This window comes from Moschus berezovskii, chromosome 14 (assembly GCF_049115385.1).
Source record: "Moschus berezovskii isolate FMDL1 chromosome 14, NW_MosBer_1.0, whole genome shotgun sequence".
In the NCBI taxonomy this organism is placed as follows: domain Eukaryota; kingdom Metazoa; phylum Chordata; class Mammalia; order Artiodactyla; family Moschidae; genus Moschus; species Moschus berezovskii.
Window position 1 is genome coordinate 43601817 of NC_142473.1, and position 288358 is coordinate 43890174.

At 42.6% G+C, this 288358-nt stretch overlaps 3 protein-coding genes and 3 pseudogenes across 7 annotated transcripts; 3 read left to right on the forward strand and 3 right to left on the reverse strand.

Moving 5' to 3' along the window:
- Nucleotides 1-6450: 6450 nt before the first annotated feature.
- On the forward strand, nt 6451-8831 carry PTH (parathyroid hormone). The gene is made up of 3 exons (XM_055422516.1): nt 6451-6541; nt 8360-8450; nt 8570-8831. The coding sequence occupies exons 1-3, from the start codon at nt 6451-6453 to the stop codon at nt 8829-8831; spliced, it is 444 nt and encodes a 147-aa protein (XP_055278491.1).
- Nucleotides 8832-28474: 19643 nt separating this feature from the next.
- Nucleotides 28475-109829, forward strand: BTBD10 (BTB domain containing 10). Of its 3 annotated transcripts, XM_055423341.2 has the most exons (10): nt 28475-28646; nt 55758-55915; nt 80471-80667; nt 82922-83207; nt 85567-85669; nt 87147-87267; nt 101994-102191; nt 103833-103937; nt 104579-104689; nt 108087-109829. In XM_055423341.2, the coding sequence occupies exons 2-10, from the start codon at nt 55815-55817 to the stop codon at nt 108395-108397; spliced, it is 1533 nt and encodes a 510-aa protein (XP_055279316.1). In that variant the 5' UTR covers nt 28475-28646; nt 55758-55814; the 3' UTR covers nt 108398-109829. The 3 variants fall into 3 exon arrangements, with proteins under 3 accessions (XP_055279316.1, XP_055279317.1, XP_055279318.1); XM_055423342.2 differs by lacking the exon at nt 103833-103937; XM_055423343.2 differs by lacking the exon at nt 55758-55915.
- A 144-nt stretch (nt 109830-109973) lies between these two features.
- BMAL1 (basic helix-loop-helix ARNT like 1) lies at nt 109974-218447 on the reverse strand. 3 transcript variants are annotated; one of them, XM_055423340.2, is made up of 20 exons: nt 218305-218447; nt 186002-186074; nt 146642-146770; nt 143671-143795; nt 142805-142951; nt 140550-140588; nt 139999-140040; nt 138598-138755; nt 136758-136837; nt 131959-132051; nt 130771-130888; nt 128328-128477; nt 125664-125907; nt 122571-122677; nt 121096-121246; nt 120217-120305; nt 118593-118701; nt 115751-115844; nt 111553-111655; nt 109974-110596 (listed from the first exon to the last, which is right to left on the reverse strand). In XM_055423340.2, exons 5-20 carry the CDS (start codon nt 142942-142944, stop codon nt 110436-110438), a joined length of 1878 nt encoding a protein of 625 aa, XP_055279315.1. In that variant the 5' UTR covers nt 142945-142951; nt 143671-143795; nt 146642-146770; nt 186002-186074; nt 218305-218447; the 3' UTR covers nt 109974-110435. The 3 variants fall into 3 exon arrangements, with proteins under 3 accessions (XP_055279315.1, XP_055279313.1, XP_055279314.1); XM_055423338.2 differs by having other exon boundaries at nt 125664-125910; XM_055423339.2 differs by lacking the exon at nt 186002-186074 and having other exon boundaries at nt 125664-125910; nt 218305-218426.
- Nucleotides 123835-124699, forward strand: LOC148775582 (heterogeneous nuclear ribonucleoproteins A2/B1 pseudogene; annotated as a pseudogene).
- Nucleotides 218448-228230: 9783 nt separating the features above from the next.
- On the reverse strand, nt 228231-228375 carry LOC129554975 (small nucleolar RNA SNORA70; annotated as a pseudogene).
- A 10239-nt stretch (nt 228376-238614) lies between these two features.
- LOC129553803 (large ribosomal subunit protein eL21 pseudogene) lies at nt 238615-239120 on the reverse strand (annotated as a pseudogene).
- Nucleotides 239121-288358: the final 49238 nt, after the last annotated feature.

Here is a 288358-nt window from a genome sequence, read left to right on the forward strand (position 1 = left end):
AAAGACATTCCTCGTTGTATTTAGAAAGGCTGTCTAATCCCTGGCATCCAGAATTTTAGTATTTATTTACCCTCAGCCCTTACCTGTAGAGATGCCTCTTTCTGACTATGAAAACAGTGCATATCATCTTAACACTCCTACATTCCACATAAACATGGCAAAGGCTCTAAACACATGCAAGGATGCACACTCACTAATAGAATGAACAAAAAGCAACAGCAGTATTTTATAACATTTGTGAAGGTAGCTGTACATTTCATCTTTGAATGGCTACTCAGGTATAATGGATCCCAGGGTTTATAACAGCTCATACATATAAAGGGATCAATGGCTTATTAAATGCTGCCTATCAGAACCACACAATATCCATCAATACAAGGTTATGGAAAAAGAAAAATGAAAAACTATTACAAAAAAACACATGGAAAATTCAACAATTGTTATATGCTGTCCTTTAAAACATTTTTACTCATCTCTAACCCATGGAAAAGAAATGCAAAAAAGCAAAATGGCTGTCTGAGGAGGCCTTACAAATAGCTGTGAAAAGAAGAGACGCGAAAAGCAAAGGAGAAAAGGAAAGATATAAGCATCTGAATGCACAGTTCCAAAGAATAGCAAGGAGAGATAAGGAGGCCTTCCTCAGTGATCAATGCAAAGAAATAGAGGAAAACAACAGAATAGGAAAAACAAGAGATCTCTTCAAGAAAATTAGAGATTCCAAGGGAACATTTCATGCAAAGATGGGCTCGATAAAGGACAGGAATGGTATGGACCTAACAGAAGCAGAAGATATTAAGAAGAGGTGGCAAGAATACACAGAAAAACTGTACAAAAAAGATCTTCACGACCAAGATAGTCACGATAACGTGATCACTGACCTACAGCCAGACATCTTGGAATGTGAAGTCAAGTGGGCCTTAGAAAACATCACGACGAACAAAGCTAGTGGAGGTGATGGAATTCCAGTTGAGCTATTTCAAATCCTGAAAGATGATGCTGTGAAAGTGCTGCACTCAATATGCCAGCAAATTTGGAAAACTCAGCAGTGGCCACAGGACTGGAAGAGGTCAGTCTTCATTCCAATCCCAAAGAAAGGCAATGCCAAAGAATGCTCAAACTACCACACAACTGCACTCATCTCACACGCTAGTAAAGTCATGCTCAAAATTCTCCAAGCCAGGCTTCAGCAATATGTGAACCGTGAACTCCCAGATGTTCAAGTTGGTTTTAGAAAAGGCAGAGGCACCAGAGATCAAATTGCCAACATCTTCTGGATCGTGGAGAAAGCAAGAGAGTTCCAGAAAACCATCTATTTCTGCTTCATTGACTATGCCAAAGCCTTTGACTGTGTGGATCACAATAAACTGTGGAACATTCTGAAAGAGATGGGACTACCAGACCACCTGACCTGTCTCTTGAGAAACCTGTATGCAGGTTACGAAGCAACAGTCAGAACTGTACATGGAACAACAGACTGGTTCCAAATAGGAAAAGGAGTGCGTCAAGGCTGTATATTGTCACCTTGCGTATTTAACTTATATGCAGAGTACATCATGAGGAACGCTGGGCTGGAAGAAGCACAAGCTGGAATCAAGATTGCTGGGAGAAATATCAATAACCTCAGATATGCAGATGACACCACCCTTATGGTAGAAAGTGAAGAGGAACTCAAAAGCCTCTTGATGAAAGTGAAAGAGGAGAGTGAAAAGGTTGGCTTGAAGCTCAACATTCAGAAAACAAACATCATGGCATCTGGTCCCATCACTTTATGGGAAATAGATGGAAAAACAGTGGAAACACTGTCAGACTTTATTTTGGGGGGCTCCAAAACCACTGCAGATGCTGATTGCAGCCATGAAATTAAAAGACGCTTGCTCCTTGGAAGGAAAGTTATGACCAACCTTGATAGTATATTAAAAAGCAGGGACATTACTTTGCCAACAAAGGTCCGTCTAGTCAAGGCTATGGTTTTTCCCATGGTCATGTATGGATGTGAGAGTTGGACTGTGAAGAAAGCTGATCGCCAAAGAATTGATGCTTTTTAACTGTGGTGTTGGAGAAGACTCTTGAGAGTCCCTTGTACTGCAAGGAGATCCAACCAGTCCATTCTAAAGGAGATCAATCCTGGGTGTTCATTTGAAGGACTGATGCTAAAGCTGAAACTGCAATACTTTGGCCACCTCATGGGACGAGTTGACTCACTGGAAAAGACTCTGATGCTGGGAAAGGTTGGGGGTGGGAGGCGAAGGGGACGTCAGAGAATGAGATGGCTGGATGGCATCACCGACTCTGTGGACATGAGTTTGAGTGAACTCCAGGAGTTGGTGATGGACAGGCAGGCCTGGCGTGCTTGATTCATGGGGTCACGGAGAGTCGGACACGACTGAGCAACTGAACTGAACTGAACTGAACAGCAGAAAGTCTGGGGGTTGGCGAGTAGGAGGGAAGAAAGTTGTGTCTGAAAGATCAAGAGCTCAGTAGCTCAATACCCCACAGGAGAGCTTGAAGCAAAAGAGTAGGTCAACTGTTAAGATAGTTGTCACCCGATCTGTCAAAAACAAGGAATTAGGAGAACTATAACTGTATTTTCTAGTCCAGGAAATTTCTTCTTGATGTTAAGTACCCCGATAGTAATTCCTACTGAACTGAACTGAGCAAACAGGAGGAAAAAGTAGTAGTCTCAGATTAAACCTCTCACAATGCAAGAGGAAATAACACATGGCCCTTTATCCTTCCCAAATATGAGGAATACAGTAGGTTGTCTGACCCTGGCTTCAGAGAATTTGAGAGCATTAAGAAAGGCTGAGCTTTTCAAAGGAAAAAGCTGTGCTCAGCTTTTCCCTGTCACTGTGACATCAGCTTCTTGTGCCCACATAGCCCTTAGCCCTCTTATTTCTAAATGGTTTCCTTCTATCTAATGTCTGCAGTCCCAAAGGTTGATGGTTCAGATAAACTATGAACCAAATCTTGGCAGCTATATCGCTTCTTTGTGGGAAGCTCAAAGTTGTATGTTACATGCAGTAACTGTATGCCAGACCCATTCCAGTATTCTTGCTTGGGAAATCCCATGGACAGAGGAGCCTGGCGGGCTACAGTCCTTGAGTGGCAAACAGCTGGACACATGAGTATAGAAAGGACTACAAAATAACCCCCCTAGGCAGATCACACAGAAGCCTTCCACAATTTATACCATACTTACTTTTTTAGGGTCATTACCATGTCCTCTCTCCTCCCATTAGCACGTATTCAGTCTTCATGGCCTCCATGCCTTTGCACATCCTATTCCTTTTTTTCTTTTCTAAACTTCTGTGATGGAAAACTCATATTCCTCCTTGAGAATACTTTAGCTTTTCAGTAAAACAGCTTCCAACAGCACCAGGAAATTAGTCACTTCTTCCTCTGTGCTTTTTGTAAGCCTCTGTTAATATGACTACTACAATGCCTATTACATTATATTCTAATTTATGTGTCAAATTTCAGGGCAGGGATCATGTCTCAATCATGTAATGACTGACACAGTCTGTGGCAGATATCTAGCAGATACTCAATGCATTTTTTGAATGAATAAACCTTGTCTGTTTTCTTTATTTTCCTGTAAAATTAGTTTAATAATGTGATTGTCTTCAATATAGCAATTTATTCTTAAATAATTGTAATAAGAGGAAGACAGTGAAAACATTGTTTTCAATATTCCCAAAAGGTTGTGAATTATATCAAACTCACCCAAAGAAACAGAAAAAAAATCTCCAAATTGCAATGTTAAACATGGCTTTACAATAATAATGAAAAATGTGCTTATGAAATCATTTGTTTTCCCAATTCTCCTTCTTCTCAACAGAGTATAATAAAAAATGATACACAAACATCAGGTTTAGACTTTACATCAGAAGACTTTTAAAGGATAAAAACAATAGGTTTTTTTTTTGTCAGTCAAAAAGGACCTCTTGGTTATCTAGTTCAGCTTTCTGCTCTGTATTAATCTCTATGGTATCTCTGATAAGTGCTTACTGAACTTCTATTTGAATACTTCCAGTAATTGGGAACTCACTATTAGGAAGGTATTGATTCTTTAACAATTATAATATCCATGTTGAGCTCAAATTTGCCTTCCTGTAGTCTTTAGCCATTGGACTCAGTCCTTCCTTATTAAACCACAGAAAATATTCCTTCTTCCTTATGGAAACCCTATAAAGAATTAAAAACAGCTGTATCATCATTCCAAGTCTTTCCCAGTTTTATTCAATTCCTTCTGAGATGTCATGTTTATCAACATTTTCACCAATCTGTTTCATATTCTCTAGACATGTCACAGTGTCTTTAACACTTCTGAAGTGAAGACTGGTGCAACTTGAAGTGAGATTTGCCCAGTGTAGAGGATTTCTCAGAGCAGCACTAACATGTACCTTTCATTGTAGACTTTGTACAGGTATTTTAAATTTGGATTGGCTCTTACTTGATGTAGAGTCAAACCTTGGCAAGAGTCAGCAGAAAAGAAGATAACATGAAGCCTGAGTAGGCACAGAGTTAAGAGAACTGATCCAATTCTGGGGCTTTTGTTGGGAGGCAAGCTGCCTAAATGAACCTTAGACATACCAAGGGGATTCAAAGGGTTTTGTTCAATAGATGGGGACCAGGCTATAGCGGTATTTGAAATTAGACAGGTGGCAGCATCTTGCCTCCATAGGTTTTAGAGCAGGTCCTCCATCATCAGGTGGGGAACATGAGAAACAAGACCCAATTCCTGTGCAAAGAGGCTGCAAAGGGTTGGGCAAATTAGAGTGAAGAAGACTGGGGTTCAAAGAAAGGCTATATACTTTTTTTATGTTTTATTTTTAATTGGAGGGTAATGGCTTTACAATATTGTGTTAGCTTCTGCTGTACAACAATGTGAATCAGCTATAAGTATACATATATCTCCTCCCTCTTGAGCCACCCGCTTCATCCCATCCCTCTAGGTTATCCCAGAGCTGAGCTGAACTCCCTGTGCCACATAGCTAGCTTCCCACTAGCTAGCTATTTTACACATGGCAGTATATGTATATGTCAGTGCTACTCTCTCAATCTGGGCTACATTTCTAAGAGGAAACTGAGGTAGTAAGAATCAAAATAGCTCTGGAGTCATAAAGACTTTGTTGAATTCTATCTTCTCCACTCTCCAACCCCAGTAGTTTCCTCAAGTGAAAATGGGGCTAATAATAGTATTTACTTTAAAGGATTGCTATGAAGACTTAGTTGGATAATATATGGAAGGTCTGGCATACAGTTATTGTTGCTTAGTTGCACAGTCATGTCCGATTTTTTGCCACCACATGGACTGTATCCTGCCAGGCTCCTCTGTCCATTGGATTTCCCAAGCAAGAATACTTTAGTGGGTCTGGCATACAGTTACTGCTTTTCAAGTGTTTTTATTGAAAACTAAAATAAAAAGGGATAAAAATATAAGGCAAATGAATTTTAAAATAGTTTTACTTTTGAAGCCTTTAAAATTATGTACTGAGAACGTATTCTAAAAATATTTTTAACACTTCCTTTAAGAAAAGCACTATACATATTTTTCTGAAACAAGATCAGGAATGATATAGACTGGTCCAATATGACTTGTAAAGTAAGCATAATGTAATATGATTCATTATAATCCTCATAATAATTGTGCCAGTGTTATGGCTGTAAGAAATATACTTATTTTCAATTTCACTTTCAAATACAATAAGATGATGTGGTGGTGGTTTAGTTGCTAAGTCATGTCCAACTCTTGTGACCCCATGGACTGTAGCTTGCCAGGCTCCTCTGTTCATGGAATTCTCCAGGCAAGAATACTGGAATGGGTTGCCATTTCCTTCTCCAGGGGATCTTCCCAACCCAGGAATCAAAGCTGGGTCTCCTGAATTGCAGGCAGATTCTTTACCAACTGAGCTACAAGGGAAGCCTGCAATAAGATGATGACTTAACCATAAATTTTTGAAATCTAACTTTTTTTTTAATTTTGTTGCTGTTGCTCAGTTGCTAATTCATGGACTGCAGCACACTAGGCTCCCCCGTCTTTCACTGTCTCCCAGAGTTTCCTCAGATTCAAGTCCATTGAATCTGTGATGCTATCTAACCATCTTATTCTCTGCCACTTCCTTCTCCTTTTGCTTTCTCTCTTTCCCAGCATCAGGGTCCTTTCCAATGGGTCGGCTCTTCGGATCAGGCAGCAAAAGTATTGGAGATTCAGCATCAGCATCAGTCCTTCCAATGAATATTCAAGATTGATTTCTTTTTGAATTACTAAAGGAATATATATTATATATTTATAATATATATTCCTTTTTGGAATATAGATTCATTAATCCAGTCAGAATTACAATTCACTATTTGTTAGAAATCTTTGCATAAACACTTTGCCCAGCCCATGCTGTTTTGCTTTTAATATCCAATTATCTAAAATTTAAGAAGAATGAGCACCGCCCCATGGGAGTGTTTGTGCTGTTCTCTGATCCTATAGTTAAAATTCAGAGAATTGGGAGTGACGTCATCTGTAACAATAAAAAAGCTTCTCAGTGTGTGGAAGACTTATATATATAAAAGTCACATTGAAGGGTCTACAGCTCAATTTATCAGCTTTCTCAGGTTTACTCAACCTTGAGAAAGCATCAGCTGCTAATACCTTTGAAAGAAGATCGTGTCCTAAGACGTGTGGTGAGTAATCTTTATTTTCTCTTTTAAGTTTCCATGAGTTCTTTCCTTACAATCAAGTAGTCATTTAATGTGTACCATTTCCCGCTGATATCATGCTGTTTGTTCAAGGTAAAATGTTAAGAGAGGGTTTGAATTAAATTTAATATTAAAATGCCACAATAAAAAATAAATTTATGCTACTAAAATATTGTTGAAATACTTAATTTTGTGATTAAAGTATTTTGAGAGGCCTTGCTTTTTTAAACTCATCTGCAATTACATGGAAATGATTAAAATTTGGCATGATGTGCTTTAATGATATCTTGTTAAAATTTTGAAATAAAGCAGCCTAGTGAGAAATGAATAATTCTGATTTAAATAATCAATGTAAATTTATGTCTCTGAGTTAAAATTCCATTTTTCCCACATAATATCCTCACAGAGAGCTCAACCTGTGTACTATAGTTGGAGAAACTGTTTTACTGCTGAATATTTGGTCCCTTTACATAAAACCTTTTCTATTTTTCTATCTGAAAACTGTACATGAATTTTAAGGCTGTTTTACACCTTTCTAATGACCTTCTTATAAGAAACTCACCTCTCTATTAAGAATAGGGAAGAAAGGCAGAGGCACTAGGTGTATGTGACAGAGCTGGGACAAACTCCTGTCCTCTGGCTACAGTGATTGTTTCTCATATAAACCAAAAATGAAGAATATTCATTTGGGGCTCCTTCAATAGCTTATATAGCACAGTGAAAACAAATATAATAGGTTATAATGTCCCTTATGCTACTTCTAAATGATGCAGTTTCCCCCAGCCACCCTATGTGTATGTTAAAATGGAGAACATTAAGTATTAAGAAAAGGCACTTCTATCATGAAAGCTTTTGCATTTGTTGAAATGCAGACTAAGGTAAGACTTTTCTATTTTGAGATAAAAAGCTTAAAAGCAAAAGAGCAAAATTCTAAATACTCAATATTGTTAATAAAATGAGTTGAAAAGATAAGATACAGACAAGCATTTTATATGGAATCAAAGCTCTAAATTTGTAAAACAAGTAATTAATTAGATGATGCTTAAATGCTTTGACACATTCTTTTTAATGCTAGGAGAACTCTGTGTTAAGTTAGTAAAAATCTCTAAATCAGAACCTAATAATTTGGCATTTATAGTTATCATGACATTGAAAGGAAGTTTACTTATGAAAAAGAAATTCGCTAATAGACACTGCTGACAATTTACCTAATTAAGAGAAGTAGCCATTTTCAAGCAAATTAGAAACATTTAGTCATAATTAACACAAAATGTGTGAGGAAATTCTAAACAGTGAACTTTTTGATTCTTCACATAGCTTAAAATTCATATAACTTGCACAAGAACTCTCAAAAAGATACCTAAGAAAGTAAAACTAATCTGTCTCATTTCTAAGCCAATTGGGTTATACTTACTATATACTAATTATGTGTGTATATATAATATATACTAATTATGTGTATATGTATATATAATATATACTTACATAAACTATAAAATAAAGAGACTGATTCCAAAACTCTCTCACAAAAAACAATCCAATTAGTCACTGTCACACTCTGTACAAATTTGTATGGTTATAAATATAAACTACTATAAATTTAATTGTACAGTTTGGAATATTAAAAGTATTTTTAAATACCTCCATTTTGTTTTTTCTTTTTTAGTTAATATGATGTCTGCAAAAGATATGGTTAAGGTAATGATTGTCATGTTTGCGATCTGTTTTCTTGCAAGATCAGATGGGAAGTCTGTTAAGTAAGTACTATAGCCTATTCTGCATGGTGAGGTCAGGGGAATTGGATTTTTAAGGTTGGCTTTATGATTTGGAAGTGGGGAACTAATGAAGCGATCCTCTCTGATTCTGTCCCCTCCAGGAAGAGAGCTGTGAGTGAAATACAGTTTATGCATAATCTGGGCAAACATCTGAGCTCCATGGAAAGAGTGGAATGGCTGCGGAAAAAGCTACAGGATGTGCACAACTTTGTTGCCCTTGGAGCTTCTATAGCTTACAGAGATGGTAGTTCCCAGAGACCTCGAAAAAAGGAAGACAATGTCCTGGTTGAGAGCCATCAGAAAAGTCTTGGAGATGCAGACAAAGCTGATGTGGATGTATTAATTAAAGCTAAACCCCAGTAAAAACAGATATGATCAGATCACTGTTCTAGACAGCATAGGGCAACAATACGACATGCTGCTAATGTGTTCATGTTCTATTAAGTGCCAATATTTCTATGACCAACCTTTATTGCTAGCTGTGATACCTACAATTTTAATTGATTATTTTGATTCTACTTTATTCATCTAAGAGCTCTTTTAATAATTCTATTTCTATTGATTCCAAATAAATGAAGTTAAGTATTTCTCACTTGTTATAAAAATATCTTTTGGTTATGAGTAACACCAATATGTTAAAATTGATCGTGACTAAGAACAACACAAAATGTTTTTTTAACCATGTTTCGTGTTCTGATATTTTGAAATTATCCTTTTAATATTATCAAAGTACCAGATCCCTGAATCACTACTAGCTTGATACTATTGTCCCCTTCACTTCAGGAAAGGAATTGAAATGCTTAGCAAGGAGAGGCAGAAAGTGGTCAGAAACATGGCAAAAGCATCTGCCTATACACAGAGCTACTGATCATATCCCTAGACTGGAAGTCAAATTGCAATAGAATTTTTGTATTTAAAAGAATATAACTGTTCATTTGTCCTCACTCACATGCATTTTTAATAAAGTGACCTGACTTAATCAAAGACAATTTAGAATATCAATGGTTGTTATGGGGAAATTTTGAAATCCCCAAACTCAATCTTCTTAAAACCAATTTGGATTACCATAGCTCTAAGATTTCCAAAACTGAATGAAATGCCTATTTTGATTGGTATTTTGAGTCCTCCAAATATCACCAGCACCCTAAAATTGCTTCTTTACAAAGTAGGATTTTAAGATTAACTGAAGCAAACAAGCAACTAAGGAAAGATAAGGTGACTTTGGAAGCCTCAAGCTCCTCCTCTTGGCTCCTTATGATCAGGCTTCACCTTCCCTTCTGTACTACCCATACCTTCTCTACACCCTCAGCTCCCCCATATTAATTCTCTCACTGAACTGTCCTATTTCTTTAAAACACTCCCCACTCCCTTTTCCTCTGAACTTTTCAGAACCTGTCCCCTGAAAATTAAGCCTTCTGAGGACCCAAAGGCTAAACCCTGAATTTCTTATAGTCCCTAGACTAAAGGTGAATTGCAAGCCATAGTCAAAGATTTTCCCAAAGTAACTGAAGATCTTCACAGATTTGCTGAGGAATTTCATATAGTTTTTCAAACTTGTCAATCTTGTTTCTCTGACTTAGTTCATATGCTTGCTGGTAAAGGCCAGGCCCACCCAGCACTGCATGAAAATTGCTAATTGGAAAAGGAGAAGGAAGAGGAGGAGGAGGGGATGAGAAAGAGCAATAAGAATCTAGATTAGCAACCTTGGGAAGTCAAGGCTGTGGTGGGTAGAAGAGTGCATATAAGGCTATTTCGGGTTGTCCGCCCTTGGAATTGAGCCCCAAGAAACAGGGCATGTAAAGCAGAAGACTTCTCAGATTCCTGAAAAATAAAGGTTTTTGTTTAAAAAAAGAAAGAAAGAAAATTCCTAATTGGAAATATCCTGAAAGGTCTCTAGAATTGCAACTGGAAGACCAGCTGCTAATTTATTATAAGATCAGGCTTGGACAGTTGCTGAGTACTTCATGGAGCAATTCCTAGGGCTTTTCCAAAGCCTGTTGATTGCAGCAGACTTTAGGTTTGCAGAAAATATCTGATGAATCTGTTCATGACTATTACAATTGACTTCAGATTACTTTAAAGAAAATTCTGGTCCTTCAGATGTTTATTTCATATGCCACCTGGGTAGCTTTAACTTCATGTTTATTAAGGAGTTGAACTAGAATCTTTCCTATCTAGTTAAAAAGGATCAGGATGGAATGGGAAACTATGTCCACTCCAGACTTAGTTAATCTGATAAACTTGCTCTCTTACACTCTAGATGATTCACCTAAAAGAAATACCACTAGGGAGGGAATTCCCTGGTAGTCCAGTGTTTAAGACTCAGTGCTTTCACTGCTATGGCTTAGGTTAGATCCCTAGCAAGGGAATTAAATTACTATAAGCCATGTGGAATGACCAAAAAAACCCAAAGCAAGATTAAGATTAATTCTTAATCTTCAAATCCAGCAAACAAAGACCCTGTAAACAAAACCCTTCTAGTTTCTATTATTGCAAAGAACTAGGACACTGGGAAAGAGATTGTTAGGCCTTCAAGTAGGCTTTCCAGGTGGCTCAGTGGTAAAGAATCCACCTGCAATGCAGGAGATGCAGATGTGGTTTTGATCCCTGAATAGGGAAGATTCCCTGGAGAAGGAAAAGGTAGCCTGCTCCAGTATTCTTGCCTGGAAAATCCCACTGACAGAGGAGCCTGATAGGCTAAGTCCATGGGGTCACTACAGAGTCAGACATAACACAGCAACTAAATGACAGCACCATACAATCAAGTGTTTTAGGCACCTTTGGCCTTCTAACAAGCCTTTCCAACATCCTCCCAATCCTTGATGGTGGGGCTCTGGTAAACTACAGGAGATTTTCCCAAATCTCCATCTTAATCTGCTTGGAGAAATTTTTCTCCAAATTTGGTATAAATTTCTTTCAGTCCTGACACCAGAACCACACTCTCTGCTGCTCAACTTGACTAGTATAAAATAGCACCTGCCTCAAAGTACTAAATCAGTTCAAATAGAGGGGATCACTATTTAGCCTCAAGGGATGCCTGTCTCCGAACCTGTTTCCTTTTGTTTGGCACTTTGAGAGGTATACTCCCTTTTCTTCTTATTGCCTCAACCCCATTCACATATCAGGCTTAGATTTCTTAGAGAAGTATCATGCTGGAATTTCTTTCTTCCAGAAGGATAGAGGATAAATAATTCTAGACCTTGACAGTTGTCATTAAAGTAACCAACCAGGTGAATTAAATAATCCCTTGATAGCTCAATTGTTATAGAATCACCTTTAATGCAGGAGACCCTGGTTCAATTCCTGGGTTGGGAAGATCCACTGGAGAAGAGATAGGCTACCCACTCCAGTATTCTTGGACTTTCCTTGTGGCTCAGCTGGTAAAGAATCCACCTGCAATGCAGGAGACCTGGGTTCGATCCCTGGGTTGGGAAAATACCCACTCCAAGTATTCTGGCCTGGAGAATTCCATGGACTGTATAGTCCATGGGGTCGTAAAGAGTTGGACACGACTGAGTAACTTTCACTTCACTTTGATGTCTTTTACAGGGTGGGTGCTTATCCAGGACCTTTGACTAATAAGCAACTTTGTTGTCCCAACACCCTTCTGTTCCTAAACCTCATACACTACTAATATCCATTCCCAATGGAAGTGGTTTCTTTACTGTATTTGATTTATTCAGTGCATTCTTTAGTAGTTCAGCCAATAAAACTAGTCAATACCTTCTTTATTTCACTTGAAAAGAAAAACAATTCACATGGACAATAATGCCTTGCTGCTGCTGCTGCCAAGTCACTTCAGTCGTGTCTGACTCTGTGTGGCCCCATAGACGGAAGCCCACCAGGCTCCCCCGTCCCTGGGATTCTCCAGACAAGAACACTTGTGAAAGTGAAAAGTGAAAGTGAAGTCACTCAGTCGTGTCCGACCCTTAGCGACCCCACGGACTGCAGCCTACCAGGCTCCTCCATCCATGGGATTTTCTAGGCAAGAGTACTGGAGTGGCTTGCCATTGCCCCTTAGGACTTACTTACTTCTCACAAATCTTGAAGACATATCCAGGTGATAAAAAGTTCCCTAGAAGTTCTATTTTGTTGTAACATGTGAATGAAATCTCTTTGCTCTCCTTCTCAAGCCTCTTCACAGGAAGAGGCTAAAGCTTTTAGCTTTAAAGGGACATACAGTTTCCAAAAAAAGAATGCAGTTTGCCCAAACCCAGGTTTGATATTTAGTTGGGCTTCCCAGGTGGTGTAGTGGTGAAGAATTCACCTGCCAGAAGACCTAAACAGACATTTCTCCAAAGAAGACATACAGATGGTAATAAACATATGAAAAGATGCTCAACATTGCTCATTACTAGAGAAGTGCAAATCAAAACTACAGTAAGACATCACCTCACACTGGTCAGAATCAGTTCAATTCAGTCTTTCAGTTGTGTTTGACTCTTTGTGAAACCATGAACTGCAGCATGCCAGGCCTCCCTGTCCATCACCAACTCCCAGAGTTTACTCAAACTAATGTCCATCGAGTCAGTGATGCCATCCAGCCATCTCATCCTCTGTCATCCCCTTCTCCTCTGGCCCCCAATTCTTCCCAGCAACAGGGTCTTTTCCAGTGAGTCAGTTCTTCACATGAGGTGGCCAAAGTATTGGAGTTTCAGCTTCAGCATCAGTCTTTCCAATGAACACCCAGGACTGATCTCCTTTAGAATGGACTGATTGGATCTCCTTGCAGTCCAAGGGACTCTCAACAGTCTTCTTCACCACCACAGTTCAAAAGCATTAATTCTTTGGCGCTCAGCTTTCTTCACAGTCCAACTCTTACATCCATACATGACCACTGGAAAAACCATAGCCTTGACTAGACAGACTGTTGTTGGCAAATGTCAGAATAGTCAGAATGGTCATCATCAAAAAATCTCTCCATTCTTCTCACCCTTTCCTTCCCCTTTGTGTCCACAAATCTGTTCTCTATGTCTGCATCTCCACTGTTGCCCTGAAAATAGGTTCATCAGTACCATCTTTCTAGACTCCATATATATGCATTAATATACAACATTTGTTTTTCTCTTTCTGACTCACTTTACTGTGTATTACGGGCTCTAGTTTCATCTACCTCATCAGAATTGACTCAAATGTGTTCCTTTTTATGGTTGAGTAATATTCCATTATACATGGAATATATATATCTTTATCTACAACTTCTTTATCCATTCATCTGTTGATGGACATCTAGGTTGCTTCCATGTCCTAGTTCCCTTTTCTTCACACTCTCTCCAGCATTTATTGTTTATAGAATCTGCCTGCCAATGCAGGAGAGACAAGAAATGCAAGTTTGATTCCTGGGTCAGGAAGATTCCCTGGAGTAGGAAATGGCAACCCACTCCAGTATTCTTGCCTGGAAAATTCCATGGATAGAGGAGTCTGGAGGGCTACAGTCAATGGGGTCACAAAGAGTGGAACATGATTCAGCAACTGAACAACAGCAACCTTTAATCCTGGTACTCTTCTCTCCATCACCAATGACATCTCTCATGACTGCTTAACACTGATGGGTCACCTCCTGACCCCTGGTGACAATCTAAAGGCAATTCCTCTATGTAACACTGGTTTCTTATGGTTCACTGATGGTTCTATGTGCTGCATAGTCTATTGCAACTCCTTTTGATACTGATGAGGCAACATCTAGACCTATGACTACTTTGGCCCAACAGTCTGAATTGTACAGTTACACAGGCTTGTGCTTTATTCAAGGGCAAAACTTCTAATACTTATACTGATAACAGATATGCTCTCAGAATAGCTCATAGCTTTGGAATGTTTTGGAAGCAACATGCCTTCCATACTTCCAGTAGATATGAAATGTTAAATGGTCCCTTTGTTCAGGAATTGTTGGATATAATACTTTTACCTGCCACGTTTGCTACTATTGAGATTTCAGGACATTCTAAACTTGACTCTCTGGACGCTAAGGAAAATCACTTTGCTGACATTTCCATAAGAAATGCTGCCCTTAAAGGAACCAAGAGCAATCAAATCTCTGTCACGATCCAGAGGGATATTTCCCCAAATATTGTCAGATTAGGCAACTGACTAGAGAAGCTCAATAGTTGGCCTCAGAAAAGAAAAAACAAGATTGAAAATACACAGTTTTTGGTTTGAAAAAAAGAGAAATCTCTGATTCGAACTAAATAACATCCTAGTCCTGCCAGAAACTCTAAAATTCCCACTGCTAACCACTATACATGCATTAAACGATTGGTCTATTCACAAAATGATAGCATTCATGCATCAGTGTTGGTGAAGAAACATTAACAAAGCCAAAAAGAAGTCCCTACCCTACTTGTCCCACTTGCTCTAAATACAACCCAGGAAAGTCTGGTTACGGTTGAGTAATATTCCATTCTCAATTTGTAGCTCCTAGACATTTTAAACTGCCTAATGGACCATTTGAGTTCTGGCTAATGGATTTAATACAGCTTCCTCCATCTCATGGATATACATGTTTTAGTAATGGTCTATATGTTTTTCACACTGGACTGATGGACTACTGCCTGTTCTGTGGCTAAAGTCCTTTTGGATAGGATTATCCCTACCTAGGGAACTGCTCTTGAGCTTCATAGTAATCTAGGAACCCATTTTACTGTTCAGGTACTTCTACCAGTCTGCTCTGTTTGGCTGGTTTTGTGACAGTTTCCTTGCGCTCAATCTTCTCGTTTGGTTTAATGTACACAGTGTTATTAAGATTCAATTGACAGGGACTTCTCTGGTAGTCCAGTGGTTAAGACTCCAGGCTTCCACTGAAGGGGGGTATGAATTTAATCCCTGGTTGGGGAACTAAGATTCCACATGCCACCCTCACTCCCAATTCAACTGACAAAATTTGTAGAGGTCCTCCAAATACCTTGGCCAAAAGCATTGCTGGTGGTCCTTCTAAATCTCAGATCCACCCTTTTAGGAACACATCAAATCTCACCCTTTGGGACAGTCACAGAATGCCCAATGCATTTGGCTCCTGCCTCTTTTGACCCACCACTGATGAAAGGAAAGATACTCCAATATTGCAAAGATCTAGTTGCTTCTATTACAAATAATCATAGAGCATTCTTTTCACCACACATTCCTGGAAGAGGAAGACCTTAAGCATCATACTTTGCCAACTGGAGATTTTGCCTATTGGAAAAGGCACCTCCACGAAGACTCTCTTTAACCTTGCTGGAAAGGCCCCTATCAGATACTGCAAACCAATCTTTGTGATGCCAAACTCCAGGGAAAAGACTTGGAGATTCATGTGACACATCTAAAGAAAGCACTGACTGGACCTGCACATTATCTAGTAATCTGAAAGTAAAGATTCCTGGAATTGAAGCAGACAACTTTTGATGAGGTAGTTTTCCAAAGCTATCTGGACCATGCCTGTTGGAAGTCTGCCTGCCAAACTTGATGATGAAATAATGCTTCAGATGATCTCCAATGCCTAATATCTTGATAATATATAAACTTCAGAGAAAAAGTGCCTGAAAGTCCTCTCATTTACATTCCCTATTACTCAAATGTGACTTCAATAGGTTTCCAATTTGTTTACTTTTTCTGAGGTGAGACACTACACTCAGGAAAAGTCTTTCCTGACACTGAAGGACAGGGAGCTGATAAAATCAGAAAACCTGACCCTTGATCAATGATTCACAGAGAGATCAAGATTAGAAGAGGAAAATGTAAAAAAATTAATAAACAAAAACGTCAAATCATCAGGAGACCAGAAGGGGGAGCTCTAATGCCCTGCTTCCAAAGCAAAGCCTAACTGGCAGATCTTTTCTACCGTGCCAACAACTTGGCCAATGAAAATTTCTGGACTATTTATTATAGTTCTCCCAACTTCCGTCTCCCTTCTGTGAAAGGGTTCTCCTTCCCTTGTGTGTGAAGACTTACATGTTGCTCACCATGGTTGCAGATTCTGAACTGTAATTCTTTTTTTTTTTTTTTTCTGGAGAAATGCCTAACAGTTTATTTATTTTACGTCAACACCTTAAACTATGAACCTCTTGGGTTTAATTCAGCTTCATCTCAAACAAAACCCAGTATTTAGAATTAAATTAGGTTTTAAAATCAATTATTTTGTTTTTGCAATTCTTATCCTAAGGCTTCATTTTCTATTTTAAAAAAAAAGATAATTTTTCAATCATATAAACTCACAATAATATCAAAAGAGTTTGGGGGCATATGATCCATTAGTTTCACACTATACACTTTTCTTTTGGGATAAGAAAGGACTATGGCCAAATTTTAACATTTGTAGCTTTCTTGGCACAAATCTTCACATGTTGCATGTTTTCTCCCTCTCTTGATCCCAGGGGAAAAGGATGGGCACAGGAGGCTCCAAGGTAAGACATATTTGTGAAGATGTATAAATGAGAACCATTAGAGGCATTGAAGAATAAAATGGCGTTCAGGTTCCAGTCCAGAAAAATCCCCATCTTTAAGTTTGAGCTCACATGGAGAATAGTCCTGGTTTCTGTACTGGCAGCGACTTAATGTCTCTGTCTGGGGCCCACAACTCAGAATCCCAGACCTGATGACACTAGGAAAGGTCATTCATGATACGCAGATTCCCTGCAAACAACCACAGCCAATTTCAGCATTTATTCACCTTCCACCTCCTAATAATGGCAGCCAGAAGTGAAGTAGAACAACCCCTGGATACAAGCAGTCAGAGATATATGTTTTGGCATCCACTGGTGGTCTTGTCTGAAACTACCTCTTTCAATGCTCTGCAGGTCATTAAGAGAATAAGAGGAAGTTACTGTGTATAGCCAAATTTAGAGTCATTTTCACATAGAATCTCAGCACAGGCATCACCGCTTTGATCTCAGTCATCAGTTTCCTCAAGGCCATATTGGTCTGGATCCTCTGGATCCTGGAGATGTCCAGACACTGGAGTCAAGAGAGCAGGCTGTCCTGATTCCCCCCGTCCAAGTGCCTAAGGCAGGTGAGGCATAAGTTCTGTTTGTGGAATGTCAAACAGGGATCTTGTCTTTTTTGAGTTTTTTTCTGCCACAGCCACATTTCAATATAGCTGTTATTGACTTTGTGCTTCTCTTGGGTACTGAGAGCTTCCTTGGTGACTCAGCTGGAAAAGAATCTGCCTGCAATGTGGGAGACCTGGGTTTGATTCCTGAGTTGGGAAGATACCCTGGAGGAAGGTATGGCAACCCACACCAGTATTCTTGTCTGGAGAATCCCTTTGGACAGAGAAGCCTGGCAGGCTGCACTCCATAGGGTAGCAAGGAGTTGGACACAACTGAGCAACTAAGCCAGGGTACTGCAACTTCTTAACTGGATCCTAGACTTCTCATAAAGATACTTAGCTCCATATACTACTGCTAAATCAGTGTTTCTGTGAGGAACCAAGGGCTAGGACTTTCTATTCCACCATATTGTTGACTTTGCTAACAGAGGTTTACTTATTTATGTATTAAAGACATGTGTATTTATTTATTTACAGCTGCACTGGGTCTTCGTTGCTGCACGTGAGCTTTCTTTAGTTGCATGGGCTTCTTGTGCTGTGGCTTCTCTTGTTGTGGAACGTGAGTTCTAGGACATGTGGGCTCAGTAGCTGTGGTGCACAGGCTCCAGTGGCATGTGGAATCTTCCTGGACCAGTGATCAAGTACATGTTCCCTGCATTGGCAGGTGCATTCTTAACAAATGGACCACCAGGAAAGTCCAACATAGGTTTGTTTTTGAATTCTATGTATTTGTTGTTATATTGATGTATTTGCCTGTTCCTGCGTACTTTATGTACACACACACACACACACATATCCTTCTTTATAAACCTCTATTTTACCATTCAATATTTACACTGAGTTTGAGTTCTCTTCTAAAAAATCCAGCTGCAGTTTTATCTGGATTGTATTAAAATTAAATGTTAATTTTAAGAAGAATTGTCACTTTATTATATTGTCCTATTCATCAACACAGTAAACCTTTTCACTCATTCTAATCTACTTTGGTGGTGGTTTAGTTGCTAAGTCGTGTCCAACTCTTGTAACTCCATGGACTGTAGCCCCCCAGGCTCCTCTGTCCTTTTGATACTGTTCATGGGGTTCTCAAAGCAAGTATACTGAAGTGGTTTGCCATTCCCTTCTCCAGTGGACCACATTCTGTCAGACCTCTCCACCATGACCCGTCCATCTTGGGTGGCCCCACACGGCATGGCTTAGTTTCATTGAGCGGGAGTTGGTGATGGACAGGGAGGCCTGGTGTGCTGTGATTCATGGGGTCGCAAAGAGTCGGTCACGACTGAGCGACTGAACTGAACTGAAATGAATTTAAACATATTTTTTGTAGAAAAATCTTATGTATCCTTTGTTAATTGCTAAATTCTATATGGTTAATGTGAAAGGTATCTAAATGTTTATTATATTTTCTAATTGGTTAATTTTGGTATAGAGAAACATTGTCATTTTTCTAATTTTCTTTTATTACCAAGAAACTTGCTGAACTGTCTTATTAATTCTAATATCTTATTTACATTTGCTATTCTATGTAGATGATCATATAATCTCAAAAAATGACACTTTTCTCTCTTTTCTCCCTGTGATTACACCTATTTTTCTTTTTTTAATAGTACTATCTAGTACTTCAATACCATGTTAATGAGTGACGTGCTTCCTTATCATATTCTGGACTTTAATAGGAGTACACATATAATTTCTCAACAAGATGATGGCCTTTAAATATTGATGACATTCCCTTATGTAACTAGTTTTCTAACGGTTTTTTTTGAAATTATAAAAGAACCTTATAAAATATTGTTTCTCAAAAATATGTAACTTTTCACCTTTCGTTCATTAATGTAATAAATATTTTTGCATGCCTGGAATAAAATATACTTTATATTGATGTGTTTTTACTTTTTAAAATAGTAAAATTTATTGTACATACAAAATTTATTGTACATATATATATAGATTTTTAGGAAAAAAAACATTTACTCACTATTTAGATCATGAAAGAGAATATTGTTACTACCTCAGAAATTCCTTGTAAGCCCTTCCTAGATCACATTCCCTTCATCCTCACTTTATCATTATTCCTTTGCTCTTCTTTATAGAAAATCAATATCCCTTGATTAGATTGGAGGGTCTAATAAATATTTTTCATATTTATGCTCTGCATAGCAAAGGTTCTATTTTTCTAGCCTGTGGTGTCTATTTTCTCACTATCCATTATGGCTAAGCCCTTGCTCCTTAACAATATGGAGCAAGGGCTTTTTACCAGTCAACTTTTTATCCATTTAAAGGTACTCATCTCTGAATTGGTTTGGGTGAGCAAATTGCTCTAATAGATCCCAAATATATACCCACCTAAATTAAATAGAAGTTTCTTATGCACATAATATTACTGGAATGTTATACTACCAGGCAGGTGAACAATTCAATAGGATAGACAGGAACTCAACTTCTACCACGGTAGCCCTAAAGGTCACCTGACCAGATAAGTGGAAGTGAAAAAGGTAGGAATGCCATGTGGGAAGTTTTTACTGGTCAAGCCTGGGAAGGTGACATCATCTCTTCATATTTCACTGATTATAATACAGTCATGGAACCATACTTAATATTGTAAAGAAGGGTGGGACAGCTGAAAAATTAAGTCTCTGACTGGCTAGATGCTTCCCAGTAACGACTCTTTATTTTCTGTATAGTATGGTAAGTCTATATTTAACTCAAAAATCTACCGAAATTTTTGCAAAGTGACTGTAATATAATTATGTTCATGCCAGGACGGGGGACCCTGGTGGGCTTCTGTCTATGGGGTCACACAAAGTCGGACATGACTGAAGTGATGCAGCAGCAGCAGCAGCAGCACTGTGTAAGGACTCTTCTCCCTATTTTCATCCATACTTGTGTCTGATATGTTATTATATGCATTCCAGTGGGGAGGTAGTATATTTCATTGTGGTTTTGATTTACATTTACTTAATGACTAATGGAGAAGGCAATGGCAACCCACTCCAGTACTCTTGCCTGGAAAATTCCATGAGCGGAAGAGCCTGGGCTGCAGTCCATGGGGTCGCTGAGTTGGACACGACTGAGTGACTTCACTTTCACTTTTCCCTTTCATGCATTGGAGAAGGAAATGGCAACCCACTCCAGTGTTCTTGCCTGGAGAATCCCAGGGACGGGGGAGCCTGGTGGGCTGCCGTCTATGGGGTCACACAGAGTCGAACACGACTGAAGCGACTTAGCAGCACCAGCAACAGCAATGACTAATGACATTTAGCACTCTTTTCTGTGTTAATTAGCTATTTGTATGTCTGCATATAAATCTTTGCAAGTCTTTGCCATTTTAAAATTGGGTTGCCTTATTTATTAGTGAGTTGTAAGAGTTCTTTATATATTATGAGGTCACATCCTTTGTATGATTTGCAAACATTTTCTCTCAGTCTATGGTTTGTCTTTTCATCCTCTTAATACATTGGAGGGACCAATGCTAAAGCTGAAACTGCAATACTTTGGCCACCTCATGCAACGAGTTGACTCACTGGAAAAGGCTCTGATGCTGGGAAAGGTTGGGGGCGGGAGGAGAAGGGGACGACGGAGAATGAGATGGCTGGATGGCATCACCGACTCTGTGGACATGAGTTTGAGTGAACTCCGGGAGTTGGTGATGGACAGGGAGGCCTGGCGTGCTGTGATTCATGGGGTCGTGAAGAGTCGGACACGACTGAGCGACTGAATTGAACTGAACTGAACTGAACTATCTTTTGAAGGATAAACAAATTCTATTTTCAGTTCAGTTTTAGTGAAGCCCAATTTCAATTATTTCTTTTATGCTTTGTGATTTTGGTATCCTATCTAGGAATTCTTTGCCTAAACCAAATTGATCAAGATTTTCCCTCTAATTTCTTTTAGCAAATTTATAGTTTTTATATTTAGGTCCATGTTCCATTTAAAGTTAATTTCTTTTTGAGATAAGGATCTAAGTTTTTGTTTGTTTTAGCTTTTTTTTTTAATACAGATATCTAACTGTCCTGGCATCAAACACCATGATTTTAAAAAGACTATCTTTTCCTCATTGAAGTGAATGGTCTTGGCACATTTGCTGAAAATCAATCAACCATAAATGTAAGGATTCATTTCTGGACTCTCAGTTCTATTCCATTTATGTATTTGGTTAGCTCATTGCCAATACCACATCTTAAAAAAATTTTTTTATTGTAATACAGTTGATTTACAATGTTGAATATCACACTGTCTTGATTCCTATAGCATTGTAGTAAGTTTTGAAATCTTGAAGTGTTAAATTCTTCAGCTTTGTACTTTTTCATAATTCTTTTGGCTATTCTAGAACTTTTACATTTATACATAAATTTTTGGATTAGCTTGTCAATTTCCACAAAGAAAGTCTGAAAGCATTTGTCAAAAACTGTGAAAGATCTGAGATTTCACTCTATCACCAGCTAACAAGTTACAGAAAAAGTTAGCAAACTCTTACACTTAACCGAACATTCCAAGGTCTTTTTGTCCCAATTTCAATCTTCTTATTCTTTTTAATTGCTACTGTTCTCCCTACATAAGGGCTTCCCTGATGGCTTGATAGCTTGGCAGTAAAGAATCTGCCTGCAATGCAGGAGAGGAGGGTTCGATCCCTGAGTGGGGAAGATCCTCTGGAGGAGGGTGTGGCAATCCACTTCAGTATTCTTGCCTGGGAAATCCCATGGACAGAAAAGCCTGGTGGGCTGTGGTCCATGGATCACAAAGAGTCGGTCATGGCTAAAGCATGCATGCGACTAAGCACCCTACAGAATATTGAGTTTAGCAATTTATATGCCTTTGTTGATCTTTCCATAGGAATGCCCTTTCCTACCATAGCTTCAAGCCAGACTCCTATGTATTCTTTACAACCTCTAAGACAAACATTCTTTTCCTCCCCTTTTCTGCACCTTCTTCATACTTTCAGTTGGAAGTCATCTTTCCTATTTCTGACCTCCCATAGTGCAATGTCTCTCTGTATGACTCACCTTGTTTTTCTTTTGTTATTTAATTACACATTTCATTTTTTTTCAGTAGAACCTGTATATTGATAATGTCTGTTATCTCCCCTTACATTCTTACACACGGTCTTGAATCAATAAATATATTTGCTGAATAGAGATACAGATATTTTTTTGTGTGTATGATTTTCCTGTTCCTGATGTTAGGTGACTAGATGGACCTTTGTTGGCAAAGTAATGTCTCTGCTTTTTAATATACTATTATATTTGCTGAATAGAGATACAGATATTTTTTTGTGTGTATGATTTTCCTGTTCCTGATGTTAGGTGACTAGATGGACCTTTGTTGGCAAAGTAATGTCTCTGCTTTTTAATATACTATCAAGGTTGGTCATAACTTTCCTTCCAAGGAGTAAGCGTCTTTTAATTTCATGGCTGCAATCAGCATCTGCAGTGATTTTGGAGCCCCAAAAAATAAAGTCTGACACTGTTTCCACTGTTTTTCCATCTATTTCCCATGAAGTGATGGGACCAGATGCCGTGATCTTTGTTTTCTGAATGTTGAGCTTCAAGCCAACCTTTTCACTCTTCTCTTTCACTTTCCTCAAGAGGCTTTTGAGTTCCTCTTCACTTTCTGCCATAAGGGTAGTGTCATCTGCATATCTGAGGTTATTGATATTTCTCCCAGCAATCTTGATTCCAGCTTGTGCTTCTTCCAGCCCAGCATTCCTCATGGTCCGTCTAGTCAAGGCTATGGTTTTTCCCGTGGTCATGTATGGATGTGAGAGTTGGACTGTGAAGAAAGCTGATCGCCGAAGAATTGATGCTTTTAAACTGTGGTGTTGGAGAAGACTCTTGAGAGTCCCTTGTACTGCAAGGAGATCCAACCAGTCCATTATAGAGGAGATCAATCCTGGGTGTTCATTGGAAGGACTGATGCTAAAGCTGAAACTGCAATACTTTGGCCACCTCATGCGACGAGTTGACTCACTGGAAAAGACTCTGATGCTGGGAAAGGTTGGGGGCGGGAGGAGAAGGGGACGACAGAGAATGAGATGGATGGATGGCATCACCGACTCTGTGGACATGAGTTTGAGTGAACTCCGGGAGTTGGTGATGGACAGGGAGGCCTGGCGTGCTGTGATTCATGGGGTCGTAGAGAGTCGGACAGGACTGAGCGACTGGAACTGAACTGAACTGAACTGATGTTAGGTGACAGTGCTTAAGTAGTACAAAGAAATCCGAGGCTTTAAAGTTAAATAGGATTCTGGGTATGTGGCTTTTCATTCGATCTCTGAACAAATATTCAACCAGAGGTCTACCTTATCTGCCTTGGAAACAACCTTGTGTTAGCATGCTATGAGGTACGATAATATTGGCAACTGAAAAAACTTGTCTGTTCATTGTTTGTCTATGAAACTTTCTATTTCTGTTTTGACCTCTTTGATATATAGATTGATATTGCAGAAAGAAGACTTGTATAAAGGGTCTGAACCTTAGTTCATTCATTCAGCTAGCATTTATAAATTATTGTACAAAAGTTTTTGATCAATAGCATTATCCACTAGATGTAAAGCTGCTACTATGCCCCCAAATTAATATATAAAAAGTTGCTTTTTTAAAAAAAAAAAGTGATAGCTTTATTAGATTTTCTTTTCTTTTAAAAAAATAATAGAATAAAATGAACTGTAGGTCCCTCAAAGTAAGGTACAATAACTTGACCTGATTCTAAAATGGAATAAAAGTTCCATACTTCATCTGAATGAAATCTTTCACTAATTCTTCCAATGTTCCCTGGAAAATTCCTAGAATTTGGAATTGTTACTGTTTCAGTCACCAAGTCGTGTCTGCCTCTTTGTGACTCCGTGGAAACCAGGCCTCCCAGTCCCTCACCATCTCCCGGAGTTTGCCCAAGTTCATATTTGCTGAAGTGGTGATGCCATCCAACCATCTCATCCTCTGTCACCCTCTTCTCCTTCTGCCTTCAATCTTTCCTAGCATCAGGGTCTTTTCCAATGAGTCAGCTCTTTGCATGAAGTGGCCAAAGTATTGATGCTTCAGCTTCAGTCCTTCCCATGAGTATTCAGGGTTGATATCCTTTAGGACTGACTGGTTTGATCTCCTTGCTGTCAAAGGGACTCTCAAGAACTGTGTGAATTATGCTAAGCAGAGTACCTGACTGGCACACAAAACAGTTTGAAGTACTTTTTCTAAAATTTTTAATTAAAAAAGTTGAGGTATAATTTACATTATTTTCAGGTGTATAACATAATAACTCAGTATTTGTTTATGACTTTTAATTTTCCTTTTGTTAGGCTTATTTGTATGGAGAGTTCAGTTCAGTTCAGTTCAGTCGCTCAGTTGTGTCCGACTCTCTGTGACCCCATGAATCACAGCACGCCAGGCCTCCCTGTCCATCACCAACTCCCAGAGTTCACCCAAACTCATGTCCATAGAGTCAGTGATGTCATCCAGCCATCTCATCCTCTGTCGTCCCCTTCTCCTCCCGCCCCCAACCTTTCCCAGCATCAGAGTCTTTTCCAGTGAGTCAACTCGTCGCATGAGGTGGCCAAAATATTGCAGTTTCAGCTTTAGCATCAGTCCTTCCAATGAACACCCAGGATTGATCTCCTCTATAATGGACTGGTTGGATCTCCTTGCAGTCCAAGGGACTCTCAAGAGTCTTCTCCAGAACCACAGTTCAAAAGCATCAATTCTTCAGCGATCAGCCTTCTTCATAGTCCAACTCTCACATCCATACATGACCACGGGAAAAACCATAGCCTTGACTAGACGGACCTTTGTTGGCAAAGTAATGTCTCTGCTTTTTAATATACTATCTAGGTTGGTCATAACTTTCCTTTCAAGGAGTAAGCGTCTTTTAATTTCATGGCTGCAATCAGCATCTGCAGTGATTTTGGAGCCCCCAAAAATAAAGTCTGACACTATCTCCACTGTTTTTCCATCTATTTCCCATGAAGTGATGACCAGATGCCATGATCTTTGTTTTCTGAATGTTGAGCTTCAAGCCAACCTTTTCACTCTCCTCTTTCACTTTCATCAAGAGGCTTTTGAGTTCCTCTTCACTTTCTGCCATAAGGGTGGTGTCATCTGCATATCTGAGGTTACTGATATTTCTCCCAGTAATCTTGATTCCAGCTTGTGCTTCTTCCAACCCAGCGTTCCTCATGATGTCCTCTGCATATAAGTTAAATAAGCAGGGTGACAATATACAGCCTTGACGTACTCCTTTTCCTATTTGGAACCAGTCTGTATGGAGAGTAGGGTGAGACAAATGTATGTATAGTATACATATACATGTGTGTGTGCTTAGTCGCTCAGTTGTGTCCGACTCTTTGTGACTCCATGGACTATAGCCCACCAGGCCCCTCTGTCCACAGAATTTTCCAGGCAAGAATACTGGAGTGGGTTGCTATTTCCTTCTCCAGGGTATCTTCCCCACCCAGGAATCCAACCCATATCTACTGCTTTGCAGGCAAATTCTTTAACCTGCTGCACCACCTGGGAAGGTTGGATAGTAGGAAAATAATGTCTAAAGGGAGATTGGCAGAAATACTATAGTAGAATATCAGGGTCTCTCTTTGGGAAATAAAAAGTGAAAACTGTTCAGTCATATCTGACTCTCTGTGATCCCATGAACTGTAAACCTGTCTGGCTTCTCTGTCCATGAAATTCTCCAGGCAAGAATATTGGAGTGGGCAGTTATTTTGTTCTCCAGGGTATCTTACTGACCCAGGGATCTGACCCAAGGATCTAACCCAGGTCTCCTGCACTGCAGGCAGATTGATTATCATCTGAGCCACCAAGGAAGCCCCTCTTTAGGCAATAATAGCTTTTATTTTGATACAGGGAAATAATTCCTGTTTGACAGATCTCACGAACCTTAACTTCGACTGTAGAATTTCTTCTCTTGATCTTGCCTTACAGAAGAAAGCCATGATAATACATAAAGGTCAATGGGGTGTTTGTTGTTGTTTTGTTGCCTGAGGGTTTTCTTGAAGTTTCTCCATGAGATATACCTGTATCACAAAACTATTAGATTTTCTTTCTTAGAAATTTTTGAAGATTTCCACATTAGCAGAATATGGCAATGATAATTTGGTGTACTATGACAATAACCTGTTTCCCTGGTGGCTCAGATGGTAAAGAATCTGCCTGCAATGCAGGAGACAGGGGTTTCATCCCTGGGTTGGGAAGATCCCCTGGAATAGGGACTGGCTACCCACTGCAGTCAGAGAAGGCAATGGCACCCCACTTCAGTACTCTTGCCTGGAAAATCCTATGGATGGAGGAGCCTGGTGGGCTACAGTCCATGGGGTCACTAAGAGTCTGGCACGACTGAGCGATTTCACTTTCACTTTCATGTATTGGAGAAGGCAATGGCAACCCACTCCAGTGTTCTTGCCTTGAGAATCCCAGGGACAGGGGAGCCTGGTGAGCTATCGTCTACGGGGTCGCATAGAGTCGGACACGACTGAAGCGACTTAGCAGCAGCAGCAGCAGCACCAGCACCCACTCCAGTATTCTTTCCTGGAGAATTCCATGGACAGAGGAGCCTGGAGGGTTACAGTTCATGGGGTCCCAAAGAGTGGAACACGACTGGGAGACTAACACAAATATGACAATAACCTGTTTCCCTTAGGTCTCTCATATGTAGGTGGCCTGAGATGTGGACAAGGATGTGCACTATCCTCTACTGCACAGGTCAACTGCTCATCTCCATAAACACTCGTTTGAAAAAAACATTTTTGTTATCACATGTAGGAGTCACGGAGTTTTCTCTTCCCAACTAAACAGTGATTAACAGATTTTCAATAAAGTTCTTTCCGCAAAATCTGTTTTCATAGCAAATTACTCAAACCCGGTCCTCTCCCTCTTCGCTTCCTCTGGGGAACGAAAGACCCTCCCACTCTTCTCAGAACTGGGGAACTCTTACCTAAGCTTCAAGTTTCAGCTCAAATGTCATTCCCTGGTGGAGATTTCCTCAACATGGCAGGCCAAGTCGGTTCCTTCCTCTCACAGCTTATAACTTGGCCTTTATCACAGTTTCCCTTTTTACTTCCCTGGTGGCTCAGACGGTAAAGCGTCTACCTACAATGCGGGAGACCCGGGTTCAAACCCTGGGTCGTGAAGATCTCCGGGAGAAGGAAATGGTAACCCACTCCAGTATTCTTGCCTGGAAAATCCCATGGATGGAAGAGCCTGGTAGGCTACAGTCCATGGGGTCGCAAAGAGTCGGACACGACTGAGAGACTTCACTTTCTTTACCACAGTTAACAGGATTATCTGTTTCAGGGTGGGTCTCGCTCCCAGGGCGTGAGCTTTGAGATCGGAGACCTTCTTTCATTTTTTCCATTTGTGTAGTCCAGCATGTGACAGACAGTGAAGATGAGTGACCGACACCCTATGACTGGCAACCTGTCGCAAGGAGCAATATCTCACCCACGTTGCTATCGATGTTCCAGAGGCCCAGCTGCACAAGTTCCAGCTGGTACACGGATTCCCGCTTACCCAGTGTTTAAAAACAAACAACTGCGGACGGTAGGAAATAGAGGATGACTCTGACGAAAACCGCTTTTCCTGAACTCAGACGGGTTAATAACCGCCCGCTGAGCCGGCAAAGGAGTTCGGAGTTCACCGAGTTGAGGAAAACGCTTTCCTTGAGTAAACTAAGCGTCCTTAAGGTATTTCTCCAACTCTGGGATGTCCGCTTTTTTCTAACGGTAACAAGAAATCAAGGGAAAATGTGGTATTCAAAGATTTGGAGGTGACAGCTCGCAGCCACTCAGGCTCGAGGATCGCTGTAGATTCCGAGCTGACGTTTGTGGACACAAGCGCTTCCCCTGTTGTGGCACCAGCCCCCAGGCTGAACGCCCACCCCAGGCTGCCACTCCCTCAACCGCCGGCACCCTCTGCGCCCCGCCCAACTACTGGGCGGTGAGGCTCCATTCTCGCGACGACTCAGCTAATCTCGCCTCTTCGATCTGAGGGATCTCGCGAGAAGCAGCCTGGAGCCGGCCTGTAACCCGCTGGGGCGGCTTTAGTAGCCGCAGCCGCTCGAGCGGCCGTAGCCGCAGACACCTCTCTGGAGGATCTAGTTGGGGAGGAAGCGGAGGTGTCGCTGGCCCTGGCCTGTGCCTGGACACTCAAAGGGGACTACAGGTTCGAGGGTGACTGGACTCAGTTGGGGAACTCAGTGGGGGCGGCGCCGGAGCCTGGGCTTGGTCGGGGCGAAGGAGGAAGGGGGCGGAGGGCGAATCTGGGCTCCAGAGCTCAGCTGCTGTGGCGGTGGTCTGGGCGTCCCAGATCCTGCTGGGGGACCGTGGGTGGGGTTCTGGGCTCCGGCCGCTGGCTCCCAGTTCGGAGAGGCAGCGAAGGGACTTGGGTTTCGGGGATGCTGTTTTTGGGTTGGAAGTTCTGAGGCCTTTCCCCAGAGATGAAGGCGATACCCTCAACCCTCTTTCCCAGGGCAGGGGAGCCCTGTGCCCCGCCCCTTTTCTGTCATTCTGGGTTAACGCCGCGACATCCTTAGGAGGGCGCATCACAATAGGGGCTAAGTTGGCCCCAGTCTCTCTTTGGGTGAAGAGGAGTGAGACCCCAATAAGGTGTTGCTTGGTTTTATGCTGTAACGATATTACGTGCGGTAAAGCTTTGTTTTCCCAAAATTTGCACAGAAAAGCTGCTTTTTTTTTCTTCTTCAGATACAAGTCTCTTGACACCCTTTATCCTCTTGAATGGGGTGCAGGGAGGTTAGACATCACGTAACTTGTTAGTGTGGGGGCAGCGTGACCATCATTTGGCCGCAGATATTTCCTGCTAATTTTTCTCCTTAGTACTTTGAGTCCGTGATGAAAAGTCACTAGTCCAGACATGCTAGAGCATCAGTCTCTTGTCACTTTATGCATTTAGCATATACAGTTTATTTAAACTTTTTTTTTTTTACTCTTTAAGAGTCTTCATGCCTTTTATTTAAATTAACATCAGAGAAAAATAACAGTATATTGATTTTCTTTGTACAACTGGTATCCCCACCCCCGTACACAAATTTGATCAAGACTTTTTAGAGAGGGGGTTATAGATAAATTTTGAATGAAATAGACTGTAGAAATTGGAATAAGAGATATAATGAGTGCAACTGTAAGGGCCAAAAAGGTTTGTATACTGGAGAACCCTTCTAGGACTGAAGCCCAGTCTTTGAAAGTGAGGACTATAGTCATTAGGATACAAAGCAGAAAGCCATAGAAATAACTTGGGAGAGGATTTGATGGTGGACAAAGACTATTAAAAAAGTGTGTGAGAAGAATTGTTTTTGAAGGTGTCTATGTGTTTTCATAAATTTCTCTAACATCTCTCAGAATTTATGGCCTAACTGCTATTGTTATACATGAAGAGAAAGTGGGAAGGGAGGTTCTGAAGCTTGGAGTGTGACAAGGAAGTGGAGTAACATAGGTTCAATCAGGAAAACTTTCAGTGTCTTGACAAATGTTTTTGAATTTTCACCTTTTTTTTTTCTCCTAGAAAAACTTTCAGGTGGGCTTTTTACATTCTGTATGTTACCCTTCCACCAGTGTGAATTTTTTTCTTTCTCAACCTTCTAAGTCTTGTAAAAAAATTTTTTTTATTATTAACTATGAAGTTGCAAACCAATATGTCCTGCTTTGTGCGTTTATACATTAGGTGACTTGTTGAAGTGATCTGGAAAATATGCACCTTTCAGCAAACTTGCATGCTTCAGATACTAGGCATATGAAAATAAAAATGAGTGAAATACACTAGAGAGCTTATGCCTAATGTAAAGAGGACTATCAAGTTCTCAGGTTCACTTGATTAGCACAGTAATGAATTTGGGCCCAGTCTTCAACCTTCTCAAGAGAACACAGGAAATCTAGATTTTTGCTTGCCATTCTCCTGACTTTTAAAAATATTGACAACTACTTGAAACAGTTAAAAATAACTTCATGTGGCTCAACCAAACCAAACCTGTCAGTTATTGTATCCTGCTCTCTAGGTTTGGAGCTCTGTTATAAGTAAAAATTAATAATTGTACAACTGAAAAAGATTTTAAAGCAAGTATGCCAATTAGTTTGCAGTTTCAAAACTAGGAGTACTTGGGGGGAAAATACCAGTTCTAACTGAAAGCAGTTAAGTTTAATAGCCTTTAAATGTGGTTGGGCAAATTGAACTGATGCTTAGTAATATTTTAAATAATTTAAATTTTTAAATATTTTAAAAGGTATTTCCTTGTGTGGAAATAAGAGAAGGGAGATACTCTCAGTATATATGATTTAATAACTCAGGGTTTTGAGCAAAGCTGATTTGTAGGTTTCTTGAATTGATATATTGAGAAGCTTTTTATTGTACTTGTGATTAGTACTTAAAATCTAGGAGACCCTCATCTGTGGTTTTGAATGTTTATTGTTTCTACCATCACTTGTTGTCTTCCCAGTCACTGACTTTTACTGGAAGCATTATTGATTCCTGGAGGATGGGGTAGGGAGAAGGGGCACTGAGATGTGAAGAAATGGGAAGAGAAGAGTGTGAGGTGAAGCATGCACTCACATGCTTCTCTTTTACACTGTCCATTACAAGATTGATTTAATTAGTTTTCTTGTAAGAAGAATAGGTACTTTGATTAAGCACATGGCGCCTTGTATGTAGTAGAGCTTAATGATATTTGTGGAGTTGAACCCTGTGGATTAAACCACATTTACCCGTTAGAGGGAAGTACTTTAATCACATAATCTGATTCATACTTAGTTGGACTGTGGGGAATGGGAGTTTAGAGGTCAGTTCTAAGAAAGAAGTGAACCTTAGACATATAGAGGGCAAGGTGAAGGTCTTTGGAGGGAGTAAGGTTGAGAAAGGCTAGGTGAGGGAAAGAGTTTTAAAAAGGAAGATAAAAAAAATGGTCAAGTACTACATCTGTGCAGCTTTACAAAGAGCTCTGCCTTTTACAAGGCAGAGTTACTTGTCATAATTTATGCATAGATTATTGGTTTTCAATCAGGTCTACTTTGGGAATTGGCAGACTTAGTTTTCTTTCTTTAGCCCAGTCTTTTTAGGTCAAGTTAGTCTAACACCTCTTTGCCCAATCCCTGCCTCTCTCTGGTGTGGGAAGTGAAACAGGAGAAGATGGTATGTTTTCCATGAGGCGTTGCTCTTTGAGAGTTTAAAAAACATCCTGAAGAATCTGTTATGTGTTTTTGGAGATAATGTTTGTTGAAGGAGGAACCATCATTTTCCTCTCCCCATGTATCTACATGACTTGTAAAGTGAGGCAGTTCTCTCTTGGAAGTATTTTTCTCCTGTCTTTCAGTTCCTTGAGTGAGATGCCTTCCCAAGGGAAGATTAGATGAGGCCTGTGAAGCAATTGAATGTGCTTTTGCTCAGTGCCTTCTGGTTCTATTTTTAGAGCTTTCAATTCTTAGGGCATAACATTCTCTACTCCTCTGTATGGTAGACGCATCTGAGCAGGCTGGACCCTATGAGGGAGAAGGAAACAAAACATCTACAGTTCTAATTTAATTTACAATGAAGTAATAGGAAGCTTTTTCAGCCACTCATTTCAGCTGTATTTTTATCTTTGACTCTTTTTTTGTTTGTTTTTTGTTGGTTATCAACCTACAATAAGGGAGAAAGATGCTCATTAATGGAGGAAGAACTACTTTGAAATGTTTTCTCCTCTTGGTTAGAATGTTTATTAGGGCTTAAGTTAATGTTGTGTTTCCCTCCTATGGCTTGCTCTTGTTTACTTTGTCATAAACTGAGTCTTGGCTTGTTAAGGAAGCAGGAATCTAGAGCTCAGCTATGGAAGGTAAGCAATCAGAAGTCAAAAAGATGCTCTTTGGGAGAGGATTAAGAAGTTGGTAAATGTTCCATGTAGAAATAATAGAAACTTGACATTAAAGGGGAAAGATTTTATGTGGAATATGTGACCTTATGTCACAGATATTTGAAGATTTGTAAAATGCTAAAAGTATGTCAATAAAATAAAGCATCTTTATTTATCCTAATAGTTTAATTATATATTTCTGTTTAAAAACTGTAAGATATCTGATTGCTGCTGCTGCTGCTGCTAAGTTGCTTCAGTCGTGTCCAACTCTCTGCGACCCCATAGACAGCAGCCCACCAGGCTCCCCTGTCCCTGGGATTCTCCAGGCAAGAACACTGGAGTGGGTTGCCATTACCTTCTCCAATAAGATATCTGATTACATGGTACTTGTTTTTATTTTTTTGTAGTTGAAATGAATGACCTATTAGTACTTTTGGTAACTAACTGAAATTAACATTTTTGATACTTGGTTGAGGGTGAGAGTCTGTCATAGTGAAATCACTAACTGAAATACTTGATTAGAAACTATTAATAACACTTTTCTAAGCTCATTTAACATTGTAATCATACTTTTCTACTTGGAATACCTTATTTGGGATCATTTAGATCTGTGTTTAAAGCTGACTGTTAGGTCTATGACTCTGAGACTTTGTTGGCTCACATGAAAAATGGAGGTTGAACATAATTGTCAGGAGTTTAATTATGAGATAAATTATGTAAAAGTGCTGTGTACATAGTAAAGGGAATATAACTTGTTAACACTTTGTACTGTGTTTATGCTCAGAAAATAACATACCTTCTGGTAACCTTAAGACCCATCAGGGAAATTTACATTTACATCTAGCTGTCTCATTTGTAGGGAACAAATTCAAATGGCTATTTACAGCCTTGGCAATATGACACTTCCACGAGAAATTACAGACTTTTTTTTTCTTTATTCTAGTCTACATTGAACAGCAGGATTCTCTTTCTTTTCATGTTGGCATCTGTTGACTGATATCTGGTATTTTAAGTGAAAAATTGGAGTATAGTTAATTTCAGGTATACTACATGATGATTTGACATTTGCATACATTGTGAAATGACCATGATAAATCCAGTAACTCTTTGTCCTCATATATTGACCATATCCTTATGCTATATATTACATCCCCATGGCTTATTTGTTTTGTAACTGGAGGACTGTACCTGTTAATCTCCTTCACTTATTTCAGCTTCCCACCACACTCTCCTCTAGATACCACCTGTTTGTTCTCTGTATCTGTGAGTCTGTTTTCATTTTGTTTTTTAGATTTCACATATAAGTGAGATCATGTGGTATTTGACGTATTTCACTTAGTATTAGATTCTCTAGATCTACTCATGTTGTTGCAAATGGCAAGGTTTTCTTTTTTTTAATGGCTGAAAAATGTTTCATTGTATTTATAGACCATATCTTCTTTATCCTTTCATCTATCGATGGGCACTTAGGTTGCTTCCAAATCTTGGCTATTGTAAATAACTCTGCAGTGAACATAGGGTGCACATATCTTTTCAAATTGATGTTTTTGTTTTCGTAAGGTGAATACCTAGAAGTCAAATTACTGGATGATATGGCAGTTCTCTTTTTAATTTTTTGAGAAGCTTCTATACTGTTGTCCATAGTGGTTGCACCAGTTTACATTCCTACCAACAATGCAACTTCACTGAAATTATTTGTTTAGTAGGTTTTAGTAGTGTTTTTAGGATTTTTGTACTTAGTATCATATAATCTGTAAATGGGGACAGTTTTACTTCTTCCTATTTTAGATTTTTTAAATTTCTTTTTCTTGTCTGGTTACTAGGGCTAGGACTGCCCAACACTATGTTGAATAAAAGTGCAAGAGTGGGCATCCTTGTCTTATTTCTGATTTTAGAGGAAATGCTTTCAGTTTTTCACTGTTGAGTATGCTGTTGGTTGTGGTTTTGTAATGTGTGGCCTTATTTATTCTTCAGCTTGCCAGTGTGGTATATCACTTTGATTTGCAGATAGTGAAAAATCCTTGCATACCTGGGATAAATCCCTCTTGATAATGGTGTGTGATCCTTTTTATGTATTGTTGAATTTAGTTTGTTTGTGTTTTGTTGAAGATTTTGCATCTGTGTTCATCAGTGATATTGGCCTGTAATTTTCTTTTTTTGTGGTATTTGTCTGGTTTTGATATCAAGGTGATGCAGGCCTTGTATAATGAGTTAAGAGGCATTCCTGTCTCTTCAGTATTTTGTAATAGTTTAAGAAGGATGAGTGTTAGCTCTTCTTTAAATGTTTTGAAGAATCTACCTGTAAAGTCTGTAAAATCTGCCTGTAAAATCTGGTCCTGGACTTTTGTTTTTGGGAATTTTTTTTTAATTGATTCAATTTTATTATTGGTAATTGGTCTACTCATATTTTTTTACTTCTTCTTGATTCAGTTTTTGAAGATTGCATGTTTCTAGGAATTTATCCGTTTCTTCTAGGTTGTCCATTTTACTGGAATATATTTGTTCTTAGTAACATGATCCTTTGTGTTTCTGTGGTGTCATTTCTATTTTGTTTCTTTTCATTTCTGATTTTATTTATTTGGGCTCTCTTTTTTTCTTGATGAGTCCGATTAAAGGTTTATTAATTTTGTTTATCCTTTCAAAGAATTACTAATAATTTTATTGGTCATTATTTTTTTTAAAGGCTCTTTCATTTACTTCTGCTCTAATCTTTATTATTTCTTTCCTTCTACTAATTTTGGATTTGTTTTTTCTTTTTCTGGTTCCTTTCGGTATAACGTTAGGTTGTTTGAGATTTTCCTTGTTTCCTGAGGTAGGCCTGTATCACTGTAAACTTCCCTCAGAGGGAGAGAACTGCTTTTGATGTGCCCCATTAGATTTGGATTGTTGTATTTCCATATTCATTTGTCTTCAGGTATTTTTTTATTTCCTCTCTTGATTTCTCCAATAAACCATTGATTGTTTAGTAGCGTTTTTTTAATCCTTCACATTTTTGTCTTTTATAGCTTTTTTCCCTGTAGTTCATTTCTAGTTTCATGCTGTTTTCAGAAAAGATACTTATACTTTTACTAAGAAAAGATACTTATAATTTCAGTATTCTTAATTTTATTGAGAATTGTTCTGTGGTTGAACTTTTGATCTACCCATTTGTCCTGAAAAGGATGTGTATATTCTGCTGGTTTTGGGTGAAGTGTTCTGTATATATGTATTAAATCATCTGCTCTAATGTATTATATAAGACCAGTGTTTCGTTATTGATTTTCCATCTGGATGATCTGTCCACTGACATAAGTTAGGTTTTAAAGTTTGCTAGCGGTTACTGTATTACTATCAGTTTCTCCCTTTATGTTTGTTAATATGTCTTATATATTTAGGTGCTCCTACGTTGAGTGCATGTATATTTATAACTTTGTATCTTCTTATTGGATTGATTCCTTTATCATTATGTAATGGCCTTCTTTTGTTACAGTCTTTGTTCTAAAGTCTGTGTTTTGTCTGCTATAAGTATTGGTATACCAGCTTTCTTTTCATTTCCGCTTACATGGAATACCTTTTTCTATCCCCTCATTTCGTTTTGTGTATATCTTTAAATCTGAAGTGACTTTCTTATGTGAGCTTATAAAGTTAAAGTGTTAGTCTCTCAGTTGTGTCTGAATCTTTGCGACCCCATGGACTGTAGCCTGCCAGGCTCCTCCATCCGTGGGGATTCTCCAGGTAGGAGTACTGGAATGGGTTGTTATTTCCTTCTTCATGGGATCTTTCTGATCCAGGGATCTAACCCAGGTCTCCTGCATTGCAGGCAGACTTTACAGTCTGAGCCACCAGGGAAGAGCATAGGAGCATATATATGGGTCTTTTTTTAAAAAAATCTATTCAGCCACTCTCTTTTCTTTGGAACATTCAGTCCATTTACATTAATTATTGATAGGTTTATACTTTGCCATTTAAATTATTTGTTGATTGCTCTTGTAGTATTTGTAGTTCTTTTGCTCTCTTCCCTTGTGATTTGATGACTGTCTTTAGTGTTATGCTTGAATTTCTTTCTCTTTTTTTGTGTATGTATCTATTGCAGAGTTTTGGTTTGTGGTTATGATGAGGTTAATAAATATATGTATACACACATATATGGTTGTTTTAAATTGATAGATCTCTTAATTTTGAACAAATTCTAACCACCCTACATTTTTATCCCACACATATTTATTATTTTTGACATCATATTTAAAATCTTTTTGTATTTATTATGGCCATACATTATTTTATTACCTTTGTCTTCAGCCTTCCTGCTACTTTATAATGGTTGCTGCTGCTGCAGCTAAGTCACTTCAGTCATGTCTGACTCTGTGCAACCCCATAGACGGCAGCCTACCAGGCTCCTCTTTCCCTGGGATTCTCCAGGCAAGAACACTGGAGTGGGTTACCATTTTTTTCTCCAATGTGTGAAAGTGAAGTCGTTCAGTCATGTCCAACTCTTTGCGACTCCATGGACTGCAGCCTACCAGGCTCCTCCGTCCATGGGATTTTCCAGGCAAGAGTACTGGAGTGGGTTATAATGGTTGATCTGTTTACCTTTACTGTATGTTTACCGTTCCAAGTTGTTTTTTTCCTTTTATAATTTTCATATTTCTAGCGGTGGACCTTTCTTTTCTACTTACAGAAGTTCTTTCAACATTTCCTGTAAAGCTGGTTTAGTGAGTGATGCTGACCTCTTTTAGGTTTTGCTGATCTCTAAAGTCTGTTTCCCCTTCAAATCTGAACAATAACCTTGTTGGGTAGAGTATTCTTGGTTGTAGGTTTTTTTCTTTCTTCACTTTGAATATGTCATTCCACTCCCTTCTGGTCTGCAGCTTCTTCTGAAAAATCAGCTGATGGTCTTTCGGGAGTTCCTTGTGTGTGACTAGTTAGCTTTTCTTTCACTGCTTTTAAGATTCTCTTATCTTTAACTTTTGCCACTTTAATTGTAATTTGTTTTGGTGTGATTTAAAAAAAAAAAAAGACCCATATATATACGCTCCTATGCTCTTCCTGGTGGCTCAGACCGTAAAGACTCTGCCTGCAATGTGGGAGACCCGGGTTTGATCTTTGGGTCAGGAAGATCCCATGGAGAAGGAAATGGCAAACCACTCCAGTGTTCTTACCTGGAGTGGATGTTCCATGCTTCCTGAACCTGAATGTCTTTTCTTTTCCTGGGTTAGGAAAGTTTTCAGCTATGATGTCTTCAAGTAAGTTCTCTGCCGCCTTTCTTACTCTGTCTTCTCCTTCTGGGACCCCTATAATGTTAGTATGCTTGATGTTGTCCCAGAGGATACTTAAACTATATCCTCATTTTAAAATTTTCCATTGTTTTTTTCTGTTCAGCTCAGGTGATTTACAGTACTCTGTCTTCCAGATTGCTGATTGGTTCCACTGTATTTTGTATTTCACTTATTCTATATGCTTTGTTGTTCTTTGTATTTCTAGCTGTTAAACTTCTCACCGTGTTTATTCATTCTTCTGAGTTCATTGAGTATCTTTATGATCACTACCTTGAACTTTTTTTTCAGGTAGATTGCGTATCTTCATTTAGTTATTTTTCTCAGATTATGTCTTATTCATTCATTTGGAATATAGTCTTCTATCTCCTTATTTGGCCAAATCTTTGTATTTCTTTCAGTGTCTTAGGTGGGTTATTTATGTTTCCTTATCTTGAAGTGGCCTCATGTAGGAGATGTCCTTTGGGGCCCAGCAGCACACTCCACTCTGGTTACCCGAGCTGTGTGCTCTAAAGGTGCCTTTTATGTGAGCTGCCTGAACCATTATGTTATTCTGGGGCTGAGTACTGTGAGTGTGCTTCTAGGCAAGACTGTCTTCTGTCCAGTTTAGCTGTGCCTTATGTGGTGACTGCAAGCCTCCTGGAGGGCAGGATAGGCTTCTTGTATGGCTCTTTGCAGGGCCTGGTGGGCACAGGGCTGCTGCTGGCTCACTGGAGGGTTGTATTGGGTCCCTGGCATTAATAGACTAGAGGGAACATTCCAGAATGGAGATTGCCTGTACTGGCATTAGCATAGTAGGACAAGCTCCCCCAAACAGCTATTACCATCATTTTCTCCCCCAAGGACTGTCCCATTTGCCTCCTGTCTCCCTGGGAGGCTCTCTAAGATCAGCAAGTGGGTCTTGCCAAAGCTCCTTTCAAACTGTTGCCTCTGCTTGGGACTTGGAGCATGTTGAGATTTTGTGTGCTCCCTTTAAGAGCAGAATCTCAGTTTCCTAACACCCCCTCCACGCCTCTCAGGCTCCCAAACATAAGCTTTCCTGTTTTCAAAGCTAGACGTTTTGGGGACTTGTTTCCTGGTACACAAAACCCCATGGACTGGGAAACCTGATGTGAGGCTTAAACCCTTTTCCTTGGGGATGACCAGTTGTGATATTTCTCCTATTTGTGGGTTGCTAAGCAAGTGATGACCAACCTTGATAGTATATTAAAAAGCAGAGACATTACTTTGCCAACCAAGGTCCGTCTAGTCAAGGCAATGGTTTTTCCCGTGGTCATGTATGGATGTGAGAGTTGGACTGTGAAGAAGGCTGATTGCCGAAGAATCAATGCTTTTGAACTGTGGTGTTGGAGAAGACTCTTGAGAGTCCCTTATACTGCAAGGAGATCCAACCAGTCCATTCTAAAGGAGATCAATCCTGGATGTTCATTGGAGGGACTGATGCTAAAGCTGAAGCTGCAATACTTTGGCCACCTCATGCGACGAGTTGACTCACTGGAAAAGACTCTGATGCTGGGAAAGGTTGGGGATGGGAGGAGAAGGGGACGACGGAGAATGAGATGGCTGGATGGCATCACCGACTCTGTGGACATGAGTTTGAGTGTACTCCGGGATTTGGTGATGGACAGGGAGGCCTGGCGTGCTGTGATTCATGGGGTCGCGGAGAGTCGGACACGACTGAGCGACTGAACTGAACTGAAGCAAGTGATGAGGGTCCTGACAATACAGTGTCTCCACCCTTCCTACCTTTCTCATGTGGTTCCTTTATGTCTTTAGCTGAGGAAAATCTTTTCTGCAGCAAGTTTCCTGCAGCAATCTAATCTTCAAGTTGTTCCTTTAGATAGTTGCTATGTAAGTAGTAATTTTGATGTGTCTGTGGATGGAGGTGAGTTCAAGGTCTTCCTACTCCACCATCTTGGCCATCTCCTCTATTTTCTGTAATGTGAATGCCAGGTGGAAGAGTAGAGAAAAGGGAAAAGAGAATATACTGTAGAGAAAAATGGCATGACATTTTAAAAATCATCTCTTTATTGACTACATTAAAAGTGAATTTTAAAGCTCAGATATCTAAGGAAGTATTTCAGGTGCATAATCGTGATCATATTATTCAGGAAGCCATTCTGATACTTAGTGGTCATTGCTTATTATTCTATCATAGATGGTAGTTACAGCTACATTAGTTCAGTCGCTCAGTCGTGTCCAACTCTTTGTGACACCGTGGACTGTAGCATGCGAGGCTTCCCTGTCCATTACCAACTTCTGGAGCTTATTCAAACTCATGTCCATTGAGTCAGTGATGCCATCCAACCATCTCATCCTCTGTGTTCCCCTTCTCCCCCTGCCTTTCCTAGCATCAGGGTCTTTTCTAGTGAGTCAGTTCTTTGCACCTGGTGTCCCAAGTGTTGGAGTTTCAGCTTCAGCATCAGTCCTTCCAATGAATATTCAGGACTGATTTCCTTTAGGATTGACTGGTTGGATCTCCTTTCAGTCCAAGAGACTCTCAAGAGTCTTCTCCAACACAGTTCAAAAACATCAATTCTTCGGTTCTCAGCTCAGCCACAGATTGCTATTCAAATTTAAATGAATTAAAATGGAAAATTAAAAGTTCATTTTATTGGTCGTACAGCTCAAGTGTTTTATAGCCACATGTGGCTAGTGGCTACTTTTTGGACAGTGCAGACATAGAACATTTTCATTATCACACAAAGTTCTGTTGGGCAATACCGAAGTCTAGAGCTTGAATCATGCATAGGGCCTTTTCTGTCATATTCAATTGAGGGCAGTTAAATAAGCAAAAATCTGAAAGGAATGGAAGGTAATGGGATAAGGAATGGCTCAAAATGCAACAGCATAGTAAAAGTTATATGAAAAATATCATGTAACTTATTTTTAAGACCTCTCAGAGGGGAAAAAGAAGACATTGTTTAAAAGTCCGACTTTGTTTAAAGGATCATGGAGGAAAAAATAGAACATTGCTCTAGTCTGCCTTTGTTTAAAGGGTGCTGGTTCTTAAGGAATTGAATATAATCTCCTTTGATTTAGGCACTTCATCAGCTTATTGGAGATTTGCCTATATTAAATTTTATGTCAAGGTGATTTGTTTCAACTGAGATGTTTCTGGTTTTGAAGGCAATACTATTTAGTCATAGAAGAAAAGGAAAAATAGGGACACACACATAGAAAATAAAACATTGATACCTTTTTTAGAAAATTAAAAAATATCATATATGCCTTTCAGTGAGTTTTAAGAATTTAGCACTGTAAACAGAATCTAGTTCATTATAATGCTAATTATGTAATGTAGGCATTTAGAAAATGCCTAAGATAGAGAAAGATTTTTCAAACATTGATTGAGCTGTTAAAGATGGGAAAAAAATAAATGGTTCTTGAAGTGTTAATGTCTTAAACAAGAAGTTAGCAGAATTTCAATAGAAATTCTGTAAAAGTGATAAAATCAATTAACTCAGAGATTTTATCTGCAGGTCACCTCTGGAAGTTCAAGGAGTGACTATGAGCTGACTTTGGAAGTCTTACATTTTGGTGGATTTGATAAAGAAGTCTTTCAAATAGACAAAGTACCCTACTTTTAATGGAAAATTCATGTAATTTTATTAAATCTGCTTGTTAGGGTATTCCTGCTGCTGCTAAGTCGCTTTAGTCGTGTCCGACTCTGTGCGACCCCATAGACGGCAGCCCACCAGGCTCCCCCATCCCAGTTTGCTAATGCCAGGAAAGATACTGAGTACTCAATGAATAGATTTTTAATGAAAACATAAGTCAGTTGAGTTTGATATCCTGGAACTATTTACATAAAATTTAGTCAGATATAATCTAGTATAAAAGTGCCCGAATAAAATTCTCAGTTTTATTTACTTGCTTTATTTTAATTGCATCAAATAAAAAAAAAAATCCAAGTCTTGACAGTTGAAAGTGCTTCTGTGAGATTTAGAAAGGCAGCTTTGAGGAATCTTTTGGGGAATATTAGGGGTCATTTGATAATATCTTTAAAAATGTTTATAGGAATGTTTGTTATGTTCTGTCCTCTGACACCACTTTCTTAGTGTATAGTTCCTAAAAGTGAGTATTGGCATCAGGTAGTTTTTGCTCATTTGAGGGTAAAATTGTCAAGAGTGGTGGGTATGATTGTACAATACAATTCTTTTCAAAGATAAGCAACTAAGTTAAGCTAAGTTAAAGTGAAAGTCGCTCAGTCATGTCCGACTCTTTGCGACCCCATGGACTGTAAAGTCCATGGGAATTCTCCAGGCCAGAATACTGGAGTGGGTAGCCTTTCCCTTCTCCAGGGGACCTTCCCAACCCAGGGATCGAATCCAGGTCTCCCGCATTGCAGGCGGATTCTTTACCATCTGAGCCACAAGGGAACCCCAAGAATACTGTAGCCTATTCCTTCCCCAGTGGATCTTCCCTACCCAGGAATCAGACCGGAGTCTCCTGCATTGCTGGAGAAGGCAATGGTACCCCACTCCATCACTCTTGCCTGGAAAATCCCATGGATGGAGGAGCCTGGTAGGCTGCAGTTCGTGGAGTCGCGAAGAGTCGGACACGACTGAGTGACTTCACTTTCACTTTTCACTTTCATGCATTGGAGAAGGAAATGGCAACGCACTCCAGTGTTCTTGCCTGGAGAATCCCAGGGATGGGGGAGCCTGGTGGGCTGCCGGCTATGGGGTCGCACAGAGTCGGACACTACTGAAGCGACTTAGCAGCAACAGCAGCAGCTCCTGCATTGCAGGCGGATTCTTTACTAACTGAGCTCTCAGGGAAGCCCAAACTAAGTTAAACTTCCTTTAAATCTTCATAGTAGTTCAGTTCAGTTCAGTCGCTCAGTCATGTCCGACTCTCCGCGACCCCATGAATCACAGCACACCAGGCCTCCCTGTCCATCACCAACTCCCGGAGTTCACCCAAACTCATGTCCATAGAGTCGGTGATGCCATCGTGTTAAATGAAAAGCTCTTTAGCTTCCTTTTATCTTAATTTTATTCATTATTTTGTAAAAGCTTACATACAACATGTACTAAGCTGTGGGAACACAACTTCAAGGAGTCTTACAGTTTAAGGGAAGATGTGGCAGAAATATACTCTACCAATGGGTAATGATGGGGTTCAGAACATGCTACCCATAGTATGGAACCTTCATATATGGAATATTTTAAGCAGTAGGAATGAAAGCAACAGCATATGCTGGAGGACGTTTCTGACCTGCCTCTAAAGCAGGTTATAAAGTCCTCAAGAGAAGTTTCTTTCCTACGCCCAGAGGAAAGGAGCATCTTTAGCTCCAAAGGTGAAGGAACATAGAAATCTGAACAACAGCTAATACTAGTAAGTGCACTGTACTCAGCTCATCCTCTTTGCCCTGTTGTATCTTTCCACGATTTTCTGCTTTTCATCAAACTTGTCATGAGAATACTCAGGTTTAATTGTTTCTTCAGGTATTCTTTTCCTTATGAAGGCTCCAGTGTCAAGTATTGGGTTGGCCAAAAAGTTTGTTTGGGTTATTTGTAAGATCTTATAGAAAGAAAAAAAGGATGAACCTTCTGGCCAACCCAGTAAAACTTATATTAAATAAATTTGTATGCTTTTCTCTTGTTAATCTGTCTTTGCTCTTGAGAGCTGCAGGGAGCCTAAAACTGTCAGGAAGCTCTTGGCTGATATGCAGAAGCACTCTAGTTGGGATCCTGCATACCCTGCATTAGGCTGATGGTGCCTGTTTCTCTCTGTGCGTTTCTTAAACATTGCAGACAAGCAACAACATCACCAAGTACCCAACTGCTCTTCCCTTTCATCTGACAGAGTTCTCAGTGCTCTACTCTAGACCTAGGAATTTTGGAGACAACTGGGCCCATCCTCCTCTCTAAGATATCCTGAGACCTAGTCTGAATTGAAATGCAATACTACAGGAAAGGCCAGCAAAGCGCCCAGTCATGTCTGACACACTCCCTCAGCCTGCTCCTTTATGGGAAGCAACGCTGTGAGCTAGGAAAGCCTTTTCAATCTCAAAAAGTGTCAGAGAGATGCAGGCCTCGGACCCGGAAATATCTGTTCTTTGAGCAAATCTCAGTGTCTCCCAGTGTCAAAGCGGACTCCTCTCTGCCAAATACAGCTTTGCAAACGCAGGCCGGTAGGCTGCCTCTGCATCCGTGAAGGAAGCTCTCTTATCCCGCTTCCTGCGAAATCTGCTTCTCAGCCTGAGTGAAAAGCAGTTGGAGAGGTCAGTTGGAGAGGTCTTTCCTCTGGGGCAGTTTCTGAAAACTTAGGAAGGGTAGGGGAAAAAGATTTTTCCTCCCCTACAATAATATTGACCATATTTAAGCAGTCAGAAACAAAAACAGAATTATAGGCAAGCAGTAAAATTAAACAAGGAAGAGAATTTCTGTAACAAAGTCATCTGCAAATACTTAATCACCACTTACCCAGTTTTGAAAACAATGTGTGATATTGTCAAATAGTGTAAGAAGTACAATGAAAAGTGAAGTGTTAGTTGCTCAGTCGTGTCTGACTCTTTGTGACCCCATGAAGCGTAGCCTGTCAGGCCCCTCTGTCCATGAAATTCTCCAGGCGGGAATACTGGAATGGGTAGCCATTTCCTTTTCCAGGGAACTTCCTGACCCAGGGATTAAACCTGGGTCTCCTTAATTGCAGACAGATCTCTACCGTCCGAGTCACTAAGTCTCACTTCAGCCTTTCCTCAGAGGCAACTAATCATAAGTTTTATGTGATACCGCTAGACATTTTAAAAATATAAAAACATAAGTGAGTGTTTGCATACATATTTTAAGGCTATATTGGAGTACACAATATTTATCTGTACCATGCTTTTTATTTTATTCATTTTTAAAAGGATTTTTAAAAAGATTTATTTTATTTATGGCTACGCTGGGTCTTCGTTGTTGCACATTGGGCTTTCTCTAGTTGTGCTTCATAGACTTCTTATTACAGTGGTTTCTCTTGTTGCAGAACATGGGCTCTAGGATGCTTGAGCTCAGTAATTATGGCTCATGGACTCTAGTACCGGTTCAATAGTCGTGGTGCATTGGCTTAGTTGTTCTGTGGCATGTGGAATCTTCCTGGACCACAGAATGAACCTATGTCCTTTACAGTTGCAGATGGATTCTTTACTGATGAGCCACCAGGGAAGCACTGTTCTGTGCTTTTTAGTATAACATTATATCTTAGAATATTTTTCTTATCAGTTTCTATCTCATTTTTGCTGGCTTCATGATATTGTGCAGATTTTAACCAGTTCATTTCTGATGGACATTTAGATCAATTCTAGATTTTTGTTATGATAAATAATGCTGTGAAGTCAAGGAGATAAAAGAATGTGTTTTGTGTTAGTATAGTGATATTATAGTTCAGTCAGTTCAGTTCAGTTGCTGAGTTGTGTCCAACTCTTTGTGACCCTATGGACTGCAGCATGCCAGGCCTCCGTGTCCATCACCCAACTCCCGGAGCTTGCTCACACTCATGTCCATCAAGTTGGTGATACCATCCAACCATCTCATCCTCTGTCATCGCCTTCTCCTCCTGCCTTCAATCATTCCCAGCATCATGGTCTTTTCCAGTGAGTCAGTTCTTTGCATCAGGTGGCCAGAGTCAGAGTATTAGAGCTTCAACTTCAGCATTAGTCCTTCCAATGAATATTCAGGACTGAAAATTATTATAGTTAGCACTATACTAACACACGTACACACAAAGCACATACATTTCTTTTATCTCCTTGACTTCACAGCACTGTTTGTCACAGCAAAAAGTGGTAGGTATGTATAATTAGAGTACTTCCCAGGTGGCTCAGTGGTAAAGAATCTGCTTGCCAATGCAAGAGACTCCAGAGACATGGGTTCAATCCCTGCGTTTGGAAGATCCCTTGGCATGGGCATTGGCAAGCCACTCCAGTATTCTTGCCTGGAAAATTCCCTGGACAGAGGAGCCTGGCAGACTTCAGTCATGAGGTCACAGAGAGTTGGTCACAACTGTGCACACATACACGTGTAATTAGAACAAGGTAGAATGTGTTGGACAATATGGTGACAGACCCTAAGGTAATTCCATAAGCCCTGCCTCCTGGTGTTTGTGCCTTTGTATAATCCCCTTCCCTAAAGAGTGAGCAGAATTTGTGACTTCTAACCAAAAGAATATGCTAAAGGTAATGTAATCACTGACTCAATGGACATGAGTTTGAGTACACTCTGGGAGTTGGTGATGGACAGGGAAGCCTGGTGTGCTGCAGTCCATGGGGTTGCAAAGAGTTGGACACGACTGAATGACTGACTGTAAAGCTACTTCCCTAATTATGTTACATAAGACTCCATTTTACTAGCAGACTTCCTATCTCTACATCATTGGCTTTGAATCCTCATGCCATCAGGAAATGAATTTGTTACAATCTCAGTAACCTTGGAAGTGGATCATTCCCCAGTTGAACCTCTGAATGAAAATTTAGTTATATTGACACCTTGGGTTGTAGCCTTGTAGGAGACCCCGCTAAACTATACTGGATTCCTAATCCACAGAAGCTAAGATGGTGTTGCAAGCCACTGGATTTGTGATAATTTGTTATGTAGCAAGGAGGCTGTTACATCCCAGGGAGAGAAAGCATTAAAAAAATTTTAAGCTTCTTGGATACAGCAAGAATATTCTGATTAAAAATAACTGAAGGAATTTTCACAGAGGTTAGAAACTATGATGATTGGTCTATTCTTCCAGAGATGACAATGTGCTTTTTTAAGCTAAGAGTGAAATATTTGTTTTACATCATAGTTACTGTAGGAACGATGTAAGGTTTTGATTTAGCTCCTAAACTGTTAACAACTATGATATCATATTCATCTTTTTATTCCAACTATCTAGCACATTACAGGTGCTCAATAAATGCTTAGCAGCTGTCTGGGAATTCTCGTTTCCAGTGATCTCAAAAGGCAAATAGAAAGTCATGAATGAACTAATGAAATATTATGCAAAATTTGTAATAGGTAGTCTACAAGAGAAATTCAGCAAAGTACCAGCACTGTGTTACTATATAAGGTGTCCTATCTCATTTTCTTTATAATAATCTGATTGGCGGTTATGTTAGCAATAGATAAAATGATGGTAGTGAGAATTGTATTTTAATCATTTCAGATTTAAGGAAGTTGAGGTCTTAGAGGTTAAGAAGCTTGTACCAAGTCATATAACTTAGTTTTATCTGATTCTAAAACCTTTTTTGTAAGTCACTTATTACTATGGCAGAGGTAGAAAAATTCTCACTAGTGTTTATGATTGAAAATTTGTATGTGTCTTCTATGGCAGTGGGAAGGTGGTAAGAGAGGCAGTATGATGTGGGGATTTTGATCAAAAAGCAGTTTAATTATGTCATGCTAATATATTTGATGCTTGCATTAGTTAAACATCTCTGCTGCTGTTTTTTTCTCTTTAAATTTACATACAATAAAATTCTGGTGTGCAGTTCTTAGGAGTTTTGACAAAGGCATACAATTGTGTAACTGCCACCACCACAATTCAGATACAGAATAGTTCCATCACCCCCCAAAATTACTTTGTGCTATCCCTGTGTAGTTCCCTCAACTCTAACTTCTGGCTGTTTTATCTGTAATCCCTACAGTTTTGTCTTTCTGTGTTACATAAATGAAATCATATGGTATAGAACCTTTAAGTCTTGCTTTTTTCACTTACCATAATGATTTTGAGATTCCATTTTGTTGAGTGTATTAGTAGTGACTCTAGTGACTTCTATGCTGTCTCATTAGATGCTGTCTCATCTGTGTTTGCAGAGCTGTTTTTCTTTAATCTTTCTGTTCTATGGGTGGAGTGATTTCTGATGCTCTGTTTTCAGGTTTCCTGAATTTTTTGTTGTTCATTCCATTTGCTGTTGTGCCCATCTATTAGATTTTTCATTTTAGTTTCTTTTCAGCTAGAGCTGAATTTTTGTTTTGTTTTGTTTTCACTTCTCTTATATTAAGTTTACCTTTCTGCCACTCTGGGCCATTTTCTTATTCTGTACTTTGAATATACTTTCCTTAAATTGTTTAAATTTATTTATAACATATGCTTTGAAAAGTCTTTATTTGCTAAATCCTACCTCTAGACCTGATCTTGGAGAGGCAGCAGTGAGCAGTGGCATGAAGTAACATCTTAATTCCCTGGCCAGAAATTGAACCTAGGTAGCCTGGATGCTGGTGGGCTTCCATCTATGGGGTCACACAGAGTCGGACACGACTGAAGTGACTTAGCAGCAGCAGCAGCAGCAGCAGCAGCAGCCTGGATGAAAACCAGGAATCCTAGCCACCACACCATAGTGCTAGAGGCTAGAAACTGTTTTTCCCTGGCTCTTGCTCCCAGTGAAAAATAGATTTCTCACAGAGGCAAAAACCATAATTGCAGGTACAAAGTTTATTATTAGAAACATAGCATAACAACAAATGGCAGAGCACACAGAAACTGTTAAGATAGGAACAAGGCAGAGATGCACATCCGGAAAGAAAAAGTGTGCACATCTTTCCTAATGAAGAGTGCAGGACTGAGGTGGTTAAATCATTTATATAGAGCAGTTCTTCTGGGTCTTTGCCTTTGGCCAATTATCTGGTTTCTTTTTTCACACCTGCCCTTGCCCTAGGACCCTCCCCAGCGCGTGTGTGCAACTTTTTTCCAAGATAAATTCTAGCCCAGAGGCCTATGGGACAATCTTAGCATCACATATTATGGATTTTATGGGGTGGTGCTCCCTCCCAGCTTTTTGACCCCCAAGGAGGCTTTCTGCACGTGCAGTGTCTCCCTTACCCAAGAGTGTTCCGGAAGTATATGGCATCTTGATCCTTTACTCAAACAAGGTTTCCGTTCCGTCGCTCAGTCGTGTCCAACTCTTTGCGACTCCGTGGACTGTAGCCTAACCAGGCTTCTCTGTCCGTGGGATTCTCCAGGCAAGAATACTGGAGTGGGTTACCGTTTCCTTGTCCAGGGGATCTTCCCAACCCAGGGATCGAACCCGGGTCTCCCGCATTAGAGGCAGACGCATTAACCTCTGAGCCACCAGGGAAGCCCCTCTCTATTCCTACCATGACTGTTATCTTAAGGTATCCACAGGAGATAAAAGCCTGGCTATTTTCACTGTTTCTGTTGTTGCTTTCATTTCGGAGGGCAAACAGGAGGCTGATTATCTATGCCTAACCTGGAGCCCACCTGTCTCAGAAAATGTGAACAAGAGGCTAGTTGGATGTGTCCAGCCTGAAGCCCTTCTTTCTCTTGCCCTTAGAAATGTCAACACGAGGTCAGTTGTAAATGCCTAGCCTGGGGCCCAACTATCTCCTGCCTCAGACACACTTGAAGTCAGTTTCTATTGACTGCCTTTTTACTGCCTTGTTTCCTTGGATCTCATAATTTCAGGTTGAAATATTTGGTGTTTTGTGAGGATTGTTGGGTTTTTTGGTTCTAGTGGACCATTAACTTGCCTGGACTCAATGTGCAAATTTTGTTTCCTACTCAGTGTGAAAGGGAAAGTGTTAGTGGCTCAGTTGTGTCCCAACTCTGTACTCAAGGATTGAACCCATGTCTCCTGCATTGCAGGCAGACTCTTTATGGTATGCACCATTGAGAAAGCTCACATTGTGTGAGACAGCTGGTACCTGTGCTCAGTTCTTTCAACTACTTGTTTTTTTAGTTTGGTCTCCTGGGGAGTAGGGTAAGGGTAGGGTTCTCTGTACCTGTGTAATTTGGTGGTCAGCCAAAAATTTGGGCAGAGTTTATAGTCAAATTTTGGAGCTCACCTGCCCTGTGGTTCCCTACTTCTGGGAATTTCCTCCTAATACCTATTTTGTCTGCCAGTAGTAATCTCTGTCCTCTGACACCTCCAAGCCAGTAAGGGCTTCAGCTTTCTGCTGCTTGGGCTGTGTATGGTTGGGGAATGCATTTGGTTTAAAAAGCATCAAACTTATATAGATCTTACGCCATGCAGCTTTCAATTCTTCTGTGGTCTACCTTAGAGACTACCTGGGGTTTCCTCCCCACCCCACCCCCATTCATGCGTAATTTAACTGAGCAGAGTTTATGCTCAGATTTTTATGCTCTCGTGGTTCTTCCATACCTGGTACGTCTACCTTAAATTTCCAGCTGCACTTCGAGCCCTGAACTATTTTGTCTACCACTTTGAGCTTTGTGACTGCCTTCACCTTATCTGTCAGGAGATAGGAAGGGCCCTTAATAGAAAATCTTCAAGTTGATCTCATGATTCTGTTCCCTTCCAGTTGGAGTTTTTCAGGAGTAAACTCTTCTTTTACTACTGTGTATTTTGGGACATTTTTCAAAAAATGCTTTAAAACAAAAAAAAATTTTATCCAGGTTTAATTGTTATTTGCAGGAGACTTGCATGATCATTTCTCTCAACTGTGTTTGTAGGAAGTTCCTTTTCATCCCTCTATTTCCTTTTCTTTTAACAGTTGCTTCCACCTGTTCTTTTTCTTTATACAGTTACATCTATATTATGTATTTTGTTCCTTTAAGATGATACAGTCTCTCTTTTATGCCTGTAAGAGGGAATCTCATCAAATGATACCTCAAGTTTCTGACCCTTCAGAAATTGTTCCTACATCTAGATCCCTCTGAATATGTCAGTGTTTAGGTGTTTGCTCTTTCAGTCTGCCAATCTCAAATGACTCATTTGCCCTGTGGGGCTATCACTCCTTTTGATCTTTTCCGCATAGGAAAGGTTATCTTAGGACATTTTACTAGCTCAGGTGCCTTCTCGACTGCCTTTTGGTCAGTCTTTCCCACCATACCTCTGGATATTTGGCTTTCTGTGCAGCTGAAGACAGTTCTTGGTGACTGCCCCTGGTATCACTGTGTGATTCTGTTCTCTTCACTGGTTTCTTTCTCTTTAAGGTCTTTCTCTCCAATAAACACCTCACTTGAATTACGTTGTTTGCAAAGTTTGAGAGATAAAAACAATTTCACTTAACAGAAAAGCTCTTGTTTAGTGACCCTATTTAGAGTGAGATCTCAGTAGTTTGGGAAAAGTCACAAGATGGCTGCTGTTAAAAAGCTACATCTGGTAGCAGTAAGGAGCAAATATATGAACTTCTGTGCACTTCGCTTATTATGTTGGAAAGAACATGGGCTTTCAGTTAGGCTGGGATTCTCATCTTAGCCCTAACATTTCCTCACCTATGAAACAGGGAAGTAATATTGGGTTGTTTTGAGCTTTAAATAGAAAGTATATAAACTTCCTAGCACATTGATAATAGTAAGGACAGAATAAATTGTATCCATATACTATCATGATTTTTTTTTAAAAAAACTCTTCTGTGGGTCATTGCCATCAAATAATACTACCTGGAAGTAGTGTCCTAGGGAGTACTTACTTATGATACTATGGTTGTAAAGATTCTGGTTCCCTCACAACTTTTTATTTTTAAAGGTAGTAATATCCAAGAGGAGAAGCAATTGAATCACTCTTTTTCACAATTGACTTTTGGCAGTGTCCTGAATGCATGTCTTTAGCCAGTAGGCCCGGCTGATCCATCCTCTGTACAGATTATTTCTAGATTATTTAGAGTTTACATTATTTCTGTCATACCTAAAAATAGTAATGAATTGTTCAGTTCAGTTCAGTCGCTCAGTCGTGTCCGACTCTCCTCGACCCCATGAATCACAGCACGCCAGGCCTCCTTGTCCATCACCCCCTCCCAGAGTTACATTTTGTCTATTTGTTTCTAATAACCTAGTAATTATTTTTTGATGAATACAAGATCCCAATAAGATCTTTATTTTGCCTAATATGAAGTAGACATTGGGGATGCAAGTGTCAGATTTTAAAGAACTTTTTATGGTAAAGAATTTAGATCAGGAAATAAAGAGCCATGAAAAGTTTTTAGAAAGATAATTGTGATTACAGCAGAGCAAATGTGGAATTAAATGAGATAAAGAAGTCAACTAAGAGGTTTATTGATAGATGTTAAGGAACATCTTTAAATGAAGGCAACAGCCTTATGATTGGTAAGAGAGAGAAGGAGTCAAAAGAAGAATTTGAAGTTAGATTTGATGGTAGGAAAGGAGAGGTCAAGGATGACTTCTGGATTTTTGATTCAGTATATGTTGTGTGTAAAACCTGGTGTTTTCAAGGATTTGATTCTTATTTCTTTGTCTGCTGTCTTCTTGGACCTAGCAGATGAAGATGGAATCCCAAAGAACATCCAAGATTTAATGAGGTTGAAGAATTGGGGTGATGGCACAAGACTAGTCAGGTAGGAGAGGTACAGAAGGGGTATCGAGCTGTTAGTGGAGTCTTTTTCCCATACTACCATGATTTTTTGAGCACAAGAACAGAGTCCAAGGGACTTCCCTGGTGGTCCAGTGGTTGGGAGTCTTCCTGCCAATGCAGGGTCCTTGGGTTCAATCCCTGGTCTGGGAAGATCCCATATGTGGTGAAGCAGCTGGGCCTGTGCACCACAACTCCTGAGCCAAAAGTAAATAAATAAAATTTAAAAAAGAAAAAAAAAAAGAACAACATCCAACTTGCTTTAGCATCTGTAAATTTCTTATCATATTATATTAGGTGTTCAGTAAGTGCATGAATGAATAAATGAAATAAGATAAATATAACTTCACTGAGTATAGCACAGAGATTGGTTAAAATATAAAAGATTAGCATTTGAATATCGGAGAAGGCAATGGCACCCCATTCCAGTACTCTTGCCTGGAAAATCCCATGGATGGAGGAGCCTGGTAGGCTGCAATCCATGGGGTCGCTAAGAGTCGGACACGACTAAGCGACTTCACTTTCACTTTTCATTTTCATGCATTGGAGAAGGAAATGGCAACCCACTCCAGTGTTCTTGCCTGGAGAATCCCAGGGATGGGGGAGCCTGGTGGGCTTCCGTCTATGGGGTTGCACAGAGTCGGACACTACTGAAGCGACTTGGCAGCAGAAACATTTGAAAATATTAATAGTATATAATGTGTCATTTGCTTTTTTTTAATGTATTTCTAGTTAAATCTGTAGCATTTAAACATATGCTAACATGTGTAGGCCGGAGAAGGCAATGGCAAGCCACTCCAGTACTCTTGCCTAGAAAATCCCATGGATGGAGGAGCCTGGTAGGCTGCAGTCCGTGGGGTCGCTAAGGGTCGGACACAACTGAGCGACTTCACTTTCACTTTTCACTTTCACACATTGGAGAAGGAAATGGCAACCCACTCCAGTGTTCTTGCCTGGAGAATCCCAGGGACGGGAGAGCCTGGTGGGCTTCCGTCTATGGGGTCGCACAGAGTTGGACACGACTGAAGTGACTTAGCAGCAACATGTGTAGGCAAACACAGGCATATTATTTTCCAACTTCATTTATATGTTTGTACCCTTACTATTGGACTTCCCTGGTGGCTCAGAGGTTAAAGCATCTGCCTCCAATGCGGGAGACCCGGGTTCGATCCCTGGGTCGGGAAAATCCCCTGGAGAAGGAAACGGTAACCCACTCCAGTATTCTTGCCTGGAGAATCCCATGGACGGAGAAGCCTGGTAGGCTGCAGTCCATGGGGTTGCAAAGAGTCGGACACGACTGAGCGACAGAACGGAACGGAACCCTTACTATTGGGAATGAGAAGTGGGAGTGAAATCCTTCACATGGTGATACTCAAGTTTTATTAACAAATGAAATGTAAATATGATTTTTCAATTGACTTTTTCAGTAGTCCTCATATGAACATTCTTTCCTTTCTTGTGGCTGGTGGCAATATACATGTTGTTAATTTCAGTAGGATTGATTAGGAATACATACTGATATTTTCTTGCTACTAGATATCTGCTGCTGCTGCTGCTAAGTTTCTACAGTCATGTCTGACTCTGTGCTACCCCATAGACAGTAGCCTACTAGGCTCCTCCGTCCCTGGGATTCTCCAGGCAAGAACACTGGAGTGGATTGCTGTTTCCTTTTCCAATAGATATGTGCTACCCACTATAAAATAGTGGAAAGTATGAGTCAAAATTTACCTTATTCATTCCTTGGGGTTGTGTTTTTTAATCAGTGTCTCCATGGCTTAGGATTGTTCTTTTTGTTTGTTTGCTCTGCCATGTGGCATGTAGGATCTTAGTTCCCCTGCACTGGGAGCATGGAGTCTTAACCACTGGCCCCCCAGGGAAGTCCAGGCTTATTATTACTTTATGCAGTGGCCTTCTGTGGGTTTCCAGAAGGGTGTGTCTTATAGTTAAGGGTTAGAAGCTAATGTGCCCCTTGAAGGAAATGCTAATAGCTGAAATAGCTTCCGAGAGAACCTATCCATCCAGTAAGGAGAAAAAGCTCTAAATCTCATTCTACAGATCGTGCTAAGCCTCTACATCTTTCTTTCCCCCTCTATCAGTTTTCCCTACTTTTCTACCTTTTGGGTCTCATTTGATCTGTGGCCATTGTTTCCTATCTGAATTTCTCTTTTATCTGATTCATTCTTTTTTACATTTCTCTTTTGCCTCATCTTTTCAGTACAGTTACCTAACTATAATACCAAATTGAAGTTTAGAAAAGTTTATTTAGTGAATACATTTTAATTTTTCTGATTAAAAAATCAAATGAGTTTTTTTTGTTTTCATAACAATTTTGTGGTTTTTATATTCATATATGACTGATTTTTAATCATTCAGCAATCTTTCAGAAAACATTTTCTTTTCCAGAAGTATTAAGCAAATAAACTATGTGTCATTTGCTGAGGAATTTGAATTAGCCATTGAATAATTTTCTTCCTTCCCCCTTTACTATTTTTGTTTCACTGTTTGAGCTCCTTATTTGCATATTTATTATATTAACATGTTCATGTATTATTAGATTTTTCAATTATTTTGGAAAGAAAGTACTAGGTAACTATGCAGAAGAAAATTAAAACATAGCAAAATAGTTTCTTTAAAATTATTTCTTTTAATGAGCTCTGAGATAGGCCTAACACTTTTCATGAGTTTATCTTTGGCATTTTTGGTGAAATTGTACTGGAATAACCTGTACAATTCCGTGAGGTATAGTATTTCCCCAATTCTGGATTCTCTTTGCCTTTGTTTGTTTGATGGAGAATGTGGGCATCCATCCCACTACTCTTCCTCCCTTTGTCTTTTATGCATAACTCCCTCCTCACTTCCCTCTGTCAAATCCGACTTAGAAAAGTATATACAAAGCATACGGGAGTGGGTGTCTGGAAACCTGGATTCTAATCCAGTTTATATGACTTGTTTCAAATTGTTTAATCTTGTTTGTTTTTTTGGTATTTGTGCAATCTTTGAAAATCAAATGTGACCTACTATTTTTAAACAAAATACTCCAGTCTGAGCGTTTTTCCATCTTTCAAGATCAAGACTTTATTCTGTGTAGTAATACATTCTCATTGTTCTTTAGAATCCTGCCATTTACCAGCATTGTGACCTTTGGCAAAGTTACTAAATGCTTTTCTCTTCTGTATATGGGGAGTATAATGCCACCTTTGTAAGTTGATTGTGAAGATTAAATTGGATAGTGAATATACTTTAAAGTGCTTAGTTCAGGTATTTTGTAAAGCTGTTGTTAAATGAGTTCTCTTATAATTTCGGATGACTGTAGTAGCACTAACAGTCATAAGCCTTACATGTGAAAAGGCATAAAATATATGAATCATATTGATAAAATGTTTTTTGATAATTGCACTGTAAGGAAACATTAGGATGTTTACATACTTTTAGTTTTGAACAAATATTAAATTTCTATTCATGGTCTTTAACTTGGTTTAGGAAATAACAACATTGTCATCTTACTAGGTGTTTTGTTAAGCATCTTAAACTTTAAGTAATTAAGGAATATATTCCAGATGAAATTTTGTCTAAAAGAATCATTCTTTTGTGGAATTGTTTTTGTCTTTTTGGTTCTATATTAATGTTTGGAAACATGAGGCATAAGGTACTCAAATGGCAGTTAAGTATATTTGCTAAATTCAAACGGCATATTATTAAAATGTACAGGAATTACACGTTTAATCAGATAATCAAATGAAAAGTACCTAAAAAGATGTCTTGGGTTTATTTGAATCTGATTTATGACATTTTGTGTGTCTGATGTTTAATAATCCTGTTTATCACTTTTTAAAAAATCACAACATCAGAAAATATATACAATTCTGTGACTATTTCATTCTGCATGGAATAGATTTAAAGGTCAACACTACTCTTTTATGTAGGTTATGGGTGCTACATGTGTGCTTTCAGAGCAGTAGTGTGAGGAAGCTTGAAGTGGGATGGCAGGACGGCCTCATCCCTATGACAGTAACTCCAGTGATCCAGAGAATTGGGATCGGAAATTGCATAGTAGACCTCGTAAACTTTATAAACATTCAAGGTAGGTAGAAAATATGTATTTCAAATATCAGAACTCTGCTAAAATTGATTTTTATGAAGAACCAAGCTGTGTTTGGTTGTGGCAAAGCCTGTCAGAGGATGGGGGCCAATTTACAAAATACTTTGAATATTTGCATTTCTTTTTAAATAGCTTTTAGGGAAACATCTTCCTTTTAATTTTCTTATTTATGTTTATTTAATTCTTATTTGTATTTTTATGAATTTTTGTTTCTGTTTCTAAATAATGTTAAAATATCCTTAGTTGACCCCATGAATCAATGCTGTAGTTAATTTAATTGGGAACTCTGGCAAGACAGATTAATTCTTTGTATTTAAAACTCTCTAATGGAAATTTATTTTGTGCTTTAAATATATTGTGTATGATAATTTATAGGCTTTTGTCAGTCTTTGCCTCTACATTTTTAACTGTGTGTATTTATATTGGGTTATCATCCTGATCCTAGTGGTAAAATCAGTGTATCTGCTGTGACTCACCTGGTTCATTTAAAGTTTGATGCGTTAAGTGAAACTCAGTTCAAAAGTTTCAGCCCTTTTATATATTATTTTTAAAGCTTTCTTTTTGTGCTGTGTGACTTAATGAGGAACAGTTCGTTTAGAACACTTTATGATCTGATATTTTAAGGTGTTAACAGCTCATAAACCTCACATAATGCAGGTATGTAAACATTGTTTTCATAAAGAGTTGTGCTTTATGAATATTTACTTGGGGGATATTATTGAATATTTAACTTACTTGAGTGTAAAATTCTCCTGATTAGGATAACTAACACCACCTTTCTTAAAGAATAAAACTTGCAGTGATATTGAAATCCTTTTTGTAATTTTAAAGAAATGATGCAGCTACTTTTAAACCATATACATGGCTAGAAAATACGAGTGATGAGTACTGTTCAAGTCTCCTGACAAGATGTATTTTTTATTGTGGACTTTTAATGTGGTGAGGTCTAAAATGAAGATGTTGAAGGTGTTGAGTTGATTTTAATTGTAAAGTTCACACCAATGGTGTGAGTGTTTTTTGGTTTGTTTTTTGTGTGTGTGTCCTTCAGTTGGTGCTCTAGTTTTCTTTCTGTTTACATGGATATTTATTTTGTCTTTGAGGTAAAGAGATACTTGTTTTATCTCATTAAATGTGGGGCTGTATTTATATCTGATATGTTGTTTGCATTTTTTCAGGTGATTTTCAACTTATCCTTGCTAGTTCTTAATATTTTTCTGGTGTATAAGACTGCATTGTATATTAAGTGATGACAAGGTAAAAATAAGATATTGTTTGCTTTATAAAAAGCAAATGTGCAAACAGTGGGAAAGATTTATTAAAAACAGTAGTTTTAAAATTGCTGTTATTTAACTTCAGTAACAAATATAGCTCTTCCTGATTTCTATAACATCAATACCTTTTTGATGCTCTTTTTAAATACGATTGCAATAATATTGGTTGCTTATGTGAATACAAATTTATTGATTTTTTTTTTTTAATGGAAAGATGAGGAAATCCTTTGACCTTATTTTAACTTCATTCTTGGAAAATCTGCCCATGGGAAAACAGTTTACTTTTGGGAGCTTTTGTTCCTGTGTACTTATAAACATATAACTTAGGCTGCTCTAAAAAATAATTCAGTTTGACTTTTTAAAAGTGGTAGTTTTTTAATTAGTTGTAAATTCATTGAGCAGTATTAAAAACTAATAGTACAAGTATTGTTGAGAACCTGTGCTCAGTTCAGGGAAGATTGAGCAGTTTGTCACAGTACCATCATGGAAGACTTTAATATCCAGGTATGGAATAATTAGAGGACAAAAGGGCAATAAATTGTGGTAATGAGTTGTAGTAAAATAAGAATTCAGAGAAGAAATCAGTGCCAGCCTGAGAAGGTAAAAAGGAGATTTGACCTAATCCTTGGATAATTGGATAGATGGAGGGCATTCCTGCCAAGGACCTTCTGGAAATTACCTTGACTAAATCTGAAGGTTGAACTCTATGAATAGTATTACTGTCTCCAATTAACAGATGGAAAAAATGAGGTTAATAAACTTGTCTAAGACTATCCAACTTGTAAATTACAAAGCTAGAATTTATAAACAAGCTGCTTATTTTTATTTTTAAAAATTTTCAGTAACTTATTTTGGTGCATTAAAAAATACATATAAGAGAAAACAGTTATAATGAACCCCTATGTACTCACCCCAGCTTCAAGTTATCATTTCTTGGCTAATTTTGTTTCATCTGTCCTTCTACATATTTTTGCATCCTTTTTTTTTTTTTTAAATCTTGTGTATTTTATTTAGGGATATTTGAGTAAAAGAAAGCCAGAGTAAACACTGGCTTAAGTTAGGGGGTTATTTTTTTTTGTACACAAAAGTCCACAGGGAGGCATCACCTGATGTAGACTTAGTGGCTTAATATTCTTAAGTATATTAAGGTCAAAGATCTTTGATTTTTCTCTTGTTGTTTCCTCATGATCACAAAATGGCTTACTATACAGTTCCAGCCATCATGTCCACCCTCCAGACGAGGAGGAATTGAGACAGGGATAATGGGAAAGAGGTTTCATTTATATCAGGAAATTAAATTTCTCAAAAATTTCTAGCAGGCATCTGCTTATAAATTATTGGCTAGAACTATGTCATATGGTCATCTCTAGATCATGGAGACTGAGAAGTATAAGTGCTCTCATTGCCACCTCAAACAGAATTGGGGATTTAAATCTACAAAAACTAAATGGCTCAGTCTGTTAGGGCTGCTATAACAGAATACCATAAACTGGGTGACTATATTATAAAAAGCAGAAATTTGTTTCACATAGTTGTGGAGGCTAGGACGTCCAAAATCAAAACGCTGGCGCGTTTGGTGTCTGGTAAGGGCTTGCCTCCTGCTTCAGACAGACTTTTTTGGTCCCTGTGTTCTCACGTGGTGTAGAAAGGGATCTCTTTTGTAAAGGTATTAGTCCCATTCATGAGTGCTCTTCCCTCATGAGCTAATTACCTCCCCTACAAGTATCGTATCAGTATGTGAATTTTTGAACTAAAAACACTTAGACTTTAACAATAAAGAAATAAGCATATTTATTGATTCAGTTTTTGCAGCTTTTCTAAAAAGTTATCTTTTCACATATAGGAATAGCCTGCTTTCTGAAATCCTTTTCCTTTGATTTTTTTTTCCCCTATACTTTTCCTAACTGGCAAGGTTAAAAATACATTTCTTGAATTATAGAAGTAGTGATAGTAATTACTATATTAATATGCTTATGTTGGAGGTTTGAGGGTTTGGTGAATATTGAATTATGATTTCTCTTTTACCTAATACAATTAATAATGCCTAATAATGCTTTTCTTTTGTGATGTTTCTTTGAATGTAGATTTCATAGGTATAACACTGATATAAAAGACAAGACAGGGAAACTGATCTGGACATGGATGAAATTCAGGGTCCCTATGATTCCTCTGCAAGTGCATACAAATGAATTAGTTGAAAAATTACTCAACTTTTCTTTCTGACTAGTAGTTGTATAGTTATTACTTATATTGAAGAGTTTGGTACCTTGCTGAGAAGTTAAAGATCGTTTCAGTTGAAGTTTATTTGGCCTGAATTGTGACACCTTTCTTTAAATGATAAATTAGAGGAGTTTTTGCTATTTAAAAAGGAAAAAGAGCATCTTTTCTATATAACTAATGTTAAAATGCCCTAGAGTGAAACATGCTAAAAGCTCTTGCATACTTGAATTGGGTCGAATACAGCTATTTAAAACTCAGATCTGCAGTCTGCTCAGGTTACTAAAGATAAATGCATCATACATTCAATATCAGACTTTGCCGCAAGGATTCATTCCCACATAGAAGTACGCATGCTCCTTTCTTCTGCATGAAGATTGAGCTTTCCAGTTTTCTTTTTAAGTCGCTCTTTAGTCCTAGCAGCAGTTTAGAAATGGAAAAGTTGGGTTGCTTTAAACAGTAGTTCTTTTAGTGAGTCCTTAAAGTACAGATAATATTTTCTCTTTGGTTTTAAAGAGAAGCTTTATTGCCCAGAAAAGGTACACAATAAAATATTGAAAGGAAAAAAGAAAATTAGATGCATCCTAGTTTTTTAAAACCTGGCAAGCTGGCAGAGCTAGAATTAGCTTTACAGATGGTTTTTGGCAACATATCTACATATCACTAACCCTCATCTCCTGAGTTTTCTTCATCCTGTCTATCAATTACAATATCCAATCACTGCACAAAGATGGAGAAATGGGATGATCACAGCTCACACGATGCTGTTTGGTTAGAAACGTCAGTGCTGCACAACCCACGGCTGAGTCAGTGTCTGTGAGAAAATGAACTGAATTAATACAGAGCGGGGGTTGTATCTCTGAATATTTAAGGCCAAAATAACTGCAATAGCATTATTACACAGTAGAGGGAGGAAAGCTAAAGGAAGTCTGTAGACAGGTGAGGTAGGGGACTGGGAAATTTTTTCATTGTTCAGAGGAATTCTGAAGATGATGGAAATATCAGATGTGCTAAAGTTTCCTAGTAATGCCCAAGGATGCTGACCTGGCTTTCAGTGCTGCATTGTTTGAAAAAGCAGAGTCCCTTTATACTCTGATTTCAAAATTTTTTTCTTGTTTTTGTGTGTCTGCCTTGGCATATACTAAAGTAAGGTGTGTATTCATTTATTACATGATAATATGCTGGGTTATAATTCTATAGATTTATAAATATGAGAGAGGTGGAGAGAGATATGTTTGGCTTTTGTTTCATTATGATCATTTATGTTTTTGAATGTTAAAGATCATATGTCTTGATTGTCAGTTTAATGGCACGTTATTTAAAATAGTATGTGTTTTTGTTATTTTCATGGATTTGAGGCTTTGTTTCCTATTTCATTTAAAGTCTTAGTAGAATCATCATGTAACTTGAGAATGCATTATGTTTGATCTTGTTTCTTATGAATGTCATACAAAATTTTATTTAAGGAAAAGCTAATTTTGAAATAATATTTTTTATATATTTGAAAATAAAATTCAAGATAAGTGAAATAATTGAAATAATTTCCTAAAGAAGAAGGTGAATGTAGTTTTACTTTTGGGTGAATTAAGGATTAGTTGATCCATTTTGTATCTATTTTACAGAACTGAATGTATTTGAATGATAAAGTTTTAACTGGTGAAAATGACATTTTTCCCTAGTCTTTTAGAACACAGACTCTTAGTAGATGATCTAAATACTGCCATTGAAAGAGTAAATCAGATAAGTTTTCGGATTATTGCAAATTGATTTTCAATGAGAAAAACCTTCCTAAATAAAGACAGTTATTCTTCCTGTAAGATTTTAAGTCTTTACAGGTGACAGTGCTTACTTTATTCGGAAATTCTGGCACAATTTAAAATAATTTGATTAATGGTATTTTTCCTTTTGTCTTCATTATCCCTATCCTACTGAGTCTTCATTTTGTAGGGATTTGGGAGGATATACAACATTTTAAAATTATTTTAAATGTTATTAAGTAGTTTGTAACATTCTTTTACTTGAAATGTGAGGAAGTTCTTGTGACTTTCCCCATTTAATTTCTAAAAATGTGAATGATCGTTACAACTTGTTTGTTTAGTTAGACTAACTGGTGGTATCTTGTTTCGGCCTTTTTTTTTTTCCTGGTTTGGTGTCCAGAAATGTTTTTCTAAGCTTGCTTAAGTATAAAGTTATAAAGGCAGATGTCTCATGTTAGACTTTTTTGTCTTACACTTTATAGAATATTTTTTTCTCTAGTTTGGCTGATTTTAAAAAAATAATGCCTGTGTTATTATAAGAGTAATACATATTTATTACATAAATTTGATAGATAAAGAAAAGCACATAGAATAAAATAAAAATGTTATCAAAAGAAAAACTTTAAATATTTTTGTATATAAACTTTTTTTCCTGTGTATATATAAAAATGTAAATTCACAGGTATACACTTAAAAATGCTTTAGGGATATTACTAAATGTACCGTTATATAACCCTTTTTTAATGAAAAGCAAACTTAATCACGAACATCCCTGTGTCATGGGATAGTCTTCTATAGCATAATTCTTAAGAATTGCATAGTGTTTTTCTGTATATATGTTTTGTAATTTATTGAATTTGAGTTTTTCTGGTTCTTGATAAAAGATCAGTTTGATTTCACAGCATAAATTTCCCTAAAAAAGAAGAATATCTTAAGGAGTTCAGTAAAAATACAATTTTGATACTTTTCAGAAGGAAAAAGCTCCTTAATGTGATTATACAATGAATTCTAAAGATATGCACATTACTTTTAAAAAAGAGCAAATAAGATTGCCATAATAAAGTATAGAAAAAAGTTTTTAAACATCAGGGAAACAAGAGCTCAGATGAGCTGAGACTTTTAAAAAATGCTGCTGCCAGCCAAAAGAGTTTCTTATGTTACACTTTCAAAAGGTTATCAGTGAAAGTGTAATAATAGTGAATGGGAATGAGAGAAGAAAAAAAAATCTATCAACTCTTATTTAGGAGCTTCTTTGGCAGAAAGAAAGAGCAAACTACCACCATCATCAATAATAATAGCAAAGACATTTCTAGTAAAGAATGAAACCACCATTAATATAGAGATAAGAATGCATCTGGCTAAATGAATTGTCTTCTGGAACATCTTATAGTTAAAAAAGAACCTGACTGTAAAATCTTAAAATTATTGATATTATTTGTAGTCTTTAAAAGGCTTCAGGAGAATACAAGAAGTACTAAAAGATGGGAGATCCTAGGCCTGATTTTGAAAAAGATAGGAGATTTTAGAGCAAAAAACAAAAGACTAAAGATAGTTTATGACTAACTTTAAGTAAAAAACAAGTTAAAGATTATCCAGAATGGGTTTGCTAAAAACAGATTGTCAGAACAACTTTAATTTTTCTCTGATGCAGTTGGTAGTTTAGTAGCAATATATATTTGTACTTCAACTTCATTTTAACTTAGTTTTTGGTGACGTCTTTATATATATATCTCCCCTTGGGTGAAGAAAAATGTTAACCATTAGTGGATTGTGTTAATCAACACAGTTTTCATTTTGAAGGACCCTGTTCAGAGGTTATTGATCTTAGAAGGTGGCTCTGTTCATTACTTTGTCTTATTGCTTATGGAGAAGGAAAATTCTTAAATTTATAGGTAACAGTGAAGAAAGGATAGTAAATAAAAAGCTGATAATCCAAAGTGATTTCCAAATCTGATTTGTTGAACTAAATTGAAATTAACTTTTTGAAGAATATAGGTAATAACTGAAACGCAAATATATATTGTTAGCATGACTTTATAGCATAACATATGGAAAAGACTTGAGGGGTAGTTGTTGGCAATAAACTTGATATAAAATAAAAGTACAGTATGGCTGCCATCATCCCATCTTTCCTTCTAGCACCATCCCCCTTAGAAACCATCATAATGAATGGGAATGAAGGTTAGAGCCACTTCATTACACCAAAGTATTGTCTTTAGTTCTGTGTAAATTCACAAGGAAGGATGTGAGTAAATTGGATAAATTCCTTATCAGCTTAGGAAACTGAAAATTCAGAGGTCTTGGGGGCAACTGTGATAGATGTTAAGGAATCTCACAATACGAGCTGTGTGTGTCTCCAATATGTTAAGTTGTCTTCAAATAAGTGAAGAATTGTCATTTGGAAAAGAAACTAGACTCATGTTTGAGTCAGACTTGTTCAAGGTTAAAAGCATGAACTCTAAAGTTGTGCTCCTTAGGTCACATCTCAGACCTGCCGCTTGCTTAGCTACATGATTTTAGGTAAGTTGTTTAGCCTCTAAACTGTTATTTTCTCAACTGTGAAAAGAGGATGGTTTTGCGGATTAAATGAAAATATGTGTAAAGTGCTCACTGTTGTGCCTGACATATTATAAATGCTCAAATGTTAGCATTGTTGTTGTTATTTGGTCCTAGAATATAGAATAAAGACAGTGGTTGTCAACCAGAGGGTTAATTCTGCCCCTCATTGAGCATTTGGTTTGATCTTTATCAATCTAATTGCAGTGTAGTTCAGATTTTTAATTTTAATTCTTTTAATACTTAAAAATTTTAGTATGAAACATAGAAGGATTGAATTTAATGGAACAAGTTAGTTTGTGTTTTCAAAAGGCCATTTGGGGGACTTCCCTGGTGGTCTGGTGGTAAAGACTCCATGCTTCTAGTGCAGGGGGTGTGAGTTTGATCCCTGGTCAAGGAACTAAGATCTCACATGCTGTACAGCCCCCATCCCCCCAAAAAAAGGCCATTTGAAAATTATTGATTGTGGGATTGCTTTGATTTCTCTCTAGAATCTTGGTTTGTGAAAGTAAGCTTTGTTAAAATATTCATGGTCATGTGATAAATATTTCTAAAACTAAGTATTGTATTTGTACTTCATGTATTTTTTCTGTTGGTTTTACTTTTTAGTAGAAAAAGATGCTCCCAAGGTCTTAAAAAAGGAACTCTTTCCCTCCTCTTTTCTGCAACTGAAAGACATGCATGATCTTAGTTCCACAGTCAGAGATCTGACCTGTGTCCCCTTCTATTTGCCATGACGTGATGGGACCAGATGCCATGATGTTAGTATTGTGAGTGCTGAGCTTCAAGCCAGCTTTTCACTCTCCTCTCTTACCCTCATCAAGAGGCTGTTTAGTTCCTCTTCATTTTCAATCATTAGAGTGGTATCATCTGCATATTTGAGGTTGTTGATATTTCTCCTGGTAGTCTTGACTCCAGCTTGTGGTTCATCCAGCCTAGCATTTCAAATGATGTACTCTGCATAGAAGTTAGATAAATTGGGTGACAATACACAGCCTTGTTGTACTCCTTTCCCAATTTTGAACCAGTTCAGTTCCATATCTGGTTTTAACTGTTGCTTCTTGACTTGCATACAGGCTTCTCAGGAGATCGGTAAGGTGGTCTGGTATTCCCATCTCTTGAAGAATTTTCCAGTTTGTTGTCATCCACAACAGTCGAAGACTTTAGCATAGTCAGTAAAGCAGACTTTTTTTTCTGGAATTCCCTTGCTTTCTCTACAATCCAACGAATGTAGGTAATTTGATCTCTGGTACCTGTGCATTTTCTGAATTCAGCTTGTACATCTGGAGGTTCTTGGTTAACATACTACTGAAGCCTGCCTTGAAGGATTTTGAGCATATCCTTACTCGCATGTGAAATGAGCACAGTTGTATAATAGTTTGAACATTTTTTGGCATAACCCTTCTTTGGGATTGGAATGAAAACTGACCATTTCCATTTCTGTGACCACTGCTGTATTTCCAAATTTGCTGGCATATTGAATGCGGCACTTTAACAGCATCATCTTTTAGGATTTTAAATAGCTTAGTGGGAATTCCATCACCTCAACTAGCTTTGACTTCACACTCCAGGATGTCTGGCTCTAGGTGAGTGGCCACACCATCATGGTTATGTGGGTCATTAAGACTGATGCTAAAGCTGAAACTCCAATACTTTGGCCACCTCATGCAACGAGTTGACTCACTGGAGAAGAGTCTGATGCTGGGAGGGATTGGAAGTGGGAGGAGACGGGGACGACAGAATGAGATGGCTGGATGGCATCACCGACTCAATGGACATGTGTTTGAGTGAACTCCAGGAGTTGGTGATGGACAGGGAGGCCTGGTGTGCTGTGATTCATGGGGTCGCAAAGAGTCGGACACGACTGAGCGACTGAACTGAACTGAACTGAAGACGTTTTTTGTACAGTTCTTCTGTGTATTCTTGCCATCTCTTCTTAATCTCTTCTGCTTGGTGCTTGCTATTTCTGTCCTTTACCGTGCCCATTCTTACATGAAATGTTCCCTTGATATCTCCAGTTTTCTTGAAGAGATCTCTAGTCTTTTCCTTTCTATTGTTTTCTTCTATTTCTTTGCATTGTTCGTTTAAGAAGGCCTTCTTATCTCTCCTTGCTATTCTCTAGAATTCTGCATTCAGTTGAGTATATCTTTTCCTTTTTCCTTTGCGTTTTGCTTCTCTTCTTTTCGCAGCTATTTGTAAAGGCTCCTCAAACAACCATTTTGCCTTGTTACATTTCTTTTTCTTTGGGATGGTTTTGGTCACTGCCTCCTGTACAATATTGGGAACCTCCTTCTATAGTTTTTCAGGCACTCTGTCTACCAGATCTAATCCCTTGAATCTATTGTTTCTTCACCTCCGCTGTATAATCATAGGGATTTGATTTAGGTCATACCTTAATAGCCTAGTGGTTTTCGCTTCTTTTTCCAATTTAAGCCTGAATTTTTCAAAAAGGAACTCATGATCTGAACCAGTCACCTCCAGGTCTTGTTTTTGTTGACTGTATAGGGCTTCTCCATCTTTGGCTGCAAAGAACATGATCAATCTGATTTCAGTATTGATCATCTGGTGATGTCCATGTGTAGAGTCATCTCTTGTGTTGTTGGAAAAGAATGTTTGCTATGACCACCATGTTCTCTTGACAAAACTCTTGTTAGCCTTTGCCCTACTTCATTTTGTACTCCAAGGCCAGACTTTCACCACCAGACATATCCACAGCTGAATGTCGTTTTCACTTTGGCCCAGCCTCTTCATTCTTTCTGGAGCTGTTAGTAATTGCCCTCTGCTCTTCCCCAGTAGCATGTTGGATACCCTTCCAACCTGGGGGGCTCATCTTCTGGTGTCATATCTTTTGCTTTTTCATACTGTTCATGGGGTTCTCACGGCAAGAATACTGAAGTGGTTTGCCATTCCCTCCTCCAGTGGACTGTATTTTGTCAGAACCCTTCAGTATGACCTGTCTGTCTTGGGTGGCCCCACATGGCATGGCTCATAGCTTCATAGAGTTATGCGAGCCTCTTTGCATGACAAGTCTGTGATCATAGTGATTATCAATTTTTCAGAAATATTTTATAATTTTCTGTGGTAGGGCTTGAGAATAACAAAGTATATAATGGTTTTTAATTCCCCAATTTTTATCTCTAACCTGGACTTTTCCTTGTACTTAAGGTGTATCTAAGTCCATATTTGATATATCCACTTGGATGTCTAATAAGCATTTCAGTGTTAATGTGTGTAAAAAGCATTTATACTTTTCAAACCTAATCCTCCCATTGTTATTCTAACATGGGAGAATGATAAGTCAGAATCTGAAATGTTTCAGGCCAAAATCAGAGTCATCCTTGATTCCTCTGTCTTACCTCTTACTTTTAATCTATCAAATTCCAAAGTCTTACTCTTCAGAATATAGTCCAGTGTTTACCATGTACACTGCTATAACCCTGGTCCAAGTCACTTTGGCTGTCGCCTGGATTATTTGTAGTAGCCTCCAAAATGGTTACTGATCCTACTGTTACCTTCTTTCTTTTGTTGTCTGCTTCATCTAACATAAGTTAGATCATGTAATTCAAGTTTTATCGGTACCTATTTCACTCAGATCAAAAACAAAAAAGCTTTGAACATTCTTTGAAGGTCTTTCATAATCTGGCCCTAGTCTTATCTCTGAGCTCGTCTTTTAACACTGTCCTTCTTGCTATCTGTGCTCCAGCCGTAGCCTTCTTGAATGCCTTGAAAAAGCCAAGGATTACTTTTGGCACAGGATCTTTTTTATCTACCCTTCCCTCAGTCTCACAGTTTTGTTTCACTTTGTCTTTGCTCAGACATCTTCTCCTCTGAGAGTCCTGCTTTGACCACTGTGTGAAATAGAACCTCTCACCTGAAAATGATGACTCTGTCCTCTTAACTCTGCTTTATTTTTCCTCATAGCACTTACCAGCATATGATATTTAATAATTATATATGTTCTGTGTTCTTGTACACTTGAATGTATAAATTTTAAGGGCAGAGACTTTCTGATTTATATCCACCAGGGCTAGAATAATAAGTAGCATATTATAGATATTCAGTGAATATTTGGTAGAATGACTGCATGATAAAAGTTAAAAGCATTGCTAGAGGAGAGGGTAAGAATAATTTTGTTATTATGGGGTATAATTATCATATGTTGCAAGCACCTAATGCTTTATTGATGAATTAAAACCATGATTATTTTTTAGAAGTAAAAAAATTAGCAATGTGACAATTAGATAACTTCTTTTCAGAGACTCATCATTTTGGAGAGGTTCTTTCCTAGCAACATCTTCATTTATTAAAAAAGTTCAAAATCTGAGAAACCTCTGTCAAAAGAAACCTTTATATTAAAGTCAAAAGAAACCTCTGTCACTGTCTGCATGAAAATAATTTTTGTCAGTTAGGAAAGTTGACAGTTACCTTGATAGTGAAGTGTTAAGTGTTCGACCAATAAGAATTCCTTTTCTGTCAAAATTCTTAGGATCTAGGTCTTCATTTCACGTCAAAGAAAACATACTCTCAGAGTGGTCATACAACAGTGTATAAGGCTCCCTTCCTATTGCTACTGCTTCTGTCTCACTAGAGTTGCTGACGTGTCTGACAGTGAGATTCTAAGAAGAGAAAGACTAGTATTAAAACTATTCTTGAGCTATATTTCTTGTCTTTTGGCGGCAGGGGAGGAGGGGAGAATCTGGGACTTAAGTATGGTTTAAAATGTTTATGGACAGGATTCATCAAACAACATATTAACAGATGGCCTTTTAGAGCATAGCCCCTTCTTCAGTTGAGGACTGCCTTTTCAGTGATTAGCTTTTGTTTCTTGGGAAACTGACCATAAATTAAGAAGAACAAAAAGCTTATAGAAAAGGTTGAAAAAAAGGGAAAAGAAGGGAGAGAAATTTGCATTAAACCTGTTGAAAATAGGTTTAAAAGTTTAATTGCATTTCTTATGTCATCTCAGTTGCTGACATTTAAGGATCAGCAAACAATTTTCTGTAAAAGGCAGGATAGTGAATGTTTTTGGCCATGTGGGCTACAGATTCTGTCAAAATCACTCAGTTTTGCCATTATGAAATGAGAGCAGCCATAAGCAATATGTAAAATAGTGGGCATGGTTGTGTTCTATTAAAACTTTATTTATAAAATGAGATAATGGGTTGAATTTGGCTTTGCAACCTAACATATTAAAAATGCTTGTAAAAATCATATGCAAATTGATTGCTTAAAATATATAAATATAAGATCACTTAAATGGTTTAGTTAATAAATCTAAAACATAATACATAGAAGAACATAGTAATAGAAATACCTTTTTTTCCCTCAAAATAGTATTGCTTCTTTAATATGGACAGACTAATTAAAAAATGGATGGGAACATCTAATATGAAATTTACACAGATGCTTACCTTGTTTTTAAGAAAGATGTTGCATTTTTAAAAGATTAAATGTTTAAAACACCTCATAAACTGTAAAGCTTCATATCTCTATCTCTACAGACACAAATACATACACATGGAAATATTTGACAAGGAAAAAGCAGTTGACCTGGGAAATGCTTAGATGTTATATATCCTGAAATTTCAGCTAAATTCAGCAAACATTAATAAGGTGCACCAGGATATGATGTTGCTGGAAGTACTCAAAACAGGAAAGTGATATCATGTGAGGTTGTATTTCCCATGTGTATACTACATAAGGGGGCCATACATAAGTGAGTACCACTCACTTTGTAGATATTTTAGTTTTGTGTATTTGTTACAATAATTTTCTAGCAGCAGTGCTGGTAATTTTTTGTGTATCATTTCTTGGATAACCCCCTCTTTTCTCTGTTCTGTGTGGAACATATATTATTTGAATATTGAGTGCCGCCTCTAATTTTCTCATCCTTTCACTTTCATTTTTTAGTTCTTTTATTACCAGTTTTTTCTTTCAGCCTTCTTCTAACCTTTAAAAATAGCTAAGAACTCTTTTTCATTCTCTTAATTAAAAAATTCCTGTCCTTGTTTTATGGATGTGGGTGCTCAGTCACTCAGTTGTGTCCAACTCTTGCGGCCCCATAGACTGTAGCCTGACAGGCTCCATGGGATTCTCATTTTTTAATAGCACTGAGTTTATTGATTATAGGTTTTGGTGGGTTTTTTTCTGTCTCTACATTGTCTTTTGCCTTTTTGTTTATGTTTATTAAACTTGTTGTGAAAATTTTTTATTTTATAAGAAGTTAAAAAAAATTGTACCGTGAGTTCCTGAGTACTCTTCATCCAGCTTCCCTCTATGATAACATCTCACTTAAGTGTATCAAACTAGGAAAATGATATTGATACAATTCTGTAACTGACTTAGTGAAGTGAAGTTGCTCAGTCGTGTCCGACTCTTTGCGACCCCATGGACTGTATCCTACCAGGTTCCACCATCCATGGGATTTTCCAGGCAAGAATACTGGAGTGGGTAGCCATTTCCTTCTCCAGGAGATCTTCCCAACCCAGGGATTGAACCCGGGTCTCCTGCACTGTAGGCAGACGCTTTACCGTATGAGCACATCAGTTTTTATATGTACTCTTTTTCTGGTATATATTCTGTGATGTTTTTATCATATACAGATTTGTGTAACTACCACCACAGTCAAGCTGCAGAACTTTTGTATCACCATGAAGAAACTTTTATGCTACTCCTTTAGAGTCTTACCCTTTCCCCATCCCTAACTTCTGGCAACCTCTGATTTGTTTTCCATCACTGTAATTTTGCTATTTTGAGAATAATATGTAAATGAAATCAGATAGTATGCAAACTCTGGGGTTTGGGTTTTTTCATTCAGCATAATGCCTTTGAGATATCTACCACATTGTTGAACGTGTCACTAGTTAATTTTTTTTTTTTTTGAGTAGTATTCCATTGTATGTATGTGTCACACATTATCCATTCTGAGAGTGGCATGGGTTTTGTTATAAACTTTGCAATATTGTTGGATTTAAAAATTTCTATCTATATATTACTTTAGTTTTATTACCCCCAACCCCTGTAGGAATCCATCATTTCACTGTACAAAATGATAGAGACCCTAAAATTTCTCTTTGTTAGGAACTTGCCTATCTGATTGGAAGTTGTATATATATATATAGAGAGAGAGAATTTTTTAACACATTAGGTGGCAAAGTCACATGTGGAAATTCATATGAAATTAATGTTCTGAAGTTTGATATAAATAGATACTTGCTTTTGAGGGTGACTATTTTAGTAAGATTTAAAAACTTTTGGAGAGATTTACTGCCTGTTAATTTTGATGTTAAGTGAAAGTTGGTATAAGATGAACTCAGAAGCTCATAAAATTGTAAATTTTAAAAATGAAACTTTTTTTTTTTTGGCAAAAAATAATAGGGTTTGTATTTAAGATGGGCCTTTTTTACATATCTAGAGGTGCTGGAAGCATTCTTTTTTTAAAAAATTTATTTATTTTTATGGATGCACTGGGTCTTCGTTGCTGCACGTAGGCTATCTCTAGTTGTGATGAGGGGGGTAACTGTCTAGTTGTGCATGGTCTTCTCATTGCCATGACTTCTCTTGTTGTGGAGCATGGACTCTCGGCTGGAAGCATTATTTCTTATAAAAATTGTGATCTTAGAGGATTCATGATTAAGCATTCTTATTTGAGTTTTATATTAACATTATTGATAATAAATTTGATCTGTGAAATTTTCAAGTGGTAATCAGTTGGAGATGGTAGTTGTTTTTTTAGTCTGATGGTAGAAAAACTTCTGGTTTCATGAGAACATGAACCATTTTAAGAGGGGGATGCAAGAATCTATGTAGTTTAGTGAAAGATAATTTATAATTTAATAGGAGAAGAAAGGCATGACTTTTATTACTTGTGTGTAATTGAAATGATTAAGTAGCAACTTCCTAGAAGAGTAGCCTTAATTGGGCTGTGTTTGGCCAAGAGGCCAGATTTGGTGTATAGTTTGTTAAGTTTTGATGTATGTTTGCACTTATGAAACCTCATCACAATCAGGGTAGTGAACAAATCCATCACACGCAAGTTTTCTTGGGGTTCTTTGTAAGCTTTTCCTCCTCCTCCTTCTTCCAACTCCCACACTCCATGCCTGGACAACCACTAATCTGTTTGCTGACACATGACATTAGTTTGTATTGCCTAGAATTTGATACAAATGTACCGTATTTGGGGAAGGAAGGGTATTTCTCTTCTTTCACTGAGCTTAATAATTTTGTACTTGATCCATGTTATAACTTGCATCAGTAGTTCATACTTACTGTTGTTGAGTAGTATTCCGTGGTATCAGTTCAGTTCAGTCGCTCAGTCGTGTCAGATTCTTTGCGACCCCATGAATCACAGCACGCCAGGCCTCCCTGTCCATCACCAACTCCCGGAGTTCACTCAAACTCATGTCCATTGAGTCGTTGATGCCATCCAGCCATCTCATTCTCTGTCGTCCCCTTCTCCTCCTGTCCCCAATCCCTCCCAGCATCAGAGTCTTTTCCAGTGAGTCAACCCGTCGCATGAGGTGGCCAAAGTATTGCCGTTTCAGCTGTAGCATCAGTCCTTCCAATGAACACCCAGGATTGATCTCCTTTAGAATGGACTGGTTGGATCTCCTTGCAGTCCAAGGGACTCTCAAGAGTCTTCTCCAACACCACAGTTCAAAAGCATCAATTCTTCGGCGATCAGCTTTCTTCACAGTCCAACTCTCAAATCCATACATGACCACTGGAAAAACCATAGCCTTGACTAGATGGACCTTTGTCGGCAAAGTAATGTCTCTGCTTTTTAATATACTGTCTAGGTTGGTCATAACTTTCCTTCCAAGGAGTAAGCGTCTTTTGATTTCATGGCTGCAATCACAAATCGTTTATCTAGTCACCTGTTCATAAACATTTAGGTCATTTCAAGTTTTGCTTTTTTAAATGATGTTGTTTTTAAAATTTAGATTTCTGATTGTTGTTGCTAGTATATAGGAATATTGTCTACTTTTGAATATTGATCTTCTGTGACCATAGTAAACTCACTCTTTAGTTCTAGTAACTTTTTGTACTAGAGTCTTTAATAGATGATTATCTTTTCTGTAGATTAGGACAGTTTTGCTTCTTTTTATAATCTGGATGCCTTCTGTATCTTTTTCTTGCCATATTTCTCAGGCTAGACTCTTCAGTTGGAGAAGGCAATGGCAACCCACTCAGTACTCTTGCCTGGAAAATCCCATGGACGGAGGAGCCTGGTAGGCTGCGGTCCATGGTGTCACTAGGAGTCAGACGCGACTGAGCGGCTTCACTTTCACTTTTCACTTTCATGCATTGGAGAAGGAAATGGCAACCCACTCCAGTGTTCTTGCCTGGAGAATCCCAGGGATGGGGGAGCCTGGTGAGCTGCCGTCTATGGGATCGCACAGGGTCGGACATGACTGAAGTGACTTAGCAGCAGCAGCAGCAGACTCTTCAGTACGCGGGTGAAGAGAAATGGTACAAGTGAACATTCTTGTCTTGTTCCTGGTCTTAGGTGAAGAGCATTTGGTCTTTGACCACTAAATATAATGCTGGTTGTAGGTTTTCCATGGATATCTTTTATCCAGCTGATGAAATTCCATTGTATTCCTACTTTATTGAAAGTTTTTGTTATTGTTTTTTTTCTGAAATCAGGAATGGATTTTGGAATTTGTTAAGTATATTTTCTTTGCATATTGAGATACAAGTTTTTCATTAATGTGTTAATATGGTGAATTATATTGATTGATGTTTGAATATTTAACCAATCTTGCGTTTTGGATACAAAAATCTATAGATCATGATGTATATTGTTGTATTCAAATTCCTAAAATTTTGTTGAGAGTATTTGAATCTATGTTCTGAGGGTTGTAGGTTTTTAGTTCTCTTGTAATATCTTTCTCTGGTTTTGGTATCTCGGTAATGCTGGCTTCATAACATGAGTTAAGAAATATTATCTATTCTTTAGTTTCTAGAGGATTTTGTGTAAGATTGATCTTATTTCTATCTTAAATGCTTGGTAGAATTATCAGTGAAGCCATTTCAGCCTGGAGTTTTCTTAGAAGGAAAGTTCTTAACTACAAATTCAAATTCTTTAATAGACATTGAACTGTTCATTCCATCTATTTCTTTTGGAGTGCAGCCCTATGAAACTGTAGCCCACCAGCTTCTCTGTCCATGGAATTCTCCAGGCAAGAAGACTGGAGTGGGTAGCCTTTCCCTTCTTCAGGGAATCTTCCTGATTCAGGGATCGAACCCAGGTTTCTTGCATTGCAGACAGATTCTTTACCCTCTGAGCCACCAGGGAAGCCCAGTTTGGCTAGATATTTTATCAATTTTATTGACCTTTTCAAAGAACTAGCCTTTGTTTTCATTGTTTTTCCCCCCAATTCTTTTTCTATTATTTTGATTTCCACTCTGATCTTTAATGATTTTTTCTGCTTTCTTTAGGTTTATTTTGTTCTTTGTCTAGTTTCTTTTTTTAAAATATTTTTTCAACTACTTTGGGTCTGGGTCTTAGTTGTGGCATGTCTAGCTGTGACTTGCAGGCTCGGTAGTTACCGCATGTTGCCTTTCTAATTGTGGCTTTAGGACCTAGTTGCTCCACTGCATGTGGGATCTTAGTTCCCTCACCAGGGATCAAACCTGTGTCCCCTGTACTGCAAGGTGAATTCTTAACCACTGGACCACCAGGGAAATCCCTGTCCAGTTCCTTAAGGTAGAAACTGAGGTAATTTTTCTTAGACCTTTCTTATTTTCTGTCATCGGCATTTAAAGATATAATTTGCTTCCTAACTACTGCTGTAATATCATGCCATTCCACAAATTTTGATTCATTGCGCTATTTCACTTCAAAATTTTCTCTTTTCCTTTCTGATTTCTTTTTTGCTCCATGGGTTATTTACAAAGATGTTATCTAATTGTCAATATTTGGGAATTTTCCAGGTATCTTTCTGTTACTGAATTTTAATTCACTTGTAATCAGAGAACATATTTTGTATGAATTTTTTTGAAATGTATTAAGACTTGTTTTATTGCCCAGAATATGGTCTGTCTTGATAAATGTTCTATGTGCATATCAAAAGAATGAGTTTTCTGTTCTTGTTGGGTGAAATGTTCTATAAATGTCAGTTAGGTTAAGCCAGTTGATAGTGCTGTTCAAATCTTACTCATCTTTACTGATTTTCTGTCTGCTTGTTCTGTTAAATATTTTAAGAGGGATGTTGAAATCTGTGACAATAATTGCAGAGTTCTCCTTGTAATTTTATTCCTTTTTTTGCTTCGTGTATTATGAAGCTCTGTTACAAGACAGAAGAACTTTGGGGATTGTTAAGTGCTCTTAGTTAAGTGGCTCAGCTGGTAAAGAATCTGCCTGCAGTGCAGGAGACCCCAGTGAATTTACCCTTTTATTTTTATAAACTGCCTAGGTAATATTCTTTGTATTGAGGTTTACTTGGTCTAATATTAATATACCACTCTTGTTTTCTTTTAACTAGTGTTAGCGTAATTTGTCTTTCCTTAGCCTTTTATATTGAACCTCTTTGTACCTTTGTATTTAAAGTGTGCTTCTTGTAGATGGGGCATACTGTCTCTTGGGTCTGGTTTTTACATCCAGTGTGATAATCTCTACCTTTTATGGCTTAGACCATGTACATTTAATGTGATTATAGGTATGAAATGAAAGTCACTCAGTTGTGTCCGACTCTTTGCGACTCCATGGATGATAGTCCATGGAATTCTCCAGGCCAGAATACTGGAGTGGGTAGCCTTTCCCTTCTCCAGGGGATCTTCCCAACCCAGGGATCGAACCCAGGTCTTCCGCATTGCGGGCAGATTCTTTACCAGCTGAGCTACAAGGGAAGCCCCTGATTATAGGTATGGTTAAGGTTAAGTCTGTCATCTTGCTATTTATTTTCTGTTTGTCCCATTTGTTCCTGTTTTCCTATCCTCACCTCACCTTTTGCCCTCTTTTGGATTGTGTCTTTTTTTATGATTTCATTTTATCCCCTTTATTGGCTTATTAACTATAAGTCTTTGTTTCTGTACTTCAGTGGTTGCTTTAAAGCTTTTAATATGCATCTTTAGTTTATCAGTATTTACCTTCATTATATTAAATAATTCTTGTGTCATATGAGAGCCTTATAATATTGTACTTCTGTTTCTCTCCTCTCAAACTTTGTGCTATTTCCAGTATTCTTAATTCCTTTGTGTAGGCTCAGATGGTAAGGAATCTGCTAGCAATCCCTGGGTTGGGAAGATCCCCTGGAGGAGGGCACAACAACCCACTCCAGTATTCTTGCCTGGAGAATCCCATGGACGGAGAAGCCTGTCCATCCATGGGCTACTGTCCATGGGGTTGCAAAGAGTTGGACATGACTGAACGGTTAACACTTCCATATTTTCACCTGGTGTTATTTTTTTCTTCTGCCTAAAGGATGTTCTTTAAATTTTCTTACAGTGCAGATTTGTTTATGATGAATTCATTCATCTTTTTCTGTGTGTGTGTCTAACAATGCATTTCCTTTTTATTTTTGAGAGATATTTTTACAGGATATAACAGTCGTAGGTTGCCAGCAGTTATCATTTTGGGTTTTATTTTTTATTAAAATGTGTTCGGGATTTGTTGTGCATGTTGCATCTGTGGGTTTGTAGTTTTAATTACATTTCAAGACATTTCTTCAAATGTTTTTTCTTCACCTTTCTTCCTTTATGGACTCCATTTATACCTATATTAGGGCTCTTAAAGTTGACCCATAGCTCACTTAATTTACCCTTCTATAATGAATAGTGTATTCATTTGGGTATTTCCTACTGTAGTCTTCAAATTCATGAATCTTCTGTATAATCTTCCATTAATTCAAGGTGAATGTATTTTTCATCTCAGATACCATTTTTGTCTCTAGAAGTCTGATTTGTATATATTTAATATTCTGTATTTCTACATAACTTTTTGGAGGAATATCGTTATAATGACTCTAAATGTTTTTGTTTCTAATTTTAAGATGTGTGTCTAATTTTAAAATTTTCTTAAGATATTTGGGTTTGTTTTAGTTGAGTTTTTTTCCTGCCTTTTTGCTTGCCTGGTAATTTTTAACTGGATGCCATATATTGTGAATTTACCTTGTTTGGCTGATGGATAGTTTTGTACTCCTATAAATTTTCTTGAGCTTTGTTTTAGGATTTAGTTTACTTACTTGGAACCAATTTGATTCTTTCACATCTTGCTATTAGCATTCATTGGATGTGACTAGGACAATACTCAGTTTAGGTTTAATTATTTCCCACTTCAGAGCCAAGACCCTTTCGATTCCCCCTCTAGTGCCCTTTTATGAGGTTTTCCAGCCTCACTGTGGGGAGAGAGGGACAGGCCCTTTTCCTGGCTCTGTATGAGTCCTGGGCAGTGTTTTTTCTAATTCTCTGAGTCAGTTGTTTCTCCAGCTTCATTAATGAGGTTTCATCATGTGTGTGTTGATGGGTACTAGACTCTGCAGATTGATGAGGTTTTCTCTGTGCTGCTCTTCCTTCTCTGGTATACTCTTTCCTTAGAACTCTGCCACCTATTGTCCCCGACCTCTCAGCTCCTCATCCTTAACTCAGAGTCCATCAGCTTCTGCCTGGGTTTTGCCTCTCTGTGTTTTGCTTGAGAAACTCTTCTCAAGGTAGTAATTTGGGGCAGTGGTTGGCCTTTGTTGTTGTTGTTGTTTAGTCGCTAAGTCGTGTCCAACTCTTTGCCACCTCATAGACTGTAGACTTCAGACACCTCTGTCCATGGGATTTCCCAGGCTAGAATACTGGAGTGCGTTGCCATTTCCTTCTCCAGTGGATCTTCCTGACCCAGGGATTGAACTCATGTCTGCTGCATTGGCAGGCAGATTCTTTACCACTGAGCCACCAAGGAAGCCCATGTTTAGCCTTATCTGATTTGTTTTTTCATCTTCCAGGGATTATTCTCTTTTTCAAATGTGCTATGTCTTATCATTGTTTCATATATTTTGCTTTTGGGTAGTTTCAGACAGGAAGGTAAATTTAGTCTTTGTTTCTCTGTCTTGACTAGAAGCAGGTGTTGGGGCTGATATACTTTTCGTCTCCTTTCTGTTCTCAATTCATGTATCCCACACTCTTAGATGCACCATGAAGCAGAGTTATCCTCTATGAACTTGCTTGTCCTCATTTTCATTTGCACTTGTTAATTATGTTTGCCCTTAGAGTGCTTTCCTGATCTAAAATTATTTAATTAAATAGAGTAGGACATAATTAGTCTTCCATGACATCTGATTTTGAAGGTCTCATTCAGAGTACATTCCATTTGAGAGTGAAAAAAAGAAACAGGAATATATTATGACACCTTTTGCATTTGCTTAATCTCTAAACAGTTTAGAAATGAAGCCAGTATTTAAGCAAAATACTTAGCGGTATTTAATCTTTCAGCTATAAAGATGTCTAGTTGAAATCCTTTTTCAGTTAATCAGTTGGCTTGGCCCTTACTAAACATTTATCCTTTATTTGCCTTAGTTGTAATTGTGTTTGTATCTTATCTGTTATCAATTAGATTCATATTTAGAAAATGTGTTTATTAGTACATTTAAAACTTAGCTAGAATAATTTGAGGGTTTTTTCCAGGATATAATGGTTATTCTATTATTGTGGATTCCTTTCTTTTTCCTACTTTAGGAGATGAGTCAAAAATTCCATTGTTCCTATTGTAAGGTTTTTAACTTAAAAGTAGGATCTTTTGATTTGTTCTATTTAAAGAAAAAAATTACGTTCCAATGATGTGATCCTACTCTGATCTTTTTCACTGGAAGGAAGGTGGGAATAGAGGGTTGTTTTGTTCCTTTTTTCTTTCTGTAGGTTTATGAGAGACAGATGACTGATAAAAACTGATCGGTTGCCTTTATTTCCTTAGAAGTCACTCTTAGGGTAGATACAGAATCAGCCTTATTTATTGTCTTTTTAGTCTGTTATAGTGAGATGATAACGATCTTCATCATGAAAGAAACCACTAAAATAACAGTGTTACAGCTAATAAATCAGAGGAGATGATCCCTGAGCACTGTTGGACTTAAAACTGATTCATCAAGATTAAATTTTTAAATAATGTGGTTTTGGTGACAGTAGGGTAACATCATAGAAGAAGCACTGGAATGAATTGAAAGGATTAGGTTACAGTGTTATGAGCACATCTACTAAAATTCCCTGTGACTCTGAGCAAAATCTTGTGATTTTGAACTTTAATGTCCTCACCTGTTAAAACTAAATAAAGTAACATTTAGTGGGTGATTCTGTTATGCCAGGCACATTATTGATCAGTTTACTGATTATACTTCATTTAATCCTCATATTAAACTTAGAAAGTCGGTAGGATCTACAGTTTACAGATGAGGAAACTAAGGTTCCAAAATGTTAAGTTAGCATTCAACATGTTGAGCAATTAAGTATTAAAAGACAATTTTAAGTCTTTATTACTCTGAAGCCGTGAAGTTCCTTCTATTCCTGTCTTTTTCCTGTTTCTGAAAAGCACTTTAATATTTTTAAATGATGAACTATGTTGTTTGCTAATAAGATGGTAAATTTTCACCTGCCTTAGGTTAGGCTCTTTCATTTTTGTTCCTATCAGTTTTCTTACTTGCAGTGTACTTTGATTATTAAAATCTTAGCTATTTGTTAGTGCCAGGTTCACCAGCGGTTTACAGTAATATCTTCTTATAAGATCTTAGAGGATTTATTATCTGTCATTCATTTATTAATTGTATTTGAGATACATTTAATTATTTCATATTTTAAATTTGGGATAACATTTGAATTGTTTCCATTGTTTAAGTGTAACAATTCATGTATAACTGCTGCACTTAAATCATAAGCATTCTAAGGAAGCTGCTTCTATCCTGGCATGTAATAGCATTGTGCACATAGTACATATAACTTAATAAATAATTGTGTGAATGAATGCTGTCAACTAGAATACCTTAATCATCCTCAGTTATTCACTTCCCATGGGCAAATTTGTTCTATGTAAGATGTTTTAAAATTTTAAATTCTGTAACTTTAGTCAGTGCTATTAGCTTTTTAGAAAAATGCTTTTCAAAAATTTTCAAGAGAGTTCAACCAAAATGAATTGATTGGAATTAGCATGTATTCTTTTTTTTTTTTTTAATTACTTTTTGACAATGTTTCATGGCATGTAAGATCTTAGTCTCATGCCCCCTGCATTGGACTTGGGGGGAGTCTTAACCACTGGACTACCAGGGAAGTCCCTAGCATGTATTCTTATTTTATTTGGCAGCAAGAGCAATTACTTTGTCCCATACCTCAGTGTTTTTGAGTTCCAGAAGCTGATGCTCACTCTCTCCTTTTCCCTTACAGTCAGAAAAACCAGGAGAACACTTAAGTTATATTTAAGAGATTTGGATGGTCTCCACTGCCAGTACTACTACTGCTAACTACAACTGCTCCCTCTTCTACTATGCTACTAACTCAACAGAAAGTTAACCTTTCTGGGCTTTAGTTTTCTCATCCTTAAAAAAACTGAATTAGAATATGTGATCATTAAAGACATAGTGTTCTGGAATTTATAAAACCTGCAAGTTTAAAATAAATTAGGTTTCAGAATTGTTAAGTAGAGTAGCATTTGACTGTTGCACTTCAGAATATTAGTAATTTTATATTAATTGGGAGTTTTTTTGGAGAGCGTTTGCAATTTCATGTTCTACTTTTATGGTGAATTTTCTTTTCTAATTTATCAGCACTCCCTCACGTGTTGCTAAAGGAGCTGTCGACCACACCAAAATGAGTCTACATGGTGCTAGTGGGGGACATGAGAGATCAAGAGATAGACGAAGGTCAAGTGACAGATCACGAGATTCATCTCATGAAAGAACAGAATCTCAGCTCACTCCTTGTATTAGAAATGTTACTTCTCCAACACGACAGCACCATATTGGTATGTAAAATCAACTGAACTTCCCAACAGGTTTTAAAAGCATGAGTCTACCTTTTTTTTTTTAAATTTGGCTATGCTGCACGACTTGTGGGATCTTAAGTTTCCTTACCATGGATCAAACCTGGGCCCTGGCGCTGAGACCTAACTACTGGACTGCCAGGAAATTCCCAATGCATTTACCTTTTTAAAGTAGTAATAGCAGTGAATTATGCCTAATACTTTACAGTAAAATTAACATCTTACTTCTTTTCAGTTGCTTCTGTTTTAGCTTAGCTTGATTCTTTTTGTTAAAAAAAAAACTTAAATGAAACTTTAAAGTGAATTTTTTTTCAGAGTTTGGGACAGTCTTAGAAATAATTTGAACAGCCTTTACAATTATAATATGTAGATTTAAAATTTTTTTTCAAGTAATGTTTATCTTGTGAGAGAGTTCAGTTCAGTTCAGTCGCTCAGTCGTGTCCGACTCTTTGTGACCCCATGAATCACAGCACGCCAGGCCTCCCTGTCCATCACCAACTCCTGGAGTTCACTCAAACTCATGTCCATAGAGTCGGTGATGCCATCCAGCCATCTCATTTTCTGTCGTCCCCTTCTCCTCCCGCCCCCAATCCCTCCCAGCATCAGTGTCTTTTCCAGTGAGTCAACTCATCGCATATAGCATTGGTTTATTTAAAATAATCTGTAGTAAATTATTGATAAGAATCCTTGTTAATCATACTAAAAAAGGAAGTGAAAGAGTAACCATCATGGAGTCATTTACCTTGATTTTTGACAATATTTTAAATTTAATTAAAAAACAGAGGAGGAAAAGGAGGATGGAAGTAGGTTTTCTTCCCCCCTTGACAGCTCAGATCTTTATTCCTTCCTACTCTTTATTATGAATGAATGCTATTCCTCCAGGTAAACACATTGTGTGACTATAAAGCACCACTGTTAAATAGATGTACATAAACAATGTGAGCTTGCTGATTTTTATTTTTCCCCCAGAAGTGGCAAATCAAATACTTCAACTTAACTATTTGAGGCAGTTTCTGATTACCTCATATAAATCAAAATCATGTCTATTAGGTCTAATTGTGTGGAGAGGTTGTCAGTATCTAAGTAGCTCTTTAAAGTCAGAATAATACTAATAAGCTAAAAACCAACAAAAGTGTAAATAAGAGCTGACAGTTTGTTAAATGCAAAGTTTAGTGTCTTGGAAGAGAATAGGGGATATAATAAGTTATTTTATTGCTTTAGCAAATTTTACTTTTAGGGTGCTACCAAAATTGTAGAAATAGGCACTACAAGGGAGGTGTCAGGGTATCTCTGGAGATACAGCAAACCTAATTATATAACCAGTAAAGCTGTACAGAGTGTTCTAAGTAGCCTGAGTCATGAAGGAATTTGGCAAAAGCTGATGAAATTGATGAGATGGAGGTACATTTTTAGGTCACCTTTAAAGTTTAGTAATCTAATCTCTAAAGGAAACATCACAAAATCTTAGTTTTAATTTCTCTTTTGTAGACTGTTGGAACAGCTAAAGAAAATTTTCTGAATTTTAACAGTATTTCTTTATATTAAAATTGTAGGTAATAATAATATGATCCTATAAAATTTTTAACAGTGCTTTTTTCAAAATGAGAGTGAGAAGAAAGCAATATATCATCAGCTATTAAACCACCTAATTTGGGAAAACCTTAAAAGTCATTTGAAAACATGAATACTTCTTAGTGTCTGTGGTAAAAATATTTTCTTCCTTTGGTATCTTCCTTTAGTGAGATAAATTGCTGGTTTGGGGGTTTCCTTATTAATGTAGTTAAGACTCCAAAGTTTGTACTTTGTGTTTTCAGAATAGTATTAATACTTTCAATATTTAGGACAGTTAAAATTGTTATTCATATTTTACTGACTTTCAATGCTTGCTTATTTGACTTAGAATATTCTACTCCTTTTGTTTCTGTATATTTTTAAGTAGAGCAGTAATATAATTCAGTTTAATTTTGATCTTCGTCTGGGTCAACATTGGTTAGGTAAACATCTTTATAAAAAAGTCTACAAAATTGTTTTAGAAAACAATGTAATGTTTTACGTTTTATTCCTAGAAAATAAGTGAATGTTGATGATCTGTGAAAATGTTACTTGAAAGCAAAAAAGCAGAAATGCTATGATACAAAACTACTTTTCTAAATCACTATTTTCAAATGATAGCTATGTATCTTTTGTATTTTTTAAAAGAAAATTTGCATAAATTTGTTTAACCTCTTTATTTTAGAACGTGAAAAGGATCACAGTTCCTCTCGTCCAAGCAGTCCTCGTCCTCAGAAAGCATCTCCAGATGGATCCAGTAGCAGTGCTGGGAACAGCAGCAGAAACAGTAGTCAGTCAAGTTCAGATAGTAGCTGTAAGACGTCTGGGGAAATGGTCTTTGTGTATGAAAATGCAAAAGAAGGAGCTCGGAATGTAAGAACGTCAGAACGAGTGACACTTATAGTGGATAACACTAGATTTGTTGTAGACCCATCCATTTTTACTGCACAGCCAAATACAATGTTGGGCAGGTTTGTATTATTGTGATTCTTTGTATTATTAATAATAAGTACTTTTCCATTGCCTTTTTTTTAAATTTAAAGTTTTACAGTAATTCTCTAGTGGAATACAGTGTTGCTGTTGAGCTATGGAATTTAAATAACTTGTTCAAGATAATCCAGCTAGAAAATTTAGAGCCAGATCTTGAGCTTGATTTGATTTTAAATAATGTTTGCTGTACCTAGAAATAGCAAATGCAGTAGTTAATGAAGACAGACTTAAAGATCTGAAAACATAGATTGTATTTGACAAGATGAATTTAATAGTGATAATGTTTCCTTCACTTGGGGCTTCCAAATTCAATCTTCATATACAGCAGGTATCAGCATTTGGTTAACTGAAAAGTCAGCATGAGTTATCAGTTTGATGTATTTACTTTAAAGAAATAATGTTAACATTATTTCTTTAAAGGAAATAATGTTAATAATTAGTAGAATGAAGGAGAAATAATTGTCTCTTAATTTGTACTGGTCTGGAGTAATCGATTAATATAAAATTTGTAGTTAAGGGGAACCACATTCTAGAATTGGTAGAGACAATATGGGCTGTAGTTATGGGAACTTCAGTATAGAATTGACTTTTCAAAGTGTTCAAAAGTAGGATCAAACACTTTTTAATTGTAAAATTAGTGCCTTTTTTCTATTCATTCTAATATAAAATGAAGGAAACACATAAATGGAAGTTTGCATGAGGTTAAAAAGGAAAACTTGAATTTTTGCTTGGTTGCAAAATTTGCTTGGTTGCGGTACCTGTGTATGTGTGTGTATATGATTTGCAAGTATCTCAGAATCCAGAACAAGTGCCAGCATGTGACATTGTTTACATTTTGGGTAGACAAATATTTCCTTTTAACATTGGCTCTAGACTTTTTACATCTGTAAGGAAAAAAATACTTGTACTCTATAGGCTTTTACATATTAGAAGCATAGGAAAGACTTTTTTAAAAATCAGAGCATGTTTATTTATTTCTAAGACATTACAACAAACAGGAAAACTTGAAGGAAAGATTGTTGATGGGAGATTTTTAGGAGGATAACTCGACACTGATCATATTTTATATTTTTACCTAAACTTAAACAGTTGAAAGGCAGAAGTAGGTATTTGAAATTTTTCTTCAGCTGATAGGCTACATTTTCTTTTAAAAATAAATCCAGAATATTTTTTTGTATTTGTGATCCATATTGATCTGAAAAGTATAACTTTCCTTTTTTGTAAAAAGTTCAAGTATTTGAGAAAATTGCATGACATTTGATTCCTGAAAGACTCACTTCTTTTTTTCCAAATCAGTGAAGGCTTCTTTTCATGTCAGTTGACGAAAGCATGTCTTTGGGGATGAAAATTAATATTCATGGGCACTGTAAAATGCAGTTGGCATTCTTTTGGAAACTTTGAAATAAGAAAGCTTTGTTCTTTATAGGTTCTGTGTTATAAGAAAATAGGGAACTATTTAAATTGGAAAATTGTTGAATAGGAAACTTGGATCAGCTATATTGACTTTAAGGAATGATGTTGTCATTGAATTTAGAGGTTCAGATTCTTTTAATCACACTTTAAAAATTTGCTTGGAAGCTATGCATTCAACTTTTTGTTTTGAAGGACATATTTCGCAGATTGCCTCTTTTCTAAATATTTACTGTTAAAGGGCCAACAACATGACGTGGAAAAATAGAAATTTATCTGCATCTTCTTTTTGTAAAAATTAATATTATAAGCTTGTTACTTATTTAGAATTTTCATTGTTTTCTTCATTCCTCTCTACCCCAGTATTTGATTGCTTATTTTTCAGTTCTAGGATGCCAGTGTAAGAGTTTTGTGCAGGATTTGTTATGTTTATAGTTTTGTGAAAAGTAAAATAATCTAACCTGCCTATACTTATTTTACTTTTTTCTAGTTCAGATTACCATACATGCTACTTAATAGACTAACTTTGCATTGAAGATAGTAGTTTCCCCTTCCTCCCTCTCTCCCTCTTCTCTCTCTTTCATTTTTTTCTTTCTCTGGATAAATTTAGTGTAAGAATCTCTCCTAGATTGATGTTTTTTTTTTTCCACCCCTGAAGAATAGGGACTGGAAAGTTTTCTGAATCTTATTAATTGATTTTATTTTCTTATGGGGAATCTTTACTACTGTTTCTTCCCACAAAACATTTTTTTAATAATCCTTCATTTATCACGTTTGCCAGAATAAATGTCTGATAAATATTCGTGGGCTAATTTAATGATATGATTTAATGCTAAAATTATAATTCCTTTTTACTTTTGTACATGAAAACAATTTTCTCTTTTGAAGGGATAGCCTACTGATTTATTTCTCAATTACTTGCTACCATAGGATGTTTGGATCTGGCAGAGAACATAACTTTACACGTCCTAATGAGAAGGGAGAGTATGAGGTGGCAGAAGGAATTGGCTCTACTGTATTTCGAGCAATTCTGGTAAGTGCTGTTTCTTATGTGTATTGATCGAGTCAGTTGACCCATTCTCGGTGTGTACTTGGATTGAAAGCGGAATTGTATTTGGATAGCTCTGTGGAAGTATCCAGTGTATTTTTTAATATCATTTAATTCATTTTCTTTTGGTATGTAAATGTAACATGATAAATGCTTTTTATAACCTTTGCAAAAATAGGATAGGGGATAATTCATCTCTTAGGTCTGCATAGGCAGCTCTTTCCAGGGTTTAGTAGTAACATTTCTATAGTCAGACTACTCCACTTTCCCTAATTCAATATTAAATACAAGAACTTGATAACTTTTTGCTGTCACAATAAATGTGGCTACTGGAATTCTAATATTTTGTTGCATATAACTAGTGGTGGACACTTAGAAACATTTGAAAGTCATCTCTAAAATATATTTCCTATCATTTTTGTATTAAAACTTAAATTTTTTTAACCTTTTATTTTGAGAAATATTTGAATTAATACTACAGACACTACTTGTAATTTTAATCAGTGATAAAAGTTTGATTTATAGCATGTGATAGTTTATTCCACAGTTTGAAAATATGGTTTCCTTAAATAGTTTTGTGGAAAGAGGAGAGGGAGGATCCTGAGGTACAAGACAGGAATAGTAGTTGATCGTGATCAGTACTAACAAGTACTTGGAAAAGTACCAGAGATGTCTTGCTTGATTCATGTAGTAACTTCAGAAATGGTATTAACTGTGGCTCTGAACATCAAGAAGCTTGAGGCAGATGTTAATTTTTTGGGAAGTGCTTTTTCAGTTGCTCATACACCCATTTGTCCCCTAATGGTATTGACCAGTTACTCCATGACTCAGCTATGGAGTAATTTATCTGTAGCTCTGGGCCAGCCCCTAACAGCGTTTCAAGTAGATTTTGGAAATAATAGTTATTATTGTTTGTATTTATGTGGGAAACACCAAAGAACAGTATTTGGAAGAAGAATAATTGTGTGTTCTGTTTCCATGTATTTGAATACTTGGAAATAATTTTGAAGTTCTTTACTAAAAACCTTAAGTTTTGCCCCATTCTCTAGGTAATATTTAAGGTAACGTAAAGTATGTCATTTAACTTCCTTAAAATTTCTTTAAAAAGTATATGGTAGGTATGTAGACAAATAACTTATAAGGGGGGAATACATGTGAATTAGCATGGTATAGTAGAGAGAAGAGATGCATAAATAATGAGGAGACCCGGGTTCTAACTTTATCTCTCTTGTTAAATAATTTCATAACTGGATGAGTCAGTGAATCCATTTGGACATAAATTTTTCCTGTCAGTAAAGTGAAAAAGTGGTTAGGTGAACTGAGGTCCTACCTAACTTTAAAATTCCACAATTCAGAAATCTCAAGAGTATCACAATTTAAAAAAATTGTATCAGCCCAATTTAAAAAATACATTTTGTATACCTTGTGCATTCTTTTATGCATTCATTATTTTTTTTTTCAGGATTATTATAAAACCGGAATAATCCGTTGTCCTGATGGCATATCTATTCCTGAATTGAGAGAAGCTTGTGACTATCTTTGTATCTCTTTCGAATATAGTACTATTAAATGTAGAGATCTCAGTAAGTATGATGTTTTGTGTGTGAGTGGTTTGCAGAGTTACAATGTACTGGAATGAAATACCTGAAATAGTGCTGTTTACCTAAACTTCAAGTATTTGTTTAATTGAATTCTAAAACACAAATACCATGAAGATTATTTATCAAAGTCCACAGAGATCATTATTTGGTGCAATTTTCTAAAACTTTCTTTCAGCTTAATTGCTTGTAGAGTCTCCCATATGTATGCTTCTATTTGTTCTTCCTCTGTCATTTTTTGCCAGTCTGTGTCTCCCAGCTTGGTATCCCTGACTTTGTCCAAGTGTGGTATTTGGCTTCACTCCTCAGATCACATCAACCAAGAATTTATAATTTCTTTTTTATTTGCCATGTAATATAACATACTAAGCAACTATGGAAGATACAAATCATTCTCAAAAAGATGTTTGTCATTAAAGATCTTAGATTGAATACCAAATACCAGCCCTCATTTATACAGAGAATTAAATGGCTTTATTCAGGAACTTCAAATATAGTCTCAGAGCAAGTCTAGAACTTCGGAAATCCTAACTCTGATATTTTCCTGTCACACTACCCCTCCTACCCTCATGCCCATCCCCTTTACTATTATATTATACCTAAGAAAAAAGGTGATTATACACAGAAAATTCAAAATGTATATGACAATTATCAAATGTTGACTTGGTTATTAAGTGGTTGGAAAATCCCAGAAGAAGATGTCATTGAAGGCTAGTAGGATTAGGGAAGAGTTCAGAGGAGACAGGTTGTAAAAAGTGAACAGGAATGACTTAGCAAGAGTAGAATAGGAAGGTTAAGGGATTACAGACATGAGTGGTATACTTTGGAAATAACCTATATAAGAGATTATATTGGGACCAGAAGGAGATGAGAATAGATATGGGGGCCAGATTGTAGAGGGTCTTAAAATTAATATTCTTACATTTTATGCTGTATAATGTGGGAAGCCATTGTAAAACTTTGCTACCTGTGGTTATAGATGTGTGTTAGTCCCAAGTATATGGTTATGTTTACTTCATTACCTAAATGTAACAGTAGCTTAGCAAAGTAGGGCCATACTTTCTGAAACATTGGTGTGTTAGAAATTGGGAATGGGAAACTTGTAGGGCATCTATTATATAATTTAATATATAATGCTTAATTATGCTTAATTTAATATTTCATGCTTAATTATAGTCTAACTTCTTGAAAATGAGTGGTCCTTATTAGGTCTGTCCTTAAGCACCAGTTTTTCTTTGTTTGGCCAAATATTCTTTTTTTTTTTTAATTACAATGTGTTTATATCACTCACTAAGTACATGGCATTTAAAAACAACATTATTACAGAAAGATAACAAAAACACAAAGTCTTAAAACCTACGGGTTATGGAAAACGTTATCCACTGAGGCCTCAAATGTAGTAAACTTTACATAAAAAGGAAAAGCAATGAGTCTACAAGTATACAGCCAGTTTAAGAAGTTAACAAGATAAACAGAATAATCATAAAGAAAAGAAAGCACTTAATACATACCAGGTATTAATGCAATAAAAATAAAGATAAAATTGAGAGGCTCAACAGAGTCAAAGCTGCCTTAAAAAGCTTCTCTAAAAAGGGAAACATCAGGTAACAATAATCAACAAGAAAAATCTTGCAAATAAGCAGTATTAAAAATGGGAATTATTCATAGAAGTATTAAGAATATAAATAATAGAAACAATTTTATGCCTGTAATTTGAAGACTAGTTGTCTCATATACATGGTTATCGTTACCGTCTTTCTAAATTCCATATATATGAGTTAGTACACTGTATTGGGGTTTTTCTTTCTGGCTTATTTCACTCTGTATAATGGGCTCCAGTTTCATCCACCTCATTAGAACTGATTCAAATGTATTCTTTTTAATGGCTGAGTAATACTGCATTGTGTATATGTACCACAGCTTTCTTATCCATTCGTCTGCAGATGGACATCTAGGTTGCTTCCATGTCCTGGCTATTATAAACAGTGCTGCGATGAACATTGGAGTACATGTGTCTCTTTCAATTCTGGTTTCCTTGGTGTGTATGCCCAGCAGTGGGATTGCTGGGTCGTATGGCAGTTCTATTTCCAGTTTTTTAAGGAATCTCCATACTGTTCTCCGTGGTGGCTGTACTAGTTTGCATTCCCACCAACAGTGTAAGAGGGTTCCCTTTTCTCCACACCCTCTCCAGCATTTGTTGTTTGTAGACTTTTGGATAGCAGCCATTCTGACTGGGGTGAAATGGTACCTCATTGTGGTTTTGATTTGCATTTCTCTGATAATGAGTGATATTGAACATCTTTTCATGTGTTTGTTAGCCATCTGTATGTCTTCTTTGGAGAAATGTCTGTTTATTTCTTTGGCCTATTTTTTTATTGGGTCGTTTATTTTTCTGGAATTGAGCTGCAGGAGTTCCTTGTATATTTTTGAGATTAATTCTTTGTCAGTTACTTCATTTGCTATTATTTTCTCCCATTCTGAAGGCCGTCTTTTGACCGTGTTTATAGTTTCCTTTGCTGTGCAAAAACTTTTCATTTTAATTAGGTCCCATTTGTTTATTTTTGCTTTTATTTCCAATATTCTGGGAGGTGGGTCATGGAGGATCCTACTGTGATTTATCTTAGTGTTTTGCCTATGTTCTCCTCTAGGAGTTTTATAGTTTCTGGTCTTACATTAAGATCTTTTGTGTATGGTGTTAGGGAGTGTTGTAGTTTCATTCTTTTTACAAGTGGTTGACCAGTTTTCCCAGCACCACTTGTTAAAGAGATTGTCTTTTCTCTATCGAATATTCTTGCCTTCTTTGTCAAAGATAAGGTGTCCATAGGTATGTGGATTTATCTCTGGGATTTCTATTTTGTTCCATTGATCTCCACTAGCTTTGTTCGTAGTGATGCTTTCTAAGGCACACTTGACTTCACATTCCAGGATGTCTGTCGTAAAGCTCTTTTTTGTAAGAGAGTTCCAGAAAAACATCTATTTCTGCTTTATTGACTATGCCAAAACCTTTAACTGTGTGAATCACAGTAAACTGTGGAAAATTCTGAAAGAGATGGGAATACCAGACAACCTGACCTGCCTCTTGAGAAACCTATATGCAGGTCAGGAAGCAACAGTTAGAACTGGTCATGGAACAACAGACTGGTTCCAAATAGGAAAAGGAGTATGTCAGGGCTGTGTATTGTCACCCTGCTTATTTAACTTATATGCAGAGTACATCATGAGGAATGCTGGGCTGGAAGAAGCACAAGCTGGAATCAAGATTGCCGGGAGAAATGTCAATAACCTCAGATATGTAGATGACACCACCCTTATGGCAGAAAGTGAAGAGGTACTCAAAAGCCTCTTGATGAAAGTGAAAGAGGAGAGTGAAAAAGTTGGCTTAAAGCTCAACATTCAGAAAACAAAGATCATGGCATCTGTTTCCATCACTTCATGGGAAATAGATGGGAAAACAGTGGAAATAGTGTCAGACTTTATTTTTCTGGGCTCCAAAATCACTGCAGATGCTGATTGCAGCCATGAAATTAAAAGATGCTTACTCCTTGGAAAGGAAGTTATGACCAACCTAGATAGCATATTAAAAAACAGGGATATTACTTTGCCAACTAAGGTCCATCTAGTCGAGGCTATGGTTTTTCCAGTGGTCATGTATGGATGTAAGAGTTCGACTGTGAAGAAAGCTGAGTGCCGAAGAATTGATGCTTTTGAACTGTGGTGTTGGAGAAGACTCTTGAGAGTCCCTTGGACTGCGAGGAGATCCAACCAGTCCATCCTAAAGGAGATCAGTCCAGGGTATTCATTGGAAGGACCGATGCTGAGGCTGAAACTCCAATATTTTGGCCACCTCTTGCGAAGAGTTGACTCTTAGAAAAGACCCTGATGCTGGGAGGGATTGGGGGGAGGAGGAGAAGGGGTGACAGAGGATAAGGTGGCTGGATGGCATGATCGACTTGATGCACATGAGTTTGAGTGAACTCCAGGAGTTGGTGATAGACAGGGAGGCCTGTCGTGCTGCTATTCATGGGGTTGCAAAGAATCGGACACAACTGAGCGACTGAACTGAGCTGAACTGATTTGTTACAAAATTAGCAATTCTCATAGACTTTATTAAAAGAAAACTATATAGAATCTGATGAGATAGAAATGGTCTTGTAAAATATGAATGTGTACTGTAAGTATAGACTTGAGTCCAAAAATGATATTTTTCCTGCAAATACGTGCTTTTACTGAATATTGTAATGAAGTACTCAGTGTATTGAATATATTGAATATAGCATCCTGGATTTCTTGGGAAAGTTACCTAAAACCTGATTTCTTAGTTGCCTCATCTTTAAAATGGGAGAATAGTATTACTTACCTCACAATGTTGTGAAGATTAAATGGATAGTGCTTGACACATGAGAGCTTTCCAGGTGGTTCAGTGGTAAAAGGAATTTGCCTGCCATTGCAGGAGTAGGAGGAGATGCGGGTTCAATATCTGGGTCAGGAAGATCTCCTGGAGGAGGAAATGGCAATCCACTCTAGTATTCTTGCTTGGAAAATCCTAGGGACAGAGGAACCTGGTGGGCTACAGTCCATGGGATTGCAGAGTCGGACATGACTTAGCGACTAAGTGTCCATTCACGCTTGACACATAATGTTAAATAAGGGTTTGCTTAAAAAAAAAAAAAAAGCAAAATTAGGAAATAAGGTGAAGTAAAACAATAATAAAGGATCATATATATTATATTGTATATTTCCACATGAAAATATATTGTGGATAACTATTATTAGAAGATATCCTTTAATAACAACTTGTTCAATGGTTTACATAGTTATTGCTCATTTTCTACATTTTTATTGAATGCTCGTTTTATTGGTATGTAAAAGGCAACAAGAAAAGACAAGATCCCTTCTCTTGTGATGCTTGCAGTGTAGTGGAAAAAGCAGATAAGTAAATTATATTGTGTTAGAGGAAGAATGGGGTACTAGATGAGCATGTATGAGCTGTATCTAACTCATGTGTCGGGGCTTGAGGAAGCTTTCTGGAGAGAGAAGAGGGAGTGTGTTTCAGGCAGAAGGAATGCTATGTTTGGAGGCAACTAGGCTTTAATTTCTTCATTGTCCTCATTATCTTCCCAGGCAAGCACTGTAATCCAGAAGAGGTTTTGAGAATCAGGGCTGAACTCAGGAATGAAGGCCTGGGGCTAAGAGAAATGAAAATACAATGTCCCAGGTGAAGTTGCTATTTGTTCAGTCTCTAAGTTGTGTCCTACTCTTTGTGACCCCATGGAATGCAACACGCCTGGCTTCCCTGTTCTCCACTATCTCCTGGATTTTGCTCAAATTCTTGTCTATTTCGTTGGTGATGCCATCCAACTATCTCATTTTCTGTCATCCCCTTCTCCTCTTGCCCTCAGTCCTTCTTAGCCTCAGGAATTTTCCATTGAGTTGTCTCATCACATCAGGTGGCCAAAGTATTGGAGCTTCAGCATAAGTCCTTCCAGTGACTATTCAGGGTTGATTTCCTTTAGGATTGACTGGTTTGATCTCCTTGCTGTCCAAGGGACTCGCAAGAGTCTTCTCCAGCACCACAGTTCCAAAGCATCGATTCTCAGTGCTTAGCCTTTATGATCAACTGTCACATCCAAACACAACTACTGGAAAACCTTAGCTTTGACTATTCAAACCTTTGTTGGCACAGTGATGTCTCTGCTTTTTAATACCTTGTCTAGGTTTGTTGTAGCTTTCCTTCCAAGGAGCAAGCATCTTTTAATTTCATGGCTGCAGTGACCATCCACAGTGATTTTTGGTGCCCAAGAAAATATAATCTGTCACTGTTTCCACTTTTTCCCAACCTATTTGCCATAAAGTGATGGAACTGGATGCCGTGATCTTAGCTTTTTGAAAGTAATGTGGAAAATGAAATTTAAAGTTTGCAAAAGGACAAGTTCAGAAGGCCTAGAAGAAAGGCACCACCCTTGTGGGAGACAGTGGGATTACAAATGAAGATCAGAAACTGAAGTTACGTTTAATTTAGTTTAAGAAGGGATATTAAGAGGCAGAGACTAATTTTGGAGTCACAGAAATAGAGACACTGAAACAACACACACTTGTGTGTTTTCTCTCTGCCTTTCTCTGTCTTGCCCTGTTTTTCATTTTATAGCATTAAATCAATTGAATTTGAGGATGGGGACTATACCTTTTCATTTCTGTGTCTGTAGTGTCAGGTACATAGTAAGGACTCAGTAAACATTTGTTGAATGAATAAACTCTTTTATCCCCTCATGCATTTTTAAGACACTTCTACACTTATTGTCTTCTCTAGTATCATTAGTATTTCCCTCTTTATAGAGTAATCCTTAGGCTCAAACATACTCCCATCTGACCTGTGTCTGTTGTAGGCATTCAAAAATACATCATTTGAAAATTTTTGAGCTTTTCACTGATTCTTTGAAGTTATTTCTTTTTAAGAATTAGCAGAACTCTATTATCCTTTGCCCTGCTTCATTTTGCACACAAAGGCCAAACTTGCCTGTTACTCCAGGTATCTCTTGACTTACTACTTTTGCATTCCAGTCCTCTAAGATGAAAAGGACATCTTGTTTTGGTGTTAGTTCTAGACAGTCTTATAGGTCTTCATAGAACTGTTCAACTTCAGCTTCTTTGGCATTAGTGGCTAGGGCATAGACTTGGATTACTGTGATATTGAATGGTTTGTCTTGGAAATGAACTGAGATCATTCTGTTATTTTTGAGACTGCACCCAAGTGCTGCATTTCATACTCTTTTGTACTGTATCTTGTTCCTTGGAAGAAAAACCATGACAAACCTAGACAGCATATTAAAACACAGAGACTATTACTTTGCCAACAAAGGTCCATATAGTCAAAGCTATGGTTTTTCCAGTAGTCATGTACAGATGTGAGAGCTGGGCCATAAAGAAGGCTGAGTGCTGAAAAATTGATGCTTTTGAACTGTAGTGTTGGAGAAGACTCTTGAGAGTCCCTTGGGCTGTAAGGAGATCAATCAATCCTAAAGGAAATCAACCCTGAATATTCATTGGAAGGACTGATGCTGAAGCTGAAGCTCCAATACTTTGCCCACCTGATGGGAAGAACCAACTCGTTGGAAAATACAGTCATGCTGGGAAAGGTTGAGGGTGGAGGAGTAGGGGTCAACAGAGGATGAGATGGTTGGATGGCATCACCGGCTCAGTAGACATGAATTTGAGCAAGCTCAGGGAGATGGTAAAGGATGGGGGGGCCTGGTGTGCTGCAGTCCATAGGGTTGCAAAGAGTCAGACACTACTGAGTGACTGAACAATGGCAACAAGAATTAACACATTTATTATACTGCCTCCTATTCCAGCTACTGTGTCTTCATTTATTCAGTTTTCCTTTGTGTCTAAGTTTATTCTTTGATAATCTGTATTTTTGTTACTGTTGTGTGTAGTATATGTTCAGATTTTCTAACTGCTAGCATAAAAGAAAATCATTGAATTTTCTGTATTTGTGTTTAGCCACCTAACTAAACTCTGCCTATTTCTAGTAGTTTTTCAGTTGTTTCTTACATATTCTTGGTAGATAATTGACCCTTTTGTAAATAAAACTTTTTAAATCTTTTTGTCTTGGTGAATTGACTATATTATTTTGAACAATGTTAAATTTAGTGGTAAATCTGGTATCTGTCTTTAAAGGCATTTCCTTTAGGTTTCACTGTTTTGTTTTTTCCTTGACGCTTTCTTCAGTACTCTGGCTCTTTGACATCCTTCTTTTAGATCTTCTGCTAATTTTTTTTCTCACCTGCTTCCTGATCATTTATGCCTTGAGTGTGTTCCTTGCCAACAGTTTTGTCTTCAGCTACCTTCTCTCTTACAGAATATGCCATTCATCACTGGGACTTCAAATATTACCTATACACCGTAGGTTTCCAGCTCTTTATCTCTAATTCCTGTGTACCAGTTTTATGTTTCTAGTGTACTTTTTTCCCTTCTTAATCAGGCTTTCAATGAGTTCCATGCATATAGTACATATAGTGATGAACAAGAAAGACTTTGTCCCTGTATTTATGGAGTTTACAGTCTAGCGGGGAAGACAGGCATTCAAGAAGTAATAAAAAGCTTTGAAAATAGAGTGAAGAAATGAGATACTATGACAGAATTACCACAGAATACTATGGTGAAGGGGCTATGGAAGATCATTATCTGAATCAGTGACATTAAAGCTGAGACCTAAGGGAATGGAAAAGAGAGTGAGAAAGTCTTCAGGCAGCAGAAGTGGTATTTGCAGAGGCTTTCAGGTTTGAAGGAATATGACATGCTTAAGGTCCTGGAAGAAAGGAAGTATGGCTAGATTAGAAGAGATAGTGTTTGAGTGATGACAGAAGGCCAGAGGATAGGGAGAAAACAAAACTGGTTAAGTGTTTTATTTTCTGTTCATTCTGCACCAAGTCCTTGGCTAAGTTTGGGGGATGCAGCAGGAACAAACCAGGGAAAACTTCCTGTTCTAATGGAACTTTCACTCTTTCAGGGAAGACAGACAACAGACGAGGTAAAGCAAGTAATGTGAACAAATAACATATGATATGTTAGATAGTGATATGTGCTGAGGAGTGAGAAGAAAGATAAAGGGATAAAGAGTAGTTTGAGAGGCCTTCATTGCAGAGGAAAATTGAAGTGAATTTCAAGCAGAGGTTAACAATGAGAGCAAGTGTTGAAGCAGTTTGCCTGGTAAGTTCGAGAGCAGCAAAGAGACAATGGAGTTGGAGTAGAGTGAGTGAGGGTGTCAGTAGTGGGAAATGAGGTGGTGTAGGGCCTTTTACTGAGTGAGATAGGAAGCCATCAGAGGGTTTTAACAAAGTGATATGATCTGTAAGGATGCCATGTTTTACCATTTCATGGGCACACTGTTCACACAGAATTCACTTTATAGTCATGCAGTGGTGTATCCCTGATCTGATGTATATTTTAAAAGAATCACTCTTGGCTGTTGGGTTGGAGCTGGACTGCAGGGGAAACTAAGGTAGACACAAAGAGCTAATTGGGAAACTGTTATCATAATTTAGGTAAGAGATGATGATGGCTTAAATTAAGGTGGAAGCAATGTGAAATGATCAGATTCTGAATACATTCGATGGTAGAGTTGTAAGGATTTACTTGTTGATTTGAATATGAGGCTGAAAAGAGAGAATAGTACTTAAACTATCTAGAAGTGTGGAGTTAACCATTGATTGAAATGGAGGAAGACTTCATGGGGGGCAAACACTTAAAAGCTTGACTTTGGACATAAGTATGAAATACGTGTTAGACATTCAAGTGAAAATTCTGAGCAGGACATTGGGTATACATGTCTAAAAAGAGAGAAATGTGGACTAGATATTTATATGTGGGAGTCGTCAGAATTTTAAGTATTTTTCTTTAAATACTATTGATAGTATCGCTATTTTTTTTAAGTACTGTAGACACTGATCTATAACCTCCTTTTTCACATAACAGGCTTAAGGACCAGGTTGAGGATTTGGGACTTTTATTCTGAGATAACACAAGCCATGAAAGGTTTAAACTAGAGACATCTATTTGTATTTTTGGGGCTACTGTGGAGAGAATGAAGGCAAAAGCAGCTGGTGAGTTTTACAATGGGATGACTGTAAGGCTGGGATCAGTGAGGATTGTCAAAGTATTTACATGTGACCTCTTCATGTGGGTTGGGCTTCTTCAAGCCTGGAGACTGGATCAGAGAGGAAGCATCTGAAGAGCAAGCATTCCCAAGACCAAGGCAGAACCACAAGTCATGTACCCATCACCTCTGCTGTGCTCCCCTGGTTACAAGCAAGTCATTATGACCAGCCTAAATTGAAGGGGAGAGGAATTGGACTTCTCCTACTGGGAGGAAATATCAAAGTCACATTGCAGAAAAGTATGTGGCGTGAGAAACTTTTTAGCTATCTTTGGAAATAGCATCTTTCAGAGAAAGAAATAGCACAGTTCAAGATGTATTTAAGAGGTGGACTTAATAGGGCTTGAGGAATGGTTAAGAGATGAAAGAGGAATCAAATATTCATTTTTTATTTTACAGATATTTAAGAGACTGTCATATGACTAACACTCTTCTAAGGTGGTTCTGAGAACTTGAGTGCATGGTGATGCCATTTACTAATTTGGAAAACTGCAGAAAGAGAGACTGAAATGATTAAGTTCAATTTGGAATATATTGAGTTTGAGATGCCTGTGAAAGGGCATCCTAGTGGAGATTTCAGGAGGCAGTTGAATATAACATATCTAGAATATAGCAGGCAGAATTAGAATAAATCTGAGAATTGTCAGCTTAAGGTGAGAGAAAATAAAGAACCTAGAACTTCCCTGTGAAATAACAATATTTAATGGCCAGATAAATATTTAGGAAATATTTAACCTAAATATTTAGATAATTTCCTAAAGGAAATCAGTCCTGAATATTCATTGGAAGGACTGATACTGAATCGCCAATACTTTGGCCACCTGATGCGGAGAACTGACGCGTTAGAAAAGACCCTGATGCTGGGAAAGATCAAAGGCAAGAGGAGAGGGGGACGACAGGGGAGGAGATGGTTGGATGGCATCACCGACTCGACGGACATGAGTTTGAGCAAGGTCTGGAAGTTGGTGATGGACAGGGAAGCCTGGCATGCTGCAGTCCATGGGGTCACAAAGAGTTGGACACGACTGAGCAACTGAACTGAATGGCCAGCTAGAGGAGAAAAAGTTGAAAAAAAAATTGAAAAAGGTGACTGAAGAACTTCTCTTGTGTTGTTGAAAGAGGGTGTTTCAGTGCGTTCTCTTGGCAAAACTCTATTAGCTTTTGCCCTGCTTCATTCCGTGCTCCAAGGCCAAATTTGCCTGTTACTCCAGGTGTTTCTTGACTTCCTACTTTTGCATTCCAGTCCCCTATAATGAAAAGGACATCTTTTTTGGGTTTTAGTTCTAAAACGTCTTTTAGGTCTTCATAGAACCGTTCAACTTCAGCTTCTTCAGTGTTACTGGTTGGGTCATAGGCTTGGATTACTGTAATATTGAATGGTTTGCCTTGGGAACTAACAGATCATTCTGTAGTTTTTGAGATTGCATTCAGGTACTGCATTTCGGATTCTTTTGTTGACCATGATGGCTACTCCACTTCTTCTAAGGGATTCCTGCCCACAGTAGTAGATATAATGGTCATCTGAGTTAAATTCCCCCATTCCAGGCCATTTTAATTCACTGATTCCTAGAATGTTGATGTTGACTCTTGCCATCTCCTGTTTGACCACTTCCAATTTGCCTTGATTCATGGACTTAACATTCCAGGTTCCTATGCAATATTGCTCTTTACAGCATTGGACCTTGCTTCTATCACCAGTCACATCCACAACTGGGTATTGTTTTTGCTTTGGCTCCATCCATTCACTCTTTCTGGATTTATTTCTCCACTGATCTCCAGTAGCATATTGGGCACCTACCGACCTGGGGAGTTCCTCATTCAGTATCCTATCATTTTGCCTTTTGATACTGTTCATGGGGTTCTCAAGGCAAGAATACTGAAGTGGTTTGCCATTCTCTTCTCCAGTGGACCACATTCTGTCAGACCTCTCCACCATGACCCGCCTGTCTTGGGTGGCCCCACACGGCATGGCTTAGTTTCATTGAGTTACACAAGGCTATGGTCTTTGTGATCAGATTGACTAGTTTTCTGTGATTATGATTTCAGTGTGTCTGCCCTCTGATGCCCTCTCACAATACCTACCCTCTTACTTGTGTTTCTCTTACCTTAGTCGTGGGGTATCTCTTTACGGCTGCTCCATCAAAGCGCATCCGCTGCTCCTTACCTTGGATGAGGGGTGGCTCCTCTCCGCCCTCCTGCTCCCGTGTAGCTGCTGCCACTTGGACATGGGGTAGCTCCTCTCGGCTGCCTGCCCTGACCTTGAGCGAGGGGTAGCTCCTCTCAACCGCAGCCCCCTGGCCTCGGGCAAGGGGTAGCTCCTCTCAGCCACCACCCCTGGCCTCAGACGTGGGGTAGCTTCTCTTGGCCACCGCTCCTGGCCTCGGGTGAGGGGTAGCTCCTCTCGGCCATGCTTCTGCGCGGTCTGTCGTGCAGCTGGCGTTGCTTCTGCATGGTCTGTCACGCATGGATGTGAGAGTTGGACTGTGAAGAAAGCTGATCGCCGAAGAATTGATGATTTTGAACTGTGGTGTTGGAGAAGACTCTTGAGAGTCCGTTGGACTGCAAGGAAATCCAACCAGTCCATTCTAAAGGAGATCAGTCCTGGGTGTTCATTGGAAGGACTGATGCTAAAGCTGAAACTCCAGTACTTTGGCCACCTCATGCGAAGAGTTGACTCACTGGAAAAGACCCTGTTGCTGGGAGGGATTGGGGCAGGAGGAGAAGGGGACGACAGAGAATGAGATGGCTGGATGGCATCACCAACTCGATGGACATGAGGCTGAGTGAACTCCGGGAGTTGGTGATGGACAGGGAGGCCTGGTGTGCTGTGATTCATGGGGTCGCAAAGAGTCGGACACGACTGAGTGGCTGAACTGAACTGAATTGAACTGAAGAACAGCAGCCAGAAAGGAAAAAGAAAACCAGGGATAATGATACTAAATCTTAGTGATGAGAGTGTTTATTAGAGAAATGCAAATCAAACTGTAATGACCTCACACTGGTCAGAATGGCCATCTTTAAAGTCTGTAAATAATAAATGCTGGAGAGACTATAGAGAAAAGGGAACCCTCTTAATTAACACTGTTGGTGGGAATGTTAATTGGTATAGTTAGTATGGAGAGCAGTATGGAGGTTCCGCAAAAAACTGAAAGTAGAGTTGCCATATGATACAGCAATCCCACTCCAGAGCTGTAATTACTGTAATTACTCCAGATAAAACTGTAATTTGAAAAGATACAGGTACCCCATGTTCAGAGAAGCACTATTTATGATAGCCAAGACATGGAAACAACCTAAATGTCTATCAGTAGACAAATGGATAAAGAAGATATGGTTTGTGTGTTCTTGTGTGTATATAAACACATAATGGAATATTACTTAGCCATAAAAAGAATGACATAATGCCATTTACAGCAACATGGATGAACCTCCAGATTATCATACTAAGTGAAGTAAATAAGATAAAGACAAATACCATATGATATCACTTATTTGTAGAATCTAAAATAGGACACAAAGATACCTATGAAACAGAAGCAGACTGAAGACATAGAGAACAGACTTGTGGTTATCACAGGGGGAGGGGTATAGGGAAGGAAGTATTGGGAATTTGGGATTAGTAGATACAAACTAATATACACACACATACAGGATAGATAAATAAAAAAGAACTACTGTATAGCACAGGCAACTGTATTCAATATTCTGTGACATAATGGAAAAGAATATGAAAAACATTATATGTATAACAATCATTTTGCTGTACAGAAGAAATTAACATTGTAAATCAGTAAATTTTTTTTTACTTTAGTTAGTAAAATTTTTTTTAAAAGATGTTCATTTTCTTTAACAAGCCAGAGGTCATTTGGAGACTATATAAGAGACTGTATTTATATGTATAAGAGTTTACCTATAAAGGGAATTTTTAAAAAAATTAAATTCCCTTTACCTATAAAGGGAATTAAAATTTTTTAAATTTTTAATTAAAAATTAAATAATGGAAATATGCAGCCTAGAGAGAGACATGGCTAAATAATAATGGCATAGTTAATTATTTAATCGTTTATTATATTAATAGTTACTAAGTAACATGTTGTAGAGAGGAATAAAGCTCTGATTTTGGAGACTATAGATTTGAGTTTTTAGTGTCTTCTCTTACTCTCCTGGTAGTTCCTGAGGTAATAGATCCTTAGATAAGAAATTGGATGTTGTCAATGAAATAGGAATAAAATAAAAATGATTAGGTTGGTGCAGGTGAGTTTGTGACTGTGTATTTGGAAAGTTAAAGTGGTTTGTTATGTCAGAAGAAGGGTCAGGTGAAGTGTATCTTTCATTCCTCTCAGTTCTAGGGTCACATAAGCTATGTGATTCCTATGTGCTCAGTCGTCTCTGACTCTTTGTGACCCCATGAACTGTAGCCCGTCAGACTCCTCTGTCTGTGAGATTTTCCAGGCAAGAATACTGGAGTGGGTTGCCATTTCCTTCTCCAGTGGTAATTCCTGTACCATCCTGTATTTTGCTTGATCTTTTGCCATCCTTATTCCCAAGTCAAGTGACCCTGTTCATCTCACTCTGCTTCCTACACAGTAATATCAATGTTGTTTTTAAATAATTTTCTGAGAAAGAAAATGTGGTAAGTGGACTATGGGGACTATTTTATTTCATATGGATAGTCATCAAAAATATCCTTAGAATATACTTTAAAATATAACTGCATACATTGATTGAAGACAAGATGATGTAGTGAAAAATACCCTGGACTGCTAATAGAGTCACAGAGGGTGGATTTAATTCTGATTTTGAAAATTAGTTTTGTAACCTTAGGCAGATTGCTTCATGATGTATAAAGTGAAGAGGCTTTTGTTGGATGACTTTAATTGGCCCTTCTTTCTGAGAAAAGTTTTAGTGACTAAAGAATAACCATTATATTATCTACAAGGTCCCGAAGTAGATGCTGAACTAATGTGGTGTTTTGTTTATGTGTTTGTTATTTCTGCTCTTCTTTTACTTATCAGTCACCCCTAAAGCGAAGTTATTTTTGTGGGTTTTATTTCAGGTGCCCTAATGCATGAGTTGTCAAATGATGGTGCTCGCAGACAGTTCGAATTTTACTTGGAAGAAATGATCCTGCCTCTCATGGTAGCCAGTGCCCAAAGTGGGGAACGCGAATGCCACATAGTGGTGCTTACAGACGATGATGTAGTTGATTGGGATGAAGAGTATCCACCACAGATGGGAGAAGAATATTCACAAAGTATGTACTGTGGCATATTTTCTCTCTCTTAAATCACCACAGATTTTCTCTTTATCGTTTATAATATTGATTAAAGGACAGTTTTTATAAAGAAAGTTTTCTGAACTCTTTCTTATACCAGGAGTGGACAAACTACAGCCTGTGGGCCAAATCCAGCCTTTTGCCTGTTTTTATAAATAAAGTTTCATGTATTGTCTGGCTGCTTTTGCGCTACAGTAGCTGAGATGAGTAGTTGGAATGAAGACCGCATGGCTAGCAAAGCCCAAAGTATTTACAATATGGCCCTTTACAGAAAAAGTGTATTCACCCATATCATGCACAGAAATGGTTTGCTCTTTGTTGAGTATCCAGACCTTAGTTGTTGTTTGCATTTAGAAGCATCCAAGAGAAATAGATCCTGGAATAGTAGATAATGAAAAATAAAGCTGCTTCTTATAGAGATGAATTTTTATTTGTATACAAATTTTTATTTGTATATATGAGAAGCTTCAACTCACTGATTACAAAGATGACTTTAAGTTCTAAGACATTCCTTTTTTAATGTCACATGTGTTCTTGGAGAATATATGATCCTCTGAAAGCTTTGTGGAACTTTAGGTATTTTTGGTCAAATCAGCACTTCTTGAGCAGCAGTGACTTTTTTCTTACTGTACTTCTAAACTTCTAATTAGAATCTTTTGATTTTTTTTTTTTTCTGTTAGAAAGTGTATCTCATATTGATTTTATTTGTTTGAATGTTTGTTTTTTGGTGAGCCCAATATAGTATTTTTGAACAGTTCCATAGATTGAGAAAAAATTACAGGTAAAAGAATGATTCAAGAATAGGATTTATATGAAGTATTAGAACCCTTTAAGCTCTGGTTTTTCCATTTTATTGACCCTTTTCTAAAAATAAAGCAGACTTTCAAGTGGTATGCTTTTTAAATTTTAATTCTAAAGATTTTCAGATGATTATTTTAACACAGAGTATGGTAGTACTTTTCAGAATTTACATTGAGATGTTTCCTTTGCATGGTAACACTGAATGAGTACTGTAATTCTTTTGTGGACAGTTGCAGTAATAAAATGTTGCTATTTCCTCATTCCTAGGCTTTTTGCTGACCATGGTTTTCTATAATATGTGGAATAAAAAGTTGAGCTTTAGTTTTCAGAAAGTTTGACTTCAAGTGAGGAGGGCCAACCATAGAGCACAGAAATGACATTATAGTGATAGAGGAATAATATTATATCTGGCTTTTCCTTTTTAGTTATTGAGCTTTTCATTTCAGTGTTTTTTGGTTTGTTATTTTTGTTTCTTTTCTTGAACTTTTAAGTTTAAAAGGACTGGAAACATTTTTACTTAATTTGTCTAAATATGTTTCATTTTGTGCCAAGATGTTCCAACCTAAAGAAGATAACATTTGAGGAGACAAGAGATAGCCTATCTCTTCAGGCTGATTTTCCTAAGAGTGACATTCACCACCCATTCTGAAATGTCAAAAAATCTTTATCTTAAAATATCAGTAATCTTAAGGATGTAGTAATAATCACAACTTTTACCCCATGAGTAGCTTCTGTATACGTTTTTTCCTTTTATTGGCTCTTAAACCAGCATGTTTGGTTTGTGAGTGTGTTTTTCTTTTTTTGAAAAAACCTTTGCAGTTCACCTTTTAAGGGAGATAACTCCACCTGAAAGAGAGAAGGCGAGGAAGGTCCATCAGTCTAACTCCCTGAAGTGCCCAGCACATTTGGAAGACTCAACATGTTGTCAGTGGAGTGTCTGTCCTTTGCAAAACCAGTTTGCTCTAAACAGACTAACCTAGGCAGAACATGCTCGAATCTGCCATTTTTAACATCAGTATTAAATGGGGCTGTTCGCCTGAATGGAAAACAGTTTGTGGGGAGGGTCTTTGCCTTTTGGGGGAATTAATAGTTGCTCAATCCATGAAATGTAAGATGTATCCATTTTGTACTTTCTGACAAGGCAGTTTTTTCCCCTCCAGATGAGGCCTTGTAGGCATCCTAGCAGAGTCTTTTACTTTGCCTGCTTGATAATGATGTGATACTGATACCTTTTTTTGATTCTCTTTATTTGAAGAAATTGGGGCAGACCCCATTCCAGTAAGTCTGTGTATGATATATCTTTCAGAAGGAGAGTCTTCCTATGGATTGGGTTACCTGATTGGTTATTAAAGCTTTTCTTGTTTCATCTTATGTAGACATTTGCTTCTATATTAACTGTACTGAATTGTCCTGTCATGTTGGCTAGTCATCCTTTGGCATCACTGCATCCATTATTTGGGCTTTTAGGGTTGTCAGGCCCCTTTGATGATCAAGATAAATAAGCTTGAGTCATCTCTAAGTACTTTGATTTTAATAAGAAAATAATTTTGTCTCTTTGTTTCCAGTTATTTATAGCACAAAATTATATAGATTTTTCAAGTACATTGAAAACAGAGATGTGGCCAAATCAGTTTTGAAGGAGAGGGGTCTTAAGAAGATTAGACTGGGAATAGAAGGTAAGACATTTTCACTTTTTTTTTTTTTTTTTCATCTTTTGGAACCAGCAAGGTTTAAAAGCTGGATCCCATTGAGATAATATTTTGAGAAAATTTCAGACAAATGATTACTGAATGCTCATTCAGTAAACACATAAATAACAAAAGCCAGCTTTCTTTATCTGAGAAGAGAAATAGAAGGCCCTTAAAAATTAGTATTTATTCTTTAAGAGTCTCTAGCAATATAGATGGAGAAGGAAATGGCAACCCACTCCAGTGTTCTTGCCTGGAGAATCCCAGGGACGGGGGAGCCTGGTGGGCTGTCGTCTATGGGGTCGCACAGAGTCGAACACGACTGAAGTGACTTAACAGCAGCAATATAGAGATATGAATTTGTCTTTTCTGCTGTCACTCTACTTAAATGCATTGTTTACTGAACCCATGTCGTATGTTTGGCACACGTGTGTATACTCCCGTAGATGGATAGGACTCTTTGCCTAATAGTAATTGTGATCATAGCCCAACAGAACTAAAATCTAGTATTTTTTTGAAAATTCATATTAAAACTGGTGGTGGTGGTTTAGCCACTAATTTTCCAAGATTTTACCTGGAAAATCCTATGGTCAGAGGGGCCCGGCGGGCTTCAGTCCATGGTTGCAAGAGTCAGACACGACTTAGCAACTAAAACACCAGCGCCACTCTTTTTACGTGAATTTTCAAGAAGTATTAGATTTTAGTTCTGTTGGGCTGTGATCACAATTATTATAGCTTACTAGTGTCTTAAGGTATGATAATAGTGAGCTTATTTTCAAATTGAATTGAATGTCCATGTACTTCATCTTACTTAAGTGCAGACTTTTTAGATTGCTTTTTACTTTGTGATTTAAATGAATTTTTACAGATGCTACCTCAGATCCTTCTTTTATTTTAAAGTGCCCTTACTAAAAAGAAAATATTTTCCTTGGCCTAGGGTAATGAGTAAAGGTTCTGGAGCCGGATTGCTTGTGTTCAAAGCCTATGACTTAATAGATGTATAATCTTGGACAAGGCACTTTACTTCTTTTTGCCTTTGTTTTCTCATCTAAAATAAGAGTATTAATAAGTACTTTATAGGGTTACTGTGAGTGTAGAATGAGTTAATCCATGAAGAACACTTTAAATAGGGCCTAGCACGTAGTACTTTCTGTGTTTGTGATGGTGATAACAAAGATTACGGTGTTCAGATCAGTGATCAGATGAGCTGTTGGAGATGGTGATGAGGGACTCCTGAGACATACAGGGAAGAATGACCAGAAACGAGGTCTTTGCAGGAAGGGGAGGGGAGGAAATTTGGGGTTTAAAAAGAGGGTACATTAGCTTCACCTGTATATGTCCTCTTCTGTCATTTTGCAAACAGTGAGTTTTAGCTGCTTGGTTTCAAAGCTAAAGAGACTGTAACTGGAGGGGGAATTACTTTAGCAGACCCCCAGGTATTTGAACTGATAACGAGTGGCTTGGAACTATGTTTAAAAAAGCCTGATACATTGCTAAGGAGTATGGACCTTCCCCTTTATGCATGAGGAAACCATTGGTAGTTCTAAAGCAAGGATGTAATATGATTATACTTGTGTTAAGAGGGGTGATTCAGTGTGGAGAAGATTGGAGTACAATGAGATGTGAATTTAAAGATTTTCTAACAGTCCTGGAGCAAGCAGGGACAAGGGAATAGAGAAAGGGAAACCTTTCTGACCTCTAGAGCTGCCCTTCAGATGGTAATAGGAAGTATGAAACGAAGAAGACGTTCTATAGAAAGTCTTTAGAAGGTGTTTGCCTCCCTTACCTCAAACACACACACACAAACTCTCTCTCTTGCCCCACATGGCTAAATATACTAGCTGCCAGTGATGCCTGCATAACAAACTCCTGTGCAGGAGTTTGAACCTTAATTGAACCTCTACTACGTGAGGCCTGTGTGGTTTTTTTTTTTTTTTTTCTGATTTTAACTGTGGCCTTTAGGGCAAATCCAGCCCACTACCTGTTTTTTATAAATCAAGTTTTCTTGTAACATAGACATACTCATTAAGTATTGTCTGTGGCTGATTTCATTTTATTATGGCATAGTTGAATAGGTGTGATAAAGACGATATGGCCCACACGCCTGAAGTATTTACTGTCTGGCCCTTTATAGAACATGTTTGCCAGTACTTGGTCTAAACTAGCAATTCATGCTAGTAGGAAAGAGGAGGAACTTGTGATAGCATCTACGGAAAGTATATCTTTAGAGAAACTGCCTTACTGGTAAATGACTGAAATGTTCCCAAGACTGGGATGGTTGTTAGCAGTTGTTACTCTGTTGTTACTCTGAAGAGTATAATTACCAGGGAAAGCTGTGTCTACTGAAAAAAAAATGTTGCACAACTTGGAAATCAGAATTACATTTTATTTAGTGGCCTTACTGTCAATTGTAGCCTTGGATATAGATAGCCTCTCGGATAGCCCTGAGAAACTGTTTCAAGGAGGTAAAGGAGAAGCTGGGATGTGTAGGAGTTTTTGCTGGGAGAAGAAAAAAAAAATGATCAAAAGATTACTGCTAATCACAAAAAGCAAACATCTCAACTATTGATTTTAGTGCCTCTCTACCTTTGGGGAGATGCAGGAGTCTGGGCTTGTTGAAATTATTCCTTTGATACACTTCTTAACTATCTAGGGCTATTTTTCCACCCTGAATTCCCCGCAGGGGCACCCTTGGGTCGGGGCTGGGCTGCAGGGGCTGATGACTTGATGGCCACAACATTTCTATTTACTGAAATGGCAGGCAACTTTTTTTTTGGTCCATACTACTTTGGAATTGCCAGTCTGAATGAACTTGATTGTTCATACAGTAACATTTAAATGATATAGAGGTTAAAATATTGGCTTTGCTGACCCAGACACAGAAATACCTGAAATCAGTGAAGCTGGAGATTGCTACAGCTTCTTGCCACTTGAACAGTAAAAAGGAAAGAAAAAACGCAAATGATGTTAAGATGAGATTCAGGTTTAAAGAAAGTCAAAGGCTTATATGGCAGTAAATTGTAGGCCCTGAGTCCAAATAATTGTGTGAAGAGAAGGGATCGGGGATATCAAGGGTGCACAACCAGAGCCCATGATGCACTAGATTGCCTCCCACTGTATTAGGGACCCAGCCCCACCGTGCTCTCTGCAAGTTTCTCTGGTTTGGTGGGAAGTTTTGTGAATTATATCAGTAGGATTTCAATTTCTTGCTGTTTAACTAATGACCAAAGAGAGTATTGGTTTCCTTCTTTGTTTTAATCTGTTTATTCAAGAACTATAGTAACCCTCTTTAGGTTAAATTGAATGAGGAATGTGGGGACCTGTGAGTGTGTGCGCGCATAGATGTATGTATGCACATCCTGTTTTTAAAAACTCTCTCCTTCAGGTTATCCTACCTACAAAGAAAAAGTAAAGAAAAGGCCTGGGGGCCGCCCCGAAGTGATTTACAACTATGTCCAAAGACCCTTTATTCGAATGTCTTGGGAGAAGGAAGAAGGAAAGAGCCGGCATGTAGACTTTCAGTGTGTGAAGAGTAAATCTATCACCAACCTTGCCGCCGCTGCTGCAGACATTCCCCAGGACCAGCTGGTAGTCATGCATCCGACTCCGCAAGTGGATGAGCTGGATATTCTACCCATCCATCCCGCTTCTGGCAACAATGACCTCGATCCTGACGCACAGAATCCGATGCTGTGATGGTGATGTTTCTTGAAACCATAGCATGCTACTCTTCACAGTGACGCTGTACTCTCCTCATCCTGCACTGCAAGGCCACTCTCTTCATTGTGAGATGCACACAGAGCGATGTTTAGGATATTGCAGTGTAGGCTTTTTTTAAAGACCAAAGGTAGCTGAATGGTTTTTTAAATGAGTACAACTCTAGCATCTTGAGGTTCCAGTTATATAAATGTATTTGTTTACCAGTAGGTTTGTGAAATTGGTTCTTTGTATGGGGGACAGTCCTTTTTCACACATCTAGATCTTTCCAGAAGTGGTGGAAATTGGCAGCTGGGGTACTTTGTCTAGATTGATATTCATCACACCCCAGATAAAATGTAGAATATTATATAGTTGCACTTTATAAATGGTGGTTAAGTGGAACTGTTCAAGCCATTTTTATAGTTGTGATGCACAATATAAATAAGTGCTTCTATCAAAGTATTCCTTCAGTAAAATGTGTATAGTTTGCTGCCCATGATGAGCAAAAAATAAGTATCACTGGGCTTATTTGAATGATGAGGATGAGACTCAACCATATCTTATCAGTTATCTCAGTGCCGTTTTCATCCTTTTCAAGTGAGTCACATGCAGGGAGTGTGAACATCAGAGGTGGGTTATTATCCGGTCTGCCTTACCCTTAATCTGTTCACAGATATTTATTTACTAATGATTTTTTTGGAAAGTTATGGGATAGGAAAATGAAGTGTTTGCTCTTCATTTACTAAATGATTGTAAACTCATTTTTCATCAAAATAAAATTCCATTGTTTTAATGTTTGATCTTTATAACCATCTTGACCAGATTTTCAGTCTCGTATTTTGCAGATTTCCTGTTTTATTGGTGTCAATATAATTAGAAACAAGGAAGTAGCTCAAGGAACTCCAGTTTGATATATGTGTGATGAGGCACTTATATTCGCCACTAACTATAAAATATACTATAAATCCAAAACATCATTAGAGCTGAAAAGGGAATATTTTCTAGTGCAACCTGATATGAAGATAAAATACTTTTCTTAGGTTCTATAGTAACCTTAAGTTTCGGAGCCAAATTCTGATACTAGTTCAATGCTTTCTTCATTACACTGTGCTGTTCTGCCTAGCAAATTGTTCATGCATATGTTTTTGTTTTGTTTTTTAATATTCTGTGACTCAGTTCAAGAAGAAATCAGAAGTATTTAGATGCTTTCAGTCTGGGGTCACAATGTTTGAAGCCATGCAACTGACAGTAGAGAGGAGTTGTATTAGAGAAGCCAGTTTGTTCTGTCTAATCTTGAGTTTCTAATTTCAGAGGACTTGAAGCAGTAATATCTTTGTTCTCACAGAAACTAAAATTACAGTACAGCTAAACAAGTGACACAGGAAAATTATGTATGTCCTAGAATTTTTATGAAGACCAGAAAGGCACTGTAAATGTTTTTGGTGTGGATCATCCATAAACACCCACCATGGAAAATCAGTGATCTAGCCCTATAGCATTTTTTCCTTATTTGAAATGTGAACAATATTTATAGAACAAGGGAAACATTTATTAAAAATATTTAACTAATACATTATACTTTAACCCATATTTATAGTAAAGGATTCTTACAAGGAAGAATAAACGGTTTTATGATACAATTAGTATAAGAAATATCCACATGGGGAACTTCTTTGTAGTGTAAAAACACCATACATCTGAAATGACCATTTGCATATAAAAGCTACCAATGATGCTTCTGTGCACAATGATTAAAAAATTCAACACAAACAGAATCCAAAATATACAATTAATGCAAGCTATCCACAGCTAGCCCAATAATCAATGATGAGGAAACACTGGAGCAGGCTTTAGTTCCACTTTTTCTGAAGTTACACATAGTTAAGATTGACTTGTATCAATGGCTCTGAGATGGCTTTTATGAAGACAGTACATAAAAGCTGTTCTCTCCTTATCCAGTAAGCTTCACAGACTGTATAACTCCATCAGTAATGCACTTTGATACTGTAGCTGTCGCCAAAGCAACATATAGTGTTTACAGCGGCCATGGCAAGTCACTAAAGTCAACAGGGCCACCAAGCCCAGCATCTGCTTCCAGGAGGCTCATTATGACAGCCATTGCTGCTTCATCATTACTGGGACTACTTGAGCCTTGATCGTTGTCTATCATGTCTATGCCTATATGGGGGTTTTCACCTGTGGGAGGAGATGAAGACTGGTGAGTGATACTAAAACACGGTTAACTTTAGTAAGCAGTTCCTAAGTACACTTTTAATAACAAAGTTAAACTTAACAGTAGGGCAAGAAAGCTGCTTTGCCTTTTTTTTTTTAATTGTGTTTTTCAGATGAAAGACCCAACTTTTTAAGAAGGAACTACTTAAAATTCAGTAAAGATTAAAAGTATGAGTTGACCTCATTGTAATATTCTGATAAAACCAGTTATAAGGAGAGAATTTTAAAAGGAAACCATGCAGGAGACCCTGGTTCAATTCCTGGGTCAGGACGATCTGCTGTGGAAGGGATAGGCTCCCACTCCAGTATTCCTGGGCTTCCCTTGTGACTCAGCGGGTAAAGAATCCGCCTGCAATGCAGGAGACCTGAGTTCGATCCCTGGGTTAGGAAGATCCCCTGGAGAAGGGAAAGGCTACCCACTCCAGTATCCTGGCCTAGAGAATTCCATGGACTGTATAGTCCATGGGGTCGCAAAGAGTTGGACATGACTGAGCGACTTTGAGAGATTAGGGGGAAAAGACCTAGAAAGAGAAGCAGAGAAAAAGATGGGTAGTGTGGGGAGAAGCAAACTCTTCATTGCTTAGTGACTTTCAATACCCTCTGAAATGCTTTTTGATCACCCTTTTAGGTTCTGTCTGAACCTCCATGAGCTCTCCCTCTGAAGAGATTATGTTCCATACATTAGGAGAAAGCCTGTGTCCAGGCTGCCGGAAACCCCTCTTGAATTCCAGAGACACACCTGGACCCCCACCAGAACCCAACCATTAAACTTAACTTTGAAGATTTAAATAAATTTTAAACCTTTACTTTGTTCTTGACAAGTTTACCTAGAACTGATTTGTACATTCAGTTCTTAAAACTGACATCATGCCAGATGTTTATTGCAAGCTCACTGCAATAGAAATAATAATGCTACTTACCAAGAATAGAAGAACTATCAGAATACGGATAACCTGGGTTCTCCTGAGCCTGCCCTGGTAGTAGGCCACTGGAAGGAATGTCTGGAGTCCCTCCATTTAAAATCTACAAACAAAAGTAAAGTTTTCATGTCATCAACAGTTTCAATCGGTATTTTACGCAGTGTCATCAAGAAAATGAATTGTGTTAAAAAGAGAAAGGTGAGGAGAAAAAGCTTCAGGTGGCTTCAGTTTCTTATTGGATGATTTCATACCAGAGACTGTTAGTAATGGTCACAGTAAGGAGAAAACGTCTCCCCCAAGCTAGTATTCTCTTTACTCGATTCAGCCCACACAAGCAATTTAAAGGCTGAATAAAATCCCTAGAGCACTCATTACATTGGATCATGCTGTTCACATGTTTCTCTAAGGCCAAGGACTAAATCTCAATGAACTCAGGTGGGCAGCGCCCCTCCCCTGTAAGGGAGTAAGATTCCTTATAGCAACAGATGCTGCTGAAGAATCAGTAAGAAAGGGTTGTTATACTGGGAAGAGACACAGCTCTGAGGAGTCACAAATGAACAACAAAACACTAGAAGTAGATCATCGTTAGCTGTCCCACAGGGGCCAACATTAGTAACCAGTGGTTTAAGCTCTGAGAGAGGCTACTGAGAAATACTGAATATTATTACCACTCCTCAGTAGAACAACTCTGTCTTCCCTCAGCTGTCTACCCCCTTCACCCTCCCATGACCGATTCTCACAGAAAAGCACCTCTGAGAAGTATCTGGATGTGGGTGAGGAAACTGGTAGCAGCTAGATTTCAGGAGAGGCAGTGATTTCAGGCCTTGCCAGTAGATGGCATTACAACTTTATCTCCACAGTTCAACTTTCTGAAAAAGTGTTGAAAAACTTTACACTCTAAAAATGATTATGGACTCCAAAGAACTTTTGTTTATATAGGCTATATTTATCAGTATTACTATATCTGAAGTTAAAACCACTAAAAGTTATAATAAACTTATTACACATGAACATGAATAGCATTTTAATAAAAAAACTATTTTCCAAAATAAAAGTTGGAAGTATCATTTTATATATATATACACATGTATTTTGCAAGTTGAATGTCTAGCTTAACAGAATCTAATTGGATTCTCACTTGCTTCTCCATTCAGTCTGTTTAGATATGCTGTCTGAAATACATATCTGAAGGAAATCTGACCTTTTATAAACAGGCAGTTGGAAAAGGGAGGTACTTTAATGGCCTTTTCAAATAACCATGGTATTCTTCTTTGATATTACATCAGAACTCAGCAGGTGGAGGTTTCTTAAAGATAAGGCACAATGTGGAATCTGAAACCATATCAATGAAATTTTGGTACTCTGTAAAAATCCATTAGTGTATATTGGTATTTAGGATGGATCTTTTTTACCTTCACACGATTCTGAAATATATTGGTCATTTGGAAAATACTGGTTTACTGAGTTATGCGGATCTTCCAAATGTTGACACACTTCATTGTGTAACATTAAAACATCACCACTGTTAATATTACCTATGATCAGAAATATCTTAGGTTTTGGCAAGCAGTCGAGCTCAAAGCAGCAGATACAAGTTTTCCCCCAAATTCTACCTTTTGCTTGAAAGCTAAAATGTTATCACTTGTCAGTTGTTTTTCCTTGAAGTTGCAGGTTCACTCATTTTCAGGAAAATGTATGCTAAAATACCCAAGTCTGAAAAACCATAGTTTGCAATAGTAAAAATGGTGTCCTATGAAAAAAGTGATTGGTTCAGTTTAAAACTTAAAACCCGTTGCACAAGTGCTTTCTCTTGAGACAACCATCATACTTTGTGTGGAGCATAAGTGCTTTAAGCACAATTCTGTAACTATTAAAAAGATTTACTCAAGGATTTTTTTACTGCATTATTAAGGACATTCTTAAATGAAACTGACTTTTAAATTTATTGGTTTTTTTATTGCGGGTATATGGTGGTGAAATACAGTGACTGTCAGTACAGTTTGGTGCCACAGGCTTGATTTTTTTTGCAAAAGCACCAGCAATTTCATCCACCATTGCTTTTGCACTGTCAGTTCACATAACAGCACAATCAGAAAAAACTTTTAGCATTGTTATGAAAATACTTTTGACCACACAGACCCCTGAAAAGATTCCCCCCTCCCTTACCCCCACCAGCAGACCACAGATGATGTTTAGGGAACTTTGGCTTTATCTGACCTTGCCTTGGTGCCTCTGGATGTCCAGAATCTCCCGGAATCTGAGGCTCACTAACCTTCCCCCTTTTAACTTGACCCTAATTAAAACAACTGGCAGGCCAAATGACTCATTTTTGGACCTGCCCAGTTTGAAAGTGACTGGGAAGTGTTGGAAGCCCGGGGCCACCTTTACTCTTGTGGATTTGGTATATAGTTAATGCTGTCTTTTTAAACTCTGACTTGTTTAGATGCCCTTCTTATAAGTTCTGCTGCTGCAGAACTTACATTCAGAATTCCTTCTCAGATCCACTTTTATAAGCCCAAAGAAAAGGAAACATTTTCCATAAATGCCTCAAAAATACTTGGGCTCTGTGAGGTACAGTATACTTTCAGATCTCTGGCAGTTGTTGTTATGAAAAGAATCAGAAGTCAAGAGACCTGAATTTAGTTTGGGGCCATACTTATTAAATTCTGGGCTAGTCATATACCATTTGGTAGCCTGGATTTTGCCACCTATGAAGTTGTGAAGATAAAATGAAAGATTGTATATGAAAGTTCTCTGAGTAATATTTAAGCACTGAAGTGATGACCTTCCAAAATAGAATAGTGGGATTCTTGGTAATACCAGAAAGTCAAGTGCCTAAAAGTTGAATTGAGACCCAGAGGAAATATCCACCCACACTAAGATGGTGGATCCAGTATTGAAGAAGGACCTAGCGGTGTAACAGAACACGGCTAAGAGCTCAGCCTACGAGCAGTGGGGAGGGCTGTGCCCAGGCCAGCCTTCATCTGTGGATGCAATACTCCAGTCATTACCAACCAGGCACTTCCACATATATTCTCTCATAACAGGACTTCATGTGCAAAGATGCTGGCTGCCCTAGCCTATTATTAGCCTCATTATAGAGAAATCAAGGGCTTAAAAAATTATACAAAGCCACACACCAGTGCATGGCAAAGGCAGGCTTCAAACCCAGGTCTCTCTTCCAAATGTGCTCTTCCCCATTAATGGCTTTCAAACCGTTTTCCAAATAAAATTTTTATGGAAGATTCACACGTCATAAAACAGAAATAAAGCTACCCTGATAAAAGCAGGAGTCCTGACCTTATCTTTCTCATCAGTTGGCCCCCTCCCCAGCCCCACCCTACCTGGCAGCACCACAGCTCCTGGTAACCTGAGCCTCTGAGAAGCCAAGTTTTGAAAATCCATGCCCTGCTTTTGATATAGTTTGTGCCTTAGGAGTCCAATCTGGGTAAATTCTTTGTGTCTATGTTTTGGGAGATAGGGGAAGGAAGATTTTATGTTTCAAGATGCTGGCCTCTGGGTCATCCTAACCTATGTGAACATCAGACACTATAAATAGATTTATGATTTACAATTAACATTGGCCTAGGCTTGCAAACTCTCAGCTCCAAAAATGAAAACAGATTATTGCTTTCTGAGACTATTTATAATGTAGTCTTCTGGTCAGTTCTTCATTAGGGGTGGCAACAGATGAACTACCTGTAGTTAACGCTGTCCCATCCGAGAAAACCAGGCAGATCCCTAAGTATTCTGCAGCTGCACAGGCATGACTTGCCTTCCAAAGCACCGCTGGTATCACTGTTTCCAGGGCCTGCACTAGACACTAGTGATACTTTCTCCCTTGAAGACTCCTGGAAGAGAACTAGGTGGTTTTACATAGCCGTGAATCCTTCCTTCATGGGAGCTCTTGAATTCCTCCTTCCATGCAATGGACTCACAGCTCTCCAATCCTTACAACGATCTCTTTCTGCCTGCCTCGGTTCACATGGGATAAACCCTCTAAGGATGTCAGCAAGCCTCCCTAGTCCACTGTTGTGTTTTGTGCCTCACCTAACAGATGCATTTACTTCAAGGAGGAAGAAAGGGCCCTACTTGTTTCAGCAACCGCAATTACATACTCCCACTTCCAGTATTTCAGAACTTGGGCAAGAGCTCTCTACATGAAGAAGGGCCTTAGTCTAAGAGTCATCAGCCCTACCTTCTTGCCTCCTGGAGAAGAGGCATCAGGGGGAGGTGTACTTGTGATGTTCAATGGGCTGGAGCCACAGCTGGAAGGCGATGACCCTCTTATCCTGTCAGAGAAAAGAGGAGTTAGTTACATTGCCTTTCCTTTTTTTTTCAGTGCAGTGTGTGTGTTTTGATGAGGGATGGGGGTGAGAACATCTAGAATAGGGATCGGCAAGCCTTCAGTAAAGAATAGGAGGGTAATTATTTTAGGCTCTGTAGGCTATATGCCCTCCATCACAACTACTGAACTCTGCCACTATAGCTGGAAAAAAAAAAAAAGCCAAGACCATATGCAAACGAATGGATGTAGCTGTGTTCCAATAAAACTTTATTTATAGGTGATAAGCTGGATTTATCCCATCAGCACCTGATCTAGAAAATCCTGGAGGCAAGCTTCTCACTGACAAAGCCCTCAGATTAAAGTTTGGATTTCAGGTTTGTGAATTTCAAGTAGGTGGCCAGTTTCCTCACAGCCAGATCTCAGAGTGGATTGGTAGAACTTTACAAGTCCAACCTCTATCTCTGATAGATGAACTATACTCCACAGCAAATGATTTATCCTCTAACCCACAAACACTGCTTAGCTAGTGAATATTCAGGAGATGGAGGGTGCTGGGGCAGCTCAGCCACACCTAGAAACTAGTCTTACAGTCGTAGTTGTCATCGTCTAAGGAAACCAGTTAATGAAAACAGGTTCAAGCCCTTCTCAGCTAGCTTATTTCTCAGCATAGTAGGTTTACAGAGGGAAAGACTTAGAACTATAAATCCACATAAACTCTTGTAAGGCTGAAGAACCTCAGGAAGGGAAACCATTACCTGGCACCACAGCTAGAGTTTAAGGGAGACTTGAATGGCAGCTGTGTGACTACCAGGCTCTTAGCACCTAGATGGATGAATGAATGCAGCTTCTGGGTGACCCTGGGACCACTTCACTGCTCAGGAGACTTTTGGCTCTTGGCTGTACTGCCTAGTTCTGTAATTTCTGAGTAAACAAGAGCTCTCTCTCTCTCCCCTGGACCACAAGCTCCTCAAAGGCAGGATACAACTATATACCAGGTATTCTTCACTCACACAGATGACTTACTAATTGCTTATTGAAAAAATTATTGAATATCTCCTACTTTTCCCTACCTGCATCTGTGGAACCACTATCGCCCCAGTGTCCCTATCTTGGAATTGCCTTTTCATCATTACTTATTTCATCTTCAATATCTAGTCCTTAAATTACTGATTTCTCTTTTGGACACAATTATCACTCTAGAGTGGGCCTCATTTTGAGTCATTAAGCATGCTCACCTTCATCTCTTCCTATTCCAATCCAACTTTAAGGCTTATTAACACACATTGCTCAGCACTCTACAATGCACAGGGTCTTAACATTTTCTTCCAGTCTCAACTTCTCAGCATCATTTCTTAGAATTCTTAGCAATCTCCCATCACAACTCTGTGGTTCTTTCCTACAGAGAAGCTGCCCAGGCACGTGGCCTGCTTTTTTTTTATCCTGAATATGTCACTCACATGCCCACTCCAGCGCGTGGCTGTCTTTTCTAGAAGGAACACACACCTTCATCACAAAACTCAGCTAAAACCAAGTTCAAACCCTTCCTCATTTGCTTCTGCCCAAGGAATCTTAATTTTTGCTTTTATCATGAAGAAAATAGGCTTCACAAAGATTCAAGGGCTGTTTTATACTATTCTTGGATGGTTTCAAGCAAAGTACTGGGTATGCACACAGTGGCTGATCAGCACCACATTATCACTGCACACCGCCCCACCCACATCTCCTTCCTGAAACAGACTGAAGCAGCCACATCCGTCCTTCCTGAAGGGCTGGAACAGAACTGTGCTACCCACTGGGATAAGAGCCCCTCTGCGGCCAATTAGAAAACAAGGCCAGCTTCCAGTTCTCCTCAGAGCATCAATCCAGTGGCAGCAGGGATCCTCTGATTACGTCCCATTAAGTTTGCTTTCCCAAGGACCTGGTTTCCACCCTCTCCATTCTCTAAATTCAAATGGACTTATAATTACTGCTTCCCACTCAATGACTGCTCTTAAAGATTTAGATTTAATTAACAATTTTTGAGCACTCACCACAAGTCAGTTTCTGTCGCTACATGACACCACATGTCAGTTCTAGGAACTTTCCTGAGTTCTCTCACAGTCCTAGAGCAATCTGGGGGAGACAGATAATTGCCTTCCTTTTATGGTTTAAGTCAACAGAGTCCAAGAAGTTGAGTGACTTTCCTAAACAAAGGCCCAGGACTCAAACTCAGGTAAACTACTTGAGCTTCTCCTCTTTCATATGGAAAAGGCCCACCCACACAAGTTTCTATTAGGAGCTGATTAGCTTGGCCTCTATTACTAATCCTAGGCAGCTTTTTGACCGGAAGTGTTAGGCCCAGATCATGGCAGTTCACGGCTCTGCTTCTGCAGCCCTGTGATGTTAGAGCTCACCTATCCGCTGGGAAGCTCCTTGGGTCGTACACAAAGTAATGAGAAAGTTGAGCCTCCCTTTAGCTCTGACCTGTTTGGGTTTAGCTTCTTTATTTAAAGGCACTACTTAATCCCGATACTACTGACATTTTGGACTGAAAAATTCTCTCAGGGGTCAGGGGTTGGGAGGGCTGTCCTGTGTACTGTAGGATTTTAGCAAGCAGCATCCCTGTCCTCTCTCCCCTGGATGTTTAGCAGCAATCTCCCACTCAGCTGTGACAACCAAAAACCATCTCCAGACATCAACAAATCATCCCCAGGGGGCAAAATGCCGCAGCATGGACAACACTGGTTTAAGGGAACAGCTAGGTGTTACTTGCCTGTGGATTTCCATGATTTCCTCAGCAATCATTCGACCTATTTTTCCTGCCCCAGCCCTGGTTCCCCCTGGAATCCCTGGAACAGTGGGGTGGGTCCTCTTCGGGCCACCTACAACAGAGGAATCTGAGAGTGGGAAAGGGGAAAACTGAGGGAGAAGATGCTATTACGTGTTGAATTAAAACCAGTTCTTCCCATGATCCACTTGAAGTTCAACCTTAGGGTTGTGCCCGGAGAACACGAGAGCCGCGGCTTTTTCAGGAAAGGGCATTCCAGCAGGAAAAAGCTCACGCTTCCTTTCAGGATCAGACATGTCGATATACAGCCTCTAGTTACTCATGCACGGCACATACATTTACTGAACACCACTGTGCTGCATGCCAGGGGCACAGAGATTAAGTCGGCATCCCTGCCCTCAAGGAGCTCACAGTCTAAGCGGGAGACAAGGAGACAAACAAGGGCTGGAGCACACTGTGATAGGTTTGACAGGGTGGCACCAGGCATTTGGGGCCAGGTGCAGTTTCCTGGAAGAGATTAACTCTGAGCTGAGTCTTGTGAGAGGAGCACGAATCAGGGTGGCAGAGAGGAAAGGAAGGGGAAGCATTCCGGGCACAGTTGCTGGTGTCCACAAGAGCACTGCAGAGGGCACAACGTGGGAGATGACGCCAAGAAACAGTGCGATGGTGGCGGAGTGAGCGAGCGATGAAACGGAGGAGCAGGCGCCAGTCACACCAGGAAGGGCCTTGGACGCCACGCTGACAGATCTGAGCCGTACCCACAGGGGATAACCAAAGGACTGACTGAGATGGGGGTTACTGAGAAGTTCACTGCACAGGAGCGAACTGCAGTGGAGGCCAGGGGTGCAGAGTGGGCAGCGTGAGACTCGGGTTGGGAAATTGCCTGCAATAATCCAGGCAACAGATGGGGAAGGTGGTGATGGGGAGGTTTCAAGATAGACGGGGCAGGATTTCGTGTTTCCATATAATGGGAGAGAGGTAGGAGTCATGATTTCTGGCTTAACCAACCAGGCTGGGGGTAGGGGGCTGCTGTTGTGCCGAAAACCGACGTGGACATGCTGAGTTATAGGTGACTCCTTTGGGACTCCAGGAGGCAGCTGGAGGAACAGACCTGGAGGGACCGGATGTAGGATTCATCGATGAAGAGATGGGGACTGAAGCCATGCAAGCAGAGGCAGGCCCAGGAAGGAGTCAGGTGCACAGGGCGGTGGCCAAGGCCAGGTTGGCAGAGGGGGCCCGGCACGGCTCACACCGCAGTGCTGACAGACACCCTCCTCCCACCTCAGGAGCCAGTGGCCGTGACCGAAGAGCCCTTCACATGATGGCTGCTGGGCAACACAGTGGGAGGAAAGCACACGCAGCAAGAAGCTGGCCATTTCATGGGCTTCCAGGGTCCAGGCAGCCTCAGGAAAGGCAAAACCAACTTCCCAGCATTTCAAGCTCAACAGAGAAAGTGAGATGACAGCGTCCTTAGTGTTCATTCCCACGAGGCCCACCCCTTGTTCCACAGAATATGGTGGCTGGGGACCCCAAACACCGGGGGCAGGGGGTGGTAGCCACAAGCAGCTCTTCATGGGCAAGCCCCAGTGCCCCGGTGGCACATAGTTACCTTCTCCAGAGGGCAGCATGCTGTCCATGCTGTGGGGGGACGCTGTGAGCTGGGGGAAGCTGGGGTCCCCGCCTTCCAGGACGTTGGCTCTGTGAACATCCCAGCAACAAGGAAACGTGAGTCAGGCCCGCCCAGAACTGTGCACCTTTCACCTTGGCCAAGGTGTCTGGTGTCCACTCTGGACCTGGACAGGCCAGGAAATGAAGTGTCTAAGTGGCTCAGTGCGTCTCCTCGCTGTCAGAGGACACGGCGGACAGCCTCCGGGGCTCTGGCCTTCCTAGCGCACGTGGGGTGCGGTCCAGCGGGGGTGGTGACACAGCAGCCACCGCCGCTGCCACGAGGCTCCTCTCCAGGCGGCCGGCAGGGCACGAGCCCCAGCCCCTCAGTCAGCTCTACCTATGGGGGGCGGCGGGGGCGGGAGCTGCACATCACCAGGAAGGAGATGTTGGGAGCAGGCGGCAGGGAGGGTGCCTTCCCTTCCCTGCTCGCCCAGCAGGTGGCAGCCTTTGAGGCGGCATTCCGCAGCGGTGAGTGCTCAGGCCAACAGCCTGGGGGGCACAGATCCCCACCCCTCCTCCGCCAAGGCCCATATGGGCTGGTGAGCCTTTGAACTCAAAGGCTGGCTGCTTTGTTGGGAAGGAAGGCTGCTGTCTCCGAGAGCCTTTCCAGCAGCTGGGGGCCTGAGAATTCTGAGTACTGAAGCATGTCCTTTGTTAGCCACCTTCTGGCTTCTGCCAGTCCTGAGGCTTCACAGGATATTAGCAAGATGACAGTAAAGGATGGGATACTGGCTGCTGCCTGTACTCCCTTTCCCAGGTAAGGGGCCCAAGGCATTTCTCCTTGAAGCAAGGGAGCTTCTGAAATAGGAAAGACACTTACAAAACAACTGTGTTCGTGGAGACAATGTATTCTACTTCCTTGGTCCAAGGGTTCATGAAACTGAACCACCGACTCCGTAGTGTGATGAAAGAACCATCTTTGATTTTAAACTTGTAGCAATTAGTGGTAATCTTTTCTCTTGTCTGTAAAACTGAAAATACAAAGAAACCATGAACATTATTGTTTCTTCAGAACAATGCGTTAAACTAACCAAATCCTAAATGCGCTCAGGCTTCAAGGCCATCCCCTCTTTAATAAGCCATGGGAGGTGGCACCTCAGAGAAGAGGATGTTTCTGAGGGCCTGATTCTGAGCCTTCCAATTTGTTTGTGAACCTGTCACTGTTCTTCAGAGTGTATGAAATGAAGGAAATAACAATGCATTCTAGACATCTAACTGGATTCACCTATGAATGCCACACAAGAAGGCTCAGTCCACAGGGACCACGTAATCTCCCCATCACAAAGCCTGAGGACATCAGGATTCAGACAGCATCTCACCCATAGCAACCTCATTTTTTCATGTAACAAACATGTAGCAAGTATGCTTCATGTGCCAAGTACTGGAGATAAAAGAGGAGACAGGATATGACTTACACCTCCTCAGGAGAGGAATGAGGGGCAGCTACGCAGAGGAGATCAGAGCCTTCAGGGGTGAATACAAGTTTGCCAAAAGGAAGGAGGGAAGAACCCTGTGCTACCCGAGGAATGGCAGGGCCTGGGTTGGGGTGGGAATAGTGAGATGTCAGTGTGTCTGGAGGACAAGGCCTCTGCAGACAGGGATCGGGTGGGAAGGTGAAGCTGGGGAGATGGCTCAGGGCCAGGACGTGGAGGGTCTTGAGTATCTGTCAAAGATGACTGGGCAGGGTGTTTTGAGCACAGATGTAACTATCAGGTTCAGTCTGTCAGAGCATAAGCGGGACACAATGGAAGATGGATTGCAGGTCAGAGGCAAGTCCATCACAATTATCAGGTGGGTACCAGGGCTGCACCAGGCAGAAAGGGGCCTCTTTGGAGGTGCATGGCTGAGATGAATGAATAGTTCTGACGGAGGAAAGAGTGAAGGAGGTAGTCAATGTTGGCTACTATCTCAGGAGGCTATGTATGTGGCCGCACCATTAACCAAGAGGAAAATGCAGGAGGCGGTGCAGGGATTTGTAGAAAATTAGATCCGCTTGGGCCACACTAAATCTTTACATAGTCCAGGGAAACCCTCTGAACCAGAGATGCCTTCCAGAAACTGGTCCGGCCCACGTAGAGATCTGCTAGGCAGTCGGGGTGGGGGCTTATCTGGAAGGGGGTAGATGGGGCCTGGGGGAAGGAGCAGAACCCTCTCCTCCCAGATGTTCTGACCTTCAGGTCCCTGGGCTGGCTGACTCCCACCTCATGGGGGCAGATTTCTCTGCAAGGGTCCGTGGACAGGTCTAGGAGGGGGACACTTGAAACTTAAGACCTGGTGTACAGCCCAGCAGCTTACCTTGCCTATGACATTCTGCGAGATGTCCTATGTCGTCTTGGTGGAAATACTCATAACACGATGTGCCTAGAAGTTCTTGTGGTAAATATGCCAAAATAGCTGTTGCCCTAAAAGGGAAAAAATTTTTTTAAAAAAAAGAACATTCAGACAATTAACAGATCTCTGCAGTGGATGACTCCTGCTACAGCCAATGAAAACAAGGTCAAAGCTGGGTGGGTTCCGAGGGCTTATTACATGGGTTTTGTTCTTTCTCATGAAGCTGACTTTAATCAGGGTTATAAAAACAGAGAGAGAAAGCAAAGACTTTCAAAGGGGCTGTTAGCACAAGACATTAAATTTTAGGTTTAAAAGTAGTTAACTGTTTTAGATTTTAAAAAGTGGTAGGACTCTAAAATCTAGGTCAAAGCTTCTCCAATTTACTGCCTGCTTTTATCAGGGTGACCAGAAGCCCCAGTTGTGGGGCCCACAGGGACCTTGAGAAGTGGCTGCCTCCTTTTCTAGTATTTAGTGGCCCCTGGTGGGCTTCTGTCTATGGGGTCACACAGAGTCGGACACGACTGAAGTGAAGCAGCAGCAGCAGCAGTGGCTGACTATTTCCAGTAGCCAGAAAAATTACTAGCCTGTGGATACTTGTAAGGAGGCAGCAGAGAGCAGTGGAAATTTGGGTTCTTAGTCCAGGTCTACTGCCAATGAGTTATGAATCTTGGAGGGGGCTGGTCTTCAGGCTGAGCCTCAGTTCATCAACCATAAAGAATGAGACTGGACTAGATCAGTGCTGTCCAGCAGAACTTTCTGTGAAGACAGAAATGTTCCATTCAGGTACCATTAGCCACTGTTGCTGCTGTTTAGTTGCTAAGTTGTATCCAATCCTTTGTGACCCCATGGACTACAGGATACAAGGCTCCTTTGTCCATGGGATTTCCCAGGCAAGAATAGTGGAGTGGGTTGCTATTTCCCTCTCCAAGGGATCTTCCTGACCCATGAATTGAACCTGTGTCTCCTGCATTGGCAGGCAGATTCTTAATAGCTGAGCCACCAAGGAAGCCACACGTGACTACAAATACTTGAAATGTGGTTAGTACTATCTCCAGCCAGCTACTGGTTGCCTTCGTCTCAGGTGTGGGTCACAGGACAGCTCTTGGAACTGGGAGAACCAGTATTCACAAATCAGACTGTTCTGGAAAATTGAAAGGTGCTCAAGAATTTCAAAGGGTGGCACCAGGTCTTTGGAGCAGTGGAGGTTCTCCCCTCAGATCTAGGGATAATGGCTGAAGTGATGGAGTCCAAGATCGAGCAAAGTTTCCAAACTGTTACTTCTTGGAGGAAAAAGAAGGAACAAGAACAATTCCGTAAACTCTTTATTGGTGGTTTGAGCTCTGAAACCACAGAAGTCTGAGGAACTACTACAAGCAGTGGGGAAAGCTTATAAGCTGTGAGATCATAAGGGACCCTGCAAGCAAAAGATCGAGAGGGTTTGGTTTTGTCACCTTTTCATCCATGGCTGAAGTGGATGCTGCCATGGCTGGCAGACCTCATTCTATTGATGGGAAAACAATTACCCCCAAACGTGCTGTCCCAAGAGAGGAATCTGGACAGCAAGGGGTTTTCCTAACTGTGAAGAAGCTGTTTGTTGGTGGAATTGAAGATACGGAGGAACATCATCTTAGAACATCATCAACTTTGAGAAATATGGAAAAATCAATGCCATTGAGATAATTACTGATAGAGAGTCTGGAAGAAAAAGAGGCTTTGGATTTGTGACTTTTGATGATCATGATCCCGTGGATAAGATTGTGTTGCAGAAAAACCATACCATCAACGGCCATCATGCAGAAGTGAGAAAGGCCTTTTCTCGACCTAAAATGCAACAAGTCCAGGCTTCTAGAAGTGGAAGGGGAGGCAAAGCTGGTTTTGGAGATTATCCTGGTGATGATGGAAATGTTGGACCAGGGTCAGGACGAGGAAGTAGTCTGGAGGACGATCTGATGGATTAAGAAGTGCTCAGTGGACTTGGTCATGGTTATAATAGGTGTGGAGGATGACCAGGAACTGGCAATTTGGGAGTTAGCCCCGGATATGGAGGAGGAGGAGGAGGAGTTTATGGTGGTGGAGGACTTGGATTTGGATAGACAAGAGGATCTTTAGCTTCCTATTTTACATGGACTTGACTGTACAAAGAGGAGAGAATAAGAGCCCAGAGGTAACAGGGCAGCTTTAGGCTATCCAAATAATTAATGAAAACTCTTTTCTCAGTCATGTCATGACTGTGGCAGTGATGTAGCAGAAGACACCAAAACAGATGCAGAGTCATTTGTGAATGGATTGGTATACTTAAGAACATCACCTTACTATGGAGGAAAGAATGAAAAACATTGCTTTTGAGACAGTTTCCCAATTTTTTTGTTTCTTTCAAGTAAGAGGATAGAAGCATCCTTTCTTTGATAACATTAATTTTTTAAGTGTCCAGTGACATGTGAACCTGTTTTCAAGATTTTTCTCACAAAGTTTTGAAAAAATGTTTTCTAGGATCATGGTATAACGAGACATTTAAAAAACTGAAGTGTCTTGTAATTAAGAAGTTGTTGTACATTTATGATTTAATAAAGACTTCTAAAGGAAAAACAAACAAAAAAAAGAAATGTGGTTAGTGAGCTGGGGGAATTTAATTTCACCTTTTATTTAACTTTAATTGATTAAATTAAATTGCCATATGGGGTTACTATAGCCAATGACTACTGTACTGATAGCTCAAGACTAGATAATCTTTTCAAAGTCCCACATCCCAGAATTCACATTACAGTAACTAATGGAACACTCCATAGATTCAGACAGCATGCTATGCCTATTATTTCTCTTTTAGCTATGGACATCAAACCACCCCACTTCACTGTCTCTACCTGCCAAAGAATGACATGGAGAAAATCTCTGTATTTATGATGATAACCCACCAGGTCTCATTTTTCAGCAGATTCACCCATTGCTTCCTCCTCTCTTATCCTTAAGACAGGTGGCCAATGGCCCAGTCTACTCTGCTTTACTCAAGGTTGAAAATCCGCTGCCAAGACTGCCCAAGGGTAACGTGCATACTCTTACCTCTGGTCTACAAAAACAAACTTCCCATCTATCGCATGTCGGGAGACATATTCCATTGATTTCACCCTGATTTCCCCGTTTGCCGGCTGTGGAACCATGTGAGAGTGCAGCCGTCCAATGGCGACAAGGCAGCTGAGATTACACCCCTCGTTATCTGGTTCGTTGTCTTCATCCAGCCCCATCTTTGTGGGCGGCCAGCTTTTCAAATAGCCTGTGCTGTGGATTGTGCAGAAGCTTTTTCGATCTGCTGGAAAGCAAAGTCCAATGTTAGTGGGGCTTTGGGGCCTGGAGGCCCAGGCAGCCTATCGTGCATTGGGATGTAGGGAGGGACTGAAAACATAAAAGTCAAAGTCTACTGTCCAGAAGTTAGCATCAAGAGAAAGACAGAAAGATCAGGCATGATCCAGCATCATGTGTGTTTCATGGCAATGACGACACCACATGGGCATCACATACACCAAGGAAGGGGCAGCACAATCTCCCTGGAAAGAGGAAGGCTGCCCAGAGGGACTGGAAGGAGGAGGGCTGGGAAGGATGAGCACTGGTTACAGGACCAGAATGTGTAAAGGCTGAGAAGGTACAAAGACCCAGGGGGGTATCCTGCACAGCAAACAGCAGAGAGCTCCACGCAGGTGAAGTGAAAAGGGAGGTGCTAGGGTAAGTGCTGGGAAGGCAGGTTGGCAGCATATTGTTGGGTCCTTGGATCATTTGCTCAAAGGTGTTAACCTTTTCCAGATTGGAAATGGAGAGTTTCCAACGGCACTTACGGTGGGGAAACAGCAAAATCACATCGCGATTTGGATGGTTTAGTGACAGGGGTGACTGGAAGACAGTAAAAGCCAGGAGGAGGATAGGAATATAGCGAGAGATGCCGGGGACTGTACCATGGCAGTGCTGTGAAGATGAGGAGGAGGCAGAAAGGATGCAGGGGGATTTCTGAGCTGAACTTTTGGGATCTGGTATGAGTATCAAATATTTGGTATGAAAAAAGAAAACAAAGATGAGTCCAACTTTTTCGGAGTGAGTGGTTACGGGTTCAATTTGTTGACTCAGGGGAAAGAATACAGAGTATGCTTTAGAGGAGAGGGAGAAAAGATTTCAATGTGGGACATGTTAAGTGTGGAGCATCCGTGAATTTCAACAGTACACATTTTGGCGGGGGGCGGGGGGAGGGGTGTGCCTTGTGTTGCAGCACGCGGGATCTTACTGCCCCAACCAGGGCTCAAACCTGTGCCCCCCTGCCGTGGAGGACCGCCAGGAAAGTCCCAGTAGACACATTCTTATGGAATGTTGACCAAGCATCGGGTCTGTGCTAGTTACTGGGAAAGAGTGGAAAACAAGTCAGGCATGCCTCTGTGGAATTTACAGCCTAATGGGGGAGAGGTACTTTAAACAAATAATCACACAAATAACTACATAACTGCAACGGGAAACAAGTGTTAGAAAGAAAACCTGCAGGGTGTGACACACAGACAGAAGGCAGTCTGAGGGACTGAGTGACAGACATCGAGGTCCACTCTGAAGGAGGGTCTGCAGAGAGCCAGGGAGGGGAGCCGGTGGCGAGGGAGGCATTTCCTTCAGAGGTGACACCACATGTGCAGACATTGAGTGAAAAGGGCTTGGAGGCGTCGAGCAGAGGTCTGCACGGCTCAAACCTACAGAACAGTGTCAAGGGACAGTGCTGCAGGGTCACACTAAAGATTTTAAACTTTTCCTCAAGAGCAATGGGAACCAATAAAGGGTTTGAAACAGGGGACTGATACAAAGATTTGCTTTTAGAAAGGTCACTTTGGCCATGTGAAGAGCTGGAAAGCATGAGGAAGGTACTTCAACAGACTTATGAGATCTAGGGCAGCCTCGATTGAGTGATAGCAGTAACAAACACACTTCTGCAGGGGTGATTCATAACAGCAAGAACCCTAGGTCAGGTGGGAGGGAAACAGGGAGAGGGTGTCTCCCAGGCTCTTAGCACACACAGCTAGATGCAAGGGGCTGCCATTAACATTCCAGAGGAAGCCTGGGTGGTTACTTCTATGCGTATCACCTATGAGACGCCCTTGAGATGTCCAAGCAGGTAGATTAAATAAGCAGTTAATTTACAAACCTGGAGTTCAAAAGAGCAGTGTGGGCTAGAAATATGAACCTGGAAATTACTGGTATATAAATGTCATTGAAAGCTATGTGGGTAGGTGACATTACCTATGGACTGTGTATGTATCTACTCCTCCTAAGAGAAGAGGGCTGGAAAGGAACCAACAGAAAGAACTCAGAGGAGAGTTCAGAGTGGGAGGGGGCAGGAAGGTGAGAAAAACACTTCACCATGGAAGAGAAATGACGTGTCCGCTGCTCCTAGGCACCGATAGGCACTGGTGAACTTAGGGTAATTCTGGCAGGTGCTGGGGAAGCAGGATACTGTGACTGAGAATACTCTTTCACAATCACATAAAAACAAACAGAATTTAAACAGAGGAAGCCTTTCCACGGATCTGTCAGGGCTTTCTACCTCCCCGCTGCTCCCCAGCTGCCCTCACAGAAGCAGGGCCACAGTGGTCCTGGCTGCAAACCTGCGACCCGCCTGCTCTGAGCCCACACCCTACTGAGTGCCCCTCTGTGGAAAAGCCAGCCTCACCTGTGAAAGGATTTAATGAACTCTTAAGTGGTTACCTTTTTTCTTGGAGCAGGTGGAGGGGAAATCCTTGTCTTCCACCTTTACTGAAGGCCTGTTACACTTCATCCTACAGAAGAAAGAACGCCGTGCTCCAGAACATAATCGAGATGGCCCAGGGGTTATATCTGTTTTAACTGGAAGTCCAGCTGCAAATCAATACACAAAACGTGATAAACTGAGGGTCGTGTTGTCTGTCAGGCAGGGGAGCACGCCCTTGAAGAAAGCCTTTCTTTCCTGCCTCTCTGTTCTGTAACAGGGATCTGAGAGTAACACTCCTCCTCACAGGCCTGCACGAATGCTCTACAGATGGGGTGCTGTCAGCCTGCAGTGCTTCCAGATCATGTAGAATACAGCTACTGACGAACAGACTAGGTGCTCCGGGGAATAAAGAAAGATACACGGGACCCTCTTCTCAGTGCGAGCTGAGAAGGGGAAATGGAAGTACACCAGAAGGACTGTGCTCATGCCACACATGGTGTATGACTGAAAAGTGCCAAACAAAGGGCAGAAACAATCGGTGTTTCCCAGAGGAGGCAGAAAGTGGGCTGGGACCTGGTGAGTGGGCAGGATGTGGACACTGGAATGGAAAGGAGGCAGCAGGGTTGACTCAAGTTCTCAAGCCTGTCTGGACAGCAGAATCCCCAGACGCTGTTATCACCCTGAAGATGCTTGAGGCCCATTCGCGATCTGTGCTGCCCAGTGCGGGAGCCACTAGCTACATGCAGCTACTGGGATCTTCAAACTGGAGGTGTCCTGTACATGTGAATATACCCAAGATTTCAAAGACTTAGTGCAAAAAAAAAAAAAATCGGAAAGACTTCCTTTTGGATTTAGTGTTAAATAAAAGATAGTATTAAAATTCGTTTTGCATTTATTTTTAATTTTTAAAATGTAGCTATCAGGAAATTTAAAATCATATATGTGGCTCATATTTGTGGTTTGAATTCTAGTTTTGGACCAACTGAATTAGAATCTCTGGAGAAAAAGCCTGACAGTTATAATGATAGAAACATGGGCTACTTGTCAGCATAGAAGCCGGGGATCTGAGCCTACACCCCCAACCCTTCCGCCCTTCACTGCATCCTCACGAACCAGAAGGTCTGTGTCGTCCAGCCCTCCCCCTCCCCTGCATGTTTCTCTCCAGCAGCACCAGCAAACCCCAGCACCACCCTTCTGTCCCCATCCACCAAACATTTCCTCTGCTACTTTCCTCCCTTCATCACCTGGCAAATATTAATTCATCTTTTCAAACCCACCTGGAGCTGTCAGCTACTCCATGATGCGTGTGCCCACACCCCCATGAGGATGAATCATCGTTCTCTGTGGCTGGTACTACGTCTATGGCTGCACTTATTATACACGGTGCTGTCTCCTCGTCACCCTGACTACATGGGTAACAGCCTTAGAAGTAAGGACCAAACAGCATTCACCTCTTCCTCCTGAGGTCACTAAGACAATTGCAGGACCAGACTATAAAGGGCAACAGGTGGCAGGGACTACAGTGTACTTATAGGAAGACGAGGAGTTCCTTAGTGAGAAGGATGACTTAAAGGAGATTCCACTGGTGGTTATTTCCTTCCAGAGACTATAATGGAGAACCTGGGAGCAGGAAACTAGTTAGGCTATGATGGCACTGGGACAAGGTAAATACAACGCGGTGCTTACTGTGTGCTGGAAAACAATGTGCTGTATGTTTTTAGCATATTAAATCCTCATAGCAACCTGATGAAATCGGTAATACTGTGCAGGTAAGGAAGCTGGGGCACAGAGAGGTTAAGTAACTTGCTCAAGGTCACGCAGCTAGTAAATGGTGGAGCCAAGACTAGAGCCCTGCCTCTGACTCCAGAGTCCACGCTCTTAACTCCTGGAGTGCAGAGCTCCCCGTGGGACTGAAGGGGCAGAGAGCTCCTGGCAGGTAGGGGGGGCAGGTGCAGGAGCAGGAAGCCGAGGGAGGATGTGAGTGGTGTGCCACCATTGCCACGAGGAAGCAGGGAGGCAGGTCGGGGGAGGGGTGCGGGGGAGGGACCTCGAGAGAAACCACTTTGGTCAGAGAGATGTCATATTTATACTTTTTCGTTTTATGAGGCTGCATGAGTACAACTCAGACACACAGAAGTGATTTTTTCGGGGGAACAAATCAAACTGATGTGAACCCTTTTAACTCAAGAACATACAACTGGGGATTTTAGATCCTGAAAAAAAAACTGCCTAAAAATCAGAAAGAAATTAAAACGGCTGTTTTTCCCCTCACGAATTTGGACGTTGAAGTTTTTTCTTCTTTATGTAAACCAGAAGAGAAACAAACGAAGTAATATAATAATTCCATTCAGCCAAAGAGCACTTGTGACCCAGACAAAGGACAGAGAGGCAGGAACCCAGCCGCTGAGGCCGGCAGAGCACACACCGTGCAGCCCGGCGCTCGGCGGCTCCCAAACTCACTTTTTGCATCTATGAGCCGCTCCCGGGGTGCGGTGTCGGAGGAGGAGAGCTGCTCCTTGACTTTGGCGATATCTTTAGGATGCAGGTAGTCAAACAGACTCTGACCAATCAGATCATTCTGTGGGAATGCATCACCAAGAAGGACAAGTGAACGGCATGCGGAATATAAATTAACCAACAAGGGCTTTGCCTTTACTCTGCACGTTTAAGCATGAGAATCTCAAGTATTTCACATGTTAACATGGACACACGTCCAGGCACTTTGCCTAGATAAGGACACCATGAATAAGGCACTGAGAAGACAAGAAGGGACAAGGGCTCACCCACACAAACAGCTCACGCTCCGCTAAGGCAAGTCTTTCACAGCATGTACCCCTTTATCGTTTACTGCCCATGCCCACAGACTCCCTTCTAAGACCTCAGCGGGAGGAATGTAGGGCGTGGGCTCTGACTCTGGCTCCATTAGGCCTCTGTTCTTAAACAAGTTGTGTCATACTATATGCCTCACTAGCCTAATTGTTAGCAGAGTTATAAATAACTTCCTCCACAGCTTTGCTCTAAGACTGAAAAGAGCAAAACACTTTGGAAACATGAAATTTACATTAATTTAGATAAATGTTATTTTGATACTGCAATTCTTCTGCTTTAACAAATTTCCATGCAAATACCAGTATGAGCGTGAGTGAATGAATGAAAAAAATGAGTAAAAATTCCAGGGACAAAACAGGTGATAAGCTCTGTTCTAGAAGCTTTTATACAAATAGTTATATGATTCTACGAACAGTCATAGAATGTATGGATTGTTACGATCATTTTACAGAGGATGCTGAGCTAGTGATACATCATTGTAGATACAGTATGGGTGGATTCCCATTTTTCTTATTCCCTGGCATTGCACTGTCTGCCTGTCTTCCCTGTCAAATAGCCCCCTTGCCCCCCTACCCCTACACTGGCAGCAGTGAGAAAGTTACAAGGCTGATAAGGTCAAACTTCCCAATGGAAGCATATTAAAGGAAGTTTTCTAAGTTTATACTCATTTCTGTGTTAAGAATTTTCTGGAAGAAGGATGGGACTGGGGAAAAATAGAAGCATTTCACATGTCACTTGTCTATTAATTATTCTAAAGAAGTGGGTAACCTTTTTGGCCGCTGTAAGGCTGCCCACCTCCAATGGGAACAGGGGCAGTACCTGGCTGTAGTTGAGGATCTTGAAGACAGACTCTGACACAAAGAGGATCTTCCCTCGGTCACATCCTACGACAAACAAAAATCCATCTGCTGCCTAATCAGGAGAAATGGATAATCAATTTATCACACTTTAGGAAACATGATTTATAATCACTCTGATAGCAAATAAGGATTTATTTTCTAAGTGTCCAAAGCACGGGACTGCAGTCACTGACAGTTTCACAGGTGTGCTGAGAACAGGATGCTTAGAACAAATATCTTCTGAGAATGATAAGATTCTCTCCAAGGCAGACATACACACATGTATCACTAATGATTACCGGGGAAAGTCCAATTACAGAGAGTTTTGTTTCGAAGGAGAACTCAGTTTAAGACTTTCCTTTGACTGCATGAAGGTCCAGAGAAATTCATTTCATTGCTCTAAGTATAACAACACTATAATATCATAGAATCTGAGACTGGAAGGAAACTTTAGGGTCAAAATTCCCTCTCAAACACTGAAGCCACCATCTGTCCAAGGCTTGAACACCTCCATTTCCAGGGAGCTCTCTGGAACAGTGGGTTCAGCATCTGAAGTGTGGTCTGCTTTTGTTTTTTTATGCTGATGGTCTGGAGTGGGACTGGATCACTGGTATGATTTTTACCCCCTCCCCAAAGTGATTCTAATGTTCACAGGATTGAGAACAACTACTCTCAGGTTTTATTCCCTGATGCAGAGATGAGCTGTTTGTATCCTAAATGAGACAAGAAAAGCCAAGCAAAAATTTCTCCTGACATTCTTTTACCTCTTCTTCACTTTAAATACAGGCAAAAATCCAAAATGTTGACAAAGACAGGTGTGGAGATAGGACAGTATTTGTCAGATAGACTAAGGTAAATACTGAAGCTATGGAACATGAGAGCTTAGGGTGTTTTGTGCAAGAACCCCTGCTGGGGCTGCCTGGGCACCAGAGGGAGCTCCCTGCTCTGCCCTGCACCTGCGCTATACTCAGGTTGCTGTTCAGTCGCTCAGTCATGTCCAGCGCTGTGACCCCACGAGCAGCAGCATGCCAGCCTTCCCTGTCCTTCACCATCTCCCGGAGTTTGCTCAAACTCATTGAGCATACTCAGCTTCCACAGACTGAATCACATGCATCATTATCTTCGTTATTCGCTGGTCCTCAGTCTGTTCTTTGGAATAGACTACTAAAGAACCTGGGGCTTTCCCAATGGCTCAGATCTGCCTGCTAATGCAGGAGACTCAAAGAGACATGGGTTCGATCCCTGGGTTGGGAAGATCCCCTGCAGAAGGAAATGGCAACCCACTCCAGTATTCATGCCTGGGAAATCCCATGGACAGAAGTGCCTGGCGGGCTGTAGTCCACGGGGTTGCAAGAGTCGAATGTGACTGAGCACACATACACACACTAATAAAGAACCTACTCCCTTTTCCACAAAAGGGCCTTTGGGATGTAGTTTAACTCAAAGAACTAAGGAAATGAATTCATGCGCCAGAAGGTAACAGAATGGTACATGCACTTGTGCTGAGATAAAAGATGTGAGTGAGAGGGGAACAGACCCACTGCTGCTGTGAGAGGGCCTGGCAGGCCGCCTGCCTGAAGGAAGCTGGGGCTGATCCTTTCCTAAGTTAGGCCTCTGAGCTGGCCTGGGGGCAAAGGATGACAGTGAGGGGGAAGCCACTTCCCAAGCACCATCTGCTAGAAGCCTCATTCTGTCAAGAAAAAGAGGGTATTAATAACTTCCTCATTTGCCTTGCAGACAACCTTCTATCTCAACTAGAGAAGAGAGTATTTTGAGGCTTTTCATTAATGAAGTGATGTGGCTCAAAAGGTGCTTGGGAGGAAGGTGCCTGTGACATCCTGGAAGAGATGCTGAGCAGACTCAGGCCCAGGCTGACAACAAGCAGAGTGGATTTCAACACATTCAGGGGAGGGACAGAAGGTTCCAGAGGCCGGTGAATATGGTCAGTTTAGGGGAGGCACAAAACATTCTGACTCCGCTTCGCTCGGGCAGATGAACACCAGCAGGTGAAGGAGCCAGGCTGAGGAGCCAGCTCAAGAGCAAAGGGGTGAGAACACGAGCCCCATGGGGCGGGGAAAACGAAGGCAGGCTCGCCCTCAGGGAAAACGGTGTTGAGTTAATGAGTGACATGGAGCCCGAGAGGCTGCCTCACTTTCAAAACTCGGCACATACAGGTTCCAGACGTTATAAACGGATCAGGTTCACTACTCCTTGGCATGCCAGTCTTAAAGATATTTTTGAAAGCACTTGGTAAGGAAAGCAGTTAGTCAGATTTGCACTGGTAAGGGAGACTGAAAGTCCAGTTCCTGTTGCCAAACTGTTCAGACATCATCTGAGTGGACCCTGCTGTCTGCTGAAGCAAATTCCCAGGGACTCAGCATCCAGAAGTGGCAGTGCTTTCCAGCCACTGAGATGGGGCAGAGAAATGAGAAAAGTTCCTTGAGAGAAGACAGATCACTGCTGACGTTGTGTGAGAGAGAGGAGCAGAAAAGGCAAGCCCAAGATGAAGTCTTTCACCTGAACAGCATTAAAACTTTTATTTCAGACCCTGATAAGTATGAACATCTAACACAGAATCATTTAGAAAAGCAGCAACAATTAAACACTTGTCATTATAAAATGAACTTGTTTTATGTGTGTACATACATATATGTATTTCTTTAAAAAACACCAAATTACCAGTATGGTGATCAGGACCAGTTACATAATTAGTAGGGTTCAAGACAGAATGAAAATGCAGGGACCCTTGTTTCCAAAACATAGTCTTCAAGGTGGCGACAGCAGAGCATTAAACCAAGTACCAGGTCCTATGTAGCGTCAAGGGTTGCATGCCTGTGAAGCCAGCCCTGATGTCTTCTCTGGAGATGCTGCAGATATAGTTCATATCTTAATTCTAGTATGTCCTCCCTGAGAACAAGGACATTTTTATGAAAAGGATGGAAAGATGAGGGCAGAGTTGAGTCCTCCGAGTCTGCTTTGAGAGGTAACCAAATGACCATCATTAACTTGCTGAGATGCCTCACCCCCACGCTAAAGTGTTAATCAGTGATTGGATGTTTATAGGACAGTGCCATGCAAAACCCATTAAGTACTAAAACGTTTGTTGAATTAGTGAACAAATGAAAATGGAAGACAGAGGCTATGCCTATCCCATCTACAAGTCACACAAAGCTTTGAGGGATCACTAGTGATAAGCTGGAATGTGGGACTATCCAATAAACAGATTGACAGAGAAGTTCAAAAAGACCAACTGTACCTACACAAGATGTAAAAACCCTTGCCTAACAATAATTCATGTACAAGAGAGCCGGGAAGGGTGCTGTGACAGCTGTCCCAGATGTGGCACTAATGAGATGGCTTCTCCTGCAAGGAGGCCCCACTCAATCCCAGGTCAACCAGACCACAGATGCAGTTCCACACCGGGTCATGACTTTAAATCAGCCACCACTGGAGGGAAATCCAGCAGATGGATGTGGCTCTGGAAAGAACATGTGCCATCTGCTGTTCCTGACCCTTCTTCTCTTGCCTGCTTCTCCTCTGGAGGCTGGAAGATCTAGATACCTGGGCTGCAACCTGCTTTGCACCTCTGGGGGACCAGGTGACATTTTCAAGATAAGCTGAAGTCTACTCCTGTGCTTCCAGGAAGGCACGCCCTTTCCTGATACAAAGGACGGCTGGCCTGGAGTCTCCCCTGCCCTCTTTCTGGCTAGGGAGCTACTGAAACCTGGCATTGCCATCTCCCTCCAGGGTGAAAATCCAGCTCAGCAGGGCAGTGCGAGAAGACAGAAAGGGCCTGGTTCCTGCTGACCTCCCTGAACATCCACAGCAGCCCCTCACTACCTAACCAGGACTGGCTATGCTTGAGAAACAAAGCCCTGTTGCCTCATAACGTCCTGTTCCTTGCATTTAATACAGCATGTCACAAGGGGATGGAGAGACACTACTGGAATGAGCAGGCAGGCCAGGCTAACAGGGGGCCTGAAGCCAGGGTGAGCTGAAAATGGGTAGTGAAGATGGAGGAAACCAGAGGGACCACCCTCTATGCTGGGGCCTTGCAAACTTTTGCTCAGAGACGCGAGGGCAGCCCTGGCTGGGGGGAGATGGGGCAGGTATTCTTCCCTTAAGTTAGGTTACTCTGGTTTTCTACTATTTGCAAGAGGACATGTCTCTGAATTTAGTGTCTCTCTCTTCAGTTTCCAAGCGAAATCTTGCTCGGCCCAGGGCAGACGTGATTCTGCACAGAAGCCAGGCGCCACCCCAGCTGTCTTCCTATAGAGACCAGCTGGAGAAGCAAGTGGAACGGTCAGGCAGGTGGAAGCACCTGCCTCCTCCACTCATCTTCCTCCCCAGGGCTGCGACTTCTTTGGAAGCTTTGTTGTTTTGATGGAATTTTAGTAGAAAGGTTTAAGGTGGCTGTTTCTGTGTTAGTGGTCAAGTTAGGATGAGATAAATTCTCAGTGGTTATTAGTTTCAGTCCCTTTCCAAAACCTTCACATGCAGGAAGGGGATTCTTGATTACCTCCTATTTTTAACAAAATCCTGCTCTTCTGAAAAGTCCCTAGACCTTCCATTTTTGTTTGAGCAACAGTAGAAGAGGAGGGTCCCATGGAAGAGATGTGAGGCCTGTCCAAATAGTAAGAACAAGGTGGAGACCCTGACAGAGGAAGTGAGCCTAAACAAGTTCAGTGTTGAGACATCAAATTCCCACACACTGGCACTTAACTCTGAGATTTGTGAAAATAAATATTGTGTAAAAACAATCCCATAATTGCAACATACCCTGAGAATAAGGTGTTTCAATTCATCATCTGACAGAAAAGTCGGCTTGTAGTTTGCCTCTGTGTATGGATTGGTGGCACCTTCCGGGGGAGAAAAAAAGAAAGAGTTGGAACACTTTATTTTCAGAAAGTGTCTTGTTCCACTCAACTGCCTCAAGCTTTCCAGATGCAGCCTCGTCTCTATCCCCTGGGAGTTGCATTTTATCTTCTCTCTCCTTGGCGGAGATAAGGCAAACTCTGGCTTTGGACAGAAGCCTCTAACGCCAAAGAGAATGTCATCGAAAAGTGACCACTGTTGACCACAGGAGACTTAGCAACCTTGTTTTTGTCACCACAGCGAAAATTCAGGAGCTAATAGAAGTTTAGAAACTGCTTCTAATAGAGAAGGAAGCTCTAAAAGCAAACTGGTCGAGACTCCTGGGATGCCCCCTCCCCGCAACATCTATATTAAATGGGTTGTCTAGCGGGTGCTCAAATCACCACTCTAAATGTTCTTGGGAAGTCATCCAGTCTGCCAGGCCCTGAGTAAATATGCTGTGGAAGGCGTTTGCTGTGAGTTCCTCTTCATCAGGGTTGAGTTAAATGAGCTTGGCAACCCAGAGAAATGCATTACTTCAGTAAATGCAACTTGAGCTCCCAGGACTGAAAGGGCATAAGATTTATGTTTAAAAGGCTGTCAATCTGGCATCTTTTGGGAGAATAACTTAGAGAAGAATGCCAGCAGTAAACAAATTGGAATCTGCAGAATGGTTAGTAGCACAGTGAAGAAATAAACTAAAACAGCTCATGCCAATTCCAAAGACCACCAGGAAGGAGGGAAACAGAACCTGTCTGTGACTTTCAAATCAACTAACAAAGTGCATATCACTGATGCACACCCCTGCTTCTTAGGATCACTTGAGTTCTGCCACTCTTTTCTTTCCAATGTAATAGAAATCAGTTGTAATGATTTAATCTCTATCTTCCCTAACATGAATTTTAAAATGCCATTCTCCAAGCCCAGGATACAACATTTATATTTTTGAATCAAGGTCAAAAGACAAAACCAGCTACTTATTTCTGGTGGCTTTGTAGAAATATAAAAGACGTAATTCTTTTACCACGCAGGTCAGAGATCTGAGTGAGCTCCTACTTTCCGATTTCCTCAAATAGTCCAAGTCTAGCTGTGGAAAATTCCAGGGACGGCCTTCCCTAAAATGCCTGCCACAGTTCATATTTCTCCTGTGGTTTGGATAAGTCACTTCCACGTTTCTGCCTCTGTTTTCTCACCCTCCCCACACTTGGAAAAGAAGGAAAACACTGCCTCCCTTATAAAGAGTTGATCTGGTTTGGGAAAATTCCAGGAAGATGAAAATATCATCAGTGTTCACTCAACAATAAAATGCAGCAAGTGCCGTCAACCAGTGACTCACTCTTCAAAAGGAACCAGGATGAATTTTTCCCTTAAAAATTGAAACAGAGTTTCTTGCATCATGAAGGGCAGCTACATTTCTGATGTTTATCACTGTACAGGCAAGGTCCAGGCACCACATATATGCAAGATGGGATGTGTGCCTCTCTGATATGTACGTAGCCTGGGTACGTAAACACACACATGCATGGCACACAGCCTCTACCCTCTGGGGGTGTAGGACAGCAAAGCTGCATCTTGATACCCACAGAAGCTTGCTAATGCCGATTTCATTTGGCATAATGTCTGCTGCTGAAAATGACTGGTATACTCCTCAAGGTTACACATTTGCAAGTAATAAACATTGGCCTTAGGGACTCAGGAACATTCTAAGTAAGGGTGGTAACACTTGTGTGCAAGGGCAAAAAAGACAATAAAGCTGGGATCTTACCTCGTAATGTTTTCATGTGCTGAACAGCCATCCTCAGCACAGTAAGTTTATCTAATTTCCTAGACATCGCGTTGCACGTTGGTACCAAAGAAGCCAGTTCATCAATAAAACTGTTCATTTTATCCCGACGCCTCTTTTCAATCTGACTGTGAGCTTCCCTGAACAACAATATGAAAAATGATTTCTGTAAAATGTAACAGAGCATCAAGGAAACAATGATGAAAATAACTGTTTTCAATATTCATCTGAGAAGGCAAATTTAGAATCTGAAGAATGTTTCAAACTGGGCTTTTCTACTAAAGTCACCAAAAAAAGTGGGGCTCACTGCCAAGTCGGTATTAGGTTTTTTTTTTTAATGCTTACCTTATCCTTAGACTTGAGAAATGTTACAAAAATTGTCTTTTCACAGTCAACTGCGCTTTTAATTTCTCCTCATTTCTATTCTTCTCAGCCCCAATAAAGTTGGATTTTAGATGGGGGAGAAAGAAAGAAGGGAGGTGGAGAACTTGAAGGGCAAAGCACCCAGGAACAGACATCAGGGGTCTGTGGGAGACAGCCTGACTGAGACAGCAGGGAACTAACGCTGCTGTCCGTGGATCAGCTGTGACTCCACGCAGATGCAGCAGACGCTACATCTGTCCCAGGAGCTGCTGCCCACCGAGCAGCACAACACTTCCCATGGCACACACTCTTTTCCTGACTGGTTTGCACCTGCTGTTTGTGACTCCCCCAAAGAGGTGTGTCAACAGTGCCACTGCCATAGCAACAGAACCGTGTGATCTCTCGCCAAAGCTTTTCCCATGAGGGAAAAGCCAGCAGCTTCAGGTCCTTTGAATTCTACAGCCCTAGTTCTGTCAGGACACAGCATCAAATGGCCCTGGGGTTAATGGCAGGAGAGTGAAGGACCCACATGGAGGGGTGTCAGCAAGTGTGGCTAGAGGCAAGAAGGAGGGAGTCAGAGAAAATACTTGAAGGAGCAGGGCCTCCCCAGGTCTGGCCTTCAGCCACACCTTGCAGAGCAATAAGGGCCCTTTCTGAGGCCAGGGAAAGCCGGGAACTGACTCCTTGAGCCAGGTCTCCCCAGAGGGCCCCAAGGCAGGAAGGAGGAACCTGATGAAGACAGGGAAAACCTTTAGCCTTGATTTATCTTTGGGTCCCTCCAGAGTTCCCTTCAGATTAAACATGCTTAGACAGCAAAGAGCAAAGGCAGCTCAGCCTGGAGGCAGTGAGGGACAGAGGCCACATCAAGTCAGGGCCCGCCTCCCTCCCCTCATTCCCTAAGGACATGACAGTATCAAAGACTGTTCAACAGACAGGGAACAGATATTCAGAGCCTCCTTGACTGCACACTAAGCAACCAAACCAGGATGGCTTATATACAGAAAGAAGGTCCAAGCTCACCTTGCATTTTTGATTCTTCCTTGGTGCTCTGTGTATTCTAACCTGGAAAACAAATAAAAAAAACATAATCCCCTGGAGATTAACAGCAGAGTTACACATCCATTTTCTTCCCTGCCTGATCCCTCTCCTCTCTACAGGGCACACAAGGGCTGTGCTTGTTAGCTACACAGGGAGGGGCATGTATGTGTGTGTGTGTGTGTGTGTCTGTTAGTCACTCAGTTGTGTCTGACTTTTTGTGACCCCACGAACTGGAGCCCGCCAGGTTTCTCTGTCCATGAAATTCTCCAGGCAAGAATACTGGAGTGGATTGCCATTCCCTTCTCCAGAGGATCTTTCTGACCTACGGATCAAACCCTGATCTCCTGCATTACAGGCAGATTCTCTATGGTTTGGGCAACAGGGTGGGGCGTGGGGGGAGACAGCTCTGAGTCCACAGGCTCACAGCCTCCTTGCTTATCCCTAATCAAGGAGATGGGTGAAACCTGCACGTTTAATTATGCAAGGAAAATGGCTCTAAGGATGCTGAAGTTCAAGTGACTAATTCAAGGTACCTTCCGTGAGGGTCATCTTTGTCTGTGTCCATGCTTTCTCTGAGAAAACAAAAGAGAATATAACTGTTAAGACATACAAAATCGCTTCTCACCATAATACAGAAGGCCATCATTTATCCAGAAACCAAGCAATTAGAAAGCTCAAAGAGCCACAGTATTGACTCCTGATGTATAAAAGGAAAACCAACTTGAACCTAATATAAAACCAGACTCATTCTCCAGTTTATCAAATGTTATATATACCACTTCAATAAAGTTTGTGTGTTCATGCATTTTACTATATTGATTGCTTGAGAAAATTGGGAATACACAGCATTCATGGAAACTTAACCAGAGTATCCAAGTAACCATAATATCTCATTCCCCCAACCCCCATCACTCTGGATAAATGGAGTTTATTCATTTGTAAAATGTATCATGCATCAAACATACGTGGGCATATATACTGAATATCTATCTGGTGGTGGTGAGGAGGAAGCATCAAAGTGCCCACGAAGGAGCACTGAGCAGAACCCGAGCCAGCTCCCACCACTGCCGCCCAGTGCTCTGACCCTCAGCTCAGGGGAAACCCTGAGCCCCAGGGAACCGGGACAGATGGAGGCATGGGTTGGGGACCACAGAGAGTCCTGGGGTCACAGAAGGATCTGCCTTCTCTTCACGCACTCCTGAATCCAATTTTCACAGCACGTTGTGGGTTCAGTAGAAAACAGACTAAAATCCTCTGAGGAAGGAGTTCTAAATCCCCCAGGTGAGTTCATACCTTCCTCCAATCCCTAAATCACTCAGGAGGACAGACTACCCTCTGGGCCTCTCTCCCTTCTCCAAACATGGCCCTACAAACATCATCGTCTCAAGAGCAAAAGCAACTTTCTCAGGGGCCCTGAAGAATGCTGCAGGCACTTAGATCAGTGGTTCCCAACCAGGCGCCCTCCATCTCCTCACAGGCGGAGAATTTCTCTACCCGATCCTGAAGTTCAGAAGAAATTTTACAGGCCACAGGGGAAAATGAAAAGCCCCTCTCCCCTTCTGTCTAGACTCGTGTCTGCTCATTGAGGCAGGTGATCATCTCAGGTGAAGAGAAGCTCTGCCCTAAGGTAGGAGTTTGGTACATTAGCGGTTAAGAAAGGGATGACAGGTGCTTAATTCATAGGGTGTCCATGAATTACAGAAGATTTGCAGACTGGGATCCACGCGGGAAACCTGGAAGTCTGGAGTGGTGACAAGGGTGGAAACCACAAATCTAGACAGCAGAGGTCTTAGAACATGTCAAGGGCTCCATCAGACAAAAGCTCCACAAAAAACGTCTGATTTCCCTGTTGTGGAGTTAGTGCCACAGAAGAATATCCTCTTGGTCCTCACATCCATTCTCCATCCCCTGGGTGGCCTCTCTCTTAATCATCTGGGACCACTCACGTATTACTCATAGCATCTCCTAGTGGGCATCTGACCTCCAGCCACTATGCTTCCCAAATCTGACCTGTGAACTTCAGCAGAAAGGACACCTGCTGTAAGGTGGCACACCACCTTGGAGATTTTCTCTCATTAAACAGAAGAAAACTCTCAAATGGACATTTGGGCAAGATTCCATGCAGTTGCCTCTACAAAACAAAACATGCCTTTTGGATGTTCTATGCTGACATATTCCCTAGATGTCTGTATAGATACAGAAGAGTTGACTGTAAGTGTGAAAATTTACTTACTCCAAAGAAAAGCCATCAAGTCTTAAAAAAAAAAAAGGGTGCTATTTAGTGTAAGAGGAACACTAATTCAAATAATGTTTTAAGGACAATGTCACTGCTCCTATACTGTTTCCAGAGATGACCTCTACTTTCTCATTCTACAAACATTAAGTAAACCATAGATGTCCTCCTCTAGAGAGGTCCTTAGGCAAAGCTCTCTTTGGAACCACTGAGGTTATATCCATGGACTTAGCCATCTTGCTCAAAGTAGCAAAGGAAAATGAAGAAAGTGGTAAGAGGTGGAACTTGGCTTTAAGGCTATTCTTTTTCCCTCGAAAATCTGGGGACCTGAGTGGGGCGCACAAAAGGAGAGTAAATGGTTCCGCTGCACTGGAGGCTCCCTCCTGCGTGCAATCCAAGGGAAGATAAAGGGAAAAGTCAAGTCAGATCTTCCATTCCCATCCCTTTTCATAGACAGGATCCCTTCTTCCAGAAGGAACAGCAGGGCCCCTAAACGTTCATGCCCGTAAGCTGACACCAAGTTTAGCCAGAGGAAGACAAGCCCAAAGGCCTTACTGGTAATCTGTGGAGCTGCCCTTGCGTTTCCGATTGCAATCCACACCACTGGTGCCCAGAGGGCTGGAGAGGAGGTCGGTGGCAACTGGGGACATGAAGTCACTGATTGTTGAAGAAATGTCCATTCTCTGGTCTGCCATTGGAGGTCTGAAATAGGAACAAGGAGACAGAGGCACATTTATTTCCACAAGCTTTTCTAAGGTGGTGGAAGACTAGGGAGGCACTGTGGAGGGACGGGGACTTCATGACAGTGCTGACGTCTCTCCCACCCAGCCAGCTGGGATGAGGACAAGGCACTGCCAGGAGGAGCATCATATTTACTCTAGGAGTTATTATAGGTAATTTAGGCTCATCTGCTTGTTTTTGCTGACAAAGACACAAAGCTCAGAGAAATTAGGTGGCTTCTCTTAGGCCCCTGTGCCAGGGCATGAAGAACTAAACCAGAACCCAAGGCTCTAGAAGGTACAAGCCCCATGTTCCACCCATGGAGGTGACCAAGTGTCCCAGATGTTCTCACAGTCCTAACTTAATTTTCTTTCAATCAAATCTAATCAACGAAATAAATATGATCTACTTGTTATCTCTGTATTTTTATTACAGCTTTTACCAAAGTTGTAGGAAAGCATAAAATATCCTTTCTCAGCCTATAAGTCCCACTTGGGAGTCAAAAAAGCAGTCCCTCCCCATCACTGGTCCAGGCAAAGTCTGTCTAGTCTCCTCTGCCTGTCCTTTTGCACTCAGGATTCCATTGCAAGGAAAACCTTGCATAATGAAGTGAAAGCACTGCAAACATCTGCAAAGCATTGTGAGAATTCATATCTTAAAAGTGCAAAGCAAGTCAGCTCAAAAAAGAGACTGGCAAGTACCTTGCAAGGGACTCCAACTCCAAACCCAGGTGAAGGGGGCCGTGCACTGCCCACCGTTGGGGTCGGAGCTCCAGGCGACGTGACTGGGGCTGTCACTCCCTCTCTCTGGGCCTGAGTTTCCTCATCTGCAAAGTGAAAGGCGAGGGTGAGCTTTTGTTTCCACTGTGTCCACAGATTAGTGACCGGAGCCCTCCTGGTCACTCCCACCATCGTTGCTAGAGTGAACACTGACTGTGCACACAGCTCTGTGCATCTGAGCTATTATCTCTTAGTATAAACTTCTAGGAGGAGGACTGACGGGTCTAAAGGGGACACACATTGTATGTTTTGCTAAATACAGAAACACTGTGCTCCAGAAGAGCACAATAACTTTTATCCCCAATAAAAGCTCTTATCAATCTGAAGGAAAAAACAAAACCTCGCTATTTTTACTTATGTCTTAAAATTATTATGGATGGTGTTTCTGTTTATAGGCATGTCTTTCTTTCTTTGATGTGGACCTTTTTTTTTTTTAAGTCTTTGTTGAATTTGTTACAATACTGCTTCTGCTGTTTATGTTCTGGTTTGTTGGCCATGAGGCATGTGTGATCTTAGCCCCCCAACCAGGGATTGAATCTGCATTGGAAAGCAAAGTCTTAACCACTGGACCACCAGGGAAGTCCCTATAGGTATTTCTTGGTTATCCCTGGTGCCCACTTGTGTCCTGTTTTCCTACCATGCTGCCTTTAGCACTGATGGGCCTCTTAACTCATGCTCACCTGGGCACCTGAGCCTGGTGGAGAAAAGCACACAGCAATCCCTGACTCCCCTGCTCTGCAACCACATTTGCACTTTCCTCCTCAAACCTCCAATATCTTGATTTTCACCCTTAGCCGATAAGTCAGCTTTCTACGCCACTGAGAAAAGAGGCCAGTAACCACTTCTACCAGCAACCTAGACACTACTGGCTAGGACCCCACACCAAAGCATGCTGAGCCCTCCTCTCTCACGAGTGTGGACCATCCACCCCAACCCCTGCATCATCCACATTCCACATTCTCTTGCATCACTTCTATAAGGACAAGAACACATTGCAACAACACTCATCTTAGGGGGGCTGGGTGGGGAATAAACTCTTTTGAACTCAATTTCCTTTCAGTTACTGCCCCATATCTTTGTTTTCAATTGCTTTTCTCTTCCTCACGACAACTCAACTCAAATCAGGCTTTTGTCTCCATTATTCCAATATATCGGCCCCTGCTGGGTTCATTAATGACCTCCTCATTGCTAAATCCAATGGCCAGTTCTCTATCCCCTCCCTGCTTGGCCCATCAACACATCTGATAGATCTGATCTCTCCCTCCTGGCTCTCAGCATCACAGTTCTCCTACTTCAGTAGTCACTCCTCTTTCGTCTCTACAGCTGGTTCCTCTCGTCGCCCTCGCCTCTAGGTGAGTGACCCATGGATGTTCTTAGGCCCCTCTCTGCCTACACTCCCTCCCTAGGAGATCTGCCTACTTTCATTGTTTTAAATAACTACCTATACTATGACAACTCTCATATTTACATCTCCAGCCCAGACCCCCTTCCTGAGTTCCAAAGCATCACCTTGACATCTCCCCTTGAATATACAATAGAAACATGAAACATCTATAACCAATCCCTGGTTGTCTGCAAGCCCAGCCTCTTGGTCATGCCCAGGTCAGTAAGTGGTACTTCAATCCTGCTTGCTGCTTAGTCCCCAAACCTAGAAGTCACCCCTGACTCCTTTTCTTTCATGGCCTGCATCTAATCCATCAACAAATCCTATTAGCTAAACAGTCAAAAAAACATCCAAAATTCAACCACTTCTCCCCTTTTTCCTTTATATTTCTGTTCAAATGTCACTTTATCGGTGAAGTTTGCCAGGATAACCATATAATACACACCCCCACAACTCTTTCTAACCAACTCAGTCCTGCTTAATTTTTTTCCATTGCCCTTATCCACATCTGGCCAGCAATAAGCTACTAAATTTACCGGCTGTCCTCTCCATTAGATCATAAGCATCAGAAGAGTACAGACTTTGGTTTACTGCCTGCACCCTTAGAGCCCAGATCACGTTTCAGCACATAGTAAGCACTCAATAAATACATATTGAAAAATAAATACATTTGTATGTTAGGAATATTAATCTTTGTTCACCATAGATGCTATAAATAATTTTCTCCCCTTTTTGTCTTTTATCTTTGCTTATGGTGTTTGTATGTGATACTAAAAGTGGCAGGTTTTAAAAACTCTTTTCTCAGCCCTAAACAATAAAAATATCCTCTTCTTTGCTAACAATTTTGTAACTTTTTAAAAAAATTCAGTTTTAATCCACTTGGAAATTATTTTTGGTACACTACTTAAGGTTGGGAATTTCTAACTTCCTTAAAAAGACTACAGTTAACACTACTTACTAGATCTAGATCTATTAGTCACTAGAAATGCCACTTTTCTTGACTCATTTTTTAGTCTGAACTTTCTATTCTGTTCTCTTGACCTGCTTATTTCCATTCTGGCACCACACTGTTGATGACTATGACTGTAAAATACATTTTAATATCTGATAGAACAACTCGTTTCCCTCTTTGTACTTTTCGTTTTCAGAAGTTTCCTGGCTAGTCTGATGGATTCTTCGGAGAGTGTTTTATAATCATTTAATCACACTAAAGGCCCTGCTGCGGCCGCTGCTATTATTATTCCTAGTACCACTGACATTAAGAGAAGCAGGTCAGCTGTGAGCAGAGCCCTACACTTAGGGTCTCAGTGACCATCTGGGTCACATGTCAGACCTGGGATGCCACCTCCAGCCCCCACCACTCTTTCTGAACAGCCAGACATTTGCATGAGGTGGAATAATCCAGGTTTCAAGGAGTCGGGGAGAAACCACACTTCCTAAACGAAGAACAACCGTCGGAGTAGTAATGATAGTGTATCTAGGTGGGGGAAGGTAGGATAGGATTGTTACCTGAAGTTACGGTTCTTAAACCTCAGATCCACCTTGGGAGAAGCAAGGGGCCGCTGGACTTGTTGGTCACCTCAAAGCGATTTTCATGTTTTGTCGCTTCCTTTCAGGTAGTCAAGTTCTTCTAGAAACCTACAGTGGGGCCCATAGGAAAAGAAACCCCAGACAGGTCACTTTGAAGTAGATACAGCTGAAAGCCTCACAGCAGCTGAGGGAGATGAGGAGCTCAATCACGACTCCCAATTACAGGCAACAATGCTGAACTCACCATCCCATCCTTCAGCTGCCTGTTCAACTCAACTGCAAACATATGAGGAAATATGCCAGGAGATATTTTCTGTGAAAAACAATGCCTTTAAAATTACTTAACGTAGATTCTTGGACACGGCCTTAAGAGGAAGAAGATAATTATATTTTTCATTTCTCCTACTGGGTCAAGCAATAACAACAGTGAACGCTGACTGAGCATGTACTTGGCATCAGGTGCTGTTCTTACTGCACCATGTAGATTAACTCACTTAGACCCGACGATAACTCTGAGGTAAGTATTAATACTACTGTTTCCACATTTGACCAAGGAGAAGACTGAGGCAGAGAGAGGTGAAGAAACCAGCCAAGGTCACTCAGCAGGGGAGAGCTGTGGGGCTCTGGGAGCTACACCTGCCCCTGAGGACGCCACTCAACTCACTCCAGCCAAGTGAGTTACCTAAACACACGCAATGCGGAACAATAGAAAGCAAGTCTTCAGGAAACATTAAGTCAAGACGAAAAGCCGGCAGGGCCAGTGCCTGAAATGGCTGGGAATGAGCTAAGATGTTTAAAGAAAATGTCCCCGAATTCAAGTAAGTCTGGTAGAGAAATCAGTTCTGAAAAGCTCCTGACATCAAAGGGGGGCAGGTGGTGCTGCCCTGCCCATCTCCTGCTGGCAGGATACAGGGTCTCCACCCTGTCCCTGTGAGCCCTGAAAGGGGAACGGGCTCTAAAGAAGCCCCCTTACTCCTTCCCTGCTCCACCTTGAGATGAAAAGACAGGGGCTTTAAATGGGGTTTTCCTGACCTTTCTGAATCACAAATTCTGGCGCTTCATGTTCCGCGGGCTAGTTCTGGCCTCTTGGATAACCTACCTTAACTAGATCATTACAAAGGTCTTCAAATGTGTATCCAGGGAATAGAAAAGACCATGTCCTTCCAAATTACTCTTCTTTGCAGTCTGGTTCAGAACCCCTCCCTGTCTGACGCTAGTAACCCTGTCCCAGCCCCTGAAAAGATGTGTCCAGGAATTCTGGGCTTCAGTCCCTAAGCCTTATGGATGCAAAGTCCCTAGGGTAAGGCTGCTGGGGGTGAGGGGTGCTTACCACACAGGACCCCACCTAAATCAGACCAGCATCCAGGTCCCACACTATCCTCCCAACCCCAAACGGGCAACCCAGGATCCACCGTGGGCATAAGCCCCTCTCCTTCCAACACCCCAGAGCCCCTGCCTGGCCCTTGGATAGAAGGGTCCAGCCACTTCCCTCCATCTGGGCTGCTTCCTGCTCCAGCCTTGCCCTCTCCTCACTGTGCTCAGAGGCAGGACGCCCCCTTGCTTAAAACATTTCAACGGCCTTGCTGCTCGCCTAGGCCCTCCAGATAAAACCCCAAACACCCAGCAGGCAACACCAGGCCTCCACAGCGGGCCTGCTTATTCCCCAGCGCAAGCGTGCGCATCCGCTGCCTGAGGCGCCAGGCCACTGAAATACTTCAGTTCCCAAGAGCACGAGGCTTCAGCTGCGTCCACTTTGTTTTGCAGGGAGCAGGCGTGGCTCCCTTTGCCCACTCGGTCACCTGGTGAACTCCTGTGTGCCTTTCAACTGCCCTCAGGTGTCCCCTCAGGGAAGCCTTCGGCTCTCCCCAGCTGCCGACCCGGCGCCGGCGCCGGCCCCGCCCCCGCTGCGGCCCCGCCCCCGCTGCGGCCCCGCCCCCGCTGCGGCCCCGCCCCCGCTGCGGCCCCGCCCCCGCTGCGGCCCCGCCCCCGCTGCGGCCCCGCCCTCTGCACCTGGATCTCAGGGTTCCGCATCTACCAATACAATGCCTCTGGTTTTCTCTTTCCCCCACATCCCGAAAATTTAGATACAGGTCCTCAGGACCAAACGCCCCACGAATTCTCATTTTGATCATATTCTCCAATGCTCAGATTTCCTTTATAGAAATTATAAATGCTAACAAACATTTCAGCACTCCGTTTTACAAAATCTAAACCGTATTTCTTATACGCTTGGACAAGGAAGCTGAATCAGTTGTGACAAATATTTTTTGGAAAACTGTTTTCTCTCCAGGAAGGTGTTCTTAGAAATAGGACAATAAATGAAACAACAAAAGAGACAAAAACCTTTTCTGTGCTGCTGCTGCTGCTGCTAAGTCGCTTCAGTCGTGTCCGACTCTGTGCGACCCCACAGACGGCAGCCCACCAGGCTCCCTTGTCCCTGGGATTCTCCAGGCAAGAACACTGGAGTGGGCTGCCATTTCCTTTTCTGTGCTAATTACCTCTTAAAAGAGGTTTGAGCCAAGGAAGGCGGCCCCAAGAGACCAAGATACCTGGGAGAGGGGACTCCAGCTGAGCGGGGGTTGGGCCAGCCCTGGTGCTGCCATCCAAGTGACACATACTGAGGATGCTCTGGGGAGGGCCCGGCCCTGGTCCTAGAGTGGGTGTCACATGTGTGCCCACTTCTGAGCTAGAGATTTCCGAGGGTGGGCGGGAGGCTCTCTGGGTGGCCAGAGAAAGCCAGGCATGAAGGGACCTGGGAAGAGCTTGGGGTCCCCCATCCCACCTCAGCCCCTTTGTGGTCCTTGGAGCACAGGGGGAAGATTCTCTGTGGCTCCACACAAAGGAACAAGGGGGCTGGAAGAGGCGGGCATGTCAGCCACAGTTAGACACCCAAAGGAGACCACCGCTCCTTCGAGCACAGCAGGGTGAGGCTAACCACCCCTTAAGAAGCCCACACACACACCGTCCACAGGGAGATGGCCACAGGGAGCCCTCCAATCACAGACCAGGCATCTCTCAGCTTTCCCTCTCCCTGCCCCGGCACCCTGGAATGACAAGACAAGAAAGCAAAGTGTGCGGATTATACTAAGGTTCAAACCTATAGCTGCTCCTCTGTGTGGGGAGTCGGCAGGCTGCCCCATGTCAGGCCCGGCCAAGTGACTCTCCCAGACAGATGAACATGAGTGGAGGGGAGAGCAGCAGCCTTTGAACTGGCCCTGACCAACTACCCCCTTACCAAGAGACCAGCGATAGCCAGATAGAGACTCCCCCTTTACCCAAGGTCTCGGATGGATGGTAGTACCAGCAAGAAGCAAACCTAGGCCCCTGTAAGCCCCTGAGATGCTGAGGTTTCTACTAGGGTGACCAGCTCTTCTGTTTGCCACCAACTTTCCTGTCTGAGCACTTGAAATCCTGCATGCCAGGAAACCCCTTTGTCCCAGACAAACCAGGAGGGCAGGTCCCCTGCTTTTCTCCACTGTATCACTCATCCTAAGCCAACTGACAGAGGCAGGAAGAAGGAAAAACCAACTCTGATCCTGGAGCCACAGACCAAGCCTGACCTGGGAGGAGGGAGAGGGAACAGTGCAGGTCACACTGGCAGAGTCTAATCTTCACAGTAACCTATATGTTCCTCGTGGTCATTACCCCAGTTTTCCAGGTAAGGAACTCAGCACTGAAGAGGTAAAGACATCTTCCTTAAGATGACACGGTTAACAGGTGGGGACTGAAATCCATGTGTGTCTGGCTCACTGGTGGTTCTTCTTTCTGCCACATCACTGCCCATCCAGCCCCCAAAGCCATCCCCACAATGGAAAAGACAAACAGCCCAAAACAAGCACTTCCGGAGAAGGAATCAGGGAAGCGATGAGAAGAAGCAATCCTGGTTCAGGAAAGCTACAGAAGCTGTCTCTGGGCTTCCTGGCAGCCAGGGCAGAGAGGGAAAGGCTCAGCCCTCTTTCTTCTTTAAGGGTACCAAAGAGGGGTACCTGTCTGGGAGACTGTGGGACATGAACAACACTATGCCAGATGGCTCAGGGAAAATAAGCTTTATGAAGGGACAGAGGGTTTCTCCCTTTATAAAATATGACCCTGGTAAAAGCATGTCCCCCCTCCTGCCCCCACCTGCAAGTGTAACAGCTGGATGGAACTCTATTGAGACCACTTTATGAAGTCCCAGATGTCACTAGGGTACTGGTTTTCGGTGATGTGGCTTAATAAAGGGCATGGCTTAGGAAAATATGGATGATAGTGAATCAACATCCTTGCTTACCCTGTCTAGTCAGCTGCTTGCTCACTGATGGACTTCCCCACAAAACCCCCAGCTCCCTGCAAGGACCCCTGTGTGGCCACGTCTGCCTCCCCACAACCTACAAGGAGCTGGCCCTGGACACAGCACCTGCTTCAATTCTCCATCATATTCTTAACTTGAGGTTTACTGTGGGGAGGAATGTGGAGTTGCTCTGGTCTGTTCCCACGGTGGTGGCCTTTGAGCAGAGATGACAGACTGAAGGGTCTCTGGCCCCACTCCAAATCCCCCTGAGACCCTCTGGTTATTCCGACAGCTTGTGGGGAGTTTGGTTGCCTTCCTTTGCAACAGAAGTATTCAGCGATCATTCACCCACAAAACCAGGTGCCTCAAGTCTAAGGTAACAGGGGCTTGCACCAGTATCATTAAGCAAGCATTTCTTCAGCCCAAGTGGAAGCCAGGGCACCCAGGACACAGAGGGGAACGTTTAAGATCCCCTCAATCCTGATCACTGCAATAGGCAGCGCCCTGCCTGCAGTCGTGCGAGCAACACCCTACCCAATTCCAGTACGCACCTTCACTTCTGTAAGTGGCAGAGATTTGTAGAGCATTTACCCTAAATTTCCAGCAGGTGGTGGTCAAGTGTCTTAAGGAAGGAGTGCCTTTTTTTCTAGCTGTGGGGCACAACGTAGGAGGTGAAGTATAGGAGCAGAACAGAGGAGAAAATGATTAGTTTATTTGATGGTGCGTGCAGGGTAATGGAAGGAGGAGGGACCAGGGAGGAAGTGAGTCTTGAACCAGCTGTTGTAGATGTTTGCCTGGCAGGTTGGATAGTTGGAATGATGTTCTGAGCAGAGAAGAGCATATTTGCAGTGGCTGTCAGGGGCCTGGGGAGAACCCTGTTTGTGGCACTTGTGTTACCCAGTCCTGCTGGAAGCTTTAGATGCTTGGGAATCCTGAAATCAAACAAAAATTAAGGAGCTTGCACTTGGAACTGCGGGACTTAAAGGGCCTGTAGAGAGGGTCTCACATTGTGAATGAGGCTAGTTGATGCAAAAAGATCCCCAACACCACGGACAGAGGAGAGTCTACAGCAGTCCAGTCTTGGACGCCTACTGAGGGCTGTGAGATTCTGCGATCTAATCAAGAGGCACAATACAGGGCATACTCCGAGCCTAGCAATGGCGCTAAGTAAATGTTTGCTGAATGAGTAATAAAAGGGATGCCTTCTTAGACCTTTGCTAAGTCTATCACTGAAGTATAGGAAGGAGAATAACCAGAGGAACAAGCTACAGACCCACGGTGCTTTCTGGGAGGACCCTTGGTCCTGGATGGGGATGCACAGACCACTAGTGGGACCAGTTTGGAGACTGGCCCAATACCGGTAGACAGTTGAGCCGCTGCCCAAATTGAGGTGGATCAGCATATGAAGGCAAAGCAAAGAGGTCATAATAGAAGGGTCCTAACTTTTTTTGACACAAGCTGAAGGAGAATTTTTATTTTATGTGCAGAAAACAATGAGTGAACAGGCAGATCCAGATTACTCCTTTAACAGGTTTAATAAGAAAGACTGCAGAGTGACTTGGAGTCTCAGGAATGACCAATCTCCCTGTAAATACCCATGAATCTCCTGAAAAGGGAATGGATATTCCTTAGTGCCTTCAATGTACCAGGCCCTTTGTGACATGGTGGTTTGGAGCATGCTCTCTGCTGGCGGGTGACGGTTAGGCTTCAAATCCCGACTCTACCAGGTATTAGTGCCGGGATGCAAATCTCAGTTCCAGCATATGCACGACCCTGAATTTGGTGTGTCATGGCCTCCTGACCTGGGAGATATGGATGACAATATACCCTGCCTCAGAGTGGTGAAGATAAAAAGAGAGGCAGCAAGTGCTTAGTCAGATGTGTGGGCCCAGAGCACGCCTTGCCTCCCCAGACATCGAGCATCTCCCCCTGGCCCTACACTGGGCACCTGGGTGCAGAGAACGAGGCCTGGATCTTTCTGGGGGAGGCAGCACACGTGAGCCCCCCGGCGGCTTCAAATTCCATCACATCTGACACATAATAAGTCCCCCACGTGGAAACTATCATTATTTTCTCATTTAACCATCACAGCAGCCCTGTTAGGTGGCTAATGTTCTCCCATTTTAAAAATGAGGAAGCTAAGTTTCAGAGAGGTGGTTAGGTAACCTGAGCAAAGTTAGAGATTTCACAGGAAGGCAGATGTAAACCCAGGTCAGTCCTATCTAAAGCTCACAGTCTTTCCACTATGTAGCATGGCTTCCACGCAAAATAAGAAGTGGGCACATGGCAGAGCATGCAGGGATTGGAAAACTCTCCACAGCAGCACTTCCCAAACAGCTGTCACAGAACACTGACTCTATGAGACTTAAATGGAAAGACATGGGGTGGGGAGGAACCCAAGGTCAAAGAAGCATGGGGAATTCTGGTTAAAGACTGTGTTGTTTCTCCTCTGCAGGGCTTCTGGGAACCTTAAACAGGGTCCTGCAGAGAGTGACAGTCAAGGAGCAGCAGGGTTTCCGTTTCCCCACAGGCACTGGTCCCCACGCTTTCCTGCACCCAACATCTAGTGGACAGAGCTTGGGTGGGGCACGCTAAGGGGACGCTTGCTCTGCAGGATCACTCAGGATGCAGCAATCCTGCTTTTCCCCTCCTTCCCTGCCCACTTTCATGCCAGAAGGTGGTTGACATGGCTTTGTCAGCTTCTCGGCTCCTCTGAGAAAAGCCTGATGTCTGAGGTCTCTGTCCCACCTGTCCTCTGCACAGGGCATGCCCTCTGCTCCGTTGTGCGCTCTGCCTCTCAGCACCCACATGCATTCAGCCCACCCGCCGGCCAAGACCCAAGATTTCTCTGCACTCCCTGGAGGTTGGCAGTGGAATCTGAAGTTGCCGGGGTTAGGGGACGGGGTGCTGCCTGCCTCAGAAAGATCCAGGCAGCGTTCTCCTTTGCATCCAGGTGCCCAGCGTAGGGCCTGGGGAAGATGCTCGATGTCTGGGGAGGCAGGGCATGCTCTGGGGCTGCACATCCTGGCTGCTCTGTCCTGTCAGCTCTGGGAGGCAGCCTCCTGAGGGCAAAGCTCTCCTCCTGACCTTTAGCCCCGATACACTTGCATTTAATGATGGCACAGGGATGATCCCTCCTGGCCCCCACCAAGAAGGATCATTAACCAAAGACACATCAGCCTGGCTTCACGTTGTTGTTTCTTTTCTTTCTATTCCCCCCCCACCTTTTTTTAAAAAAATGCTACAGACTAAGAGAATAGAGCTTGGCCCTAAAGACTCAGGGAATGAACACTCTTTCCATCAAAGAGTCTGCTGCCTGATGTTAAAAAAAAATTATGGAAAACACCTGCATCTTGTGCTGCTGCTGCTGCTGCTGCTGCTAAGTCACCTCAGTCCTGTCCGACTCTGTGTGACCCCATAGAAGGAAGCCCACCAGGCTCCCCGTCCCTGGGATTCTCCAGGCAAGAACACTGGAGTGGGTTGCCATTTCCTTCTCCAATGTGTGAAAGTGAAAAGTGAAAGTGAAGTCGCTCAGTTGTTCTAAAGGAAACAAAAGGATGCACTGCTGTTATTTGGTGATAAAGAGAAGGAGGGGTTTCCCAGGGGGTGCTAGTGGTAAAGAACCCTCCCCTGCCAATGCAGGAGGTAGGGGTTTGATCCCTGGGTCGGGAAGATCCCCTGGAGGAGGGCATGGCAACCCACTCCAGTATTCTTGCTGGAGAATCCCACAGACAGAGGAGCCTGGTGGGCTACAGTCCATGGGGTCACAAAGAGTCGGACACGACCAAAGTGACTTAGCACACACACAAAGAGAAGGATGCTGGTGTTGAGGGGAAACAGAAGCAAAGATGGGGCACTGAGTGATATTATACGGAACAGCCTTCACCTTTTTGCCTTGGCAGAGAGCAAGGCCAACTGCAAAGTGGAGAAGGACCTGAGGACTGGCCGGGAAGGGGTGTGTGCAGAGCAGCAGAGCTCCCTGGTAGGCAAGGCCGCGCAGTGTGCGTTTATCCAGAGATGGTCAACCAGGCCTGTGACCTCCCCCGGCTCCCCAAGTTGGAACAGAGGAAGAGCCAGGGTTCCCCTCCTGCTGAGCGTCAGGCAGTGGGGTGGACAAACGGGGGAGGGCATGATGGGGACAGGAAGAGAGGACGGGGCAGTGGTCAGTCCTCTGAAGCCAGACAGCCTGGGTTCAAATCCCAGTCTAGCCGCTGACTAGCTGTGTCCTGAGCCAGTGCCATGACCTCTGGGAGCTGCGGTCTCCTCGCCTGTAAGAGGAGGATTCCTCTTCCCAGACTGAATGAGGCCAAGGCACAGGAAGCCCTTCGGGTGCCTGTCGGGTTGACTGTGGTTACCGAAGTGATGGGCTGTGGGGTGAGGCCAGGAGCAGAAGGCCGGGGCTGGGCACAAGTATGGCGGCCACAGAAAGCAAGCCTGGACTACAAATCTGGGGTCAAGGGGTGCAGAAACGGTGGGAGTGGAAGCTGCTGGGGGAGAGGGGAGGGCCTGGCCAGTGGATAAGCTCTGGGAGTAGGAGGGAGAGGATGAGGGTGATGGGGAAAGGCCTGAAGAGGGACCTGGGAGCGGGGCTGGAGAACATGCCGGAGGCCCACGTGCTGCGGTGGGCGGCGCGGAGAGCACCTCAGGATCTGAAACCAGGGACGCTGCTTTGAGAGTCCACCCCTTCTCTTACAGTCAATGAAACTAAAATCAGAGAAATAACTTCCATGGGAAGCTGGGAGATGATAACGAGAAAGCCAGATCAACAGGTAATGATAACAAAACCATAGAGTTACCAGGAAGATGAGGCGGTGAAAGCAAAGGACGATGACCTCCCTGCAGAGATGGGGATACAGGGGAAGGGAGGCCAGAGGCTGACAGTGCCGCCAGAACCAGGAAGCATGGTGGGGAAGCGGGGGGACACCTGGCTCAGAGGGGTCCGGAGACACCGTCCCGCCAACTGCAGGGCTGGGCTGATGGGGAAGGAGACCTCAGGGCTACCACGGCCCCAAAGCCCCAAAGTAATGCATCCAACAGAACTTACCAGGTACCCCTGTAGGCCAGGTAATTTCTACAGTGAAAGAACTGGTAATCGGAGTAAATTTCCACCACAGACTGCCCATGGCAGTCAAATTTCAATTCGGGACAGTTTTGTAATGATGAAGACACTATGTGTGTGTGGTCCCACAGTCCTTCGTGGATCTTTCAACAGATATTCACTGAAAGCATCCAGGTGCCAGGCACTGCTCTCCACGGCAGGGCTGGGGCGGGGGACACAGACCCTTGTCTTCCTCTCATATGCATTCTGGCGACCAAGGCCAGCAGAGGGATAAAGAAGTAAACGATGCTGGGAGGCGGGAAGTGCTGGGGAGGAAAGTCAGCCACGGGGCAGGAGGAGCACTGGGGAGCCGGAGGAGAAGCAAGGAGTGTTCCAGGTGAGAGAGGAGCCGGTGCAGAGGGCTGTGGCGGAGGCCTCAGGGTGCCGGGCGGACCCCTGTAAGGACCTTGGCTTTGACTCTGAGTGAAATGGGATGGCATGACCCACTTGGGATTTAAGTCTGGCTGAGGTGCTGAGAAGCGAGGTGGGGATGGGGGACCATGTTGGGGAGGTGCTCTGCATATACCCATGCACAGTGATGGGGGAGCTGTGTGTGTGTGTGCGCGCGTGCGTGTGTGCGCACATGTCTGTGAGTGTATATGGTGGGTGGTGTGTGTGTGTGTGTGTGCACGCATCTGTGAGTGTCTATGGCAGGTGGTGTGTGTGTGTGTGCGTGCACATGTCTGTGAGTGTCTATGGCGGGTGGGGTGTGTGTGTGATAAAGGTAGCAGCATCACCAGTGAAGGCCAGTGAGGAAACATCTAGAACAGTGAGCAGTCTGGGGAAAAGATGACACACCTCAGGCCCGGTCTGAGGAGTGACTGAAAGAATTCGAGGTATATTTTCAGGCAGGCTGTGCAGATGAATGGGATATGAGATCTAAGAGGAGCTGGGGCTGGGTGGCCATGGTGGAGTGGTGAGAAGCTGCTGAGTGTTGGATATACTGTGAGGGAACAGCCGGTGGGATTTCACATGTTTTTCTGGCGTGAGGGCTGTAGCCCTTCCGTGAACAGGACAAAGGCCCCCAGCCCAGGGGGCCAGTGGGAGAGAAGATCCCCCTTGAACTCCCCCTGCTGGGCAGCGTGCCCTGTGTGACGGCTGGAGGAAGAGGGGCCTTCCTGTGGCCCACCTAGCAGGGCAGGAGCAGACGGTCAGGGACATGCTGAGTGGGAGCTCTGCATCACAGACGACACTGTGGTGCATGTACCTGCCTCCTGCCTTCCTGGAGCAGCTGCCGCCTGCCTTCCTGGAGCAGCGCCCACCTCCCATTGACTGAGCATCACACATGCTGAGGACGGCGCGAGCCCTTACCCAGCTCATTTGGTCCTCACCATGACCTTTTGGGGAAGGTATTATGATCACTATCATGTAAAAAGATGGCACTGAGGCTCAGAGAGGTGTAGCAACTTGTCCAAAATCACACAGCCAGAATGGGGGATCAAAGACAGAACCCCGATGTGCCCAACTCCCAGAGCCGGGACTCTGCATACACTTTGTTGCTGCAGAGACTCAGCAAAGAAAAGCAAAAGCGATATCCCATATGGGGGAAGAGGGCAGGGCTGGTTCTCACCCACCCGCCTCCCGCTTCCAGTTCAAGGATGCCCAAACGGGTCACAAGGCTGTGAATCGACCACAGGGCTGGGGGCACGGCTGGTGTGTTTAACTGGTTAAACAGTAAATCAGATGGTCCTTCCTGTTCCAGTTCGGAATGCCTGGGAACCTTTCTGAAATGTACTTGTCCACTTGCCTGCCCTGGCAAACGCAGTTTGAGGGCGACGATTTAATCGTATGATGAGTGCCAAGGCCTCCTGCCAGTGCCCCAGATCTCAGATGTTCATCTGAGTGTTTCCTGACCCCAGGAATAACCCTGCAAGTTCCTTCTTTAACTAAAATGGAATCTGCTTGTTTTCTTTCCTTGGTCTCTTTCCTACACAAGGAATCAACAAAATTTCAGCAATTTCAGTTCCATTTTTCTGAGCCTCAGTAACAGCAAGCGAGAGTCACATGTCTAAGAATCTCAAACAACGTGAGTTGCAGAGCTCAAGGTACTTCTTCTGAGAAAAATACTGAGTGCAAGAATCACAACAAAAACTAGCAGCAGAAACCACACGCTGGGCTTTTATTTTGTGCCATGCAGTGTTTTTTCATCTAGTTCTCAATTAGAAGCAACTCATTCTCAGAGAGGTCAAATAAACTGCCTGTCAATTCTTAGCACATGTGCGGGAAAGCCAGGCTTCAAACTCAGGGTCATCTGACTCCGCAGCTCTGGCAGGTAAAGAAATATTATCCTTTCGGAATTAAGTGAAACAAAACAAAAATAAAACCTGCTGTAAATCAATGAAAAGGCAATCACCAGTGGAAAAATAAAGCACGTGAATAGGTAATTTGCAAAATTTGTTCAGTCCATGTGTTCAGGCAGAGGTCACAAAACAACAAAAACAAACTTGGTAAAAGGCAAGGAGGCCTGCCTGGTTTTCCTTTCTGAAAAGTCTACACATAGATGGTAATACACACACACACGTGTGCGCACACACGTGTGCGTGCACACACATGCACACAAACACACACACACGTGCACACACACAAACACACACATGGGAGGGATGAAAAAAACAGAGACGGCCAAGTTGAAAAAAGATGATGATAAAAACTGTGTTTTAGACTCTAAGATTATATATTTTCTAAAAGGACCAGGGGAGACATCAAAATACTTTATTTCTCTGACAAGGGATGCAGTTAAATTCTGACTTCTATTACATATCCTTACATAAAAGGACATTTCTAAGTGAAACCATTTCTTTTTATTTCAAGTCTATCCCAAGGTTTCTCCAGCTGATTTATAAGCTAACACACACAAACTCTCCCCCTCTCTCTCATACTTTCAAAGACTCAATACAGATATTTTTAATATTCTTTTCATTCACTTGAAATAAAATTTGTAAATCATATAACCTGCCAACACTTACAATTTCAAGACAATCAATGTGGCTGTAATACAAAGAAGAAAGAAAATAAAGTTAGTTAAAATAAAATAATACATCCATCAGTATGCAGAGGTTGGGCACAGCTACTCTCCAGACACAGTGAAAGATGTAATGAGATGCCTGTAGCTATTTATAACAAATAGGTAAACCTCATAGACTTCGGTGCTTGTGTTCCTGGAAAATTCAGTATATATTAAAAACATGCAAAATTTATTTTTGTTTATATGTAAAATGAAGTCGTTACATACACAGTTTCACCAACACGAATGCCCTCTGAACTTTAGGAAACTGGGTAGGATGCTGGACAGTTCTTTGTTCTCCATGTGTTAATCCAGCATCTCTGCGGCCAGCCAGAGAAAGCCCTGACCCCTGGAGTGACAGCACAACCACCCCACACCTTCCCAAGATGTCCTGTAGGGGGCACTACGCACCCATTCAGAACCAGTATGTTTCAACTCTTTTCTGCAAAGAGAAGGGTCAAAGAGCGGGTAAGACATTCATGCAAAGCCATGTAAGAAACCAACAGCAGAGGAGATGGCGGGGAAGAAAGGGGATTGGTATAATATTAATAAGGGCTAGACTCTGTGCCAGCTGCCTCCTGTGGCGCTGTCGAGGATCTCATCCGACCCTCCCCCAACCCTGTGGGGTCAGCTCTATCACTGCCCCCAGTTTCCTGACAGAGACACTGTGCTCCAGGGAGTCTAGGCCACTGGTCAGGGCCCCGGTTTTGGTAACTACAGAACCAGATTTTATCGAGTCCTGTTTCTATTGCTTCAAGCTGCTCTCCTTCCAGATTTCTGGGTCCAGACCTCAGAAATCAGGTCCCTCACTTGGCTGCTTATCTCTAAAAAATAGTAACCAGGATGCATGTGATCTAAAAAAACAACTGACGAAGAGAAAGATGGTTCAAGCCCCGTTTCCCTGTGTGACCACCGCCTAGAGCAGGGAAGGCCCAGGGACGCGTGAGCACAGGAAGCAGACTCTTGATGAATCACCTTTTCCTGGGCTCTTGGGGCAACCTGGCCTGAACGCTGGGGTCAGGGCAGGGTGACCGATGTGGCTGCAGGCTGGGTCCTGGGGATGGTTACTGCCCCAGAAGACCCCATACCCCCACAATCCCACTCCATGCCGCACAAGACAGGAGGCAGCTGAAGGGTGGGGGCCCATGATACCAAGGCAGGAAGGGCCTGACAGTGAACGAGGGCTCGGTCCCCAAACCCTGAGGTATCAGGTGCGGGAAATGGTCTAAAACAACCACTGCAGCTTCATGGCACATCTGCCTTTGCTCTCTTAACCCTAAAATAAGCATCCTTAGGAAAAGACACTGTTACTTCTATCTTACAGAAGAGGAAACAGACCAAAAGTGACCTGTACCTAGTCACACAGCTCTGGGACACAGCACTCAAGTCCAGTTCAGATTGGCCTTGACACGCCCTTTTTCATCTCCCTCACCTGCGCTTTCAAAACCCTTCCTGATGCATGCATTTCAGGAAAATGTATATTTGGCACCTGCCACCCCAGCTTTGGAGGGTAGGGGGTATCACATCTCTCCCTTCCACAACCGCTGGGGCTGTTCTGGGAGACTGAATGCTGAATTAGGAACTTGAAGCTACGGTCCAGTTGTAGAAGTCTTAGGCACTTTTCTCTCTCTGCTTTATAGCCACCAAAATCATGATGAAGCATTCTGAACAAGAAACCTATTGCATTGGACTTCATGTGCAGGAAAAGAAAATACTAAGAGCCCATGTTTGTCACCCTGATCTAAACCCGCTGCACCATGAACCCTGCAGGGCCTGGCAGAGTTTGGATGAACCCATTTGTTGGTGACAAGGCAAAGGCCTCTGAACTGCAGTAGTTCTGTCAAAACATATTCTGAGGATGTTTCATAGGAAATGGTTCAACTCAGGCTCCTTCCAAATAATTCCTTGAAAAATCAGTCAAAGTAGGGGCCAGTCCCAATCCAACGCACCATGGGCTTACTTCCAGGGCTACGCTATAAGACAGTACCACACGATGGCTGTAAGATAGTGTGGCCCCACAACTAGGGGCATGGGCACTGGAGCCAGACCACCCAGCTCCAGTCTTCACCCCACCACTTCCTTGAGTGATTCTGGACAACATTTGACCTCTGCTCCTCAGGTTCCTCATTGGCAAAATGCAGATATTGACAGTACCCAACTCATAGGTAATTGTGAGTAGTAAGAAAATTCATGTAAGGAGCTTAGGACAGCACCTGGCCTGTGAAAAGCACTCAATGAATGTCGCCAATTGTTACTATTAATATGGACTGCCATGCTGCACAAGGGCAGCGGAAGGTGCTGGAGAACACAGACCCAAGGGAGGGAGATGCGAGGGTGGGAGGAGAAAGGAAGGGGGCCTGTGAGCACGGATTCCAAACTCTACCACGGCCGCCGATGGACCTTTGTTCTGTGTTGCTACAAAGGGCAGAACTAGGTCAACGAGGAAACAGTGCCAAGAGGCAGATCTGGATTAGAATAAAGAAGGATTTCCTAACAGGAGAACATACCCATAAGGGGCGGGGGGGAGCAGGAGGCTGGGCGGGTGGGCCCCCAGGGGACCAGGGCCTGACTGTCCTGATCAGCACAGATGGGGTCTTCCTGCCCAGGAGGGTGGCCACAGGAAGTGACCCCTGGATGCCCTTCCCTTGGACCATTCTGTCACTCTGATAAGGAGCAAATAAGTGCTGATAGCCAGGGTGTGGCTCATCCAGCCTGAAGGATGGAGGGTGGACTTCGGACAGGTCTTAACATTCACAACCCTTGGGACTTTCACTTGAAGCTCTCAGAATTCCAGGTGGCAGTGGCCGAGGCAGCAGGGGCTCTGACCAGCAATGGCTCAATGAACCAAAAGTGTTTCTTGAATGCCAGCTGGGTGGCTGGCACAGTGATTCAGAGAAAGTGAAGTGACAGAGCTGTGGCCATGAACCATGAACACTGCCTTACTTTGGAGAATATAAAGCTGGCATCAATTACGAATGCCATTGCTACTTAGGGGACACATAATATGAGGCAACCAGGCCTGTGAGTAACTCCATGGGCTGTCACTGGGACAGGAAGGCCACAGGCAACTTCCCAACCTCTTCTCAGGCAAAGGTTTCAGCGTTCTTTACCCCGGAACCTTTCACTGACACAGCCCTTGACCTGGGTTTCCTTGGTCTCCTGGGCTGAGCTGCACACAGAGAAAGACGCTGGGACATAGTTAAATGCCAGGAGCAGGACGCAAGACAGAAAGGGGAGAATCTGCTCCTTGAAAATTAGCTCAGAGGTGGGACACAAAGGAGGTATCTACCACACTGAAATCATGTTACCTTTATAAACTATAAAACTGAAAATTTTTATTTTATCAACCAAAATATTGCTAGGTTGTATTAAAACTACAACACACATCTGAGAAAAAGTATGAACTTCTCAAACTAAAATGCTAGCCCCTTGGAAGAAAAACCTAGACAGCATATTAAAAAGCAGAGACATCACTTTGCCCTCAAACTATGGTTTTTCCAGTAGTCAGTCGTGTACTGACGTGAGAGCTGGACCATAAAGAAGGCTGTTTCGAAGAATTGATGTTTTTGAACAGTGGTGCTGGAGAAGACTCTTGAGAGCCCCTTGGACAGCAAGAAGATCAAAACGGTCAATCCTAAAGGAAATCAGTCCTGAATGTCCACTGGAAGGACTGACGCTGAAGCCGAAGCTCCAATACTTTGGCCACCTGATGCGAAGAACTGACTCCTTGGAAAAGACTCTGACACTGGGAAAGATTGAGGGCTAGAGGAGAACGGGGTGACAGAGGATGAGATAGTTGGATGGCATCATCAACACAATGGATATGAGTTTCAGCAAACTCAGGGAGGTAGTGAAGGACAGGGGAGCATGGCGTGCTGCAGTCCATGGGGTCACAAAGAGTCGGACATGATTTAGCAACTAAACAACAACAACCAAAGCTTATCAGCTATTTTCCAGGTAGTGGAAATTACTAATTTATACATTCTTAACTCAAAAGCAGGTGAGTGGCTGTAGGTATCAAAAGAATAACAAAAAAACCCCAACAAATTATGGAGGTGACACCGAGGATAGTCCATGTACTGACTTTATTCTTTGCCACATGGAAACACCTGGCAACATGTTTGAGAATCACTGTCCAGAGTGGGAAGGAGCTCACTGGGCAGGAAGACAGACTCTCTGCTCAGAGAAGAGTAACCCGAACTGGGCAGGAAGACAGACTCTCTGCTCAGAGAAGAGTAACTCAGTAACCCGAAGGCCCAGCCTGAGTAACTCGGGGCCCGGCCTGCGGTAGCCCCGATTCCTCCCTTCCCACCACGGACTCCTCAGTCCCAGCGCGTCGCTGTCCTTCCCGCTCCATTTGGCTTTTTGTCTGTCTGTAAGCAACTCCCGCTGCTTCTTCCGGCCTGTGATCTCTTCCCTCCCACTCACTCCTCTCTGTGCTGCCCGCTACAACCTCAATTGAAAAGCACTGCCCTCCAGTGCTGCAAGAGGAGTCTACCCCAGAAGCTTCCACAGCCCCTCCTTCCTCAGGCTTCCTCAGCCTCCTCTGTCCCCTCCCAGCCTCAGAAAGAGCTAACACCCAGGGCCCACTCGGCCCAGGCATGTGCCGGGCATCAGTCCAGGGCAAGAAAGAGACACATGCTCCAGCTCCCATGCCAGCCCCAGTCCATAGATACTGACCGCCCAGAGGGTTACACAAAGAAGGATCCTGAGGGTCAGAGAAAAAGACCACCATGATCTGCTATTACCCTTCTACCTGGAGATTGGAGGGCTGAGAACAGCAGCACTCACGCCCCTCCCCTGCCCTGTCCCAGGATGGGGCAGAGCATCCCACAGAACTCAGACCACCCACCCTGGCCTGCACCCCAGTCCTTCATTCCCTCTGGAGTTCCCTTGAAATCTCCCCAGTGATCCACTCCCAGGCTCTCCAAAACTGCAATATTTATATCCCCTCACTTGCGCCCACGGATGCTCTATACTTCCCCTCCTGTGACACACAGCAAGAGCTGCACCTTTTCTCATCAGAAACTTCACAGCATCTACAAAGCTCTGCCCAAGTAGGTCAGAGAGTGACTGATTTTACCTTCGCCTTGGTATCCAAACACACAGATTCCCAAACTACCCCATTCTTAACCATCACCTCCTCCTCTCACTAGCTGGTTTATTGTACATACAACTTGGTTCACTCATGCATATGATGATTATCCGACCATCTGTCTGTCTGTCTGAGACTGTGAACCCTGAAGGGCAGAAATCAGATCTGTTTAACTCATTAGCTTCAAGGTCAGTAGAGCACAGACCGTCAGAGAAAAGGGTAGAGACTGTGGCCTCAGGGCAGCTCTGCTGCGACTCGCCATGGGGCCAAAGTCACTCTGCTCTCTGAGTCTCAGTTTCCCCAACTACAATAAGATGAACTAGAGGGTCTCTGAAGTCTCATCCAGTTCTGATGCTCTAGGAGGCCAAAGAGCACTAGAGTCACATCGTTTCATGACATACGTGGGTAATAATTGCTCAGGGTCGGGCTCAGCGAGACAGCACGATACAGCTCCTCTGAGGAGCGTGGGTCCGCCATCACAATGAGTGAACAGCCCTACAGTGGACATTTAGTGCGGTGGAGGGCAGGCTTGGATGGCTGAGTGTGATGGACAATGAAGAGTGATTGTTATTCCCCTTTGAGAACATAAGTACACTATCCTATATTTATATCCTCCATCTCCTCATTTAGACAGCGTAGAACTTCTGATCAGCACTCACTTGCCAATAACTTCCCTCCACATCTAAATGAAGAATAGGAGTCATATAAGTTCACAGAGTGAATGGATGGTTGATTTACAAAGCCCTTAAAACGTGGCTGCAGGCCGATGCTGGCAACCCCATAATTAGATATGGCATACTCTGCGATGATGTATTTTTTTACTGTTTTTTAATAACTCAGTTCTCCTTCTGGGATGAGGGGAAAAATGGAATTTGTTAAAAATAAATTGAGATTTAGTGGCTTTTGAGCCTTCTGCTGCTTGTTGCTCACAATACTCTATAAATAAATGAAGCCCTGCCCTATAGTGCACTGTAAACACCCACAGACACTCGGAGCCAAATTCTTCCAATTATGACCCTGTGCCAGTTGCCAAGCTACTGCAAGGACCCACTTGAAAGGCGGCCATCTAGGCCATTTCCTGATTAAGCTGCCCAGTAGCAAGGAATCAAGGCCTGCTGCCTTGGCATCATATCTGGTCGCAAAGAATTGCTCAGTGTTCTTGAAATTAAACCTTTCCCTTGTGATCGAATTACCATTCAGAGATAAGCAAAAAACTAACTACCCATCCATCCATCCATCTGCCTGGGTCATGTGTGTGGTTAAGATCCTGGGCTGTCACATGTTAGACTTAAATCTTCAGCAGAAGTGCGTTCACAACGGTGTTTTTAATTATACTGAGCAAATCAAGGTCAAATAAAAGTAGGTTAGCAATGAAAGTGACAGGTGAGTCAGAGGCAGCCTGCCCTTCTGCTCAACAGCTTCCCTCGCCAGTCGGTTTGGGTCACTGTTGCCAAGATAGAGGCTGAACAGTCATTTTAAAAATGCATACTATGGCACTTCCCTGGTGGTCCAAAGGCTGGGACTCTGTGCTTCCACCGCAGGGTGGGTGGGTTCAGCCCCTGGTCAGGAAACTAAGATTCCACATACCATGCAGTGAAGCCAAAAAGAAAATTAAATATATTTTTTAAAAATCAATAACATTTTTTTAAAAAGGCATACTACACGCAAGAGGGGCGATGCAGTGGGCATGGGAGGTCAGGCTGATGGTCCTATGGGCCAACATACACGTTGGGGTGGCCCAGCTTTCACATGGCCTCCACAGGCCGTTTAACAACTGCATGCAGAGAATCGGGAGACTGCAGCATGAGAGCCTCCCAGAGAGAGAATCTGCAACCAGCAGCACTGGAATAAAGTGGGCTCTGGCTGGAAACTGATCGCCCTCCCTCCCGACACGGTAGAGGCTCTTCATTCAGCGTCAGCTCCGCTGGGTGAGCGGGTAGCGGCACTTCTCAAGCTCGCCAGAAGGCCTTCTATAGGCCCTGCAAGAGGGTCCCAAGCTCAGGGATGGGGAGCCAGGTAAAGGAGAACGCTCACTGGTCAGACCTTCCAAACTTAAAACCGGGACCTACCCCGAGAGGGCAGAACTGTTCACACTGGGTGTCCTGGAAAACTTGGGGCCCACGGATCACAAACCACTGAGCCTCTCCTCCAGAGATGGCCCCAGGCATCCTTCCTAGGACTCACAAACCACCCGAGGCGGGAGGTTCTAGCTTCTTAATTTCTGAAATGTCCTTGAGTCTTTGTGTTGCCTCCGATTAGAATGTGTGCTTCACTGGACCTGAGGCCCCCTCACTCTCGTCATTGAGTGTTTGCAGAGCAACTAGAATCCTGATTGGTTTGGAGCGGGTGCTGAATAAAACAGTCACTGAGTCAAAGAATCCACACCAAACCTCTGCAAATGCATCCTATGGACCGATCTCCCTGAATTCTTGCTGCAGTGTTAGGAGGTGGAACTCTTCCTTCTCCGGCACCAGGAGAAAACCAAGGCTGCAGAGAGCGTGTGCATTTTCCCAGGCCTGCGCATCTAATGAGCTGATGGAGCTGGAATTCCAAGCCAGGCGTGAAGAGTTCTAATCCTGGCTTTGAAGTGAGCATCTGTTGCTTTTATAATTTAGAAGAAGCAAAGAAGAAATACTTTAAAGAAAAAAACTACGCATCAGAAAAAGCTTTCTGGCAAATGATCTAATATGTGATGAATTCAGTTCCTGCGCCCGAAATCCAAGTCCCACTTCTAACTGCAGAGGGCACTGGCGCTGTGGCCTGAGAAGAAGGAAAGATTCTAGGGCTTCCATTAAGGAAGGTTTGTTCCTGTTTTTCCGGAGGACCCGAAGAATAAGCAGGGAGGGGAGCAGCCACCAGAAGCCACACCTAGAGTCCCCGCTACTGCTAGAAACAGCAGGCCTGCTCCACGCTTCGCTGGAAAGGCTGCAAGGACAGGCTGACAAAGAAGTCAGAAGACTGAAGATTTAAGGTGCTTGGAAATCAGACCCCCCACCTTGAAAACAGGAATGAAGAAAGGGGAAGAAGCATACTTTTTAAGACTGAAATTTCAAAAACGAAGTTAAGTTTAAAAGTAAAGATTTACATTTACCTGAATCTAGACCACTAAACCCTACTGAAGCTAAGCTTATGCACCATTATCATCTATATATCATGATAAATGGAGAAGGAAATGGCAACCCACTTCAGTATTCTTGCCTGGGAAATCCCATGGATAGAGGAGCCTGGTTGGCTACAGACCATGGGGTCGCAAAAGAGTTGGACATGACTTAACAACTAAACAACAACAAAATTACAATTAAATTCCTATTAGTCTGATGTGTGCATATGCTAAGTCCCTTCAGCCGTGTCCGACTCTGCAACCCCACAGATTGTAGCTCACAGGCTCCTCTGTCCACGGAATTCTTCAGGCAAGAATACTGCAGTGGGTTGCCATTCTCTTCTCCAGGTAATCTTGCTGACCCAGGGATTGAACCCACATCTCCTGCATTGGCAAGCAGGTTCTTTACCACTAGCACCACCTGGGAAGCCCATTAGTCTGATTTTGGGGGCCAAAAAAAACATCTCCAGTCGGTCTGCTAGGTGCAGGTTATGGCTTGAATTTATGTGCAAACCAGCAGGTCAGTCTCATCAAAATGACTAGGTCAGTTCTAAGGCGTGGATACATTTCTCAAATATGGGAAAGAAATGCAAATGGAAAACCACACCAGTAAAACAGGTATTTCCAAGTGCTACCAGGATGGCCCAACAGCCTTCGAGTACAAACAGCCTATAGACACAGAACAGCCTACGAGTATGTGAATTAACCTTCTGGGTCTGAATTTCTCAGCCAGGATCCCTGGGTGGGCTGTGGGGAAAATGTTGGCCTTATCATGGCATTTTTTGTGGAGAGAGGCTTCATAAATTTCACCAGATTCACAAAGTAATCAGTGACCCCAAAAGATAAGGACACCCACCAGCCCTTTTTGCTGCCACACCTGTTTTCTCTGGATAATCCTACTGATATAAACAACCATCCAGGAACCCCCCTCAACTTCTCAGCTTTCACAGCAGACAACACGACACTGATGATCAAGGAAAACTGTCCAAGCTCTTTGCTGAACAGTGCGGCCACTGGGGATGCCCAGTCAATGACTGAAAAGAGGTCACTGTCTGGAAGAGACTGAGGGTCGGCTGAGCCCTGGCTTGACCTACTGTCCAGATGCAAACAAATGGGACAATTAAGAAGACCAAGAGAGCAAACTTACGGACCAGAGAGTCTCAGGCAAAATGAACTTGAGGGTGTGTGGCATGGGGAAGAGCGTGGGCTCTGGAGCCAGCAGGGTTAGGTTCCAATCCTGGCTCCACCTACATACTAGTCCTGTAGCCTTGGGACGGGGATGAAGGCGATGATGGTACTGATGCTGAAAGCAGTGTCTACAATGAGCTGCTATTTACTGGCAGCACAAAGTTCAGCATTTAGTAAGCAAGTACTTATATCTTCTGAAATAATATATGCAATATTATTTAATTTTTCACAGCAACCCTGTGAACAATTTCCATATTACATTCACTTCACAGGGACAGCAAACAGGATTAGGAACTTTGGACCAATTAAGAGCCTGGGATGACTTACTCCCCCTTAAGGGACAGAGTAGGGACACCTCAGCAAGATGGCTAAGAATGTGTTTCCAGATCTGGGAAAAAGAAGGTTAATAATATCAAGAAGCATTCCCAAGGTCCACAGCTAAGTGGGATTCAAACCCGGGTCTATTTGACTCTCAGCCCAGACACTTAACAACTAAACTTCACTACACTGCCAAGCCTCAGCTTTCACATCTGTGAAAAGGACAATAATACTCACCCCTGTAAGGTAAGAATCTGCCTGCAACGCAGGAGACCCAGGTTTGATCCCTGGGTTGGGAAGATCCCTTGGAGAAGGGAATGGCTACCCACTCCAGTATTCTTGTCTGGAGAATGCCATGGACAGAGGAGTCTGGCGGGCTACAGTCTGTGGGGTCACAAAGAGTTGGACATGACTGAGCAACTAACACTTCACTGTAGCATAAAGATTAGACAGAATGCATGTGAAGGGCTTAACACAGTACCTGGCATGCAGGAAGCTCTATAGTGTAGCTATTAACGTCATTCCTATGATATCTGGACCTTTGGAAGAGAGGAGAAGACGTGGGAGGTGGCATCTGGCCACACAGATGGGACAGCATTTCACTTCACAGGATTAGGAACTTTGGACCAAAGCTTAAGATCCTTGGATGACCTAGTCTCCCTTAGGGACAGAGAGGGGACACCTCAGCAAGATGGGTAAGGATCTGTGCACTCAGAGATGAAAGGCTTTGCATCAAAACTTGCGGTAGACTCGGGATTTGGGGAGAAAGAAAGAATTCAAGCTCAAGAAGACATTCTCAAGAGACAGTGCCAGAGAGCACGGCTCTGCCTGGTCTAGGAATGTGGGCCCACTGTTTATTTGACTCCCTGACACCCTGACACCCGAGAGAGGACAAGAGTTCCTGGGCGTGTTTGTCATAAGGGAGATGTTGAGCCCCTAAGTTATCAGTAACCCCCACCTGGAACTTGAGCAGAGCCTAGGCATTCTTAATGAAAGAGAGAATTTGTTAGCATGAGTCTCCTTTGGAGTTAAATATAAAGAAATGTACCCATTGCAAGAAAGAACCAACCACTTACTGTGGCTCGTAATGTGTACCATCAAGCCATTGGCAGAAAGAAGTATCAGACTTATTGACACCATCACTGACTTACTGACAACTTTCTTCGTGAAAGACTCAACAGGGAGTCTAGAAGCAGCAGAGTCTCTCCTCCATGAGATAACTGCACGGCAGGGGACGTGCATCCGGGGGCTGACATCTACCTAGGGAGGAAAACTTTATGGAGTGTCACCAGCCTCCCGGCCAGGCCAGCTCGTCGCCTCCTGTTTGTCTTTTAAAAGGATTGCTATACCCAGTTATTCTGGTAGGAACCAAAGATACTCAAAGGTCTTCACCACCTGTCATCGGTCCCCCCTTTCCTCTCCACAGCGCTACGTAGGCCTCAGCATCAATTTCCTGGACCATTTTAACTGCCTCTAACTAGTTCTGCTGCCTCCTCCTCCAGTCCAGCCTCCACACTGCCACCAGCTGGCTTTCTAAATAAAAGTGCTGACCACGTCACTCACCTCCTGAAAGATGTCTACTAGATTCACACTGCCCACGGAATAAACACCAAAGTCTTAACTCACATTTGTTCATTCATTCATTTTTTTGGATTACCGACCTAATGTGTGATGATCACCTACTGTGTGCCAGGCTCTGTTTTAGGGCCTGGAGATAGGGTGGTGAAGGAGAGAGATAAGACAAGGGCTCATCCTCATGGATTTACATTTCTGTGTGTGTGTGTGTCTGTGTGCGTGCGTGTGCATGCACATGCTCAGTCAGGTTCAACTCTTTGTGACCCCATGGACTGTAACCTGTCAGGCTCCTCTGCCCATGGAATTCTCCAGGCAAGAATACTGGAGTGGGTTGCCATTTCCTACTCCAAGGGATCTTCCCAACCTAGGGATCGAACCTGCAACTCCTATATTGACAGGTAGATTTTTTTTTCTACCACTGTGCCACCTGGGAAGCCCAAAGGATTTGAAGGATACAAATGATAAAGAAGACAGATAAATATATAATGTAAAGCCAGAGCTAGTGAAAAAAAAATAAAGCAGAGTAAGAGAAAAAAAAATGATGGTGTAAAGGGTAGGACAGGACAGGGCCTTTTAAACAGAGGAAAGACCATGCAACACTGGGGGTAATCTAGGCAGAGGAGAGCCAAGTGCAAGGGCCTTGAGGCAAGAAAGAAGGACAGAAGGAAGGACATAGGGGCTGGGGTGGAGTGAGCAAGGCTGAGAGTGCTAAGAGATGAAACCAGGGAAGTAGGAGGGGCAGGCAGGACAGGGCAGGGAGTTCAGATTCTATTTCAAGATGCTAAAAAGCCACGGGGTGTTTTGAGCAAGGAAGTGACACAATATTATTTACTTCTTAAAAGGTCATTCTGCCTGATTGTGTGGAAGGCTGGTAGCAGTGGGGGCAGAGTGGAAGCTGGGAGATGGGAGCCCTCTGGACTCAGGAAGGGAGGTGTGGCAGTTTTCAAGATAACACTGTGATGGAACAGCTGGCAAGACTGCAGACAAAGTGAGGGGTGAGGGAAGGAGCAGAGTCAAAGATGACACCCACGTGTGGGGCCTGAGTAACCCGGTAAGTGGTGGGGCCACATAACATGGGGGAGACTGGGGAGGAGCCAGGTTAGGTTTCTGCCGAAGACTTCTGTTTAGTTCTATTGCTTCTGGAGTGCCCATCACACGTCAAAGGGTGGATGCTGCGTGGGCAGTGAGTGTGTGGGTTTTGGGCTCGGGGGAAAGGTCCCAAAAGGTTGTCAGTGTGCAGATGACTAGCAGGACGTGGCCACTCAGGTCCTCCACCCCTTGGCCCTGGCTCCAGACAGACACCCAGTGTCGCCTCCCCCAGGGCTCTGTCTGGACTTGTGTAGCGTGGGCTCCTCCTCACTTCTAAGATCTGCTCTTGTCTGAGACCACTGGGTCCTCTTCTCCTATAGCACCCTAGGACATGCCTAGTGACAGCACAGCTTGTGTGTCATACTCTCTGCACCTTTCCCCTGTGAGCTCGAGGGCAGTGTCTGTGAGTCTGTTCCCTTCCGTGTCCCACCCCTCACCTGAAGACTGGACACAGTGAATACTGGCTAAATGAATGGCATCCTCCTCTCTGCAGAGAGATGCAAAAGAAATGATAATACATACAGGCAACTGACTCACGCTGCAGCTGCTATCTGCAGGGCAGACGGACAAGAAAGGAAGGCGCCACCACGGAAACGCAGCAGAGCTCAATGGGCTATTCCCTTCCTTTGAGGAGTTTCTCAGCCACACAAATGAGCTTCAAGAAATCTGGGAGGCGAGAATCTCAGGGTGCTGGAGGTGTGATAAGCACTGCACCTAGGGAAGGTGTTTTGGGTTTCTGCTGCAGAAACACTGCCAAGTCCCCAGTCAAAGCACTTGGGAGGCGGAGCCAGGGGGAAGGAAACTGCCCTCTTTCCCATGGACTCCCATCATCCAGACTGTGAGCCTGGAAGTGGGTCCTACTTGCATTCCTTTACAGATACAGACAACGAGAGTCAGGGGGGTTAGTGGGTGGGCCCAAGGTCACACAGCTGGGCAGATTCACACTCAGGGCTTCCTGAAACCGAGACCTGGGTCCCTTCCGGCACATTCTGCAGGCCCGCTCCATCACAGGAGCTCCTACGGCAGTGGGCAGGATAGCTAGGGAGCACCTGAGCCCTGGATCACGCTGGGGAAATACGGCTGTAGAGAGAAGGTGAGGGGTACCCATGGTTACCAGGGAGTCCCCAGCAGGATGAAGCTGGAGCCTCATCCTCAGACATGCAGGCCGGGCCCTGGGAGCACTATGCATGCACCCTGTTATCATTCCTTACGCAGAAGAGACAGAACAAGAAAGAAAGTTTAAGTCAAACCTAGCTGCTAAAAGCAAGAGGAATGGGAAATTGTGGTTTTCGTCAATTATTGCTGTTGCGTGATTCTGAGAGTCTGGTAATAGGTGGGAAGCTGTGTGAGGAGACTTGGCACCACACCAAGTGGGTTACGAAACCAGCAGCACAAAATCAGGGCAAGACCCTGGGCCAGGAAGCAGAGAACGATGGGAAAAGGACTCCAGAGCAGAAATATGGCTTCATACTTGTGAGACGTCAGTATATTAACCCCTCTAAGCCTCAGTTCCCTCATCTATGAAAAAGATCCAACAGTCCTTGTTTCACTACGCTGTTCTGGCTACTAGACGGGATGGCACAAGCCCCTGTGTACAGGTGTGATGCAGAACATATCAAATAACTGGTAGATTGTTCACTGCTGAGAAAGCAAAAGAATTTGCTCATAGTATAGAAAAAAGGAATGGGAAAAAAAACTATACCAAAGCTCTTATAAAAACTTAACAGGAAAAAAAAAAACCTTAGCAGAGTAAAATGGCATCTACTAAATGGCATCTCAGAGGATCTACTAAAGCATACAAAAACTTGTTAAGAAATTGTTAGCGGCTGAGGACCTTAATTGTCCGGAGCTGTGGTGTTGGAGAAGACTCCTGCGAGTCCCTTGGACTGCAAGGAGATCCAACCAGTCCATTCTAAAGGAGATCAGTCCTGGGTGTTCATTGGAAGGACTGATGCTAAAGCTGAAACTCCAATACTTTGGCAACCTCATGCGAAGAGCTGACTCATTGGAAAAGACCTTGATGCTGGGAGGGATTGGGGGCAGGAGGAGAAGGGGACGACAAAGGATGAGATGGCTGGATAGCATCACTGACTCGATGGACATGAGTTTGGGTGAACTCTGGGAGTTGTGATGGACAGGGAGGCCTGGCGTGTTGCAATTCATGGGATAGCAGAGTCAGACACAACTGAGTGACTGAACTGAACTGAGGACCTTAATGTATGGTAGGAAGGAGAGGCAGAATTGGAGGAGAAAGGAAAGAAATGGAAAAGAGAGTGGATGAATTTGAATATTTCAGTGTATTAGTAAGAGTCAAAAGAAGTTAACATATATACATTTAAAAATGCAACTTTATTCACTAATGAATAAAATTGCCTACTAATTTTGTATGTTCTTTCAAATTTCTATAAAACCTTCAGTACCCCAGTTGCTTGATGACTTCTTCAACCCCCTTCCACCCCCTTCCACCTGGAGTTTAATTACTCTTTCCTCTGTTAATTGATTCTTGCTGCTGCTGCTGCTAAGTCACCTCAGTCGTGTCCGACTCTGTGTGACCCCATAGATGGAAGCCCACCAGGCTCCCCCGTCCCTGGGATTCTCCAGGCAAGAACAATGGAGTGGGTTGCCATTTCCTTCTCCAATGCGTGAAAGTGAAAAGTGAAAGTGAAGTCGCTCAGTTGTGTCTGACCTCTAGCGACCCCACGGACTGCAGCCTACCAGGCTCCTCCATCCATGGGATTTTCTAGGCAAGAGTACTGGAGTGGCTTGCCATTGCCTTATCACTGCACAAATTACACCATCTCTGCTCACTGGGATTCCCTACCAAACAGTGAGCTTCTGAGGGTATACACTCTTCATGATTCATCTTGGGACTCATGTGGTAGCCTTGTCCTGGCCCCAGGATCCCCAGCTAGCGGCTACCAGTATGGAGCATCTCCAGAGAAGAACCTTCTTTCTATAGCAGGAAAATTTGAGAGAGGACTCACATTTATAAAGTGTTGAACATCTTAGAGGTACATTTCAAATCTTAATTCATGTATTTCTCAAAATGTCCTTATGAGAATCATTTTCCCTATCTTGCAGAAGAGGATACTGAGGCTCAGAGAGGTAAGATCAGCAGTCAAAGGTTCTCACTGCTAGTAATAAAGGTAATGGGGCCAGGATTTGAACCAACTCCAGATCCCTGTTTCCACTAGGCCAAATGACCTTGCATGGGTCTCACACAGCTGACAGCATCCTGGAAGGATATGTGGGGCAGCGGGGTGGGGGGGCTTCTCCAGTGGTTCAGATGGTAAAGAATCTGGACGGTTTGATCCCTAGGTTAGGAAGATACCCTGGAGGAGGAAATGGCAACCCACACCAGTATTCTTGCCTGGAGAATTCCATGGACAGATAAGCCTGGCGTGCTACAGTCCACAGGGTCACTATAGTTCATGGGGTCACAAAAGGTTGAACATAGCCGAGCAACTAATAACTTTCATCAAATGTACCTTCAGGTTCACAACCAGGTTAGGGCTAAGCAACTTTGGCCAATATAGGGTAACCTGTTAGCAAGAGTCAGATAACAGGTCAGACAGGCAGAGAGAAGGCCTCCGGAGAAGATGGTCTTTAAAATTTCACATGCCCAAAAGTGACCACAGGAAGTTGGGGAATGTCACTTCCCTTTCTTGTCTCCACCCCCAGCTCAGTAAAGGAAACTTCCATGGTGTCCTACAGGCAAAAACCTGCCTATCAGCCTCACAGACTCCAACCATATTTGGAGTCAGAAGACCTGGTCCAAGGTATTGACCCTCAGTGGCTGTGTGACACTCACTAAGTCAAACCTTTGAGCCTAAGTGTCTCCAGATGTAAATGAGGGGTGAGGGGAGTGTCTGCTTCACAGGGAGGTCATGTGGACACCATGAGAAAATATGGGTGGGAAGGACCTGTCCATGTGAAACGGCTTTATATGTCAGAAGAGGATGCTGGAACACCTTGGATACCTCAAGACATCACCTGCCATCTCCCCATGCCAAGGCCTGGCACTCCTGTTTAAATGCTGACCTGACCTTTGCCCTGAGGGCTCAGACCCTAATAGAAAGGACAAGGCAGGCCTAGTGGAGCAGTGGAAAAGGAAGCTGTGACTTATTCTCCCAAAGGCTCCCTGGGACAACTAAAATCCTCACATAAGTATTTAATAATTAAACTGATAACAATAGTTGGGGGACATTTTTGTCATCTTGTCAGATGATAACTGTCACCAAAATCAAGGTATGTAAATCATTTAATTAAATCTATAGATGTATATTTTTAATGCTTTTCTAAAACAAATGTGTAATTTTGATGGCATATTTGTGAGTTTTTAAAGTTTACTTTTTTCATACATGGTGAAGCAAAAACTGGATTACTGGAGCCATAATTGGATACTCTTGAAAGGAATGTGAATTAGTACAGCTTTTTTGGAGGGAAATTAGACAATATTGATTCAGGTTGTAAATGGCAAACTATGTAAGCCAAATGTCCTACTTTCAGGTGTCTATGTGCAGGAAAATCTCATGCAGAAGTTCACAGGTGGGCGTAACAATTTCCACATCAGCAGTGATTGTAATGGTAAAAAATCAGCAACAAACCAAGTGTCTACCAATATAAGGATGATTGAAAAAGTTTCAAAGGTACCCATACCATGGATTACAACTGTTATACATAATAAGGTACATGTACCAAAGGAAAACTGTAGGCATAGAGAGAGTCCATTTCTACGAAAGTAAAAACGTGTATGTTGGGCATGAGGGCAAAGGGAATACAAGGGGATACAAAGGGGTTAAGGGGATACAAGCAAATGAAGAAGTCCAGGACTGTATCCAACAAAGCCTCCAGAGTGCCAATCCTGGGGGAAGGTGGGGAGGGCAGGTATCACCGAAGACTTTCTTCCTATATGTTATACACTTCAGGGTTGTCCAAATTTCTTACAAGTGTATGCTTTCTCATCATAACAAAAATCAAAATATGTTGACTCTCATAGAATAATAATAATTTTAAAATTGCTTGCAAGGACTCCCATTAAGCAAACACTGTGGGGCCCAGCATCCCCCTCCTGCATGTGGCCCCCAGACCTGTGCGTGCTCACTAGCTGGAAGAGGGTGAGGGCCTGCCTGAGAAAAACTGACAGATAAGGATGATCTCCACGACTAAGAATCCCCAGCTTCTCACCTCTTTCAATAAGGATTCTGCTAAATTACAACTATTTCAATGAGATGAACTCAACATTCAAAAAACAAAGACCGTGGCATCTGGTCCCATCACTTCATCGCAAATAGTTAAGGAAGCGATGGAAACAGCGACAGACTTTATTTTCTTGGGCTCCAAAATCACGGCAGACAGTGACTGCAGCCATGAAATTAAAAAATGCTTGCTCCTTGGAAGAAAAGTTATGACAAACCTAGGCCACATATTAAAAAGCAGAGACATTACTTTGCCAACAAAGGTCCATATAATCAAAGCTATGGTTTTTCCAGATGTGAGAGTTGGACCATAAAGAAGGCTGAGCACCAAAGAATTGATGCCTTCAAACTGTGGTGTTGGAGAAGACTCTTGAGAGTCCCTTGGACTGCAAGATCAAACCAGTCAATCCTAAGAGAAATCAACCCTGAATATTCACTGGAAAGGCTGAAGGTGAAGATCCAATACTTTGGCCACTTAAGGCAAAGAGCTGCCTCATTGGAAAAGACCCTGATGCTGGGAAAGACTGAAGACAGGAGGAGAAGGGGACGACAGAGGATGAGATGGTTGGATGGCACCACTAACTCAATGGACATGAGTTTGAGAAAACTCCAGGAAATGGTGAAGGACAGAGAAACCTGGCAAGCTGCCGTCCATGGGATTGCAAAGTGTTGGACGTGACTGAGCAAATGAACACAACAACAAGATGACCAATAAAAAGGACTAAGTATCTTTAATTGTTCAAATTTGCAACATCATAAGTTACTGAATTAAAGCAGGTAACTTGTGTTCAACCTCCCTTAAATAGAAGCAACCAAAATTTATATCCGGCCTTAGCCAACATTTTACATTGACTTATAAGTCTTGCTAACGACTTCTTAAAAATTATTAAGGACGGAAGCCCACAGGAGGAGAGAGGTGACTGTACTAAACCTAAAAGAGTCTAAATAAAACACTGAAGCTACTTGGCTTATCACAAAAATGACAACTTAGCAAGTGAAACAATCTTCCTCTCTATGGTCAAAATTGCTGGTGAAAATAATTCTCAATTGATGCACCGTGTCTAAGAGGTGCTGGTTACATTTAGTGCAGACTACAGATTCAGTTACCTACAGGCCATGTACAGGAGCAGGGGCTGGGCGGGGCGGGGCAGCTGGAGAAACAGGTCCTTGTAAGAGGGACGGCCATCTTCATCAATGTCATGAGGTTAGATGGACCCAGTGCTGCTAGATCTTCGGATTTTCACAAAGACCTAGAAATCCAGATTTCTAGATAACATCTCCCAATTTTTAAATGTTACCCACTAACATAAAGGTTTTAAAACATTGTGAGTGCTTAACAAAATACATCTGCAGGCCAAAAGCAGCCAGTGAGTACAAAATGTTCAACCTCTGTCAACATGTTTAATTTTTGATCAATTTTATTTTTGGAAGGATGGGTAGAGGCAGTGAAATGGTATGGGATGGAGATAAACGCAAGAGATGCAAACCTGTTGATGTTAAGAAAATATTCCTAACATACTTGAGAAAACAATGGTAGCTGTCTACATCTAATGCTGAATAAACTGCTTCCATTTCTTCAGCTATATTAGGTACAAAGCTCAAAGTGCATATTTCTCAAGCAAATTCTCAGGAATTTGTCCTAAGCAAATGCCCACAATTTACTGTCAATGAACTTTACAAAAATTTAACTATACCACTATGTATTAAATGATTATCATAAAGATTTAAAATAAGATGAGCAACCACAGAATCGCTCCTCTGTGCCAGGTGCTATTCAGACATTTGGCACCTGGCATCACCAATGTAGGTCACACAGCCTCTGGGCAAGATTCCAGTGAAAGCCTGTCTGACAAATCTCCCTCCAAAACAAAAAAACAATAACAACAAAGAACTTAGAGTCAACATCATAAAGTTGTGCTCAGCCATTTTTTTCCAAAGTCAAAATGATAAAAGAGATAATTGTGTTAATAATAACATCCAATAATAATAATAACATGCTAATAATAATATCTGCACACAGTTTGCAATTCACAAAGTGCTTTTCCTACACTACCACCTCATTTACTTCTTTAATGGTGCATTTTAGACTTCGTACATTGTCCAAAGTTATTGACAACACTACTTTTTAGAAACAACAGTAAAATGATAACAGATATTCAGCATTTTCTACATACCGTGTACTGTGCTAAGCATGTTTTCATCTCACCCTCACAAGAACCTCACAGAGGTGACGAGTATGGTCACTGTCCCATTTCACAGGTGAGAAAACTGAGGTTTAAAGAGCATGGGTGGGTTGTCTTCGGCCCCACCACTAACAGGCACAGAGTCAACACTGTGAAGCATGCCTGCCTCACACCAGCATGCTGAGTGCCCCAGAGGCCGTTTCCCTGTAAGCTGATTTCAGTTTGTTGCCAGCATGTTTGGAAGCCGCGGCCAAGTCCTCCTGCTCCCCATCCCCACCCCACCCATGCCCACTTTCCCAACTTGGTCAGAAGCCATTTTTAATTTCTATGTTTCCCACTCAAAACCAGCATGAGACACTTGGAGCTCAGCCAGTGCTCCTGGAGGGCCCTGGAGGCCTGGTGAGGTGCCCCGGGAGACCAGCCTTCCCTGCTGCCAGCCAATGCAGAGTAGCTTGGCGCCCTGCTAGCCTGCTGGGGTCTAGGTGGGGCTTTTACATCCCTGTCGCCTGAGTGGGGTCTTGGAAGGGGGTCCTGATAGTCATAACAACCCCATGAAATAGTCACAGGGGTACCAGAGTGGGGATGGGGAAAAGGGGAGGTGACTTTGGCTAGAGGGAGGAGGAGAAAATCTATTTAGCTGACAGCTCTGTTGTATCTATTATTCAGAGCCCCACATCAGACCCCTGAGACAGTGAGACATGGTCTCTAATGTGCACAAGGATAAATTATACAAGCAAAAGCATCAAGCAAGAAACACACACACACACACGTACACAGTCACCAGCATAGGCACCCACACATACTTGGAATCATGGGACAGCTGCTTGTAGGGCAGTAACTCCTGTCCTCTTATCCCCTCTGTGGCCCCCTCAGTCCTGACTGTACAAGATGCTACCTGCCACAGAGGCTGCACCAGGGATGGTCCCAACTGGCTGCAGAAGGGCAAGGAGGCAGGCACACAGGTCAGGATGGCCCGTGGCGCAGGTAGGTCCAGAGGAGCAAAGGAAGGGTGAGGGCTCTGTCCTAGGGAAAGAAGGGGGTCCACTTCTATTATAAGGATGAGGATGGGTTCCCAAGATGGAAGAAAGATGAAGGGACAGACCCTGCCAGGGACAGATGCTTCCTTAGCACCACTGACTAGGACATGGAAACAGGCGGGGACAGTGCGGGCTAAACTGTGAGGACCCCCAGGGAGTTCACGTTCACAGCTCAGACTCTTGGGATGCAAGGGGCAAGGAGATCCAGCAGGTGAGTGGCTACCTGGGCGAGCAGGCTGTTGGTCAACTCTGTAGTGAGCTCCTGCCTAGAAGTCCGGGCTTAACAGGCTGCCCAGTGAGTGAACACAACTTTTATTCATCTATAGCCAAACACATACATGTGAAATGGTCTCTGGGATGAGGGCTGAGAATAAGTAGGAGAATGGGCTGCCGAACACCTAGAGAAGAACGGGCGGGAGCGAAGACCCAGTCAGGCTCCTGGGTGCAAACCCTGCTCTCATGCCTCCAACTGATCTGGACCTCTGGTCCTCTGAAAGTTACCTGCGATAATAATGCTAACCCTGACCTCAGCACACACTACGGAGGCTCTAATACTAATGGTTACCCACCAGGCACTTTGACAGTGCCTGCCCTGTGGTGAGCAATCAACGAGCAGCATGAAGGGCTCACAGTAATGGTGATGATAAGACCCAGACTCCTTATCGAGGAGGGCAGGGAAGGTTTCCTAAGAAGAAATGAATCAGCTGATATCAGACGGGTGAATGGGCATGAACCAGGCAGGGCAGAAGGAAAACGCATTCCATGCTGAGGGAACAGCTTCTGGGAAGTCCCTGAAAGGGAAAGCAGCAGCAGCATCAGTGTTTCCAGGCGAGGAAAGCAGCCCAAGCACTTGCTGGAGCACTCTGGTCAGCAGGACACCTCTGGGTGGAGAAGGACTGCTTCTTCAAGGAAGCCTTCCCGGATTACTTTAAGCTCCCAAAGAGAAACTGCATTCTCGGCATAATTTCCTGGTTCTGTGGCAGAACTAGGAAGTGAAGGAGAGGCAAGAGCATGAGGTTGAAAGCCCCACAGGAGAACATGAGAAGGCAGCAGCTAGCACTGAGGTGTACTGCAGGAGCTCCCAGGGTGGGGGAACACAGGCATGGACCCAGCATCCCTGGGCTCAGTGCTGCTTCCTGTTTGCTACTCCTCAGTATTCACAGGGAAAGGTCCCTGGTGGCTCAGTGGTAAAGAATTCACCTACAATGTAGGAGATGCAGCAGGAGCCGCGAGTTCAATCCCTGGGTTGGCAAGATCCCCTGGAAAAGGAAATGGCAACCCCTCCAGTGTTCTTGCCTGGGAAATCCAATGGACAGAGGAGCCTGGTGGGCTACAGTCCATAGGGTTGCAAAGAGTTGGACACAGCTAAGTGACTGAGTCCGCACACACACACACAGTATTCGCTGAGGACTTTACAAGGTTCCAAATAAAGATAAAGATGCCATTGGGCCCCTCTAGAAAGGACCACTGGCCTTCCTCATCCCCCAGCCAGAAAAGCATTCTCCGCTGGACTGCACAAGGGAAAAGCTGTCAGTGGTTAGCAAGAGTCATTACTTTGGCTAATTTAGGAAATTTGGGATCTGTCCAGAAAGCTGGGTGGACCTCATTCTTCAGCATTCCGTGATGGACTATTTTTCATTTTGAGTTGCTTTCCTAGCCCATCAACAACAGGAGTTAAAAATACAAAAGTCAGGGGCAAAAAATATAGAGAAGTTATGTTCCCAAAGCCTCCACAGGTGGGGAGATGCAATAGGCAACCACAAACCCCAGCCCACACCAACCTATCCTGCCATCAAAACTAAGAAGCGGGGGGTGGGGGGGGCACCCAACTCAAAACCAATGAAACTCCAATTTCAAATACATTTGATCATAAGTCTGTTGTTTGGCTGCACAAACAGACTCTGCTATCCTCACTCGTTCAACAAAGACTTCCTGAGCCAGGTGTTCTGTGCTGGCACCAAGAACCCAGAGATTTTGTGTGCGTGTGCGTGTGTGTGTGTGGTCTCCGCCCTTAAGGAGCTCAGTTTTCTGAGCCTAACAGATAGTAAATCAACAGTTACATCAATAAGTGCTTTGGGAGACAGAGCAATGCAGGGTGTTCTGGGAGCCAGGAGAAAGGTCATGTCCAGGGCATACAGAAGTGCAGGGTGGGGGGAAGGTGTCCAGAAGAGCAGAAAGCTGAGCTCTGTTACTGAAATGGGGAGCAGGGGAAAGGTCATTCCAGGGAAAGAGCCCAGCTCTGGCCACGGCACCAAGGGGTGACAGCCGTTGAGAGGCCAGGCTGAAGTTAGAAATATGGGCTATGGAAAGAGTGAAATGGGGAAGGTGGCTGAAGGCCAGTTACGAAAAGACTGAAGGCCTGCTGAGGGGGCTGGGGTTCTATTCTACAAGCAATGAGGAGCCCCTGGAGAGTTTGGGGGTTTTTTGGCCAAGCGGTGAGGCATGTGGGATTTTAGTTCCCTAATCAGGGATTTGAAACCTTTGCATTGGAAGCCTGGAGCCTTAACCATGGGATCACCAGGGAGGTCTTGCCCCTAAAGAGAGCTTTCAGCAGAAGAAAGCCTCGATAGAAGTGTGAATTAGAAACTTCATGCTGCGAGGAGATGGGGGTTCAATTAGGAAGACAAAAGCGGCCCCAGGAAGGCCAATGAAGAGGCTATTAAAACAACCCAAGGGAGTCCTAAGTGACGGGGTGGGAAGGGAGAAGGAAGGAGGGAGGGATGAAGGAGAAGATGGGTTTTTCCAGATGAGGTAACGGGTGGAAGAGGACAGTGGAGGGAAAGGTCAAAGCCAAGGATGACTCCTGCAGCTGACACGCCTCAGGGGGTTTAAGTTCCACCCAAGGCAGGCACCGCAGGAAGACAGACGCACTGGGTACCGGGCGAGGGCTGCCAGGAAGTACCCGCCGGACCATAGCTCGCAGCGGGGTGGGGGCTGGGAGAGGCTCTGGGCATTTCCCGGCGACTTCAGGATACAGGTGAGCAGTGGATGAGCTCGGCGGGGAGGAATACTGGGGCTGACCCGAACGGGATCAAGAAAACCTTATTAAGCTAAAGACTGAGAAAAAGAGAACCGGCACAGGAGGCTGCGGAGGCCAGGTCTGCAGACCTGCAGAGAACCAGGGGGTGGCAGCGCAGACAGAGAGCAGAGGGGCGCTCAGCCCCGCCAGACGCAGGAGCCCCTCTGACACCCAGGGGGCGCTCTCGCGGCGGGGAGCAGCTAGCCGGTATCAGCAACGGCACCAAGCCTAGCAGAGAACAGCGTGGAGGTATTCGCAGTCATCCCAAAGAGCAGTACTACCGCTTTCTTCAGAGCCTTATCCTGCCTGTCTGTCTGACCTTAAATCTCACCCCCTCGATTCTGTCTGTCCTGCTCATGCATCTGCCTCATGAGGACAGAACTCGTCTGGTGTCTCTATGACCACAGTGCCGAGCCCAGTGCCTGACACACCGAGGTTAAGCACCTTGTCCCAGGCTGCCTGGATCACTAAAACAACAAAATTCAGTGGGCACATGCTACACACCCGATACCAGGCTGGATGCTGGTGGGGAGCAAGACAAAACAGGACCCTGCCCTTGGAACCTGAAGTTGGAGGTGAGCAGAGAGAAACTCAAGTATTTCAACAAAAAGCAGATTATCATGCCGCAGAGCTAGGACTGGAATCTGTCACGCCTTCTATTGAGATTTCTTTTCCAAGGCCAAGGGTGCTGCCTTCTCCAACTAAAGGGACATTTTAACTGGGAAAACAGTCAAGTAAGTGTTTGAAGTTTGGCCTTCGTCTCTTCCAGGGGTCCCACACTTCTGCCACCCTTTTAATAGACTCCTGAGAAGCAGGAACACCTATTGTAGACTCTAAGTATTTAACCTTTAGAGCTCATGCTGGCTCCAATCCTTCTACATAAGACAGAGGAGCAATTCCGGATTTAGGTGGGAATTAGGTGGGAAACAGAAAGCAGTGCAAACCAGGGGTCAGATACTCTGAGTTCAAATCCCTTCTAACCTCAGGCAGGTTACTCAGTCTCTTGTGATTTGATTTCCTATTGCTGAAGTGGAAACACTATCTGTCGTAGGTTGTTGCAAAGATTAAACTAAAATGATACCTACAGAGCACTCAGCACTGTGCCTGGAACTCAGTGAGATTTCACGAAACGGAGGCTGCAAACCTGTTCCACCTGTTGCTTTAATGACTCCATCTCTAACTGATATATTTGTGAAAAGCAAGCCAAAAACTACTCAGAATTCAAACCCAAGGACATACACTCAAAGTGTTCGAAACATAAATTGCTACCTAGTTGAGTGACTTGAGGAACTGTCTCAAATTCCCATACTTGGGCAGACTCTGCAGTAAGGAGTTTCATTTCCATTTCTTGCTCTATCCTATTTTCTCCTCCAATTCAGGCAAATGCAACTATTTGCCCAACAGATCGCATCTTGTCTCATGGCAGGGGTCCAGACACGGACTGGATTCCACTGGTGCAAGTTGTAGCAGAGCTCGGAACGCCACACCTCAAACAAAGCGTAAGAACACAATCACAAGCCCAAGGTACACACAAACTCCCAAACACACTTGGCTCCAGAGAAGAACAGGAGGACCGGTCACAGCATGCTTTGCTTGCCTTAAAGCTAAAGAGCTCATTTTGGCATTCAGATGCTGAAATCTTTGTATCTCCTTTCTTTTACCACTCAAATTCTCCATAACTGGTCTCTTTTTACAATGTCTCTGATTCTTAATCCTTCATTTATGATGGACCCTGAGCAACCTCGCTGCCTTCCCCCTCCTGCCTCCCCGCAGCATCTCAAGGCCAGCTGTAACCACCTTATCACTAATACAGCAGCCTTCCTTCAGGTCCCTTTCTCCCTGGTCTCTGCTGCCCCATCCTCTCTGCTTTCTGAGACTCTCTCTGCCTTGGCTTCTGGTTCTCTTCCAGCTTCTGTTCTTCTCATCCCAGAGTTATGCACACTCTGGCTCACTAAGTTATGCACACTAAGGCTCAGCCCTCAGCACATCATGGGGAGAACTTATTAATCCTATGCTTCTGTTCTACATCTCCAGGCCTACCCTTCCCAGACCAGGTGCTGGCCGTGCATTTCCAATGATCTATTAGACATATCCTGTGGATGAACCACTGCCACCTCTAATTCAGTATATCTAAAACTGGATGCACCAACTATCCTTCTCCACCCTGAACTGCCACATTTTGGTCAATGGTTATGAACTATCAAGTTTAAACATTCATCTTCTTTGGCTCCTGTCTTTAAAGTCTAAGAAGACCATAAACCCTATGTTACTCCCTTTGCACTATCTCTTCTTTTGGTCCTTTGCTCCATCTTAACCACCATTAGCCACGTGACTTCACACCTGGACTGCTGCTGCTGCCTTGAAACAGAGTCTATGCTTCTTGTCCAGAATGCCCCTAACATATTACTTCAGCCATTTTAGTTCTTTGCTCCAAACAACTTCAGTGGCTTCTTGCTGTCTCCAAGTGCCTCAGCCTAGCATTCAGGGTCTAGAAAAGGGGTGGGCAAACTATAACCCACAGGCCAAATTCGGTCCACTATCTGTTTCTGTAGATAAAGTATCATTGGAACACAGCCACACCATCACAAACATACTATCTATGGCTGCTTTCCCGCTACAATGGCAGAGTTGAGGAGCCATGATAGAGACCATATGGCCTAGGGAGCCGAAAATATTTACCCTCTGATCCTTTACAGAAAAAGTTTGCTGACCTTGGTTTAGAGTAATCAGCCACCATCAGATCCTGCCAAACTTCTTACTTGCCACTCCTTTGGATGAAATTTTTGTTCTCATGAGTCTTCTGCTGAGTCCATTTTCTTTCCATCTTATACCTACCTACTCAAGCCAGAAAAGCATATTTCATCCCCCAGCTGGGCTTGTCCATCCTTCAGAACACAGTCAAACTCTGCCTCTCTGTGAGGCCAGCTGTATCCATCCCCTGTACCTGGGATACTTCCCCTCTGGCCTCTCTCTCTGTATCTACCACAGAAACATAAATTAAGATCCCCTTCTCCTGCAGATCTTTTCCACCTATGCTGTAGGCTTCTCCAGAGTACAGGTGCAGTACCCTTCACAGAGCAGTACCGGTGATAATGACCTTGCCCTTCATTCCAAATACCAATCCTTGATAGCGTAATTCAGTAAGAAGGCATCAAACAAACTTACCAATGAAGGCCTAGCATTCCACATTTGAAAAGTTAAGCTTGGGTCCAAAAACATGCACGTTAGACAGCACCACCTAAAAGCCAATGAAATAAAAGTTTAGCTTTAAAAGAGAACATTTCTACATTTTCTTTAAATTTGCAACTCCCAGTGAGTTTTGATTCACTGTCCTCCCAGGCTGGCCATCTCTGCCTAGAAAATACTGCTCATCCTTCAAATCCACTGGACAGTCTCTCCCTGGAAGCCACCCCAGCGTCCCAGACAGGCCAGGCACCCCTCCTCTCAGCTCCCATGGAACTCTGGTGAGACATTTATGGCAACACGGGGTACAATGTAGCATAACTTTTTATTTGGGAATAGGGGTCCTTAGACTGTACGCTTATCAAGAGGAGAGATCTGATAAATTCACCCCATTCCTTATCCCCACTGCCTAGAATACTATGGGCGTTTAGATAGTTCTCAATAAATATCTGTAAAATGGGTGGAAAAGTTAACCCACTCAATTCATGAAGACATGCCCAGGTATCTAAAATTCTGCTGGACCACAATCGTCATCCTCGAAATGCATGCTTCAATCCCACTGCTTTTAATAGGCAATGGTTTAACAGGAAGGATTAACGAGATTAATCTTCTAAATGCACACCTTTGGAATGCCACTTCCCTGAGCAGAAACCTTTAGAGGCTCCCAGAACCTAAGAAGGCAAGCCGGATTCCACAGGCAGGCTGCCAGACCTACAACAACTGGCCTTGCCTGAGTCTGCAGCCTCAGCTCGTGTGGTCTCCCCCAGTGGACATCTTGCTCCAGACAGAAAGGACTGGTGGCCAGTCCCTTCTCTCAGCATTCTTCCTCCCCTTCCTGCCACATTATCTCCTTCTATACTATAGTGACCTCCATTTCAACATCTTGTTCCAGACCAAGGTCATGGTGGGGCCCAAGAAGGTTTTTTTATTTTTTTCCTTTAGAATTGTGCGTGTGTGTGTATGTGTGGTGGTGGTGGTGGTAAAAAGCACATAACAAAATTTACAAGCTTAACCATTATTAAGTGTGCAGCTCAGTGGCATTACATACATTCACACCATTGTGCAAACACTACCATCCAGCTCCAGACTCTTTTTTATTATCCACAAAACTGAAATAACAGCTCTGCTTTCTCCTTTCCTCCCTGTCCATGGCACCCAAAACGTTTCTGTGGAATGAATGAATGAAGACACGAATAAATCTGACCTCAATCCTCCCTACAAAAGCCAGAAGTACTATCTCTTTCTGCTAGACTCCCATGGTACTGTCTTCACATCTTTCCCTATTTCCCCCAGTCTTAAATGACCCTTTTTGCACGCTTGTAGTCTCCTTCAAGGCGGGAACTACTACTTATTGGCAAGGCTGTGCTTGGGTCCAAAAGCACGCATTTAGCTTCTCCTCCATGTTATTAGGTCTGGCGGGCAAGCCTCTGTCTTCCCCAGATAGCTCCTGCAGTCCGTGAATCACTCCCTCTTCACTTGGCTTCCAGGCTAGCGTTCTAGGCTTCCCACCCACCTCACTCGCTGGCTGTCCGTTCCTTTTGCTGGTTCTTCCTCGTCTCCCCACATCTTACTGTCAGAAAGCCCCAGGGCTTGAATCATAGTTCTCCTTTCTGTATTCCTTCCATCGCCCCCTGGGTGATCTCACCTAGTCTCCTATCACCTATACATCAAGGATGCTCAGATTTCTCTCCAAGCACAGGTCTCTTGTTTGGACTCCTGGCTAGTCTATTCTACTGCCTGCTTTAGGGAAGATGTCAAGTGGAGAGGAGGTCTCTGTGAGATGTGTTTGATGTATCAAACGTGACATGTCTCACATAGACCCCTGACCTTCCCCCAGACCTGCTCTTCCCAGAATCTTACCAATGTCAGTTTAAGGGCATGGTCTCCTGGTCGTCTAGTTGCCAGGGTCAAAGGTTTGGAGTCATTCTCATCTCCTCTCTTTCTCTCTCCAATCCTCACCAAAACTGGTTTTTACGTTCAAAATAATGGGTTGGTCAAAAACGTCGTTCGGGTTTTTCCGTAACATCTTAGGAAAAACCCAAATGAACTTTTCTGCCAACTCAATATATTCAGAATGTGACCGTTCCTCACCTCCTCCACCATCACCACCCTAGGTTATTGCCAGAGCCTCTAACAGGTGTCTCTGATCTCTCTGCTTCTGTGTTTGGTATCACTGCCACCTCTAGCCACAGCCTTGTCTCAATACAGGAGAGGGTCTGTTATGATCTAAGATGATGTCACCTCTTTGGTTAAAATTCTTATAAGCTTTCCCAGCAAGGACAATGCCCAAGGGACAAGTGTTTCCAACGTAGACTGGCAGGCCCCGGGGTAGGCTGATGGGCAAGGCGGGGTCTTCCAGCCAGTGTCCCCTCCCAACCATCTATTTCGTGACTGGCAGTCCTGATATATCTCCTACTATCTGACTCCTTAAAGAAAAGATACTTCTTAAAAGGAGAAAAATATAATTAATCAACTTACTTTTCCAGCTAGGATACCACAAGAAGCCATTAACATTCACATTTCTTAAGAATTCATAAGAAAGACATGTTGAGTCTGCCACCAATTCATAACTTGTTTCCAAAGAGAAAGCTAGCCTTCTGGAGAGCAGCTGCTACCCGCTTTGTGCTGGTGGTGAGTCCTCCTGAAGCCCCCTTCACTCCCCATGCCCTGTCTGCCTAATTGTCTCCTCTAGACTCTCTCCCTCTCCTTGACATGCCTGATGCTGTGGCTGGAGGTGAAGTCCAAATGAGATAAGAATTGAAGGACTTGAAGTAGCTCGGGTCTTATCCGTTCTCAGAACAGCAGCAGCAGCCTCTCAACCGGTCTCCCCAGATCTACCCATCAATGGTTTAGCCGCTAAGTCATGTCCAGCTCTTTTGCAACCCCACTGACTGATTTTCAACCACAACCTCATATAGTGATAATTTTAAGAAAACCTAAATTTGATCAAGTCCCCTGCTTTATAACTTTCCAAAGAGCTCCTGGGCTTCCCAGGTAGCATTAGTGGTAAAGAATTCACTTGCCAATGCAGGAGACATAGGAGCCACAGGTTCGATCCCTGGGTTGGAAAGAACCCCTGGAGGAGGAAATGGCAAGCCACTCCAGTATTCTTGCCAGAAGAATCCCATGGACAGAGGAGTTACAGTCCATGGGATCGCCAAGAGTAGGACATGACTGAACATCTAAGCACACGCACAGAGTTCCTACATTGCCATATGATAAATTCTTCAAAATATATTACAAAAAACCACAGTAAATATTCTTTTTTATCTTCCCTAGATACTTTTATCCTGCTTTCTTCTTAAAAAGGTCTTGTTTGACCCGACAGGGGCTGGGGGGTGGGGGTAGGGTAATCCATCCAGCTCAGATTAGAGCAGTCTTCACCACCCAACAGCCAGTTGTGCTGTAGTGCTCCCCAAGGCCAAGCACACCACCCAAGCTGGGCCATCCAGAGCCGTTCTCTAGAACTGATATACGGATGCAGAGAAAGGAGTTCTCCCTTCGCTGGAATTGCTACACTGGGGCTATCAGCAGCGGTGCCTCCCCAGGGAGGGAGGCCTGTCTGCAGTCGGAAAGACGGATGCTAACTCTCAATGAACGGGAGGCGCCAGATGGATCACCAGCAGTGTCAGCTCCTATTCCAGAACCTCCTGCTTTTGTGAACTCCTATAGCAGCCAGCATCCTTCCCAGTTATGGAACCAGCAACTACCCACTCGTGCCTCTACGAGCTGGAGTCCCAGCAGGCCCACTGGGATGCTTTCTCTATCTGTGCCTTTCTCCACAGTGGTTCCTCTGCCCAGAACATGAGCTCCCTGGGTTTTTACACAGTAGCAAGGCTTCCTCTGTGAAGTCAGCCCTGAAGGCAAGCACAGCAAGTCCAATCTTACTGACATGCTCTAAAAGGCCTAGAATATACCCACTGGGTTACACTCACACCCCTCCCCTGCCTTCCCAATCTCCTAGCCAGTTGCCCAAGCCAGAAATCTCAGACTCACCCGGTCTTCTCAGACTTCCTCAGGGCCCACATGGACTCCCCCTTCTTCTTTCTGCCTCCTGTCTGCTGCCACAGTCCAGAACCTCCTCCTCTCCTCCCTGAGCTCAGGTACCGGCCTCCTGGTCTGTCTGTCCCTCCCCTTCCCCAGCCCTCCACACTGTGGCAGAGATGAACTTCCAAGAGCCTTTCTACCACCTACAGAGTCAAAACCCTGGTGTGAAGGCCCTTCACTGGTGTGAAGGCCCTTCACTGGCTTCCACCCAATCTTCTAGTTTCTCCAACCACTTCCACTTCCAGGAAGATGAAGAAGACATACTTTCCCCATTCTACCTTCTATGTACAACGAAAACTCCTACACGGGACACATAAGGCAGACGTGAGAAGACTCCGAAGGCAGAGTGAAGAAGGCAGTCCAGCGAGGGGCCTCAGGCCCCGAGGAAGGACACTGTGGTGAGCAGCCCACAGTTGCTTTTTGCCCCACTTGGAATGGAAGAACCTGGAGATGCCAACAAGCACAGACCAAAAGGCTCCAACAAAAGCTTGCTGCCTGCAGCAAGACAGACAACTTTTAGATAATAACTGTGCTATATCAGACAACACCACAGAATAGCCCATGGTCCCACCCATACCCATACAACGAAGGCAAATGACATCTGTAAAAAATATCTGCAGCTTACTGGTGAAAAGACTGAATGCTGCCCCCAAGATCAGGAACAGACGATGCTGTCCATTCTTAGCACTCTCACTCAACCAAGTGCTCCAAGTCCCAGCCAGCACCAGAGGCCACAAAAGGAAATAAAACAAACAGACCGGAAAGAAAGAAATAAAACTGTCATCTCTATTTGTAGATGATATGACTGTCCAGAGAGAAAATCCTGAGGAATATAACCAAAAAAGAAAAAAAAAAAATGCCTATGACCAATGAGTGAGTTTAGCAAGGATGAAGGATACAAAATAAAAACAAAAACTCAATTGTTTTCCTGTATACTAGCAATGAACATATGGACACTGAAATTAAAAATATAGTATCATTTACAATCACTAAAAAAAAAAAAAGAAAGGAATACTTGGGTGTAAATATAATTTCTTGCAGCAAATCATTCTAGTCTACTCCGCCAGGAGGGCAGGAACAGTATATATTTGTTTCCCTCTCCAATGAAACCAAAATACTGAGCCAGTGCCCAGCACCTAGAAGACATGCAATATTTGTTGCCACAGCTCACACTCTGCTCTGTTTAAGATAGACTTTCTTTCCCTTTACGCTCCTAGTGGGAGCATCGTCCACTAAAAAATCCCCTCTCTCATTTCTGCCTTGGCAGGTCATGATTGCCAAGGAAGAACCAGGGAAGCTGTTTCTGTTCCCACTCCAAAACACGTTACATTCTTACATTACACACAGCATGGGCTGGAAACGGCCTCTGCAGGCTCCTCTCTAGCGCCCAGAGGGAAACTGGGTGCCTTCCACATCAGCCTGAGGGAGGGGCCCTGAGGCTCAGCCCGAAGACCCCCAGCAATGACACGAGACCCCTGACAGTGCTGTCCCCTCCAGACTCTGTGCTGAGAGGAGCCACAGATGTCCCCCCAGTTCACTGTCTAAAAGCTCATTGTGAAAAAGAACTGCCTATCTGTGCTGAAGGAAGTACTGTGGAGGAGAAGAGAGATAGGTCAGGTCCAGAGGGTGTCTGGATACCTTTTTCCAAAAACTCTTCCCCTCTTTTTACTTCTAAGGGTTGAAAGTTGAGTCTAATAGTCATTAAGCAAAAGCCACAATCTCAGAACCATCCTGAGTCCTCTCTTTCGATCCCACCCCACCACCCATTCCACAGCAAAACCTGTTCCACCTTCAGAATAGGGCTCAAATCCAACCACTTCTCAGCATCTCCACCACCACCACCTCCACTCGGGACCTAGCTGCTCTCATCACTCACTGGATAATGCCAACAGACTCAACTTCTCTCCCTCCAACACAGCACAGTGAGCCTTTCAAGATATGACTCAGATCATGCCATTCCTCTTTCAAAACGCTGAAGTGTTCCTGGCTCTCCCTGTCACTCACAAAGCAACCAAGTCCTGACAATGACCTTAATGGCCTGGCCCCCTTACTTCTCTGCCCTCACTTCCCACCACGCCTTCACCTTCTCCTCACTCCATTCCAGCCACCCTGTTCACCTTTGCCCGCTGTTCCCATGCCTAACTCTCTTCCATAGTTAAACCCATGACTAACTTCTTCACCTCATTCACTATACACTATACTTGCAGTTTATCCATCTTTGCGAGTCTGTCAGACTCCTCTGTTTATGGGATTTTTCAGCCCTCCAGGCTTCTCTGTTCATGGGATTTTTCGTGGGAGAATATTGGAGTGGGTTGCCATTTTCCTCCTCCAGGGAATCTTCCCAAACCAGGGATCAAACCCACATCTTCTGTGTCTCCTGCATTGCAGGTGGATTCTTTACCTGCTGAGCCATCAGGGAAGCCCACATTCTATGAGTTCACCAAAATCCATTTCCTTTTACTTGTAAGCACATGGCTGGACTACATTTCCCAGCTTCCCTTGCAGTTAGGAGTACACATGTGAGTGAGTTCTGGGTATGAGGGATGTAAGGCTTCTTCCACATTGGCCTGTAAAAACGTCCCCACAAAGTCCTCTCTTTTTTTCAGCTGAATGGAAAGGAATCTGAGGGCCTTGACAGAAACACAAGATAGAAGGAGTGTGGGTCCCTCAACAACCATCAGGAAGGATGCCTGCTAACCAGGAGCAGCCCCACTGGAACTTTTCTCTATGAGAAATAAAAAGTTTTCTTGAGTTGACACACTGAGATTTGGGATGGCTGTTTGCTATCTGACCTAACAACTCTGTCTCCTTCTCAATGAGGCCCTCGATTACTCTATTTAAAATCCTCCCAACACTTCTTAGCTGACCACCTTACTTTGTTTCTCCCCATAGTCCTTATTACCATACAGCATACTGTATATTTTGGGGTTTTTTTTCCTCTATCTCTCCAAATATGAATGTAAGCTAAAGGCAGGAATTTTTGCTTTTCTTTTCCCCTTGTGGTATCCTCTGGGTCTAGAACAGTGCTTGGCAAGTTGTAACAACAATCCTGTGTGGTTGAATGAATGGGACTACATGGGCTCCAAGGTCAGAAAGGCCTGGGTGGAGGCCTGCTCTGCCATTTACTGTGTGACCTGGGGCAAGTTACTCTCCCTCTGCAAGACTCATTTTCACCATCTGTAAAATGGGAGGAAGTAACAGTACTTTCTTTATAGAGACTGGAAATAATTAAGATCATGAATATAAATCTTTTAGTGCAGTGCCTAGAAATAGCTCAGGCTCCAAAAATGCTAATTACCAACACTGTCAACTCAAGGCCAGAGGACAAGACTGGGTGTCAGGCCCTCACAAGGTCACTGGCAGGGACATCTATCAGAGAGGAAGGAACTGAACAGATATTTACAAGCACAAAGGTCTTCTGGAAGAAATCGTGGCAAACACCTAGGTAGTGAGATTCAAGAGCTGCCTGAAAGTTCTCAGTAAATTGCAAACGATCAGAAAAACATGACAACTGGTGTCAGGGGTGATGAAAAATGTGTGCCGAGTCTGCAGAAAAGCGTTGCTCTGGAGAGAGCACCACCCCAGTGATGAGAGATCACTCTGTGCCTTTTAAGAAACAATTTTCACAGCAAAGCTTGAGAAGAGAGAGGCCTCTTGCATCATGAGGACAAGGTAATAAGGCTATAAAAATGGAACTCAAATAAACCACACACAGAGCCCACATGGGCCCAATTTTCCAGGAAAAACAGCGATTGCTGCAGCATTCAGATGAGGCAGTCACACTTATGCCTGAGCATAGCAAATAGCTTTCAGAAATCATTAGGCTGCAGAAAAGCCACTGGGTTTGCCAAATTAGCCGTGCCAGCTCTCACCTGCCCTCTCTGTCACGACTGCCTCTCTCTACCAATAAGAGGACACAGGCAACGATACCCAGTGCCTGCACCTGCTTCGCCATCTTCAGAATACAAAGCCTCCTGGAGTGAACAGCACTGTAGTCAGAAGAGCCCGGGCTGATGCTCCTGTGTCTGCAGCCTGGCCACCCCCTCCACACAAGCCCTCTAGGCTTTCTGGTTGGCTCAGCATGCCCTCAGATCTCACCTCCTGGAACTCTCTGCCTTGTTGACAAACCCCTCCTTGAAGCTCCATCTTCCTGAGGCTCCTTCCACAGCTCTCACCAAACTCCCCTGAACCCACCACCATGATCCCTTTTATGTCCATGTCTGGCCCCTCTCCCACTTGTGCATCTCTAAACATTTGGTACCCCAAGCCTCTAAAATATGGTGTCTACCCACCTTTCTGATTCATGTCTGCCCTTCCTCTATATGGGAGGCAGGACAGCTTTCTGGTTAGAAGCAGATAATCTGGAGCCAGACCAACTGGGTCTGATCTCAGTTGTATAACACTATGGTCTTAGGCAGTTAATAAACTGTTTTATGTCCATCCATTCATCTGTAAAATGGAGATGATTATAAAAGACCTCATTTGGGTCCCTGCAGGGATTAAATGAGCTAATAGAGAAATAAAGTTCTTAGAACCATGCCTCACACCTGATACCCTCCATAATGTGCTGGCGATGACTGCTATTACACGAGCCATTGTATAAGCCAAACCCCAAACATATACCCTGTCCTTCTGCCTCAGTTTCCTCTACTCAGGCCTTTCATCTTCGCTGGAGATGTCCAGGCACTATCTCAGCTAGTCCTTAAGGTGCTGACAGGAGTAACCACTCTTAAACACCTTTCTGTAATCCCCCACCCCAGGTGTCCAATGAGATGGAATACCTCCCTTCTCTAACAGGGTCGGGCTGACTTCTCCCAGGGCCGCCTTCTTAATCTCTCTTGAGTAATCATTAATTTTATTTTAGTTTTTTAAAATCTGTATTTATTTATTTATGGCTGAGATGGGTCTCTGTTCCTGGCACGTTGGTTTTCTCTAGTTGTGGCAAGCGGGGGCTACTACTCTCTACTTGCAGTGAGCAGGCTTCTCATTGCAGTGGCTTTTCCTGTTGCAAGCATGGGCTTTAGAGCACGGGGTGGGTAGTTGTGGCGCACAGGCTTAGTTGCCCTGAGGCATATGGAATCTTCCCCAGCCAGGGATCAAACCTGTGTCCCCTGCATCAGCAGGTGAATTCTTAACAACTGGACCACCAGGGAAGTCTGAACAGTCATTAATTTTAGACTTGTCTTACCTTCCCACTCCCCGTTCATAAGCTCCTCAGAAACAGGGGTGCGTTGGGTTTTTTTCTTCCCAAGTTTTTTATCCCCTGTAACTTTATTCACTGTAAAGACTCAGTCAACATTTGCTGGATTATGTTGAAATGCAAAGCCTGGAGCCTGGGTCCACATAACAATCAACAGAGACCAAATCAACAACAGATCAGCAGCACGGAGGAAGCCTTCCCCATCACCCCAACACAGGTGTCAAGGTAAAAAGAATACGAGGGACCAAGTGAGTGACATCTGTTTCTCTGTTTCATTCTAGCCATTTACTAACGGCCAACAAAAAGCCAAAACCTTTTCAGGAAGTTGGCAATCTGCTTCCACTGCGAAGAAGACGTCTCACCCCGACAGGCTCACTCTGTCTTAGGGAGACATGGTTTCTCCCTCAAATATCCTATTTATTTTTTCTTGTTTTAGGCTATTTCTCTAAAACATCCTCAAGAAGAGATCATTGTTTATTTTGTTATTGTTTTAAACAAAATGCCAAAGATACACAGACACATAATTCCTCAATTTTCCACAGGCAGATTACTCCTTAAGAGGATGTATGGGGCTCACCTCCACTCTTAAGAACAAACAAGCCATGTATTACTTGTAAATACACAGCCTTTTCCTCACGTCTAATCTCACATTACCATTACCCTGCTTCTTCAATCAAGGAAAACACGACAAATACCTTCCTAGCATTTAAAGTAAAATTTGAATATATCCTCAGGATATTCTTCTTGGAAAAAAAAATCTGATTCTTTATCTAATCTTGGGCCACCGCCATTAGCTAGATAAATGCCAACCTAATGAAACGATTCTGTAATACACAAAGATGGCTTAATGCAGCATTAGCTGAAAGAGCAAAAATTAGAAGTAATCAAAATGCCCCACAACAAGCTCATGGCTTAATGAAGGCATTCCCTTGATAGAATATTACACAGCCATCTTAAAGAAGCATGCTGGAACGAGGGAGGCATGTGGGAAAAGGCTGAAGGTATTGTCTTAAGAGGAAATGGGATGCTAAGTGTAGGATGTGTGTTCTTGCCACTAAGGTTGCCCCAGCTGGGCAGACAAGGCCCAGAGTTTGAAGTCAGAAGCAAGGAAAGTTAAGGGAAGGCTAAGAGAAAATCTCAGTTAACAGGGCCAGTGGGGCTGGTGGTAGGAAGATGAGAAGCTTGTGCATACGGCAGGGTCCCTGCTAGGAGTAGAGAATAGAAGAGGGGAAAGGTGCCCCAAAGCCAAAGTCATTTCAGGATTCCATCCCAAAGCAGGTGAGGGGAATGGGAACCCTGCCATTGCAGAATGAATCAATCCCTGGGTGACAGAACAACTTTCAAAGCCCTAAGACGCTTAAAGTCAAGCCTTGGCCTTTCCACGGGGCTCCTACCAGAAGGCTCAGCCCTTCCCAATCCTCTGAGGCTAATCCTGCCCCAAGGCAGGAGGGATTTAAGGGGCTCTAGCCTAGAACCCAGGGATTTAGCTTGTTTGCTGATAGCCAGGCAGATAAAGAAATTGAGCCCCCTGAGAACAAGTATCTTAGCCAAGGCCACACAGAGAGTTAGGGGCTGAGCTGACACTTGAGTCTGAGTCTGCTTGTCTCTGGGTTTACAGCTCTTCCGCAGAGCAACTTGGTGCCAGACAACTGACAAGTCAGACCAACTGGCCCTGAATGATGACAGAGAAGCAGTGGATTATGACCAGGTGAACCAAACAGATCAGGGCAGGAAGACCTCAGGACACCAACAACAGCCCCCAAAACAGGGACGTGAAGAGGCCCCCAGGGGCCACACTGTGGAAAGGCCAAGGTTTCAGGGGTTTGAAAGTTGTTCTCTCAGGCAGGGATTGATTCATCCTGCAATGGAAGGGTTCGCATTCCCCTTGCCTGCTTTGGGATGGAATTCCTGAAGTGACACCTTGGCTTTGGGGTGCCTTTCCCATCTTCCATTCTCTACTCCTTAGCAGGCCCCTGCCCCGTGCCCAGGCTTCTCATCTTCCTACCACTGGCCCCTCTGGCCCTGTTAATTGAGATTTTCTCAGTTTGCCCCCTCCTGTACCCCAGCCCATGCCGAACCCCTGCCTCTAGCCCCTCAGCCTCCTGCACTTTGTTGGTTCAGCTGAAGTCACTGCCCTGTGGGTGTCACTGCTGGTCCCTGAAGCCATGACCTCCAGCACTGCTGGGCCACCTTGCGGGTCCCACAGGACCATCTCTGGACACAGAGCTCCTCCCCACAGCTCCCATCCCCCTTGACTCCTACCCCTACCTCCACTAGAATCCCCAATCTGAATATCTCCTGCCAATACAAGAGACCAAACTCCCTGCCTGGCATGTAAGGTCTCCCTTGTGGAGCCCAAACCACCTACCTGACCAGGCCTCCTAAGGCACCCACCCCCCTCCCCAGGTTAAGTAGGAGCTTGTTCCTTATGTCACCTTCAGAAGCACCCCTCGCCACCCCAATGCCCCTAAGCGTCAGCTCAAGCTTTCTCTCATTTTTTTTTTTTCTTGCGAACACACTGATCTCCACTGAAAGAACCCAACCCTTTGGGGTCTTAGTAGCCAAAGAGCCAGGCTCTCAAATATGGAACAAGCAGCTCATCCTGACACTGTCATCCAAAGGGCTATGCACAGGAGGACGTTCTCTCCCCAAATCCACTTGAAGCACACCATCAGAGAGTCCGTCATTTAAGCAGTTGTCTAATTTTCCCCTGACCCTGCCCCACCTTGGGAACAGATGCAAACATTAGGCAGTGATGCTGGAGCCAGGACAGCTGGTAAGGATCCTGGCATATTCAAGAGCATCCCACTTGCAGTAAGCACTTCCTAGGCTCCTATTCTGTGCCAAATGGCAGGCAAAGGGCACAAAGACATAAATTCAGACACACCAGTCGTTGCCGGAATTCAAAGTCAAACAAGGAAAGGAGTGAGATAAGCCTCACTAATGCAGCATGACAAAAGCCACCCAGAGAGAGAAGACACAGAGGGAAGAAAAGCAAGGAAGAGAGGCAGCAACGATTCAGTTCAGATTCAGTTCAGCCGAGAAATGTGGGGGGAAGGGCTCAGAGAAAGCCGAACATGAGCTGGTCCCTGAGGGGTAATCAACAAGAAACACAACAGCCATCCCCACGTACTGGGTGTTGACTGTAAGCTAAGTACTACGCCAGACACTTCACTTGCTCTGTCGCAAACTTATCCACTCATTCATTATGGACCAGACTACCTGTCAGGCTCTAATTTAGGCACTCCAGATAAAAACAAAATAAACACAATTTGCGGCCCTCAGAACCTAGATCCTGTTGAAAAAAGACAATAAACCAGATAAGTAAAACGTATTATAAATTAGATGGTGATAAGAGCTAAGAGGAAAAATAAAGCAAAAAAGGGAAACGGGAAACATGGGGGTGGGGCAGTGGGCTGGGTGGTACAACTTTACACAGGGTGACATTAGAGAAAAGACCCGGAGAAGCTGAATGAACAGTCACAGGGGTATCTAGGGAAGAGTATTCGGGGCACAGGGGCGCTCACTGGCATGAGCTTGAGCAGGAAGCACGTTTGGTGTGTCGGAAGAACAGCAAGGGCTCCAACGTGGCTGGAGAAAAGCGAGAGAGGGGCAGGCAGGGTTGAGGCAGACAGCTGCACATGTTGTCCACTGCACAACTCAAGAAGGCTCAACTCACATGCACCACAGTGAACCATGCAGAACCCAGTCTGCTGAAATCCTCACCAGACCCTAGGGTGGGAGATGAGATGAGAGAAGTACCAGGAAGCCCTGCGGGCCAGGAGAAGGCTTTTCCTCTGAGTAAGATAGGAAGCCGCTGTTAAGAAACCCTCAGGACCTGAGCTGATCTCCTCTTCACGGGCTCATGGGCCAAGAGTGCAGTCAGGAGGCAGGCTGGAAGCAGGAGACCGCTTGGGAGGCTACTTGCAATAATCACACTCAACTATGTATCTCTCACCCTCACAATCCCGTGAGGCCGGGGCAATGCTCACTCTTTCACAGATGAAAAGATTAGGCTCCAGAGAGATCTGGTCACTAGCCCAAGGTTCTGGACGAGGCAGTGGCAGACTGGCCAGGAGTGGGAAGTAGGGGATGAGAACATTCCAGGGGGAGTGTACAGCATCAGCCATGGAACAGGAGACTGGAAGGGCTGGCAAACTTGGGAAAGGACAGGCTCATGGTCCAGGGAAGGGTGAGGCAGGGCTGGCACATGGGGGCAAATAGCCAGGGCAGTCAGTGAGGCCCGGCTGTGCCCTGGCCACTCCCACCAGCAGTGTCCAAGCCAGCACTGCTGCCTGGACCAGAACCACCACCTCCCAACCCATCTCCCTCTCCATGTCTGTCATCAGTCTACAGGCAATCAGAAGAGTCCTTGAACAACACAGATTAGATACTAGTTTCTTGCTTTCAGCACTTCAGTGGCTTCCCATCGTGCCAGGCGACTAGCAGACCCTCAGCTGATGTTGAGTGAAGGGAGGACTCCCTCATCCCTGCAGCCTCATCCAGGCCTGGCCCTTGAAGGTAGAGCACCTCTTCCTCCTCCCTCGTCAGCAGGTGTGGCCAGTGAGACCCTATTAACCCATCAAAATGCAAGAGGAGATGGCAGCCATTCAGACCACCTGGGGGCAGCTTTGAGATTCAACTTTTTAAAATAAAATTGCTTACTTCAGAGCAAACTGGAGGCACTTTACCACGCTGTGGCCAAGGAGAAGGAGGTCTGCAGATATGCCCAGGCTGGAAAGACTGTAAGAGGTGCCTTGTTCCTGAGTCCCCAGGCTCTGGACAACATTCTTTGTGTGGAAGATGTCTAAAAGCTGTGTGAAAAGGACAGAACCACAGGCACTAGGCAGGTAGTGAAAGACTTTTCCTCCCCGAGAATGTGAACTCAAGGAGTGGAGCCAATGGCTGTATTCTTTCCTGGAGGCCTAATACAGTGGATCCAATACTATCTCAGAAACTAGGGAAAACTATGAAGCTAAGGCTTAAACAAAACTTTACAAAATGTGAGCCAGCCAGGCCTCCTGAGGCTCAACTCACTGCAAAGCCTTTTGTGATGAGTAGAAGGAGATACATAAACATACACACATGCATGTATGTAGGCCTATTTTTAAAGGAATGGTAACAACACCAAAAGAATGAGAATAGTAACACGCTCTCCCCCACCCACCCACCCACCCAGGAAAACTGAATTTAGCAACAAAGAGCCTCCCAAGGAGGCCCTGGTAGGAGTGTTAGCTGATCACTGCATGAATGACTTGTTTCTCCGGTTAAACGGCACCACTGTGGGTGGGAGAGGGTGGGAGGTGCACTGGCAGCCAAGTGAGTCCCCAGACCCCTTTAGAAGGCAGATAACCTCCTGGTTTTCTGTACTGCATCAAACAAGTACGAGAAAAGCTTCAGAGGCTTTGTTCTTTGTGCAGGAAGATGGGAGAAGTAGGGTCAGAAAAGCAGTCCTAAAGTCTGTAGAGGAACGAGGTTGAGTCTCCACGGGGGAGAGGGACCTGTGTGTCCTGGTTTTCAAAAGGAGGGAACACAAAGAGCAGGACGAATGTCTGAGTCCTACTCTGACAGAGAAATCAAATATGAAAGACGACTCAACAAGGATGTTCAGGAAAACTGCTTTCACTTGCCCAACTGCAAGCATTTCTGGGCAGTCTAAAACCAAGCGTATAGTGAGGCGGAAAGATCCTGCGAGAGTTGGTCATCAAGAGTTTCAGAAAGGGCAACAACGGCTCAGTGAATTCTTCCAAATACATGCAAAGGTCAGACTCGGCCACGAGCGAGAAAGGACTGGGGGTGGCTGAATGATGGGGAAACCCAGTGAAGTTAATTGAAACTAGTTTCCTGAAGGCCCAATGTCCCACTGGAGGGACAATGAGAAGCTGGTCCTCATTCAAAGTTGAGAATTATGGAGAGAATGAAAGCTTGTCTTTAGACAAAAGTTCGGGCATGCATAAATCTAGACTCCTGTGTGCAAACTGGCTCATCACTGTTCAGAAAGGATGGACATGCACTTGGGTAATCCAGACATAGGAAAGGGGAGGGGCAAAAGAGCCTGCCCCTAGTTCATGCCTTCAACTTTTGCTTCCTCCACCTGCAGACTCTGGCTGGCCCAGGCTGACAGAATGGGAGAAGCAGCTCAGAGGTCTCAGTCATCTCCTCCTTCTGCACCAGTAAGAACCGAGGATGTAGAAAGAGGCGGGCCTTGGAAGCACCCCAACACCGGACCCTCCTGCTCTACTACAAATGGCGGCACCTCTGGGGCCGTTCTTAAAATCTGTAATTATCTTTATCACTTCTTTATCTGTGAGCTTCAGGGAGCAGAGGCCAGGTCTGCCTTGCTCATCACTGTGCCCCCTGCCAGCATCTAGAGCAGTGGCTGCCACACTGCAGGACCATAGCAAACAAATGCATGGCTTGGGGACTGCCTGGCTTCAAACACCAAGCACTCATCTCAAAGAGCTGCAGTTGAACCTGTCCTGCCAGGAGTGGGCTAAGAGCTGGATGGATCACTTAGTGCCTCCCCCAAAGCTCTCAGCCAGCTCCGGGCCCCCACTCCACCATGGCAGTCCTGACTCGTCCTCCCCACTGCAGTCTAGGAGCACGGCTCAGACCACGCACCTGAGCCACAAGGAGAAACAGGAAGCTGATACAGGGGAAAGGATAACAATCACTCTTTAAAAATGTTGGTGGAAAGAAGCCACAACCAAATCTACAAAGTCATGAGCAGATGGAGGGGACACTAGAAACGGAAGGGTCCTGAGAGATCACAGGACAGGGTTGCTCAATTCCAGAGTAATAGCCTCAGAGGTACCTGAGCACACGGGAGTATAGGACGGGAGAAAAAAAACGCATCACACAGCAAATGAGAAACCTGCAAAACTCATCTTCTTAGGTGACTGTAGTAAAGGCCAGATAATTCAGGGAAGAGCATTACTCAGGCCATCTTGCCTAACACATTATAAACACTTAGCTTTGTATGTTAATTTCCAGAAGGAAAACATCCTCTTTATAACAAGTTCCTAAATGCCTCAGTCAGAAAATAAGCTGGATAGGTCTGCGTTAATTTGATTTGGCTGGAGAGTACTAATTTGTGGGACTAATTTTTAACTGGCCCTTTATGACTATAAAAGTGATACATGCTCATTGTTGAAAAATAGGATACTGCAGAGAAGATGATGAGAATAAAAATTACCTCTAATTCCACAAGATGAGAGCCACTGTTAACACTCTGGTGTACTTCCCTCCTTCTATGAATGAAATTTTAACACAGTTGAGGGCATACTGTGAATACAATTTCAATTCCTGACTTTTGCCAGTAAAGTTCATTGAAAATACTTCATTGGGTTCCAAGAAAGAAGTCACCCTTAGTGAATATACAAATTAAATAACACAATGAATAAAAGTTATTCATTTGTGAAGTTAAAAAAAAAAGCAAAACTGATTATTTCATTGAGTCCCCATTTCCTTATTAGCAAACGAAAAAAAAAATCATGATTGTTAAGATAAAAATGGCCCATAAGATAGAAACATTAAATTCATCTTTATATCCTCTAACCTACACCATATTTTCAAGAAATTTTTTTTAAAGCCACACATTTTTTCAAATCAACAGAATAATTTTTATAACTGGATCTTATTATTGTGAAGCAAAAATTCAAGTTTTAGTGGTGTTGGTAAAGTTTTATCTTCCAATCTGCAGGTGAACTAAACCATTTAAAAATGATCAGTTCACATTCATGGACCGTGACATCCAAATGAAAGTCTTATCTCCAGTTTTGCTGTATTCTGTGACCTAAACTGTGGAGTAAACAAATTGCCCTGCAAAGGACATAGTACGGGTCATATGCTACCCGGTTGGGAACTGTCCTACTGTCTGCCTGCATCCTGGTGAGGTACCTGGTTTTACATGTAGGTCCAAGGTCTTGGCCAGTGGAGAGTAGAAGAAATGTTCTACCTAGCATAGAAGACCATCCAAACTCAGGAGCTCTGTAGCACACTGCATTTTTTTTTCACCTCTCATAATTGTTGACACCTCATTGGACAAATGTGTCCATGCTAGACACTGGGTGTTAGGGACACAAAGGTGAATAACACAGATGCTGTGCCCACTGCCATGGAGCTGCAGTTTGCAGAGCACTTCCGCATCCATCATCCTCACACTAAGCCTGGGAGAAGAAAGGTCACCACCACTGTTCCCATGTTCTAGACGGATAAAATGAATATTCTCTGGATCATTTTATCCCAAGTTATGACATGGAAGAGCTAGACTCAAATCCAGAGTTTCTGACTCCTCATCCAGGGCTCTTTCTGCTGGTGAATTTCCTTACTGTCAACTGAAGTCTTCTAAATTACTCATATTCCCTCCGGCACCAGGGTTCTACCTGGCTGCCCAGTTTCTGAGCAATGCGTTCCCCTGATCACTAAATGACTGTGTGTATCCTGGTTTCTGGGAGTCTTCTTAGATTCTGACTCTGGATTCAGGTACCTTTCCAGCTTTCCTGGTAAGAGCTGCAGACCCCACTCACTCCTTCCTACAGTGTAGCACACTGCCAGCCTCCTCCATTGTTCAGTCTCCTTTCCACCTGAAAAGTAGATTTTGCTGCACTCCTGAGAGCTTTCTCAGCTTCCTTTGCAGGTAAATGTAGCCATATGACTAAGTCCTGGACACTGGGATAAAAGAATGTGCGACTTCCAGGTCTTGCCCTTAAGATGACTGAGTGTATGACTCCTTGATCCTTTTCCCCTGGGAGATGGTAAAAAGTGAGGCTTCTACCTTCAGCCACCAAGTGGAAGGCACACACTGAGGACAGCAGGACTGGATCACTATCTACTCTAAACTGGTGTATGAGAAAGAAGTCAGCTTCCACCCAAATTCAACCAATGTGTCTGTGGATGTCCCTAAGACAGGAATGTGCTCTGTGTCCCAATCGATACAAAAAGCGTGAGTGAAATCAGTTCTGCATTCTCTTGGCAAAGCCCCTTGTCTCTGATGAAATACCTTAAAGAGGATATTCAAAACTGTGTGGGTAAGTATTGCATTCAGGTTTATTTCATGGCAAACCTTTCAAAAACGAAATTACCTCAAATGAAATTATCTCAAAGATGACTTATGTTCAGGTCACAGGAAAATTGAGAGGGCCCAGAAAAACAAACCTGCCTCCTGTAGTAACAGGAGGGGAGAGAACTCAAGTGGTAACACACCCAGTCCTCTCTCCTAAAGCAGTTCACTCCATTCCTAGAAAAGGCACGGAGAGCTGAAATCATGTGAATCGAGACTCATTTCTCCATGGAAACAACGTGATAATGAGAGCTTGTGTTCCCAACCAAGAACTCGATGGTCAACTTTGTAAAGAAATTACGTAAACTCCATGTTTTATCATCTCCTAAAGCCTTGGGACACTGGAAAAGACTCTGATGCTGGGAAAGGTTGGGGGAGGGAGGAGAAGGGGACGTCAGAGAATGAGATGGCTGGATGGCATCACTGACTCTGTGGACATGAGTTTGAGTGAACTCCGGGAGTTGGTGATGGACAGGGAGGCCTGGTGTGCTGTGATTCATGGGGTCGCAGAGAGTCAGACACAACTGAAAGACTGAACTGAACTGAAAGCCTTGGGACTTCTAAAGCTAGAAGAGCTGATGGTCCAATAACATACCACAGGTGATCTATGTGTGTCCCATACCATTGAAAATAGGTGAAAATCAATTAAACCAAACAACCAATCACATGACTGTCTATTTATTTGGATTCAGCAACAGCGTTGTGTGCAACACAACATACTTCACCCTAATAATTCCTGCTGACCTCTGAATATAGTAAATCAGAACATTTAAGAATGTCTTCAACAGAGTAAATGAAGAGGAACTTGGGAAGAGAGTAGAAGTTGTCAGAAAAGTGGTGTTTAAGCCTGACTCTGCCACTGACTAACAAGACTTTGTAACACCCCTCCTTATAAGGTTGTGGTAGACTAGATAAGACAACAGAGGTAAAAACTGCTTTGTAAATCACACATGAGAGGTGCATGGCATTGTTATCAGGACCACGACTTCAATATAGGCTTTCATAAGGACATCTTGACAAGCATCAACACGAAAAAGGAGCAGATGACCAACCACCCTGTCACCTTCTGAGAAACTGATCCAGAGCAATTGTTTCATCATTCTTCTCTTCCCCCAAACCACTCCCCCACCACCACTTGCACTAGCTAGCAACAGTTAGTCAATCCGGCGCATTCATCTTTGGCATCCTTTGCTCACGAGCCACAGGGCAGTCAGCAAGAGCTGCCAGATGCCAGCCATGGGCTGTGAAGGAGGGAGAGCCATGGTGAGCCAAAGTCACTATCAACCCAAAATGCCTTCCAAAGACCCACTGTGCTGTCAGAAACCTCAAAACCAGATTCAGGAAGCATTTTAGGGTCCCAGGAAAAGGGAGGAAGAAGATTGAAGCAGGTAAGAGGGAAACTGTTCTGGGTTTGAATCTTGGCTTTTCCACTCACTGGACCATCAGAGGCACTGGATCTCAGTCTCCCTAACTAGAAAGTGGGAATCCACCTGACAGGGCTATGTGAATATTAAATGAGAAAAGTCATGTGAGCCCTTAGCATAGTTCTCAGCAGATGGTATATACTCAGAGGTTAAATATTGCTATAATTATTATTATGAATAATAAATACATCATGCAATATTAACAAAAATTAAGATTCAGCAAATCTCCAATCCTTCATGGCAAGACTCTGCCACAAGCTTTGTAACCAAGTATTATCAGGGCAGCATGCTAGCTCACCCACTAACTTTCCAAAGTAATCAAGGTTCTTCTGGATTTCTGCCTATTGCCCCAGGACAGGTGAAATATCTAAGAATGCCCAACGGGCCAGCTGGCTGGATCCTGACACTGGTTTTTCCAGTTCACAGCAGCCCATCACTAACCTGAGTGGTGTGCACAGAGGAGTACAGATTAACTAGCATGTCTGGCCTAAATTTTCTATCCATGCCCAGGCTGGTTCCCCTATCCCTGAGGGTGAAATATACCATTATCTTTAAAATATGGCCCCACCTGGGAAAGTGAGGCTAGTCAGCACCCATCTGGTGGACAGCGCCACATCCCTAAACACACCCTGGAGGCAGGAGAACTTCTGTGCCCTCCAGGCTCTGCCTGAAAGGCTGGTACACCTTCACTATTAAAACCACAACTTCTGCTCCCTACAACCAGGAAGCAAGTTTACAGCTTTCAAAACTCTTGCTCTTATCTTACTCCAGCATTAGAACCACACTGTTAGGGGCTGGATAAGAATTTATAACTGTTCCACAGATAAGGAATCAGCCACAGCTAGAGACATTAAGTTTCTGGCTTAGGATATCCGGTGCTTCACTGGTGGCTCAGGGGTAAAGAACCTGCCTGCCAATGCAGGAGATGTAGGTTTGATCCCTGGGTCAGGGAGATCCCCTAGAGAAGGAAATGACAACTCTCTGCATTACTCTTGCCTGGGAAATCCCATGGACAGAGGAGCCTAAAGAGATATAGTCCATGGGGTCGCAAAAGAGTTGGACACGAGTTAGTGACTAAATAACAACAATCTGATGCTAAGGTATTGGAAGCAGCCTAGAATGCAGGTTATCCCATTTCTAATCAGGGAACCTTCCTGGCAAATGTGGGTATTTGTTTTTAAACATCTGACTTCCATAATGGTGCTTTGCTTCTCGAGAAGTCATTAACCAAGGTGTCACGGTCACAGTACACTGCAGATTCACATACTTGAAAGCCACTCACACAGGCAGATGTTCCCCACACTCTAAATTCTAAAGGGCGGCTGAAAACAGCCACGCCGATTAACATAATTGACAATTAATTCCCAGTTCTGGCTCCACTCAGCTGAATCTCTGTCTGGATTCAGCTAGTAGCCTCCTATCCCCGCTGCTGCAGTCAGTCCCTCTGCTCCAATAGAACTGGAACACTCACACTGGACTAATGTTTATGTGTAAGTTGCTTCAGTCGTGTCCGATGCTTTGTGACCCTATGGACTGTAGCCCACCAGGTGCTTCTGTCTGTGGTATTCTCCAGGCAAGAATACTGGAGTGGGTTGCCACTTCCTCCTCCAGGGGATCCTTCCTGACCCAGGGATCGAACCCACGTCTCTTAAATCTCCTGCATTGGCAGGAGGGTTTTTTACCATAGCACCACCCAAGAAGAATGATTTCACATCACTGAAAACCATAATCATAATGAAACCACCTCACTGGTTCTCTACCAGTCTCTACCTCACTAGGTAAACTGTGACTTGCCATTTAGGCTTGCTGAGTTTCTTCTTTTACAAAATGAAGGAGTAGACTAGAGTCTTGTCCATTTACAGCTCGTGACTCTACAAAATCCCAACCAAACCCAAATCCTGCATCTGGAGGACGGTGGGAGACAGCGGCTTCCACTGGTCAAGAGTCTCCATGGCCTAGTTTTTAATCCTGGATCTGCTGCTTCTTAGCTACGTGACCTTAGGACTGTTACTAGATCACTCTGTGCCTCAATTTCCTCATCTCTGAAATGATGCTAATAATAGTATCTCCTTCATGGGCTTTTGTAGGCACTAGATCAGATAATACATATGAAGTACGAAGGACATCATAAGAACTCTCGATGTGTTAGTAATTATTATTGTCTAAAATGAAAAACCCTCCATTCCATGCAAGTCTGTGTCCCTGAATACAAACTGGTCATCCCTACCTCAATGCTTTTCATTATGCTATGTTCCCACCTACCTACTCCCTGGAAACACCTGGGCTATGCTTTTTTGTGAATCTCAATTCTATACATCCTTAAAAGCCTGGATTTGATCACTTCCACGAAGCTTCCTCCCTACCACAGCAACTCAAAAAGAGCGCTCTAGTCTCTGAAATCCTGTAGCAATTACAGATCATCTAGACCACTTTACTGGCATTGTATGTGGCCTCGGGTTATCCTCTATATGCAGATAAAACTGCAGGCTCCTTGGCCGTAACTATTCCTGTTCTTCCTCTGGGTCTAGCATTGTGCCTGGTATATGGCCCTTCAGATATTTGTCAACTGAATAAAGAAATGCATAGTACTACACCCAAAGAAATACGCAGGAAGTTTTCTTTAGTTGATGTGGCTCAGCTATTGATTTGCTGTACTTTGGAGCCAATTAAAGATAAAATAAAGATGAACATCAGCAGGGCAGGGACAACCACGGCCAGGTTAAGTCCTGATCATCAATAAAAGATACTGATATCTGGCCACCCTGAAGAATAAGAAAAATACAGATGGCAACAGGAAAGGGAAATCTAAAATCCAAAGTACCTCGCAAGACCAAGCACATGAGCCTATGCTATCAGACAAGGTGGGAAAGCTGAGGTTTTCCCAAGCTGAACTCACTCAGTCAGCAGCTATTTATCGAGTGGTTACTCTATGCAGACACTTTCTTAGAGGCTGGGGATACAGCAGAGAACAAAACAGACAAAATTCCTGCCAGTATTCCAGGATTCAGGGAGGAAGGCTGGGTATAACACTACCCTCTAGCTCCTAAGTGAAATCCACACAGAGCAGTAACTTCTTGCACCAGCTCCTCTTGCTATGCCTTCAAGCAAGGGAAAAAGGAAAAAATGGAACATACCATTCACAAGTAACCAAGCAGAGGCAGAGCTCAAAGTGCACTGTCACTGCCAGTGAGGCTCCCCTCATTCTAGAATCTGCTGGGAAAGTTCATCATATAGCACTCTGTACCCTAAGACAGCTGAACTCTAAGCATCTAACACCCTAGGTCCCAGTTGAGCCCTGAGACTAGCATTTGCTTAAATATCAAACCTCTCAAATAGCAAATACTGCTCTTGAGGCCAAAAACAAGACTTCGAGGTGGGAGAGGAGGAAGGGAGGGGTGGTAGGTAAAGAACTGGGTAGTTTTCACCATGGTAAAACCTGAGGCTCTTCTCCTTCAGAGCAGAAACCTCTTCTGTCATCTAAAGCCTTGAAAAAAAATTTTTTTTTCTTCCAGCAAGATACTGAAAATAGCTTTGCATTTAACATTTAAAATTGTTTTTGATCCTACACTCCTTCAGCTCTGCTCTCTCCTGCAAACTCATTCCATTCCCTAAGGGCACTTGTAAGTCTATTTCAAAAGCAACAAACCAGAGTCACCATTTTTATTCCTAAGAGTTAAAAAGAAAAAACAATTTACATAATTATAGGGAAGATAAGTTGACCAGGAACACAGGAATCTTATCTGGACCGAAAGTTCTAGGACAGAATTTCTTTCAACTGGTCAAGAGAGATAGCAGATCAAAGTCAAGGTTCATACTGAAGGCATTAACTGTTGAGCACGACGCATGGGAACTTTCTGAGTTCCTCATTATTTTGTATGCCACCTGATTCTTCAATAAGAAGCTGGAAGTCGCCATTGGAGGGCAGGTGTAAACAATGCAGTGTATGTATGTTTTCCTGTTACATTGAGAAAACAGGATTTTACAGCCAAGACCTGAGAAATCAAAGTTCACTGAGGGCAACTTTACTCAGGAAGCCAGGCGTTGGGCCGAGACTGGAGCCCAGGTCTCTCCCAACTTCCAGCCCACAGTTTCCCATTTTTCACACCACTGTCTCATTTATAACACAAGAAATGAAATCCTAAAGGCACAAAAGTAAAAAAAACAAACCCTTTTATAAAGCTTTTCAGACTAGAAAAATTGTAGAAGAAGTTATGAGTTCAATGAGTCCCATGAATGCTAAGAGTAAATGACCTTTGATGCTATATAAATGGGGGTCTGGCTTTGGAAGGCTTAATTAATGCTGATAATGCTTTAGCACTAAATAATATGGTTTCAGTTATTATAGAATCAGCATTAAAAGGCTTTTGTGGGCTTGCTTGGGAACTAAACCACCATTTAGTCCAGTTTTTTCCACAGAAAAATTTATCCCAAGTTTCCATCAACTGCCTTACAAATGAACTTTTGGAACCAAACCTGTTTTTAAGATGGCTGTGCATGTAAAACAGAGTTCTGAAGTCTGAAGCTCTGCACTAGATGTAATTAAAACAGTTAACAGTGATAAATGCTAAGAGTATATTTATGAGAAAACTCTTCAAACCCTTAATTTGTTTATATGCATGCAATATAATGTTTTATTAAAAGCCTCTGAATAGGATATGGTCAACTGCTATTTATACAATGTATAACCAAGGGCAAATGCTCCAATTGTGAACGCAAGTATTTACAGGGCCTTTTAGCACTGGGCTAAGGACTGTTGTGGTTGTTGTTTAGTTGATAAGTCGTGTCCAGCTCTTTGCTACCCCATGGGTTGTAGCCCACCAGGCTCTTCTGGCTATGGGATTCTCCAGGCAAAAACACTGGAGTGGGCTGCCATTTTCTTCTCCAGGGGATCTTTCCAACCCAGGGATTGAACCTGCGCCTCCTGCATTGGCAGGCGGATTCTTTACCATTGAACCACCAGGGAAGGCTGGGCTGAGGATTAGAGGGAGGACAAAACATCTGTACTCAAGGAACACATCATCCAGTTTCACTGGCCTGTACTTTCCTCAAAAACAATCAAGCTGCTTCTAACCTCAGGGCCTTTGTACTGGTTGTTCCCTCTTCGTGAGATGCTTTACCCATATCTTCCTTCAGCTGAGCTCTAACGTCACCTCTTCACCCAAGGACCCAGCTACAGCAACCTCCATCATCATCACTGCTGTTTTACTGTCTGTGCTTGCTTACCCAGCATCTATCACTACAAGGAGGCAACATGCTTAGGAATTTATGATCTGTCTCCTCCCCCAGGAGTCTGTTTTGTTCACTGCTTTATCTTCTATGCCTGAAACATTGCTATATGCACATGGTTAGGCATCCAAGAAACTTCGTTGAATGAGTGAGTATAGGTGCAGGGTGGGGAAGTAAGGAAACGATAATTATTCATGAAACAACTAAAAAATGAGAGCACTGGCCATCCTGATTGAAATTGATATGATCGATTTGCTGATTATGTAGTACCAATGCGTCTGAATGAATGGCTGGCGATCAAAAGTAGAAAAGAAAGAGCAAAAGGGACAAATGTCATCAGAGGAGGCCTCACAAAGAAGAGAGTCAAGGCAGGGTAGAGAATAGAGGCCTCTCTAGTCAAGGGAGAATCCAAGAGAAGACAGACAGCAGGAGAGAGTAGGGCACAGGGGGGCCTGGGCAGGGACAAGCAGAACTGAACTGGAAACATGCTCGGTGTGGGAATGGAGGTGGAGGTGTGGGGGGTGGTGCAGGGCTGGTGAGGGGGAACATGGTCAGACTCTGCAGAACCTGGAGAACGGGACACAGGGGTGTCAACCACGGGCCACTGGCAGCAGGGCTGCTCTTGGGAGGCAAAGTTGGATACATCATGTGGGAGGAACTGAAGGAAGCAGAGGGCAGAGCAGAAAATTGGTTAGAGGATGACCTTGATGGTCTGAACAGGAGGGGGACAAAAAGAGCCCCTCCCCTCTGCTTAGACATGAGAGAGATGTAAGTGAGCAAGGAATACTCCCCCAGTTTAAAAAAAAAAAAAACAGACAACTTCCAGAGTATTTCCCAGTAGCATTCCATGGCAGATTTGGGTCAAGTTCTCAAACGTCCTGTCTATACTTGGAGCATTCAAAAAGGGGAACAGAGGTTCAAAATGATAACTCTGAGGGCAGGGCATGTCTTTCCATGCCTTTCACATCTGAGATTAATTACCTTCAGTAAAAGCCTGTGTTTACTGTCTTTTTATTCTTTGGGGAAAAAAGTAGTATTTAACTTCACTGTGCAGTATATATTTGAACATTATATAACACATTTTTATGTAACAGGTTCTTGACATAAAACAACATTTTCCCTACTATCTAAATGTATTCGGGGAACAACTGGCATTAAAGAAATCTATCTATATATACGTACACATTCAGGCTGTGGACATCTGTCTTCGGGGTAAGGCGCTGGGAAGAGGAGGGGAAGGTGAGAGACTTTACAAAAGTTCTCTTCCCAGTGATGGTCACGTCAGAGGGCAGTGGGTAATGAGTTCTGCTCATCTCTCACAAGCTGCCTGGGGAGGGGTTGACAGAACCACATAAGGCCCATGTCAGGGCAATGCCACAGAAAGGCAGGAGGGAAGCAGGAGACAGAGAAATGCACAACAGAATGTAAGGAGCATGCCCACAAGCCCCTGTAAGTGCCCCTCGGGTAATATCCAAATGTGCACCCCTTGTGCCCCACCTCAGAGGACTTCAGTCCTGTTTAAGAGGAGGCACGCACCACGTTTGTCAACAAGAAGTGAAAGTGGAAAGTGAAAGTGTTAGTTGCTTTGTCATATTTGACTCTTTACAGTCCCATGGACTGTAGCCTGTCGGGCTCTTCTGTCCATGGGATTTCCCAGGCAAGAATACTGGAGTGAGTTGCCATGCTCTCCTCTAGGGGATCTTCCTGACCCAGGGATCAAACCCAGGTCTCCTATTTTGCCAGCAGATTCTTTACCATCTGAGCCACCAAGAAAGCCCATCAACAATAAGACTGGGTTACCAAGCACCGAGGGCCTGCTTGGCTTGACACTGATCGAATCCAGAGGTTCCTCCCAGCAGGCATCGACCACCGCGGTTAGAGCAGACTCTGTCCCTCCCCCTCCCCTGCACAAATCCAGCCGGCCCCCATCCCAGCTGGGCAGTTCACAAAGCCACCTCACTTGTAAAATAAGGATAATCGCTCTACCTACCTCATGGGGTTATTACGAGGATTCAACAAGTTAATAAACAGAAGGTGACTAACATATCTGCTGGCGCTCAGAGAATGTTCAATAAACATTAGCTGCCGTTACCATCATTATTATTATTTCTATTTTGCAAATGAGGTAAATAAGACTCAAATAAGCTAACTAATTTGCCCAGGTCACACATTTCAAACAGCAGTTGAACACATAAACACTTGTAAATGTTTTACTTAGCATATGTACAAAATCTAATGGGTAGAGTATTAACCAGAATATTAAATTAGACAGACCATCCATCCCCTTCTTTAACCATGCTGGCTAAACATGAGTTTATCCTATTTAAAAGGACAGCATGTACTAATGTAAAAATCATTCCCCATCATATGCCAGCACTCCACGTTCTCCTGAAGCAAAGATGACTAAAGCTTATCCAATTTCATCTCCCCAACTGTAGGTCCCCAACTCAATCCTTCCTTCCACTTGGACTTAACTACTCATTGCCACGTCCACTCGTGCCCGTTTCACTCCCATCTCACACCCCACATCTGCACAGGTGTACCTCCTTCCCTCCGGTGCGTAGTCCCTGAGTGCCTACCCCACCCCGTCTCCTCCTCCTCCTCAAGCTCATTCACTGGGATTGGACAAACATGTCCTGAAGCTCCCTGTGCCTCTGATTTGGGGAAACCAAGATTAACACCCCAAAAGTGATTGGACTGGAACCTGCAGGTAAGATATTCCCAGAGACAGCCCAACACGATATGGGATGCAGCAGTACCTAAAATAATTAGCACTGGCTAGATCAAGGGCTGGGGAGACACTGTTGCCCAGCAAGAGCGGAAGAAAAACAAGATGAAGAATAGCTCCAGGAGGACTAAGCATTTGAGCTGGAGCTTAAAGAAGAGTAGGATTTGGATGAGGGAAGGTTGAGGCACAGAACAAGCCAAGGGCGGGTCCAGGGAGCGGACAGTCCCGTGCACACAGCCAGGCGGGCTGGGTATGGAAAGGGAAGAAGGAGCAGCAAAACTGAAAGCTAATACCCATGAATGCTTACTATGACTCATGAAGTGCTTTATGTATTTTTCATTCTTTAACTCATTGAATCCATACTGCACTCTGAGGTAAGGACTAGAAAGTGAAGTCTCAGCCCCGACCCAGGGATCGAACCTGGGTCTCCAGCACTACAGGCAGACTCTCTACCAGCTGAGTCACCAGGGAAGCCCAAGGACTCGAGTAATTCCCATCTTATTGATGAGGACACCAAGACAGAGAAAAAAGCAACTTGACCACAAATCACAAAACCAGCAAGGACATAAAATCTGGCTCCAAAGCCTGCACTTTTAGCCACCCAACCGAAGTCCATTTCAGGACAGCCTGACGGTGAAGGGGTACAGCTATCCTGAGGATGAATGAGACCATGTTTGCAAGTTGTTTGCAACCTGTTACATCAAGGCCACCGATGCTGGCAACGGGCTGCAGTTAATATCCACGATAGACCTGCTAGCAGCTGAAGCAAGAGAGACACATCAGGACAAGAAACAGGACCCAAGCCAACAAAGGCAGTGTGAAGAGCAGAGATCTGGACAGAACACCAACCTTTAGAGTGTGTAGGAAGAAAACCCAGAGGCTGAGGGAGAAGGGATTTCAGGAAGGAAGAAAAGACAAGTGGGTAAAAGCTGAGAAAGGGACAAGATCAACAACTGAGGACTAAGAATGGGGGCCTGGAATTCAAGACTTAAAAGTTTTTGGAGATATTTGAGAATAAATAAGAAGGATGGTAGAGAAAGAAGCCAGAGGGCAGAAGCTAAGGATGGAGCAGATGAGAGAGTCGAGGGGTTCAATGTTCACAACCCTGGGAGAGGCTGCTGGGCAGGGAGGGGAGAGAGAGACAGAGGGACCCAGGAGCACAAGTGCACACAAATGAAAGTTGCCTGCTGCAGAGCAGCCCACAGTAGGCCTGTTTCTTCCTCTTCCATCCTTCCCTCATCAGTCAAGACAAGGGCTTTTCTGGGGTTGGTGAGGAGGCTGAGAGAAAGAAGCACGAAGGAAATTCTAGTGACAGCACCCTGGCAGTGCTGGGAAGGGAGTGCAGCAGGCACTGAGGGAGGGCTTCCTGCATGCCAGACAGTTTACACGTATCATCTCCCCTGATCTAGGGACTCCAACGGGCAGGCACCTTCACTACACCACCAAGGCGGAACCTGCGGTCAGAGGAGTCCAGCACTTGTCCAAGGACACACCACCCAACCCAAGTCCTAGGTCCTGCTACCAGAGACCAGGCTCCTGCCCAGAGGTTCCAAGAGGGAACAGGAAAGAAATTCACTTGCTTTTTTCCAAACTAAGAGGCGAGGAGGAGAGATGAGGGAAAGAGACAAGACATTTTGAGCAGAAAGGAAGAGAAGCTGAGGGAGCTTAAGTCAGAGCAGGTCTTGTTTAGAGAGAGGAGGAGGAAAGCCAGGGTGGATGTTAGGAGTAAGTCTGAGTGTTATGACAAAGCGGCAACGAGGAGAGAAAAGACTGGAGAAGGGTGACATGCCTGCATTTCCAGGCTTTCAATTAAACCTCAAGGTTTAAAAAGGAAGTAAACAATTACTTCCCTTCATTTGCTACCACGATGTTAATTAAAATCACCACCTGTGATTGTAATATCATTTGGGGCAGAAAATGTTCCTTTAATACTTGACTTTCTCCAACCACCATGGGAGTCGACGACAGAATCACAAATAGAAGAAAGCCCACAAAAGGAAGGCAGCCCTTATACCAAAGAGAGATACTGAATATTTAGCTTTTACATATTCATATGCATTTTGTTAACGAGTCTTTCTACAGTGCCTGTCCCTTGTTTAGTATATATAAATGGCATATAGATCATTGGTATGAAGTGATAAATCTGAAAGCAGGGCCACTTCCTTTTCCTCTCTTTGGTAGGCAAAGCCTCTTCTGCAAATAGCTGACAAACTCCTGAATAGTCATCATTTTATAAATCATTTGAAATGGATTCTTTAAAACACCATCTGTTGATCTGTTTAAGTTTCCTATGAAAAGAGGACGTTAGCTCAGATATTCTGGAGGTTCCAGCAGGTAAATACCAACCCAAATTCAGCCATATTAAATATTTAGAGAAGCACAGAACTTTAGAGCAGAAGGAACTGTTGAGATCACCTCGTTCTCCTGCCTTACTTTCCATCTGAGGCAAGTAGAAAGCTCCCTCAGCTTTCTCTTCCACAGAAGGGTTCTGTGACTTGCCCCAAGTGGCACAGCCATGAAAACCCAAGTCTGGGCTGGAACCAGGAGATTCTAACTCTCAGGCTAGCTACCACCACCCCTGCTCTTTTCTCTCTCTCTCTTTCTAAACCTTTGGGGTTGGAATAAGGTATACATTTAACTATAGTTTTAACCTATTTATATTATTCACCACTACATCTACAATCAAAACAAAAAATACGTCTACAGATTCAGCTTTAGACATACAGGCAATTTCAAATCCAGCCCGGGAAATTTTAAAGCCTTCCAAATATGTTCAACAAAGTGTTTTAAAGACTTAGCAATAAAGTGAACTCAGTAATAGATCATGGAGTGAAAGACTGAACTTTGTATTAAGAAAACATTTTGGAGTTTCATTGATATGGAAATCGAAATTAACAGCAGTGATTTTTTTTTCTCCTTTTTTTAAGTCTTGCAAGAATGGAGAGCATGAGATTATTCAAAACTGCTCCGGAGCAGCAAAGATTATTTTAAGCTCATGATTCAACCAGCACATTAATTAAAAACTCTACCAACCCAAATTGACAGATCCTGATATCAATGGGACAAGAAGAATTAAAATAATAGTTGTCACATAAAAATAGATTAAAAGAGGGAACAGCGGCGGGTGTCAGAAGGACAAATGACAAGCAAGCGTTGTGGGAAACTAGATGCAGCTAATGGGCAGCTTTTATGGATTTTTTTTTTTTTAAAAACGAAGATCCTGGAAATACACGTACAGTCAAGAAATGCTTCTTTGAATCTTGTTACCGGAAGCTAAGTGATAAAACTTGGCTAATAATTCCTTGCCGAGGAGTCGCTATGCAAGCAGGGAGAGATCACAACCGCGCAAAGAGACAAAACAGGGCTAGGTGATCGGAAGGGGCCAAAGCAGGGGAGAGAAGAGGGGACTGAGAAACGTGAGGTGAGGGGGCACAGCCTGGTACTCCACCGGCCAGCACCAACTTGACAACAGACGCCCATGGCCAGTAGAGCCTTTCCTTTCCCCGCGTCTGCCCTCGGCTCTGCAGCCGGCTCCCACGACCCCTCGGGGTGACTGACTCGAGACCCACAGGTCGGCATTAATTTCTATTCTTCCACTGATTCCTCCAAGCAAACGAGAGCTCTCTAGGCTGTCAACGCCCGACAGTCTCGAGCGGGAAGCTTTTTCTTTGACATCTGTCAAATCCGGTGCTAAAGCCAGCCTCGCTGCGCCCTCCGCGGGTCTCCAAGACTCCAGGGCGGCCTGCGGGCCCACACCTGCGCGCCGGGTGACATTCCCCTTGTCGTGGAGCACCTGCTCGCAGACCCACGGGGATCCTCCCCGGGCTGCCCAGGACCCAGACGGCGCAGGCCAGACCGAAGTTCGCATGGTGGGGTCGGCCGCATCCCCGGGCCGGAATACCCAGGTGCAGCCCCAGCACCCGTGAAAGGGCCAAAAGGGTACGGGATGGCTCGGACTCCCCAAGCCCAGCGGAGACGCCCTCCCCGCCCCCACCCAGCCCTGCAGGCTCCCGAAAGGAAAGTAGAGGGGAGAGGGAGGAAGGGCAGAAGCCGCATCTCTAACCCAACGCCCTTGGAGTGCAGCCGTCAAGGATGGTCCCCTCGGGGGTCCCTGAACCTTCCGGGGATACATCCCAGGACTAGACCTCAGCCGGGTCACTGCTCCCAAAGGGTGGAGCTGTCCCTTTAAGAGGCAGCTGGCTGCTCCTGCCGCCACCACCACCGCTGCCCCCCCCCTCCCAACTTCAGGTAGCGATGCCCGCGGAGGGGAGATGGGTATTTCCGCGGACTCCTTCCCGGTCCCTTTAAGGGTGCCTGCGGCACCTCTGCCCGTTTTGGTCCGCAGCGCCAGCCCCCGCGAGGGAGGATGGGGGCGGACGAGCGCGGCGCCTTTAAGGGGCGCAGCCTCCCCGCGGCCCGGGTGGGGGCAGGGAGCGGGCACGGGCCCTTTAAGGCCGGCAGCGGGCACGTCGGGCAGGGCTCCCCGGCGGCCGGGCTGCGCCCCGGGCGGCGGCGGGGGCTTTGAGCCTGCCAGGGTGTTAACGGCCCCGACGGGGTGCCCGCGGCCGCACCGCTGGCTGCGGCCAGCCCGACACTCACCGTGGCTCGCCGGGAGCGCCCGCTCCCGCGCCCCCACTCGGATCCCGCGGCGGCGGCGGCGGTGAGTCCGGCGCGGGTAAACAGGCACCTCCGTCCCTGACCTACTTTCTGCCTTCCCTAAATGTCGCACCACTAACCTACTTTCCGACCAATCCGCTCCCCGCCGGCCCAGGCCCGGCCCCCCGCCCACCAATCGCTGTGCCCAACCCCCCTTCCCCGCCCACCAATGGAGGAGTCGCGGAGCCCGGATACCTGCCTCTTCCCTCCAGCCAATCCTAGCGCCCGAAGAGAGCCGGTCTCGGCGGCCGCTCCCGGCCAATCCGTGCGCAGCTCGGCGGCCTGATAGCCAGTTGTGTGGCAGCAAGAGACGCCGATGGCCAATGGCGAGGCGGCGAGGGCCGGTTTACCTGCTACTTTCCCGCCACCAATCGCTTGGCGTACAGAAGCACACGCCCCAAGGAGAGGACCAATTGACGCGCTTTCCCTGGATTTCCTCGCCACTGTCCTCTCTCTTTCCCCTGGTCTCCCGTTAGCCTTGGCCACTGCGGGTTCAGACGCCGCACTCTATGCAGTCGCCTGAGATGTCCTTCTTCTCTAGATTCCTGACTTGCTTCTGGGTCACGGCTCTCACTCCTCCTCCTTGCCGTTTTTTCACTCGGGGCATCCTGACTAAAGCGACATTTCCTCGTTCCCCTACCTCCAACTCCATCTAGGAAACCAGTTTTAGGAACACAGTGCCAGACCCTTCCCAAAACATCTTGGTTTGCCAAAGTCCAAACGAGAGAAGAAATACTTGGTATTTCTAGAAGTTTTTTTTCCATTCAAGTGTTCTTACGTTTATTTCGTTCGTCCTGACCTCCAAGCATCCGATTGGAGCTGTCTTTACTGTTCAAAAGAGAAAACTCTAGCCTGGAGCGATTCCAGTGCTTTTCCTTTCAGTGGCCGCACTACTGTGTGGCAGACAACTTCCCAGTGGCTCTGTTTCTACTGTAGAAAAGCTGTCCAAGGAGTGAGACGGAAGGAAACAAATCGTTGCAGAAAATAAATGTTTCATAACAAGATACAACTTGAGTACTCAGAGGAGGAAGAATCTTATTTTTGCGTCTCAAGCACTTAACAGAGGGCCTTTAACACAAAGAGCTCCCTACCCTTTTAGATGTTAAACTCCCTAAATGAAAGGACCTCGTCTTCTTTTTTGTTATACTCACCCTTTAGCACCTAGCTGGGAGGAGATGGAGGGATGGGGGCAGTGCCTGATTCCTAGCACGTTTGTTGACTGGATATGGGAACAAATTTATCTGAATCACTTAGCTCAATCTTATGACCCAGACTACTCCCTGAGACACTAGATTTCTAGCCTTGTTCATTGAACACAGAAACCGCATTTTAAATATTGTAAAACCGTAGCCTGTCCTCAGTTCACTGCCAGGTACATAGTAGTTGTCTAAGCTCACTGCCAGGGGCACATAGTGGTTGTCCAGTACATGCTTGTGGCCTGAGTGGTGACCATTTGCAAAGTTAACTAACTTCATCAGTAGCTTACTGCTTTTCTGAAGTTTAACTGCAGGTGGAATTTGATTGCTGTTTACTTTGTCTCTGCCCTGATTTCATGAGGTGACCACACTATGTAAGTGAGATTTTAGCAATGTATTTAACAAGATGTTGTGGACAAGATGAGGAACTATAAATCTAGATTCTAATGTAATTAGTTGGATAAGAAACTTGTTAAGTAACTGTTACCTAAAGACGCTATTAATGAACCCTTGTCTGCCATAACGAAGAGTGAAGGTATAGACATTTGTGCAGCATCTACTGTAGGCTAAGCGCGTTCCCTGTATCCTCCCTCCTAATCCAGACAATCCCACTTTTCTAATGAGGAAACTGAAGCTCAGAGTTTAACCAGCTGATCCAAGGCCATGCAGTAGGTGGATCCATAGAAGCCTGACATGTAAAGCAAGATGGGTTTACAGTGCTGCCCAGGGGTGGTCATTATACGTGTGGAGTATTGTCTCCAACGAAGGCCTGGCAAAGAAAAACCATCTACAGGCCCAGGAGAGGGACCAGGATGTAACAAGGCTGGGAACTATGTCATAGGAGGAAGGATTAAAGGAAGCAGAAGGTTTTGCCCCAGGGATACAAGATAACTGTCTTCACACATTTGAAGAGCTGTCAAATGGAAGAGAAATTGGACTTACTCTTAAGGACTCCACAAGGTGAAAGTGGGACCTGTGGGTAGAAATTCTAGAATGACTCAATTTTCTAACAACCTCTTCTGCCCCGATAAGTTGAGTTTCTTGTCACAGAAAGTGTCCAAGTAAGAACTGGATCCCCACATTATTTAATATAATCTTCACATCACATTGGCCCCAGCAGTTAATATGCTGGCTCTCCACACTTGGTAGGTACACAACTTTTATCCAGTAACTTAAACCTCTTTTGTGTACCATATATGGATAGTAGAAGTATTAGTCACTCAGTTGTGTTTGACTCTTTGTGACCCCATGGACTACAGCCCACCAGGCTCCTCTGTCCATGGAATTCTCCAGGCAAGAATACTGGAGTGGGTAGCCATTCCCTTCTCCAGTGGATCTTCCCAACACAGGGATTAAACCCAGGTCTCCCACATAGCAGGTATTCTTTATTATCTAAGCCAGCAGGGAAGCCCCATATAGAGATAATCTAGTATCTACTTCACAAGATCGTTGTGAGAATTAAGTGAGATAATAGACAGAAAGCCCCTAGCACAATGCCTGGCACACAGTAAAGAGTCAATGTGTATTAAATTAAAATTCTATGAAATAGATATTTACTGCATCCATTTTATAGATAATGTTAGTGAAAACAAAGTAGCACAATCCAAACTAATCCCCCAAACTCTGATTCAGTGATCAGATCCACTAGAATTAACTGAAGAGTTTTTTTTTTTAAATACAAATTCTCAAGCACCAATCTAGAAGATTCTGTTAAATATCTTTGGGATCAGAGATGCAGTCAAGTTTGGGAATGACTGATTTAATGGAATAAGCACAGGTTCTGAAGTCAAACAGATCTGAGGTCAAATTCCAGGACTGTTGAATTGAATGGAGAAGCTAATGACAGGACCAGGAAGTTATGCAGTCTGCTGTCTTTGGAAAGAAGTTGAGAAATCCTGAGACGGACATGTTAAAATTCTTGTAGAAAGCCAAGTAGAAATGTGTTGCTATAAATGGTAGCATGACAACAATATTTACTGCAGGTTTACAGTGAGTCCAGTACTCTTCTAAGAGCCTTATTGCATTACTTCAATTTTCACGAATTCCTATACGGCAGTTACTTCTATTATTCCCATTTTACAGATGGGGAAACTGAAGATATCAGGCTATTTAGACAGTCTGACCCCAGAGCTCGCACTCTTAAGTACTTCAGTAAATTACATCTTCCCTTTGATGATTCCTTTGGAAAACAAAGAAACTTCATACTTTAGAGACATAAGTTCAAGAGTCACCAGTTCAAAGGTGGTGAGCATTTTTTTTTAAATTTCCAAATGATTAGGGTTTCATGTAGAAGAAAGGAGAATGCACAGGAGTATGCCTTAGAGATGGGGATGTCATCTCAGACTTAGGGAATGCAAGAAACAGAAGCCTCTCAACTAGCTTAGTCTAAAGAGGGAGATTTCTCTGAAGGAGACAATGGTAGATCATAGAATCCTAGAGTAAGAAGCACAGCATATCCTATAGAGGATTAGAACTGGGGTGTAGCAGCTAGGCATGAAGCGTTCCCATTTTTTCTTCTGGGGTCATTCCCATTTTCTCCTCTGGGGTCGTGTGGCCTCTGGACTGGTCTTTTTCTCTCTGCCTGATGATTCTCTTTTTCTGTAGCTCTTTACTCCACCCCTTTGTACATGGATGCTCTCAACCCCTGAGAGAGAGAGAAAGAAAGAGGAGAGACTGTCAAAGTGGGGCATGGGCTGAGCAACAGTCCCCAAAGGTGCCTACTGAAGTGAAAGAAGAATCAGAACAGGAGAAAATACAGATAATAAGAGAAAAAGAAGGAGAAGCAAGAAAGTGAAAACCTGGATTTGAAAAACGGGAAGAAAATCTCAACACGTGTAGAAATGAGATAAGGGGAACTTATATTTGAACAAAAGGTTTGCTACAACAACAAAGAAATTTGACTGTAAAAAAGCTGTTTTCCTGAAACTGCTTCTAGAGCCAGATCAATGTAGGATATTGGGAAAATTGAGCATAGAAAAAATCAGTGAAGACAACCAGTGTCACCAGTGAGTACAGATCACTTTTTGAAGACATTTGTCATTTAAGGGGAAATTAGGAAAAGAATCATCTATCACAGCCACTGATCCAGTTGAGAGTGGTTTATGATGATACATGTAGGTGCACTTTGATTTTTTTAAACCAAGGTGGACATATCTGGGTGTACAAAAATGAGAACTTGAAACAGTCAGGCATTGATGAGTTAACCAGTGTTTATAACACTTTCAGCTAATTTTCTTTAATGACCTTTCTTGACTCTTTTTTGAATAAGATAGTCCTAGCAGCTCAGAATGGGAAAGCAGTAATACCTTATTTGGAATGTGTCCTAGACCGTGTAATTAGGCTTTAGATTAGATCTTGTTTGCAGACATGGCCAAGATTTCAGAGATGTTGGTGATCAGATGTCAAAGGGGCTTTTCCATTTGGCTGAGGGGTGTTTGCTAGAGGGAGCTAAAGCACCAGTAACCACATTGCTTCTCCAACAGAAGCCCTGAAGAACAAATAGACACTGTCTTTATAAAACTGGCGTAGGGTTTGCCCTGCTTTGCTAGAGTGAGCATCACTGAAATTCATGCTCCAAATTTAAAAAAAGGAAAATAAAGTTTCTCGTTAGTAAAGTGAAGTGTTAAGTCAAGCCTTTTAAGTAGTACATTAACTTAAACGAAATTACAATATGCTTTTGAGAAAGAGAGGATAGATTGGGAGGAATTTGACCTAACACATTATCAAAGCACACTACAAAAGTGTGGCAATTAGAGTAATCTGAAATTGGTTTAGAAACAAACCAATAAGTGAATGAAAAGGCATCCAGAAATAGACCCAATGGACGTGAAAACTGTGTATAATATAAAGGTGACTTTTAAATTATCAGGAAAAAAAGATGGATTTTTCAATAAGTGCTATTAAAACAACTAGCTAGCCATGTTGAAACACATAAAGGTTGTTCTCTACCCTAATCTTTACAAAAGATAACTGACCATTATCTAGGATTTGAATGTAAGAAGTGCAATCTATTAAAAAACATTAGAAGAAAATGTGAGTAAAATTTTTATAAACTTGAAAGGCCTTTCTAAGCTTTACACAAAATTCAGAGACCATGAAAATAAAGGCTGATTATATAAATGTATGTGCACACCTACAGACCCCCTCACACACCCACACACATCATGAGCAAAGAAATGGAACAACCAGCAAACAAGCCAAGAACACACGATTAAGAAGGCATCAGGATTTCCCTGGTGGCACAGTGGATAAGAATCTGTCTGCCAATGCAGGCGACATAGGTTCGATCCCTGGCCTGGGAAGCTTCCGCTGAGGAGCAACTAAGCCCATGCACCACAACTACTGAGCCTGCATTGTAGAGCCCACGGGCTACATCTACTGAGTCTGTATGCAGAGATTACTGAAGCCCAAGTGCCTAGAACCTGTGTTCCACAAGAGCAGCCACGGCCATGAGAAGCAACTAGACAGTAGCCCCTCTTTGCTGGAAACTAGAGAAAGCCTGCACAAAGCAACAAGACTCAGCGCAGCCAAAAGTAAATAAATAAATAATGCACCATACATATTCCAGTTAAAAGGTCAGAAGTTAGGATAGTGAGACATAAGTGATACTTCTGGGGGTATTATTTAAACCTGTCATTTGCAATAGAAAAAATACTCTTTTTAAAGCATTATTGCTTATAAAGCTGTCATGTTTTTGGCTCTCCCTCTCTTTTTGTTTCTTTAAAAGTCAGTAATCTCCTTAGAATGTATGTTTGTGTATAACTGAGTCACTTTGCTATACAGTGGAGATTGGCACAACATTGTAAATTAACTATACTTCAATTAAAAAATTTTGGAAAAAAAAATAATCACCAAGCATTATCCCAGGCCATAAAGCCTGTTTGGATTCTCTGCAGTAACTCTGGGTCCTTTACTCCATTCGTAGGCAAGCTACTGATTCTAAACCTGCCTAAGGAAAACTCATTTTGCACACAGATGTGTGTGCGTTTAAATGAATAATGGCTACTCAAAGCTTTCCATTCTCTTTGCAATTAAAAAACAAAGAAAGGAACAAGAATAAAGAAAAAGAATATCCATTGCTTTTCTCCCTCTGATTATAAAATGAATACATTTTTGTGACAAAAATATTCATAAACATAAAAAAGAAAATAATGTATGATCTCATTAAGCATATATAACCCCCATTAAAATATTGATGTATTTTCCTTGTCTAGTTTTCTTTATAACTATGTTATATTATAATCTAACTTTTATCACACTGAAATTTTGTTTGGTATCCTTCTTTTTAAAATTAACCTGTTGTGGGACTTCCCTGGCAGTCCCGTGGTTAAGACTCGCACTTCCAATGTAGGGGGCGCTGGTTCCATCCCTGGTCAGGGAACTAAGATCCCACAAGCCTCATGGTGTGGCCAAAAACATTAAAAAATAAAAGGAATCTATTGTGAACATTCTCCCATGTCATTAAGCCTTATTCTACAACATGACGCCTAGTGGCTACAGGCTATTTCATTGTATGGAGTCACCATACACCAGCAAGCAAAACCCTCACATTGTCTCCAATTTCTTCTATTATTAATAGTGTTTGTAGAGTATAGGTTTATGGAATGGGCCCACAGCTTCCCTACCCTACATCATTACCTCACGGGGTTCAGAGAATCAGTTGATATAGACAATGAATAGCACATATATTTTCTTGTCAGGTTTTTGGTTTTTTTTTTTTTCCCTCCTGTGACTATTTCTCTCTCTGTCATAAATCTTATGTTAAAGATACAAGAAAATTTATATACAGTCAAATTAAAACAAAACAGGAAATGATTATAGCTTGATAAGTGGTCTTTGGAAAATTTATTACCCCAATCCTATGTTTCAAAGGGCACTCCAGCTATCAAAAGGATTGATTGACAATAAAGCTTACTGTAAATAAAGATAGTCGAATCTTGAATGTCAATGGAGTCATTTAGTTTCAGTTGTATTATTATTTTTGCCCCCACGCTGAGTCTTTTTCTTTATCTGCTGCCAAATCGTTTCTCTGTGCATTTGTACATCTGCCAGAGGGAGGCAAGGAAATATGGTCAAATGATGTTATTTCTTAGACTTTGAGAGATTGGATAGGAGACAAAAGTTGAAAGTTATCCGCAAAGCAAGGCTGTGCACTGACTCCTCTGCTTGTAAATCTCCCCCACTCTCAGTGCCTCTGTCCATGCTCAGCTGGCTCACACCTGCTGCTCCAGTTTGAAGGTCACTTCCTCGGGGAAGCCTTCTCTGACCTCCAAGGCATAAAAAGCACCCTGTGCTTCCTCTCTCAAAACATTATTGCACTTGTGATGTCTTGTCTTCCCATAAACTCTGTGAGGCAGATACCACACCTCTATGGTTCTCTCCTATCTCCCACAGCTATCAAAATAGTACCTTCACAAAATCAAATATTGTTTGGATGAGTAAATATAAAACAATGAAGAGATGTGAAAGTGTCCTGCTCTTCCTCCATGGATATACAACACCTCCTCCCACAGAAACACGTGGGATTCAATTGTTCCCTTCAATTCCTCCCTCGTCCAAAAACTCCCCAGACCACCCTCCTCGTTTCTCCCAACCTCGCCGCTCTCCAGGCCTCTTCCCTTCCTGGCTTTTCTTCAAATACTTTTTACTATCTGACGTTTTGTTATGCATTCATTTATATATTGCATGTTACCCTCAATGATATGTGAGAGAAGGGGTATTTTTACTGCTGTGGCTCCCACACTTAAAATAGACTCTAGCATGTAGTAGGTGTGTAAATATCAGTTGAATGAGTGAAAGAATGAGATTCCAGAACGCAGAGCAATCGAGCCATTTTGGCCTTTAGTGTGGTTATAGCAGACCAGCAAAATCCACTGCATTATAAACAAATAAATTATCTTTAATTTTCCCTTTAATTATTTGCATTATTCCTATTATTTGTCATTTTTAGAGGTGCCACTATCAAATTTTTATGGTTTATTACCTAAGAGTGAATTGACAATATGTTCTCATAAAATATTTCATTGGGTATAAATAGAAACAAGCAATAAGCTTTTCCAAAAGCTATAGTAGAAACAGGTTTTGTTTTTTTTTGGTTTGCTTTGGAGTTTTTATGGTCAGAGAGTTTTTACAATAAGGAGTAAGAAGTTTGATTCACCTTTGAGAAAAATAATTTGTTTTATCAACTAGTTATGATATTATGTCATCCTTTAACATGTTAAATAAAATATTAGACCAGAACTATACAGAAAAGGTCAAAGAAAAATATAACATAACGCCACATTCAAAATAAGACCCCATCATATCAGAGTGAATAAAAGTTAGTAAAGATATGTGTACATATGGACAAAGTTGTAAATATTCATAGAGATAAATCTAATTTTATTGAAGAGGTTATGGGTAAATTTTCTGCAAAGTTGTTTATAATAATCAAAATAATTTTAATATGAAACTAGGAGAGCCAAGTGCCCCAGAACACTTTGTGTGTTCTCTGGCACCACTTCATGTTATTCTGGTTTTGTCTCCTTAGTTAAAGTCACCAGCTATCCACCTTCAAATTGGACAGCCTTTGAGATAACTTGCCATACCGGACTGGGATCCCTGGAAAATTCCAAGGTGCTCTGCTCTTTGGCCTTGAAACCCCTTTAGGTCTCAATAAATTAACTGAGAAATACCAAGAGCCGCATTGAGAATTTCCAGTTCCAAGATGAATTCAAAACAACTTAAACAGTGTACTAGCAGTGTTTAATGTTGTTTTTATTTTCAAATATTCTCCAACTTAAAGCTCTGCTTCTGGGGAAGACACTTAGCTGCCCAAGAACATTCTGAGCTAAGGAACCACCACAGTATAATACCAGAACCCCACACCATGTCATTGCCTTAACTGAGGGTCCCAGCATGGACCCAAATGAGGGAAGTATATTTTTTTCTCAGTGACTTCCTGATTCTTGGGAACAGCAGGTTTGAGAAAATGAAGGTGACTAGGTGACTAGATCGCTAGGTGTTCTCATATGATCCCTACCTCTTTTACTCCTCTATCCTCTTCTCCCATCACAGGATACCATATTGGCACCTCGGATGGTTGGCCTCAAATCCTGGTTCATTACAGTGTTTGAGTTAACCTTTCCAAGTAGATGAAGCTTAAATAGTTGGCAACCTCCCCCTTTTTTTTTTTCTTTCCACCTACCAAATGGAAATTCAGTATTACGATCAAAACTTCAAAGTCTTCCTCCCATACAGCTTTAATATAAAAAAGTAGACTTTTATTTTATTTTAGACAGGAAAGTAGTATTTATTGGTGGGTGGGAGTAAGCAGGGGACGGCATCAAGGCTTCTATAAACGCAGGGCACAACTGGGGATGTATTTGACCCTACAGCTCTCCGTCCGGCATAAGCTACTTTTCTGCCCCTGAGTTTTCAAATTCACCCACATTAAACTTAGTAAAACCCCACTTCTTGGAAATGTGGATTTCTGGCACCCAGGGAACTTGAACTTGGCCTGCATAGGGCCTCAGTCACCTGCTCCTTGTTCTGCAGCTTGGTGCCAATGGACATTATGACTCTGCCAATGTGGACCCTGGCCACTGTGCCCTGGGGCTTTCCAAATGTATTGCACATATCTGTCTGGAGCCTAGACTAGGAACAGCATGCCAGACATGAATGTCCACTGGAAAGGGCTGTCTCCAAGGTTCCTTAGGGCAACTCATACAAGCAATAGGCTGCTTGAATTACACTATTGCATGCACACTACATTACTGTCTGCAGTCATTGCACACCAGGCCCCCATGGGGTAAGGAGGCAACCTACCTTTTAAAAGCACATTCCCACCACCATCCATGCCTAGTCCTAGGAACTAAGGATATATATAATAAACAACAATTTTGCTATACTAGAAAAAAAGAAAATGTTAAGACTTTCAGTCTACTTAATACTTCAGACCAGATTTTGGGCATCCAGCTGTCTTCATTTGCAAGGCATCACATATTTTCATATTCCACAAATGGGGCTATTGAACAATGATGAATGAATGAAATACAATGCAACTATTTTTAGTATAATAATTGTAATTAAAAGGCAGTGGAATGATAATCTTGCCCAAGCATGTCTGAGATCTCCTTTCCATTTTCTCAAAACAATACTTTCTAAGTCTGACTGCAGAGACTTGTTGCTTATTTCCCTTCTGGTGAAGAATAGGTAACACGACATTCTTTCTAAACCAAGTGAAATTGTGGTTTTTGGCTAGACACAATCCTCCTTTCTCCGTTTCTCCATTTGCACATTCTGGGGGATGAAATTTTCTTTCCATACATAGTGATAAATTACCATAAACCAAATTAGTTTCTTAGGAAAGTAACCTTATTATCTACTTATAGCTTTTTTTCCTTAGCTTGAGATGATTTGTTATGATTATTTAAGAGGCAGAAAGCACACATAATAATAATCACACTTCCATAGTGGGTATCATATGCCAAGTGTTATTCTAAACACTTTCTGTATAGTGACTCAACCCAACACATTCTACAAAACAACTCTAGAGGTGTTTCTATTTTATTCTCATTTTTAAAAATTTTATTTATTTGGCTGTGTCAGATCTTCATTGCATCATGCAGGATTTTTCCTTGTAGTGCAGGGATTCTCTATTTGCTGCACATGGGCTCTCTAGTTGTGGCACCTGGGCTCCAGTAGTTGAGGCATGCAGGCATGTGGAATCTTACTTCCCAACCAGGGATAGGAACCCACATCCCTTGCATTGCAAATTCCTAACCACTGGGCCACGAGGGAAGTTCCTTTTTCTCATTTTATAAAATCAGGAAATTGATGCACGGAGAGTTACGCCCTAGGTTCCTAGCAGGTAAATGGCAGAGCCAGAACGCAAAACTGGTATTTGGTTCGAGAATCTCTGCTCCCAATCCATGTGCTGTCCTCACAGCAGCAACCCAGGAATCTGAGCATTATCCTCATTTTATGGGTGAGGCCACTGAGGCCAGGAAAGGTGAAGTTACTTGCCCAACATTGCAAAACTGGTAAGCAGCTGACCTAGGATTCAACCCGGGCTCAAGCCTCTTTGGTTCCAATGTCTGTGTTCTTTCCATCCCTTGAATTGCACTACCTTAGTACCTTTTGGGCTTCCCTGGTGGCTCAGACACTAAAGAATCTGCCTGCAATGTAGGAGACCTGGGTTTGATCCCAGGGTCAGGGAAGATCTCCTGGAGAAGGGCATGGCAGCCCACTGCAATATTCTTGCTTGGAGAATTCTGTGGACAGAGGAGCCTGGCAGGCTACAGTCCATAGGGTCACAGAGAGTTGGACACAACTGAGTGACTAACACTTCACTTTCACAGTGTTTTTTATTCCTACTTTCCTTTTAAGTATATCTGGCTTAACTAGATTTGTGTAGCTGCTGCTGCTGCTGCTGAGTCACTTCAGTCGTGTCCGACTCTGTGTGACCCCATAGACGGAAGCCCACCAGGCTCCCCCATCCCTGGGATTCTCCAGGCAAGAACACTGGAGTGGGTTGCCATTTCCTTCTCCAATGTGTGAAAGTGAAAAGTGAAAGTGAAGTCGCTCAGTCATGTCCGACCCTTAGCGACCCCACGGACTGCAGCCTACCAGGCTCCTCCATCCATGGGATTTTCTAGGCAATAGTACTGGAGTGGCTTGCCATTGCCTTCTCCGAGATTTGTGTAGACTAGGGTGAAAATCTAGCCATTGTAAAGAAGTTTTCCCCATTAAAAAGTGATTTCAGACTTCCAAAAGCTCACCATATAATTGACCACCTGCAATTCATTACATCTGAAAATTATGGATTGAGATTAGAAAATAAAATTCTAAAATATTAGGTGCCACACGCAGTCTTTTGAAAAGGTAGACAAACATTCCATTTTGTTTCTTAATCTACAAAGGGTCTATCAAGTTGGTTGCACTAGAAAAATACATTTTCTCTAAAACAAAACAATGAATAGAAAAACAAAAAATATATAAGTAGTACTTTTTTTTCTTGATTAGTTACTATTATGCTTCTAGATTGTTTATTCTTTGCAATGCAAGCAATAAGAGGCCATTAACTGCAAAGCAAAAAGTTCTCTCTCTTTTTAAGCTTCCCTCTCCAAGTTTCTATTTGCAAAAAAGTCCTTGGTGCACATTCAAACACACTGAGGGGAGTACAGTAGATGAGCCTGCCTGGAGAATGAATCTTAAGATAAAAGCTCCCTGGAAAAAAGGAGTCAAAACTGACTGTCATAGAACCCCATCATTTATATTTTCTTGTACACATGAAGACCCAAAGGGCCTCATATATGTTTTTATTTCTATTTCAGCAAATTTTAAGCTGAAGTGTGACTTCCATGTTCAGCATTTATTAGGCTTTTGCTGTGCTTTGAAATTTGCTGTCATCTGTTTCCTGTGCATTTTTGTTTTTGAGACTGGCTCAGCCAATGAGAGTCCTGCTTGCTCTCTCCTGCCTTGGTATGCAGAACCTGATTTATTGAACAGTGTTATTCTCACAAGGTGCAGCCCGTTTTTAAATATTTATCCTTTAAAGCAGCAACAACCTGTTTGAAAGAATAGGCTTGGGAATCCATTGGTAAAGGAAATGTCCTTGGAAGGAAGTACTAAAATGAGTTATGTGTATATTTGAACATTTGCTTCACAGAACTTAGAGGAAAAAATCGTAGGACTTTAGATTTAAGAATTCCTGGTACTTTGTGTTAAAATCATTTTGAATCTGGTAGATATATCATGTGTGCGTGCTTAGTCATGTCCGACTCTTTGTCGATCGTATGCACTATAGCCTGCCAGGCTCCTCTGTCCATGGAATTTTCCAGGCAAGAATACTGGAGTGGGTAGCCATTTTCTTCTCTAGGGGATTTTCCCAACCCAGGGATCAAAGCTGCGTCTCTTAACTGGACATGTCAAATGGTTTTTCCTTAGTCTTCAGTCTCCTTGACTTGAGAGTAACACAAATGGACAGAGTTTAATGTTGGAAAAATAATTATCACATTTAATTTGACATATATTAAGTGATAAGTAAAACAGTATTTTGCTGCTTAGTAATTGGAAATAAATAGAGATTTTAAGCAAATATTGTAAATGATTTTAATTGACAGTGGTAGTTTTACCCAGATCAATCAAGTTTCATTTTTCAATTGTTCTTTCGGCTTTATTTTATCAAATACTGAATTTTATTTTATATTTTCTATGTGCAAACACCATGTTAAACATTTTAGGCATATTATTTCACTTAATCCTCACATACTAACATTATTGCCCTTATTTTACCAATGTTAAAACAGAGGCTTAGAATGATCGATTTATCCCAGATGATATGACAAATGATGGAGCAAAGATCTGAGCCCATCTTTGTGAGACATGAAAGTACCTGCTCCCAGTTCTCAGTATCTACACACAGTATCAATAGTTTTTTTTCCTGGCACCACATTCATTTTCATAACTCTTTTAAACACATCCATTTATCCAGATGATCTGGCAGACAATAAATATTTAAGTGTTAAGTGAGATACCAAAACAAGACACAGTCCCACCTATCTAGGAACTTATGGTCTTGTAGGGAAATGGGTCAATAAAAAATTCATAGTCCTATAAGACAGTTATCATAATAGAGAGATGTATTAAGTGCTATGAGAGTGAGGAATGGCCAAAATCTGCCTGGGGAAATGAGAAACCTGTCAGAAAACAGCCTTGATTTGAAGATCGACTTGAAGGACACGGAGAGGTTTGTGGGCAGAGAAGAGGTGGACTAGGGTCCCAGGCAGCTTGGCTCCAACAGCTGGAAACTGTGTTTTCCATGCTTTCAGATTCCTCCGGAATGTGTGCGCTTACCTGGAATACTAGCCAGCTTGTTCATCAAGGAGAACAACATATCTTAGAGATAAGAGGTTTCCAGTTCTTCTGGCTTAATGCTCTATTAATCCTCTGTTTTCCTTCCTCTCTAATATTTTATTCCGATGGTTCTCAAAGAGAGCTTGTTGTGCCACCACCAGCAGCAGCATCACCTGGGAACTTGATTGAAATGTAAATTCCTAGACTCCACTCCAGGTTTATGGAGTCAGAACCTCTGCAAGTGGAGTCCAACAGGGTTTTTCTTTTTTTAACTTTTTACTTCATATTGGAGCATAGCCGATTAACAATGTTTAGATTGTTTCAGATGCACAGCTGTGACTCAGCCATCCATATCCATATATCCATTCTCCCCCAAGCTCTCCTGCCATCAATGGTTTAACGAGCCCTCCAGGTGATTCTCAAAGGCGCTGCAGTTTTATATGTCTTCTCCTCTGTGTATGTACTTTAGCACAGTAAAGCTGATTTCCCTAACAAACTCTGAAGTGTAGTGCCTCTCTTTTGTTCACCCCTGTACATCCATCACCCAGGCCAGCACTGGAAACATAGTAGGTATTCAATAAATGTTTGTGGAAAGAATGGATGAATAATTTAAAAATAAATCCCACAACTCCCAATATCCTTAGAAGAGCTCATTTAATTGTACCACAATCTCAATGTCTGATCAGAATGAACAAGGTCAGAAAGTGAGAGACCTTGGGAAGGAAAGAGAATTAACATCTACCCAGAGAGGGACTTTTTCAGCTGCTCTCTAATATCTTCACAACAACCCTGGGAGGCAGGTGTCATCCTCACAAAAAAGATGAAAAAGCTGTGGCTCAGAGAGGAACTGTTCCCAGAGTGACAGATGCTGGTGGTGACACAAACCCAGGGTCCTTTTGTTCCAGAGACCTCACCCTTGTGTTCTCTCTGTGGCACCTCTAACGACCACTAGCAACCCGTGAGGGGATAAATGGAGACAGAAAGCCCCGAAGGGAAAGACAAACTCCATTAACCACAATATTGCTGGTCATCAGCACCATCACCTCCACATTGTTCAAGCCACAGAGCTAAGCAGAGTCTTTCCCTATCAGCAGTGTGTTCTTAGGCATGTTATACTATAGTTGGTCTCTTCTTCAGAAGCCTCCTTCTCACCCTTGGCCCTGATGTCACACCCTGGAGACGTCAATTTGCTGATCTGTCCACGTCTGGGCTGGCTGAGATTTCCCAGGCTGGGTCAAATTAGGCTTCTGGAGCCACTCCTGGTGCTGCTTTTCATGAATTCCTTTACATTTCGGTTTTGCGATCACATTACCCCTGGAACCCAAAGATTTGGGTTCCCAGAAGTGGTGTCTCTTTTTTCCTTCCTTCTCTACCCTTCAAAGGTTTCTTCCATTCTGTGAGATTTGCTGATATTTTCATGACTCTCCAACTGGCAACTCCAGACCTGGCCCTGAGTCTCACTACAGCATCCATCTACCTGTTGGATGTTTCACTTAGGTATCCTGCCTTCACTTTAAATGCACCATATTTGACTCTAACCCTTGAATTTATCAATATATCCTCCAACTTTAATCTCTCTCCCAAACTATTACTGTTTTTGCCATAGGCACCACCTTCTCCCAGTTATCAGGCTTTTAAAACCTACCCATTTGAGTACTTAGCCTTTCCCTTCCATTATGGTTTCTTCTTCATCTCTCTTCCTTCTTTCTTCTCCCTTTCTTCCCTCCTTCCCTTTCTCTCCTATATCTCTTTCTACAAATATCTGTCAAGTACTTACAATGTGCTAACCCAAGCATTGTCCTTGCCTTCCTGGAGCCTACATTCCAGAAAAGAGAAAAAACCAACAAGCAAGAAAATAAACACTGTAGTTTGTGGTATGTACAATGAAATAAATACACAGGGGGCTAGGTAGAGAATCAGGGGAAGGGTGTCCAGGAAGAGTCTCTTTCATTTGAGCTGAGACCTTGAGGAACAGTGACCATGGGAGGATGCGGTAAGGTCTCTGCTGATGTAAGGCCCTGTTGGGACCCAGAGCTTAATGAACTGGTGGGAGAGTGGAGGAGCCAGGAAAGACGCGGGTGGGGGCAGGTCATGGGGGAACAAGAGAATAAGAAGGAGTATGACTTCATTCAAAGGGAGCCTTCAGAAAGATTCACCAGCCAAGTGGCCTAGTCTAACTTACACTTGGAGGAAGTGTGGAATGGGCTGTGGTCTTGTGAGCTGCTCTCTGGAGGAAAGAGTTGGAAAAACACAGAATCCTGGGAACTGACTTTTATGTTTCGGTGTCTTCCAAATAGAATGCTGTTCTAATTAGGACTGATACTCTCCCTTCCATCAAAAGGATGAGAGTTGCGTTCTGCACCACTCAATAGTTATGTTTCAGAGAGAGAGGTTCTTGGGCATTGGTAATAGGCCACATCAGCCACAATAACAGAAAAGCTTACTGAATGTTACCATGTGCCTGTGATATGAATACTTACATACATGTTTTAAAGTTCCACAGTGCTATAAGGAGTATATGATTATCTTCATTTCACAGGTAAGGACAGAAAGGTTAATTAATTTTCCCAAAGTCACGCAGCTGCTAAGGCAATAAAGAATAAAGAGACCATTTCCAAATAAACATGATCAGTCTTTGTTTCTTGCTGTTTTCCATACTCACTGTAGAAAATTCAAACTGTACAAAACTATACAAAATACAAAGTAGGGTTCCCTATAATCCAGCCCTTAAGGTATGAGGTGGGTCTGTCACCAAGGTTTTGCCCGTAGCAGTGCTAATCCTTTATGCTGGCAATGCTGAGAAGCTCTCCAGTACAATCCCCAGGTCCTCGGAAGTGGCTCTTTCTCTCTCAAGCTGGTTTAGAAACCAAGGGACATAGAACCACTTTCTTACCATCTCTGCTGCAGGAAGTGGACGCCAAACTGTTCTGGTTCCAGAAGGAACCACACCCGTTTGGGGTGAAAGAACTTCAGTGAGTTTACATCACTGCTTAGAAGGACAGGCCAAAAACAGCAGAAGAGGACAATGAGCGATTCCCTACACCAAAACCCAACAAGAAGAATTCAGAGGTGAAATCACGTTGTTTACGTCTCCACATTTTCACGTCTCATTAAGACAGATCACTTAGGTTTCCTTTGCAACAACAACTGTAACTTCAGCAGGAAAATTAATCACAACAAAATGATATTCTGGTGTCATTTATAATTCCAGTAAAAGCCTGGAGGTGTTCACATTTCTAAACCCTACGGAATAAAAGGCGGTTTTCCAAGCAGGGGTAGGCCACACTAACTGTTGAAGAGGAAAAGTAATTAGCATCCTGTGTGAATTATCTTGTCTTTTTTTAGGACCGGAAATCAAATGGGAAGGGTTCCCTCCTGTTCCAAGTGAGTTCCAGAAGAATTACTCATGCTCCTTAACCTATGAGTCACACAGGAGTCTAGGAGAGTGTTTCCAAAACAGGCTGACAATAAGATAAACAGAGCAATTGATATGTGACAGTCTGGAGGGGCAGGAGTGCAAGTGACCAAAGCAAGTGACTGACTCCAGAGCAAGAGGGCAGTCAGCCTAGGATGCCTGAGCTTCCCTGGAGAATCTGTGCACAACCAGACCTTGGCGGACCAACTCAGAGCATTTCCTGAAAATGAATGTCCACCCGGAGGTTTGTTTTTGAATCCTTTTTTCAATTTCATTGACTCAGTATCATGGAATTATAGCATCTTTCCCCCTAAATGACTCCAGGGGCTGACTGCCACCGCACAGCACTGCTGGCTCTCCAAAATCTTTGGCTTTCAATGCGTTTTGACATCTCACAGCACAGGATATTAATCATTTCGGGACTCTGGGCCTGTTCCCAGTGTCCATATTTGCCATTGTTGATCTGCAGCCAGAAAAATAACTCCTAAATGACAAAGGCTTTCCCAAATTGAAATATAGAGTCATCGAGAAAGCTCTGTTTAGGAACTAACCAGTATCAAGTTGGACTGTCTCTTGAGCACATAAAAGATGAGCTTCCTCTCCGCTCCCTCTAGGAAGCAGTCCGAAGCCTGATCTCAGCTCCGTCTGAGCCTGTCAAGGGCCTACAGGCATCTCCTCTGCAGGGGTGTAGCGGTGTGCACCGAGCCTCCTGAGGATGCTGCCCCACCTGCTTGTTTCCTGCCATCCCCAGGGAAAATGGCTGGTTGGGGGTGCACGGTCTGCCCTACCAGGGAGGAAGAACTAGGACTGGCCAATGCTTTTCTCCATCCCCCGTTAAAACCATGGGGGTACAGAGGTCAGGCTGGGGTGAGGGTGGGGTGTCTGTCCTCCACACAGCCAGAGTGATATCTAAACACTGCTCTGATCACTTCTCTCCTCTTAAAAACCTTTGAGGTCTTCCAGCCTCTCCCCTCCATCTATAGGAGAAATTCTAAAGTTCTTCTTAGGCCATTCAAGGCCCTTCATTCCTTGATACTCTGCCTAACTTTCAGCTTCATCACCAGCCACTCCCTGACCTTCTCACCAAAGTTGCCTGCTAGTTATTTCCTGAAAATACTGTGTCCTCTCAGCTCTGCTTTCTTTATTCACGCTGCTCCTTCTATGTGGAATGAGATTCCCCTACTTCTGCCCAGCCCCCAACATCACCTCTTGTTGCTGGAGGCTTCTAGTCCTACCCTTCACTGAATGCTTTGCCCCCTGATGTGTGCTTCCATTGCACCACAGGCAGGCTCTCTCTTAACAGTTACTATCTGTGTGGGATTGTCCCATGGACCAGTCTTTCCCACTTCTCTGTGAGCTCCCTGAGGACAGGCACTGTGTTTGCTCTATCTGAGACTCTTAAAAATCAACAATGTTTAATTGAATGCAAAAGAGTTTTGCATATCAATTATTATACTCTTTGCTATTCAGATAATTGCTAGAAGTTTAAAAATGCTGTACCCCAGCTCCATGCTGTCCTTCCTTGGAGCTTTTGCAATTTCAATCTGACTTTCAGTAACAATTGGCTTGCATAAAGAAACTTATGGAAATCAATTTCAAAGAGTAATGGTTTCAGAGAGCACTGATTTCTGTGTTTAATTGTTTAAAATAGAGACAGACAGTATACTTATACTCCAAACTTCCCACCCCCTCTCTCTGTCTCACACACACACCACAAATACAGAAATTCCTACTGATGTGAATAAAGGTTACAGGGACTTCCCTGGTGGACCAGTGGTTAAGAATCTGCCTGCTCATAATGCAAGGGACATGGGGTCGATTCCTGGTCTGGGAAGATCCCACATGTCAAGGGGTAACTAAGCCCGTGTGCCACAACTATTGTACCTGTATGCCTAGAACCCGTACTCTGCAACAAGAGAAGCCATTTCGATGAGAAGCCTGAGCACCACAAGCAGTAGCCCTTGCTCACCACAACTCGAGAAAGCCTGAGTGCAGCAGTGCAGACCCAGTGCAGCCAAAGATAAATAAATTGATTACATTAAATTGGGGGGGTTATAGTACAAAACTCAGCATTAATAAGAATTTTAAGTGCCACTTAATACAAAAAGCTGATAAGTTCACAGATATTTCCAGGTGTTCAGTGAGCTGAGTTCATGGTGTTATTTTGAAAAAATAGTCACACTGACTTATCTTCCATTTTCCAGTAAGTTTTTTCTCTGCTTAGTGTTGTACATGCTGTTCTCTGCCTAAAAGGCCTCACCCCCTGCCCCAGCCCCTTTATTAAGTGAGTGCTCTCATCCTTCAGGATTCAGATTAAACACACCTGCCTCCGAAGGGTCTGCCTAGACCCAGCCTCCTCATAGTCACCATTTTAGTACTGTTGACATTTTCTTCAAAGCCCTTACAAACTATTTTTATTTTATTTAAATGTGTTTGATGTCTTCTCCCATTAGGCTGAGAGCAACTTGAAAGAGAGGGTTCATATGGGTTTTATTTATTATTGTATCCAGAACACATAGTAGGTGCTCAATAAATACTTTTAGGTGAATGAAGGTACAGTCAACCCTCAGTATCTGTGGGGAATGCCAGTCTGGACACCAAAAGCCACGGAGGCTCAAGTCCTTTAGTCACCTTGTGCATCCCTGGTTCTGCATCTGAGATTCAACCAAACAAGGAAAACAAACACAGTTCACAATCCGCAGTTGGTTGAATCTGAGGATGCGGAACTCTCAGATATGAAGGGCCAACTGTAGTCTTTTTTTTTTTTTTTACAGTCCAGGTCTTTATTTTTATCTTTATGGTCCATCAGGCCATGAATTCATAGGGAATGGGCTCCAACAGTTCGGGTTCCTTTCCATTGGTCCTCACAAAGTGTGCTTCTCTGGGTGGAGCAGGCTGGCGCTTCAGCTGAACCCAAGTCCCTTTCTCTTTGGCTTCCTTCTTTTTCTGATCATTTTCCTTCACACGTTTCAGAAAGCTATCTCGGCTCTTCAAGTGCTTAATATGCTCAATACGCACATTAATTCTCTTGGCAAGAATCTTGCCCTTAACTTGTTTCTTTACAATGATGCCAACAGCATGCTGGGTGACATTGTAGACTCTCCCAGTTTTGCCATGGTAACATTTGTGGGGCATTCCTTTTTGAACAGTACCTATTCCCTTGATATCTACAATATCACCCTTCTTGTAGATTCGCATGTATGTGGCCAAAGGAACAACTCCATGTTTTCTAAAAGGCCTAGAGACTATGGAGCGGGTGCCCCTCCTCTTTCCCTTTGTGTTGGTCATTTTGGCGAATTACTGGAAGATGGCGGTTCTGGCCGAAAAGCCAACTGTAGTCTTTTAAGTCAACACTCCACTTGTAATTTAGGGTAGGTGCTTTAATCAATCCAGCACCGTTTCTTGCCTGGCCAGCTCCCTGGCCCACTCCCCCTAGTCTCCCAGGTGTCCACTCCCTCATCCTGGGAGTGTCTTTCATCACCTTCTCCTTTTAACACGTTCCTGTTCACCTCACAGCACCTTGTCAGCCACCATCTCCATTGTGACACTTTCCCCAAGCTGTTAGTCACGCCTGTGTCTGGGCTCCTAAAATACTTTAATTTCTTCCACATTTTCCCATATTTGTTTCTTTCACCACAAAATTAGAAAATGCTCCTAGAAAACTCAAGCAAGCATAACAGAGGTGTATGAAGTCCAAAGCAAAATCCTCCCTTCCCGTTCCCAGACTGCCATCGGTATCACTGAACTCTTTTCTCTTCGTTTACAGCAATACATTAGCATCTTTTCATTTAAATAAAGAAAGTAAAAAATGGATCATACAATAATACAAGGGAGTGACATTTTTTAATTACTCTCATTTTTCTTTTCACATTGGAAGAGAACAACCTTGATCTTTCTATGGCTGGTTATTGATCCATTATGTGCTTGTACCGTCATTTAAAACATCAGTTTCTTGATGGCTCTTTAGGAAGCTCCTAGTTTTTCTAAATTACAAGCAATACTGAGATAAATCCCTTTATACATTTGAGTGGCTCTTTCTCTGTTATTGTACCAAATGGCATCCCATTTTGTACTTTGATAGACTGTCTGATTGTCTTCTTAAAAAGCAATGCCCAGTTACCCTCCCACCATGGCTGGTAAGAATGTCTGAATCTTCACAGCCGATATTATCAGTTTTTCATCTTTGTTATCTAATTGGTCAAAACCTTCCTGCCTTTGATTGTTGTTGAAATTGAATAGTTTTTCATACTTAATGACCATTCATGTCCTTTGTCTGTGATTATTTACATCCATTATTCATTTTCCTATTGAAGCATTCAATTCCACTTTTTACTCATTTGCAATGGCCTTTTAAAAACCTGTGGTAAAATACACATAACATAGAATTTGCCATCTTAACCATTTTTAGCCTAATTTATGTCTTTCTCTTTAAATTTTATTTATTTTTAATTGGAGAATAATTGATTTACCATATTGGATTGGTTTCTGCCATACATCAACATGAATCAGCCATAGGTATACATATGTCCCCTCCTTCTTGAACCTTTCTCTCACCTCTAACCCTATCCTACCCCTCTAGGTTGTCACAGAGCACTGGGTTTGAGCTCCCTGTGTCATATAGAAAATTCCCACTAGCTGTCTATTTTACATATGGTAATGTGTATATTTCAATGCTACTCTCTCAATTTGTCCCACCCTCTCCATCCTCTGCTGTGTCCACAAGTCTGTTTTCTATGTCTGCATCTCCATTTTGCCCTGCAAATAGGTTCAACAGTACCATCTTTCTAGATTCCATATATATGCATTAATATATGATATTTGTTTTTCTGACTTACTTCATTATGTGTCATAGGCTCTATCTAGTGGCTGTATCAGTTTACATTCCCACCCAGTGCGAGAAGTTTCCCTCCACACCTTCTCCAACATTTATTGTTTGTAGATTTTAAAAAATCAATCAATGTATTTTAATTGGAAGCTAACTACTTTACTGTGGTGTTTCGCTGTAGTGTTTTTTGCTACACATTGACATGAATCAACCATGGGTGTACATGTGTCTCCCATCCTGAACCTCTCTCCCACCTCCCTCCCCATCTGATCCCTCAGGGTTGTCCCACTGCACCGGCTTTGAGTGCCCTGTTGGAGGCATCGAACTTTGACTGGTGATCTGTTTCACATATGGTAATATACATGTTTCAATGCTATTCTCTCAAATCATCCCACCCTCACCTTCTCCCACAGGGTCCAAAAGTCTGTTCTTTATATCTGGGTCTCTTTTGCTGTCTCACATATAGGGTCATCATTACCATCTTTCTAAATTCCATATATATGCATTAATATACTGTATTGGTGTTTTCCTTTCTGACTTACTTCACTGTGTATAATAGGCTCCAGTTTTATCCACCTCATTAGAACTGATTCAAATGTTTTCTTTTTAATAGCTGAGTGATACTCCATTGTGTATATGTACCACAGCTTTCTTATCCATTCATCTGCCAGTGGACATCTAGGTTGCGTCCATGTCCTGGCTATTGTAAACAGTGCTGCAATGAACATTGAGGTACATGTGTCTCTTTCAATTCTGGTTTCCTTGGTGTGTATGCCCAGCAGTGGGACTGTTGGGTTGTATGGTAGTTCTATTTCCAGTTTTTTAAGGAATGTCCACACTGTTCTCCATAGTGGCTGTACTAGTCTGCATTCTCATCGACAGTGTTACAGGGTTCCCTTTTCTCCGTACCCTCTCTAGTATTTATTGTTTGTAGACTTTTTGATAGCAGCCATTCTGACCAGCGTCAGATGGTACCTCATTGTGGTTTTGATTTGCATTTCTCTGATAATGAGTGATGTTGAGCATCTTTTCATGTGTTTGTTAGCCATCTGTATGTCTTCTTTGGAGAAATGTCTGTTTAGTTCTTTGGCCCATTTTTTGATTGGGTTGTTTATTTTTCTGGTATTGAACTGCATGAGCTGCTTGTATATTTTTGAGATTAATTCTTTGTCAGTTGCTTCATTTGCTATTATTTTCTCCCATTCTGAAGGCTGTCTTTTCACCTTACTTACAGCTTCCCTTGTTGTGCAAAAGCTTTCAACTTTAATTAGGTCCCATTTACTTATTTTTGCTTTTATTTTCATTACTCTGGAGGTAGGTCATAGAGGATCCTGCTGTGATTTATGTCAGAGAGTGTTTTGCCTATGTTTTCCTCTAGGAGTTTTATAGTGTCTGGTCTTACATTTAGATCTTTAATCCATTTTGAGTTAATTTTTGTGTATGGTGTTAGAAAGCGTTCAAGTCTCATTCTTTTACATGTGGTTGACCAGTTTTCCCAGCACCACTTGTTAAAGAGATTGTCTTTTCTCCATTGTATTTTCCTGCCTCCTTTGTCAAAGATAAGGTGTCTATGGGTGCGTGGATTTATCTCTAGGCTTTCTATTTAGTTCCACTGATCTATATTTCTGTCTTTGTTCCAGTACCAAACTGTTTTGACGACTGTAGCTTTGTAGTATAGTCTGAAGTCAGGCAGGTTGATTCCTCTAGTTTCATTCTTCTTTCTCAAGATTGCTTTGGCTATTCAAGGTTTTTTGTATTTCCATATAAATTTTGAAATTATTTGTTCTAGTTCTGTGAAAAATACCTTTGGTAGCTTGATGAGTATTGCATTGAATCTATAGATTGCTTTGAGTAGTATACTCATTTGCACTATATTGATTCTTCTAATCCATGAACATGGTATATTTGTCCATCTGTTTGTCATCTTTGATTTCTTTCATCAGTGTTTTATAATTTTCTATATATAAGTATTTTGTTTCTTTAGGTAGGTTTATTCCTAAGTATTTTATTCTTTTCATCGCAATGGTAAATGGAATTGTTTCCTTAATTTCTCTTTCTGTTTTCTCATTGTTAGTGTATAGTATTGCAAGGGATTTCTGTATATTAATTTTATATCCTGCAACTTTACTATATTTGTTGATTAGCTCTAGTAATTTTCTGGTGGTGTCTTTAGGGTTTTCTATGTAGAGGATCATGTCATCTACTATGTGTAGATTTTTTGATGGTCATTCTGACTGCATCTTAACCATTTTTAAGTGCTCAGTTCAGTGGTATTAAGTACATTCACATTGTTGTGTAGTCATCATCACTATCCATCTTCAGAGCTCTTTTCATCTTGCAAAACTGAAGCTCTGTACTCCGTAAACAATAACTCTCCATCCCCCCTCCCTCCAGTCCCTGGCAACCACTGTTATCTTTTCTGTCTCTATGAATTTGAATACTGACATGGCTTTTAAAATAGTATGCATATAAAGTTTTGTTTGTTACAGACGTTAAACATTTTTCAAATATTTAGTTTTCACTTTATAAAGTCTTGTCATATAGAAGGTGTGCATGTTTTCAAGGTTCACATTTTTATGTCAGTAAATATGACCATAATTTGCTTTATGGCTTTTGAGTTTTAGGTTTTTCTTTGAAGAACTTTCTTTCCTTGAAATAATCAAGTATCTGCCTGATTTTCTCTAATAATAAAAGTACTCTGGTCATACTTATAGCTCAGCACTTTTCCCTTTTTTCCTGTTTCTTATTTTATTGAAGTATAGTTGATTTACAATGTTGTGCCAATCTCAGCTGTACAGCAAAGTATCTCAGTTATACACATATATACATTCTTTTTTTATATTCTTTTCCATTATGGTTTATCACAGGATATTGAGTATAGTTCCCTGTGCTAAATGTTGTTGGTACTATTTGCTAAGTCACATTCGACTCTTTGTCAACTCCATAGACAGTAGCCCTCCAGGCTCCTCTATCCACAGGATTTCCCAGGCAAGAATACTGGAGTGGGGAGCCATTTCTTTCTCAGGATCTTCCCAACTCAGGGATTGAACCTGAGTCTCCTGCCTTGGCAGGCAGATTCTTTAGCATTGACCCACCAAGGAAGCCCATGCTATATATTAGGACCTTGTTATTTATCCATTCTAAATGTAATAGTTTGCATCTACCAACCCTAAATACACAATCTGTCCCTCTCCTCTCTCCTCTCCCCATTGGCAACCACAAGTCTGATCTCTATGTCTGTGAGTCTGTTTCTGTTTTGTAGATAGATTCATTTGTGCCATATTTTAGATTCCATATTTAAGTGAAGTGATATCATATGGTATTTGTCTTTCTCTTTCTGACTTATTTCACTTAGTATGATAATCTCTAGTTGCATCCATGTTACTGTAAATGGTATTATTTCATTCTTTTTTTATGGCTGAATGGTATTCCACTGTCTATATTACCACATCTTCTTTATTCATTCATCTGTCAATAGACATTTAGGTTGTTTCCACATTTTGTCTATCGTGAACGTTCAGCACTTCTCCATTTTATTCTAATATTAATGACTAGCATTGATGAGGACTGAGTTCCAGGCTAACTTCATTGTATGTTATCATCTTGTTTCATTTTCATGCCAAGCCAGTGAGGTGGGGCTTATTATTATCTCTATTTAATGATGAGAAAATTGAGGTTTAGAGAGTTTGAATAAATCATCTACTTCAAGTGGAAAGCGGCAAGGCTGTGATTTGAATCTAAGCCATCTGACTGTACTCTAACCATGAAACTACGGATCTGTTTTCTCTGTTAAATAGTGGTCCTTGAGAAGGTGAACTGCATCTTATCTGTATTCTAACTGAGCACATAGATCCTGAACAATTATTTTTGGAGTGAATTAGTCCCTATGACTTAAAGTCAGCAACTGGAGCACAACCTCAGATACTGGGGTTCCTATCTCTTCTTTTGCTACCTCACTCCTTTATGAATTCAGTCTCGACCTTCTAAGCCCAAAGAACTTCTGCTTTTGCATAAGGATGAGCTCCCCTGGGTGGTCAGTAATCTCCTCAAGCATTACTGCCACTGTCTCAAGGAAAGTTGACTGCCTTCTCAAGTCCCTGCTTTCTTCTCTGAGTTCTCCACAGAGGCCACTCAAGCTGCAACTCTCTGTGCTCTCTCTTCTCGGGGAATTGATAAGCACATGCCTTTCTTGCTAGATCACAGACCATAGGCTTATCTTTGTCTAGCAATGGCCTTCCCTCTTCTAAAGTCCACTCCATCCATTTAGCATTCCCTCGTGTCATGACTTGGCTTCTCAGTGGCTCAGCGGTAAAGAATCGACCTGCCAAGCAGGAGACACAGGAGACCTGTGTTCAATCCCTGGGTCAGGAAGATCCCCTGGAGAAGGAAATGGCAACCCACTCCAGTATTCTTGCCTGGGAAATCCCATGGACGGAGGAGCTTGGTGGGTTACAGTCCATGGGTTTGCAAAAAGTTGGCCATGACTTAGCGAGTATACAGAGACATCGGCAAGGTACCGTGACTTGCTGCCTTCTGGGCATGTACCCCTCCTTCCTCAAGAATTTCCCCACCAGGCTTATGGCCTTCACTTCTCCAGCTCTTACTGTTTCCCTGAAGGATTCCCATCCTCATATTGATGATCTTTCCACTGTGCTGGTTTCAAAACCTCCATTTTCACAACAAAGATCCTGTCTCTGCTAATGTCTCTAACGTCAGCCCAGTCCCAACCCTAGACTCAGTCACTGCAAAAATGCTGTTCCTTCTCTGGCTCCCTTGTTTTTCTGCTGCAGTCTCCTTGTCCACACCCTTGCCAACTTCTAGGCCTAGACAAACACTTCCCATTGCGTCTACTTCTCTTCATTGCTGAGGAAGTTCAGGAAACTAGGCTCTTTGGATCCACTTCAAATTCCTTTGGTGCAACTTCATAAGGACCCTCTCTGCTGTTTGGCCAGCCTCTCATCACCTGCAACTTGCTTCCTCCTTCACTTGCTAGCAAATCTTCTAAACGTTTCCAACTCCTAGAGCTGAGCTCCACTTTCCAAATTTGCCTGTGCCTCCTCCTTGACTGTGGAGGACAGGTCATCTTGCTGGAGCTCTCTCCACTCTGCTCTCCTCCTCCATGTTCCCTTCTTTCCCATCTCAGAGGGGAAAATCTTTCTCTTCTCCTTCATCCTTTGGGGGTGCTTATGAAGAATAATGGGAAAATATGGGTATTGAAAACCGACCATCTTGGACTTGAATTCCAGCTCAGGTATCAAGTAGTCTTATGTCCTGGAATTCTCTGTTTAATGAAGTCTTTCTTTCCTCACCCCTAGGTGAGCCTGATAATAGTATCTGCTTCAAAGGGACTTGTAGAAAGCCCTGAATGGATGAGAGCATGTGCAGCATGTGATTTCTTGCCTAGATTTTCTGAGTCTTTCCCCCTAACTCCCACCCTCAGCTTTTCCACCCGAGTCCCCAGTCCTATTCCTTTTCTCTTCGGGTGCTTTGCCCCTTCAGTTATCTCCTACTTGTTTTCTGGTATTTTATCTTTCCCATTGACTATTTTCTACTGAGATAAAAACATGAAGTTCCTTTACCTCCAAATTCCTTCTTGTGACTCTGCTAATAATTCCAGTCTCCATTCTCCCTCTCATCTTAATTTTATCTCCCTGGAGAGTAGTCTACACTAGCGGATTCTGTTTCTCTCCTCCCCATGCTCTCCTTCATCCCTTGCTATCAGGCCTCACCACCTTGTCTCTCTCCCTCATCACTGTACTTAAATTGTGTTCCTAAAGCCATGACAATCTAGGCCCTTGGATTCTTGGTTTTCCTTTATCTTCAGTCTGCCATGCTCAGCTGCAGCCCTGGACAGTGCCAGCGCCCTGTTCAGCTCGAGAAATCTGCCTTGACTGCACTGTACAGTTTTGGTTCTCCTCCTATCTCTCTTGCTCCTCTTTCAGTTCATTCATTCAGCGTGTTTTAATTGAGGACTTATTATGAACCACAACTGTGCTAGGTGATGGGGACACGGTGGTGACTTACACAGGCATCATCACTAGCCCACTGGCCCCTGAAAATGTATGGTCTAAGAGGATAGACATCAGACAAACAATCATCTATTTTCTTTGTGTCAGTTATCTGTTTCATCTGTGTGTGTGTGTATGTGTGTAGCCACCTACTTGCCAGAGTCTTACGAAAGAATAACAGGGAGGAAGACAGAGAAGGGAAGCCAAGGAAGGACAATTTGAGGAAGTGATATTTAAGCTGAGATCTGCAGGATGAATAAGTGTTAGCTGGGTGAGGAGTGGGGAATTTGGAGGGGTGGCCTCCAGGAAAAAGAAGGAAAGCTGTGAAGGTTTGGTGAGAAGGTGCTTGGCAAATTCAAGAAACGAAAAGCGGGCCAGTGTGGCTGAAGGTGGTAGGGAGATGAGGTAGGAGCTGTAAAGAGAGGGACATACTGAGCAAGGTCTTGCAGGACATGAAGAGGGTTTGGGATTTACTCCCAAGAACGAGGGACAGCTAATGAAAACCTCCCTTCCTCTGCCTGTTTCCTCATTTTGGGTGTGCCTCACTGATGGGTCCTTGGTGCTCTGCTCTTGGCACATTCATTCTCATGGCTGAGTAATCACTCCTCTGTGGTTAATTCCTGAATCCTAATACCTTTCTGAATCCAGTCCTTTTCCCATATAATCTTAGATTATATACTGGGGTCTCTTTCTGATACCACAGGTTAAATGTTGGAAACTGAATTCATTTTTCTTTTCGGAGTCCTTCCTTCTCCTGTATTTCCTATCTTGGTCAGTGGTGTTCCTACTATTAACCCAGACTGTAAATACTGGTGTCTCCTTGACTTCCCCCTTTATTCACTTGTACACTGATGCTGAGGATATAGCAGGGACTCAGACTGAAGGAACTAGCATCCTAGTGGGATGCCCAATGGTAACCACATCAACATGTATTATAATGTCAGTTAGTAAATGATAAGTGCTATCAATAAACATAAAGCAGATAAGAAGTGAGGGGTGGAGATGCTGCTTGTTTTCATTACAGAAGGCGTCTTTGAGGAAGTAACTTTGAGCAAAGGCCAGAATGAGGTGAAGGATCGAGCCATGTGGATATTGGGGAAAGAATGTATCAGGCAGAGGGAACAGCCCTTGAAATGGTCCAGAGAGGGAGCATATTTGAGGAGCAATGAAAGCTCAGAGGCTGGAAAGCATCAAGTGACAGGTTGAAAGTAAAGATGAGGCCAAAGAAGCGGTACATACAGACTGTGCTGGAAAGGGGGTTAAATTTAATTCTAAGTGTGATGAGAGCCTTTAGAAGGTTTTGATCAGGAAAGTGATGTGTTCTGGTATACAAACACCATAGGGTCCCTCTGGCTGTCGTGAGAAGAATCAATTATAGGGGGTAAAGTGAAGACCACACAGGAATCCATGTCCTCGCCACATCACAGGGTCTTGCCCACATCTATCCCTCTCTCCCATCTTCATAGCCACTAACCTAACTTAACCCCCTCCATCTCAATGTGAATTGCTGTTGTGGTCTCATAAATGATCTTCCCATCCTCCCAGAGCATGCCTTTCCCTGGCTTTCAGGCCTTCAGTTGTTCCCCGCCCCACATATATGAAGTACAACTTCTTCAGTCTTATCTCCCACTGCTGCCTTTCACAGATCCCATGCTAAAGTCACATAGAACTACTCAGCTTCCCATGTAAGCTTCTTGCCTTTTCACCTCCAAGTTTTTGCCTAACCCATCCCATCTTCCCATGAAGCATTCTCTCACCATCCTGTCTCTGTAAGTTCCAGATTTCCTGATCCTAATTCCAGATTCTCTCCCCATCCTCCCAGGCAACAGGGATTCTTCCTGCCTTCGGACTCTTACATCTTTCCAATGACCCTAGTCATTCTCTACGTGGTTATGACTCTTTATTGTACACATCTTATCTTCCTCACTAAATCATAAATTTCTAGAGGTCAGGGTCCAAACTTGATATATCTGTGCACATACCATCTATAAGGCCTAGCCCAATGCTCATAGTAAGTACACTACAGATATTTGTCCAGTGAATGAGTTCCTGGCACCAGGGTATTTAAACAGTCTATTTGGAGAGACACAACCAAGCCTTAAATCCATACAAGTGAATAATAAAAGACAGTGTATAAAGGAGGGATAGAACGACAGACTGGTTCCAAATTGGGAAAGGCTGTATATTGTCACCTTACTTATTTAACTTATATGCAGAGTACATCATGTGAAATGCCAGGTTGGATGAAGCACAAGCTGGAATCAAGATTGCCAGGAGAAATATCAATAATCTCAGATATGTAGGTGACACCACCCTTATGGTAGAAAGCAAAGATGAACTAAAGAGCCTCTTGATGAAGGTGAAAGAGGAGGGTGAAAATGCTGGCCTGAAACTTAGCATTCAAAAAACTAAGATTACAGCATCCAGTCCCATTGCTTCATGTCATATAGATGGGGAAACAATGGAAACAGTGACAGACTTTATTTTCTTGTGCTCCAAAATCACTGCAGATGGTGACTACAGCTATAAAATTAAAAGATGTTTGCTCCTTGGAAGAAAAACTTTGACAAATCTAGAGAACATATTGAAAAGCAAAGCTATCAGTTTGCTGACAAAGGTCCATATAGTCAAAGCTATGATTTTTCCAGTAGTTAGGTATGGACGTGAGAGTTGGACCATAAAGAAGGCTGAACACCAAAGAATTGATGTTTTTGAATTGTGGTGCTAGAGAAGGCTCTTGAGAGTCCTTTGGACTGCAAGGAGATCAAACCAGTCAATCCTAAAGGAAATCAACCCTGCATATTCATTGGAAGGACTGATGTTGAAGCTGAAGCTCTAATACTTTGGCCACCTGATGCGAAGAGCTGATGCAGTGGAAAAGACCCTGATGTTGGGAAAGATTGAAGGCAGGAGGAGAAGGGGTTGACAGAGGATGAGATGGTTGGATGGCATCACTGACTCAACGGACATGAGTTTGAGCAAGCTCCAGGAGATAGTGAAGCGCAGAGAAGTCTGGTGTGCTGCAGTCCATGGGGTTGCAAAGAGTCATACACGACTGAGGAACTGAACAGCAACAATATCAGGTGGCATATAGTCTATGGCCCATAGGAATTCAGAAGGAAGATGAGTAAGAAGTGAGCTGCTCAGGGAAGACCTGATGCCAGCTGATGCTTCTGGAGCACTTATTCTCTGCTGGGCTCAGGGCTGAATGCTTTACATGCATTACCTTACTGTTCTTATCTACCCTGTCCTATAGGCACCAACATATAAGTCAATGCCTCATCTACAAATAAGGAAACTGAGGTAGGGAGGTGAAGTAATTTCCTTGCAGTCACAGTGTTCTAAAATCTCCAGACTTGTAATTTGAACCCATGCCTGTCTGATTGGCTAGCCTACAGCAATCACCCCACCATTCTGCCTTAGAGAACAAAGGAGAGACTTAGCTGTGAAAACAGGGCTTGCATTTTATTTCCTGTCTCATTCCAAAATGAATCTATAGCTGCTAAATATGAGCTAAGCTATGCCTGAGAAGATGACTAGGATTTAAGGATGAGGTAGGTGTTTCAGGTTAGGAAAGCAGCTATTTGTGGACTGTAAGGCAGACTTGTTCCTGGGCAGAAGCAGTGAGCTGACTAAATTGGTGGATGGATCTGGAGATGGGTTAGATGGGTAAGTGGATACAATGTTTGGAGGGCATTCAGTGCCAGGGAGAATTGTTGAGTGTCGATGTGCTAGAACACAAGGAGAGGTTGAAGGGTGTATGAACTGGTCAGTACGTAACTTGATTAAAAGAACATTCATGGGGACAGATTGAGCACTAAGCAGATGAATGGAACTGTAGGATTTCTCCCTGTCTGCTCTGGTACCTCTCAAACAGCTGACAATCCTCTGGCACAAACAGCCCATCAGATGCAAGCAAAGCACAGTGGAGACCAAGTTGGGAAAGAAGAGTTTACTGTTGTTTTTAATATTTATTTATTTATTTGGCTGCATCAGGTCTCAGTTGCGGCATGCAGGATCTTTTGCTGTGATGCATGGACTCTCTAATTGTGGTACATGGGCTCAGTAGTTCCGGCTCACGGGCTCAAGGGTTGAGGCATGTGGGATGTCTAGTTGTAGCACGTGGGTTCCAGAATGAGTGTACTAATTGAGGTGCGCAGGCTTAATTGCTCTATGACATGTGGGATCTTAATTCCCCAACCAGCGGTTGAACCAGCGTCTCCTGAATTGAAAGGCAGATTCTTAACCACTGGACCATGAGGGAAGTCTCTCGGAAGAGTTTTAATGAAAGATCCAGGGTAATTTCTGGGGCCGCAGTGCTTGGAACAGGACTTACAGACTATTCGGGATAGAAGAATAGGAGAATGTGGCCACTCCTGGGACTGGGGGAAGGTAGTTTTGAAAGAGCATTACCCTGGTGATCACATACAGGCTGGACCATTAAGCAGTCCGTAACACATTTCAGAGGAAGAGAAGCACGGTAGGTCAAAAATCCATCTGCACAGGGAGCAGCACCATGAAAAAGACTTGGGGGTCTTAGCCGTCATCAAGTTCAATGACAGAACAGATCTGCTTCACAGTCTAAGAGGCTAAGTGCCTTAAAAGATGCAGTAACTTAGAAGTGTTGCACATCCAGCTCCAGACTCTATCCTGAGAACTTGTCTGTTTGGAGGCCAAGCTCTACACCTAGCACTTCACAATTGGGGGTGATTTTGACCTGCGTTTGGTCAAAAAGGGGCCATTTGGCAGTCTGGGGAGATTTTTGGTTGTCACGCTGGGAGGGACTGCTACTGACATCTAGTGGGTAAAATCTAGGGTTGTTAAACATCCTACGCAGCACAGGACTGCCCCGCCTCTGCCCCTGCCTCTCACAACAAATTCCAGATTATCAGCAAATTATCAATGCTGTCAAGCCTGAAAAACCCTGCTCTAGAGGATAAGGCAACCGGGGCATGGTTAGTGGTGGTGACAGTATTTACAACAGTTTCATTAGGAGGAGTTGAAGAAAGTAGGAATGTCTATCCTGGAGAGGATTTAGAGACTTGGGAAATAACTTAGAGGAGTGGGAAGAGCTGAACTGTCCAGACCAACTGTCTGAATTTCCACCATCACTGACCCTAACTATTGCAATGAGAGTCCAACCAGACCCAATGCTGGAAAATTAGGAAAATCAGAAAAAATATTGTAATAACAAACACTTACATACTAGAATTGATGCTTTTGAACTGTGGTGCTGGAGAAGACTCTTGAGAGTCCCTTGGACTGCAAGGAGATCCAACCAGTCCATTCTAGAGGAGATCAGTCCTGGGTGTTCATTGGAAGGACTGATGCTAAAGCTGAAACTCCAATACTTTGGCCACCTCATGCGATGAGTTGACTCACTGGAAAAGACTCTGATGCTGGGAGGGATTGGGAGCAGGAGGAGAAGGGGACGACAGAGGATGAGATGGCTGGATGGCATCACCGACTCGATGGATATGAGTTTGAGTGAACTCCAGGAGTTGGTGATGGACAGGGAGGCCTGGTGTGCTGTGATTCATGGGGTCGCAAAGAGTCGGACATGACTGAGCGACTGAACTGAACTGAACTGAACATAGTGTTTACTGTATCTCAGGCATTCTTCTAAGAGCTGTACATATACCAACACATTTATTTGCTACAACAAATCCATCATGCCTGTTTTATAAATGGAGAGACTTAGGCACAGAGAAAAGGGTAAGTGACTTGCTTAAGATCACCAAGCTTAGTGAGCAGCAGATCTTAAACACTGTATAGTATTGCTATGCTGCATTGGAAAGAGACAGATCTGGGCTAAATCCCAACTTTACCACTTAGTAGCTGTGTAACAGTTGGCCTGCTACTTCACCTCTCTGAGCCACAGTTTCTTCATCCTGCAGAACAGGGATAGTAAGATGACAAATACTTACTGGTTCTTTCAAAGAGTGATGAATGTAGTTCTCACCACAACTCAAGGACAGATGTATTTATTACTCTTATTTTATACACACCAGGATTCTATGGCTTAGAGAGCTTGAGTGACATGCCCAAGGCCACGCGGTGAGGAAGTGGAGTGTCAGGATTTAAATCGACATTTGTCTGACTTCAGAACCTGTTTTTAACCACAAAGCCATTACATTTGCAAGCTTGTTGTGAAGGGAGCATGGCAAAACGTATAAAACTGCCTGGAACATATTAAGCAATCAACGATAGCTATTTATGATTATATTAGAAATCATAGTTATTATCCTCATGACCAGCCCAACCAGGTGCACAGAAGGCAGCACAGTATTCTAGACAAAAGAACAAGATCAGCAGAAAATGAATGATGTAGTGGCTTGTGTGCGGATCACAAACCCTCTGCCAGCTATTCCATAATCCTGAGCTTCAGCCTCCCTGGTAAAGTGGTGTCACGATTGATTCATTTGTTCTGCTCTCAGCACAGTCTACTATTCATAGCACAGGAGTGGGAGGAGTGGGGACAGTGTGAGGCTAATTTAATGTCAAGGTTTCATAGCCCATACATTTCACAGTCATAATAAAAAAAAAAAATGACGAATGCAGCGCCTTGTGCAAAATGGGAAAAGCCACCACATACTCACATACTGCACTGTGAATAAAACTACAGCTCACCTGATGGTTAATTCCACCAGGAAAGGATTTTGTTTTAAAACAATTGCCTGATTTCATTGTAGGGAATGCTGTGTGAGTGTTTCCCACAGAGGGTGGCATCTGCCTAGCTGGAGGGCTGTCAGCACACCGAATCTGCCTGCAGTGGACTCTGAAACATGGAATTGTGGCTGTTGGGATGTCAAACAGGATGAGACTGAGAGCTGCTTGCCGTGATGCAGGTAGGTACCAAGGGCAATGGGAGCCCTGGGCAGGAGACCATCAACTGCCTAGGCAGGGGAGAATGATCAGAGTAATCATTCACAGTGAGGGGCTATTTGAGTTGGGTCTTGAGGGATAAATAGGAGTCTGCCTGGTAGAGAAGGGGGAAGGTATACAGATTAGAGAATGACAGCTCTGCAGAAGGTCTGTGACCTGGGAACTCATGACAACTCCTAAAATAGTCCATGGCTGGTTGTGGCAGGAGCTCAGGGAGAGAAGGCTGTGGAGTGAGGGAGATAAGGTTGGAAATGTGGGCTGAAAGCACCTCATAAAGGGCCTGCAGTAGGCGTCTGGGCAGTGTGGTACAGTGGAAAGAATTTCTGGCAGTGTGAATAGAAACGTCCTGGGGTTTGGAGTGAACTGACTCTGAGCTCCATTACTTGTCATCTCTATGACTAAGGACAAGTTAGTCTACCTCTCTGAGTATCAGCATCCATGCTTATAAGATGAGAAAATAATGCCAACCTCAGAGGGCTGTTGATAGGATGAAACAAGATGAAGTATAAATTCCTGGCACAGTCACAGCATACTGTAGGCTCTCATCAATATTAATTCCCCTTTTTTGGATAGGTGGCAATGGGTAGTTGTTTTCCACCACAGAGATCTCATCTGATTTCTCTCTTAGAACAGTAACTCCAATAGATTGTTGTAGAGATAGACTGGAGGCAGAAAGAAGACTCCACTCAGGAGATTGCTTTGCTGGTCTTGAGCTATTCATGTTGGATTTTAATAGCTTCAGTTTCAGGGCTTTACATTCTCATTACCAGGAACCAGATCCTGGGCTATTGCCTGTGGTTCCACCATTTGGACCCCTCTGAGAAGACTGGATAATGAACTGTCTGAGCTTCTTTAGTTTTTCTAAGGTTGAAGGTATATCAAGTTCAGATTTATTTGGCCACATGCAAATTGTCTCACTCCTGCTCTCCATTTCATTCATTCAATTCACTTGTTCATTCACCAATCTGTTTGCTCATTCATTCATCAGGCAAGCATTTATTGCGTGTCAGCCAATACCTGGGTTGTGAGGGTTTGGAGACACAATTGCCCACTCTCCGATCTGGTTTTATAGATCAGAATTGGAAGAAACAGTAATGGCATCCCCTCCCAGGGCCCACACATCACTGAGGCTACCCTTGGGTCAGGTGGACTCATTCCTGTCCTTTTTGGAAGATAATTAGCTGGGCAGAGAACATGGCCAGTGAAAACAGCCCTAGCTGGAAGATTACTGCCCTGTGCCACACTCTTTCAAACTCCCAATTTTCTAAAATCTCAGTAGGAAATTATAAATCTGAGATGAGATATCCTGAATTCTTTCTGAGAAAGAGGTCAGAAAAAGATAGATGAAAACAAATAGCTGGTGGGCAACACGGGCTTCTTACTCCTAACTGGACTTGAGTAAATATACTCATAGAATAAAGTGGATTTCTCAATTTGATAAATCAGGGAATCTTATCTCAAGTCATGAAAATTTAGAGAATCAACCAAGAGAAACTATATGGATGTAGTTAAACAATCATGCTATCACCAAATTTAAAGGGTGGAATCTACAATGTTAAAACTTCCACATCTCATTAAGAACTCCTCAAGCACTTCCCTTTCCTCCCAAATCCAGACCACTGTCTCTTCCTCTTGCAGGCCGTTCCACAAGCCTCCTCACCTTGCCGTCCATTCTCCATGTCGTCCTCAGAGTGCCCTCTGAAGACAGAGAGGAGAACCCCAGCCCCTCTCCGTTCAGGTGCCTCTCTGACTCCCAGTCTCCCTCCTAGGGGTTCAGGCTGCTACCTGGGTGTCCAGCCGCTCCAAGCTGACCTCCCCTGAACTCCTCCTCTGACTGCTCTCCTTCTTCCATCCCATCGTTATTACACAGCGGGATGAAACTGGGACACAGTGCCGTGACTCTCTAGCTGAGAGTTCTTTTCTTTTCCATCCCCATTTCCTTAAAGTCCAGCCCAGTTACCACTTCTTCCTAGCACTTTTCTCTGCCTCTCCCACCAGAGGGAGTGCCCTCACCTGCAGGGTCACCTCTGTATTCTAACGCCTCTACTGTGGCATTTTCAATGTTCTACTTTGTTGGATACTGTCTTTCTTACCTGCAGCGACCTTCACACATAAGGACACAGACTTTGCCTTCTAGTTCCTTGTTTCTCCACTGCCAGGCACAGTGCCCAGCACATGATAGACAACTCCATATGTGAGGTGTTTTTTTTTTTTTTGAGTTGAATTAAATGATGAAACGGAAGGGAGGGGAACAGGTGTTTCCAAAATAGAAGACAGGAAATAAGACTGACCAAATCTGACTCCTCAGCAAACAGTCAATACCCCTCTATTATGGGGGCTTCTTTGTACGAGGGGGTAGGAACTGGGCCCTGATAACCATCCAGTCTTTGCCCTTGTGGCCTACTGCTTTAGACTGTGGGCTTTGGAGCCAAATAGGCTTCAATTCCAGGCCTGAGACTTTCTGCGTGATTGGAGGTAAGCAACTTAACTTTCCATACCTTGGGGTTTTATCTGTAAAGCTAGGGCAGTGATGATCCTTAAATATAAAGGTTTGTCATGAGAATGAATGAAAAAGTGCTTGTGGAGCACTTGGCCTAGTGGCTGGCATGATGAGCATGGGACAAAATTCAGCTATTATTACAGAGCTCACTATCGAGCAAACTTGGTCTTGGGACAGTCAAGAGCATCATTATTGAAATAATACTCTGTTCTTGGTGGAATGTACACACACATCCACAGGAAGACTTTAGATTTGTTGAGTAAAGTTTTTGATGAGATGCTCAAGGATGTGGCTTTGACACCAGAGGCATGATTGGGCAATAGGTGTGGTGGTGGAAGTGCTTTTATAGGGGCTCTAGGATTAGCTAGCTCTCAAGTCCTTTGTAGGATATTCAAAGCTATGGCTAGATCCGCATTACTGGAAACACAAAAAGGGATGGGTCTGTGGGAAAGAGAGGAGGTCAATCTCTCAGTATCCGGGTGGAGGGCTTTGGCAAGGAAAGTGAGTTTTCAAAGCTGAACTTCTGATCCTGTATAGTGTGTGATATAGCCCTCTCCTTGACCTTCCTAAGAGGTCCTCAGTGGAGTTCCCTTTACTCTCATTCCTGTTGGAACTTATGTGCAGAATCCATCATGCGAAATACCAGGCTGGAATCAAGATTGCCCTGAGAAATATCAATAACCTCAGATATGCAGAAGACACCACCTTAATGGCAGAAAGTGAAGAGGAACTAAAGAGCCTCTTGATGAAGATGAAAGGGGAGAGTGAAAAAGTTGGCTTAAAACTCAACATTCAAAAAATGAAGCACATGGCATCTGGTCCCATCACTCCATGACAAATAGATGGGGAAACAATGGAAACAGTGATAAATTTTATTTTCTTGGGTTCTGAAATCACTGTGGACGGTGACAACAGCCATGAAATTAAAAGATGCTTACTCCTTGGAAGAAAAGCTATGACAAACCTAGATAGGGTATTAAAAAGCAGAGACATTACTTTGCTGACAAAGGTCCATGTAGCCAAAGTTATGATTTTTCCAGTCATGTACGGACATGAGAGCTGGTGAATAAAAAAGCTGAGCACCAAAGAATTGATGCCTTCAAACTGTGGTGCTGGAGAAGACTCTTGAGAGTCCCTTGGACTTCAAGGAGATCAAACCAGTCAATCCTAAAGGAAATTAGCCCTGCATATTCATTGGAAGGACTGATGCTAAAGCTAAAGCTCCAATACTTTGGCCACCAGATGTGAAGAGCTGACTCATTTGAAAAGACCCTGATGCTGAGAAAGACTGAGGGCAAGAAAAGAATGGGACGACAGAGAGTGAGATGGTTGGATGGTGTCACTGACTCAATGGACATGAGTTTGTGTAAACTCAGGGAAATAGGGAAGGACAGGTGAGCCTGCTGTGCTGCAGTCCATGGGGTCACAAAGAGTCGGACATGACTGAACAACGACAAGGGGGAGGAATGTGAAGTTTGGGCTCCAGGTGGTTGGTTAGAGTAGTGATGTCCCCAGGAGGCTAGCCACATCTGGGCTACAGATAATGTCAACCCAACATGAGAGGTTCAATGAGAAAGGCACATTGGGTTCACAGAGGCCAGAGAGGCAAAGGCAGCCTTGGTTGCAGCTGCAGAGGATGAAGATCTTTCTATTGCTAAATGTACAATAGAGTCAAGTTTCAGTATCTCTTGACTGCCCTTCAGGAGTGCTGGCAATAGATAAACTAACATGAATCACTGGGCATCTCTGGGAACATCCCTCACATTATATCTAATTAGGCTGTTTCCAGCTGGGGCAGGTAAGGAACATGGCACCTACCCAAAGACTTGATGTGATGGCTCTATGTGCCTGAAATACCAGATGGGACCGAAAGACACAGCACTGGAAAACCTCAAGAAGCCTCCATGATAGTATAGACTAGTTAATGGGTCAAGCACTTGGATGCCTTAACTCAAATTTAAGTTCAGACCCAACTATTCTTAGACCTGGTTTAGTTTTTTCACTTTCAGATATCTAACTTTAGGTACTTACTACCTGCCAGATGCTGTGCTAAGTGCTTTACTTGAATCCTTTCTTTTCATCCCCCTTGAAACTTAAGTTTGGAAAATTATTAGCTCTCTGCTACAGATTAGAGCTTCCCTGATGGCTCAGCAGTAAAGAATCTGGAGACACAGGAGATGTGGGTTTGATCCCTGGGTCAGGAAGATCCCGTGGAGGAGGAAATGGCAACCCACTCCAGTATTCTTGCCTGGAAAATTCCATGGGCAGAAGATCTTGGTGGGCTACAGTCCATAGCATCTTAAAGAGTTGGACATGACTGAACTCACATGCATGCACTACTACTCAGAAAACTTACGTTGAGAAAGCCTAATTGACCCAAACAGGGTCATGCAGCTTGAAAGTAGTAGAGCTAAAGTCTGCACTCTACCAGGGCTCTTGGAATCCAGAGCCAGAAAACTTAATAACTATGATAACTGGTTTGGGAGGGATCAGAGATTATCCAGTTCAATCGGCTGTAAACCTCGAGGGAGAAACTCATAGTTGGAAAGTACGTGGAATTAGGAGATCATTTTTGTTCTGTTGGAGGCACTTCTGTGTGACACTGGGAAAGTCACAGAACCTTCCTCAGCTCCAGTTTTCTTTTCCAAAGTAAAGAAGAGAAGAATTAACGTTCTGTTTACCTCGTCTGTTTGTTTTAAGGCCTAATATAAGGAGTGGAACAGCATGAAAGCTACCACTTTGTCTTAAACAGACAGCAAGCATATTCTAGTCATCTTTTGTGGAGTAGCTAATTTCTGGTACATCTAGCCAAATGTGATTAACAAGGAAAAATTTAATATAGAACCACTCCCTTTTCTGACTCACTAAGAAAATGACATAATCTTGAATATTGCATTAAAATAAATAATTTAAAAGTTGGGTTTAATTTTTGGCTGTTACACGCTAAGCCTTTTCATATGCATTTAATCTCCAGTAAAACAAAATGAGGCTTCCAGATGGTGAAGTGATTATCTTCAACCACACAGCTAATAAGTAGTGAGGATTTGAACCCAGTACTATCTGGTTTTACCTCTAGGAGCTTTTGCATTCAGCAAGGACTTAGACCAGATTCATTCAATTTGCTTATAGAAGTGAACAAGTCTGTCTTCATCGAGCCCCACTGTTTCAAATGAAGTCACTGTAACATGCCTGGGAAGGCACCTAATTTCTCCAGGCTCCCAAATGGAAGAGTTTCTCTTTTATCCTCTGCATGTCAAGGTCTAAATGTTTAGCAAAATCCAGCCTCTGCTAAACAAATTAACCTGCTCTAAATCATAGAGGATCCAACAGAAACAGAAGACATACGTATCATTTGCTGAAGGATAACTTTCATTCCAAGAGATGGAGAGGGACAGGGAGGCTTAGCCAGCTGCAGTCCATGGGATCATAGAGTCAGACAAGACTTGGCAACTGAACAACAACAAAAGCTTTCATAGCTTTGAGGTAAAGGAAGAATTACATTTAAAAAGATGATGAACTATATTGAGTGTGAAGCATTCAAAACAAAACAATGACAATGAGCACGTAAACAACAAACTGAGAAAATAATTCAACCAAAAATGGCTGAACATTCAACTACATGATACATGCATGTTGTTGTTGGCTGGTTGGTCCTTAAGTCATGTCTGACTCAGTTGTGATCCTGGGGACTATAGCCCACCAGGCTCTCTGTCCATGGGGTTTTCCAGGCAAGAATATTTGAGTAGATTGCCATTTCCTTCTCCAGGGGATCTTCTCAATCCAGGATTGAACCCATGTCTCCTCCACTGGGGAGTCTCACTGAGCCACCAGGAAAACTCCATACATGCATATGCAGGAACAATTCAAATTTTAAAAGAAAAATAAAACCCAAGGTCTCAATAGGTCAGTGACCTAAAGGCATGAAGAGAAAATTTACAGAGAACAAAATACAAATGTTAAACACTTATCCCGAGAAACAATTTTTCCTGAATAATAATCAAAGAATTACAGATTAAATAATTTTGATCATCATAATAACATATAATATTTTATAGTTCTTAATATTTACTAAGTGCTTTATATATATAAATTTTCTTAATCTCAAAAATCTTCTTAGGAGATAGTGCTATTTCCACTTCATAGATGCAGAAACAGACCAAGTGATGTTCAGTAACTTGCTCCAATCAGATAACTAGTTAAGGTATAACTGAGGTTTAAACCCAGGCACTTTGGTTCTTACATCCAGGTTACACTTAGGAAATTAACAAAAATAAAAATACTTAAAAGTATGTTTACTATTTAAAATATTCAGTGCCAGTAAAGTTCTTGAGAGAATCAGGGCTGGTTTCTTTATAAACTGGTACAACTCTTTTGAAAAGCAGCATAGCAATAGGTAGCAATAGCCATAAAAACACATGTTTTATCAGGGAAACAACCTAAATGTCCATCAACAGTTGAATGGATGAAGAAGATGTGGTACATCTATACAATGGAATACTACTCAGCCATGAAAAGGAATGGAATACTGTCATTTGCCACATCATGGACACAACCAGAGATTATCATACTAAGTGAAGTCAGAAAGAAAGACACATATTCTATGATATCACCTACATATAGAATTAAAATATGGCACAAATAAACCTACCTACAAAACAGAAACAGATTTACAGACATAGAGAACAGATTTGTGGTTGCCAAGGGTTGGGGGAGGGAAAAGGATGGACTGGGAATTTGGGGTTGGCAGATGTAAGCTGATCAGATATAAATGGACCATGATACCAAATAGTGGTATAGAAAATTAATGCATATTAGACTCTGGAGTTATATAAAATCATTACCAATAGTAATAACTAAAATCCATAAAAATATATTAAATGTTTATTCTTTCTTAAATAAAAATTAATAATATAAACTATTAGTTTAGTAGATATTTAAAATGTGTCTGTTGCAAACCATGGATGAACAAGAATGTTAATGCAAACTGGGATTTAAAATTGATTTCTTTGTCAAAATTTTTTCATTTTAATAGACAGTCAACATTTATTTCTATTAAGAGAAGTTTCTAAAAAGAAAAAGGACAAAGAAGGAATATTTCATATAATGCACAAGTATTTGGAGATTCAATTTTCCATGTTTTAAAAGCTGTATTCTCTAATAAATTTCCCATACTACTTATCGTATAGGTTTACCCACAATTTGTTATTCTCCTGATAAAGAATTTGAAATTTGAGATAACTGATCTTTTTTGTTTGCTTTTGTTAATGTTGTTAAAAAGAGTTGACTCACCTAAAAAATCATTCATTCATATATTGAATAATATATTTTTTTGATAATGTGATGTTAGGACTTACTTAAAAAAGTCATTCATTCATATATTGAATAATGTATTTTTTGGACAATGTGATGTTAGGACCATGGCTCCTATTTTGTAATATATTTAATATACATTTTATAAACTATATTTCTTTTCTTTGGCCTATGAGCTATACTGAAAGCTGACCCAGAGATGGCCAATTTTCCTGTGGATTTCTAGAATCAGAAACTAATGAATAAAATTCTATTTCAGAAAAAGAAGTAGAAAATTTGCTTTCAGTTTTCATTAATACATCTAGTTCAGAAGTAAAAAAATAAACGGATGAGTCTGAAAAAGAAGAATGGCTGAAATCATAAAAGTGATTCTAGAATGGAAACCATATTTCATCCATAATTCAGATTGATTCTAGACATGGATGGGTTAGGTAAAATTAATGACTGGATCCTGAACTTGGAGACACAGCCACTTCAGAGGAAAGGTCATGAGTGTGGGGTCAGAGAACACAGTTCTTTACCTGCTACTACTTTGGGGAATTGAATCTTTGCATCCATATCTGTAGAAATGAAAGACATAATCTCAAACTCACAGGTAAAGAGGATTAAGTAAGCGCACCCACTTCATCATTCATTGCACCCTTTTATTTTACAGATGAGGACTGTAAGTCCAGCATGGTGAAAATAGACTTGGAACCCACATGTTGCTTGAGTCAGTATTCTTCAAGCTCAAAAGCTGGGGACCCGGGTCCTGGAGTCGGAGGGCTATTACAGTTTGGGTTCTGCCAGCCTCTGACACCATGACCTTGTGCAAATTGCATACATTCTCTGCCTCAGTTTCAACACCTGTAGAGTGGGGGCAGCAACTGTCTAAGCCAAGATCAAGTGTGGCAATTAAAAAGCCAGACTAAGGGTGGTGTCTGGCACATTGCAAGCTCTCAGCAATTGTTCCCTATTGTGATCAGTGGTTCTCAAACCAATTCTTATGATTGTCTTTATTTGACACTCAGTAAATTTTTACACTGGGACCATCACTAGAGGGAGGATTGGCAAATTAAGTCTCAGACATTTTGGAGCAGGGAATTTCTGCAGTGGGGGAGGGCTTAAAAGGCAGAGAAAGAAGGGATGGGGGTTCAGGAAAAAGCTGGGCATGGAGGTGTGGTTCTGATGGAGGAGACTGGCAAAAATGAGCATGAAGGCAGTGCAACACCCTGGTAATAGCGTCATTTGTTGAGCACTTCTTGTATGCTAGGCGCTGTGCCTCATCATTACTAGATTCTGCCTCTGAAAAATGGGAGTAATAATTATACTTCCTTTATAAGAGTTGTTGTGAGCACTTTGTGTGATACTATGTGTCGAAGTACTGCCAGTTCTAGATCTGGGAGACAAGAGACTAAAGAACTATGGATGGAGGTTTGTAACATTGTACAGGAGGCAGTGACCAAAACCATCCCAAAGAAAAAGAAATGCATGAAGCCAAAGTGGTTGTCTGAGATGGCTTTGCAAATAGCTCAGGAAAGAAGGGAAGCAAAAGCAAGGGAGAAAAGGAAAGATATACCCAACTGAATGCAGAGTTCCAGAGAATACCAAGGAGAGATAAGAAGGCATTAAATGAACAAGGCAAAGAAACATAGGAAAATAATAGAATGGGAAAGACTAGAGATCTCTTCAAGAAAATTAGAGATATCAAGGAAACATTTCATGCAAGGATAGGCATGATAAAGGAAAGAAATGGTAAGGACCTAACAGAAGCAGAAGATATTAAGAAGAGGTGGCAAGAATGCACAGAAGAACTATAAAAGAAAACTCTCAACTACACAGATACTAAGCTATTTAAAATCCTAAAAGATGATGCTGTTAAAGTGTTGCACTCAACATGTCAGCAAATTTGGAAAACTCAGCAATGGCCACAGGACTGGAAAAGGTCACTTTTCATTCCAATCCTAAAGAAGGGAAATGCCAAAGAATGTTCAAACTACTGCACAATTGCACTCATTTCACATGCTAGCAAGGTTATGCTCAAAATGTTTCAAGCTAGGCTTTGGCAGTACATGAACCAAGAACTTCCAGATGTATAAGGTGGGTTTCAAAAAGGCAGAGGAGCTAGAGATAAAATTGCCAACATCCATTGGATCATAGAGAAAGCAAGGGAGTTCCAGAAAAATATCTACTTCTGCTTCACTTTCTATGCTAAAGCCTTTGATTTTGTGGATCACAACAAACTGGAAAATTCTTAAAGAGCTAGGAGTACCAGAATACCTTACCTGTTTCCAGAGAAACATGTATACAGGTCCAGAAGCAACAGTTAGAATCTTACATGGAACAACAAACTGGTTCAAAATTGGGAAAATAGTACAAGGCTATATATTGTCACCCTACTTATTTAAAGTCTGGAGAAGGAAATGGCATCCCACTCCAGTATTCCTGCCTGGAGAATCCCATAGACAGAGGAGTCTGGCAGGCTACAGTTCATGGGGTTGCATAGAGTCGGACACAACTGAGCGGCTAATACTCACACACTTATTTAACTACTATGCAGAGTACATCATGCAAAATACTGGGCTGGATGAATCACAAGCTGAAATCAAGATTGCTAGGAAAAATATCAACAACCTCAGACAAGCAGATGATACCACTCTAATGGCAGAAATTGAAGAAGAACTAAAAAGCCTCTTGATGAGGGTGAAAAAGGACAGTGAAAAAGCTGGCTTAAGACTGAACATTCAAAAAACTATGATAATTGCATTTGGTCCCATCACTTCATGACAAACAGAAGGGGAAAAAGTGGAAACAGTGGCAGATTTTATTTTCTTGGGATCCAAAATCACTGTGGACGGTGACTGCAACCATGCAATTAAAAGAGGCTTGCTTCTTGGAAGAAAAGATATAACAAACCTATGCAAAAGATACAACAAACCTGTCTAGGTTTGTTAAAAAGAAGAGACATCAGTTTGCCAACAAAGGTCTATATAGTACAAGAATGCTTCCTCCAGAAGTCATGTACGGATGTGAGAGTTGGTCCAACTGAGGCTGAGCACCAAAGAATTGATGCTTTTGGTGCTGGAGAAGACCATTGACAGTCCCTTGGACTGCAAGGAGATCAAACTGGTCAATCCTAAAGGAAATCAACCTGGAATATTCACCGGAAGGACTGTTGCTGAAACTGAAGCTCTAATACCTTGGCCACCTGATGTGAAGAGCCGACTCATTGGAAAAGAATCTGATACTGGAAAAGATTGAAAGCAAAAGGAGAAAGGGGCAGTAGAGGATAAGATGGTCAGATAGCCTCACTGACACTGGACATGAATCTGAGCAAACTCTGGGAGACACTGGAGGACAGAGGAGCCTGGTGTGCTACAGTCCATGAGGCTGCAGAGGCAGACTTGTCTTAGTAATTGAACAACAACAACCTGTGTCAAATATTTGAACAGTGAGTGTCTGACATACAATATAAAGTTAGTTGTTATTATTATTATTATTAAATCCTTCATGTTTCAGATGAGGAATGCTTAGTAACACAAAGCGTGGGGCTACTAAGTGGCAGAAACTACTTGTTTTCTGACTGTGAAGCTCTAAACTCTATAGCGTGCCCAAGGCAAGAAGAGTCTTCCATCCTCCCCACACTCAGCGCTGCCTCTCAACCTTCCAATGATGTCAAGATGGGCTCTGCCATCACTTGGACCTGGAAGGGAGTCTTGGCTGTGTAATCTAGGCAATTCACTTCCCCCACAACTCCTATTGCTCATCTTTGAAGTGGAGAATAGTATATTTCATAGGAATTTCATGGGAATTCAATAAAATGTTCTGAGTACAGTTGTTTAGCCCAGTTGGCAGATGAAAAGTACTCAGTGGGTATTACATTGTTATTATAAAGTGGGCTCTTGGGTTCTTCTCGACTAAAGTTCCCAGCCGCTGACATTTCCATACTTAACCTTTTTACTGGAACAGTCTGTGACAAAAGGAAACTCTCAGAAACCTAGGCTTTGACAGCTCTCTCGTTGTCTTTGTAATATGTCATTTTTTAATTCAACACCGTGTGAAGCAATGTGGCTATCTCTTCCGGCTTCTAAATTCATTGATGGTATCAGTCGGTGATGAAATGCCAGAGCACTTGGATCCAACTGTCCCACTGCTGGTCTCCTGGCTTTCCCTGGGTGAATGGTAACATTTTCAAATGGATAAAAATCTCCAGGCAACGTCGCTCTCCTCCTCCAGAGCAGATTTATTACGGAGTGGTTGGCATTTCCACATGCTCTGCATTTGTCAGTGTCAGATTCGCATGCGTTCTTAGGTCTCTATACATATACAGGCATAATTTAAATGGCAGGCAAACAAAGGCTATTTTTCTAGCTTGGAGATATTCCAAAAGATCTTTGCATTTCATCTATTTTTAAATGTTTGTGCAATTTAAGAGTATGGTAATATCAAATGGTACAGGAGAGGACTGAATATTCAGCTTCCAGCAACTGATCACATGCCACATGCCAGGCGCTTTATATGCAATATTTTACTTAACTGTGGGATGCATATCCATTATTTTTGGTCTATATCAGGGGAAACTGAGGCTCAATGAGATGAGCTACTTGTTAAAGTCACAGATACACACATGAAAATCATACTAGTTGAGGGTGATGAGGGTTTGATTTTATATTTTCTCTTCCTGCCATTTTATCATAGCTTCTTCAGCAGAATAAACTATTTACAGAGCACCTTACCATATGCCAAGCACCCTGCAAGTATCTGGTGATACAGCAATGGAAAAAAGCAAGCAGCAATTCCTGCCTTCAAGGAAATTACACTCTAGTGGACAAACAATACATTCTGGGATGTGGTGAAAAGTTCACCTTCTTTGGATAGGATGAGATGGAAGAACAGGCAGCATACAAGGATGGCTCAGAGCATGGTTTCTGTTCCTTTCCAGACTGCACCAGAATGAGACGTGTTCAGGGTAGGCCTTTGACAAAAGTTTGAAAAGAGTGATGGTGCATTAAGCTGTGACAGTTCCAACCAGTTCTCTCTTCTTTCCCCTGCCACATTTAGATTGCTCAGGGTTCAGATGGTAAAGAATCTGCCTGCAGTGCAGGAGACCTGGGTTTGATTCCTGGATTAGGAAGATCTGGAGAAGGGTGGCAACCCACTCCAACATTCTTGCCTGGGAAATCCCAAGGACAGAGGAGAGTGGTGGGTTACACAGTCCATGGGCTCACAAAGAGTCGGACACTACTGAGCTACTAACACACACTATTGTTCCTCTAGGGCAAGTAGCGGAGAAGGCAATGGCAAGCCACTCTAGTACTCTTGCCTAGAAAATCCCATGGATGGAGGAGCCTGGTAGGCTGCAGTCCGTGGGGTCGCTAAGGGTCGGACACGACTGAGCGACTTCACTTTCACTTTTCACTTTCACACATTGGAGAAGGAAATGGCAACCCACTCCAGTGTTCTTGCCTGGAGAGTCCCAGGGAAAGGGGAGCCTGGTGGGCTTCCGTCTATGGGATCACACAGAGTCGGACATGACTGAAGTGACTTAGCAGCAGGGCAAGTAGAGGTAAAGTGGGCTATCGGCATCCCTGGTGACTCAGACAGTAAAGAATCTGCCTATAATGCAGGAGACCCAGGTTCGATCCCTGGGTCAGGAAGATCCCCTGGAGAAGGGAATGGCTACCCACTGTGGTATTCTTGCCTGGAGAATCCCATGGACGGAGGAGCCTGGCGGTCTACAGTCCACAGAGTTGCAAAAAGTCAGACATGGCTAAGTGACTAAGCACACGCGTGCACGCACACACACACACACACACACACACACACTGAGCAGCCAGCCATGGGGTGAGACATTGTCAGGGCGGTGAGGTTGGAGGGGTGGGAGTTTCAGGATGCATCGAGGAGGTGCTCAGTAAACAACAGTGGCATAAATAATATGTGGCCACGAACACTCCTTTCCTCAAAATTCTGTAGTGGAGTAAATGGGAAAAGAACAACTTATCTTCCTGTTATTTTCAAAAGTAGTACTGCTAACTCTCATTGATGCAACCATGTCTCTGGGTCAGGCAGTGTGCTATGTACTCTGTGTGCACTGTCTCTTTAATTCCAAAAGAAAAAAAATGAAATTGAGACTCAGAGAAATTAGTGATTGGAGAAATTGAGATTCAACCCTGAATCTCTGCCACCCTACACTGAGCTGCCTTAGTTCCCCAGAAAGCTTTAAGGAGAATTAGAATTAATTCATGATTTGCTCTGTGTCTTCTTATTCTTGCATCTCAAAGTGTGGTCTGTGGACCAGCAGCATTGAGATCCTGTCAGAAATGCAGGGTCTGAAGCCCCAAACCAGACCTATGAGTTAGAATTTGCTTTTTGCTGAGACTCCTGGGCAGACTGCAGTTTCAGATGCACTGCTCTGTATCTCTGCCCAAAGATATGACATAAACACTCCAGAAGATGGTGGGCACATACTTCTCTCTGCCTCCAAAAACATGATCATTTCTAGAATTGAATTGATGGCTATTATTAAATTTAATCAAGAAGTGGAAGTTTTAAAAACTTGTCTGGGTGTCTGTTAAATAAAATGGAAATGGAAGACTGAGTGATCTAAGAAGTCAGCTGAAATAAAGAGGGAAATTTTCTGTTTCAAGGATGTTTTTCTCAGCTTTCTAGGAAAGGGGTGCTCATTGTTAATGACTTTTCTTTACGAGAATTAAGATCATATAGTGGGAATGTCAGATCATATAGACAGCAGTTTGGAGAATGAATAGGGTGTGGGGTGCAGCTCATTAACCTGGATATAGGGTAAAGTATGGTGGATTTGAGCTTTTATCCCAAATTTGTCCACAAATTCACTTTATAGTCCTGGGCAAGTCATCGAAAGCTCTCTACCTGGTGGTCTTGGCCTGGGAACTTCAGCACAATGTGGGAGTGTTTTTATGCTATTATAAGGATAGAAAGGAAAACCAGTTTTAAAGGCAGGAATATTAAGTAGGTTAGTATTCTGGAACCTCAAAAATTCATACGAGTAGACGAAATTGTTAGTCCCTTCCATCAAGCAATAACCCAATCAATCAAACCATTAAAAAGTATTTATTGGAAAGTTGCCAAGTGCTTGGAGTACGAAAGGAGGAATATTCCTGGGGGCAGACAGCAGTAATTATGAATCACTTTCAGTCTGCTCTCTGCTCCAAAAACTCTAAGCACAGCGATGAGTGTAAAGACACTGTGACGACAGGACCTGGGCAAGGGATTAGGTGGGTGTCTGGGAGAGGACTGTGCTTCTTTTCCTGTTGGCTCCTGGCCTGACCCTTCTTGCCTAACATCCAGAGCAGAGTTTTCCAAGGCCTGTTGAGCATCCACCCTGGGACTCGGATGGAGGTCAGGCACCATGCTATGAAGGCAGAGAGAGTAAGGGCTTGGAGTCCCTTAGCCCTTCTCTCGCGTCTCCGTTCAGTCCCACTGGTCCTAACCAATGACTTGAGTGATTTCTTGTCTCCCTGCCCTCCACATTACACTCATTAGCTTAAGCCCTCTGTGTTTAGGCCTTCCTGATCCAGGACAGATCAGGTCCCTTGCATCCTCAGCAACATTTAATGGCTCCTCATCAGCTTTGCAAGTCCTACTGCCTTAGCCTGGCATTCGGGGTTCTCTGTGACTTGGCCTCACAGTCTTTCTAGTTTCACTCTGTCTGTCTCTTCCCGATCTCCAGCCATGAAGGTATGATCATCATGTCCTTATATACCACGTGTATATCCAACTCCACACCTTTGTCCTAACCATTTCATTCTCCTTAGACTACATCTTCTGATCCACTCCTCAGCTCTCAGAGTCTTCCTTCCACCTTGCGTAGGTTTACACCTGAAGTTATGGAGACTTGGTCTCCGTGAAGACCTAGGAACACTTTCCTTATTTTCAACTTACAACCTTTCTGACTCTCTCCCACATTGTGATTGATCAAAATCTGTTTTTCCTTTGTCAGGCTGTGGGCTCCCAGAGCATAGTAGCCTTAACTTTATGTCCTCAGAGGCTAACTCAGTCCATGCTTTTAATTGAAGAACACTCCTGAGCAAGGGCCACTGCTCTTGGCAGGCTATAGGGATCTCTACACACTTAGTATAAAGAAGTGCTGGAGGGTCTCTTCATACTAATACAGACACCAGTTGTGTGTTAAAGGCAAGATGAATTAACCTCTCTGAGCCTGTATTATCCGTGGTAAAATGGAGGTAGTGATGACGTCTGCTTTACAGGGTTATTGCAAGGATGACTGTAAGTGCAGGAACAGGCAGTTCTCGCTGTCTGAACGTTTACAGTTCAATGATTTTTACACTTTCTTCTCCCCAGGCCCCTTCCCTCCCACCAGACTCCTATACTCTCTTCAGATCCCAACTCTGAGTTCACCTTTTCACCAAGTGCTCCCACCCTCCGCCACATTTGTGGGAAGTACCCCTGGTGTGTCTTTTCAACAAGACCCTGGCTTCCCTCCGTCACTCGCTCATCTCACTGTGCCGTAATTCCTTATAGATACACCAATAACTAGGGCAAGAACAATAATTTTTGTTAAACTCTTACTGGGTGCCAGGGTCCAAACTGAATGTTTTTCATGGTATCTTGTTCAGTCTCCATGATGACCCTATGAAGGAAGGTTTTCCATCTTGGGAGGAAACACGATAAACTAGATTTAATAAATTGTTCAAGATCACCCAGTTAGTGTCAGGACTGGGATTCAAATCCATCTTGGTCTAACTGGGGGCCCATGTTTTCAATGCCAAGCTCAACATTCCCTGAACCAAGTTCCTGCATATGCGAAAGCAAACAAATCCCGAAAAGCAAAAACACAAAACAAAGCAATGTTTAAAATCAGTGCTTAGTAAACAGATAGGTGCTATAAGAATCTCCACCTTTCCTCCCTTTTTTTTCCCAGGAGGGTCTAGGGGAGATAAGGGAAGAGCCTCCTTCGCTGGTTTGCAGCATGGTTGGGCCTGAGCTCATTAGAAACCCACGGAAATGAATTAAAGAAACATGGCTTGTGCCAGCCTACCTAGCCACATTTTAGGTTCCTGGGGCATATGGGCACCAGCTCATTTAAAAAGCATTTTTAACAAAAGCACACAACAGAAATGTTCAGCATATGTTAGAGTAGGTAGGGATTCATGGAATCCTAAATCAACTTGCTTTTTATAGCCCTCTGGAAAGGGGCAAATGAGTGCAAGCCCTTTTCTCCTTCAGCGTACGGAAGGAGAGGCCAGGCTGAGTAGCAGGACTGGAGTGGCCAATATCAGTGCTATGGATTGGAGGGTCCCAAGCCCCCAGCCCCCACCCCCTGACAGGTTCCCAGCCCCCATGTCTCTCCCACCCACCTGCCACATCGTTTGAAATATGCCCTTCCATGCTCATTCTCTCCAAGACAGTGCCAACTCTAAGCAACCATTCCCAAAAAAGGTTTTTAAAAGGATGACATAAGTAATACATGCTAATTAGAAAATAGGTTTAAAGGGGAAAAATCATCCCTATTCTCACTTTTTAAAAGAAAACATTTTGATGTCTATCCTTCTAGTTATTTTTGTTATTGATTAGATGTGTACTGATATAATATGTATACAATGTTACATATATGATGTAATATACATACAATAGATATACATGCATATATATATACATATAAATATACATGTATATTTGTATTTATTTCCTTTACCAATTGTGATTATATTAAATGTTTTATAATTTGCCCCCTCCTTTAATACTACCATTTCAAGTCAATAGTATACATTTACATCATTTTTAATAGCTCTGTGGTCTTCAGATGAATGGCTTATCATAATTTATTTAACAATCCAGTGTTGTTGGACATTTAGGTTGTCTAACCAGCTGCTGTTGTCATTAACACCTCCAGGAGCATCCTCATTTACTCCACTCTGAGCACCTGTCTTATTACTTCTTAAAACAAATTCCCAAGCCACCCTATCTTAAAAACAAATGACAAATTACCACTGGGTGTTGTAATCACTATTTAAAAGACTGCTGTGAACTTGTTCAGAGGCTCCTTTTTTTTTTTTTATTAACAGTTACGAGCTCTGACCAAAAGAAAAAGGAGGCTTGTTGGGGTGAGGGTGGTTGGGTGTTTGGGAGAGGATGGGACAGAAGGAAGAATATCTTAGGGGTGTAAGAACATCACTAGAGGGAGGTACGGAGAAGGCAATGGAAACCCACTCCAGTACTCTTGCCTGGAAAATCCCATGGGTGGAGGAGCCTGGTGGGCTGCAGTCCATGGGATCGCTAAGAGTCAGACACGACTGAGCGAATTCACTTTCACTTTTCACTTTCATGCATTGGAGAAGGAAATGGCAACCCACTCCAGTGTTCTTGCCTGGAGAATCCCAGGGACAGGGAGCCTTGTGGGCTGCCATCTATGGGGTCGCACAGAGTCGGACACGACTGAAATGACTTAGCAGCAGCAGAGCAAGGTAAGACTTGGTGCCATCCCACTAATTCAGAATTGTATGATCAGACTAAGGATATTGGATCGAATAAAAGAAAAACAGTAACACCTCTTCCTCAAAAAAAAAAAAAAAAGAAAACCAGACAGCAGAGATGTGAAGCTTTCAACATTTTCCTCGCTAAATTGCAGTTTTGCCAATTTTGGACCTTTGACCTGAAATCTTAGCATGACCATCATTGTTGACCTTTTGGAAAATATCTTAGCAGTTAAAGGGTCACAAAAATATTTCCACTATTTGATTCAGTAATAGTACTTCTGGAAATACATCCTAAGGAACTAACTTCAAGGAAAGATAAAGCTACGTGCATAAAGATATTCCTTATAGGGACTTCCCTGGTGGTCCAGTGGCTAAGACTCCATGCTCGCAATGCAGGAAGCCTGGGTTCAATCCCTGGTTGGGGAACTAGAAGCCACATGCTGCAACTAATACCCAGTGCAGTCGAATAAATAAAGATTTTAAAAAGATAAAAAAGACATTCTTTACAGACTTGATAAAAGTAAAAAAACTTTTGCTCAATGAAAATAGTCACAGTTAAGTAGATTATGATACAGCTGCCTGCCAGAGTAGCATAGAGCCATCTGATACTCACTAGCTATGTGACCTTGGGCAAGTTATTTAACCTTTCTTATCTATTAAATGGAAAATACCCTGATGCTGGGAAAGATTGAGGGCAGGAGGAGAAGGGGGCAACAGAGGATGAGATGGTTGGATAGCATCACTGATTCTAATGAACTTGAGTTTGAACCAACTCTGGGAGATAGTGAAGGTCAGGGAAACCTTGTGTACTGCAGTCCATGGGGTTGCAAAGAGTTGGACACGACTTAGTGACTGAACAACAACAGCAATCTATTAAATGGAGGCAATAATATTTGTTATTGTAGGTTTTTCAACAGGATTGAGATAATACTTGAAGAGAACCCAGCATGATGTCTGATACATTATAAAATCTGAATAAGTAGCAGGTATGTATACAAAGTATATGTTGCATTTATGGAAATTAGTGTGAGCTAATAAAAAGTTGCCTCCAAAAGCATATACCTACCTGTCAGTCTTGGAGAATTCCTACATCTGGGACTGAATATCATTTTTGTCTTAGGATAGATTCTGTGGCTTCCCAGTTTCAAGACCACGAGACTCAATTATGTCAATGCCAAGAGGTGTCAAAACTTAGAGTCTATCTTCACTTTAAATGAAATTATTGAAAACCTGGGGGTAGATACTAAAGTGACAATTACTGAGAGAAATAGAAATATTTGTAGAACAGAGACATCTGTCCCAAACTATGATGCTTTCTCTGCCCAGAGGCAAGGAGCAGAGGAAGTCAAAGCAGAAGGCGAAGCTGCAATATGGGATGATGTTACAGGGAGCAACAAACCCTAATGAGAGAAGTAACCCAAATGTCCATCGATGGAAAAAGAGCTCGACAAAATGTGGTATATGCATGAGATAGACTACCACCCAGTGTTAAAAAGGAATAGAATTCTGATGAATGCCCCAACATGGATGAACCTTTTATGCAAAGTGAGACTAAACAGACACGAAAGGACAAATACTGTAGGATTCCAATTATATGAGGTATCTGGAATAGGCAAATTCTTAGAGATGGAAAGTAGACTAGAAGTTACCAGGTGCTGGGTGGGGGAGGGGATGGGAAAGGACTTACTGTTTTACTGATATGGACTTTCCATCTGGGATGGTGGTAAACTTTTGGAAAAAGACGGTAGAGATCGCGGCACAACACTGTAAATGTACTTAATGCCACTGAATCGTACACTTACAAGGGGTTAAAACTTAAAGTTCTATATTATGTATATTTTATCATGAAAAAAAAAACCCTGGATTTAATGGGAGATCATGTAGCATGGTTTTCAATAGCACGAGTTCTGATGCCAGGCTGTCTGGATTCATGTTCTGGATCCACCTTTTTACTAGCTATGTGTCATTGGACAAATTACTTACATTTTTCATTATTCATTTGCCAAATGGGGACCATAATAATATCTACCTCCCAGAGTTGTCATGAGGATTAAAGTGAGTAGGTCTATATAAAGTGTGTGCATGGTTAGTTGCTCAGTCATGTCCGACTCTTTGCGACCCCTTGGAATGTAGTGTGCCACTCTTCTCTGTCCATGGGATTCCCCAGGTAAGAATACTGGGAGTGGGTTGCCATTTCCTCCTCCAGGGGATCTTCCCGACCCAGGGACTGAATGTGAGTCTGCTGTGTCTCCTGCATTGCAGGTGGGTTCTTTACCAACTGAAGGAATCCCATGCTATAGTGGCTGTAAAATTTTAAAAACAGATTTAAAATAAATCATTGTTGCCTGGTATTTTCCTATTTGTAAGTGATTTTCAGCTGGATATGTCCGACTATTCAGAGCACTGCTTGCGGCATGAATAATGAGTTGTGAAGAGGAGGCTGGAGCAGGCCACTGGGTCCCCTGTTCCTTCCAGCCTGTAACCCACCTCTGAGTTGTAATGAGGGACTTGCAATGTCTGAATGTGTGATGAGCCCCATTCGTTTGCTTTTACACTCTAGTACACAGCTGTTGAACTTCTCCCTCTGAGTGGTTCATCCTTAGGCTTAGATGGATTGAAGTATCTTCAAAACCAGCAATGCTGTGTATGCATGTGTGTCTGCATGGCCACACCCCTCAGGTTAAGAGCTGCTGCCGATGCTTTTAGGTTGTGATTCCCAGGTGTGGCTCCACCTAAATGAATGGGTGCCTTTAAACCTTACCTCGTCCTAAGCAGGGGCTGGATTTCCTAGGCTGGTGTTGGAGTGTGAGGTGGTCTCTACTTCATGCGCGTGGCTGGTGAGGAGAGGAAGGCAACAGCGGAGCTCGGGCTTCCTTAGAGCCAGACTGTCAGTACAGTCTTGACAGCCCTTGAATCTGACTGGGTTGGGATGCATGGATCGAAATTCTATTTGTGTCTCCATGCCCAAGGACTTTTTTCCCCAGAACTTCAGCAGGCTGGAAGTGCTGGGGAATTAACACTCTTAGGAGAAGCCCTCAAGCAAGGATTCTTGGTAACTGGGGAATAAACAGCCCAGCTTTCTCACCCCTGGGTGTGACCATTATGAGGCCTGTGTTTTATATTTTCCCTGTGGGATTCAACCCCAATAGCTCACTCTGGTAACTGGCTCAATATGCACTTTCAACTTTCTCACTCCCCACTAGAGGTCCCAGAACCTCCCCAATACACCTGAATTCCTGTCTCGAGTTCTACTTCTGGGAGAACCCACAGTGAGATACACAACCTTCAGAAAAGAGCACGTGACTTAAAGCAGAAGACCTGGGCTTAGGCCTGACTCAGTCACATGACTTTAGGTAACTGACTTCAGCTACAATTCCCATATTTACAAAAACCGGAGCTTAACATATCGGGTCGTCTGTAAAACCCGAGTGAGAATACGGAAGAGAAGGAGCCGAAGAAGACAAAGGTCTTTAGAGCTGTCCATCGTATTGTTCTGAGTGGCTCTGCCCCTTTCCCTATTGTCTGCAGGAAGCCCCCCTAAATATCCTCTACACTCTTCTCATCCTTATTCACAGGAATATCCCATGTGTACTCTGATGCTGGGAAAGGTTGGGGGCGAGAGGAGAAGGGGACGACCGAGAATGAGATGGCTGGATGGCATCACTGACTCTGTGGACATGAGTTTGAGTGAACTCCGGGAGTTGCTGATGGACAGGGAGGCCTGGTGTGCTGTGATTCATGGGGTAGCGCAGAGTCGGACACGACTGAGCGACTGAACTGAACTCAGGTGAATCAGGATGGTCAGGAAGAACTTCAGCTTTTTAGTATTTTTGTGTCTAATTCTTCCTTTATAATTCTCTCCATCCCTATTTTTATTATGAGAAACTTCAAACATAAATAAAAGTTGAAAGAGGACTTCCCTGGTGGTGCAGAGGATAAGAATCTGCCTGCCAATGCGGGGGACATGAGTTTGATCCCTGGTCCAGGAACATGCTACTTGCTGCAGAGCAACTAAGCCCACGCGCTACAACTACTAAGTCTGTGCCCTGCAATTCCTGAAGCCTGAGTGCCTAGAGCCCATGCTCTGCAACAAGAGATGCTACCGCAATGAGAAGCCAGCAACGAAGAGTAGCCCCACTCACCGCAACTAGAGAAAACCCGCACAAAAGCAACGAAGACCCAGCGTAGCCATAAATAAGCAAATAAATAATTTTTTAAAAAAAGTTGAAAGAATAACCCAGTAAGCCCTCAACTTGGATTCAACAACTGTAAACATTTTGCCATACTTGTATTATCTCTTGGCCTATTTATATCTCTATTTTGCTATACTATTTGAAATTATTTTCTAGACACCAAGACACTTGGCCCCTAAGAGTTTGGCATGTGAACTCTTAATTGTGGCATGTGAGATCTATTTCCCTGACCAGGAATTGAAACCAGGCCCCCTGCATTGGGAGCATGGAGTCTTAGCCTCTGGACCACCAGGGAAGTCCCTGCCTCTAAGTCCTTCAATACACATTTCCCAAGCAGGCCAATCTTCCCTATGCACAACACCCTTCTCACACTTAAGTAAACTGGCCTTAATTTATAACATCATCTAACATTCTACCTAGACTCAAATTTCCAATAGTGCTTGGAATGTCTTTTATAGCTTATTTATTTTTTAGCCAGGATCCACTGTCGGTTCATTACAGAATGCCTTGGCTTAGAAACACCATCCTGGCTCTGATTCTGTGTGTATGTGTGTGTGCGCGAGTGTGTGCAAACCTGTAGAATATCCTACGTTGCTCTGAACATTCTTTCTCACTGGAGTCAGACTCTGGGCTTTGGATGACAATGGGACAAACCTGAGACTTGTCTGGATGTATGCTCTTATCTGGCGACCTCTGTTAGCACAGCAGAGGGTTCCAAGCAGGTGGTGCCTGCCAGAACTGCCTGGCCATTCACAGGGCCGCAGTAACCACCTCTGTGGCCACAGTCAGTGGTCACCTGCCAGACATTCATACAGAAGTGCTGCCAGCAACATCAGCTGCCGCTTGAGGAAGAAGGCATTCTGCCCACTGATTTAATGAGAAATAGATTTTATCTTTTGGGTTGGGGGTGGGGTGGGAATCCAAATTATTTGGCAGGTAAAATGCCTATTTGGACAAGTCAGTAAAAGCTCTTATTCTACGTTGGTTAATGTTCCTCTGTCTCTTCCTGTCTTCAGAGATGTTGAAATAATGGAAACAAAAGGTGATGGAGCTCAGAGGGCAATTGTGTGGGCCAGAATAATAGCAATAAGTATTTATTAAATGAAAAATCAAAGCATGCATTTGCAGGAGGGCTGCTGTGTGCCATGACCTCAGCAACATTTTGAGATCAGTAATAATATTTCCATTTTATAAATTAGAAACTGGCTCTTGCTAATTGGTTCAAAATGACATAGCCAGTAAGTGGCAGAGCTGTGATTTGAACTCTTATTTGTCAGACTACAACACCCATGCTCTTGAAGCAGAGCAGGAAGCCCTGTGCTCAGCCAGTATTTAGTCATCTCCAGCCACGGATGCGGCTGCTGCCTCTTGTTAACACCTGGCACAGTGCATAGCACAATGTAGGTGTTCATTACCATATTTGTTAAATCAGCGTCTCACCCAAGATAGCCATACAAAAGGTGAACAGCAGCTAGAGTCTGACTTCAGTTCAGTTCAGTCGCTCAGTCGTGTCTGACTCTTTGCAACCCCATGGACCGCAGCACGCCAGGCTTCCCTGTCCATCACCAACTCCCGGAGCCTACTCAAACTCATGTCCATCGAGTCAGTGATGCCATCCAACCATCTCATCCTCTGTCGTCCCCTTCTCCCGCCTTCAATCTTTCTCGGCATCAGGGTCTTTTCAAATGAGTCAGGTGGCCGAAGTATTAGAGTTTCAGCTTCAGCATCAGTCCTTCCAATGAATATTCAGGACTGATTTCCTTTAGGATGGACTGGTTGGCTCTCCATGCAGTCTAAGGGACTCTCAAGAGCCTGAAGACCCCCTTTAATTACAGTGACTCCTAAGCCCCCAGCCAGTTTCTTTTTGTCTTCTGTGTCATTGTCCCTATGTACCTTTCTACTCTCCCCCGATAGTCTCTGCAGCCCAAGACAGCATCCTCTTCTGTGGCTATTTTCTACAAAAACGAGTGCCCGATGCACTGGGTGCAGGTGTCCCTAGGTCCCCTAGGGTCTCCCCCACCCCCAACAAGCCTTTCTTAGAGAAAGGCCTCCTACAGGAATTAGAGAAGAATGTTATTTGTAGATTCTAGAAACTGTGTTCTTGGTTGTCTAGTCTCTCAATAGATACCCTTAGGCATACACCTGGGAAAAATACAATGGAAGATGCTATCAACTCAGGTCTGGAACGGCCAACTTAGGAAATACATGTCACCCAAGGAACCAACTGGAATCCAAACTCTGCTTCATACTTTAGACTCTCTGAATTCTGCTCAGCCAAAGAACAAAGGATCAATCCAATTTATGGAATTAATATCTGAGAGACCTAACAGCTTCCAACAAGCTCTCATTCCCCTTGAGATGTCAGAGGCAGCCGTGAGTGTCAGCTCCCTCAAATCTGGAGAGTCAGAAGCTGTTTGAGACCCTCCCCAAATACCCACTCCCCATCTTCATTCTACCTCAATTCAGGCTGGGACAGGAGGGACCCCAGGGTGCCTCATGGGGAGACAGGCTATTGGGAACATACCCACAGTTGTGTGTGGAGAGGTTCAAGGCTTCAATTTTGGGCTTAGAACTCATCTAGGAATGTGGAGGAGGCAACCAGTAGTATGGAGGCTACTGGTCTATAACTAGAAACAAGAGACGCACGGCTCCTGCATGGAGCCATTCACAGGGCTTACAGGCTACCAGGGGCTATTGAAAGCTATTATTACTCACCTCACTGCATTTGCTGTTACGTGCAGTTTGTTCATTCATTCATTCAGCAAATGTTTGATGAGAAGATCTATAAACCAGGCATTGTTCTAGGGGCTGGAAACAGAGTGCTGAAACTAACAGCTGAAGTCCCTGCTTTTAAGGAATTTACATTCTTGTGTGTGTGGTGTACAATATGCAAATCAACAAATACATCATTTAATGTTATATAAAAGTGAAAACAAAGATTGAGAGAAAGTGGAGTGCTGCTCTAGCTAGGTTGGTCATAATAGACATTTTTGGTCAAGTGATCTTTGAGCAGGGATTTGAATCATGTAGAGGAGGAAGCCAAGCTGATGCCTGGGGGAGGAGAGGTGTGGGAGAGGAAAGGCATGCAAATGCCCTGCTGCCTTTATCAGGGATGTAGGAGGTCCACCTGGGAGTGAACGGGGCTGGAGAGGAGTGAGTGAGAGAGCACACGTTAGAGTCAAGGTCAGAGAACGAACAGAGGTGAGGGCATATCGGTCTTTCTAGAATAGAAGAAGGAGTTGGAAGTTATTCTGTAGGAACAGGGAAGCGTCTGATGCATTTTAAGCAGAGGAATGATATAATCTGCTTTGTTCTTTAAAAGCGTCAGGCTGGCTTCTGTGGTAAAAATACACTGTAGGGATGAAGGTGGAAACAGCTCTCCAGGCAGGACTGAGGGCTGGACCTGGGTGCTGGTGGTGGCAGGGATGCAGAGAGGACGAATTTGTGATTTATTTTCAAGGAGGAGCCGGGGGGGGGGATTCCTGACAGATTGAGCACAGCAGAGAGAGGAACAGTCCTTCAAAGCTGACTGCAAGACACTGCATCTTTGCCATTCATTTCCATGTCAGTATCTCCTTCTAGATCAGGGGCTCTAGACCACCCCTCCCCAACCCCACTTTTCTTAAGTTCTGGATGCCTTTGAGAATCTGATTAAGAGTAACAGATTTTTCTTCCTGAAAAATTCACCAGGTGCATATACACAAGCTATGTCCATCATTTCAGAGGGTTGTGGGGCCTCTGAATCGTACCCATGAAGCCTGAGGTCAGTCCCTGCCCAAACCTCTGAGCTCCTTGGAGCAGCCTAGCTGTATTATTCCCCTTCATTTCCTGAGCAAAGTAACCTGAAGACAGGCACTGCCCAGGAAACATGCCAGAATGAATGAGTGACAAACAGCTTCTTCTTTAACTCTGTAGGTTAAGGAAGCATGTCCCATTTACACTTCTACTGATAACTAGGGGTATTACTGCAACATACGTGTGTGTGTGTGTGTGTGTGTGTGTGTGCACTCGCGCGCACTCAGTCCTGTCCGACTCTTTGTGATCCCCTAGACTATAGCCCACCAGGCTCCTCTGTCCATGGGATTTTCCAGGCAAGGATACTGGTATGGATAGTCATTCCCTTCTCCAGATTATTCCAATATGTGAATAACCAAACTCAAACAACAAAGCTGGGGAGAGGCAAGAAGTTACACAGAAGCAAGGGAATTACAGCCAAGGAGCATTTTAAAAAAATGTTCCTTTCAAAAAAGCGTTGGTGGAGATACCCAAGGGAGGAAGCCGTGTGAGTAAAAATGTAATCATCCTACTGGTAACATTGGGACGTTTTCCACCTGAGCTGCAGGCAGAGGGAGAGGATTGCTTCAGGATTCCTGCACAAGAGGGAGATTCTGGGGTCCTGGCTGCAGCCAAGCCTCAGGCCAGGCACTCGGACGGAGGGAGGGAAGATGCACTTGTTCTGAGCATCCTTGTAAGCCCAGAGGCCACCTGGAGTGGGGGTAGTGCTGATGGAGAAAGCCCTGATGGGGTCAGGGGCCTAAGCACCAAGAAGTCACCTAAATGCAGAAGTCGGGTGATGGGAAATGATCACCCAGGCTCTCAGGAGCCTGAAGATGAGTTGTGAGGACAAACTGATCACACAGAACCGGTGGCCTTCTCGGGGGTGCCAAGAGGATATTCCTTAGACAATGGCCTTTCTCCTTGTGAGTTTAACAGCAGCCTTATTTAGAAGGTGAAGAAATCTAGGAGGAAGTTTCCATCTCTTTCTAACAAAGGAGTCAGAAACCATAAAAATAAATAAGAGCAGCTCTGAATTGTGCAGAGTAGGCTTGTTGTTACAGAATCTGCCTGTCGAACATAATGATGCTACCAATTTAGTAGCTGTTTATGAACACTGGTCCTGTTCTGCAGCATATTCCCTTTAATCCTGACAATGCCCCGTTAAAGTGGTATTCTTCCTTTGCCCTTTCACAGGTGAAGGACGATGGATGGGAGTCTTGGAGATGTATGCACAGGCTAGAAAGTGGCAGAGCAAAAACTGGGACCCAGACATGGCTGACTCCAAGTTCAAGGTCTCCCATTCACAAGGCAGCATTTTTTTTTCCCCTTAAAGTAAGGCAGCATTTTTTAATGCCTACGTGCTCATTCAAGAGAAAAACAATTAACCCTCTTTGTCCTGTGAGTCAGAGGGAGGTTGGAAAGGGCTGTGCTCTCAACCTTCCTCCCTGCTTACGCATCTCACAGGAGAAGGCCACAGAAGCCGGAGCCCTGGTGCAGAGCCAGGCCTGGCAGGCAGCTGCTAGGGAGCTGGGTTCCAGCTGTCTGAGTCCTAGTGGTGGCAACTCTTTGGACCTTGTTTGATAGCTCCTGCTGGAGAAGCCAACCTGGAACACAGCTCCTCTTTAGAGAGAAAGAATGTTCTCGGCTTGCCCTTTCCGGGATGAGGCGGCTGGCCCGGTGGAGACATGGCAATCAGAACAGATTAAATTCAGCTCTTGTTCATTTTACTACCTGTGCCCAGGGGCCCGAGGATTGGTTACAATTTTGGTTTTCATTTTCTAGGCATTTTTGTTTTGCCTCAGAATTTAAAAAGGCAATACGGACTTTAAAAATGACATACAGCACAAGAGAAGGAGGTGGGGGCACCTCGGGAGAGGAAACTACCCGAGCCTCTAATATGTGTCTCCTGAGCTTCTCACGGTAAAGAGAACACAACTCCCAGACAGGGAAAAGCACCTTAAGAGGCTCTTGTTAGGAAATACCTTGGAACTTGTCATCTACCCAATGGCTCCTAATCCTCTTTCATGAGCTGAAATCCACTTGAATTGGATTATAAAATTCCTCTTGGTAGAAGGCACTTCATTGAAAATGCAAAGCCCTTGATTTGTGAAAGAAAATAAACTCTGATTTAGAATGTTTTGCTTTAGGAAAGAAGTGAAAAGTGGATGCCTTGAGCCCTGCTCCTGACTTTTGACCCCTGAGTTCTGGGATGTGTGATGAGATCTGAGGTCTCAGGACAGAGGGCATTCCCCCCCATACACACAACCCCTCACTGCCCCCCTCCCACCCTCTTCAAGTCAACCAGCATCTTCCATCGAGCTGCTATTTTGATTTGTTTAAAAAAATTTATTTTCAGCATTTAGCAGTGGGAAAAAGAAAGCTCTGTTTAGAAGCTGAAGAGTCCTTTTAAATAACCTGTTAATTGGATCAAAGCTTCCCTCCACACAGGGGTAATTGCTTGTAACTGGCTGAAGTCTGTGGCCTGGAATTGGATTGACAAACGTCAGCAGGCAACTCAGGGAGAAGATTGGAGAAAAACTGGCAAAGGCAAAGGACTGGAGGGAAGCGGGGAGGGTGGTTGCAAGAACATTCTTCCACTTTCTGCAGCTCAGAGAGCTCACTTGTGGACTTTATGATCTTTTGCTGGACTGGCATTCCACCTCTGACCTGTTTCTGTCGTCTCCGATTACTCGATGCAGTGCCCTCCTTTGCCTCTTGGCTTGTGGTTTGGCAGGAGCGTACCTGAGCTCTGCTGTGGCTGGAGGTGGGAAAGTGGGGCCTGAGAAGAGCTGGACCTCAGCTCGGAGCAGCGAGGGGTCCCTTATCACCACGCCAGCGGCAGGGCGATGCCTGTGGGAAGCCACGGGCCGTTTCCGCACTCAGCGGTGCTAACCCAGAGGCACTGGCTTTTCCTTTATCAGCTATGTTAAGATCGGTGAAATCTGTGGCTTTCTCCATACTCCTAGGGGCCTTTGGATGATAAAGAAACAGAAACTGTGAACATCAAGGAGCACCTACTCAAAGGGTCTCACTCTCGCTTTATTTTACCATCAAGATCAATGCCAACTACTGCCCAGCCTTCTCTCCACTGCTTTCTGCCCCTGACTTGGACCCCAGCCTGACCCCAGTCTCCTTTAATAAGGATTAGGGTTAGGGTTAGGGGACACAGCTTTCTCTTGCCTTATCTGATTAGGGATAAACAAGTTTCTTTCAGTTTCTCAAAAATTTGAAAGTTCAGCAAATAAAATGTCTAAACAAAGCTGGACTTCAAACAGAGTACTTGCTGCCATTAGTGGTTCTCTTCTTTCAAAGCACATCCGAAGCCCTTCTCTGGAGAGAGGGGTAGACCTGCTCGCAATGGTGAAGAAGCCATCCTGTCTGCGTCCCGTGAGAAGGAAAACGTGATGAGGCAGAGTCAGGAGGCCCTGCATCCTAGGCTGGGGAGATTCCTGAGAGGCGCCAACTCAGATGGGACAAAATGGATAAGGCATATAGGTTGTGTTTCAATTTATTCATTTGTTTCAAACTTTCTTTCATTTTGTATGAGCACACAAATCCATGCACATGATGCAAAACTGGAAAGATTCCCAAGAGCAGACAACGCCAAGTCTTTTTTTTAACCTCTTCTTGCCCCAACTAATCTCTGTGGGGACAACAGTATGTGGGAGGGATTGGGAATAGGAGACAGGATGCAGATGCTCAGCTCAAAGGCCAGTGTAAGAGCCTGGGAGGCTGAGAGGCGGGAGGAACTGAGGGAGTTGGTGCGACCATAACTATGGAGGAGGTTGATTGGAAATGAGGAGCAGGGGTGGGGAGGAAAGCTTATAAAGTGCCAGAAATGGGGGCCAGGTGAATAGAGAATCAGTTACGGAAGGCAAATGAGGAGCCAGGTTGAAAAGGACAAGTCCTAGTGGACAATGGGACAGTATCAATTGCAGGGTCCTGAAAAAATGCCAAGCAGACAGAAGAGGGCACAGCATGTGAAATTTGGTTTGCAAAGAGCAAGTGAAGTTTTGCTGGCCTTTGAAGACCACGTAGCCTTTGTACACAGGTGGCCATGACAGGGAGGGCATCCTAGAACATGGGACCTGCGGGACCAAAGGTCAGAAGGTGAGGCTGAGGGATGATGATGGAGAAGTTTAACTGTAAGGTGGGCTGACGTCTGTGAGTGTGCATGAAAACAGAGTTGGGCCAGATTACAGAGAACTTAGAGAACTGGCCAGAGATATTTGGACTTGAGACTCAAGAATAGATTTGGAAAGATGAAGAAAATAAAATGTTTCCTAATGAGGTTTTGGTGGTGGTGGTTTAGTCACTAAGTCATATCTGACTCTTGTGACCCCAAGAACTGTAGCCTGCCAGGCTCCTCTGTCCATGGGATTTTCCAGGCAAGAATAATGGAGTAGGTTGCCATTTCCTTCTCCAAGAGAGCTTCCCAGCCCAGGAATCAAACCTGCAACTCCTGTTTGGCAGGCAGATTCTTTACCAACTGAGCCACCAGGGAAGCCCTAATGATGTTTATATCCTTTCAACGTCTTGTTTGGACACCTCTTTGCTGAAGCTTCTTTCCAAAAGCTAAGACTTCTCCTGTGCTTTGTATGTACTTCTGCCTTTCTACTCATTCACATGTCATTATTCATGTACATGCCTGGCTTCCCTGCTAGAGTGTCTTTCTTATTTCCCATTTTCATATTTCTGAGCCACCAATAATAATAGCAGCAATTATAATACCTTGCTTTATTGAGAACTTACTATGTGCCAGGCACTGCTTTATGTGCCTTACAAATACTACATTAATAAATCCTTTCAACAAATACCTGTTGTTGAAATCCTTTCAACAAAATCCTATAAAACAAATACCTGTTATTAGCCCCATTTTACAGGTGAAGAGACTGAGGCACAGAGAATTTACTTGCCCAGGGTCACATTGCTGGTATGTAGAAGCCAGGATTTGAACCTGAGCTGTTTAGCTACAGAGCCTACATCCTGCATTATTTTAATAACAATGATAACATTTGGGGAACATTTGGGAAGGACAGGGGCAGAGCAAAGTATTTTATGTGTAATAGGTCATACAATCCCTCAACAATCCTAGGAGGGAGGTCTGTTATTGTTCTCTTCTGGCTGATAAAAAAACTGAATCTTAAGCCAATGTCTGAGTCATTGAGGATGAAAGCAAAGGGCTTGGCTCCATGGCCCCAGACTCTTAGATGTTGGTCTACACTTCCTTCCAGCATAGAATGTGCTCAGCAGATATCTAAGGAACAAATAAATGAATAAAATGGAGGAGGGAAAGAGTGAAGGGAGGGAGGGATAGAGGGAGGAAAAAGGAAAGAAAGAAGGAAATAGAGGGAAAGACATCCAACAGGCTATAGTGATCGGCTACCTCTCAAACCCAATCAATGTTTGGAATGTAATAAACATTCCATCATGCAAATATTGTGAAAGAGGACTCTGGAAGTAAAACCTTTAAGTCAAAGAAAATTTCAGAACATCACAAACTGGTAGGGAAATTCTTGGGAGTAGTAAGAGCTTCTTAGAGCCCAGGTATATAAGCCAGCAATGGATTTAACTCACCAGTCTTGACACACTTCCTTGGAATAGCAAATTATAATGAGTACTGGTTACTTAAAAGTCACCCACACTCAAGAGGTACTTTTTCTGAAATGCTTCTCAGGGTTTGGTTGTTCTTAAGAGATAGCATTCATCTCTATTATTCTGTGACCTAATTTGACCGTCAAGATGAATGAAGACTGAAATGGTTTCCTTTTCTTCAGGAGGATGTTTTCTGGTTTTATAGATACCTTGTGAGCACATGCGTTCTGTATTTCTCTCTTTCTGTCTGCCTCAGGAAGGGATGCAATTTCTGCAGGCTAGGCAGAAGGTACTTTTCTTAGGTTAATCAAACAAGGCCTGGTGGATTTTTCTACCACGGACAGGAAGGCCTCAGTTTAGCACATTAACAGTAACCGTATTTTCCAAACCCCAAATAGGGGCACAAGGTCTGGTGGAGCACTGAATTCTGCTTTATGAGTGTAGTCATGTGACTTTCCCACCAAGGTACAAAAATGACATCATCCGTCACTAGCCATGTAATGAATTGCCTTTATGGAAGGTAAAATGGCAGGATGCTGGGGACAGCAGGGAAACAGGACAAGGGGTTCTTGCACCTCCAGAGCCAGGGGTCTTTAAGGAGGTCGGGGATGGGGTCTCTCTGGGCCCCAGATGGAGAGGGCCTTGGTGACATGGCATTGCTCACTGTCCCTGTGGTTAATGAGCTCACCCTCGGGCCGCCGGCCGGTCTGCCGCTAGCTAGCTGCCAGCCTCTCCTCTCGGGCTGTGAGTCAGCCGTGGGCTGTCACTCGATCCAGCTGGGCCGTGGAGCCTCGGGAGGCTCCCCAAGCCTAGCACGGCCACATGCAGCTGGAGTCCGGGGAAGCCTGCCCTGCCCAGGTTGCCGCCAAATTCCCTTCCCTGGTGCCTGGTGGGGAAGCAGCTTGCCCTGGTTAGAATTCAAGGCATTGTTAAAAGGCCCCTTGTCACACCCACAGACATCCCAACCCATCCAGAGGAGGCGGGCCAGCCCTGGAAGGGGACTCCTGCACACACAGGATTCTTTGAAGCACTCCGGAGATTTCACTCAATTATTCTCCTTTGTCCTGCACATAATTCCAGTGGAATTAGTCAGCTTTAATGGGTGGCATCTCACCCTACTTCCCTTTCTGCCTGGAAGTACACCCACTAGCCTCTCCCTCCAAACCCTTTGTTTTTCAGCTCCTGTTTGGTATTCATTAAGCCTACTAACCCTTGCACAGCACAGTGGATGAGGACAGGGGAGGGAAGGAATCTGCATTGAAGTTACAGGGCAGGAGGCTTTGATATAATTATGCTGTTGAATCTTCACCGTAGTCCTTCAAGGTAGGAATTTTTGTCCATCTAGATGAAGAAATTGAGGGTCAAGCAAATTACATGTCATTTGCTCAAGGTCACAAAGCTGGTGAGGGGCAGAGCAAGGATTCAAACTGGAGTCCATCTGATTCCTTGAAACTTGCTAATTCTATTAACCAGCACAGCAGGAGAGTTATCTGGGGGAACTGCTATTCCTTACACTGTTTTTGTTTATTTTTTGGCAAGAGAAAAGATTTCCTCCCATAGATCCTTACTGTAGGAAACCTTGTTGACTGCATGACCGTGTCCTCAGTCACGGCGTGATTTTTGACAATGTGATGATGCAGTGTTGCAAGCTGCAGACATGGTGTCAGTCATCCACTTGACCAGACTACACACCAGCTGGATAACACAGAGCTCAGGCAATTATCTTTTATTCAATTCTTTGAGCTCAGAGGATCATCACTTGCCAAGTCTGTCCATCCACCTGCTCCCCCACCCTCTACCGTCCCACCTCACTCTCCTACTCTGGCTCCCAGATAACATTGGTTCTCTGCTCTTTCCCCTATACTTTTCCTACTTTCCTTTCCCCTGCAATTTTCTAAAGCAGATGCATTCACAAAATATCATCTTCTGTTTAAAAACTATCAGCAATCTCATGCTGGGTAGATATCCAAAGAAAATGAAATCAGGATCTTGAAAAGACATCTGCACTCCCATATTTCCATTCTGTTCCATCCCGTCGCTCAGTCGTGTCCGACTCCATGTGACCCTGTGGACTGTAGCCTACCAGGCTTCTCCGTCCATGGGATTCTCCAGGCAAGAATACTGGAGTGGGTTACCGTTTCCTTCTCCAGGGGATCTTCCCAACCCAGGGGTCGAACCCAGGTCTCCCGCATTGGAGGCAGATGCTTTAACCTCTGAGCCATCAGGGAAGCCCAACATTATTCACAACAGCTGAGACAAGGAAAAACCTCGGCGTCCACTGATGGATGAATGAATGGATGAAGAAATGGGATGTATATTTATATGTGCTCAGTCACTAAGTCATTTCTGACTCTTTGTGACCCCATGGACTGTAGCTCACCAGGCTCCTCTGTCCATGGGATTTTCCAGGCAAGAATACTGGAGTGGGTCACCATTTCCTTCTCCAGTATATTTATATAAAGAAATACTATTCAGTCTTAAGAAAGAAGGAAATCCTGCCATTTGCAACAACATGGATGAACCTGGAGGACGGTAGGCAAAGTGAAATAATCCAGACACAGAAAGACAAAAAATGAATGATCTCACTTACATGTGGGATCTGAACTAGTTGAACTCTCAGGGTAGGATGGGGTTGCCAGTGGTTTGATGGGAGTGGAGGGGTGGAGGTGGGAAAAGTGGGGAAATATTGGCTAAAGGGTATAAAACTTAGCTCAATAGGATGAATAAGTCCTTGGGATCTAATGCACAGTATGGTGATTATGGTTAACCTATTGATTGTACTTGACATTTGCTAAGAGGTAGATGTTAAGTGTTAAAAAGGTAACTCTGTGTGGTGACAGCTATGTTATCTAACTCGACTGTGGTGATCATTTCACAAGGTACATGATATCAAAACACCATACTGTATGCCTTAAGTATACATAATTTGTATTTGTGAATTATACCTCAATATTAAAAAGCAGGGCCATCATTTGCTGACAAAGGTCCGTGGAGTCAAAGCT

What these genes read in the sequence shown, in the direction of transcription:
- PTH (XM_055422516.1), top strand. Translation starts at nt 6,451, where the DNA reads ATGGGAGTGTTTGTGCTGTTCTCTGATCCTATAGTTAAAATTCAGAGA. An exon ending in CAATAAAAAAGCTTCTCAGT is followed by an intron (nt 6,542 to 8,359) that starts GTGTGGAAGACT and finishes TTTCTTTTTTAG; the next exon opens with TTAATATGATGTCTGCAAAA. An exon ending in TCAGATGGGAAGTCTGTTAA is followed by an intron (nt 8,451 to 8,569) that starts GTAAGTACTATA and finishes TGTCCCCTCCAG; the next exon opens with GAAGAGAGCTGTGAGTGAAA.
- BTBD10 (XM_055423341.2), top strand. Translation starts at nt 55,815, where the DNA reads ATGGCAGGACGGCCTCATCCCTATGACAGTAACTCCAGTGATCCAGAG. An exon ending in CCAAATACAATGTTGGGCAG is followed by an intron (nt 83,208 to 85,566) that starts GTTTGTATTATT and finishes TTGCTACCATAG; the next exon opens with GATGTTTGGATCTGGCAGAG. An exon ending in TTTGGAAGACTCAACATGTT is followed by an intron (nt 103,938 to 104,578) that starts GTCAGTGGAGTG and finishes CTTTGTTTCCAG; the next exon opens with TTATTTATAGCACAAAATTA.
- BMAL1 (XM_055423338.2), bottom strand. Translation starts at nt 142,944, where the DNA reads ATGGCAGACCAGAGAATGGACATTTCTTCAACAATCAGTGACTTCATG. An exon ending in GCACATGAAAACATTACGAG is followed by an intron (nt 136,838 to 138,597) that starts GTAAGATCCCAG and finishes CTCCCCCGGAAG; the next exon opens with GTGCCACCAATCCATACACA. An exon ending in GAAATCATGGAAATCCACAG is followed by an intron (nt 115,845 to 118,592) that starts GCAAGTAACACC and finishes TTTCTCTGACAG; the next exon opens with GATAAGAGGGTCATCGCCTT.